Raw genomic sequence first — 278,620 nt, 5'->3', positions numbered from 1 at the left:
CTGGTTTCAGTGCCCCAGAACTTACTGTTCTCATCAGAGGGCACACCTGCTTTCCCGCCCCGCCTCAGCAGGGAGAGCTTTCCTGATCTGGGTGTAAACAGGCATTAGGCCCCTGTTTGCTTGGTGGGCCCTTGGCAGTCAGGTAAAGATGAGTCAGACTTGACCTGTCTGAGTCCAGACTCTGCTGGGGGCAGAGTGAGACCGGAAGCCGCTGGATACTCCGGACGGGAAGGAGGAAGCAGTAGTGAGAGCACAGGCCTGTGGTAGGGAAGAGACGGGAGGCCGGGCCACTTCCTGCAATGACCCGAGGATGTCAGCTGGGTTGGCATCTCACACCCAGCACGCCCCAACATTTGGGCTTCCAGGGCATGCTTCCCCCAGATGGCAGTGCCCACCCTCCAGCTGTTCCAGCCCCCAACCTGGGACTTCCAGTGGCTTCCCCCTCCCTCTCTCTTCCTGCTATATTTAATTCTCAGCCAATCCAGTGACTGCAGTCAAAGTTTCTTCAGAGTCTGGCATTTTCCTGACTTCCTCTGCTCCCACCACCATCCAAGCGGCCATCGTCTCTTGCCTGAAGTGTAAGAAAAGTGGGCTCAGTTACCGCCTGGACGTTGGTCTCCCCGCTTCCTCCGTGACTGTTCTCCAGCCTGCTCTGTCCGCACGGCACTGGCTTCAGGGAGCTCCACCCCGCCTTCAGCCAGCACCCTGCTGCCCCCCTGGGCGCCCCGCCTTGCTGCTACTCCAGTCTCCTCATGTCCTCCCTGTCACTCAGCTTCTCCGCTCTTCTTGGAACTTGTGTGACTGGCTCTCTGGAGTTGCCAGGGCCTCTGTCTGGACACTTTATTCTTGCCAGTCGTGGCACACCTTGGCCCCATCTTCCTTTGGGTTTCTGTTTAGATATCACCCTGTCGGGGGGGGGGTCTCCTGAACAGCACCCCATCCCAGCCTTCTGCACTCAAGTAGTGCCCCAATACTTGTGGAGCAAACCAGCCAGCCTCTGGCCCCACAGCCTGCACACGGGGCTGTCTCCTGTCCCCCGGCACCATCATGCGGAAGGCAGGGCCCTTGCTGACTCCCCTTGGAGCCACGGCTTCACTCCCTCTCTCGACGGAAAAGCTGGGCTCAGCGGCAGGGCTCCTCTCGGCTGGTAGGATGGTGTTATCTGTTCGTTTCAACACCACCTGTTGCCACACCTTGAAGAGAGAACTGCAGTTAAAGGCCTGCGGGGAATGTGGCTGTCCAGACCCGCCCTCAGAGAGAGCCTGGGAGACTGTGGCCACCCCACCCCCCACCCCCTGCAGACAGGGCAGGGTCACTCCCAGTGCTGGGACAGACCCGCTTCCCTGCCAGCGGCTAAGCAGTGAGTGCATCACAGGGGCAGGCTTAGGGCTGGCTTTGCATAGTGTTCACCCCAATCCCAGAACTAAAATCTACATACCTGAGAAAGCGGCAGCTGTGAGGGGCTGATGTGCTGCCGGGAGTGGCATGCCAGGGGCAGCTTGGCATCCTGTGCTTGTGAGCATGGCGACAGTGGGCTCCCGGCACGGGCTGGGCTGGGATGTGGCGCTTGAGTGCAGAGTCTCACCTGCAGTGACTCGTCCATGCAGAAAGGCCACCTGTGTGTCCAGGACAGCCCCCAGCCCTGTGGGGTCATGTTCGGGTACCAACTGACAGAGCAGCTGTCCACACAGGTGTGAAGCCAGGAGAGGATTGGATGGGCCCTACAGGCTGAGCTCCCTTGAGGAAGGAAACTGAGACTCGAACCACATGGGGCCTGAGCACATGGGGACACGTGGGCATTTTGGTTGCGATGTGTCTGTGTCCCATTGCCAGTCACAGAAATCCTAGCTGGCTCAGCACAGGCATCTCTATGTCTCTACACATGCACACACACCCTGCCCTCCTGGCTTGTTAATCTTGTTACCAGAACTTCTCAAGCATCCACTTAATAGCAAAGCCTGTGCCAGCTCTGGACACACTCGTTCCAGGGCCTTTCCTAGGGGAGCCCCCAGTCTGGCAGGGAAGAGGGACACAGAGTCTTCAGGCCCAACCCCAGAGGGAGCAGAGTGGCCACAGGGCCCCCAGGGGCTGAGCAGCAGCAGGTTCCCAGGAGGTTCACAAGTTGAGTGGAGGGGCCTGGAGAACATTTGGGGGCAGGGGCTGAGTGTGCGCTCAGGCAGCCCCTCGACAGGATCAGGTCTGAGGAGAGAGCACTGTGTCTGAGGTTCAAGACAGGAGACTGGCTGGGAAGCTGCTCACCGATATATGGAAGTGCTCAGCCGCGCACCCAGCTGCAGTTCTAAGGTCCCCACCAGGGTCCACTAAGCCCCCATCTCCAGCCACAGCTTTCAAGTTTAAATCAGGGTTGTCAGGCGATCTGGCCCTCAACCCCATGAGGGCTAATTTGGCAACATCAGGAGACGTCTTTGTGCTGCTGGTTCCTTGTGGGTGGGTGTGGGCAGACACCCCAGGGCGCACAGGACACTCCTGAAAACTGCCTGGCCCAAAGCGTCCGTCATGCCCACACTGACAGACCCTGGGGGGCAGTGCCCTGGGCGCCTGGCATGCATGAAGAGGAGTGTCCTGTGTGGCCTGCCGGTGAGAAGCCCAGCCCTATCGCATCAGCAGGGACACTCCTGGGGAGAGCTCATGTCTGGGTTGGGTTTGGAGGATCAGTGGGAGCTCTCCAGGAAGGAGATCAAGACAGCAGGGGTGGGGAGCAGGGCCGAATCACAGGGCCCCTGAGGGTGAGGGGGATGACTTACATCCTCTGGCCTTCAGGGACTGAGGTTTTAGCGCTTCTCTTACATGTGGGGAGGGGAGACGGCAGAGCCTGTGTGCTGGTTGCAGCCAAACCCCAGGCTGGTGAGGGGAGGGCCTGTCTGGTTCAGTGGAAGCTGACCCTGCCCCGGAACGCCTGGGGGTGCTCATCCAGATCCCTGCCCGGTCCCCACCCCGGGAATGAGGTGGTTAGTCACAGGTGGCGCCCTGCTCTGGAGTTTGAAAGGCCTTTTTCGCTCCTCTTGCAAAGTCTCAGCTGTGAGATACCCCGAGGCAGCCCTGGGTCCTGAAGCTCGGCTCACCTGGCCCCTCCTTGCCGGGAGGGAGCCCAGGGCTTCTCTGAAGGCTCTTGGACACCATGGGCAGCTGGGAGCAGGCCTGAGTGGGGTGGGAGCTGGGGGTCTTGATGGGGTGTGGCAGGGCAGCCCCCAGCCCCCCGGGGGAAGGTCTCCCAGTGGAAGCCTAGAGCTTGCGGTGGGTGGATGGGCAGCACTAGGTGAAAAGTCGGTCTTGTCCCCAGGAGGGTGTGAGGGATTGGGGGGTGGGGGGAGAGGCCGTGGGCTGGGAAGATGGCACCTCCCTGAGGGCATGCCCACATCCACCCAGGGCCCAGCGCCTCCATTGTCTCTGACTGCAGGCTGGCCTGCAGAGCACAGGAGGGACGTCCCAGAGAAGAGACACCCCAAGGGAGCAGGAGCCCCTGCCACAATGGGGTGCGTCTAGAATTGGCTTCCTTCTCATTTTCCCTTCCCCAAATGGGGGACTCCTTCCAAATCCTGTTCTCCGTCCTAGACCACGGAAGAGGAAGGAAGGGGGGCTGCGCCCCTGGGGGAGCGGAGTGCTGGTCTGGAATGGGCCCGGCCCGCAGCCCACATGGTGGGCACAGGGTGTCCCCCTACTCGGGAGACGGGCAGTGGGAGGAGTCGTCCCAGACAGATCCCCTGGGGCCTCCGCCGCCCCACACTTGCTGCCCTGCCATTGGTTTATGTCTGAGTTAGACACCCCTGTCCCCCTCCCATGCTGTGACCTCAGTTCTGTGGTTACTTCACTGTGTCTCGTCCGCTTGGTTCCTCCTGTTGCACACGGAGTCGCCCAGTGCCGGCCTCTGGCTTAATCACCTCCAGCCCCTTGCGGAGCGTCACCTGCATTGCATCGCGCCTGAGCCGCGCTCCCTGGTGGTGTCTCCCCCTCTGGGTGGGCACTCGGGCGCCGCGGGTCCTAGCTGCCGTGGCCGGTGCGGGTTGGACCGCACTGCAGCCAGCCTGGGCCTTGGGGTCTGCTGCCCGTTGTGGGGAGGGACTTGTAAGGGCGGAGCTTACTCCCGGGGCCTCTGCCTGTGCATTTCCGTCCCTCCCCCAAGACCTTCTGAGTGGGTGCCTGGTGGTTTCAGACAGTGAGTGCCAGGGAGGGAACCCACTGCCCTGGGTGTGGTGTGTCCAGTATGTCTCACTTGGTGGGCTGTAAGACCCCCGGGTAGCCACAGGCCTGGGCAAGGCTCTCGGGGATGGGGGCACCCACAGGCTTCTGGGCACGGGGCTGTGCCCCAGTAGTGTGCTAGCACTGGGAGCCGGGGGCCAGTAGGCGTGAAGGAACACATTACAGGGGTGTAACTTAGATACAAAAAACTCATCTATAAGTTTAAACCTTAAGGTTTGACAGATACAGTCAGCCTAGCCTTGTCATCACCACCATATAGAACATTCCAGAAAGTGCACTCTGACCCTCATGGACAGCCGCCTCCCTGCAGCCCCTGTCCCCGGCAAGGACTGACCTCCCTCTGCCGCTTTGGGGCGCCTTTCATAGATGGTCCGAGTAGCCGTGTGTCTTCCCCGGGCAGCTTGCTCTCAAGAGCCTCGTGCTGTGGGCATGTGAGGGCCTTGTTCCCACCGCCCCCTCACTGGGTGCAAGAGGTCTGCTCCCCACCTGTGGGCAGGTTAGGGTGCTTTCCAGGGACACGGCATCTTTCTGGGGACTGTGTGGATGCCCAGTAGTGGGCCGCAGGTGGTGTGCGTGGCTTCATAAATAGCCTGCTGGGCTCTCCCCGTCCATCCTCTGCCCTCCGCCAGCAGCGCGGGCATCCTGCGCTGCCCAGCCTCACCAGGCATGGTGGCCATGGGTAGCTTTCTGCTTCCTTAGTGCGCTGGCCTGTGCAGGGAGAGGGGTTCATCTGTAAGCCCCACATGTTACTGTGCGTGTTGGTGCTGAGTTTCCACTCGGGGGAAGCCAAGGACTGTGTGGACTCTGCTCAGTGCTGGCTGTGGACCCGCGGGGGGCTCAGCTGCAGGGGGTGACAGGGACGTGGGGTCCAGCGTCGTGTCATAGCTGCGTCAGGGCGAGTCCATGGCATTGTGGCACAGAGGGGAGACAGGTACAGGTGGCAAGGATGGGCCCCTCACTCCACGCCCACCATGTTCTCCGACCTTACAGCTGAGCTCCTTCCGCCTGGTGGCCTGGGTGGAGAGGTGGCGTGACGGGGAGACCCGGCTGCGTGGGGCTGGGCACAGGCCACCATGGGCATCTCCCATCACCTGGGAGGCCGGAATCTGATTCTTCAGTGGAATTTATCTTGTGTGTGGCCTGCAAACACTTGCTTGTACTGGGGCAAGCCCAGAAAAACAAACCACGGAAAGGAAGTCACCCCGAGTTCTATGATCTTAGACTAAAAGAGAAAGTTTAAATTGCCTAGAATTCTACCACCCAGAGAGAGGCGGGCACCAGCTGTGCTTCTGGGGTGTTCTCTGGGGAGGTCTGGGCTCTACGCGACTACTCTACCCCTCGTGCTCACCTGGTCTCCTCCCCACAGAACCCGGCCATCGCCGACATCTACACGGAGCACGCCCACCAGGTGGTGGTGGCCAAGTATGCGCCCAGCGGCTTCTACATCGCGTCTGGAGGTACCTGTGCTGAGCGGGGCTGGGGCCCGGGCAGCGGGCGGGGCAGCGTGTGCTGAGTACGGGGTGGGGCTGACCGGGGAAAGCTCCATCCAGAACGAGGGAGCTCCAACTCAGGTCAGCAGTGGTTCTCGTGTGGTTGGCCAGAGGCCTCTGGGGCTGTGCTGTCACGTGTGGGGCCTCATGCCGTGCACATGAGTGTCCACACACACCTGGGCCGTCTCGGTCTCGGGTCACCTGCACCGGCTGCTCCCGTCCTGGTCCAGCATAAGGCCGGCCTCAGGCCCTTTCACTTGTGGGCTGGGCCTCTGCTCAGCTGGCTTTTGCGCAGCTCCATGGGGGCTGGGTAGAGGGGGCCCTCCCAGCACGAAGACCTTGGCACTGTAGGGTGCTGTACTCGCTTGGCCCTTTGAAGCAGATCTCTCACCATCTGCACATGAGAAGGGGGAGACAGACATTAGAGGCGCTCATTCCGCTCCCCCCATTCTTTCATTCATCTATTCTCACAGGTCGGGGGGCAGGACCCACTCGGGGTGTTTTGTCCACACTGCGCCTCCCCAGGGGTTTTCCCCTGCTGGCCGTGTAGCCTCCTTCCAGGCCTCTGGTGCCCTCCAGAGCAGTTGGGGGGACCAGTGTGGCAGTGTGTGTGAGAGTGGGCACCCTGTCCTCGTGGACCAGGTGACGACTCATTATCTGTCTCGGCGGCCGTGACAGCGCTAGGGCAGGCCAGGCTTGGTGTCTGCTCCACCTGCGTCTGTGGAACTTGCTGCGTCTCGTGTCCCAGGGTCTCTCACCCTGTCAATTCTTCCGTCTGGCCCTGCTCTGCCAGCAAGATGCCTCTTCATTTAAAGTCCCAGGGTTTGGGCCCGGTGCCTTTTAATCTTCTCTTCTCAGGAGAGCGGTGTGGTTGGCAGGCCTCGCGGCTGGCCTGGCACAGTGCCCAACTGCCTGTCCCGTCCTGGCTGGCAGGGGCAGCGCCCAGAAATCGGGGCCATGAAGGACAGCCCGCGGAGCTCCCCGCGGTCCTTGGGGCCGAGGGAAGACCAGGAAGCGCTGGCTGTGGCAATTAGGACCCTGGGCTCAAACCAGTGCAGTGTGCGGGGCTTGTAGTGAAGAGGCGGCAGCGGCTGAAGCGGCCGGCTAAGTGGGTTACCAGGCACCTGGAGGGGGCAGGGCCGGGTCCCTGGGTGCCAAGTGCAGGGTCTGGTACTTCGGGCAGCCTGCAGCTACTCCCAGGTGGGGTCCAGCGCGCTGTGGGCTCACTAGGTGCCAGGGAGACGGGCTCCTGTCTGCTGAGAGATTGAACCTTCGGGAAGCCCTGCGATGTGAGGAGCGCATATTAGGGCCTGGGCCCTTCCTGGGCAAAATGTCCATTTCTGCCTCTCCAGGAGTCCACAGTCTTTGTGAAGGTGCTCAGGGCAGGGCTGTTTCTGGGACAAACCCAAGTCCCTTTTAGCAACTTTTTCCTCTGGAGATTATGATGCTGGTGGCCCGACCCACCCAGTGGTTTTGGTGAGCAGCTGGTGCCCGTGGCACTGCAGCAGGGAGGGGCAGATGCACTGAGAATGCTGTTTGTGTCGGGGATGTGGCTCCCAGTGTAGAAAGAGACTGGAGGGAGGAGGCTTCCGCCTCACTGCCACGCCCTTTCCTCCCCAGCTGGCCTGCTGTTCACAGAGGGTGCTCAGGCAGCCCCAGGTCCCCATCCCTGCTCACCTCAGCCCCTGCCCTGCAGCCCTCCAGGGCCTCCCAGGGCCTCCCTGTGCTTCATTCCTGTGCTCATGTGGAAGCTGGCTTGTCCTGTCTGCCCCACAACTGGACGCCACCCCACCTGCTTTCCAAGCCTCTGCCCAGTGTAGACGCCTGCTATGAGCCGTGGCTCTGCAAAGCCTACTTGGGGCTAACTGGTGGCCAGTGCCCTCTGTGCACTAAGGGCCTATCTAGGTCTCTCTGTGCCAGCTCGTGTTACCTTCACAGCGCGCTCCTGGTGGCACCGCCCACTGGGGGCAACCCTCCAGGTGGCCAGAGGCCAGGGCAGGTCCACCTCTCCCTGGACTGCCTGCGAGCCTCCGCCCCTGCCCGGGGCTGGCTGTGGTGGTGAGCCGGGGTCCTGGGACACTGGCAGACTCCAGAGTGAGCGTAAGTGCTGCACCTCTTCTCACCTCTCCTGCTGACGTGGCGTCTGTGCTCCCTGGGAAGGGGCGTGTAGGCGTTGGTGCTTGGATCTCAGTGACAGGATCGTGGCGGGAAGGAGGGCGTGGCCCCCACTGCTCGAGCTGGGTGTCGCGCGCTCTGTAGTAAGACTTCCACACCCACGGCGCGTCTCCCGCCTCGTGCCTCAGTCAGGCGCCGTGGGCAGCGAGCTTGCTGGGATGAGATGAGCACAGCACACCAGTGGGGTGGGCGCGGCTGCGCGTGGCGGGAGGTGCGAGCTCGCACCATCAGGTTTCACTAGTGAAGGCCTGGCTCCCCCTTTCGCAGGTGCCCGAGCCCACATGCCTCGGTGGAGGCAGGTTCTAGCAAGACAGAACCGCCCCCAGGGCCTAGGGGGCTGCCGCCTGTGCCCTGGTGTGGGGTGCTGGCCCAGCTGGCCGTCCCAGCAGCCTCTGGTACAAGCGGAAACCTCTGACTGAGCTCAGCGGCCTCTGGTGCAAGCGGAAACCTCTGACTGAGCTGTACCCATGCCCCCGGCCTGACGCGCAGCTGCAGCCCAGGCCTCTCCTGAGCCGGCGCCGGGGGCTGCCCTGCCAGGCCTGAGCACCTCTCACTGCCCGCTGTGCCCGCAGACGTGTCTGGGAAGCTGCGGATCTGGGACACCACGCAGAAGGAGCACCTCCTCAAGTATGAGTACCAGCCCTTCGCCGGGAAGATCAAGGACATTGCTTGGACAGAAGACAGTAAGAGGATCGCAGTGGTCGGGGAAGGAAGGGAGAAGTGAGTGTGCCCAGCCCTCCCTGCCCGTGCCCTTGGCTTCACTCCCTCTGGGTGCCCTGTGGGGCGGGGGGTGATGTCCAGCCGCTCACGCTGGTGGGTGTCGAGCTTCCGTCCACACAGGCCTGCGTAGCCCCCGCCCCCTGCTCCTCCTGGGACTCCACTTGTGGGTCTGGACGCTTCCTGGCAGTAGCAAGCAGGAAGGGGAAGGGCAGAAGCAAGGGCGCTCAGGAAAGCATTATTGGTGCCCCCCACAGTTGCCAACCTGGCTGCAAGGGAGCCTAGACACCCCCAGCTGGCACATCCCCGAACGCCTCTTACTAAGGGAGAAGGGAAGGGGTCAGGGCTCTTGGGTGGGGGCCCTGAGTGTCTGCTGCACTCTTGGGTCTCTGGGGGAGTGTGCCCTGGTTTTCTTGCCCCAGGTGCAGCCGGGGCCCCTCCAGGGCAGTGTGACGGCCTTTCGGCACTTGACCTGGCAGGCACCTTCTTCACTTCCTCACCCGGAGGCTCTGTGGGCATCCCCTCCCCGGTGGCCCAAGCCGCCCGTGTGCCTTCACAGTCCTTATGGCTGGTTTGCAAATGGCAGCCACAACAGTCCTGTTCAGCAGCCGCCACCCGAGAGCGAGGCCGCTTGCCCCCTGGGGTAACGGGTGTATTTCCTGGTCCCCTGGTAAAACTGTCGGCAAATGGAGGAGGCCACAGGCCGTTCCCTGCCCTTCCCCGCAGAGGCTCATAGCGCTGAGCCACTGGACGCAGACGTCCAGTCCCTTCCCAGAGGCACCATCTCGGGGCCTTTCCTCAAGCGCCGAGCCGACCCACCGTGTCTTGTGCGGGGCGTGTGGTCATGACCAAGGCCTCCTGCCGCCCCTGCTCTGACTGCCCAGCGCCCCTCCCAGGACAGGGCTGACCCGCTGGACTGCTCTCTGCAGGTTTGGCGCCGTCTTCCTGTGGGACAGCGGCTCTTCGGTGGGCGAGATCACAGGCCACAACAAAGTCATCAACAGTGTGGACATCAAGCAGAGCAGGCCGTACCGGCTGGCCACCGGCAGCGACGACAACTGCGCCGCCTTCTTTGAGGGGCCACCGTTCAAGTTCAAGTTCACCATTGGTGTAAGTGCACTTCGCTCTGAAGGGGGTTTCTGGTCATCTTGGTGACTTGAGCACCCGTGCCCGTTAGATGCTGGCGCTGGGCAGGAGACCCCGATGCCAGCCACAGTGTGGCGTATAGGCGGAAGGAGGTTCCCTGGGTGGGAGACGCACCGTCCCCCCGGCCTTGTGGTCCCACACCGGGGGTCCTGGCTGTCCTAGTGCAAAGGGGCCCCATGCAGGGCAGGACTTCCCTGGAACATACCTGGGGGGCTGCGAGACCTGGCGAGTACCCTGGCCTTGGAGGTGCCTTGCCGGGATGGGGAGCCCGGGGCCGTCACATTTCACATGGTGAGGGCAGAGCTTGCGGGCTTCTGGATTGGTCTGCTGCGGGCCCCAGCATATGGGAGGGCAAGGACCCGAGAGGGAAGTGGGTGCTGACTGTGAAGTGTGTGCGCTCAGCTCCCTGGCAGGTGAGCCGGGGTCTGGACCCAGCTCCCTGCCTATCTGACAGGGACAAGGGCCTGAAGCTCTTACAGCCTCACTTTTCTATCTGCCCAAGTAGGTGGGGCCATCTGGCATCAGAGCCCCTCAGCTGTGCTTTTGGGGCCCACACAACCACCTGCAGGCCCAGGGACCCCTCCTGCCAGCACATTTCCTGTCCTGGGGCCCCAGCGCAGGGCAGGTTCTGAACCTCCCCTCCTGGTTCTTCCCGCGTCTCTGGCACCAGCGGTGGGAGAGAGACACAGAACACTGGCCGACTGTGTCCCTGGGGTCGGCAGTGGTGGCGGGCCGGTGGCTACCTCAGGATGAGATGAGCTAGTATCCCGAAAGCGGCTCAGGGCGCTGCTGCTAACTTGGGTGGTTTCCCAGTGAGTCATACACTGTGAGCAGGGTGAAGCCAGAAAGGGCAGTGCCCCAGCTCCCCTGCGGGCAAGGTTCCTGACATGCATAATGGCTAGGCACGGAAGGGTCCTTCCTATTCCTAGAGAAACGGACCATGCTTCACCCCCTAGGCCTCTGCACCCCATGTGAGACTCAGCGAGGCCGGGGGCACCTGCTCATGGGGCCTGAGACCATGAGGAGGCGTTCGGGTTTCTGCCGACTCATGTTGAGCATAGGAAGGAGGGGGTGCTCAGCCCCCCACACTCACCCCAAATGTAAGGTGTGGCCGACTATGGGGGTCAGCCTGCCTTAAGCCCTCGACACTCCACAGTCAGCTAGCATGTGGGGGGCTGTCTGACCTTCTAGGGCCAGTGGCCCCAAAGGGTGGGCTTATGGTGCTGCCTGGGAGGGCCGTGGGCCCAGGAGGTGGCTCCCAGCATCACAGGAGGCCGGGTGTGGGCTGGTCACGAGCTGTTCCCCAGTCTGGCACAGCATTCCCGGGCAGGTTGTGGCCTCCCTAGCGCCCACTGTACCTGGTCGGCCCCTGCCCGCACGCTCTGGGATCGGGGTCGGAGGCGCAACAGCAGGCCCCACCGAGCATTGCCCACGCCCCACCAGTCCTGCACTTGGGCGCCACGCCCTCTTCAGCCGGTGGGCCCATGGATGAGCAGGACCCCTCTTGGGGTGCCGCCCGCTCTGAGAGCTGTGTCCACGCCCCAGGCCCCCTGTGTTGCCATCAGCAGGTGGTTTTTGTCGAGTAGAAGTTGATTCCGGAGGAGCAAAGGTCAGGGCTCGCCTCTTCGAGAGGGACGGGCACCCTGGTCTGTTCCCCAGGAGGGGAGCTGCGCCTGCCACCCCACCTGTGGTCTTCCCCATCAGTCACCTCCAAACGGGCCTTCCCACTTCCTTCTGAACAGTTGGGGGTAACGTGAGCGAGAAATTTCCATCTGGGCTATTATTAGACATGCTGCTTTCCTAGACAGCGAAGTCAGTTTGGGCACTCTCGTGCCAGGTGTTCAGGCAGTTTCCTGTTGCCTCACTCTTGGCAGGGTAGATAGCAGAGGCTCTTCAGGTGTCTGCCAGGTGCCGCTGGGTACCTGTGCTGGGCACCTGCACTGAGCTGGCCTCTCTCAGCCTCACTGGTCCCGTGGGGTATGTGCTGACTGAGGGTGCCCAGGAGTGTGGGGACCAGGGCGAGGCCCAAGGAGGGCCAGAGTGAGCCTTTGTCCCTTCATCTGACCCTGTCTCTACCGGGGACAGTGGTGAGTGGGCAGCTCTGTTGGGGCTTGTAAGGGGGGGCAAGTGAGGCTGGCGCCATGGTGCTGCGCAGCTGAGCAGACCTGGATGCAGGTCACTTGGGCCTGAGGGTTAGTCCTCCACGCAGGGGCAGCTGAGGCTGGAGTCAGTGACTGGACCCAGTGGTGGCTTCATTGTCACCTGATTGTTTTTACACCACAGGCTCTCGACAGTGACAGGAGGGGATGGTGGAGGAGGTCGTGAGGGTGGGCTGCTCCAGTTAAAATCCACAGACATGTTCCCTGGGGCCCCCGGGCCAGGGAACGCCCCAAGGTGTGGGCCCTCTGGGCTGTTGGGGTGGGGCAGACCTGGGAGCTCCAGCTCCGTAGCTGGCAGCCATAAACAGCCCCCAATCTGGGGCCCCTCACAATGTTTCCCCAAACCCGTTCCTCTGCGCACTGGCTCACCGCCTCGGGCACGGGGCTCTCTGCCCCGCCCTCACACGGGCTGTTTCAGGCCAGGCATCAGCCTCCCGCACAGCTGGACTCCTCGGGCAGGGCCACGGTGGTGCAGCCACACAGTCCTGGCAGGAGGGACTCGCTGTACCGCCGAGACAGGGGCAGCAGGCTGGTGGGGAGGGGGGCCTTCCTGGAGTGTGGAAATGGGGTGGCCCGGGGTCACGGCTGGGGCTGCCCCAGGAGACTGGTCCTGAGCTGGGCTGGGAAGGGGGCCCTTGCTGTCTCAGCAAACCAGTGACCCTTGAGTTGATCGCAAGTTGGAATCGGGTGGCAACTGAATATTTTTCTGAGAGAAATCAGTACCCCCACCACAGCACCCCCTTAGCCTGACGTCCTTCTGCACCTGGGCTCTGGGGGTTCTTCTGGCGTCATTTCTGAGGGAGCCCTTTCTCCTTGGGCTGCCCAGGGCTCGCTCAGACACAGGGAACCCGCCACCACCCTTGTCCCTCGCCTGAGGGACCACGAGCAGCAGCAGCAGCGGGGACGGGCGAGGTCAGGACCAGCTGGGCCTGCAGCCTGAAGGGCACGTGGGCGGCCGGAGCAGTGGCAGTGGCTCCAGCCTCCAGGAGCTCTGCCCGTGACTTATTCGCCCCCACCCGGCCCTGGGTGGCCGAGAGCAGTAGCAGTTGGCCCGACCTCAGAGCAGCTCCCGCCATGGCCGGGGCCTGGAGACACAGCGTCCGTGGGTAGTTTGCCTGCAGGGCAGGTCCCCCCGCCACACAGCTCACCCCAACTTCGCCCCTTCAGAGCGGTGAGCGTTACCTGCAGTGGACGATCCCGTGGGTGGTCCAGCACTGTGCCTAGGGCCTTGGATTTGGGGGTTTTAGAGGCTCGGTCTCTGACGCCAAGTCCTCCTCACTTGGGGAGGATGAGCTCACTCTCGTATTCGGTGAGTGAGTCAGTCGCCCCTGGCGCGCTTCTCCCCTCAGCTGCTCACTCTTACCCCCGGAAGGTCACAAACGTTGTTTAATTTCTTCACAACCTCATTGTTCCCTCCGCGGATGCCCTCCAGTCCCTGCCGTGTACTGCGCCGAGCCAGGGCAGGCCAGGGAACCAGTCTCCTGCCATCAGAGCTTTAGGGCTGAGCTGGCTTGGGCCCGGGGGAGGGGAGGCCACCAGCATGGGATGGGGCACGTCCCCCGGGAGACGGGCCGGGCACAAGCAGAGGACAGCTCGGCCTGCCCCCACACCAGGCTGCTTGGGATTTGCTATTTCATCTCTGATGGCGCCTGTGGGCTGGCAGCTCCCAGGAGCCCTGAGCTGGTGTTCAGAGCAGGCCGTGGGCTTCTCTGGGAACCTCCCACCTCCCGTCGCCCCGTGGTGACTGTCTGCTTTCCCCCAGGACCACGGCCGCTTCGTCAACTGTGTGCGATTCTCTCCTGACGGAAACCGATTTGCCACAGCCAGCGCCGATGGCCAGGTGAGGGCAGGGCGAGGCGGCTTCGTCTCCTTGTCCCCTGTAGCTGCCCAGCACCAACTTGGCTAAACACAGTCTGCCCCCCTCAGACACGGCCCTCACCCGGCTGAATCAGCAGGCGCTCTGGACCCTCTGTCCTTTCAGACAGAGCTGGGACGGCCTGGCCGCCTGTCTGTTAAGACCCTTGTCACACAGCGGACAGCCGAGCGGCCCAGTGGGGCCACGCCCAGCCACAGGCCGGCTCCCAGGCTCGCCGCTCATGGTGACACACGTTCCTTTTTCTTGAAGATTTACATCTATGACGGCAAGACCGGAGAGAAGGTGTGCGCTCTGGGGGGAGACAAGGCACACGACGGGGGCATCTACGCGGTGAGTCGGGGCGCTCTTGGCGTGGCGCTGTGGGGCCGTTTGTGGTTTTGAAGTTTGAAATGGAGGTTGAAGCTTGGGGCGGTGGTCGGGGCACTTCGAGGTGATGCGGGACGGGGTGCCGAGGCTTGGACAGACAGCCTGGACGTCAGGGCTTCTGGAGGCTCAGGGGGCATCGGGCACAGCTCTGCAGCCAGGGCTGTGTGTCTGTCCCACGGCCTGGAGCCAGACCAGGGAAAGGATATTAAAAAAGACACACAGCCCTGGCTGCAGAGGGGTGCACCCCTCGAGTCCTACCCCCTCCCAGCTTTGCTGCTTCCCGGGGTCCTTCCCTGCTCCACAGGGCTGTGACCTCTGACACGCCTCTTTGTCTAACCAGGTCAGTTGGAGTCCTGACAGCACCCACTTGCTTTCTGCTTCTGGAGACAAAACCTCTAAAATCTGGGACGTCAACGTGAACTCAGTGGTCAGCACGTTTCCCATGGGCTCCAATGTCCTGGACCAGCAGCTGGGCTGCCTGTGGCAGAAGGACCATCTGCTCAGCATCTCGCTGTCCGGGTACATCAACTACCTGGACAGGAACAACCCCAGCAAACCCCTGCGTGTCATCAAGGTGAGACGGCCTGGCGAGGAGGGTGGGTGCCCGGCTGGGGTGAGGTTGGGGAGGCCGGCCCTAGGGTGCTGGGGGAAAGCTGGCGGGGCTCAGGGAAGGTGTTTCCAGGCATGGGGAAGGGCTGCGGTGTTGGGGTGGGCGATCAGGAGGCTGGATGGCTGGGGCTCACCCTGCACTCCCGTCTGTCTCCACAGGGTCACAGCAAGTCCATCCAGTGTCTGACGGTGCACAAAAATGACGGCAAGTCCTACATCTACTCTGGGAGCCACGACGGGCACATTAATATCCTTTCCCTGCTCTGGCTCCAGGCCGTGGGACAGACACGCAACCCTGCGAGCTGCGCCCGCATGCCCCCTGAGCCTCCAGTTTGGGCTGCGGCCTCGGCTGCATGGTCCGTGAGCCCCCGGAGCCTTGCTGCTCCTGCCCAAGCTGCAGAATCCGTTCGTGTTGGAATCCAAGAGAACATGGAGCTTTTGGCTGAGCCCCCTAGTTCTAAAAATGAAAGGTCAAGCTCAGATTGCCATAGCGCCTTCCCCACATCACTGCTGGGCTAGGGCTGGTCGCCTGCTCCCTCTGTGAGGTTCTCTGGGTCTGAGATGGCCCCTGGAGGCGTGTGTGGCAACCTTATGCACCCCGCTCTGCTGTTTGTGGTCTGGGGCCTGTTACCCCTCTCATGGGACTGTCTCCAGTGTTGGACCAGCCTTCTGTGTAAGGGCCTGGCCTGTGCAGACGCTTCCATGCTGTGGCCTTGCTGAAGGGCGTCCAGTGCACCTCGTCCCCGCATCTTCCAGGCCAGCCTGGGCTCCCCACAACCCCAAGAAGGGGTAGAGAAAGCACTGGAACCACCTCCTGGAGCAGCACCCCCAGCACACTACCCTTTCTCTCCCCACTTGTCCCCAGTTCGGTGTTGGGGTGCCACCCCAGGACCTGCCAGACATGGGAAAGGCCTCCTGATGGACCCACAGTCCCCCTTTGAGAAGAGATTCTCAAAGAATTTAAGATTCAGACCTGGAGGTGACCAGGCGGCCCCTCAGGCTGGGCACTGACTTTCCTCCCCAGTCCCCAAGGCCAGGCTTCTCCTTAACCTGCCCACATTACTGGGACTCTGAGACGGGGGAGAACGACTCCTTCGCGGGGAAGGGACACACCAACCAGGTGTCCAGGATGGCCGTGGACGAGTCAGGGCAGCTGGTGAGCTGCAGCATGGATGACACGGTGCGCTACACCAGCCTGGTGCTGAGGGACTACAGGTGAGGCGGTGGACAACCCCCGCTACCAGGACGGCACCTGCCCGGCCCGTGGGAGTTTGTCCCTGAGCGCCCCGGAACCCCACCTCCAGGCTCCGCCCTCTTCTGGCTGCCTTGTGGTGACCCTGGGCATTAGCACAGCCCTCGCGAATCTCCCCTCTGGGCTGGGCTGGCCGACCCTCACCTTATCTGCAGGGTCCGGTCCGTCAGCCTCCAGGCCTGGTCACGTGGCGTTGCCCTCGGCCTGCTTTGCTGCTGCACGCGGTTGTCCGGGCCGTGGCCCTCGCCTTGGCCCAAAGTGGACGCGTGGCTGTCAGCAGCGTCCTCAGGTCGCCCTGCTGCGAGGATGGGCTCTGGCTGGGGCAGGTCTGCACCAAAACCTGGCAGCAGACGGGGGCAGGGCGGAGACTGGCGGGGGTGCCTGCCACAGACACGGCATCCTCTCGCCACCCCTTCCGGGTTCCACTCTTGAGCCCGGGGGTCATTTTCAGCAAGTCGCTCCTAGCTGTAGCTTGCTCTAGGGTTTTCTCCGGCGTGGCCTGGCTCGAGCGTGCGTTTCACGCCCGCACGATCCCAGCATTTTCCTTTCTTTCTAACAGCGGACAGGGGGTGGTGAAGCTGGACGTCCAGCCCAAGTGCGTGGCCGTGGGCCCTGGAGGGTACACCGTGGTCGTGTGCATCGGGCAGGTAGGCTCCCGCGCGGCAGGTTGGTAGGCGGGCAATGCATGCTCAAGGCGTGCGGGGCTGCTCTCTCCACCCGAGGCTTCTGCCGAGCTCCTCGTGCTCTCTTGAGCTGAGCCTCAGCCACGCTGTAGCTGGGCGCAGTATGCCCCTTCACAGCCCGGGAGGCAGAGGCACGGGCGGGTCTGGCACTTGCTGAGACCTGGCTGCGAGAAGGCAGAGCAGGACATGGCCAGGCTCTGTCAGCTGCGCCCGAGCCGCCCATCAGTGCTGGGGCGTGTGCGGCACAGCCGCCTGGCCCCTCATGTCCTGATCCAGCCCGGCAGCCGTGCAGCCACGTGGCTGCAGGCATTTCCCTACCCTCTCTGAGCTTGTTTCCTTGTCCCTCACAGCTCATGGAGGGCGCAGGGGGTGGCCAGGAGCCACCTGGGGCAGGGAGCTGGGGCCCCGTCTGAAGCCTGGGTTCTCTGTCCAGACGGCGAGGCCAGTGCTGCCTCCTCTCTAGGAGCGCCCTGATGGAGGCCCAGACCTGACCCGCTTCGTACAGGACCCCCGAGCAGATGTCCTGTCAGCAGGCCTGGCTCCTGGGGTATAGAGTGGAAAAGGCGGGGGTACCCCAGCCCCCACTTGACAGGAGTGACACCCCCGCAGGAAGGCTGCCACTCAGGACCCACTGCCCCTGTGCCTCCTGCACACGGGATGCCTGGGGGAGGGCACGTTTCTGTGCATCCTAGGTACCAATGCTTGCTGCCAAGCAATTACTGCAGACACCCCGGATGGTCAAGGGTGCAAAGGACCAGATGACTTGGCACAGGAGGGACTGGAAGGAGATGTTCTGGAAGGATAGAGGGGCTGGGCTGGGGCATGCACAGACCAGGCCCAGGTCTCTGTGTGGAGCAGCCGGCATGACACGAGGCTCCGGGGAAGCTTCGAGAGAGGCTGGCAGAGGCCCTTTGTGGGGCCTGGCGGTGGCGACGACAGCCTGCCTTTGTTGCAGTAGTGTCCTGGCTGACTGCTGAGGAGCGCAGCAGGCTCGGAGTCACTGGCCCCTGCATGTCCCCCAGCAGGGCTAGGGCTGGCCAGCGCCCAGCCCAGCAGGGAGCAGCAGCCGAGGGGCCTCTGCGGCTCTCATGGCCAATCCGTGTCTCGTAGATCGTCCTGCTCAAGGACCAGAAGAAGTGCTTCAGCATCGACAACCCTGGCTATGAGCCTGAGGTCGTGGCGGTGCACCCCAGTGGAGACACGGTGGCTGTCGGGGGCTCGGTGAGGTGCCTCCCCACACCCTCTGTTGGGGCTCTGGGGGACTGGGGTGACATGTGCTGTGTGAGTGTCGTCTGTCTTGGGGTGGCCGGGCAGGAGGTGGGAGCTGCCCTCACTGACCTGCAGAGGCCCCCCTGGTACCACGGCCCCCAGGGTGCTTGTCCAAGCAGGGTGCTTCTTGGCTCCCACCCAGGCTCCGTGTGGGCCTCCAGCGGGCTTGCCCAGGCCCTGAGGGTGGAGGGATGGTCTGCCAGGCCAGGACATTGCTGGACACTGACGCGTGTGCGGGTGTCTTGGAAAGGGCTGTGCTGTGCACACCTGCCCTGGGGTTCACTGGAGTTGGTTGGAAAATGCAGACTCATGAGGAGGACCCAGCCATACAGGATCAGATGGGGGCGGCGAGGGTTCTGTGTTGAGTTAATGTTGTTAAACGTGACTCACTGTACTGCTGTCCCCACGCCGAGAAGCCCAAGAGCTGCTGCAGGGCCAGGCCCTCCCTGCAGAGAAGGGGTGGGGGGGTGGGGAGAGAGTGTGCGTGTGTGTGTGTGTGCGCGTGTGCGCGCGCATGTGCCTACCTATGCATGCGCTGACCACTGCCCCTGGCCCCTGCAGGACGGGAACGTCCGCCTCTACTCCATCCTGGGCACCACGCTGAAGGACGAGGGCAAGCTCCTGGAGGCCAAGGGCCCCGTGACCGACCTGGCGTTCTCCCACGATGGCGCCTTCCTGGCCGTGTGCGACGCCAGCAAAGTGGTCACAGTCTTCAGTGTTGCTGACGGCTACTCGGTGAGCGAGCCGCCTGCCTCGTCCCCGCACTGGACAGAGCAGGTGGCGGGTGGGCTCTCTCCGGCCGCCCTCCCACAGGCTGGAGACCGGTGGCTCCCTGCTCTCAGGTGGGGAGTTCCGGGTCGAGGACTCTTGCCCTGCTCCTGGGAATGAGTGACTCCAGGAGGATGGGTGGTGCGGCAGCCACGAGGCTCCCTGTGGAGACAGGCGCCGGGTTGGCCTGGGCGGCCAGGTCAGGTGCTCCCGTCTCTGGGCCAGAGTTCTCGCCTCTGACAAGGTTTGAGACTCAGTTTACCTCTTGCCTCATCAGTTAAGACCCTCTGTAGTGCTGGTTGTCCAGACCCTGCCCTGTGCCAGGTGAGGGAGGCCCCAGCAGCAGGGAGACCTAGGAGCTGCCCATTCCTGGCAAAAAGGGGTGTGGGGGTTGAGGTGGCCAGCACTCCCGTCCCCTCCATGGGAACTGTGGGGCGGCCCCTTCTCACAAGCAGGGGCACGGCCTTGGAGGGACTGGGTGTGAGGAGCTGGTATGCAGGGGCAGAGGGTACAGGCTCCTGGCTCTGCCCAGTCCACCGTCTCAATGGGACGGTTTTGAAACCTACAGCAAAGCTGGGAGAACTAGGGACCAGATTCCGCCCTAACATTTCGCTGCGTGACATGACCCGTCCACCCCCCGTGAGCCAGAGTTCATTCAGTCGTTGCTTAGTTTTATCTTTTGTAAGTGTCACGTGTAACAACAGCCCAAGTGAACAAAGTCAGACGTTGACGGCGTGTGCACCCAGAGCCCAAGCCGCACACGTGTCGGCCTCTGCACGTGTCATATGCTGAGTGGCCTCATTGCGCACAGCAGGGGTCTCGTTGAGGACACGTCATGTCACCTATAAGGGCAGACTTGGCGAAGGACAGAATAGGCAGACCTTGAGAAGGAAGTCGTGGCCACGTTGACCACCGCTGTGGAGAAGAGGCGCTTTGAAGGAAAGCCTTCGAGATGTGTCCCGTGGCCACGCCCATCCCCCGGGCAGAGCCTACCTGCTCCCCCACTGGGCATGTGGGGTGGGGGTAACCTGTCCCCTCACAAGGCCGAGAGCCCTGGAGGCCGGTGTCGTGTGCGGCCCTGTGTGCCAGGGCTCCTGGGTACAGTGCTGGCTGCTTAATCAGAGGCCACACCTTCTGGCCTTCAAGTAGCGGGCAGTGGTGGGCCTTCCAGCGGCCAGTGAGCTGGTGGAGGTGCCTGTATGGAGAGGGCACTTAACCACTGGGTCTGCGGAGCTGGGGCACTGAGTGCTGAGCCCTGACCTTCCACCTCTGCTTTGGCTTGCGTCTAGGAGAACAATATCTTCTACGGACACCACGCAAAGATCGTCTGCCTGGCCTGGTCCCCAGACAACGAGCACTTTGCCTCCGGCGGCATGGACATGATGGTGTACGTCTGGACCCTGAGTGACCCTGAGACCAGGGTCAAGATCCAAGGTGACTGCCATACCCACTGGGTCCAACCTCTCTACAGCGCCCAGACGGCAGCTCCGGGGGCTCCCTCCCTGGGCTTCATGGGACTGGTGGGGCTGCAGAAGAGACCACTGTGCCGGGAAGGGGGCAGGGCAGGACTGCTTGGTCCTGCAGACAGCAGTGTGGGGGTGGCCTCTCCTGACTTGATAGCTTCCCGGTCCTTGGTGGGCACAGCCGTTTGACACCCCCCGCCATCACCCAGACTCCTGCTCGCCCTCTGTGTGGTGTTGGGGCCTCGGGCGTTGATGAGCAGGGCACAGGGTCCCATGCTCCGGGGAAGATGCGAGACCCGGGAAGTGGCTCCCCTGACCTTGAGCGCTGTCTTGCAGACGCACACCGGCTCCACCACGTCAGCAGCCTGGCCTGGCTGGACGAGCACACGCTGGTCACCACCTCCCACGACGCCTCCGTCAAAGAGTGGACAATCGCCTACTGAGGGCCGCGCCTCGGGACAGACCGAATCAGGGACTAGAGTTTACCCGCGCCGAACACGTCCTTTCTTGAAATACTCCTGTACCGCGCCGCCCCACCCCCACCCCAGAGGGAGGGGCCTTAACGGAAATTATCCTCGTCTCTACAGGGTGTTCAGACCTATACATGTCCTTTGAAAGCTTTAGACAGTGACAGTTTGCACATGAAAAATAAAGCGAGCACTTAAACCACGCGTGGAGCATCACTGAAATCCCACCACTCAGCTCTGCCCGGGGGCGGAACATTCCAGAGGCCTCGCCTCGCAAGCACACAGCCCCCACGCCCCGCGGCGCTTGCTGTCTACCCCAAGGTTAGGGCCCAGGCCACCCACCACAGGCGCGTGCGGGTGGGTGTCCCGCGCTCCAAGGGCGCCGTGCCTGTGCCACCTCCAGGGTGTGGGTGCACCCTCGTCTGCCTCGTATTTCCCTGTCAATTCTTGTGCTTGGTTTTCGCAATGGAATCGTGGGATTCTTCTGGTTTGGGTTTATTTTTATGTATCTTAACTGTTGCCTGTCTGCCTTGACAGCTCCCGAGGGCGCCCTGGCAGGTTAGAGCCCTAGTTCACTAGACGGAGGCCACGTCACACTCCCGCTCTGACTTTGTTCTGTTTCTCTGCCCCCGAGAGCAAAGTTTAATTTAAAGGCGAAGGTGGAGTCACTGTCAACTAACCTGTTGTTTCCGCCTTTCTTTTTCCAGTGCAGAAATTAAAAGTAAGTATAAAGCACGGTGATCTGGAGTTTTTTTGTGTGTGTCAGTTGCTGGTCCGTGTCAGCTGAGAGCAATCCCCCCTTCCCTGCACTTGTGGAAACACTTTAAGCGCGTTAAGAGATTAGAGAGAAATCATTAAATATCTTTTCTCCTGACTGTGGCTGGCTGGCTTTGTGGCACGGGCATGCGGGGTGCAGGGCACGTGGGAAGCTGCCCCAGGTCGTCTGGCTTCGGGTGTCTCGCCAGCCTGCAGCCTCAGTGGGGGATACCCAGCTTGTGAGATGACCAGGTGGAGAGCAGCCTCAGGAGGGCCGGGACCCCAGCATCAGCGCACCCTCCCGCCCCGGCGCCACATCACCCCTTTCTTGGGACCTAAATTTCCTTCCATTTGCAAATTAACAGTGGACCATGTGATCTCTAGACCCCCGATTGTGAAGTTCTATGGCAGTCCTGGCAGTCTGAGCTTTCTGGCACTGCCTTCAAAAGTAAGGGATTAGCGGCCTCGAGGTGCTGGGAAACGCTGGATTCCCAGGCGCCCACGCGACAGTGAACGATGGTCTTGGTTGGAGAGAGCCGTGCGCGGCTGTGAGCCTGGCCCTGATGGGACACGCTCTCCCCGCCGGCCTAATCCTGCTCCTACAGCTGGAGGACGGAAAAAAGGGAAAAAATTCAACATTAGGCCACAATCACCACAGGCCTCCTCGGGGCACAGGAAACGCACTTTGTCCTGTGCTCAGCCAGGACGACGGAGCAGCCGCGCTCGGAGACCTGGAGGCCCGGGAGCCGACCCGGTGAGGCTGGGCCACGGCCCGAGAACAGGCTGCTGACTGTGCCCTCAGGAAACAAAGCAGATCCAACTTTGGAATTGAGCAATGGACTCAGAACCCCGGCAAACCCAGGGCTCCGGTTCACAGCAGCACCGCGTGCTGGGCGCGGAGCACTGAGGGAGGTGGGTTGCTTGTGACTTTTTAATCTGCATTCAAGGAGGAAAAGCCTGCCATAAACTTGTCAACTGTGCCAAAAGGCACAAATGCGCCAACACGCTGGACCAAGGGCTGTGTGTGTGATGGTTGCTGTGACTCCTTGCACGTGCCGGGTGTTTGGAGGGGACTGTGTGTCCGTGCCTATATTTAAAACTGACAGAATAATGCAAGTTGAGCAACCACGGTTATGAAAAGGCCTCAGGCTTGGACTTGAAAAGCAAAGCCTTCGGAGTCAGAGAGCCCGGGGAAGGAGGGTGTTGTCCAGACCACCGGCTCTGGGACACTTCTTGCTCGCCCCACACCCCCCCCCCCCTTTCTAGGAAGGAGATCTTTGGTCTCTGAGTTAACTTTAAAAGAAAAGTCACCTCTCTAGCAAGCGGAGGATGCAGTAGCATCTGCAAGCTCGCAGTTGGCTGTCATCTTCGGTCACAACCTAAACCACAGATCTCATCCTGGCTTGGGGAGGGGAGAAGCTGCCTTTGCAGGCAGGACACTGAGGGCCCCTCCCTCCCTGCTCCTGCCCATTCCATTTCCTTTTGCAGACCTTCTCTGACTTAGGACCATTGTGTAGGATCTGGGACCAGATCGGCTGCCCTGGGCCAGAGCCTGGATCTGATGCCAATTAGCAATGCCTGGTCAAGACTACCACCTAAACTGATTAGAAATGCCTGGCCAGGACCACCTGGTCACCACCTCGAGGAGGAGACAGCATACCCCCGCCAACAACATCCACCCATGCCCACCGACAAATAGAAATCTCGGAAAGATTACTTGCCTGCAACGTGGAACTTGAAACCACTAGCATTGAACCTTGTGTGTTCCACTGTGTTAAATTCTACCTTAAAAGGGGCTCTGAGCAAGGCATGATTTTGTTACACTCTTTTACTATTTGAAATGTGCTGGTTTGCTGAGTTTGCACATTTCGTACAATACTCAAAAGTCAAATGTGTTCGGACGACCGCTAGTCTCAGGAACGGCATGTGAGTGCTCTTGCACTCACTGGACTCAGTTGCTAAGGAATATTCCAGGTCCCTGGTTGGGCTGTTCCTTGGGAGCCTGTCTTACCTGCCAGATTGTGGCTGAGCATGGAGGAGGCACGTTTCCTGTTCGAATTTGTAGCCCCCCAAAAGAGTTTAATACGATTACTACCTGTGCCGCCATTTAAAAATAAGAACATAATCATTGTGCTGGGTGAGAAATAAAGGCCGTTTCCAGGGAATTCGGGAGCCACTCAGTGCCAAGCCTGCATCACCTCTTCTTCTGACCATTTCCTCCACTTTGTTCCAGGACATTCTCTGGGGGAAGGAAGGGGGCTCCAGGTGAGAATCCCCGAATGCCAGGCTCTTCTCTGCTTCTGCCAGTTGGGCGGTTTCAAATTGAAGCAAATTGAGTCTCGTACGTTCCATCATGTCTTCCATCATTTATTAGCACCTCCAGCTTTGGAGACACCCTCAGCTTGCTCTGACCTGCGCCTGGCTGGTCTCGTTGGGTTTGTAGAGTAGGGGGCAGAGTTTAACAGGGGCCCCAGTGGAGTGGTGTTGGGAAAAAAGACACTTGGGGAGCTGTAGGGTCTGAATGAGGGCCATGAGCCCTGGTCCCAGGTTGGGGGGGCGGGTGGGGATTATAACCCACCTTTCTGGCTTCAGGAGATCCTGGCAGAACCTGGCACTGTTAAGACCCGCCATCCTCTGTCAACTGCCTGCCTGTGGAAACCCTCTCCTCTGTGTGGACCCTCTATTATCTGTTCCTGAGACCCCTGGTGTAGTGCTCGCACAAAGCAGCAGAGATCACAGCCGGGCGGAGGCTGAGTCAGCCTGCTGGAGGCAGGCACCTGGAATTTGGCAGAGGGCCCAAGGAGGCCACACACTGGCCAATGTACTGGGCAGTTCTTCCTGCCATGCCCCTGCCAGGAGGAGGCCCAGGTCCGGAGCATCTGAGCTCAGGGAACCTGGCCGAGTCCTTGTGAAACGGTTCGTTTCCCCATAACTAGCATTTGTTGTCGGGCTGCTGGGCCAGCAGGGAGAAACGCCACCTCATTTCTCTCCGCCGAGTACCTCCTCTGGTAGGAGAACGAGCACACTGTAAGATGAGCGGAAGAGACTGTGCTCCCCCTGGGGGTAGCCCAAGGTCCAAACAGGCCCTTCTACCAGCAAAGACGTGGATATTGTGTGGCTGGAGCTTGGAGGGGAGGGGGTTTGGGGTTTGGTGATGGAGCCTGACTTCTCACCTTCCCCTCCCTGTCCTCAGATTTTCTTTCACTCTCTGTCTCTGTAACCCTAATCCCTTCTCTTGCAGAGATTTGTTCCAAAGAGGTGCTGGTGGAGGGTGTTACTCTGTGAAAAGGAAGGGAAGAGGGGGGAGCCCAAAGGAAGTAGTCAACCATGTTTCCCCTGGGCCGTGGCTCGTTAGTTATCCGTTGTTGAATAACAGTATTGCCAAACACTCAGCAGCTTAAAAAATACCTCCTTATCATCTCATGCACCTGTGGGTCAGGAATCCTGGCGCAGCTCAGCTGTTTCCTCTGGGAGCCTGCACTCAAGGTGCCTGTTCAGGCTGTGGTCGCATCTGAGGCTCGGCTGGGGAAGGGTCTTTTCCCCAGCACCAGCAGAGTGATTGTTGCAGCATTTGGCGTCCTGCAGTGTCTGGAGCAGCAACCCCCGCCCCCTGCTCCCCGCCCCATGCCTGCCAGTTACCCACAGGCAGCTTTCTCCGTTGGGAGACCCACAGCACAGCGTACAGTCCGGAGCACAGATGGGTCCAAACCGTTCTCGAGGGGATCATGCCAGTACCTGAGAACCAGGCCACAGGGCCACGTGAGAGTCAGCCCACCCCAGGTTTCATGGATGCTCAATTATTTGTGAAGTTGTTTGTGCGTGTGTGTGTTTGTACATATGTGCATGCTATATACACACACACAATGTTTCTAAACCTATGTTTTATAATTAAAATTTTTTAACTGAAGCAGTGCTTTTGGAAAAGTTACTTTGGATCTGTGCCCAGGTTCTGCCAAGCAAAAAGAATCTCAGTGCCTTAGGCAGTCATGTCTGAAATGAAATCTGGAAGTGACTCAGAAGGGTGACTTTTTATTTCTGAGCTATATGATGTCGCCGTGAATCAGACGGCTCCCCGTACGACGACCTTGGGGTTTTTAATTGCTTAGAAATGACTTCACAGCCTAATTTTGATTTGAAAGAAGAAAGAAATCATTTTAGCCTATAACTAATTTGCAAATAATGGACATTCTTACTACCTCTACCAAGGGTTGAATCTGCTTTAATAAAGTTTGGCAGTTTTATTCATTTATGTATCAAAATTATTCCTAGGTATTTCATGGTTTTGTTCCTGTCGTAAAAAGACTCGTGTTTAAATATGATTTCTACTGACTTTTGCTAGTAACCAGGAATATGACTGATCCTGTCAAACTCCCATATTAATTCTAAGAATTCTTATTTCCTATTTTCTTAGGTTTCTTGGTGCACAATGGCGGCGTCTGGGAGGCAGCCATCTTCTGTTTCCTCCTTCCTAGTGAATTTATACACTGATTTGTTATGCCCTGGTTCCATGCCCTGATTTATGTCTCCAGAAGCAAGTCCCTTCAGAGTCAGCTAAAGCTCAGACTGTCAGCATCTACTTGGGCAAGTTGCTTAACCACTTCGTGCCTCAGTTTCCTCATTCATAACCTGGGGTCATCAGAGAATCGTCCTCATAAGGTCATTGTGAGGAACAGATCCAGTATCTGCTTTTAGCACAGAGTCTGTCTCAAAGTTCAGCACATCGTGGATTAAGCATAATTATTACTTAACAGGAACTGACATGAAAACATCGGGGAAGGGACACCCGGTTGTCAAAAACCAGCTGACCTGTGACCTTGCGTGTCTCCCACGCGCGGTGACTGCTGGGGGCTCGCCGAGCATCTCTTATGTCACCTGCAGCCCAGGGAGGGAGGAGGCTGTCCCAGCAGCCCGCCACTCACCGACGGGACGTGTGACTCCAGGTCAGCCTGCCTTGCGGCCAGACCTGGGCTCGTCTCTGCTGGTCAGCCCCAGGGAGGACCAGCCGTCCGCTCAGCCCAAGGGTCCTGGACCCGGCGCACACGGGGACAGCCAAGCGCCTTCACCAGCTCGTCAAGCCCAAGACCCACCTCCACCCAAGGGGCTAGGCTCCTCCAGGAGACCTGACATCCCACCTTTCAGAGCTCCCAGCTTCTTGTAAGGGGCATGGCTGACCCCCACGCGGCCCCAGTGCAGCGTCTATACCTTCGACACTTCATCCAAATCCTGTGTGCCTGGCCGGGAGCTCCAGGCGAGCTCTGCACAGCCTCCATGTTTATCACACATTCACCCATCCACTGCTCCTGTGATGGCTCACTCGATGTGTCAGCTCAGCTGGGCCACAGAGACGAGGTGTTGGGTCAAGTGTCTGGATGTTTCTGTGAAGGTGGGTCTCTTAGGGATGGGATTAGTGCTTAACTCTGTGGGTTTGAGCAAATCACGCTGCCCTCCCTGGTGTGGGTGAGCCTCAGGGGAAGGTGTGCAGAGAAAAGAGACCTCTCTCTAGCAAGAGGCAAGTCTGCAGCGATGCCCAGGGTCTCCAGCCTGCACAGTGTGGATTTGGACCTCCACAGATTTCCCGGGACGCCGCCATGTGTTTCTAGCCTGCTGGGCCTGCCTTTCTGGAAGCTAATACGCGGCCATAATGAAAACCAGCCTCTTCTTCAACACAACCATTAATCAACCATCCTACCCCCATTCCTTGGAAAACCAGGGCCAGACAGTGGATGCTACAGTCACGCGGGGGTTTCAGTCTGGGAGGAAAGAACACACATCACTTGGCCTAATCCAATCAGAGGCGCCGAGATGGCAATTACCCTTGGTGACCTTGTCCCCGGGACACTTGGCAATTCTGGAGGCATTTTTGGTTGTCACCATGGGGTGGGGGGGTGAGGGCATGGGATGGGGGTGCGAGGCTGCCACCAGCATGGTGTGCACAGAGGGGCACGGATGCCCTGCACAATGCCCAGGATGACCCAGCCTAGACAGGGTCAGGTCGAAGGTCAAGGTCAAGAAGCCCTGGGTTGGACGGGGCTTTCCTGAGTCGCTGAGGAAATCAGCACCTCATGGTTGGGAAGGAGGCCATGGGAGCTTTTTGAGGGACTGGAAAAACAGGTCAGGAGACAATGCCACTCTAAATGGCAAGGGGTATTTCAAGGAAGTCCCCGAGACCAGCCTTCCCGGATGTGGTGGCAGGAGCCTGGCACCCGACGTCTGCCCAAAGTGCAGCTTGTCTATGCTCCGAGTGGCCATGGCCGCTGATGCCCTCCCCAAGGGGAGCTCCAGCACCGAGTCCTCGCCCGAGAACAGGGCCGGTGAGTGACTGCCTTGTGTTCTGTCGCTGCAGCTGTGGTGTTGTCTGAGCAACCTGCTCGTCTCCCGGGGCTGGGGGAGACAGCTGGGGCGCCAGAGCTGTCTGTGGCTGCTGGGCACGAGCAGGGAGCAGCAGGGTGGGATGTTCTGAACTCAGCGCCCTGGGCAGGCAGGAGGACTCACTCCCAGGCAGGCAGGAGGACTCACTCCGGGCAGGCAGGAGGACTCGCTAGGGGTGAGTAAAGGGAAGAGGAACGAGTGAACTAGCTAATAAATCAATAAATGACACGTCGGCCCCTTTGTGTGAAGTGAGGCTATTAAGACAACGACGGCGGTCACGGAGCTGCGGGATGGCGCTTGCGTGACCGTCATTGATGGATCCCTGTCCTGCGGACCCCATGGCTGCGCTCATGCTCCCCAGAGGGTGTGTCCAGATGATGCTCACAGCAAACTGGAAAGGCTTCACATGACTGTAGCTCGACTTCAGGGGACACACATGGCACCTGGGCGGACGTGGCGGGACGGGTGTGGACACCCAGACGTGTACCTTAATGCCTGGGCCGCCCGTGAGAGGCCGTGGGATGCACTGCCTGGCCCTGCAGACAGTGCGGGGGGCCGGGGTGCCGATGGGCCAAGCTGGGCCCATGTGCTGAGGGGCCCGGATGCATGGCAGGGACCAGCAGGCGAGGGGCTGAGGCTGCTCGTTGCTCCGTATTCATCAATTCAGGGGGAATAGACGCGGGTGCTGTATTTCCTGCAGCCGCACATATCCAGGGCTCCAAGACCTACCACGCGGGGCAGCACTGGCTCTGGGTCAGCACCAGCTCTGGGTCAGCACCAGCTCTGGGTCAGCACCAGCTCTGGGTCAGCACCGGCTCTGGGTCAGCTCCAGCACTGGAGGACCCGCTCACCCTGCGCTTCTTGGCACCGCCTCCTCGGCTCACCCCCTCTCCCCTCAGGCCCCCTTCAGCCAAGCCCCCTCAGGTCTCCTCTCCCCCACACCCCCCTGCGCCCCCTTCCTGCAGTCGGCACCTGCAGCTACGCTGGCCTGGCCAGGTGTCCATGTAAGGGCTGGTGTTGGCCACCTTAACTCCACCCGCCCTCTCAATCACCGGCTGCAGAGAGCGTCACGAGCCACAGCTCCTGGGGGTTCCCAAGTGGGTTACGAGTGGGGAGGAATCATCACACTGCGAGAGGATGGGTGCAGTGCTGGGCGCTTGCTGGGCACTGTGCTGGGTGCTAGGCTGGGCACCATTGCTGGACACTGTGCTGGGCGCTGTGCTGGGCGCTGTTGCTGGACACTGTGCTGGGCGCTGTGCTGGGCACCGTTGCTGGACACTGTGCTGGGCGCTGTGCTGGGTGCTGTGCTGGGTGCCGTTGCTGGGTGCTGTGCTGGGTGTCGTGCTGGGTGCTGTGCTGGGTGCTGTGTGAAGCAGGAGTGCAATGGAGTGGTCACAAAGGCCATGAATGGGTTAATCGCAGTCGTGGAAACAGGAGGGCCTGAGCCAGGGACACTGTTCCCAGAGACCGGCAGGCGACGCGGTCACAGCCACAGTGCCAGGGCCTCTGCTGTGATCTGGGGCAATTCTGTGGGTCAGACGGGGCCTCCCACGGAGACACGCAGTCCTGCAGGCTTCACGGTGCCCTGAGCGGTGGGACCTCTGCCCCTGCCCCACATTTTGATATTGTGCGCGCTGGCTCCCGGTCAGCAGGGAGACCCTCCAGGGCCTCGGGTCGGCCCTCCTTACCTAACAACGCTTACCCACGGGTCAAAACCAGGGGGGCTTCTCATCTTTCCAAAAACAGCATGTCTGGGGCCTCCCCGGTGGCACAGCGGTTGAGCGCTGGGTTGTGAAGCTGCCCGCAGCCTCTGCAGCGCCGGTTCGATCCCCGGCTGCTCCCTGGCCACCGGAGGAGGGTCCCACATGGCGCGCAGACCTCTCCTGCCGCCCGCTGCTCCCCTCAGCAGTGTACTTCGGTCCTTCTGCCTGCTCTGCTCCCGGCTCTGGCTCTGGTGAATCCTCTCACCCTCCCGCGCTTCTGACTGTGCCCAGTGCTTGTATAAATAAATGAATGAATAAATAAATAAATAAATCTTTTAAAAAACATATATATATATATATATATATATATAAACAAAACAGCTTGTCTGTAAGACGTCCTTTCCAAACAAGGTCACATGGGGGGCCCTTGGAGGTGGGGGTTGAATGTATCTGTCAGGAGGGGGAAGGGGCTTAAACCCGGGCTGGGGCTCACTTCGTTCTTCCTCGCTTTTGGCTGAGCTTTAATCTAGAAGCAACCAGAAGCCATCAAAGGCTTTTGAACAGAAAGGCAATGATGCTGTTGGCCTCTAAGAAAGATCCCCCGGGGATGGGGAAACTGTGGAGAATTGGGTTGGAGACTCACGTCCAGGTGGGACAGGAATTTGGCAGCCAATGGAGAGACCGAGTTAGAGACGTCTTCTGAGACAGGATCACCTGGATGTGGGGACCCGGAGGAGGATGGGGCAGGTCATCTGGCTGGCAGCAAGGAGTGTGTCATGGTGTTCTTCCTGGAGATGGAGGTGCAGGAGGAGAAAGTGTCTTTGTCGGAAATAGGGCTTCAAGGGAGTGACCGCTGTATGCTTCCCAGCTCCCTCTTGCCCTGTGTCCTCTGCTGCTCAGTGCTGGTGGGCAGTCATCCACAGGCACAGACTCCTTTGCCCACCTGCCACCCATCCTTCCCCAAAATTCTTGTTGCACGAAGACTGTATTTCTGGGTGCCAGTGGCATTTCCATTGTCTGGAGAAAGTTCTTAGTTAAGTGCTTCTGTTAAGAACTCTTATATTTTCTGCACTCAGCATTAAAGCAGAGACTTGGGGGAGCTCACACGAACACTCTAGAGTAGAGGGCAGCAAAATGACCCACTGGTTCAAAGTGGCCCACCACTTGTCTTTATAAATAAAGTTTTATTGAGACAATCATGCTCATAGGTGTGCTTGTTATACCTGACTGCTCTCCAGCTCCAGCAGCAGAGTCGAGCAGTAGCTACAGCCTGCATGGCGAACAAAGCTGAGCACCATCTGGCCCTTGACAGAAACCTGGTCAACTGCTTTGGCGCACTCCCTCCTCTCTATGGTGCTGAGAATGGTTAGTAGCCAGCGGCCCACATGCTCCTTGGCCTGAAATTGTCTCCTGCCTCAGAGGGAAGCTCAGGAGTCTCCCTCGTCATCTGGGGTTCCCTCTGGATGTGAAGGCAGCCTCCTCCCCGCTGGCGTGTGCAGCAAAGGAGTGGGCACCGGTGGACGCAGCTTGAAGGAGAGCTCAAACTTTGTTCTCATTCATACATTATGCTTTGACACAGCTGCTCCTTTCTGCTTGAAGGAAAGAATCCAAATGGCAGGGGACCTGTTTGCAACTAGGCCTGGCTGCACGTGCCCACCTGGCCTCATTTTTTGAAATGTGTGACCCCCCTTGCACATGCTCCCCAAATAAATACACACGCGAGAGGCTGACAGGTGAGGATAATGGTTTAGGAAGAAAACTTAGAGCAGGGAAAGTGGCCACAGGGAGCCAAGGGCAACTTTTCACAACGTGGACAAAGAACACCTTGTGTGCTGGGCCTCCCTGGTGGCGGAGGGATTAAGTCTCAGTTCTACCACCACCACGGCTTGAGTTCGATCCCCGATTCCTGGCCAGGGAGCAACACACATGGCGCAGCAGACCTCTCCTGTCTCCCCGCTGCTCCCCTCAGCAGTGGATTTCAGTAGATCCGCCTGTTCTGTTCCCCACTCTGTCTCTGGTGAATCCTCTCACCCCTTGCACCTCTAGCCTACACCCCAGTACTTGTATGCATAAATAAATTTTTAAAACCGATAAAAAAGCGCCTTGTGTGTAGATCCTGACCCCCTGAGGCACCCCTCACCTGCCTCCCCCCAATCTCAGCTGCACCAGATCCTTTATCTAAAATGTCAATATTTTGTTCCTTGTGGACTTTCTTTTTTCATTTATTTTCACTTTTTAAAAACATTGCATTAACTATTACTGATCTTAATGACAGTTTTTTGGTGCCTTCTTAGATTTTGCTCCCAAGGTGACAGCCTCACCTGCCTCCCTCAGATCCTGGCTCTGGGAGAGGGAGCAAGGAGGGAGACAGAGAAAAAGGAGGGAGATAAGTGAAGAAGGTTCATCAAGAAGAAGCTCACATAACAACATGGACATCACAATGATGCTGCTGATGGAGAGGAATGCACTAGAATGCAAGCACCATGCTGAGTGAGAGAAGCAGACACCAATGGGGTCTACCCTACACACGTCTAGAGAAGAGAAATCTAGAGTCTATAGAGACAGGACATGGATTAGAGGTTGCCAGGGCCTGGGGAGGGCAGTGAGGGGAGCAGGCCTGTAAGTGGACACCAGGCTTCTTGGGGGAGCTGACAGGAATGTCAGATTAAAATTAGATAGTGGCCATGATTGCATCACTGTGGATATTGAATTGTGCAATGAAAAATGAGTGCATTTTGTGGTCTATAAATTATTCATATTAAAGCTATTTAAAAAGAAGCCTGAATACATGAAGGAGTGAGTGAGTGAGTGAGTGAGTGACTCAGCAAGTAGTCATTTACTAAGTGAGAGAATTTCCTTTGACGTGGAAGAGAAACAGCTAAGGTCCAGAGGCTCCGATTGCTCCTTTGCAGCTGGAGGAGGGAGCAGCAACTCGAGCAGCCTGGTCGGTCCTTCCACGGGTGTGGAATGATATAACCCTCGGGAAGCTAAGACGTCAGCATGCAGCAGACTTAGAGGTTTGCGTTGTGTTTCGTTCTTGTGCACTGTGTTTTGACACAGTCATACCATTTGTCGATATCTATTCTAGGAAATAATCCCGATGATGGGCAACCTTATTTACTCATCTAAGCCCACTACTATAAACAAATATGTGTGTAAAATTCTCATATTGAAAAAAAAGTATGGGGGCCTCCCTAGGGCCTAGGGTTAGGTCTCAGTGCTATAACAACCGCGGCCTGACTTTGATCCCCGGCCAGGGAGCTACCCACACTGCGCAGCAGACCTCTCCTGTCTCCCCGCTGCTTCCCTCAGCAGTATATTTTAGTAGATCTTCCCATTCCGCTCCCCACTCTGTCTCTGGTGTATCCTCTCACCCCCTGTACCTCTGGCCTGCACCCTAGTTCTTCCACACAAAAATAAATAAATAAAAGCTTAAAAAAAGAAAAAGAAAAAGAAAAAAGGAAAGCAACTGACTGGCTCAATAACATTCAGTCATCCAAAAGATGGAATATTATGCAGCTGTTAAAAGGGATGTTGATGATGAAGAGACATATACTAGAGTATAAACTGGAAAACACAGGATGACAAGGAATACTTGATACTGAAATGACCTCATGGGATTATCTGTGTGTAGGGTAAAAGCAAAATAGCCACAGTGATGAAATTGCTTATTGATTTATTTTTACTGTCAGCACTGTGATAAAATTTTCATAACTTCTCTCTCAGATGCTGCCACTATTCAGGCCAGGCGGAGGTGAGGTTTGTGGAGCTCTTCCTTCTTCCCCAAGAAACGTGCTGTGTAGACACAGTCAACAGACACCTCTCTTTCTTTTCCACTGTCTCAGGCTAGGAGCAGGGCCGTGTCCTGTCGACATCCCTCTTCCACTCGCTTCATGACTCAGCCTTAGTCTCGGCGACGTGTATTTAGTTATTTATTTATGTGCTGTCCTAGCACTTTGCATTGGCCTGATAGAATGAATCGCCCTGCCTTATAGCCCGCAGTGTGTGCACCTCCCTGGTTCGGCTGTAATCTCTGCGTGGCAAAAGACGGTTTTCCTTTCACTTTCGTAATCTTGTTTTATTCATCCGATCCTGTTCCGTGTTCACCGATCGCTTCCTCTGGCCAGATGCCGTGAAAGCCGCAGGCAAGCAGTAGTGCTCCGTGCAGGCTGTCTTCACAGAGCCGGTGGACACAGCTTCAGCGTCAGTGACCACACGGTGACCCTGCACACTCTCACTTCTGGGGCGAGCCCAGGACGGGCTCCGCTAACTCCCGTCGCCACACACCGGCACGCACCTGTGCCCCGTGCTGAGGTGCCCCGTGATCTCTCTAGTCTGGACACAGAGGGGCCGAGTCAGCTCCCCGTTTCCAGGGTTTCAGCGAGGAGACGAGGGCTTGTGCTCGTGGGGTGCAATCTGCATGTGCACGCACTCATCTCCACGCTCACAGCTGCGAGGCTACTTGTCTGTCATTACAAAGAAACCCCGATGACGGGAAGGGCCGGGGGTGAGCCGGGGCCTGGGAGGAGCTGGCACTCGACGCTGGCGTCCGTCCTCCGGGCAGGCATCCCAACCTGTGGCCGGGTCACCCGAGAGGCCCCGGCTCAGCACAGCCCCGGAGCCGGGCTCAGACGCACCTGCTCCTCCTCTGGTGGCCTCGGCTGGTAGCTGCCCCTCGTGGAGCCTCGATTCCCGCCTGCGACGGAGCATCCGTGGAGCAGACGCCGCCCTCCGTGTGTGCCGCCTCGTTGTCATGCGCCGACTTAGGGGGCTCTCCTTGGACGCCCCACGCGGTGACGGGCAGTCCCAGAGCAGGGTCTTTCCAAGCCCCGGAACCCCAGCCCCCCGCCCCCAGCTGCCCACAAAGGTGGTTTTCCTGGACTTATTCCCATTTCATGGAGCCGAGACGCTGGAGTTTGGAAGGGGTGAGCGGCCAGGAGCGGGAGGCTGGCACCACGGCCCTGCCGAGGGCTGAGCTCCTGGCCTTGGGTCTCCCAGGAGGCCGGAGTGACCGCCGAGAGCCAGCCCGGGCCAGGGGCCAGGGAACAGGCCGCGCCAGGGGAGCGGGGCCGGGGCGTGGGAAGGAGGACTTAGGCCGGCTTGGTGTGGAGTCACTGAGGGGGCGGCTCCCGTGCCCGGGGGCTCAAAGAGCAGCATCTAGCTGGCACGCCAGGGCTGCTTGGCACACACCTCTCCCTGCGGCCGGCCCCGACCCGCCCCGCCTGCAAGCCTTGGGGCTGGGTGAGAAACGCAGCCCCTCGGGAGCAACCGGACCGGTTGCAGCCACGCCGGACTGGTTGCTCCCAAGGGGCTGCGTTGTTCGCGCCGAGGCTGGCCCGGCCCTCCGCCCAGGACCCCGACCCTCTGGCCCAGGGTGGGCAGCAGCTCGGGCTGTCCTGTTTGTGTCCACACCTGAGGCCCCGAGATCCGTGGGGTCAGCACAGTCGGCAGCTGGGCCCGGACTCAGCCTGCTCCTTCCTGCTGCCGCCTTGGCACGTGGCTGCTCCTCTCGGAGCCTCGATCCCCGCTGTCTCGGAGCATCCGTCGTGCAGACACCGCCTCAGGGTGCCGCCTCGGTCCTCACCCCGCTCTGGGAGGGTCTCGTTGCCATGGCCCCATTTCTAGAGGAGGAGACGGGGGTGGGGGGTGCAGGGGGCCTGACAGCAGGCCAGCCGGTCCCTGGGCGGGGAAGGGCTGGGGAAGACAAAGGTGCTTATGAGCCAAATGATGGTCCGGCCGGGGAGGCAAATGCCCAGGCAGCCCCCAGGGCCGGCAGAAGCCCCGAGAGCGCGTTCCATCCTGGAGCCACCACGGTTCTGGGGTGTCAGAAGAGCCAGGACAGGGGCTGGGGACGACATGACCTTCACCTCTAGTGGAGTCACCCTGTGTGCGTTTCACAGAAAGGTGTCAATTCATTAAATAATTAACCCTTGGAAAAAATAAGATGTTGACTATAGATTGTATTGCCACTGACCCCTTGTGCTTTTATTGTTTCTCCTGAGCCTGTGGTCACCCCGGTTTTGCTACTGCCTTGTTCCCTGTGTTCCCAGGGCAGGGAGAAGAGACGAAGGCCAGCTCACGCATCAGGACTGGCAAGGAATGGCGTGGGTGTGTGGGCGGGGGGGCCGTGGGAAAGGCCCATGGAAGAGAGACTTTCCCAGAGACGAGCACGTGAAGGTCTCGCTTCAGACAGAGGCGCAGAAAGAGGAGAGCGAGCAGGTGCTGGGCATGCATGGCGTCGGGGGCCGGCAGGTAGAGGTGGCCTTCCGGGCAGTAGCAGGGTGTCCGCAGAGCTGTGGGTACAGCCCGGGCCGGGGGACACAGTGGGGTGACGTGAGGGAGCGCCGGCCCCCTTCCCCCAATCCTTGCAAAGTGATCTTAGCTCTTTCCTGTAACATCACCCAACGGAGCAGACCCAAGACTGTTAGAATGAAACATGAGGCAGAAATCTGATGGCAGGAGCACAGCACCAAAGCAGGAGAGTGAGCTGGCCGTTCAGAGGCTGGTGGTGGAAGAGGGTGAGGGAAGGCCATGTGCTCCCTGAAAGGGGGCAGGAGCTGAGGCTGAGGGGCCGCCCTGGTCCCCGCCTCTACAGCCTCTGCCTGCCCTGGAGAGCTGGGCCTGCAGGAGATGACTCCCCTCTGCAGAGAGCAGCGCTGTGACTCAGCGTGGCCACCGGCTCACTGGCACGCAAAGAACGGGACCCCTCCTGGGTGTGGCCAGCGAGCTTGCATGTCCAGACTCCAAGATCTCCTGCAAGACACTTCGGGGAGAGTGGAGGGAGCAAAGGCATCTCCAGCCGCCAGCACGTCTGGGAAGAGGAGCAGCTAGACAGTGCCTGAAGCTACCAGGTCCCTGTGTCCCCAGCCGCCTCCCTCCCCACCTCGCCGCAAGTGCAGACCAGCTTTGTCCCCCACAATCTTGGCATCACCTTGCGAGAAATATAGGATGCCGCCTCCCAGCCTTCCTCAACGCCCTACGCAAAACTTGGGTTTCCTGCTTCCCCTCGTCCCCAAAGTCTAACAACCCAGCTCCAGGGGCTGCTGCCCAGAGGCCATTGTCGAGAACCAGCCTCCTCCACGGGGCGCAGACTGAGCACCCGCCACCTGTCCACTGATGGGAGAGGCCAGCTGCGGCTCGGACCCCAGGCCCCACCGCGCCCGGCCGGCTCGGCCCTCACACCCACCCCTGGGCACTCAGCCCAGACCCTCCCTTTCTTCTGGACACTCCTAAAAATCACACCTGACTGCATGCTGGAGGACAAACTTAACCCATAGCCCCTGCATCTTGGCTTCTGTGCCGAACCCTAAACTGGGCAGTGAGCCACTGAGCATCCCAGGCATTCCCTTCCACGTCTTGCCCAGGGTCCACTCAGTCTGGCATCCTCCCCGGGGGAGATCCCCAGGACGGGTGGTCTCTCTCAGCTGGCAGGAAGCCGTGTGTAGAGGAGGGGCAGCTGTCATGGGGCTGGTGGTGTGGGGGGCGCCTCTGAGGCTCTGTCCTCCTCTGGCACCCAAGCAAGGTCCCATCAGTAGAACTCCACTGGGCCGGGAGAGGGAGGCTCTTGACTTTCTTCTGGCTTCCAGCCTCAGGTGACCCTTGCTAAGGCTGCTGAAAGCAAAGAAGATAAAGGAAATTAAACGGTAACCGAAAAAAATTGTGTTTGCATTGAATACAGCTCTTCACTGACTTATGTGCTCATCCATTTACAGCCAGGTCGGGGGACAGGTTGAAGGTGACGATTTTGAACACCGAGATGGGCAGGGTATGAGGTCAGTTCTCGTTATCAGGGGAGAAGGCGCGGGTGAGGCCTGGCTGCGGGCCAGCAACAGGCTTGAGCTGTGACTCACCAACAACTTGCAGTGTGGCCTCCACTGACCTCCTGCCCTTCGGTACAGCATGTTCTGAGGATTATCTGCTCCTAAAGCAAAGGCGTTTTGTGCAAACCCCATAAAAGGTGTTATGTATTCCAGCTACTGCATAATCCGCAGGATTCCTCCGTTTTCTAGGCACTCTTTGGAACCTGCTTGATGGAGTAACAGCTCCCGGGGGGAGGTCCAGGGGACCCGCCCTCCTTGCTCATTCTCTGTGCTTGAAAGTCTCCTTTCTGGGGCCCTCCTTCCCCAGCCACATTCCCGAGCATTCGAGAACCCCGCGTGTGAGCGGCAGTGCCCGTGGGGAGCCAGGACCCCCTCTCAGCAGGCCCGCACTGCCCCTCTCTCCATGCAAACGTCTGGGACCCACACTCGCTCCATCCTGGCTTCTAAGCCGACGTCCATTCGGGGTGTCTTGCTAGGTTAATACTGCTCCACTCTCCCCAGGTCAGCGCTGGCGCCCCCAGCGTCGGGTGGGCATCACTGTTAGATACGTTTGCGGAAGGAATAGACAAGCCTGGCCTGGTCTTCGGAGCTGAATTGTATCTCACGAAAAGATGCACTGAAATCCCCCCCGCCCCCGCCCGTTCTCAGATCGTGACCTTATTAGGAAACAGTTGCTGCAGATTAATTAGCTGAGATAAAGCCGAGCTGGAGTAGGGGGCCCCTTATCTAATTTGGCTGATGTCTTCGCAAGAAGAGGTGGCTGGGGAGAGGCATTGGTGGGAGGGACGCAGCCTAAGGCTGAAGGGTTGGCAGAGTCACCCCTTAGGGCAAACCTGGCGGCAGCTTGGCAGTGGACTTGAGCCTCCAGGACTGCAGGAGAAGAGACTCCAGTTCTGGGCAGCTGCTGGAGGCAGGGGAGGGTGCTGCCTGGGTTACAGGTAGGCCACACGGCCCGGGGCAGGAGCCTGGCCCTCTGGTTTCCTGTCTGCGAAAAAGGGAACTGAATGGATCAGGCTTCGCCAATTTTGCTGACAATTAGAGCCCCCTGGGACACTTACTAAAATGAAAGCATTTTCTGCCATGCTGGTGTAGCCCCCAAACCCCATGGACGCCTTCCTGGGGGGCACACATCAGTGTCTGTGCCCCACCCCGCCTTCCCGATGGCAAACCCAAACGCAGGGCAGAACGGCGCCTGTGTCCGGCTCACTGCCTAGGCGTGTGCCCGGTGACAGGCTCAGTCCTGCTCTGGGAGGCGACATCAGGACCTTGCACACACCCCACTCCCACCAAGTCCCCAGCAGCCCCCCACTCAAGCTCTTTAAGAGCACCACGTAGAGCAGACCAGTTCCGAGGCACTTGATCCTGAGGGTGGGTGCTGGGATTCTTCCCGTTTCACAGGAAACCAACACACAGAGGCCCAGAGGGCAAGCTGCTGGCTCCAGGTCTCAGCTGGGTTTGAACCTGGACAAATCAGTATCAGCAGCTTTTTTTTTAAAGATTTATTTTACCTATTTATGCATACAAGAGCTGGGGTGCAGGCCAGAGGTGCGGGGCGGGTGGTGCAAGGATTCACCAGAGACACAGCAGGGAGCAGAACGCTGGGTCTGCTGAGATACACTGCTGAGGGGAGCAGCGGGGAGACAGGAGAGGTCTGCTACACCGTGTGGGCAGCTCCCTGGCCGGGGATTGAACTTGTGCTGCAGTGGCTGCGGACAGCTTCAAAGGGCTGACGCTTAACCCCTTGCACCGCCAGTATCGGCCTCTTGCTCTCTCCATCCCTCGACTGCCCGGCACTCGAAGCAAATCTTTGCCAGCAGGATTCAGCCCAAGGAACTGGGCAGATCCCAGCCTCCCGAGCCTCGCTTCTCCGAATGACCATCCCAGCAGAGAGCTTGCTCGGCAAGGCACAGGGAGCAGGTGTCCGCTGGGCCTCACTGAGCAGGCGCCCTGCACCCCTGTGTCCGTGTCTGTGTCCATGTCATGCTCAGCCGGGAGAGCAGGCGGCATGATCCTGCCCCTCCTCCACTGTCTCGTTGCTCTCTGCTCTGGCTTCCCCACTTCGCCAGAGAATTTGCCCTCTTCACCCCACCCCAGGAGGAAGGCCCTCGGCCTGCTCCAACCGCCCCAGCAGCCGCTGCTCGGGAAATGGGAAGGAAACAGAAAACGGCAGCTCGGCTCCCCTGGCTTCCTGGCCTGGAGGGCCTGGATTTGTGTTTTGTGTTTTTTTCAGCCCTGTGGGTTCCCTGGTCCCGCTTTGGCAGCTCCAGAAAAGCCACTGCCCACCTTGGACAGTGGAGGTGTGTGTCGGTCCCCCCACCCCTCGCACATGGCTGCCTCCCCGCCCCCGTGGGCCCACCCCAGAGGCTCAGGAACCATTGTTGGGGGCTGGGAGCGGGCCCGTGGGCCTCTGAAGAGCTGGGGCTCGCAGCTGCGCCCCCTGAGTGGGGAAGCCCCCTGACCCTGGTTCTCAGCTGGGGCTCTCTTGGGGCAGAGGTGGCCCTGGGCTGTTCCTTCCAGAAGGGCTGCCTGGAGGGTCCTGGCACAGCACAGCCAGGGTGTGAGCAGCCGGGCTGGAAGGGGGTGGGCAGTCGGGCTAGAAGGGGGTGGTCAGCCGGGCTCCAAGGGCCAGCGCATCTCAGGAGCTTCATCCAGCGAGGGCAGGAGGCCTGTGCCCTTCACCCGCGGGGCAGGCCGCGGAGGCGGCTGGGGCTCTGCGGGGCGCACCATCCGTCTCTCGCGCCATCGGCCACTGTTTTTCCCCTGCCACTTCCATGGACGATCTCGTTAGCTTATTCACTCTTTCTTTCAAAGGAACAAAATGGTTTGCTCCATTCATTGATCTAGTCATTGCTTTAAGTAGCAGATTGATTTCCTTCCATTCTTTCTTCTGCTAATTAATTGACTAGGGCATTAATTAATTAAGCATATTTACTGAGCACCCACTCCACCAGGGCTCTGCTCTAGGTGCTGGGCCCAGCCGTGAATGTGCCAGGCTGGGGTTTCAGGAGGAAACGGAATACACCCCAGAAGGTCTGCTTGGAGGGAGGACTTCGGAGGCAAAGGCCAGCCAGCCGGGCTCCTGGGGACAGTGAGGGACATCACCCCTCCTGCGGGAGGCAAGGCAAGAAAGGAGAGTTTGGGGATCCCGCTGGGGCTGCAGCCATGGGGGAGCCGTGGGTGGGGAGCAGGAGGTTGTTGCCAGCTGCTGAATTCAAGCCAGGAGGTCCCAGGACAAAGCACCCCGGCCTTTTTCTTATCTCCCCCACCTGCTGCTGGCGCCTCCCGGAGGCCCACGGCATTAGCAAGGGAGCTGGCCGTGATGCCCATCTCTCAGGCCCTCCGGGGCACAAACAGGCCAGAGAAGGCGGGGACTGGAGCCAGGGGGGCATGAGGGTGGCCAGCAGAGGCCAGACCCCGCTCCCTGGCTGTGGCTGTGTGCTCGCTGGGAGCTCAGCAGCGGGTGCCGCGTGGGTGGCGAGTGGGGCTGTTTCCAAGTGCACCGGGGCTCCGGGTGGAAGGAGGGGCGGTTAGTTATGGGGCTGCATTTATGAGGGGACAAGAGGAAAGGAGAGGGGCAGCAGGAGGGGGAGGGAGAAGGGGGGAGGAGGCGCTAAGAGTGGTGAAGGAGGGAGGCTCGAGGGAGCTGGGGTCAGGGACTGGGGCCAGGGAGGGAGGAGCCGGGAAAGAAGAAGGGGTGGAGGAGGAGGAGCAAGAGAAGGGAAGGCGCGTGGGGAGAGAGGGGGAGCAGGGCTCTCGCCTGAGAGGTGAGGGACAGTGTCCCGTCCCTGAGGAGCCCTCTGGGCGCACGGCCTCGGGCCACTGTCTCCTGGCTTTGGGGTGCGTTTCCAGGATGGGAGCACAAGTTCAAAGGCCCCGGGAGCAGGAAGGGTGAGTGCTGGGAGCGGGCGGCAGGGCAGGGGCGTGTGGAGGCTGAGGTGGAGGGGGGGGGGTGGAGGAGCTGGAGAGGCAGGTGTGGGCCTGTCACCTGCCTGGCCTGCCAGTCACACGGCTCTTGGCAGCAGAGCCCATTTTGAACCCGGCCGAGTGGCAGAGCCTTGCTCCTCACGTGGACGAGCAGGGAGGAGGGTCTGAGTCGGGGCTGAGGGATTAGATTCTAGGAAAGCGGGGTGTGAGGAGGCTGCTTCCCCTGGCCTGGCTTTGCCTGGGGAGTCACGCAGGGGCAGGGCGGGATGGCGAGCAGGCGGGGGAGGGGTGCTCTCAGGAGAGCAGAGCTAGCCGGAGCTTGATGCGGACGGATGGGACACCGGGGGGCAGTGCAGAGGAAGGACTCCCGTGCGCAGGAGAACCTGGGGGTGTCTAGGTTTGGGGGATCTCTGGAAAGAGGGGTTCAGTCAGGGGTATCAGAAGTCCAGTCTGGGAACGCTATGTTTGAGAAGCTTCCTAGGCGGCCGAGGGCGCTGAGCGGGCTGGACCTCGGCCGGGAGGGCCATCTGTGCACGCAGAGACAGACTTGGGGGCAGCGGCCTACCTTGGGTTTAAGGCTATGGCGGAGCCTGGATGGAGAGAGCCCCGGGCTGAGCCCTGGGCTGCTCCACCACGGGGGTCTGGTGGATAAGAGGAGCAGCTGAGGAGACGAAGAAATGACCAGCGAGGCTGAGGAAAAAGCAGGGCAATGTGTTGGCTGGAAAGCAGATTTACCTGTACAGACTTGCTGATTATGGATGTTTCATTCAAATTGAGACAGAGAACATGTGACCTTCTCTGTGTAGCTTTTCTCATGTAGCATGATTTTGAGGTTCTTCCACCCTGTCCCCTAAGTCAGACCTTCATTCCTTTTCGTGGCTGAGTAGTATTCCACCATGTGGATCGAGCTCGTGATTGTTCATGGATTACCTGATAGACATTCAGATTCACCCCCCTCTGCAGTCTCCTCTGCGGCTGCCTGAGGCTGGCACGGCAGGTGGTCCATAAACATTTGAAAGAGACTAAACAAACAGGAACAAAAATAATGAACAATAGAGAGACGCTCCAACAGCAATAGCACCCGCAAATTCCTCTGAGTCTTGCCACACAGCAGGCGGGTCCCACGACAGCGACAGCGGCTCCTGGATCTGCACCCACGCCCTCGAGACGCTCTCTCGCCCTCGCCTTGCAGAGGGGCTCGTCCGTGCGCAGGCCTGGGAGAGCCGCGGTCACTGCAGTACACCATCTTGACGCCGCCCAGCCAGGGGTGGAGCGATCCTGGCGTCGGGCAATGATGTCAGGCAGCCAAAGGGGCATGAGAGAGCTTAGGCGGCCGGGAAAAGAAGCGGGTGAGCACCGGCTGGGTGGCCACGGGTGATGGGGTGCGCCCACCCACCACACAGAGGTGGCTCTGTCTCGGTGTGGGTGCACTTGCTCAAGCCCAGGGAAGCCACCTGGGCACCAAAATACCTTCCTAGTGTCTCCCGCTGGTTGATACAGACACCTGGGAGCAGCGGGGGGCGGGGTAGGGGGTGTCTCCCCGGGTCAGGTGACTCCTTCCTGCTCTCCAGGCCACCCCTTTGCCGGCACTCAAGCACCAGGGAAAGGCATCAGCCACGGCTGCTCTGAATCTGGGCTTCCAGGACAGCCCCGTCTCCCCGGCTCTGAGTGGTGCCTGAGCCGGGCCCAGGGCCCCTGTCCCACGCAGTGGGGCTCCTGGGTACCCGTCTTTCTGTGTTTCACCCCAGAACCGCCCTCGTGGCTCTCCGTGCACTGGTCGGGGGAGGCTTTGCTGCCGAGCCGGAACCTTGCCCGAGAGGCCCAGCAGTGCTCTCGGATCCCTCCCCGACCCCTCACGTCTCTGCCGCTCCAGCCCTTGCTGGTCTGGTCCCGGGGCCTTGAAGGGAGAGAGGTGTTGGCACGTGGGCATCACTTTGGCGCTCAAGCGAGAGGTCAGGAGGACACGTCGCAGCAGACGGCCTGTGCGAGCTTCTCCAGGGCTGACCTCGCGCCTCCATCCACAGGGAAGCAGGAGTGACCGCCGCGTCCTGCCGTTTGGGGCTCAGGGCTTGATCCACCTTATCTTACATGTCCTGCTTTGACCACCCCCTGGCCAGGCAGGTGGGTCCTGAACTGCCTTGGTCATGTGGTCACTTCGTGCAGAGGCTCTGGCACCAGGAGGTGACCCGTTAGTTCGCAGGGGCTTCCCAGGACACCGGTGCCTCGGCTGGGGGTCCGGCACGGATTGGCTCACCTGGGCATGTTTTAGGAGGCCGAGCCAGCCACAGCAGTCGGTGTTAATCATTTCTGGCTTGTCAAGATAGGCACCGTGTCAGTCACACTGGGTGGCCGGTAATCATTAACGCCGGTTACTGTCCCAACCCCAGGCTGCGTAGGTGAGAGGGGGAGCCGTCCTGCTGCACCGCGTGTTCTGTTTGCTCTCCAGACCCCAACAGACCCAGAAGGTCCCAGAGCAGGTAGGTGGCACTCACAGAGTGGGACCGCCTTGGGGGAGAATTTCGGAAGTGACGGAGGTGCTTACAGAGCAGAGTCCAAGGGAACTGAGAACTGAGGGATTTGAAAATCAACTGGGTGGCCATTGAGAAAATGCGCATCAGGGGCCTCCCTGGTGGTGCAAGGGGTTAAGACTCAACCTATGAGGCAATCCACAGCCCCTGCAGCACCAGTTCGATGCCCGGCCAGGGAGCTACCCACATGGTGCAGCAGCCCTCTCCTGTCTCCCCGCTGCTCCCCTCAGCAGTGTATCTCAGTCAGTCCACATGTTCTGCTCCCCACTCTGTCTCTGGTGAATCCTCTCACCCCCACACCTCTGGCCTGCACCCCAGCTCTTGGATGCATAAACAAGTAAATCTTTAAAAAAAAATGTGCATCAAGGACTCACATGATGTCCCACAGGCTAATATGAAAACGATATTGATTATGAGTGATGATGGCTCGAGCTGTCCCAAAGCCTGGCTCCCTCCTCCTGCCCCCTCCTGCCCCCTCCCGCCCCCCTCCTCCTGTCCATTTTCTCTTCCCCCCTCCCTCGCCCTCTGTCTTTCTTTCGAAGTTGCTCTATTTTCTACACTTCCTTCCAGTGTCTGGTTTCACCGCTGCCTTTCGCTCCAGCAACCAAAGTTTCCACCCTGACAATGAGGAACGTCCTGAGCAGCGACCTCAGTCCACCCAGGGTGGCAGCCAGGGCTGGCTGGACCCCGCGCTTGCTCACAGGTGGACACAGGCACATGGGCGGCCGCTCCGGGCACTGCAAAGAGGTGGCAGGGGCGCCTGCCAGGCTTGGGAGATGCTCACACCAGGTCCTTGGTCCTTCCTTGGTCACACCTTGGTCCTTCCATTCTTCACCCCGCTCAGGGAGGGTCAGCGCTGCCTGGGCTCAGGCGCCCTCTCTGAGATGGGCTGGGTGGGTCAAGATTCTTCTCTGAGGCGAGGTCTGCTTGTTTCGTCGCTGGCATTCAGGCACAGGCTCCAACATGCGCCCGTGAAGCCTTCATTACCAGGAGCAGCAGCTATAGCATGAGAGAGGTGATTGTCTACTGATGTGGCCCCACATGCAGTGTAGGCGGGGGCCTGTCAGATCGCCAGGTGCAGGGTCCTGGACTCCGCCGTGCTGGACATGCTCTCTCCATAGCTGGGCACCAAGCTCGGCACCAAGTGGCCATAGCTGCTGGAGGGCGGCAGGAGGCACTCAGTGCAGGCTGTCCGCCGAGGCACGGCGGCCTTCTGGCCTCATGAGAACAGGCGCGCTGCACCGCGGGCACCAGCGGGCAGCAGGCTGAGCGGCACGTGGCCAGCACACGAACATCTCCACTCCCGGGACAGAGTTCTCGTTGCCCCCGCTCCAAGGCTGCCGCGTCCCGAGTCATCTCAAGCCCTGCATGACGAGACACCAGCGATGGCCAAGCATCCCCAAGACTGCGTACACGCGCCGTCCCGCGTCGGACCACCACCACGGTCTTCCACTGACAAGGAAACACGCCGCGAGGTGCAGACCCTTGTCCCGGGTCCCAGGGTGAGACCAGGATGAGACCCCGCTTTCTGACTCACTAGCCCGGCCCTTCCACTCTGCTCACGTCCTTTCCAAGCCTCTGGCAGTGGCCGTCTTCACCTCCGGGTACCGGGTGGCCAGACTCACGGGGACATGCAGGTCGCCTGCGAGGGGAGCTCCCTGGAGTGCGTGACCACCACCCTGCCGCCTGTCCTGCCCTTCCAGCTCGTCCACCTGACCCCCTTCCCTTCTCTCGTCCCCATTTGGTTTATCGAGCAACCTCGGGTCAGACTCTGTGGGGTCGGCTGTGCCCCCAGCGCGAGGACAGGATGCTTGTGTGCACACTGCATGTGTGCAGACCCAGGGGGACATGGGTGCAGACACATAGATGTGTATGTGTGGACATGACATAGACATGCAGGTTGGGTCTGGACGCAGGGGCATTACTGTGATGTGGGTACGGCTAGCAGACCACAGCTGGATGGATAGAAATATATGCCTGGAGGCGTGACTGTCCGTAAACAAATATGATCATGGATTTGTCTGGATGTGGCTGTGCAGATCTAGAACTGGCTGGTGCCAGCGGGGTGGGGACAGCCATGGGCAGGCGTCCTGCCAGCACAGATGGCATTGCCCTCCCTGGGCTGCATCTTGGCCTGAGTCTGGAATGTCAACGTTGTCCTTTGAGGCTGCATTTCTTCCTCTGCCAGTGTAGGGGGCGGCGGTGGTGGCCCGTTGCTCTTTAGCCTCCACAGATGGGCTGAGACCCACCTAGACTACGAAGGCTGGCCGGGCTGATTGGAAATGTCCAGTGCATGGAAAAAGGCCAACGGCATCTAGCCTGCTCTCCAGATGCTCAGCCAAGCCGCTGGGCGCCATGGCCCCGCCGAGTGGATGCACCACACACACGGTCCATGGAGGTCACAGTCACGGGGGAGACACAGACCCTGGCTGCTGCTAGGCTGACTGGACCCACTAGGGGCCATCACTCAGAATTTTCCAGAGGGAACAGAGAAGGTGAAGGTGCGACACAGAAAGGGGGGCGGGCATCGTAGGCCAGGGGGCAGCCGCAGACACTGGAGAGAGGCAGTGGGCTGGGATGCCATGGGCGTGCACTGGTGTGGGGGTCGCCCAGGAAGGAGCCCACGTCCCACTGAAGCATTGCTACCCCAGCTCCCCCACCGGACTCCAAAGCCTGTCCTTCTGCGGGATCTGTGTATCCTTCCAGAATTCCATGGTTTAAGTTGACTTGATTACTTGATATTTTAAGGGCTTCATCGTCAAAAAAATTTTTTTGACTCATCGTCCCTCACAGCGACTTTCCGAGCCCATTCGGGGCCCCCATTCCCGGGTTCCCAGGCGGTGCAGCAGGTGTATAATGGCTTCTTCCTGTTCCCTCTTTCTCAGGAGCAGACGTACCCAGCCCCAATCCTGACAACCCAACCATGAAGCTCAGCGAAAAGGACCCGGCAGGTCAGAAGGAAAACGATGCAGCCAGGAAGAGACCGGTCAGTCCCGCTTCCTAATGGCGCTGGCCACGCAGGGCGGCCAACCCTTCCTCGCCCTCCTCCCAGCGGGGTGGGGCTGGGGGCAGTCAGGCAGGGGCAGTGAGCAGACGCGGAAGCGGTCGGGTGGGCCCTGGGAACCATCCGTGCAATGTGAGGAGGTGCAGGTGCTGGTTCACCTTCTGGACCGGAGGGGGAGAGTCCTATATGCCAAAGGTCATTTCTCAAGAGGAGATGTTGATATCGAAGATGATGATGTCATTGTCCTTAAGGAGACACTGTAAAACCAACCCCCCAGGCCCATCCACTTGCCTCCTCCTCCAGGAAGTCCTCGACACTTAGAAAGTCTCCCTCCCCAGGATCCTCAGACCCTCTCTTCATTTTAGTTTTTTTAAGATTTATTTATTTATGCATACAAGAGCTGGGATGCAGGCCAGAGGTGCAGTGTGGGGGTGAGAGGATTCACCAGAGACAGAGTGGGGAACAGAACAGGCAGATCTTACTGAAATCCACTGCTGAGGGGAGCAGCGGGGAGACAGGAGAGGTCTGCAGTGCCATGTGGGTAGCTCTCTGGCCAGGGATCGCACTCGTGCTGCAGCGGCTGCGGACAGCCTCATAGTGCTGTGCTTGACCCCTTGCGCCACCAGGAAGGCCCCCATTTTACTTATTTAGCTTTGAATCTATATTCCCGTCGATTTCAGACAACAAACAACTGAGCCAATGACCTCTCACTGAAAATTCTAATCTGGACGCAGATTCCACAGCAAGTCTAGAACCAGGCGTCGGACAGCCGATGAGGCTGCCATGGGCAGATTTTATAATCCTGCTTGATCCAGATAAGCGCGGCCCTTCTCCTCCACTGGGGTCACAGCCACGCACCTCCACCTGCACGGCACCGACCTTCCTGAAATTCGGGCTAAAAACCCGACCTTGATGTTTAGAAATTGTCTGACAAGTGGAAACAAGTTTCTAAAACTACAAAAAGTGCTCAAATATCCTTCGGATGATGTGTTTTGCTATCGGCAACATTATTTCCTGACCTTTTTAATATATTTTTTTATTGTGGTAACAGGGATTTATAGCACTGGGTATGATGCAGGAATGCAGGTCCCGGCCCCTTCAGGCAGCGTCCTGGACACCCACCCCCCACCGCCCTGCCCGTCCTCCTCGTCCACCTCCTTGTGCTCCTTCCGCGGCACACACACCCCCACCCCGCAGCCTCAGCCCTGCATGAGATTCCCAGGGTGTGCTTGGTTTCCCGCTGTGTTTCCTCTGCTTTCTGTCTCTGTATCTGGACTGTGTCTCCACTGGACTCTGGATAAAGATACATCTCTGTACCTTTACATCAGATTGCAAAGCCAATGACCCGCCAGCGCCCGCCCGCTCAGTGCCCGACCTTTGCACTGAGCTCCTGGGCTTCCCGCAGCTCAGGCGCACGCAGAGGAGCAGGGCTTGGCCGGCAGGGCCGCGCATGCTTTCTGACTTAGGAGCCTTAGTGCAGGGACACAGCTGGGGGCCCCTTGCCGCTCCCACATTTAAACCCCACCCAGGCTGGACTATTTTGCCTCCCCACACCTACAGGGTGTCCAGGGTGCAGGCCCTGGCTCAGGGCCACCTCCCCACCCCCATGCCAGTCTGCCCTAGGGCACACCCCTCCTCCACAGTCAGAATCACCTCCTGCAGGAAGCCTTCCAGGATCCAGCCCAGTTAGGTGGCCTCCTCCCCTCTGTGCTTTCTGCTCTTTCTGGGGAATCCCCAGCCTTTGCAAAATAACCAGAGCTTCCACTTTCCAGTCCTGCCCTGGATCACAGCTCAGTAAGGGGGAGCCGGCCAGCAGGCTGAGAACCAATTCCAGAAATAGCCAGTCCTCAGAGAGCCACCCCTGAAGGACTGACGTGCAGAATGACCATCGGGGGGTGGGTCCTGGGCCCAGCCAACAGCCTCCTCACCAGGGCGGCTTCTCCCGGGAGCTGCATCTCCAGAACAGCCATCGCAGGGCCGACATTTCCACGTGCGCTTGACACTTCCCGCCCAGCAACCCTGAGGGGCTCCATGTCTTTTATTCCAGCTCTTCTAGGGGTCTGGCCTTATGCAAACGCTCCTCTGCCCAGCCTGGTCTCTGAGCCCCTCTCTGTCTCTGGAGGCAAAGGAGGAAGGTGGCCGAGGCCACGTGGTGAATAACTCTGATGACAACCTGATGTACTCAAGGCACCCGGCCTCCTTAAGGCCCCCCACCCAGCCAGCAAGTTGCACTTGTAAAGGGTTAGCTCTGAGAGATCAGGCTACTTGCCTCGGGGCACGCAGTGAAAGCACAGTGGGGCCTGGGCACTGACCTCTGCCCTCTGTCCTAGTGCTGGGGAGACTTGCCCTGGGGTCTGATGGCCATCACGCCCCTCCCCCAGGGGCTGGCCCTGTTAGGAGGGAAAGGAAGAAGGTGCAAAGGAACACTCCACACTCTGCTGGTGGTTTCTTCTCAGGACTTATCAGCTGCTGTTCTGACTTGAAAACGAGGGGAAAAAAACCGTTTCCTGTTCTGTTCAGACAGGCCGAAATTGCCACATTTCCTGCTGGGCGCCCCCGCCCTCCCGCATGGACTCTGCCTCCTCCTCAGAGCCATGCCCTGGCAGAGCCTGGGTCCAGGGTCGCCGCGGCCCAGAGCCCGCAGCCGGCACGCGACATGAGCTCCCCAGAGCTGAGCTTGGCTCCCCTCACACCAGGCCCGCGCTGCCCGGGGCCTCCGGAGAGCTCCCCGCCCAGGAGCGGGCCGGCCCCCGGGAGCAGGAGGAAGGTAAACCGGTCTCTGGACCCCGAAGGGCTCCCGTCCAGGTGGGAAGAGGCACCCCAGCCTCACCTAGCCAGAGGCCCTGATCAGGACGGCTGCCCCGAGCCTGGCGTCCTGGCAGGCTGGCGTTCTGGCCTTGGCTGTGGTGCTGACTCTGAGTCAGTGTTTCCTGGGCTCTGGGGTGTCTGTGCCTGGTGGCTCAGCGTGCGTGCTCCTAGCAGGGCGGGGTGCCTCCCTCGGCTCCCCACCCCCGCCAGCCCCTCTGCGGGCGGCCATGCACGGTAGGGGACTCCCCAGGAGAGGGCGCCACCCGCTCTTCTCCACCCTCTGACAGGCACAAACAGGGAGAAGGGTCTGACCTGGGAGTGAGGGTGGCCCAGAGGCCCAGAGAGCGTGCCAGGCACAGCCAGGGAAGAGGGGCTTTGTGGGGTGACATCCCAGCTGAGGCCCATAGAAGCAGTTCCAAGGCAAAGCATGATGGAGAGGGGCCTGCGGTGTTCTGCTCATGAGTCCCATTCAGTTCAAGCTCCTCTTGCTACAGAATATTCCAGCCCACCCCTGCGAAGGGCATGGCGGAGGCCCTCGCCTGCTTCAGCGCCCCTCTTCTGCGTGAAGTCCTGTGAGGTGGTGCATTCACATTCCACTTCACAGATGAGGACCCTGAGTCTCGGAGCAGCCAGGTCACTGGCCACAGTCACATGTGGGGGTGGGGTTCTGGGAGGCTTCGGAGGAGACAGTGGCCACGGGGCTCAGGCACAAATTCTCTAAAAAGGAAGATTCGGGGGACAGAGCTGCATAAGCCCTGTCAAGGGAGACCCTGGCAAGTGGCCATTCTGTATGGCCAGGCAGAGGCAGCGTGGGTGGAAGCCATCGTGAGCAGGAGTCCGCTGGCACCCCGCCACGTGTGGGGGACACGTCAGCCCCCAGCAGCACCTCGGCTCCTCCAAGCCCACGCAGTGGTGCTGACACGTGTTCCCATCTTACAGCTGGGCAAGTTGAGACCCCAAAAGATGAAGAATGTGGCTGGGGGGTTCTCACCTCACAGCGGGGATGCCGTCAGGCCCTGGAGTCCATGCTGGAGGCAGCCAGTGGGGTGGGTGGAGCAGGAAATTGGCCACTGGGGTTCTGCTCCCCCTTGTATTTATTCAGGTCAGTTCTCTGTGCCGCAGGCCTGGTCTGTCTCATTGACCATGTGCCCCTGCAGAAGTCAGGGTCTGGCACGTAGAAAATGCACACACACACATGCGCACACACACGCACACCAATGACATCAGAAGTGCCTCGGGGTCCCCTCCATCTAGAGAGGGGTCACACTCCCGGGACCCTCCCATGCAGCCCCTCCAGCTGCAGCTGGTCAGCCTCTGCTAAGCAGTCCAGAGGTTTCTGCCCTAGTCCGGCCACAGCTGTGGCATCCTCAGATGGGGCCACGGGGCAGGGTGGCTTGGCAGCAGCTGAACCCCTCATTCCTCTGTGGCCCAGCCTTGCCCGAGTAGGTTGATGTCTCAGCTGGAACAGTGTGTGTGTGTGTGTGTGTGTGTGTGTGGGTGTGTGTGTCCGTCGGCAGCTCAGCATCCCTCCCCCCAATGCTCACAACACTTCCAGGTGAAGAGGAGCCGGGGCCTTGTGGGCTGTAGGTGACCACACGGGCACTAGAGCAGACCTCCCCGCACAGCCCCACCTGGCGAGCACCAGGGAGGGCTCTGGCCTCTGCCTGCTTGCCTGTAAGGTCAGGGTAAACAGTGCGGCTGTGAGGGGTCGCGAAATGCCAGGAAGTGCTCAAAACAGGCCCAGGGACGTCTGTCAACTTAATCTGCTTTTCCCTGGCTCCCCTGTGGCTCTGCCACCAGCCAGATTCAGCTAACACTGGTCGCTGCCCACCGAGCACCTGCTAAGGACCGTAGGCCGGGTTCCACCGTCCTCACCCAGCAGGAGGGGCGGGCAGTGGTGTGGCTGCCACAGAGGCAAACTGAGCCGCAGAGGCAAAGGCATCCTGTGGCCCCCGGGGCAGGAGCTTGTGTCCCTGTCCTGGGATTCTCTGGGACCCTCCCCACCCCAGCTCAGGGGATGGAAGGCCTAGGGGTGCGAGTGGGCCCGGCCCTGCTCCCCAGTGCCAGATCTGACGGGCTTTGCTCTCCCCTTCCAGGACTGGTCCTGCTCGCTCATCGTGGCCGCTTTCGTGGGCGCCTTCGGCTCCTCCTTCCTCTACGGCTACAACCTCTCGGTGGTGAACGCACCTGCACAGGTGAGTGTCTGCGCTGCGCGAGGCGCCCGGCAGGGGGCGCTGCGGCGCCGTAGAAAACGGGGTGTTGGCATCCGGCCCTGGCTGGTCCGCGATCCCGCAAACCCTGGCCGGCGGGCCCTGTGCCTGACCCTGGCCGGACACTGCGGGCGAGGGGAGGGACAGCAGCACCGTGGTGACAAGGCGGGAGTGTGGGTTGCTGGTGGCTGCAGTGCAGCGTCCTGGGAGACTGCAAGGAGGGCGTCAGGGCTCCCGGGGCTGTGCTGTCCCCAGTCACTTGCTTCAGGAAGGAGCTGGAGCCCACGGGCACAGAGTGGCCTCGTGCAGAGAAACACCCGTGCAGACACCCTGGCTGTGACTTGTCACTGCCGTTGACTGTTCATGCTTTTACATTTTGAGAGTCTGTGTCAGTTTGAGGCATTCGTTCTGGGGGATCCTGCTCTGCCAGGGCCTTGGTTGGGTCGCGGTGCCTCCATCAGACAGGCTGATTAGTCCACCCCGTCTTTAAACGAGGGCTGGAAGTTTGCACGCTTGCTTCATCCTGCAAGTTCAGCAGGAAGTCCAGCAGCAAGTGTGGGGAGGACCTTTGTCCTCAGGCCTGTGGGGCAAGAGACATGCAAAACCCCACCCTGAGTGAAGCGGAGCAAAATAGGAGGCCAAGCAAAGCCGGTGGCCATGCAGGGATGGGAGTTCTGAGGCGCCTGGGGCCACACTCCCCTGCTGCCTTGACGGTTGCCTGCAGGGTGTGCTGCAGCTTTGGTCCTGGCCCCCACACCTCAGTTATCAGATGGGGTCCAGGGGACCCGCCACGAATAGCAAAGACCTTCCTATCACACAGGAAATGCCTAGGTCCAGAGGCTGCTTCTGGGGACCCGGGAGGAAGGCGGCTGCCTCTGGATCATGGGTGCAGTGTGCGTGCAGCGTGCAGCGTGCAGTGTGCGTGCAGTGTGTAGTGTGCGTGCAGTGTGCATGCAGCGTGCAGTGTGCATGCAGCGTGCAGCGTGCAGTGTGCGTGCAGCATGCAGTGTGCAGTGTGCAGTGTGCAGTGTGCGTGCAGCGTGCAGTGTGCAGTGCGCAGCCTCAGGCAGAGTCCCGGGCAGCGTTGTCGGTGAGCTAGTGGATGAGCAAAGGAAAGAATGAGCTTGAAACTGCTCTGGAGATCTGAGGTGTCGCCCCCCTCCAGGCCACATGAATTAGGGCTTACTTGAAACAAAACCAGCACCCACAAAAATACCAGCGACTGGTTTGGTGACTCACTTTTTGGTGATGCCTGAGTTGGGGGCGTTTCTGCCTCTGTCCCGAGGGGAGGCAGCTCTAAGCCCAGGGCTGCGGCAGAGAATTCGTTTGGTTCCCCAGCCCTTTCCCGGCTGAATGGGGGGAGGCGCCATTTTCTCTCCCTGGACCCTCCCGGGGCAGCGAAGCAGCTGGAGAAAGAGCGAGACAAGGTCCGTCTCTACTGTAGCAAGAGCCTCGGGCGTCACAGCTCCTCAAAGGAGAGAGTCCCCGAGCCAGAGGCAAGGAGCCCAGCGGACAGGAGGCTGCGCCTCTCAACGCAGCCACCGACCCGTGTTGGCAACTGCTCTGGGCGCCTCCGTGCGGCCCGGGCCTTCCCAGGAAAACGGGGCAGGCGGATGCCGAACACAGCTTGTGCCGAAGACATCAGCCGCCGCAGGAGTCCACGTCCTGCGGGACAGGCCGAGGGCCCAGGAGGGACCAGAGCGCCTCGTCGGTCCAGAAGCAGCTGGCAATGGCAATTATTCGGATGAAATCTCTCTGGTTCTCCTAGGCTCGGGGCAGGTCTAAGTTGGACTCCCACGTTTGCTACTTACTGAGCGAGGCGCGTGTGTTTCTGAGCCTCAGCTTCCCTGTCTGCAAAATTTGTTAGAATGAGCAGTGAGGTGCCCCAGGGAAGTCTTGTTCGCGCAGGGGCCGACTCCCCGGGCAGGAGGTGCGGGGCTAACACGTCTGTTGTCTGTTCACAGTACATCAAGGACTTTTACAATGAATCGTGGGCACAAAGGCACGGACATCCCATAGACGCGGACACGCTGACCCTGCTCTGGTCCGTGACAGTGTCCATCTTCGCCATTGGTGGACTCGTGGGCACGTTGATGATGAAGCTGATCGGAAAAGTTCTTGGGAGGTCAGTGGGGGTCACTTCTGTTTGGGGATCCCCTTTAACATGTTCACTGTATATTTGTATCATAATCAGATCCCGGCAGGTAGTAGAGTAGAGCGCTACTTCAGTTCATCTGAAATTTTTTTAATTTTTTAAATTGAGGTAACATTGATTTACAATCCTACATATGATTTAAGGGTATGGGTTCACAGCCACTCAGGTATTGCCACTTCCACCACCAAGGCGCCCAGAGTCCTTCACCATGGCCCCCCGCTTTCCTCTCCATGCCCACACTGCCCTCTGGTAGTCAGATTTCTAGGATTTGTTTTGGTTTCATTTTATTTCTACTTTGCTTTGTTTCTTTATATTCCACAAATGAGTGGAATAATCCTGCATTTGTCGTTCTCCTTCTGACTTACTTCATGTGGCATAACCTCCTCCAGCTCTAGCCATGTCATCATGAATGGCAAGATTTCATTTTTCAGTGCTGAGTAGTATTCCATCATGTATCTAGACTACATCTTCACTCATCTGTCCTTGGGCACTTAGGTGGTTTCCATAACTTAGCTAGTGTAAACAGTGCTGCAATGAACACAGGAGTGTGTATCCCTCCGAAGTAGTTCAGTTCCGATTTGAAGAGAGAGAGTTTAATGCCAAAAAGACAAGGGGAAGTAATGGTGCCTCAGAGACCAGGGAGAAGCAAAGCCAAGAACGTTGGGCATCTCCCAGTGTCTGGGGATGTTCCCACTGGTCACCGCTAGGGGGTGCTATTGGCTTCTTGTGGAGCCAGGGATGCAGCTGAATGTGCGCAGGCCGGACCCTGCAGAATTTCTTGAACCCAAATGGTATTAGTGCCAAGATGGAAAAACCTTGGTAAACATCATCCTAACACACTTTAAAATGACCGCATCACATGCCCATCCCCAGAGCCATGGTGGAAGTTTCCAGAAGAGGTCCCTTGTCAGATCCAGCGCATGTGCAAGGGCGTAAAGACCTATCCAGCTGGGGCTTTGCTGGGCCCATGTCCTGGAGGGGGTGTTAGTGGGTGAAGGAGTTGAGGGTGCGTGTTTAAAATGGTGGCCGTGGAACCCAACCTGGGTGAGCCGGAATGGGTGGGGTGAGGCGGACGCACCAGGGTGAGATCTTGCCCCCTGAGCTGGGTCCGGCGAAGGAATTGTTGCAAGAATGGGGAGTGAGTGTGTCTCCAGAGGTTCCCAGTTCACTGTCTTAGTGAAAAGCGTGTCGTGAATCTACCCTGACGTAATGCTCCCTGTGTGTCCCCCAGTGGATCTGGGTCCCGTCAATCAAGTTAACAGGAACGCAGCTCTCACGCTCTCCCTGTCTCCTCTTGTCCCAGCTAAATGTCCCCTGTCCCTCTGACTATTTCTTAAGGGACCCGGTCCCCAATTTCCCCCTTACCCTTCTACTCTCCTTGTATCCTGTTCCTTCTCCAAGAGCTGATGGCCTGGGTTGCACAGGCAAGAGCCTACATTGCTGGACAAGCTCAAATAATGAATCCGGTCCCCTGGTAGGGCCCATAGGGGGCGATGAGTCCTGCTCTCAGAAGCAACATGGCACCCCCTTATTTTTGGTGCCCAGTTCATCTCCTGGAAAAAAAATGGAAACAATGATTTAAAATCCCCATCACTTCCCAGTCACTCTCTCGAGCCAGTGAGTCAGCTTTGTGAATTATTTGCAAATAAGGTTTCCACCCTCAGAGGGCCACTGTGGCTGGGGTTATTTTGGGAAGGACTGTGTTAATATGCTGAACTTGCTTAGAGGGTGTGCAGCCCTGTTGGCAAATGTCTCAAGTCTGACTTGAATGTGATTAGAACATCCCCTGCAGAGCACAAACTATACCACCAGCCGAGGCAAGAACTCTGGCTTCCTGGCTCCTCTTTCTCCCCGCCTCTGTCCAGTCCATCAGCAAGTCTGTCCACTCTGTCTTCAGATCACACCAGGACTGACCGCTCCCACCACCCCCACTGCACCCATCAGGTCCAGATCACTGTGCACACTGGCCTGCCTGTTCAGCAGCCTCCCACTTGGTCTTCCTGTTTGCACACTTAGCCTCACAGCCCACGCTGAGTGAGTGGTTTTCTTGCAGTATGTTAGGCCTGACCATCCACCCCTAGAATCTTCCAGTGCTTGCCTATCTCGCTCAGGGTGGAGTCCCAAGTTGTCATGGTAACATGAAGACCCTTTATGAGCAACCCTGCTGCCCCCACTCCCTCCACAGCTGTCTACAATTTACTCTCTGGCCCTCCACAGCCTCCTGCCATGCTGGCCACCCTGGCATTCCCGAATTAGCCCGCATCTGGCCTTGGTACCTCTGCCAGGATTGCTGCTCCCCAGTATCCATTTGGCTGGTCTACTCTCCTCCAAGTCTGTGCTCAGATGTCACCTCTTCACGGAGGCCCTCCCTGCTTTAGTTGCCCCGACAGCATTGCTCACCATTCAACATGCTACAGGTGTTTTCTATTAGTTGTTATTGAGAGGTTAAAAGTAGCATTTTGTCAAGTCCATGACACTAAGTCAGAACCTAGCATGGTGTTCAGTCCCCAGCCCACTCTCAGGCACGCCACGGGTGAGCAGATGCTGGTTGAATGAATGAATGTTGAGAGGATGGCTCTGAGTAAGCACGGCAGCCAGGGCCGCCGGCACCTAGGACTGTGCTCGCTAGACTGATTCTCCCGAGTCCCGTGTTAACCAAGCACTCAACATCTGGAACAAGCAGAACAAAAGGAGGCGCAAGACAACCCGACTCGCAGCGCACCCAGTGAGTAGCGAGCACTTAGAACAGCGCCTGGCATATGGCAAGGATGCAGCGAGTGTCTCACTCAGGGTCCCTCTGAATTTCACGGAAACACTCGGGGGCTCCAGCAGCCTTACGAGACGGACATTAGCATCTCTGTTTTGCAGGTGGCAAAGCCAAGGCCCAGGGAGTGTAGGGCCGCACAGTTACCATGAGGCTGGGCAGTCCGGACTGGGACATGGCGGGGGAGTCGGGAGAACAGCATCTGTGAGCCACAAGCCAGAGCTAAAATGAGGCTCGGGGCGGGAAGAGCTGGGCTATTCCAGAAGATGCTGCGAGGCGCCTCGGGACCAAGTCTCTGGGCTGCAAGTCGCTTCCCTTGGGGTCTCCAAGACGAAGGAGCAAGGGGGAGACTCCCCGGGGGTGCAGGTTGGCAGAAGCAGTGCAGAGAGCTCTGGTCTGGAAGATAAGGGGTGACTCTGGAAAGTGGCATAAAGCCTCTTCGGTTCCCTTCTCGCGGTGGCTTCTTGCACCCACAAAGCACGCAGCGCCTTCTCAGGCAGACGGGCCAGTGACAGCGGGGCCTCCTCCTGAACACCCCCTTTTCTTCCAGGAAGCACACTCTGCTGGTCAACAACGGGTTTGCAGTGGCGGCCGCAGTGCTCATGGCCTTTGCCCTCCAGGCTGGTGCCTTCGAGATGCTCATCCTGGGCCGCTTCATCATGGGCGTGGATGGAGGTGAGGCTCAGCTGCAGGGGGGGTCCAGGCCATCCTGGGTGGTGCCCTGCTTTGGGACACGCGCAATGTTCTGGCACCTACTTAAGAATCAGTTTCCAGAGCCAGAGGCCTGATCTACCGGGTAGCGTCTCTGGGCATCTCTGGCCGTCGCTTGGTGACTTGGGAGAGTTACTCAAGCTCTCTGTGCCTCAGTGTCCTCATTTGGCATGATGACGATGCTTCCACTTAAAGGGTTATGATGAAATGTAAATAAGATCATACATATCAAGTCATGGAAGGATCCTGCTTCTGGCATGTTGGTTATTGTTTTCATCGTCGCCATGACCACTGTGCTCACCTCCACCCCCAGCACCAGCACCAGCACCAGCACCAGCCTCGTCACCACCACCTCCACCAACATCAGCTATTTCTTCTATGAAATCTGCTTCCCAGTCACTCCTCTGGGGCCACGGTTGGCCACTGTGCAGAGTGCTGGGCTGTAGCTGTGGCTACGGTGCTAGTTCCTCAGGGCCAAGGGGTGGCGGCGCTGGGCCTGGTCTCCCCAGGGAAGGCCGCCCCCTCACTGCTGCTGTGCTTCCCCACAGGCATCTCCCTCAGCGCGCTCCCCATGTACCTGAGCGAGATCTCACCCAAGGAAATCCGGGGCTCCCTGGGACAGGTCACCGCCATCTTCATCTGCATTGGCGTGTTCGCCGGGCAGCTGCTGGGCCTGCCTGAGCTGCTGGGAAAGGTCAGTGTGGCCCCCTGGCCGACCGCGTTCCCCCCCATCCTGTTGCCATCTCATTGCTGCGCCCCTTGTGGGACCAAGTGTGGCTGGGGGTGAGCCCCGCCTCCCAAACTGTGCCCCTGTGTCTGGAATTCACGAACAGTCGAGTCTTTTTGCGTGTGCTGATAGAAAAATCACTGTTGAGTGCCTCTGATTGGGTTTGATTCTCTCTTTTTAGGGCATGCACAGCAAATGCAAACTTTACAGAATGTTCAAATCCACCGCCCAGTAGTTAGTGTTAACAACTCAATTTGCATCCATTTAGGCTGTCCCTTGGCGTGCACAAACCTGCACAGATGTTACGGGTTCTTTTTTTTTTTTTTTTTTTTAAACAGAATCATGCCATACACATTGTTCTGCAACTTGCTGTCCTTGTTTAATGTATTTCGGGTGTCTTTTCCGAGCTGTTTTGCTCAGCCCCGCCTCACTGCATGTCCCTCGCCTACAAAACATGTAATTACAGTGTTCTGCTTTGGGCCTTCCGTTTTGGAGGCAGGAAGACGTCATTTAAATCCCAGTCTAACAACTCGGCTGTTGTGCAACCTTCTGAGAAAGAACGCCTCGCCCAGACCGGGGTGGGGTGGGTGGAGTCCAGACTTTTCGGCAGGGCTGGCCTCTAGACCGAGTCCACAGGGTGGGCAGGATTTAGGCAGGTGGATGTGACATTTGGAGAGAAGATGCAGAGAATGAGACTATCTCAAGAAAAGGCCCTGAGATGTCGGGGGGACTTGGAAGCTGTAGGGGAGCTTGAGAGGTACCTGTTTGCTGAGGTGGCCGCACCTCCTCGGCAGCCGGCACGGTGAGAAATGCCAGGTTCCCAAGCCCACCCCAGCACGACTCCCAGGGATCTCTGGCAAACGGCGACTCAATTCATCCCAGACACTTAGAACACGCCGCCCCCTGCTCTTATTCCTATTTTCCTCTGCATCCTGGCCCTCCAGCAGGTTGTGTTGCTGATGGACATGAACACTAGACCCGTAGCGTTCAAGTTTATTCACTCGCCCAGCAAAACAGAAAGTGCCAGACATTGGACAAATTTTCTGATTTTTTTTTTTTTTGAAATGTATTTTATTTTTTAAAGATTTATTTATTTATTTATTGATACAAGCACTGGGTACAGTCAGAAGCGCGGGAGGGTGAGAGAATTCACTAGAGTCAGAGCAGGGAGCAGAGCAGGCAGAAGGACCGAAGTCCACTGCTGAGGGGAGCAGCGGGCGGCAGGAGAGGTCTGCGCGCCATGTGGGACCCTCCTCCGGTGGCGGGGAGCAGCCGGGGATCGAACCAGCGCCGCGGAGGCTTCGGGCAGCTTTGCAACCCAGTGCTCAACTGCTGCGCCACCGGGGAGGCCCCAAATTTTCTAATTTTTAAGAGAAGTTAGAAATCCGGATTTTTATGTCTTGTTTCTTGATTGATATTTATTGAAAACATTCAACTTTTTAAAAATCAAACAAAAAAAAAACCCCATCCGTTGGCTGGCTGTAGCCTGTGATCCACTTCTCGCCACCTGAATGGGGTGTGTGTGCTTTTGAGGGTTCATCTGTGCCCAAGAGCAACGAGCCTTCATTGGTGGGTTGAAGAAGACAATAAGAGAACGAGAGATGCGATTTTAAGAGTCTTGGGCAACAGCTTGAAGAGGCTGTGTCCCTCTGGTCGGCCTGTCCCATCAGATTGGATTTTTCCAGATAGTCCTAGATGTAACCAGAAGGGTGTGTGACTCAATAAGTGTATTTTCAAATCCATGCCCTGGGAGGGTGGGCACGGGGTCTGCTCCAGAAGAGAACATCAAGTGGGAAATTCTCACTCAGGGCTGTGGGGGGCTGTGATGTTCCTGTGAGGAGAGCTCCAGTCATTTCACTGCCAGCATTTTATTTTCTCTCTTTAATCATATTTCTCACCACCTGGCTTCACACACATCCTGAGTTTCTTTTAAAAATTAAAGAGAAAAGTGGAGCTTTAATATAAGAAATACGTTGCAATGCTGAGGCTGGAGGAAGTAGGTGACCTGTCTCTTGCCAGAATGCAGGGAGGGGGGTGCAGGAGTTAACGTCAGTGCCGTGAATTTACTGAGAGAAGCATCGTAAAACATCGTGGGGGTTGAGCATTTATGTGACATTTTATGCTTCCAAAGGATATTTATAAAAAACATATGAATTAGCTCTTTCTCCTAAAATGAATAAGAAAGGAACATTAAAGAAACCTGTATGAGAAGGTGTGACACCCCGTGGGGCCATATATGAGTCAGTCGCACGCCTGGGAGAGCATGCTGGATGCGGGGTCCCGCCAGGGGAGGAAGAGGAGGCTCAGAGCTCATCGGTGTCCCAGCCGGCCACAATTTTCATGCGACAACAATATTTTGTGCTCAACCTAGAACATTTGGAAAATATTTTTCAAGAGGAATGAGAGCCGCTTCAAGTTTATGTTTTTCCCACCTCTCTTACCTCTTTTCCCTGAACTGTCCATCCAGCCAGCAACCTTTCCTGTATTGACTTTTGAGGTTTCCTCACCACCCCTGAAGCCATCATGCACGTGGCTGCTTCAGGAACCTCCACTCTGGCCTGTGCATTTCTGACCTAGTGAGCCCCGCATCGGTGACAGGGCTTCACCTTATTATAAGTTTAACCCTGTCCTCTCTGGCCCCCATCCTCAAACTGTGTTGGAAACATTCACTTATTTATGCTCCTGAGGGAACTTAGCAACTGTTTTCTATTCTTCAACACAAAAAATGTCACTGGAATTTTGATTGGAATTGTGTTCACCTGAATCTTGAATTTGAGTCCAATTGCGATTCTTATAATCCATTATTTCTGCTGAAAAACTATCATGTCTCTTCATTTAGATTGCCTTGTCTATCACTCACTTTTTTTTTATTGCTCTTGCATTTCTAACAATTAGAAACTGTAATTTTCTGATTAACTGCTTACTTATGTAAGTTTTGTTATTGCTATTTTGGTTTTTCCCATTGCATTTTTTTACAGGTTGTTAGCAAAATATAGGAAAGCGACTGATGATATATGTTAATCTGGAATTGTCTTTGTTTTCTAGTAGTTTTTGTTATTGTTTGCTTGACCAGGCAATTCCAATCAGTGATTGTTTATAACACCAACACAGAGAAATTTTGCCCCCTCCTTTCTAACAGCAATAGCCTTCCTTTCTTTTTATTGACATTCATGTCTTATGGAATTGGTCAGGACATGGTAACAATACTTTGTTCGTTCCTGATTTATTGGAATCTTTATTCATGATTTATTGAAACATCTATTATGTTGCACTGTTAAGTATGTTACTTTTTATTAATTTAAATGGATATTATTTATCTTGGAAGGAATGATTTGCCATCTTGTTTTTATTATCAGCAATATGTAAAAAATCTTCTGACACTTATTAAATGATCAATGTCAATTAATTATTAGATATGCTATGTTATCCAACATGTTAAACCATCTTTACATTCCTGGGATATATCTTCCTTGGTCATCAAATAGAATATTCTATTTGAGTTACTAGTTTCTTGTTTAGAATTTATATATTTAAATGTATAGATGACTTTGTCCAGGGTTTTTAATTTTTAGCCCATATTCTGTCCCCTTTTATCTTTCTCTCACTTTGGAACAGATTATATGCCATTGGTTGGTAATTAAAATGTCAAAAGATCACATTAATAAAACACATTTTAGTCTTTTGGGGAAGAAATTCTTTCAGGATCCTTTATCAGTTTCTTCCATGATTAACAATCTAACCTATTTCCTTTTGATTCAATTTTGTTAATGTCTATCTTTTCAAGAAAGTCACTTATTTCATTGAAAATGTCAAATACGTTAGCATACTAAATCACTGTAATGCCCTGGTGTCGATTCTTAGATCATCTCTCTTGATGTAATTTTATTTGATTTCTCTCTTTGAAATAATATTTCCAAATGGTTGTCTCTAATTTTGTTATAAAAGGCATCCTCTGTGATTTATCCTTTTCATTGCTTTCTACTTTTCTTAATTTCTGCTTTGTCATTCTTTCTTTGAACATAGATTTCATAGGCAACATCCCTGAAGTGTTTAGTGTGCCACTTTCTCAATGTTTTTGTTTTCTAAATAATTTGCTGTTTGAATTCCATATTCAGAACAATTAATTATTTAGAACAATGTTTCTAATTCCCAAGTAGATATGACTTTGTAAATGTCTCTGATTGACAGTTTCCTTTTATTGTATAAAAAGCAAGGAATCCTGCATTTCTCTCTTGGGGGTCTACATTAAGATTACTCTATGGCCAATGCGCGATCAACTTTTGTAACTATTCCACGCTGCTTAAGGAAGGCAGCTCTTTCCTAGTGCATCACATACAGACGAAACATCACAAAATGACTGTTGTTTCGTCACAACCACCATTGTGCATCCGCAAGACGCATAGGGTCTCCTACGTGAAAAGTCCTGCGTGAGGTTGAAAGGGATGAGAAAATGTGATTCTGTGATGGCGAGAGGCCCCGGGAGGGAAGGACGCAGCAGCCCCCAGGGCTGCAGGTATGCGGAGAGCGTGTGACTGCCGGCCCCCCAATTCCGCATCCCACAGCTGCAGTTGCCGCTGTGCCACTTGGAGGGAGTCGCTGGATCTCTCTGAGCCTGTGCTCTCTCCTCTTCTGTGCAGCCCAAATGACACTTACTTTGTGGTGCTTTTGCGAGGCTGGGAGAAGGGAGAGCGTGGAGCAGCTGGAGCACAGCCTGGAGGGGCTCCACATTGGTGCCAGGCCCTTTGTCATTCAGTTCAGAGCCGGAAATATCTCTATTTTCTACATCACAGATTAAAAGCCCAGCATCAGAGCAGTTTAATAATCACCCCAGTGACCCCAGCAAGAAGCCTGTGGAGTCTGGACCTTCTGGCTTTGAAGTCTGTGGCGTCTTCGCAGTAGGACCAAAGTCCTCTGTGTTGATGGGGGATGGGGACAGGGGCGCCCCAAAGTCCTGCCGCAGAAAGCCAGGCAGGGAGCTCTTTCAGTCTATTCTTTTCCTCACGTGGACCCAGTCGTGAGGGGAAGCACTTATTTTCCATGAGCTTTTCATCTAGAACTCTCTGGACTTCTTTCAAGCCCCGGAAGAAAAGAACATTTGATTTTTATAAGAACACAAGACAGAGGCCTTCGTTGCTGTTCAAGTGACTTCAAGTCCCAAATACATTCTCACCTGGAAGAACCGTCTTTGTTCTTCAAGGACTTAGAAACACACTTTTCCTCTTCGAGATGGAGAATCTCGGGGCGCTGCCCGAGACGTTGTCTGAAGCCAGAGTGAGCGCGCTGGAGAACTCCCCTGGGAGACAAGTGGGAGGGACACAGGGTGTGGTCCGCGCCCTCTGGCCACCTCTCGCCTCTGCAGGCCCAAGCTCCCCGTCAGTGACGCCCCAGACCCAGTCTTCTCCCTGGGGGGTTCCTGTTCTTCCACTTTCTCTGCTTTCACTCACTGTCGTCCACGCGAGCAGCGGGACAGAGAACCGTGTCCCGTCCAGGAGGCGCCGTGTCTGCTGGGCGCCGGAGCAAGTGTCCGCCAGCCGGAACGGGGCGTCCTCTCCAGTGACCGCCGCCTGACCAGTTCCTGCTGAGCCCCCCAGCCCCCGGTGACCCTGCTGGCGCTTGAGCTCTGGTGGGGGGCTGCCGCCAGGCCAGAGGCTGGGTCCCCAACCCTCTCCACTTCCACTGTGACCGGGGCCCGCTGTTCTGTCAGCGCCTCGGCCCGCCGTCGGGAAGGGAGGGCGACTGTGCATGTCACGGGGCTCGTGAGCCTCAGGGGCAGTGACACCGCATGCCTGGACGCTGCCAGCTCGCAGGAGCCGCCCGACGGTCAGCTTGGCCTGGCTGCCCAGTCCCAGTCCAGGCCCCTCTCAGCTGCCCCCGGCCACTGGGGCCGCCGCTCCCCGTGGTGCTCGCCTTCCGTCTCCGAGCCCAGTGACCACGCGCCAGCTGTCCTCTCCCGGAACTGAGGTCCGAGGCCTGGTCTTGGCGTCAGCAGACGCGACCGCGGGGTCTGCAGTGTAGACACACTCCTGGGTTGGGGGAAACGCACCAGCTTCCTCCACCCAGGGCAACGGTGGTGGTGGAGGTGCCTTCATGAGCTTCCTGGGGCGTTTTCGCCTCCGGGAACACGGCCAGTCCCGGCTCCCTGTGCTCAGAGCGTGACCCCAACTCGCTCCTTGTCGCCGAGCAGGGGGCTGCATTCGAGTCACCCCCCGGGCTCTTTGTGCTTGGGCTCCAGGCTGGGGGGCTGCTGCGGTGCAGGGCGGCGGCGCATGTGCCCGGGCGAGGGCTCCTTTGCCGCTGGGTCGGCTCAGCCGGTGTCTCCATCTGCACGGAAATTGGAGAGCTGCCGAGACCATCGCCCTGAAGACATGTCATCCGGAATCTTGAAGAAAGTCTTTGAAGGGCACCTGAGCTTTGCCATCCTGGCTTCCGACAGCCTCTGGGGAAAGCAATTAATCCCGCTGGGTGACCTCGCAGGGGGGTGGTAGCGGGAGGAAGAATTTCCTGAGCCCCCAGAGGAAGACTGGGTGCCTCCGTCATGAGACCCCCTGCCCTGACTCTGTGGCCCCAGCCGTCAGGCTGGTCTTGGCCAGGACAGAGGTCTGGGGCGCAGGACGCGCCGCTGAGCTGGGGCAAGGCGGGCCATGCACTGGGGCCCAGGGCCCGGAAACCACCGCACAGCGCTCACGCCCCGGCAGCCCAGGCTCCACGCCCAGGCCAACTCTAGGGATCCGTGCGGTGGTCCTACAAAGTGGGTGCCAGGGGTGTCACCTCCCCCCCACACACGCACACAGAAGACAGGCCGATGACACGTCACAAGGCCCAGAGAAATCGACACGTGCGCTCAAGGTCACTCAGGTCACGCAGCAAGCCAGCTGCAGAGCCGGGGTTGAAGGCAGGAGTCAGGGTCTCAGATGTTGCCATTTGACCTCTGCCTTTTGGGGACAGAATGCAGCAACAGTCATGCTTACAGCCAAGTGTGCCCTCCTCCTCTGACTGTCCCCCTGGCTTGAGTCATTCTCCAAAAAAGTCATCCCTCCAAAAAAAGGTCTTCTGAAGAGCCCTGGAGGGGGCTGCAGGCCAAACCAGAGGTGCACCTGTCCCCTCTGGGCCTTTTGCCCTGCCATCTCATCCCCGCCTCCTGGGGCAGCGGGCAAGGCAAAGAGCAGGCAGGCCCGAGGCCCTGGCGCCCCGCACACTGCTGCATCGACACCCGGGGCTCACAGCACCCACAGCCCTGGGTTCTCCTGGGGCCACCACTGTCCCCAGGGCAGTGACGGCAGGGGCCCGTTGCTCAGATGAGAAGGGCAAGTTTCAGAGACACAGGGTGCCTGACCCAGCGGCACAAGACCAAATAGTAGACCTGGGCCACCAGGGCCGGGCCCTGAGCCCTGCTGCTCCCCAGCTGCCGAGTTGGGCACCCAGATGTGGGCTCACCCCCCTGAGCGGACTGGCAGAGCCCTGGGAGAGGTCGAGGAGGTCGGAGGGTTCAGAGGACGTCACTCTCACCACGATCCTCTAGAGTCCGGCCGTGCTGACAAGAGAGCTGATCCCTTCTTATTTCTGCTCCGTTGTAAGGAAAGTGCTGTTTACCTCTGGGAGTTGCTAGTATCTTCTCTGCATCTTGTTTTAGACTTTACAACTACATCCTGTGATAGGCGTTTGCTGTCACTGTGCAGAGTTCTCAGTATTCTCTGGAACCTCAGACTCATTTCTCATTCTGGGAAATTCTCTGATGTGACTCCTTTTATGGTTTTCTCCCTCTGGTATTTCTATGACCCTGAAAACCCCTGCAGGCAGATAACAGACTGAGATTCTAATTCTCTTTTCAATCTTTTCTCCGTCTCTCTCTGTTATGTTCTGCTTTATGGGAGCTTCTTTCCCCTCAAATTTATCTATTATCTATTATAGTTTAATTTTAAGGACTGATTTTTTTGGTCTCCATCGCTTTTGAATGGCATCTTGTTACTGTTTTCTAGAATCAGTGTCTACACCTGCATCTCGGAAGGTATCAGTGATAGGTCTTTGATGCTTACATTTTGTTCAGCTACTACATTTTCTGTCTTTCTCCGGATTTTTTTTTTTTTTTATCTTTCTGTTAGTTCCTTTTTGCCTCCCTCAAATTCTAGACCCATACCCTCTGTGACTGCCCAGAGCTGAGGGTCACTCAGGGTGGAGCACCCCAGTCTCTCACAGGTAAGGAGGCAGCACCCCAAGAGAGCTGAGCTCCACGCTCACTCATCAGCGGACTCAGAAAGAACACCAGGGCTGGCTGTCCAGGGCAGTGACTCCTGCTGGCCGGACAGAGACCCCAAGGAGGAGGACAAGGCCAGGAGGAAGGGCCTGTGCTGAGATTAGAGGGGTCCCCGGGCAGCGGGTGGGGCTATTCTCTGTGACAGGCCCCCACGGGGTCTGAGATCTGGTGTCCATAGCTTGCTGCCCCGCGATGGGCTCGCTGCCCGATGTGCTTAGACACCAATTTCTAGGTTGTGAGGTTTAGGGAGAAGAAAGCAGCTTTATTGCAAGTCATTGGCAAGGAGGTGAGAAGTATACTCACAGTTAGCTCCCCAATCAAGACAGGGAGTGAGGTTGTGTAAGTTTGGGGAACTAGGATTAGGGGCAAAGGAGTTTAATTTGATTGGCTGAAAATAGGTCCGGGCAAAGATTCGCGGACTGGGCCAAGGCCCGGTGGCTGGTTACGGGGCAGTGCACACGTGGAGAAGCACGAAGAGGCTTTTCTTCAGATCACCGACTTTTGTCTTTCCATGAGGGTCTCTTGCCTCTGCGTCGCCTCTGTCCTCTGCTCCAGTGGACCCTGGACTCAGCTTAAGTTTCGTCAGTTTTACTCGTTCAGGCTGAGTCATTTCCTGATAAGGCGCAGGCTGTTCTGTCTGTGAAAGCAAACCTTGAAGAGAAAGTTAGATAAGGTTTTTTTTCTGTTATGCTCTAGTGTTTGAGAGCAATTTAACCCTTTAGCCTCGCTCACACAGGCGCCCACCCAGACACCACGTCACAGCTCAGGAGCTGCGGGTCCTGATTAGGATGGTCACTTACATTGGCCAGGCCACAGCCCAGAGGAAAATGCGTGGCGGTCTGTTGGTGCCCAGCCAGGTACCAGCCCACACTAGCCCATCACCTCTGTCAGCCTCAGAGCCACCCTGCAAAGTGGTGATCACTGTTCTCATTCCCTAGACGAGACAACTGCAGTGTGACAGAGAATAACGCCATAGCTAGTACGTTGAAGGACCAGAACCGGAGCTTGGGTCAAAATCCAAAGCTGAGGGGTCCAGGAAAAGTGTGGCTGACATCGAAGGTCACAGGGTTCATGGGTCACCAGGGCTGGTGTCTGGTCATTGGAAATCAAGTCCTACACTATAGGTGTCCCCAGACGGAGGTCATCCTCTGCCAAGTCGTCTAGATGGGATGTCCTTGAGCTTTTGCAAGGCTTTGAACAAGCCACATTTCCTTGTTTTCCTTTTGTGAATTCCTTTTGTAGGATGCTGATCTGATCACAGGTGATGCACAATGAGGGGTGCAGCAGGGGGAGCAGACAAAGCCCTGGTGTGAATAGGTCTGAACAATGAGCCCCAGAGGCTGGCATGATTCAGCGAGAACACAGAGGCTGACAAAGGGATTGTAATGGGCTTCAAGTCCAGAAAGAGTTATTTAGAGTAGAACAGCAACCCTCTAATTTCCCAGGGAAGAGAGGGGTGACCTCTATAAATGTCTCATCAGGGAAATTGGGTCTGCCCAGCAAGGGGCAGCCACGAGCAGCCAGTCTGGCCCCAAGGAGAGTGTAGGGGCCGAGCACAGAGCTGAGCTCCAGCTCTGCTGCTTACCAGACATACCACTAGGAATGCATTACATAATGTCTCTGTCCCTCAGTTTCCTCAGCTGTGAAGTGGGATGAAGGCAGGGGTTGTGGGATGAGGTGGAGTCCCTGTGTAGGAAGCACTTGGAAGTCTGCACGTGCCAGGCACCTGTCTGTTACTGTAGGTGGGCCCGGGACACGTTTAAGCCAACAGCTTAAAAGTGCCTGGATTTCTCTCTAAAATCCCTGATTTCAGAGATAATTTTGCTGCTAGACTTTCAACCCATCTCTCTACCTCTGTGGCCTCTGGTTCTTTATCTGTAAAACAGGAGAACAGCCTCTGACTTTACTTTTCCATAATATTGCTTGCGTTCCAAGAGAGGTAAAGAGCATCCAAGATCCTTGAAAAGCAGAAAGATAGTGCAGAAGGGGTCAGAGCTGGCCTCATTCCCACCAAGGGGCCATTGCAGCTTTCTGCGAGGTGAGGGCTTTGCCTTGAAGGGAATGTCAGTGTTCGTTATTAGGATGGGGGATCGTCATAAAGCAACCACATTCCTGTGATGCCTGTTGTTGAAACAGAACCAGACTCTAAATACCTACGGAATAGAGCGATTCTAGAGCACTTTTGCTGCAATACATCAAGCTGTATGAGTAGCTGGAGTGAACTCTGTAGGGTCAGGTGGTGTGATTCCTGCAGAATCTCAGGAGGAGATGGTGACAGATTGGCCCCCAGGGAGGTGACCCTGGGCTCTGTGGTGCTGTGGCTGCAGGTCCAGCCCCAGGGGGCAGCTGGGAGGATGGCCAGGGCTAACGGTCCCGTGGACACTTGTTGCTGGTGCTGTGTCCCTCCTGAGTCCCAGCCAGGGAACAAGAATTCTAGACAGCACAGAGCACCCCCTGAAGGCGGGCACAGGATTCTCCTGGCGGGTGCAGCGCCTGTACCTCGCCGCAGGGAGTCCTCGGGTCTGGTAAGAGATGAACCGTTGGTGCGGACCTGGAGCCGTTGTTGATCAGGTCTGCACAGAGCTCTCCATAGCAGAGCAGGCCTGCGGTGAGTCCTCTTCCTGAAATCTGCATGCAAATGCTCTATTCAGCTGGCAGCTGCTGCAGGAAGGTGATTTGCTTTGCTTTGCTCCCACAAACACCTTTCAGGAACAAGAACAGGCTTTTGTTCAGCTGTACCCCTCAATTCTCACATGGCCTTGAACGAGTCATTTGACCTTTCTGGGGGAAAGGATACCCTCTGGGTCCCGTGGCCTCGTGGCTCCGCCCTGGTCACCGAGCACCTGTGGTCAGACTTCGTGGGTCAGGACTCAGGGCCTGGGATCCGAGAAAGAGCGTTGCTGCTGTGACCCAGCTGTGACCCTGAGGGGCCGTGACCTCTCTGTGCCGCGATGACCATTTCTGCAAAGCCAGCGTGGCCTCTGGGCTCTACTCAGCGACCGTGGAGAGGAGACCAGGAGAGAAGCCACGGAGCACGGAACCACCCCCACTTGGCTGAACCTCCCCGTGGGGTCCCCAGCGGAGCCCTTGAAGCTCCCCCGGTGTGGCCCTCCCGGCAAGCTGTGGATTCTGTCAGCACCGGCCCATCTTACAGAGGAGGACGTGGGGGCCGGGGCAGTAGGCCAGGGGCCGGCGGTCACGGAGGCACAGTCGCGTCCAGACACCTGCTGGGGGCTGAGCCCTTCACCCCCAGGCCTGGCCCAGGGAAAGCCGCCGCTCTGCGGCGTGGGTAGTGGTCCGCAGCCGAGGCCGCCGTGGGGGCCGCAGCATCTGTGACAGACGGGTGCCCCCCACACACGGGCGCAGGGCCTCGTGGCTATTTTTGTTACTTGGGTGAGTCACTTGGTGTGATAGAAGCTGGAACAGTCCACTTCAAACTCTCTCCTACCCGCATCGCCAATCGCTTTTCTTGGAAGAGGAGGGAAATCATCAGCTCTCCCTGTGGCTGCTAATGTTTCCAGGAAATCTCCGAACACTGGCTGGAAAACCAAGTTCGGGAGCCGCCGTCGGCTGAGCTGTCTCCTGAGTGACTGGCGTTCCCTCCATGCTCCCTCCCGGTCCGGATGCAGGCAGTGCCCAAGCTGGGCCTCGTCACCCTGGGGTCAGTAGCATCCACTTTGCCCAGAGTTGGGGACCAGACCATGGCCCCCAAAGTGCTCATCGTTAGGAAAATTCCACGTGTCCTTGTATTTAAGACACCGGGGAGGCTCTTCGCAGACGTGGCTTCTCTGTAATGCCGGGAATCCATTCAACAGGCTCACTGACTCTGATTCCAGAGGTGCTGAGCCGCAGGTTCAAGGCAATGGAGGCGTCCACCTCAGTTAGTGTATAGCTCCCCCAAAGCCTCCTGGAGTCCTCAGAGCCGGGACCAAGTGCCAAGGGCAGCAAAGACCCACAACTCAGTCCCACCCAAGGCTCCTGCTTCTGTGCTCCTGTCTCCAGAATTCCCGGCCCACAATCCCATCACAAGGTTCTCCCCACAAGCCTGTGCACATCCATACATGCTGTTCCCACGGCAGGGCTGCCCTTCCAACTCCTCTCCTTCCAGCGGGCAGCACGCCGGCCAGCCCCTCCCTGTTACGAGGCCGTGATTCCCACCTGCACTGCTGGCTGGGCTCCCTGTCCCGCACGAACAGCGAGGGGACCGGCCCACGGCCCACCTGCCTGCCGGCGCAGGAGCGCAACTGGGTTTTCTTTTCCCTCAGCTTCCTGTTTGTGCCCTCCCGAGGCAGCAGACAAACTCTGAGAAAACGAAACAAGCAGCAACACACACACCTGGAAGGATTTGAAAATCCACATACACGTCAATCTTTGTTTTTAACTCCCAGGGTCGTTTTGAAAAATTTGAGATCGACCTCGCCGTAAACCTCATCCTGTGAGGGGGGCTCTCAGCAGGCTCAGGTTTAGAAAGTATTCGAGGAGACAGTTTAGGTGACACAATCTGGATTTTACACTTGGGGAGGCAGACAGGCTCCATCTGGAGCGCCGTGACCTGGGGGGCGGCAGGAAGCTGCGGCAGGTAAGAATAAGGGCAAGAGAGAAAAATGAAAATTCCGACTGGCTGGGCGGGCGCTGGCTGCGTGGGGTGGGGAGGCGGCTGGGGCTGGTGCTGGGCAGCGCGCCTCGGGCACAAGGCGAGGTCTACGTTCCCTCTGACCTGTGTGGGCCCAGGCGGCAGCCGCGCCTCAGCCTGGAAGTCCACCTGCACATCACAGAGCACACGAGCATTCTCCTTTCTAGTTCCCGAACATGCCAGAAGATCTGATGCCATCAGCAGTGCTTGCCCACGGACACCCTCGGACAAGCCCCTCCCGGCCTCTCAAGTGAACCCTCCCCCGACATGGAAGCGGGTTGGGGACCATGTCACCAATTGCAAATGTGAACTGTCATGATGGGCAGGAAGGGAGGAGACTCGCCGGCCTCGAAAACCAGGACAGGAGCCAACTACTGGCTCTGGGTTAGGACATTGCCAAGCCCGGCCTCAGGGGTCGCAGCCTGGTCTGCCCCCCTGATCCCAGCACTTACTGGGGGTCCCAGGGACCCTGAGCCTGGGGAGGGAGCAAGCCTGGGGAGGGCGAGCCCGGACAGTGCCTCCAGGGAGATGGAGGATGGGTCTGCGGGCACGGCCAGTCATTCTCGAGTTTCTGCGGCACATTCCGTGGGCTCCCTGGCAATACCAGCGCCCTCCCCACCGAGTCTCCAGGCTGCACGGGCTCTTCTCGCTTAGGAAGTGACCCGCCACCGCCGGCCTGGAGGCCTCTGCTCTCGGCCTTTCCCCGCAGGGCCACCTGGTAAAGGAGCCTTTGGGTGAGGTCAGCCTGAGTTTGTAGGCCCTGCTGATCTTTCACAGGCCAGAGGAGGGGGCAAAGCTCCCCCATTGCAGTCTGCGCACACCCCGGCACCCCACGTCAGGGCTGGAGAAGCACCAGCTGCCCCCTCTGTCTGCACACCAACAGGGCCTTGGCGGGGATGGCAGCAAGATGGTGGCCCTGTTAACCTGCAGCAGGGGTTCAGCGGGGGTCAGCAAGGTGCCTTTTGGGGAACAGCAGAGAATAGCAATTCGGGCCACACAGACGCAGGCAGAGATCGTGAAGCTCCCCACAGGAGCCCAGGCTGAGGGGCCCTGGCAGAGGAGAAAAGAGTGAGGTCCTGAGGATGAGGTCAGGGATGAGGTACTAGTCAGAGGCAGGGGTCATAGGTGAATGGTCAGGGTCATGGATGAATGGTCAGGGTCATAGACGAATGGCCAGGAAGGGTCCCAAGGTCAAGTTGGTAAAAGTTCTCTTTCAAAGAGGCTATTCTGTTCTCGGAGGTGGGGCCGAGTCCAAGGTCGGCTCCCGTCTGAAGGGGGCGGTAGAGCGCCCCCTCGGGGTTGGCTTCTCCAACCCTGATTAACGCAGTTCAATGATGTTTACCAGCGTTGGTTTACCTTTTTACCAATATAAGCAGTTTCCTCAGTGCGCCTACTGCGTGCCAGCCCTACTGTGCACCACCTGGTCCCACCCAGAACGGCCAGCAAGGTGGGGCTGCCCTGTTCCAGGGGTGAAGAGAAGGTGCCGAAAGGCTGAGCATGGTCTCCTGGAAAGAGCAGAGTCCCTGCAGGCTGGCCGCGGCCTCCCAGGGCCCATCAGCCCCTCCTTCTGGGTACCCCTCAGATCATCTGGCATCTCAAGTCCCAGGCGGCCATGGAGCCAGCCATCCAGTGCCTGGAAAAGCGGACAGGCCGGGCTGGGGCCAAGCCAGTGTTGGTTCCTTCCCCAGCGTCTGTTCTGGGGTCTCACTGCAGAGTCAAGGCTGCTGGGCCAGGGGTCCAGCCCCAGACACTGACCGCAGGCCACGCCCACTCACGCCTCCTCTCCCCCCAGGAGAGCACCTGGCCCTACCTGTTTGGAGTGATCGCCGTCCCCGCCCTGGTCCAGCTGGTGAGCCTGCCCTTCCTTCCCGAGAGCCCTCGCTACTTGCTCTTTGAGAAGCACGACGAGGTGGGAGCCGAGAAAGGTAGGGGACCAGCTCCAGTGTCCTGGGGGCTGGCGCTGCCTTGGGGGGCGGGGACCTGCACCGTGAGCAGAGCTGGGTGGCTGCAGACCCCCATCTTCCCACCAGAACGGCTCTGGGTGGCCCAGGGGGCCCCCGGGTCGCATGGGGAGCCTGGAAAGCCAGGGCAGAGCAGGGTGAGACCGAGGGCTGTGGGCAGGGATCCCAGCACCGCCTCGGGTGGTCAGGCTGCAGAGAGACACTGGACACAGGCTCCTGGGTGCGCGGGTCCCTCCCTCTGGCCTCTCTTCCTCAAGGCCCAGTGGTCCCGTCTTCACACTTGCGTGCAGGGAAGAAGAGCAGGAGCCCAGTGCCCCACGCAGCCCATTGAGGGGGACAGTGGACCCACTGGCAGCAGAGAAGTGGGCCTGCCGGGGCCGGGCCGTGGTCTCCGGCACTTTGTGCAGACCCCCAAGTGGAGAAGGCGGGTCGGGTCAGAGCCCAGCTGCAGAGTCCAGCCTTTCTATGGAGTCCCCAAAAGGCAAAGTCACTTCTGAAGAAGAGACAGCTGGAGCAGGCAGTGGCTCTCCTGCGTGGACAGTGGCCTTCCCGGGCTTTAGAAGGGTGGCCATTGTGGGCTGCGCAGCCCAGCTCTCCTGTCTGCCCCCGAGCAATTCTTGTCAACTTGCTGACCTTTGAGCCTTCATAGGTCAAAGGAAATGACATCTGCCTCCCTCGTGAGGGCTTGTGGTGAGGATTAAATTGCAGAGTCACACATATTCTCCACATTCATAATTACTGACCATCTAGACATATCATGGAATGGACTATATGTCCTTAGGGAGGGGGGAAATTTCCTCTGCCTCCTGGGCTCCTCTGGGGCTGTTCGAGGATTCAAAGCAACAAAAGTCAAAGTTAATTGCGTGCATGTGGAGCGGCCACATGGAGGTGGCTTGGAGGGAGCGGGGGCTCGTGAAACGGCTGCTCTGCGACTAGATGCTGGCCTGCCGCTGTAGCAAGGCCTCGCCCTTAGAAAGCTTGTTTCTGGGGATGACCCCAAGTCTGGGCATGACCCCCAGTTTTCATTCTTCTAGGTAGTTAAGGCAGAGGGGAGTTTCCCTTGGGCCAGCAGGGCCTCTTTAGACCAACACCCGAAATAATGCCCCGCGACACAGCTCGGGGAGGCCTGTCCTCCCGCGCGATGGTACCCGTGGCCCTCGTCACCGCGGGCTTGGTGAGTGTCTTGCCCGCTAAATCTCACTCACGTCCACCTCCAAGAAAATGGCTGAGCATCATGGAGCAGCCCAGTTCAGAATAGCTCCTGTGAGCTCCAGGAGCCGTGGCCACGTCCATCTCTCACGGCCCACGCTCCTGCAGAGGGAGACCAGACAGTACTGCCCTCGCCTGCACTTCTTAGGTGGAGGCACCGAGGCTTGAGGGGGGAAGCTGTGGTTAGATGGGCTTTGGTCTCTAGAGGCTTTTTTAAATGAGGAGGAAACTTCAGTGTTTCTCCATCGAATTTCTATACGCAAGTTGGCGGCTTTGCAGAGAGGTGGGCCTGAGGCCTCACCCCCAGAAGCCTGCAGGGGCCCCTGGCTGGTCACCCTGCCCGGTCACCCTGCCCATCTCCCAGCCAGCAACTCACAGAAGGGCTGGGCTGAGGGGGACTTGTTCTGGGGGACTTCCCACGGACTCCGTGACACTTCTCCATTCCCAAGAATGGAGTCGCTTCCCATTGAGAGGACTGTCCAGGGTCCCAAGCACAGGACACTCTCTCGTTCAGCCTGTGGTCAGTGCCATTCCTGCATCACCTCTGAGTCTACTGCATCACCTCTGAGTCTACTAGGGGGTCTCTGTGCCTGAGCGCCGGGAAGAGCTGCCTGGACTCCAGTTCCACAACACAGGGGAATTCACCTCCTCTTGGAGGTACTTTTGGGGTCCTGAGGTTTCTGAGCTCCAAGTGTCCTCTGCTTCTTGGCGCTGGCTCCCTTGCACCCGGCTTTGTCACATGTAAGTACCCCACATTGAACATCAGTGCCCACTTGGGTACTCGGGACACCACAGCAGCCGTCACGTCTGCCGGTCGCCCGCGTTGCAGGTGGTTTTGGAGATTTCCAGAGGTGCTCGCCACGCGGGGTCCAACTCCCGCCTCCCACCTCTTCCCCCGCACCTCTGCTCATGACCTCTCTTTCTTAGGGGGCCCTGGAGCCCCAATTTCTTCCCCTTCCCACATGTTGAACAGCATCCCTCCCCCTGAAGCTGGAACCAGCTGATATGCAAATAAATGTTCAGCAAACACCTTCAGGCGACGTTTTCATCAAATTATTTTTCTCAGTCAAGACAGCGCTTTCCTTGAAAGACATTCTGGTGTCAGCCATGACGTTCACTCACTTTTCTTTCCTCCTTTATACCTGGTAATGTCAGCAAGGCTATTTTGATGCTCCCGGCTGGATGCCTGCTGGCGGGCCTCGGGAGATGGGTCAGACGGGTGGGACCCCGCCTCTGCCTCACCCCCCGGCAGCCGTGAGAGTCCAGGCAGGTCGCCCACCACCTGGGCTATGACTTGGTTTTCTCGACTGTGAAATGGGAGTCACAGACGCTGTCTCCGGGGACCAGAGGGTGACCCAGGGGATGAAATGAGATTTGCTCCACGATGCTCTGCAACCTGCAAAACGTTGTGCAGCATGAAAAGGCCTTGCAGCATCAGCTTCGGTGACTATCATCTTGTGGCTGAAATTAGTCGTTCAATGAGAACTTTTTGTGTATCAAGTGAGTCCTTGTCAAGAGGACAAAGGAGATGACCGCCCATAGGAGCCACGAGCCTCCCGGGCCAGCCCAGGCCCTTGGATCACACGGGCAGGTGCTGGGGCAGACGCTGACCAGGGAGGAGGCCTGTTTTTTGGCCATTTGCTGGCGTGTTTGTGTTAAATACTTCCACCAGACCTCCCTCCAACAGCGACTTCTAATAGCTAGTGGTGATCAGGGATAATCCCTGGGATTATCACCTAATACCCATCACGTGGGCTGATTCTTACACATTCCCTCGGAAGCATGGAGCAGCCTACCGTGCTGCCGTGAGTCTCACTGGTGTTGCTATTAACCAACTCCAGTTCCTGATTGAAAACCTTATTGAGGTGTTTGCTGCTAAATGGCTTTACAGATCATGCAGGGAGGGAATCTACTGTACCCCAATTCTCTCACCTCACTGTGAGTCCTTGGCCACCTTGCTGTTTTGCCCAGTTCAAAGCCACCATGAGTTGAAGATCAGTTGACTGTCCATGTATGCTTTTATTATTTCTGGTTTCTCTATTCTAGCCTATTGGTTGGTGTCTGTCTCCAGGCACCGGGCAGTGACAGGCCAGGCGCCAGCATGTTCCTCTCTCTGCCTGGCCGTCAGGGAGGGAGAAGCCAGCCAGGCAAGGAAAGGCAGGAAGAGCATGGCAGAGGAACAGCATGGCCAGGTGCAGAGTCTAGAAAGCATAGTAAGTATAGGAAACAAACTATTTTCTGGACACATCCACGATAGGAAATAAAATGAATGCATTGAAAGATGGAGTTCACAACTTTCAAGACAGAGATTTTTGTTCCATGAAATTCTGTTAAATGCTGAGCATTGAATTTAGCTGAGGTTTCCTGGCAGTCAAGGTGAAAGGGGAAAGACTCGGTTATCAAGGTCTCCTTATTTTAAAACAGAAAGCATGTATGTCAGGGAGGTGGAGAGAAATGTTTTCCTGTTCCAAAACTCTGGGATTACTTTATCACATGAATGTTGCATTTTGAACTTTGAGAAAGTATTTGAATTACTATGTTTTCATGCATGATGTAGAAATGCTTCTTGTCCGGTTACTTCTCCCATCTACCCTTAACAAATGCTAGGAAAAGTGTTAAGTCATAGTTACAAAAGAGACATTCTGGGGCCTCCCTGGTGGCGCAGCAGTTGAGCACTGGGTTGCGAAGCTGCCCGTCAACTTCTGCAGCGCTGGTTCGATCCCCAGCCGCCAGCGAGGGTCCCACATGGCGCGCAGACCTCTCCTGCCGCCCGCTGCTCCCCTCAGCAGTGTACTTTGGTCCTTCTGCCTGCTCTGCTCCCCGCTCTGGCTCTGGTGAATTCTCTCACCCTCCCGCGCTTCTGACTGAACCCAGTGCTTATATAAATAAATAAATAAATCTTTAAAAAAAAAAGAGAGAGAGAGACATTCTGAAGCAGTTTTCAGTACATTACTGGACAAGCTGAACAAGTTGAATGTGTTGGGTTTTTTGCTACTTAAGAGGAATGATTTCATTTCACATTCCCTGTGGTGCAGAGCAGTGTTTTAAGGATGCTGCCCGCTGTGCCTGGAGTAGACTGTCCACAAGAGCCGTCACCACTGCCACCTTTCCCCGGGAGAGGCTGAATATAGAGTGTGAATATTTAAATCCACATTCTCAAAGCATCTCCTGTGATCCATCACCATGACCTCGGGGGTCTGGTCAGCTAGTGGCATGTCCATCTGTAGCGGTGGACACAATGAAGGGCTTGGTTAAAAAAGAACAGATTGACTGAGGCTGGAAATATGCATTGTTCAGCCTGGAAAAGGCACATAAGTGACATGGGTGAGTCTGAATTCTGAGAGGATTCTCCATTTGAGACAATTTCAACCCAAGTTTTCTGTATTTCAGAGGCTTGCATGGAGAGGGCTCTAGGGGGCCCTTAGCGCAACCCCCATCAGTTGGTACAATTGACTCCTGGGCATCCTGGCCATGTGGCCAACTGACCTCCACCTGGGTCCCCCTGATGAGGACAGCAAACAGGGCCAGGCAAACGGGGTGCTCAATAAACACTCCTGTAAGCCAGGGCCTAATCTTGTCCACTCATTTCAGCAGCCCAGAGCCATTACACTAGCCCATCTGGGGGCTGTTTGCCCCCGTGTGGGCACGCTCTGCTCTACCGTGGGGCACTCAGGGGACCCCACGTCTCTCTGGCCACCCAGGTGACCTTGGGCAAGTCACTGCAACTCTCTGAGCCTCCATTTTCCTATCTTTTAAAATAAGGACTTGGGTACTTCAAGGTTTGCAGGGCCCTGCCGGCTCTAGCCCTGACAAGGCGTGTGCCCGGGCGGGGCTGGCCCCGCAGGACCCAGCGTTAGATGCAGCGCACTCCTAGCCCTGCTGAAAGCCTCTCGTCCTGTCGGCAGCTTTCCGGACCTTCCTGGGCAAAGAGGACGTCTCCCGGGAGATGGAGGAGGTGCAGGCCGAGAGCCGCGTGCAGAGGAATGTGCAGCTGGTGTCCGTGCTGCAGCTTCTCCGGAGCCCCTTCGTGCGCTGGCAGGTCGTCACCGTGGTGGTCACCATGGCCTGCTACCAGCTCTGCGGCCTCAACGCGGTGAGCACCCCGCACAAAGGGAGAAGTGGGTGGGGGTGCGGGGCCAGGCCTAGACCCCTGGCTTCCAACCCTTCGTGGCCTGGTCCCCGGTTTCCTCATCTGTAAAATGGGGCGACCCAGCAGTGAAAAAACAACCCCTGCAGAGTGCCCACCGCTGCGGCTAGCAGAGCCGGCATTTCCTCAGCCTTTAATGTCTCCCTTTCCATGGACGTAACATGCGTGAGAACATCCTGCAAGCTCCAGCCGCTCCTCACCGCGAGTCCGCACGCGTCCGTGCTGCTAAATTCATGGCTCTGTCCTTCCCCACAGCATCGTCCCCTTGGCCCCAAGTCCCCAGCCCCTCCTCCCGGGGAACCACCCACTGGCCCACGTCCCAGAAGTTGTTTCTGCTTGACGTAGCTCGTCTGTGCGTCTGTCCCATCGCGCCGGGGAGGCCCTGGTGTCTGGCCGGCTGAGCTCCATCAGCACCACCCCCTCCAGGTCCATCCACGGCGTTAGCCGGGCCTGGGATTATAATGACTTACCCTAGAAATTCCTAGAAGTGCTATTTCTTCATGAAGTGGGGGTGAAGACGGCATAAGCAAGAGACACCGGGATGGTTTCCAGAAAGTGCTCCTGGCTGGGCTGACTCAGTGCGACTCCGGCCGGAGGAAACTTAAGGCTTTCAAGAGGCGCCTCGGCCCGGCTGGGGGCCTTGGAGACCCCGCTTCTCTCCCGGCCCAGGTGACCTTGGGCAGGTCACTGCCACTCTCTGCATCTCTGCGTTCCTGTTTTTACAGGAAAGCTAAGTGGATTTGGGCAGGATGTCAGAGGAGGGGTCTCTAGGGGGGCAGGCTGGGGATCGTGATTATTCTGGAAATCAGGTGATCACCTCCAGAGGCAGAGGGTGCCCCTGTGCATGACACTGGACAGACACTTGGGGGGACAGGTTGGGGGTTGCACTGAAACAGCCAAGCACCCTCCTGGGCCACCTCATGTTGCTCAGAAGTGGGGTTGGGCCCAGGGGCAGGAGAAAGGAGCCCCTGAGATGAACGGCTTGTGAGCCTGGCACCCCACAGTCAGCATGGAGGGTGTTGGGGTGAGTAGGGAGGTGACGTGAAAAGGGGGATGTCCCTGCGTCCCACAGCCTCCTCTCTCCATGCTGCCCCACCTCCGGGAGCGCTGGGGGCGGTGAGATGGTCTGCTGCTTTCCCGTCTGCCCTTCCCTGCTTGGCTGAGTCTGCAGAGAGGGCAGCACCTGGATCAGACCCGCTGTTGCCGCCTCTCCCGAGGCCTCGGTGGAGCGAGAGGGTCTCAGGGCCGCCCGCCCTGTTCCAAGCAGCGGACAGGAGGGTGTGCTGCTTCTGGAAGCTAAGGCGGGAGTTGTTAAGAGGCACACCCGGAGTCTGTGTTTAATGAGACATGCAGATTAAGGACCGTGACATTTCTAAGCTGAATCCTCTCCTCCGCTGGGACATAATTTCCTAACTTGCCTGCCCTAAATAACTGTCTGAATCCTTGGAGGGAGGATATGCCACCCCCGCTGCAGGACTGGATGATGGAAAAAACCCATGGCGTCTGCTCCCCAAGCCGGGGCGCCCAGCCCTCCTCACGGCCACTGCCTGCTACCTCTTTCTTATCCCGAGAACACGTAACGTGAGATCCGCCCTCTTAAGTATCTAAGTGTGCAAGATGCTAGTCTTTTTTTTTTTCAAATTATTTATGCACACAAAAGCTGGGGTACAGGCCAGAAGTGCAGGGGGTGAGAGGATTCACCAGAGACAGAGCAGGGAACAGAACAGGCAGATGGACTGAAACACACCGCTGAGGGGAGCAGCGGGGAACAGGAGGGGTCTGCTGCACCCTGTGGGAAGCTCCCCGGCCGGTCAGGAATCAAACTCGTGCCGCAGAGGCTGTGGACAGCTTCACGGCGCTGTGCTTAACCCCAGATACATTCCCAGCAACAGCACGCAGGGGTCCAGTTCATCTACCTGTTGGCTACCTGTGTGTCACCTTTGGAGAAATGTCTTTTCAAGTCCTGGGCCCATGTTTTACTCGGGTTACTTGGAGTTTGTCCACTTTTGTGTTTTTGCTGTTAGGACGCAGGAGTTGCTGATATATTTTGCAGATTAAGCCCATATGAGACCAGTGGTTTGCTAGGTGTTTCTCCCTTCCCATCCATTCCCTCCGTACACTCTTGACTCTTCCTTCTGCTGGGCAGAGCTTTTTAGTTTGATGTGGTCCCATTTGTCTGTTCTTGCTTTCATTGCCTCTGCTTTTGGTGTCTTATCCACAACCCTCATTGCCAAGACTAAGCTCATGAAGATTTCCCCTTGCATTTCCTTCTAAGAAAGAAAGACTCTTTCTTCTAAGAGTCTTATAATTCAGGTCTTGTGTTTTTATCTTTGCTCCAATTTGAGCTAAGATAAAGGTCTAGTTTTTTTCTTTTGTATGAGGATATCCAGTTATCCTAGCACCATTTGTCGGAGACTATCCTTTCCCCAGTGCATGCTCTAATACAAAGGTGAGCAGCGAACCCCGGCCTCCCCCCAGTGCCCTGTGCTTGTCCAAGCCCCGCCCCCCACCTGCTGCCCTTTCATCCAAGTAACGTGAGCCCGACAAGACAGCCGGCCACTCAGACTAGAGACTGTGAATGCCCTTGAATACCTCTGTGTCCCCTTAGTTTTGCCAGTATTTGGGGGGGACTGGTCTGTGGTTTGAGCCCTGTAAAAGCAGCTAACCATCTCCCATTGACCTGATTACAACTCCAAATGGTGCCACCGTTTTCTGGATGAAGAACTGAGGCTTACAGAGGGCCAAGGACTTGCTCAAGGTCACAGCAGATGGTGTTTGCCCCAGTCACACCTCCTAGCACATCAGGCGTGACCAGGCGTGACCAGCCTGCTGTCTCTAAGTTTCAGGCATCCTGTCCTAAACCTGTGCTGCTCAGCCTCAGCTCCAGCACATCCAGGGCTGGAAAACTCATGGTCAGTGGGGATGGAGGTTGTCCCGGATGTTTTGAGCACCCTGGTCTCCACTGGTGGGTGACAGCAGCCCACCCCGCCTGTCCTGAAACCGAAGATGTCCCAGACACTGCCCAGTGTTCCCTGGAGGCAAAACCACCCCCAGTTGAGACCCATTGCATTAAGCGGACGTGACTTATTATTCAGTGTATTTTTGCTAAAGAGCCCAGGAGTGGGTTTCACACACTTTAGCCATCAAACAAAGTTGGATTTAACATTTAATTATTTCTAAATTCCTTTTTGGTGGTGGTTTGTTTTTTCCCCTCCTTCTCACAATAGCTTTTGAATTCCTGTCTCTAAAATGAGGCTTGTCACTTAAAATCACTCATTTTTTGTGGCTGCCTTCTTCCTGGACCATTTGTCCTTTGCATGAAAACCAGACTCTGGTGCGACCTTTCAGTTTCTCTGGCCAAAGGAGCTGTTCATTTCAGGGCACAGCATCCCCCCAGGGCTGCCACAGGGGTCTCTGCACCCCCAGGTTGCTACCCTCACCTCGCCCACCCTTCAGGATGGAGGTCCCATCTCATGGTCCCGGGGCACCCCCCCACTCTGTCTCTGGTGAATCCTCGCACCTCTGGCCTACACCCCAGTTCTTGTATGCATAAATAAAAAAATTTTTAAAAAGAACAAATAATTTTTTAAAAATGCAATTATTCTGGACTAGTTTCTTGTCCTAAATGACTTTGACCCAAGGAAATGTCAATGCTGTCGTATGCTGAGGACACCAACAATCCTGATTCCTAAAGAAGGCCCTGTGGGGACTCAAAGCGGGACCCCCTGTTCTTTATCTGGCACCTTGGTCATCAATGGGGCTGAAAAGTGGGTTCACCTGCGGCCAGCAGATCCCCGTGTGGCTCCTTCTCAGAGAAGAGCAGAGCTGGTCCTGACTTCCCGTCTGTGCAGATGCTTTGCCCTTGCTGCCGGGGGTAAGAACAGCACTGTCCTGCGGCCACTTAGTGACCCACAAAGGCTGCTGAAATTCCAGCTATCACACCCACCATCCCAACAGCAGAAAGGAAGCAGGCCAAAAATGAGATCACGTATCCTCGATGAAAATCTCCTTTGATGGAGACTTCCCAGAAGCCCCTCCAACATTTCTGTGCATACCTCATCACCACACGCAGCAGAGCACACCTCCCCGGAATGCAGTTTTGTCAGTGATGAGGAAGGGAAATGCGGGAGAGGGGAGAAAACATCGCCCGCCACTGCGCCTAGCTCCCCCATGTGACTCTGGACTTAGCAGCGAATCTAAGAGGCCGCCTGTCCGTGACCTTCATGTCCATGACCGCCTGTCGATGCATCTCACCGACTCCCTCCCCTCCTCTTTCCTGCATCTCAGATTTGGTTCTACACCAACAGCATCTTTGGGAAAGCTGGGATCCCTCCGGAAAAGATCCCCTACATCACCTTGAGCACCGGGGGCATCGAGACCTTGGCTGCCATCTTCTCTGTAAGTGAATGGGGGTCCTTCCTGAAAACATCCTGGGGGGAGGGTCTAACAGCACCTCAGGGACCCCCAGGCAACAAAGGGGCTTCCTTTAGGAGAGCTTGCCCTCTGCCATGCCAAGGGGTCTGAGTTGTAGGAGCTTATCGTGCGGCTTATCCTTGACTTTTCACCCACCTGAAGAATATTCTTTCTATATTCTGCTTCCCTATCACCTCCCTTTAAAAAAAAAAAAAATAGCTCCTTTTATTGCCTCTCATCTATGTTTCAAAAGGCACAGAAATAACCCTGATAGAGTTTCTTCTTTGGGAGGGGCTCATTCCTCTCAGGGATTGTTAATGGCTGTTAAATTATTTCTGGGGCTGGTGCCTAAGGACTTTTTCTATATATGGCTTGACTAGGTCAGTTGGAAAGGACCAGCATTATTTTCAATGGCCCTGAATCTCCATGTCCCCGCCTGGTCTGCGCCTTGGTCTGAGCCTCGGGATCCTTTTCTATAACTTGTTTAACAACCATGTCAATCACTTCCATCCCGCCTCGGGTTCTGGGCTTGCGGTGCCAGACTCTGTTTTTTTGATGCCTCCTTCCAGAATTTTCTACTCTTAGCCTCCAACCGTGGGAATGTAAACTGGCACAGCCATTTGGAGCGTGGTCTAGGTTTACCTTTAACAACTAAAAATACCGCATGACTCAGCAATTCCGCTCTTAGGCACCTCATCCAAAGATCATGAAACCATCAAATCAATAAATGACCGGTTCTGCAGTGTTTATTGCAGCACTGTTTACCATAGCCAGGACAGGGAAACAGAGAGGACTGGATCAAGGAGACGTGGTCTGTCCAGACCATGGAACACAACTCAGCCGAGGAAGGTGGAGTGTCACACGAACAGCAGCATGGGAGGAGTCTGAGAGAATTAGGGCCAGAAAAGCAAGTCAGAATGAAAGACAAATATTGGATGTTTGTATAAAGGATGATCTGACAAAGTAAAATACTTATAAAATCTAGCAGACACTGCTAACGAAGGGACGCTTCTGTGGCTGGGGCCGGAGAAGGGTCCAAGAAGGGGTTAGGGATGACGGAGGGAAACAAGAAACCAAACACACCTGTACGAGGAGGTGTGGCGCACCTGCGGGCCGTGGCCGGCTGGCTTCGAAGCGGGAAGGGCCACAACTATCACCTCAGGTTCCTCCCCAGACTCCCCGGCAGATAAGCCCTCGGCCCCCACTGAGCCAGGTCAGGCGGAAGGTGCTGCCGACGCCCCGCGGGTGCTCGTGACCGCGGCTTTCTTCTCCCTTCCCTCCTTCCTCACACAGCGCACGCTTCCCTGCTGCGGCCTGGAGGAAGTGGCAGGTGTCTCCAGGTCAACCCCAGCCTTAACCGCGCCCCCACTCGTGGTCCTTCCCCTGCTGCTGGAAGTGGGGTGATAAGTCTGTCCGCTCCTGACCTAGGGCTTGGTCATCGAGCGCCTGGGACGGAGACCGCTCCTCATCGGTGGCTTTGGGCTGATGACGCTCTTCTTCGGAATCCTCACCGTCACGCTGACGCTGCAGGTGAGCAGGTGTGTCTGTCGCGCCCTGAGCAAGGTCAGAGAGGTCAAGGGACCCCCCAGGGTCACACAGATGACTGGGGCAGAGCTGGGATGGGAACCCAGGTCCTCATCGCCGCTGCCTCCTCACCACACATGCACCCTTCCCCACAGGACCGCGCCCCCTGGGTCCCTTACCTGAGCATCCTGTGCATCCTGGCCATCATCGCCTCCTTCTGCAGCGGCCCAGGTGAGCTGCCCCTTGGGCGCTGGTGTCCAGGGGCCTGAGGCCCCACCAAGGTGGGCAGGGCAAGGCACAGCTGGGGACAGTGGGGAGAAAAGGGCTTGTTTCCACGCAGTGACTGACTTGGTTTCCACCCCACTGAAGGCAGGCATTGTGCTTGCCCCAGTGCCCAGTGCCCAGGTGCCTGGTGCCCAGGTGCCCAGGTGCCCGGTGTCCAGGTGCCTGGTGCCCAGGTGCCCGGTGTCCAGGTGCAGTAGTGAAAACACACAATGGCCCAGCAACAAGTAACAGTTGCCAGAGCTGAGCCAGGGACACTAGCTGATGATCAATCTCAGGCGATCAAGTTGCAGTGCGCACCCGCAGAAAAGTGAGTTTAATGCCCTCGGGGAGGCCAACCCCCCCAAGACTAAAGGAGCATCAGCCCCCCAGGGAGAAACCCTGAGACCGCCAGGCAAGGTCTTTGGGGAGCAGATCCATTTGAGACTTGACAGGGAGCCGAAATCAGGTGAAGGAAAGACAGAAAAGCAGGCAGTTTCCGGCCATGAAGGTCACTCGTGTGCGTCCCCGAGGGGCGAGCAGGGAGCTGGACTCGTGCGGGTCCATGGGAGAGTTTCGTCTTTGAAGAAAAGCAGGTCTTCGCTAATGCGCGTCCCTTACAGAAATAATTAAAAATAAATGTGCTCATTGACTGTTGATTTACAGAAGCTTATAAAGATGTATACGTTTTCAATATGTAAAAATACATTTTAAATTTACATATAAAGAAAGAGAGGGAATGGCGCGCTGGTGCCCTGCGTCAGTCAAGCCCGCTGCAGGCCAGGGAGGCCAGCCGCGCCCTTGCCGCCCCAGCAAGACCAAGTGCGGCCGCTGCCGTGCGCGGGTGCACGCGGGATCTGAGCGGCGGGATGAGCAGTCCTGAGGGGGGCAAAGCTAGTGCCTGTTGCGCACACTCTGGCCTGGAAAGAGATGCCTCTGTGGGTCACGCTGATTTACCTGGAAAGATTGCGGGGTGCACTAGCCTCGGAGGGACCTCTAGCATCTGCCCTTTCTCCCTGGGCCCCAGGCCCGCACCCTCCCTGCTTTCCAGCCCTGCGGGGGGACGCAGCTGCCCCACCGCATCGGGTCTGCGGGACCCCAGCCGTCCAGGGCCAGCCCCTGCCTACGCCTGGGGGAATGGCCTCCATCTTCTAAAGGGCAGCCCTCGCTGCCCCCCACCCCGTATCCCCAAGGCCATGGCTGCATCTGCTTCCGCCGGGATTAGATACCCTCGTCAACCTGAAACACACCCAGAGGTAGGTAGACAAAGAGGCTCTTGGGCCATCAAAGTGAGGATTCTAACCCAGGAAGCTGTTCGACAGATGTGACTGCAAGAACTGTTCCAATAAACGCGAGTGTGGGTTTATACAGGCAGGAACGGTGAGCCATCGATACGAAGAATGCAATTATTCTGGCTCTAAGTTGTCCCGGCCGAAAGATCCTAATGCAACACGGATTTCATCTCTTCCTTTCTACGGAGAGCACCGCAGACCTGGTGGCTCCTTCACCTGGCTCCTCGGTCCTCGAGGGGCGTGAAAAGACTGGCTTTACCTGCCAGCAGAGGCCTGTGCAGTGTCTGTGGCCCTGTGCGCCCTTCTTGCTCCTAAGACTCTTCAAAAACACCCTCCTCTGGGAACTCCAGGGTGGGGACATTCAAGCCTAAGAATTTGACTTCGAAGTCCCGACTGAAGACATTCCACTGTCAGAACGCACTGACTGGTAGTCACGAGGGAGAACCGTTTTCAGCTGGGGCGGAGCCAGGGCGCCATGTGCTAAGGTGCATGATCCATCTTCGCAGGCTCGAGTTTCAATCACACGGGCAGAGACTAACGATGCCGAGAGGCAGAAAGTGCTTCTCATAGACATTTTTCAATTTTTTTCTCAAGTTTTTAACTACTGTCTCCTAACCTGTGTCCCTGTGTGTGCCACACTCACTCTGCCCACGCTAGGCTGTCTAAGTCTCTTGCTCCCCTACCTGCACCAAGTGAGGTGCCAGCCTCCCCTCCTCCCAGCCAGCAGACTGCAGAGGGTGCTCACCACCTCCTCATCACCATCACCATCACCCCCACTATCACCCCCACCATCCCTAGCACCACCACCACCCCCACTGCAGACAGTAGCTCACCTACTCCTCACACACCCCCAGCGTCAGTCCCTGCCAGCATCACTTTGCAGGTGAGAGACCGGAATTGTACAGACTGGGTGAGGCCAGGCCTGAAACCTGCTCTCACTGACCCCAGAGCCCGAGCAGGAGCCCACGGTCCTGCCCACGCCTCTGGCCGGGAGGCCCCGGCTTCCTCTGGGATTCCGCAGCTTGTGTGTGGGGCCCTGAGGCTCAGGAAGGAAAGGGGGAGAGCTGACCAGGCCGGGGGGCCCCAGGGGTCCTCCTGGCTCCCCCATCCATCTTGCAGTGCTGACAGAGGCCCTGGTTTGTGTCCTTGCTGCTGAGCTAGGAGCCGCGGCCACGCCAACCTCCAAGATGCGGCCCTGGCCCCGTGGCGCTTTCTTTGCAGTGCGCAGCTTGTCAGATCTTTTCAAAATCCGATTTTGAGCATTTAATTCCAGTAAGTAAATATTGATCGAGCATCTACTTTCAGTTAAAGGTGCCAGGGAAATCGGGCTGCTGCCCGCCTGGCGGACCCCATCCGGCCGGGCGAGGAACGGTCCGTTCCGCGTCCCTCCGATGCGCTGGCGCCCAGGGTGGCTGGCGTGGGCACGGGCAGCCTCCCCACGTGACTCACCTGCGCCTGCCCCCCTTGCAGGTGGCATCCCCTTCATCCTGACGGGCGAGCTCTTCCAGCAGGCCCAGCGGCCGGCCGCCTTCCTCGTGGCGGGCAGCGTCAACTGGCTGTCCAACTTCGCCGTCGGGCTGCTCTTCCCTTTCATCCAGGTAGGGTCCACGGAGCTCCTCCCTGGGGCCCCTGAGCAAGGGGTGACTCGCAGGGCCAAGGCTGAAACTTTCTGGGCTGGAAGCGCCACTGCAGACCCAGGGCGGGGTGGGGGTGAGAGAAATGTGCCTCGGCCCCACTTCGGGGTCTGTGTGGGGCGGTGGGGCAGGTCCAGGCTAGTGCTAGACACACGTGGCCCTTCATCTGACCCTGCTGGGCCAGCCCACCCCCACCACAGTGCCTGGGCCTTCTCCTCCGCGTCCTCGCCAACGCTTGCTCCTGGCCTCTCGCCGGCCTGAGGTGGAGTCGCGTTGCAGGTTTGCCCCGTGACAGGTGAGGCTGGACATATCTTCACGCGCCTGTGGTCACATGCAGGCCGCCTTCAGAGAAGTGTCTGTCCAGCTCTTCTGCCCCTGCTGTGGCTGCTTCTTTGTTTCTCGGCCCGCTGCAGCCCGCGGGCTCCGCTTACCTCGGTCACATCCGCAGATGGTTCCCAAACAGCGCGCGCTCACTGGGCAGGGGAGCAGCGTTAGGATGTCAACACATCTTTTTGGGGGTGGGGGGCATGATTCTACCCACAGCACCTCCCTGTCTAGAGTGTCCTCCTCACCCTAGTTTACCCAGAACTTTCTCTGAAAGCCTCCAGGATAGCCCCCACAGTCCATTTTGCTCCCCCAGCCCTGCAGTCCCTCAGCCCTGCTCCCGCTGCTCCTGACTTTTGGTTTGAGCCTCTGAGTTCGGGGCAACCTGAGGGTTCTTTCCCCACCGCCTCTCTGGCCAGGTCCGTCTGTGTCTTCTCCCCGGTCCTTACTCTCCATGCCCGAGCACAGAGACCAACCCCGGCTCTGGGGTCAGGACACCAGACTGGAATCTGCTTTCCCTCTCAGCCCAAAGACACAGGCCCAGTAACTCCAGGTTCCACTCCGGCGCCTCCAGCAACTCCCCACCCAGCCCGCCCCAGCCCCCTCAGGCCCCAGCTGTAAGTTTCAAGCATGGCGATTCACTTTTTAAGGCCAAGTTTAAAAAATATATCCAGACTGCCGTGTCCTCATTTTGCCAGGGTTTGAAGAGGGTTTATTCATGTTCGTTTAAGAATGTCTCGTGCAAACATCTACACAGACACCATTTACCTACAGAGCCTGCTTCACACGTGCTGTGTTTTATCCAGGGAATATTGATATAGGAATGGAAGCTATTAAAAAATTTGTTCGGAGATGTTTGTACAGCCAGTTTAGTGGTTGTCGATTTGATTTGTTTTTATCTATCTTCCCACAGAAAAGTCTGGGCACCTACTGTTTCCTGGTCTTTGCCACGATCTGCCTCGCAGGTGCAGTCTATTTCTATTTTGTCCTGCCTGAGACCAAAAACAGAACCCATGCAGAAATCAGCCAGGCGTTTGCCAAGAGGAACAAGGCATGCCCACCGGAGGAGAAGATGGACTCAGCCGTGACTGACGACAAGATAAATGGAAGGTCGGAGCCAGACCCCACTTCCACGCTGGACAGTCCTGTCAAAAATGGGGCTGTCTAACGTGTGATCTCACCACTTCAGGAAGCCAAAGATTTCTCAGTTTTTAGAAGGCTTATACCGAAGACATGCAACTTAGCATCATTACTTATTTAAAAATAAATCTTCAGGAATCTGACATCACAACCACGTGGGCTTTATTCATAGCTGAAAACCCTAACCTTTCTGGAAGCTGGAAGGACTCACCCTATATCTCAGTAGACCCAACGTTCTTCTGTAAGATCAATGGCCTGCCTTCTTGATGTCTTACCCATGGTTTCAAAATGAAATTGGGGAAACAGAATTGAAGTGTTATTTCAAAGAGAAAAGTAGGGTCTGATGGAGCACTAGATGGACTGGAAACTGGTGTTCTGGTCCCAACTACCATTAGTAGCCTTGGGCTGCCCTCAACCTGGATCCTCAGGCCTCCAAGGACCCCTACCTTTGGTCCTGGATGAATGTTTCCAGAATTCAGTGGGAAAACTCTATACCTCCTAATCAATGGCTTTCCTGGTCCTGGCTCTGCCCTGTGGATCTCAGTGCCCAGGAGAACTTGGTACCAGCCCACCAGCCTCCAGGCTTTGTCTTTCCTGGGCTATGAGCCATTGACTCAAGACTTCCAGCCCCAAAGCCATCTTCACTTCAGAGTGTCAGCTGTGCTCATAGCTAAAGCCACAGAGAGGTCTGTATGTGCAAGACCCAGAGAGGCAGATACCAGAAGTAACTTTCCAGTAGCTGGGGCAGGGACTGCAAATTGTACCTTTTCAATTGACAGAAATACTATTAAGAATAACTGTGAGGTTAAACCTAAGCTTGGTGGGGAAAACATTGTGGATGATTGGTAATGTCTGCCACAGGTGCAGGTGTGAGAGGGTCAGACAGACGAGTGCATCATGTTTGCTAATCCTGGAAGAGATTTTTTCTGAAAAAAAATAATGCATTAGGGTTTTCCAGAGGAAAACATATGCATTCTGAAACAGATATGATTTATTTTAAGGCATTCATGTAAATATATATTCATACATATGATTTATCACGAGGAGACTATGAAGTCCTGCGTCTGCCATCTGCCTCCTGGAGGCCCAGGAAAGTGAAAGGCCTGAGGGCCATAGCAATGGGATGATCTTTCCTATGGAATATTCTTTCACCTTGGCCCTCTCCTTGGTTGCCAACTCAACGCGCCATACCGTCCAGTTTTGGTCTGGCTGGGAAATTTGAACAGTGGCTGTCAAGGAGGACAGAAAGATGTATGGACACAAAAAGAGCCTCAGACCAAAAAGGCCAAATAAAGTGTAAAGAGAAATTTCAGCCTTTGAGTGTTCTCTTTCATTTGGAGCCATGGGTATTTGGTCACTAAGTACTTATTAGGAACCTCTAACTCGGTGCTAGCTAGGCGCTGAGGCCATACTAGTGGGCGCAGGATGCCCCTGCTGGATTTGCTCATGTGCATCACAGAAGGTCGAAAAACAAAGTGGCACTAATAGCAAATCATCAGTCCTGGATGGGGGTGGGGCGGGGATTAAAAAGTCAGTACAGCAACATTAAGGGAATGTTTGAAAAATAAAGCAATAAGTTACCCATAATCTCGTACGCTTCAGCTCCCTAATACATAGTTTTAATTTTGATACAGCTCTGTCCGTTTCTGGCCTCTCACTTTTCCAGCTGCAATCACAGAACACATAAAACACAATTTACATCTATCTTGTCTCTTATCTTCCATTTTCCCCACTTTATATGAATTACACACAACATCTCAGTTCCAGAGCCTTTTGTTCATGCTCTAACACCCACTGCAGCGAGTTCGTGTGCAGAGTTGTTTTTCAGATATTGAAAGGTAATGGGGAGAGATGAGTCAGACAAACATTCCAGGCACCCTGCTACCCAGGCCCCAGTGCTTTCCTGAAAGGCTCTAACCATTCACAGCACCTGTATCCATTCACCAGGTGTGAGGGATTAGGTGCTAGTCTTTCTACTTTCTTTCTGATTCTGAGACACACACATTCCACCCTATACCTACCCCCTGGTTATAGTTAAACCCCTGCATAACACATAATACACATCCCTATGAGGAACCTGAAAAATAAATTTCAGCAGGAAAATGGAGGAGGGAAATCAAAACTTGCAGAGCCACCAATAAGACCGTGAGTTTTCTGCAAGATTTTTCTCCTGTATCTCCTGGCTTATTCCCTGGACACATCAGCTCCCAAAACTGTACAACAAGCACTGACAGAAAAAGCTCAGAAGAAACCCTCCCTCTCTGGCCAGAGGGCTGATCTTGGGGAGAGAGGGATGCAGGGGGTTGGGGAAGAGTCACTTAAAAAAGTGAAGAGTCGCCCTCCTGCTTTTAGCCCTGAGGCGAGCTCAAAAGCTGAGCTGCTGGGACCAGGCAGGAGAGGTGGAGAGACACCTGAAAATCTAAGGAAAAGTCTTCCTCCTCTGATAGAGGAACTGGCAAGGTGGGCTTCAGTGGTGTGAAGAGTGTGAGGTAATGCCTATAATTTTTTCTCTCTTTTTATTATCAATGTTTTTCCCTGGGCGCAACCTCAGCTGTGCGGGGTTAACACAGTGGTGGGGCTAAACTCTTGACTCTCTAGCCCAAAATTCCAGGTGAGATGACAATTGGAAACTGGAAATTGTAGGGAACATCACAGCGAGGAGAGAGTTGATGGAAAGGACATGGTAAATCTGTGTATGAAGTCCTGGGCTCACCCGTGAACTCTACCTGCCGGCACTGACGAGAAGCAATGTGGAAAACGCTGAGACGTGAATTACAGGAGGAGCCGCTGCATGGGCCAGACGGACCCCTTCGAGGTGCAACACAGGGCAGACCCACACCAGCAACATCTGAACATTAAACTGAAATTGAAAACACAGCTTGCAAATGTGGGTTTTTGCTATCTGAACATAAGCAGGTTGGTTGTCCATAAGGCCTTGATAGACCATATGGCCTTATATAATATTCCAAATGCTCAAGAAACAATTCCAAATTACTTCACATGTGAAGAACTACATAACAATTATCAAGGGAAATAACCATCCACAGATGCCAGTCCCCAAAGGACTGTTCTGCTACTTTAAAGCCACTATTTCTGTCATCTCCATGAAGTAAGGAAAAACACTCGAATAGGAAAAAGCACTCCAAGAAATAAAAGTTATTTCTAAAAATGGGAACTTTAGAACTGGAAAATGCAGTAACTAGAAGTTAAAATTAGCCTGACAACACCAATAGCAGGATAAAGATGAGAGAGCAAAAATGAGTGAACTTAAAGAAATTAGCTGTCTGGTCAACAGAGGGAAAGGAATCAGAATGAGCAGAGCTTTAGCCACCAGTGGACCAGTCTCTCAATGTCTAACAGTGGAGGGTGAGTGAAGAGCTATCAGACTTTTCTGCCCTCCTGCCATCAGGATTGTTGATGGATCCTCGCGGTCCTGAACACATGCCTGATGGCGGCACCTGGAGCAGGGTGTGGGCAGAGGTAGATGGGATTCACCTGGGCTGAGGCTGGGCTTATAAGGGCGGCGCCACAGGGACGCCAGCGGAAGAGCAGAGAACCGCGAGAAAAGCCGAGAGATCACCGGAGAGCCCAGAGAGAGTGAAGACTTGCTGGGGGCTGGGAGACCTGCCAGCCTCCCGGCCCCCCAGCACCCCTGCCTGCTGTGTACCTGGTAAATCCCAATAAAAGCCTGAAAAGCCACTGAGGGCTCCAGGACTCCTTTATCCCATCTGCTCGGGTCATAGAGAACCTGCTCCGTATCCTCCTGCTGTTACAGTTATGTGATTAAACTCCAAGAAAAAGAAGAGAAGGAAATCAGTGCATAAAAATAGATTTAAAGGAGTCATGATTTTAAACTTCCCAAATCTGGTGAAGGAGGTAAATTTACAGATTCAAGAAGCTCAGTGAACCCTAAAGAGGAAAATTCAAAAAAACAGTCCCAATGAGTCACAGTGAGTCTGATGAAAAGCCAATACAAAGTAAAAATCTTGAAACCAGAGAAAATCAACATTACATTTCATGGACCCCACTATTTGCGTGACTTGAGATTTCTCCTCAGAAACCGCACAGGCCCCAGGAGAATGAAGCAATGCATCTGTGTTTTCTAACACTGAAAGATTCATCGATAGGCTCTTTACAAGATCACCATGTGATGTGTAATGGCATATCAGGTTAAAAATACAAGCGTGGTAAGATATATACCATGTGTAGGGTAAAGAAAATATCAGGCTTTTCTGCCCTTCCGCCATCAGGATAGATGATGGATCCTTGTCCTGAATGCATGCCTGATGGCGGGCACCTGGAATAGGGTGTGGGCATAGGTAGATGAGATTCAGCTGAGCTAAGATTGTGCTTTTAAGGGTGGCATCATGCGGACGCCAGCAGCAGCAGTAGAAGCCAAAAGAGAAGCCAAGAAAGAAGTAGCAGAAGCCGAGAGAGAAGCAGAGAATGCTGGAGAGCCCAGATAGAGTGAAGACTTGCTGGAGGCTGGGAGGCCTGCCCGCCTGCCAGCCTCCCAGCCCCCTAGCCAGCACCCCTGCCTGCCATATGCCTGGTGAACCCCAATAAAAACCTGCAAAACCACTGAGGACTCTGACTCCTTTACCCGGTCTGCATGGGATCAGAAAACCTGCATCGTGTCCAGTTCCTGCCCTACATCATGGAAATATGAATTAAAATAAAGCCAGCATAGCTATAGTAATATGAGAAAAAGACTTTGGAACAAGAGAAATTAAATTATTGCTGCTTTAAACCACCAGCTTTTGACATGGTTTGTTAAAAGGCAGTAGATAACAGGTGTATTGTTTTGGTTACATTTTCTCCTCTTTCCCTGAGTTAGTCAGCACTGTTCAGAGCTCAGACCCTCAAACAATTCCAGAATTAACATTCTCTGGAGTCTCATTCGTTTATCCCCAAAATAGACGTTTATCAACGTCTATTATATACCTGTCCTAAGTAATGGGGGTACAATTGGCGATTGGCACAGTTATCAGACCACCGCGGACCCTCTGTGCAGAATGTGCCCCTCCTTTGCTTCATTTGGAGAACTTTGCTTCATCCCTAAGGGCTCGGCAGAGACACCCCCCCATCTAAGATTCTTTCTATGGTTCCCCAGTCTTGGCAAGTTCATTCTTTTTGGCTCCCACAGGAGTTTGCGTTCACATTTATTGAGACATTTAATGCTACATTATAGTCGTGGTGGTCTCCTTGCTACTGGAATATCTTCCCTACTAGATTTTAAGATTCGACAAGTAAATGAACGATTCGCTCAGCACCCCATGTCACTGGTAAGCACTTGCGCTCTTACTGAGCAAATAAATGCCGTGATGATGCTAGGAGGAGGGTATGATCGGTAGCCAGAGGAGAGAATGGCTTGCGGTGATTAGAAGAGAGACCTGCTGGTGGTAGCGTGTGCATCTCAGAGAAGGATTTGGATTTTGCCAGACTGAAAAGAAGCGCAGGAGGAATTTGAGACGAGGGGTCAGTGACATGGAAATAAACAAGCAGTCCATTCCGGGAATAGTGACGTCCTGGGGTGGCCAAATATGGTGGGTATGAGAGAAAGAGCAAGAGGTGGGCCTGCGTGGTGGTTTGGGTTTAGAATGAAAACTTAGGACTGTGGCACCAACATCATTTCTTAGATGTATCTGGGACCTGCCTGCCCCACGGTGTCTGTCTTGGCTGAGCGTAGGTCTAAAAGAAGACACCTTGAATCCTACCTCCCCTTGAATAAATGATGCGAGGTCAGAGGAGCCTGGATGTCAGAGCCTTCCATAACCAGCCGCTTCTCATGTCATTTCCACTGACCTTCCATTCCTGGGCACTAAAGAATGAACACTCCAGAGCTGGGAACCCCGAAGATCAGAGGTCGCACTGAATGACGGGGACTTGCAGCCGCTCACAGTTGCAGACATTTGCTGTAATTTACACTAAGATGTGGCTGTCATTATCCTTATCAGCGCCACTTCCCTGGCAAATGTGTACATTAAGTCAAGTAAATTTCCTCTCATGAAATCTTCGCATTTGGGGACTACAGTGGTCTCAGCCAAGAATTAGAGTTTAGAATAAGAAAGTGAAGGGAAAACGGAGCTCGGGTCCTCGGGAGGAAGTGCGGGTGTGAGGGTTCCAGAGGGCCACACGCGCCCAGACCACCGCAGTTCCACGGCCAGGCCGAAAGCAGGCTCTTCTCAGCTCCTCACCACCCACTTTGGCAAATTGAGAATATTCCACCCGCAGGAAGATTTCAAAGCAGAACAGAACATCTAAAGGAAGGTATTTCAGTGGTGGAGACAGGTACTTCAGAAATAGGTTTGTAGTTTCATCTCGTGGGTGAAAATTTTAAAAACTGATTTGTGCTGGAACTATATTAGGTGTTTTCACACATCTGCCCCCTTTGATTCTCTCAAAAAGACTGTAGGGAAGTTGTGAACACGCTTATCATTTCTTCTTCTTCCTTGAATTTAACACAATTCTAATTAAGCAGCCCGAAGTGGGGACTAGGCACACCCAGCTAGTCTCCTGCAGAAACCTCAGTTCCTCCCACAGAATGAGTGGTCAGCAGATAACCGTCGGATGGATTGTGAATAAGTTGTTTTTAAAAATCAGGGGGGTTGACAGTCATAGGGATCAGCTTTTAAAATATTGGAAGTCACCAAAACTGTCAAATTAGGCTGACACCTCATTGCCTGTAACACACCCAGCAAATGAACGTGTCAGGTAGTACAGGATTCTTTCCGCTGCAAGTGCCAAGATCCTGATTCATAGTGGCTTAAAAATGAAAGCAGGGTGTTCTTCATGTGCTTGGCTTGGAAATCTAGTGAGGCTGCCCACTTAAGCCTTGGCTGGGTTCAGGGACTCAAATACTACTACTCAAGGTTCCCACTCTGTCTCTCTTCTCTTTGCTCTGCTGGTCTCTGCTTGGTCTTCTCTGCTTGAGTTCCTCAGTATGGCATCCGCCAAAAACCCCAGTTCTGCATCCTTCTCCCAATGTAGCCACACACCAGTCAGCTATTTCTGTGGACAAAACACCCAAGACTTAGTGGCATAAAAGAGCAGCCATTTTTTTCCCCAGTTCTGTAGATCAGAAATTCAGGGAAGACTCAAGTAGGCAGTTCTTTGAATCAATGTGGTGCCCCTGGCCTTAGTCAGGGGTGCATTAGATAGAGAAAAAGTGGAGTAGGTGGGGGCGTGACGACATCAACTGTGTGGCATGTTCCAGGCAGCCTGAGTGGCGGGAGGACAGAGGCCGGTGGTCCAGGCCCGAGGGATACGGGGCGTGGGCAAGGACGGAGGCTCCTCCCTCCCTCAGTTATGGCCTCTTCCTCTCTATCTGCACATCAAAAGCTGCTCAAATCCGGGGTTATTTTTAGAACCAGGGTCGATTCTTCAGTTCCCAAACCCCAGCATTGAAGCCCAAGTGGCACATCAACATCTGAACGAGGCTGGCAGCTGTCTGTCAGTCAGCCGAACAGCAGCAGAGAGGGGGTTGGGGAGAAATCCATCATTTTGTTCTCTTCAGCTCATAAGAGTCTTAAAAGCCATCAGCAGCCTCTCGGGCCCTTGTAGCATCTCCCCAGTGCTATTTTGAGTCAAGCGCATGCCCTGCCATGGCCCCCACCCACTGCGAGGCAGACGTGGATGCCTGGATGCCGTGTCCCCAGCTTGTAGGAGTTCCCTGAAGGGGTGAGAAAGGCCGGTTCCCAGGTCACCGTGGAGCCCCTCACACATGGTGCCCCGACTGTCCCCACCTCCTCATCCCACCTGCACACAGTCATCCGTGAGCACCACTCTCTGCCACGCCGTCGCCTCGCAAATCCAAGCAGGCAGCTGGGAACGGAACGGCTGCGTCCCTGTCACTGAGCGCAACACATGCAGCCCTTCGGAGCAGCCTCTGGAGGTGGAGAGCCCAGGTCCAGGTTCAGGCTACTTTACCTGCCCTGCTCAGTGGTCGTCTGTGAAATGGGGTGACGACCCCTACTGCCAAGACTGCTGTGAGAAGGGAGGGGGCTTGCGGAAGCCAAGCACCTGTGCAGCGCCCAGCACGTGGTCATGGGCCCTTACTGCTGTTACTATTTAATCCACAAAATAGTCCCGTGAGATGGAGGGAGGGTGCCTCTGCAGACGGACAGTCCATGAAGATGTTCCCCATCCTGTGAGCCACCCTGTGCTGGGACCTCTGGAATCAGATCCTGACTTCGCTGCTTACAGACTCGAAGCCTTGGAAAAGCAGCGTGAATTCTCTGAGTCTCGGTTTTTTCATCTGCAAAATGGGGAGAATATGACCCATGATAAGGGCTATTTTGAAAATTAAAATAGATGATGTGTGGAAAGCGTTTGGCTCGTTCATGGTGGGGACAGAAGCCGCTAGTGCAACGCAACAAACCAGTCGGTCTGATTGTCATCTGCACCCTCACCATCGTCATCGTCACAGGAAAGCACCGCAGTATGTGCCAGGCCGTTTCAAGGGTTTCCTATGAGCTCACAGTGAGTCCTCAAACAACCCAATTGTCATCCACCCCATTTTACAGATGAGAAAACAGAGAGAATTGGCGGATGGAAACCTACAGGGGGTAAGTGGCTTGCCCGGATCAAACAGCCAGATCCTGCCTGGCAGGCCTGGGTTCCAGACCTCCTGATTCCAGGCCAGGGTCTCCTCTGGGTTCCTGACTCGCTCCTGCTAAAGGACCCCCTGCAGATTGCTGGGGAGTTACTGGGTCTGCTGGTGAAGCAGGTACTGGATCAGGTGCCTTTGGGGGGGCCTGGGGCAGGTGAGCTTAGAGCGTTCCTCACTGCCCATCCTCAGGAGATGTGAGATTGCTGAGTGAGCACCACGGCTCCCCCAATGGAGAGTGTCCTGCCCACTCCCCCACGTGCCTGCCTCCCGTGGGGCCCTTCTCTCCAAAGCACGGCCGTGTGTGCCCTGCACCCCTGGGAAAGTGTCTCCAGGGTCGGCCCAGCGTTGCATTTTCCATAGCCCCTCAGTCTCCGCGGGCCACTACTTCTTTGAAATTCATTTCTTCTCATTATGAATTCTAGCTATTTTCTTTTTAAAAGGAAATATTTCTCTCAAAGCCTCTCATCTGTGATTCTGTGAATCCCCTGTCGCTAATCAAATATGTACACACTTCCCTATTCCTCCCCGGAATGGCCCTGAGCAAAGAAGCCTCACTAATAAGCTCTGGTCTTATGCTGATCATCCTCGTCATCACAGAAGCAGGAACGGCCACGCTCAGCAAGGCAGGCGGCCTCCCCACGGGCAGGTGGAGTGGGACAGAGAGGAGCTCCCGGCCCTGCAGCCCAAACACACCATCGCAATCAGGCTGCAGGGAGCCCATATTTGCTCCCCCTTGGCTTGAAATATTCACCCACTTAAACGATCCCCCACTTAGATTAATCTAAGAACAGCCTTGGTAGTGCATTATGTCGGGCAGTTCACATGCACTCACAAATCCACTCTCTTAAGGCATATCTCCTCCCCTGTACCCCCTTTCACCATTCCACCTATGGTAACTGAGACTCACCATCTGCAGGACTCACCCCCACGTCTCTCTGCCCACCTGCGACTTCAGCAGCTGCGCTGCTGGACAGCTGCACGCTCCTGGGAACTTCTCTGCCCAGGACTGCCTGGTCTCAACTTGTCCACCTGTCCTTTTTGTAAGGACAACAGCCAGTTGTGGATCAGGGCTCGCCTTAATGACCCCATCTTAACTTGATCACTCTGTGAAGACCCTAATGGGTATATTCTGGGGTGCTGAGGAGAGACGTTCAACATATGAACTTGGGATCCATAACCGTGACCTACTTAGGAAGCGCACCACAGGCCACCAAAGCCCGCCTGTGCACAGAGTCTTTGAGGACTACGTTCTTAGGCCGTGCCATGCACATAGTAAGTGCAAATAACTAGAATGAGTGATGAGTGATATTTTGCAGAAGGGACTTCCAAAGCCCTGGTATAATTTATTTTGCCTAACACAGAAATTATTTCAACTGGGACCTAGAATGTTTGTCACATGAGATTTGGCCTCTAACAGCCTGCCCTTTAGAATAGAATAATGCATTTCAGAGACTTCCGAATGAATCAGTTCCTCAAACTGTGCTCCCTGCAACAGGGCTCCAGAGAGACAGCGATAGGAATGCCACCCACAGGAATTCACAGGGCCCAAGGCATTGCGAAGCCACGCAGAAGCCACCCCTGCGCAGCCAGAGCTCTAAGGAGAAAGCTGGTGTAGCACCTGTGCTGGGGGAACTTATTTCCTACCCTGTACCCCATCCATCAATAGCTGTTGCATGAAGCACAATTTGGAAAACAGCACGCTCCTGCTAAAGAGAACCAGAGAGGTGAAGCGAGCCCCTCAAGGTCGCACCATGATCTCCCCAAGTCTCCAGCAGGGTGATGTTCACCACTCCTGGGGTTGCTGTGGCCCCTCCAGTTCCCGGTTCACAAAAGGTCAAAAGCTGAACACAGACGTCAGGCTCCAATGTTGATTTGACAAAATTGTATATGAAAATTAACATACTGAGTAGCATTTACTTTCACTCTCATCATTCCAGAAATAGTCGGTGATTCACTCAACAAATATGTATTAATCACTACGTGCGGGAGCTGCACGTTTTGCTGTGATCAGGACATGGCTGTTCAAGAGGTGACAATAAAATTACCCACAAAGAGACCAAAATTGATTGGCCTGTCCTTGATAAGGCTGCTTCAAAGCAAGGGCACGCGAGAAATTACATATTCACATCTCATTTTCTTCCATTAATGACACTCGCATTTAGCCCTAACGGTAGGCAGATGCTCGCGACGGGGACGCACTGGAGAAACCTGGTCCCTCTCACCCTGCAGACTGCAGAGAGGAAAAGCCGAGGATGGAATTAGCTGAGCTTTTCTTGTTGAGCCCTTCAATAAATTTCGAACTTCAAGTTCATTCAAATCTCATCTGTGACTCCTGCATTTTAGTAACATGCATTCCCGGCTTGTCTGTCATCTACAAACGAAAATGCTGATTTAAAAATGAGACTGATTGACTCACACATCTCAAAGCTTTTCAGGAAACGTGATTGAGCAAAAGCCGCATACCTCTAAAACTCCACAGGTTCCAGACCGAGAGACCTGGCTGTTACTCTCCACGAGCTTTTCCATGAGCTAATAGCATCGGTCTAGGAATTGGAAGCATCGTTTTAGGTTATTTTATTTTTTTAAATACTCTGAATGACAAAGTGCTAGAACTCTGGGCTTGAGGTGCTGTGTTTAGTGATGTGGCCTCGCAGTGACTTTCAGCACAGACCAGAGATGTGTGTACTAATAAAACAAATTCAAAGAAACAGAAGCTCTTCAGCTTCCCTCATCCTGCATGTACCTTTAAGACCAAGCTGTCGGTAAAGAAAATGAATGCTCGTCCAGACCCAGTAAAATCTTCCCTGCTTTGTAAGGATCTGCTCAGGGCAGCTCCAATCTGGCCCAGCAAAGACCATCAGCCCATCAGTCACATCATTTGCATTTATTAGATACCAGAACACATCGGGAAGAATTGCTCAGCTGCAGGACAGACTCACACACAGAGGGAAGCGCACCAACACACCTGCAGAAGCAAGACACAGGAAGGCCGCCTGCCCTCCCCAGCACTCTGCACGCTGAGCCCGTGTTTAAAAACTAAGCCATACACAGACAAGCCCGAGCAGTCACAATGAGGAGAGAGTGTATTTTCTAAAGACGAAGTGCCTTTCTCATCTTAAGAACCCAACACCACCACCTTGCTCCAAAAGGGCCTTCAGTTCTTTCTGATTGGGCTGGGGTGTGTTGGCTGAGTTTTTTCTAAAGGCTTCTGCCAATTCTTCCCAACAACAAACCAGCCAGGTGAGGCTTCTGAGCACACGGTTCCACACAGAGACAGACACCAGAGGGCACATGCACGGGGCTGGAATGGGTGTGTCTGTATCCGCGTGCGAGGGCCTCACACATGCTTGCTAATGTCTGAGGTTATACGGGCCCGCCAGGGGCATTTCTTGTGTTGTTTAATGGACTCCATCTGGGGTGAAAGGTGTTATTTTGCCCAGTGAAATCTCCGCCTCACAGTCCACTTCCCAGACAGACTCCTGGGCTGCAGCACCCCCATCTGGAGAGGTCTGACAGATCTCAGACATGCGGCCTGAAGGGCCCTCCTCCTCCGTGTCCTCCTGCTCGTCCACCTCACGGTCCCCTGCGGTCACGGCGTTAGGGATCACTTGCAGGCAGGCAGCTGCAATCTCTCTGGGGAGGCCAGTGTCCTGGTTGTAGGAGACCAGCTCGTTGCTGATGTGCACGGTCTCCACTGGGGTGCGGGAGCAGAGGTGGCTGCACCCCAGCAGCTGGGCAAACACCTTGCGGAAGTCGGCGTTGAAGGCATAGATGATGGGGTTGAGAGAGGAGTTGGCCCAGCCGAACCAGACGAAGACCCCGAAGGTGGTCTCGCTGACGCAGGGGAAGCCGGCGCCGGGGCCCGAGGGGTGTCCACCGCAGAAGGGGACCGTGCAGTTCAGGATGAAGAAGGGCAGCCAGCAGCACACGAAGACCCCCATGATCAGGGACAGGGTCTTGAGGACCTTGGTCTCCCTCCTGATGGAGGCCCGCAGGCTGGTGCCCGGCGCAGCGGCCGCCCGGCAGCTCTGCGCGCGCTCCGCAGCCCTCTCCAGGGAGGAGATGCGGCGGATCTGGCCCTGGGCGATGCGGTAGATGCGCGAGTAGGTCACGAGCATGATGGCCACGGGGATGTAGAAGCTGATGAGCGAGGAGGAGATGGCGTAAGTTCGGTTCAAGCTGGAGTCACAAGTCTCCGCCCTGGCCTCTGGCAACTGGGCTTCATCCCAGGGCGTCCCGTTGGCCAGCTGGGTCGGTGCGCCCGAGCCGCCCCGGGAGCCGGCCACGGCCCTGTGCCAGTGGAGCTGGACCGGGATGAAGGAGATGAGGATGGACAAGGCCCAGACGGAGCCCACGGTGACTACGGCCACGCGCTGCGTCATCTTGCGCTGGTAGCGGAAAGGCCTGGACACGGCCCAGTAGCGGTCCAGGCTGATGACGCACAGATTCAGGATGGAGGCGGTGGAGCACATGATGTCGAAGGCCACCCAGACATCGCAGAAGCCCCCAAAGGGCCAGTAACCGGCCACCTCGGCGACTGCCTTCCAGGGCATGACCAGCAGCGCCACGAAGAGGTCGGACACCGCCAGGGACACGACGAAGACGCTGGTCATCTTGGCGCGCAGGGGGCGGCTGCGCACGACGGCGGCGCACACCAGCACGTTGCCCAGCAGGGTCCAGACGATGAGCAGGGTCAGGAGGCCAGCCGTGACCACCCGCGCGGGCCCCAGTGGCACCGCCGCTCCTGCGCCCCCCGCGGCCCCCTCCCCGGCCGGCCGCGGCCCCCCGAAGCGCTCCCGGCGGGCGGTGCCGTTGTGCCCCGGCGGCAGCATGTCGGACTCGGAGGCCCGGACGGGGGGCGCGGGATCCCAACTTCAGCCCTGCACCCCCCGGGCGCCCCCATCGGGTACCCCGGGGATGGTACCGGGAACGCGCCACTGAACCCCAGAGGCCCGGGGCGCTCACCGTGCCTTGCGCCGGGGCCCGGGACGCGCGCGGACCCCTCTCGCCTCTGGAGCCCCCAGGTCTGTGGCGCGCTGCGCCCCTCGGTGCGGGTGCGGGGACGCGAAGCGGCGGCGCCGAGAGGGGCGTTCCCGGGGACCCGCAGCTCGCGGGGCGGCGGCTGCAGCGCTGCGTCTGGGCGGGAGCCGAGCCGGGGCGGGGAGCCCAGCCACCCCGAGGGGGCGGGGGTCGCGCGGCCGGAGCCCAGCGAGCGCCGCCTGCTCCCCGCCTCGCCCGGCCGCGCGCCCGCCGCCCGCTCTCTGCTCGCGCGCCCCGGCGCCCCGGCACCCCGCACCCCGCTCTCCGCGCTGCCCGCCCGAGTCTGGGGGATCCGCGCTCCGCGGGGCGCCCCGGGGCCGGACGCTCTCCCAGAGCGAAGGAGAAGGCTCCCGGGGAGATGAGGAGGTGCCCGGCACGCCCCGGGTGCCCCGGCCCAGCCGGGTCCTGCCCCGCGCAGGCGGCAGGAGCTGGGGTCGCCAGAGGGGCAGAGGCAGCCCGGGCTTTCTCCCAGCCCCGAGTCCCCGTCCCGGCTTCACTCCTGGCGGCGTGACCTTGAGCGCCCTAGTTAAGGTCACTGGACCTGGGTTTCCTGGGTTTCCTGGGGTCACGATCCTCTTCCTCCAAATGGGGTAAGGGTTCCCTGATGCTCTGGAGGGCAGGATGCGGAGCCCTCGCTCCTCGGTGCAGCTCCTCCTCTTGCCAGCTCCCCCCACAACCCCCAACCTAAGATTGGGGCTTCCCCTGACCTCTTGGGAGAGTCCTTTCCCCACCCCCTCCTATCCGGAGCCGCTTCCCTTTGGGAAATAATTCGGGATGAAGCTGGAAGACGAGGCAGAGCTGGGGGTCCTGCCCTTCACAGTCCTCTTCATTTTGAACCTTGGAGGATGGTTGGATGGGGGAGGACCTGAGGACTGAAGAGGTGGCCCCAAACCCAAATTCTCTTTTTTCAAAAAAGATGGACAGGGAAATCCTGGGCGGCAGCGTGGGGTTCCCGAACCCCAGGCCTCCCCAGTGGTGGACTCCACTTGGGAGAGGGTTTCTCTCTATCTCTAGAACCGTGTTCATGCAACGTACAGCAGCACCCCCCCCCACCCCATCCTCAGGTTTACATTCCAAGACCCCAGTGGACGCCTGAAACCTCAGAGGGTAGCGGGCCTGAGGTGGAGGCTGGTCGTCCCCATGCAGCGGTGCCTGAGATCAAGTCTAATGGACACCCCAGGCGCGGTGAGAGGTGGACAAGAGCTCCTGGGAGCAATCATAACAAGAGACTGTGCCAGTTATGTGGACGTTTTCTCACTCTCTGAAATATCGTGCATAATACTCGGGGGCCACCAGGGGCAACTGGACCGGTGAGAAATGAATCGTGGGTAAGTGGGGAGGGTGACGGGATGAGCCAGGGCCCACGGCTCCCAGCCCCCACTTCCACAGGGACAGCTCCTAGGCGCGCTGCCTGCTGGGAGGAGGCCGGTGTGAGCATCCAGGCTCTCCCTGTGCAGGACAGAGGCCTGTCCTGCTCTTTTCCAAAGAGCTAAACCACTAAGGACTGGAGAGAACCACGGCAGATCCTCCTCGGCCTCAGGCCCAGCTCTTTGGCTGTAACCAAGTAATAAGCCCGCCTCTTATCTTGGGGAGGCCTCACCCCCATCTCCACTTGCTCTTTGTGTACTCATTCCCAGGACACTGACACCCCTGGGCTTGCTTGGGGTGGAGGGCAGCAGCTGACGGGGCTGCTCCCCGCTACACACACACTGGGAGCCTCTGGGTGGACGGGCTAGTGTTTGCCCACGCACCCCTGGCCCAAGCAGGTGATGGGGGAACAAAACTTGGCCCCTCCGAGGGGAAGGCCTGGCTAGCTGGGGAGGGCTCGAGGGACTGTGAATAAATAAGTCTCTAGCGGTTTGCAGTAAACAGAAACCATTTGATTGTTTCAAAATGGCTCCGTCCGCCGAGTCTTCTCAGTACCCCCATCTGCACCCTTCAATTCAGGGCCTTGTCGCTATTTGCCGGAATGGTGGCCAGTGCTTCCTACAGATCCCCATCTGGGTGTCCTCTCTCCCTCCATCTGATGCGCAATTGCACAGCACACCCAGATCTTGGTTAATAAATACCATCCTTCACCAGAAGGACTCAAGTGTCTCAGAGAAATGGTCACAGCAGAGCAGGAACAGGGAAACACAGACAAGCCTGGAATCTCTTGGGTGCCAGGAAGCAAGAAATGGTTCAAAGAAAGATAAGAAATAACCTGAGGGCTCCCATGCCCCATGTGGGGCCGCTTAGCGTCCAAATCAATCGTAATAACCGTGGATCACAGTCATAAATGAGAAAGGGCGGGTGGGAGGGAGGAGCTGCCTTACAATAAAACACCAGCTAATAAGCGTCCCAGGCTGACAGTTGGAAGGTCATAGCTTGCAGCCACAACGGAAACATGATTTAAACCGGAATCATCACCCGCTAAAAATCTGGAGGAGAACCAGCTATTGGCATGGCTCAAAGCACCCCCACTCATAGGGGAAAGAGGGCACTGAGAAGGCAAAAAGGAGGACCAGCACGGTCCCCTGGAAACCCCAAAACCAAATGACCCAGAAGAAGATGATGAGCCTACAAAATCCAAGGAGGGAGGCCAGGGAGGTCCAGCAGGATGGGGCAGCTGCAAGTGACAGAACACCCAACAACCTGCAGAGGGCAGCAAACCCCAGCTCCCTGGGCCGGAGCCCACCCACTGTCTATTTTAGTAAATAAAGTTTTATTGGCACACGGGCCCCAGGCATGCATTTATGTATCGCCTGTGGCTGCTTTTAGATGGAATGGCAGAATTGGGTAGTTGCAACAGTAGCGGCCCATGAAGCCTAATGTCTCTCCGATCTGGCCCTCTGCAGAAAAAGCTTGCCTGCAACTCCTTAAACAACAATGTTGGGTCATTTCCCAAAACAGGCATCTAGAAAAAGGAGGCTCCAGAATCTTACAGAGGTGTTTTCAAGAACTCAGCCTCCTCTCCTTCCTCATAATATTCTTGAACTGTTGGCCTCATGGTCGCAAATTAGCTGCGAAAGCTCCAGGCTTGACTTCCTCCAACAACCACATTCAGGCAGCAACCGGTCACACCTTCTCTCATCTCTTTCTTATTGAGGATCAGGATTCTTCCAGGGCTATCCACCAGAACCCCCTACCTGGACTCTCATTGTCAAGACCAAGGGCAGCAAGCATTTTCCACTGTATACTTTTGGCTGTGTGTGTGTGTGTGTGTGTGTGTGTTACAACCTTTCAAAAATGTAAAAACCCTCTGAGCTCAGCATAGTTAGCCATCTCCTGGTCTAGACCAATCTCCAGCGAAGGGAGAGTAGGTTTGCTCTGCTTGGTTTAGACCACTCACTAGACAGGTGTTCCAGAAACATTCCAGCTCCACTTCCAGCTGCCCCAGAGAGAAGGCTGGTTGCTGGTTCTCCCCTATCTGAGCTTGGAGGGCAGTCCCCACTGCACCTCAGGGGGAGCTGCCCCTCCTCCCCCCACCAGCCCTAGCCAGCAGAGGGGCCCGCATCCTACGCCTTCTTCCAGACTCTGTTAACAAGCGGGCTGACAGCGCCATCTTGTGCCTGAAAACGGGTGGGGCAGACCTGCAGGAGGATTGACCCCCCCGGTGAGATTAGCAGCTCCATCAGCATCATCTTCACCATCTCATCCTGACCACTGAGGGGTTTTATAGTTTCCAAAGAGGTTTTTCTTATTTCGTTTCTTTTTTCTGTTGAAGTAACATTGCATTATGTCATTATCTAAGTTCCAGGTGTTGACAGTTGAGAATCAACTTGTGTCTCTACTACTTTAAGTTCACCACGAAGGTCCAATGATCATTCCAGCAAATCTGCTCCAAACATTTTGCTGAGAAACCTATAACACTCGTTGGCTTTTATCAAAATGGTATCATTCATAACTTCTGTGTCATCTCTTTGTCTTTTCCAGTAGATCTTTTAACTAATGTCTATTTTTCCATGAAAGAATGGCTGCTGGTGCCTGAGATGTACTCAAATTTGGTTGTAGTTTGTTTGCAAGTTAAACTTATGATACAGTTAAACACTTGGAGTCATTTAAATGAATGGCAGGACTTGTGAAAAGGCAGGTGGAGGGCTGGGTGTGTTCTAGAAGCAGGTGCAGAACCTCTCCCAAGGTCTAAACTATGCCAGCAAACACCTGTCAGTCATGAGCCCCCTCAGTGTTCCCAGCACCCCTACTTGGGTAGGGTGGCACTTTGAGGATCTCACATGTGTGATGAACCCATGTAGTGAGGTCAGTCCCAACCGCCCGAGGCAGTCATCCCTGAGAGACAAGCTCCAACAAATGAGTCAGCTGCTCATGGCCAGGGTGTCATGGTGAGGTACAGCAGGGCCCTGTTTAGGGAGGTGACCAGGGCACACCTCACTGTGGAGGGTCCTCTCTGTACGACCTGAAGCACGAGAAAGAGATGGTCCACTTCTCTGCCACAGAAGCCTGCTCCTGAGAGAGTGGCATGTGCAAAGGTCCTGGGGAGTGGGAGAGTTTGGAGCATTCAAGGACAAGGGGGGATGGATGTGTGTAGCTGCAGTGCAGGCGGGGGCCAGGAGAGCATGAGAAGAGGAGGTAGCAGAAGCCCCACAAGCCCGGTCAGAGCACACGCATTCCCCCGGAAGCACTGTGAAGCCACAGAAGGCTTCTCAGCAGGTGATGCGACTCCGTTTGTCTTTAGACAACAGCGTTACAGTCGGTGTGGGGTGTCAGGGTCTCTCGTGTTATTAATGCGGCTCAGACACCACGCTGGAATTGCCCTTTTTAAGCATGACACACTGCACTCACCTGCTCCCCGCCACCTCCACCTCCGGCATCCCCTGCGGTTGATTTTAAGGGGGCTAACATCCTGGCCATTCCCCCATCAGACCCCACGGAAGTGCCCACCCTGCCCAGGTTAGGCTGTGGATGCTCCTCACAGGGGAACACTCCCAAACCCCCCGTTTCTCGACAGCCTCTTGACAGGGACAGGGACACCGTGGAGGGGGAGAGAGTAGAACTGGAGGAGGAGGGACAACTTGTCAAAGCAACTCATGCTCAGCTTCGCTTGAGACTCAGACTCCTCCCAGCCCCCTCCTGGGGTGGCCACAGCCCCCTCTGACGCTCTCTATAGGGTCCACGCTGTTGTGGGCCATCAGGCCGCCCCCCTTACTCTGACCTGAAAGCGCAGGTGAGGCGCACTTGGAAGGAAAGGCGCCCGCGCCCCTGCTGGTCATGCGCTCCACAGCCACCTCCCTCCAGGTGGAAGATCTTACTGAATTGACATTCTTTTCTTTTTTGTAAGATTTATTTATTTATGCACACAAGAACTGGGGTACAGGCCAGAGGTGTGGGGGGGTGAGAGGATTTACCGGGAATCAAACTCGTGCTGCAGAGGCTGCGGACAGCTTCATAGGCTGTGTCTTAACCCCTTGCGCCACAAGGGAGGCCCTGGATCTGCCCTTTATTTTTAAAGATTTTTATTTATTTATTTATTTGTTTGTTTATTTATATAAGAACTGGGGTACAGGTACTGGGGTACAGGTCAGAGGCGCGGGAGGGTGAGAGAATTCACCAGAGACAGAGTGGGGAGCAGAACAGGCAGACGGACCGAAGACACTGCTGAGGGGAGCAGCGGGCGAGGCAGGAGAGGTCTGCGGCACCATGTGGGAATCAACCTGGCAGGCCAGGAATTGAACCCACGCTGCAGAGGCTGCGGACAGCTTTACAGCATGGCACTCAACCCGCTGCACCACCGGGGAGGCCCCCCGAATTGGCTTTCTTTTTAAGATGATGAGGCTATTTGTAAAGAGCAGGAGAGGGCACTGAGCAGGTTTTCTAGGATCCCATGCAGACCGGGTAAAGGAGGAGTCAGAGTCCTCAGTGGTTTTGCAGGTCTTTTATTGGGGTTCACCAGGCATATGGCAGGCAGGGGTACTGGGGGGCCGGGAGGCTGGCAGGCCTCCCAGCCCCCAGCAGGTCTTCACTCTGGGCTCTCCAGCCTTCTCTCAGCTTCTGCTTCTCTTCTCTCTCGGCTTCTCTTTTGGCTTCTCGGCTTCTGCTGCTGCTGGTGTCCCCGTGACGCCGCCCTTAAAAGTCCAGTCTCTCAACCCAGGTGTACCCACTTCAAGTACCCGCCATCAGGCGTGCATTCAGGACCACAGGGTTCCCTCATCTATCCTAATGGCGGGAGGGCAGAAAAGCCTGATACCTTTTACCTACCCCACACTATTGCTATCAGTTATTGCTTTGCGAGAAAATGCAGAATTCCAGGCATTCCCCTAATGGTACGTATTTGGTTCACTAATAATATGTGTACCCTGTTTTTAAAAAAAAATGACATGGCTAAGAGAGAGAAAAAGGCCTTGGATTTAACGGGCGTCACCGTCCACCTGCTGCAACTTACTAGCGCTGTGAGCATGGCCAAGAGGCGACCTCCATTCATGCCCAGCCACTGAGGCCCTCCGGCCGGTCTGCTCCGTGCAGAACAGGGGTTCACGTCAACCCAAATGGAATCTGTGGGGAAACCAGCTCAGGCGGTCATCGATGCAGGGAGCTTGTCACTGTATGCAAGACTCAGTATCCAAGATGCTTGCTGTGGAGTCGTTTATAATGGGGGGCGGCAGTGGGGGAGAGAAAGGAAAACCACCGCGATGTCTCTAAATGTCAGATGTTGTTCAGGAGTCTAGACTTGAGGTCCCTGGACTCCTGCAGAGAAGCTTCTGGAAGGGACTTGGCATCACCTGGGCCTCACTCCAATGCAGCCGAAGCTAGACTTCAGGGGGGCAGGGTAGGAATTCTAACAAGCACCACAGAAGGTTCTTATTCATACTGAAGTGAGAGTCAATGCAGGGGACCCTAAAATAGTTAAGCAGCATTCTGGTGTATTAAGAGGGAAAAAACAAATTACCTGAAAGTTCGGTATAAAACAATCCCGCCCCTGCACGTGTACACACGTGTAAAAAATTAACAGCAATTACTTCTAGGTGGGTTTCTCAGCATCAACACTATCAACGTTTGGGGCTGCATGACCCAGCACTGTGGGACGATCAGCAGGGGCACCCTCCAGCCACCACACCCCAGTGTGTCTCCACACCTGTCTTGAGTGTCCTGGGGGCCGAGAGAGCTCAGAGCAGAGGACCCTGGCGCATGTTGACGCCCTACTTTGCATTTAGTCTCTCCTGTTTTTTAGGGTTTTTTCCTAAAGTATTTTAGTCATGTAAAACAATCGTGTGCTTCTTAATGTCCCATGGCCGAGGCTTTCAAAAAAGAGACACTCAAGTGAAAAAGATATTCGCATTAGCATTTATAGTAAGTAAACTGATTTTATTATGATTTTAAAATAATAGTGGGAAACACACCCCTTCACAAACAACAACCTCCCTTCCGAGGCTTTAAAATATTTCTGATGCTTGGGGTAGGCACCCTGATTCTCCGTGCCTGTCCCCCAGAAGCCACTCTAGATATAGGGCGTGCTTTACAAACAGGGCGGATCACTGCAACGTCACCTAAAAAACAAAGTTACAAATGTTCTAAAACCGACAGCAGGAATCTAAGGGAATGATGGTCCGTTCACTCGACAGCCTGTAGTGCACAGTATTCCAGTGGATTAGCAGAGTTTGTAAGGAGCGGGGGGGGGGGGGCGGGGGGGGGGGCTTACACGTATTGATGTCCTGTCGTCGCTGGCCAGGGTCTTGGCAGCCACAGAAAGAACCTGTGCGGCTAAAAGCAGCACACCCGGCGCGAGGGAGCGACCGTGGGTTAACAACAGCAGGCTGGGCCAACGCGCTCTCTCCACTCTTCTGAAAGGTCCAATTTGTCTATAAGTCTGTCTACATTTATGGTGAGAGCAGGAATGGTAATTCATTTTTAGAAAACTTAAAAAAAAATCACAACCCAAAAGGTGCCCAAATAGCAGGAAAGAAATGTCGTTATATTGATCTGTACACACACTTGCATCTCCAGAAAATAAAAATAACTTTGCTCCAGAAATTAAACAGAGTCACCAAGTATAGGATAAACAAAATGGGATCAGATCTGCATGGATCAGAGGCAGGACGGGTCAGCTCAAGGGGGCTGCTGCAGGAATGGTCAGGGGGCTGCTGCAGGAATGGTCAGGGGGCTGCTGCAGGAATGGTCAGGGGGCTGCTGTGCGCAGCCTGGAACGTGGGACAGAAAACGGTTTCCGTGAAAAACACTCTGGGCCAGTTTTTTTTCCAGCCTGGGATCAGATTCTTTCCTCTGGGCTGGATGAGAATGAACGAGCCCAGGACAGACTTCAGCCCCCATCGACCTGGCCAGACCGTGTTTACCTTCATCCGGCGCGATGGGCAACAATGACCACGGACAAAGGGCCCTCACCAGCGTGCAGGCCGGTGTTTACCCAGCCTGGCTGTGCCCAGGTGGCACCAAAGGATCCTCACGCTCTCCCTCCGTGTCTTTCATGTGGAGCCAGGCTAGATCTTACAATAGACCTCAAAGAGGGAGGCAGCTGCATGCATTCGGTAGAAAATAGAGAAAGGCATGGCCAGGTTGACCACGATTATCCAGGGTTCAAAGCCAAAGACAATCTCCTCCAACCCGTTGTCATACTCGGGGCGGCAGCCGAAGGCAGGAGGTATCCAAAGCTGCAAGAGAACAGAAGACCGTTGTGGGGGGAGCTGTTAGAACCCTGCAAGCCGCCCCACACACCCCGGCGCTGCCTGGACTCGGGGAGACTGAGTCACGCCTGCGACAGTGGCACAGCCCACTCAGCCTCCCCTCCTCTCTGCCTCTGCCTCCTCCTGCCTGAACGCTCTCAAACCCAGCCGGTTCTGTCCATCTCTGCAGCCCCCACCCAAACAGCTGCAAAGCACCCCCTCCAGAGGGAGCCTTCACCCCCCCCACAGCCCCAAGGTTGTGGAGGGATCTTTACAAACCCTTCATCTGACCTGTCATGTTGCTGGTCCCTCACCAGTGCCTCCTCCTGCCCTGCGCTCCAGTGCCCCCAGCCCCCATGTGCCCACCACTCCCCAGGCTTCAGGGCTGCCCTCCTGTTGCTGCCTCTCAGGGACTCCCTGCCTTCCTTCTGCTGTCAAGCGCTCCTGTTCACCAAGTCCTGAGACATGACCTCTTCCAGGAAGCCCTCCTTGATCTAACCAGTGTGGGCAGGATCTCCCTGCACGTTCCCACAGCCCCAGCCTCGCCCCAGTGGAGGTCGCCCTGCACCACAGCCGCCTCTGCAGACCAACATTGGGCTTGCAGGCCAGGCCTGGGTCTGGGCGGGCGAGTTCTAGGTCTTCTCTTGCTCCCTTCAGCTTAGAGCTACAACCCAGGCCCCGCTCCGGGAGAGGAGCACGCGCCCGGGAGGCTGACGTGCCCTGCGCCGGCCCCATAAGGAGCATCACCCCCAGGCCGGGGCTGGAGCCAGAGCCCGAGACTTCCCGCCCCGCACGTGCATGACGAGGGACATCAGCCACAGACAACGGCTGCCTGGCCCTCGGACACCAGGCACAGCCGCGGCCGGTGCCACGGAGCCCCCAGGAGAGAGGAGGGCGGCCGGGGGGCTGGGCTCTGCAGGTGCCGGGCTGGCCACAGCTGCGCAGCCGTGAGAGGTGCAGCACACTGGCGCGGCACGCTCAGCAAGGGGAGGCTGGCCGCTCTTCTTTCCCGCACCTGAGAGTAAAAGTCAGAACCCGAGAGCCAGATCCCAACTCCCCCTCCAGGCGTGAGGGCCTCCGCGGCTTCCCGCCCCGTCAGGAGGAAGTCCTGGCTTGTGGCTTCTCAGGCCCGTGCTCAGCCCCCCCCCCACACTTTGTCTCCCCTTGTCTCCCCTTGTCTCCTGAGTTCTAGCCACGTGGGCGCCCTTCCTGCTCCTGCAGCGCAGCCAGCCAGCCGGTGCCACGGACCAGCACAGCAGTAGAAGGTCACTGCAGGGGGAGGTGCAGCAAGCTGGCCTGCTCCGCACCCTGCCTCCCCAGGCTGGCCGCTCTGCCCATCGCCCACCCCCACTGGCCCTTCCCCCGCCACACACAGAAAGCCCTTTTTGACCCCAGTGCTGCCCCCCAGTGCTCCCAGGCACCCTACCTTCCCCCTCACATGCCCACCACCCTTCCTCATTTTGGGGTAAATGAAGGATCAGGCTTTTTTGCGCCTCCCGCCGCTGGCGTGGGTGACCAGGTGAGGAGCGTGGGCGAGGGGCACACACGCCTGTGATCGTGGACACCTGGGCCCAGAGCGCGCGGGGTGCACATGTGCAAGTGCTCACACCTGTGCCCAGGTCGCCTGCCTGCCTCCCAGCCCCACTGCCTGCCGCCTTGCATGCCAGGCTATCCGCCTGGCGTGCCTGTGCCCTGAGGGCATCAAAGACCTGCAAAAATCCACTGAGGGCTCCGGACTCTCCGTCTGCCCAAGCCGACAGCAAGCCCACCCTGCGCGCATCCACCACTCCCGTCCACTCCACGGCCGGAGGCTTCCCCTGCGGACAAGCACACCGGCCGCCAGCATCAGCCTCTGTCCCAGGCTGGTCCTGCAAACAGACCCTGCTCCCCGGAGGCCTGTGCCCGACGTGGGGTCAGTGCAGCCTCCCTAGGCTGCCCCGGAGCTGGCTCCCGGCATCCTGAGTCTCCCACTCCGCAAGGTCCATCTTCTGGCTGCCTTCAGCGGGAGCTCCTGAAACCACCGAGATGAAAGAAGAGGCCCCTGGACCAAACTCTTCTGGACCCTTCTTCCTTCAAATTTCTCCCGAGCTGACCTGGCAGGGGACAGAGGTCCCGGTGACCCAAAGCTACCAGACTTAGTGGCAGAGATGTGGCCTCCCCATTTGGGGGCCTTAGGGTGAAATCAAAAGTGGCAGCTCCTGGGTGGGCTGCACCCACAGAAATATGGGGCTGGAGCTCCAGCCAATGGACTGATGGGGAAAGGCAGGGAGGTGAGGCTGTTCTCAAGGCTGCAGTGCAGACCTGGCCGGGGCACCCCCAGCCCCAGTCTCTGCAAAGGCCTGCGTGGAGTCTTCTTACCAAGCCGCTTCTTTCTGTGTCTGGAAACAAATCCCACCAACACACAAATCCCCCCACCCCCACCGACACTGCCCAGGTGCACACGCCCATCATTTCCTACCTGAGGGCTGCAGGGGCCTCTGTTCTGGTCTCCCCGCCTCTGGCCTGTCCTCCCTCCAGGCTCCCCACCGCTGCTAAGGGATCGCTCCCACACACCCGCCTTCGAGGGTCCACAACTGTACCCAACACAAGGACCAGACTCGGCCAAGTCTGACTCCAGCTAGATCCAGCTAGCCAGACCCTCAACCCTCTTTCCACACTGCTGCTCTGCTTGATATGCCTGGGATTCACGCTGCACTACGTGGTGCTCCCCAGCTGCACTGTGGGGCCTTTGCATGTTGTGTGCCTCTGCCCCAAACCCTTTTTCTTGGCTTGACCACTAAGTGAGCTTCCAGCCATTCCTTGATGCTGGGAGCAGACAATATTGGATAACTGACTGCGCCTTTTTCTCCCTTGATACCTTCCATCCCAGAGGCTCAAAAGCCAAACGCCCACTTTCCCAGCCTCCCTTGCAGCTTGGGTGGCCATGTGAGAGACATTACCAGCCCTCTCCCCACCCCTCCTCCACTTTTTCCTGTCTGAACCCAGATGTGATGCCTGGCGCTACTGCAGCCATCTTCTGACCATGAGGAGACACGCTCCACACCAAGCAGGGTCAAGAGGAAAGTTGAAGAGCACCTGGACCCTTGATAATCAGATTCAGCTGCCAGACCAGCCCAAGCAGCCAACCTCTAGAATTCTTGCAAGATAATTAAATGCCTTTAAGATGGAAGACACTGCAGGTCAAACTTTCTATTATCTGCAACCAAAAAATACTCTGAATTGAGATGTGGCCTCACCCCATGCACCCCCTACCCATTAGAGTCCTGGACCCAGGCTCCCTCTACCTGGCTCACATACCCTGTCCCAGCACTTGTCATGCTCCTCGTATTATGATTTTCCTTTGTCCCTCTGCCCTGCGCACTGTGACCATTTTGAAGAGGGAGCTAGAAATTGTGGCCTTTCATCTTTAGCTCCCAGCGCCCCACCGCCCCCGCCCCGGTGCACAGCAGGAAACTGGGTCTTAGCACATAAGCCTACGCTCCATCCTCATTTTTAACCTTACGCTGAAACTACTTTGGCTACAAGCTGCCTCCACTCCTAACTGGAAAGAAGGCAGGGAAAACCGATGCACTGATTATTTTTTAAAAAATAAATAACACGATGCCGTTTACCGAGATATTGCAGAGGAACAAAAAGGCTGCAATATTCCTCAAGACTGTTCTCTTGGCGTTGCCCCGGAGGAACCGGGGGTGGCAGGCTGGGCCCGGGGCCCCTTCCCTGGCCCTCTCCTCCTCTTCTTCGCCGCCACCTTCCCTCAGACACAGATTCCCACGGCCCGCGAGCGGCACCCGGCTGTCCCAGGGGACCGTGTCCTGGGCCACTGCCCCGCCCTTGGGGCCGGAGGGCGCGGAGGATGACGCGCCATTGCAGACTGTGACCACCCGCAGGGTCCTGATGTCCTGGCAAAGCTTCTCGGGCTCCCGGTGCGTGGACTCGATGATGAAGACGTTCTGGATGTATTTCTCGACAATCACCAGGATGGAGTAGGGCAGGTTGTACCAGGTGTACGGGGGGCAGGCCTCGGCGCAGAAGATGGCCAGGAGGGAGCCCCAGGAGATGAGCCAGGAGCCGGAGGCGGTGCCCACCAGGAGCTCGGTGTCCAGTTTGCGGGCCGGGTTTTTGGACTCGTCGAGGGATTTCTCGTCTATCCTGTAAATGCAGATTCCCAGCAGCCCCGCGGCCCCCATGAGCGCCAGCAAGGCGATGGCGTACAGGTAGAACATGGTGAGCGCCGACTCGCTCCTGGTCTTGGAGCGGCCGATCTGAACCAGATACACCACCACCACCCCGATGGTGGCGGCCAGCACGGTCAGGCCCAGCGCCGAGCCCACCACAACCCCGTGGAACTTGAGCTGCATCTTGGGGGGCTGGTGGCTGTCCACCTTGCGCCCGATGTTCTTCCACAGGACGTAGAGCATGGTGGAGGCGAGGATCTGGTACTCTATGTTGAAGGGGTAGAGGTAGTAGATCCCGTGGGAGATGGCGGAGCAGAGCGTCGGGGGGGTGCAGTTGCACGGAGGCGTGTGGTCATCCAGAACTAGGGGAGACAGCAGAGCACGGGGGCGTTAGGAGGTTGGGAGCGGCAAGCCCAGGGACGTAGTCTCTCTCTGGAGTCAGCTTGGGTTTACCTGCTGGATCAAAAGCTTTAAAGCGCGGCTGCTCGCGCTTGTCGTCACGACTGCTGGCTAAATGGACAGCCATGAAGGTGTGAAGGGAGAACCGGCCACGCGGACCAGGTTTCACCCGCCGCGCTGCAGTCATTATAAATGCCAGGGCAGAAACTGACTTACCAGCCGTAAGGATGTTCACAGGCTATTGTTGAACAAAAGCAACCGGCCAGGGAGGAGAGAGTCTGAGTCCATTTTGCACGTTACAGACATAGAGCTGATGGGCAGATGGGAGCAGAAGAAACCCAGAGGAACACAAACTGAAATGTGCAAATAGCTGCTCTGGGGGAAAGGCATGGGACTCTCCTCTCCTTTTTCATGAAAAGAAACTTCCATCAGGTCTTTTTACTCCGGCTTTGCTGTGGCTACACAGGCGCCAGCACGTGGGGACACACGTGTTCGCTCATCGAGATTGTGTTTCCCTGACTCCCGAAATTTTCTGTGACTATGATTTACATGTATGATTTCCAAGTTAATTTTTTAAAAATAACTTTGTGAGGGGAAAAAAATCTTTCTGTTTGCAAAGGTTTTCTTCCTGAGAATATCTGTTGTGACGAGTGTGGGGGGATTCAGGCACCTCAGGCGGAACACGCCTCTGGGAGCCACTGGCGGTGACATAAAGCACCTTCCACAGCAAGGAGAGAAAACGCTCTAGATAAATAATGAACTATGGAGCAGAGCCTTAAAGATGACCTGCAATCCCTGTCTATTTTATAGAGGCATGTTTTTGTTTGTTTGTTTATTTATACAAGCACTGAGTACAGTCAGAAGCACGGGAGGGCGAGAGAATTCACCAGAGCCAGAGCGGGGAGCAGAGCAGGCAGAAGGACCGAAGTACACTGCTGAGGGGAGCAGCGGGCAGCAGGGGAGGTCCGCACGCCATGTGGGACCCTCCTCCAGTGGCCGGGGAGCATCTGGGGATCGAACCGGCGCCGCAGAGGCCGCCCAGCGCTCAACCGCTGCGCCACTGGGGAGGCCCATCCCTGTCTATTTTAAAGGGCAAGTCAAAAGGTAATCAAAGTATTAGGTAAAATTGCATGTATGTTTGTGTATGTGCACACAAGAGTGGGCGAGCAAGCGAGCGAGCGAGCAAGAGAGAGAGAGATAGAGAGAGAAGGGGAAGAGGAGGGAGGGAGGCAGGGAGATACCACCTCAGTGTGCAAACATTTAGAAATTAAACAGATTTTAGTACATCCATGCAATAGACTATCAGCTGTATGCTTTGATGATGTAAAAAATGTTACAATAACAATGGTCCACGTTGCTGCCTCGAGGCATTGAGGCAAGACAAAAAAGAACCTTGTGACGTGCCTAGAACAGTGTCAGGCACTCAGCAAAACAATCTTCTAAGACCTCTTTGATATTGTTGTCATTGCTGTGACTTTTTTTTTTTTAAAGAATTATTATTTATACAAGAGCTGGGGTACAGGCCAGAGGTGCAGTGGTGAGAGGATTCACCAGAGACAGAGCGGGGAACAGAACAGGCAGACTGAAGAAATACACTGCTGAGGGGAGCAGCGGGTGAGTCAGGAGAGGTCTGCTGTGCCATGTGGGAATCTCCCTGGCCAGCCGGGAATCGAACCAGTGCTGCAGAGGCTGCGGACAGCTTCACAGAACTGTGCTTGACCCGCTGCGCCACCAGGGAGGCCCTGCTGTGACTGTTGTTGAGGCTAATGAGGAAATGAAAGCCCCCAAAGGAAAGGACCTTCCCAAGGGTGGGCTGCTAGCTGGGTGGAGACGGTGGAGAAATACAGCAGGTGTTTTTCATTTTGTCATCCCCACCCCCGTAGTGGGGAAAATCGCTCTCTGTGACTGGCCGGGGGTCTAGAGCTAACAGAGATGCTTGTCCACTAAAATGGGGGTGAGGGGGACTCATGGCTCAGCTCCCTTCGCTTTTCAAACGAGAAAAGGGAGGCCCAGGGTGTGGACTGGCCGCCCGAGGTCACACGGCTTCTATGAGGGAGGAGCAAGCCCCGAGCCTGGGGATCCCGGCCCAGAAATGTGCACTCGCCTCTGCCTCGCATGCCTCTCAGCCCAGTGCTCTGGCATGGAATGAGAGATCACAAGCACTGAAGGATTTTGGAAGAAAATAGAAATATCAATACTATAGGATCTCAAATAGCGACCCAGGGGAACAAACATGGCCAATATTTTAAGCCTAGTAGAGTTCAATAAAAGTCCCAAATGAACTAAAACCATGAATCACAACCCATCATTAGATTTCTATGAATTTTTTAAAGCTATGCTTTTATAGAAAGAACCAGGAATAGAGGCTTCCTCAAAAGCACCCGCAGAAGCAGCTGCCAATCTTCCACAGGGGTAAACAAAGGCCTCATTCCCAGCCAAAGCGGCCATGAGCCATGGCGATTGGACAACAGCCCTTGGGCGGGTCCCGTCCGGACTCACTGGGGAACCCTCCATCATGCTCCGCACGCCCTGCTGAGACGGCCAGACAAGAGGCGTGGAGGCTGCAGAGGTTCGACAACAGAGGACTGTCCACCGGGGTGGGGTTGGGGCCCCCGCAGTTCCTGGGGCCTGCCCCTCGACCATTCCGAACACGCCGGTCTCTGCAGGTGCAAGCTGCTGCGACTCCCAGCAGACGGCCCCGCACTCACCGATGGTTATGTTCCCAAAGCCCAGCGTGATGAGCCGCTCCTTGTGTTCGTTGAGCTGGTGCTTCGACTCGTTCAGGACACTATTGGCCCACAGAAGCAGGTTGGTGAAGACCGAGTGGATCACCCCAAACCTGGAACACATAAGGGCTGGGTCCTGGAGCAGTCCTGGAAGCGCTAAGCCCTATGGGGTGCTAGACACAGCGGGCATGTGCACACGCACCACACACGGGCACACACACACGCATACACACTCTGTCCGCCTGCTGAGCCGTGACTCTGGCTCTGAGTGGGTGCCCTGTTGGGCTGGGAGGGGCATTTCCACAGGACCATCCAAAACCACGATCTTGGCATTCTGCCTGAACCTGGAACCTGCCAGTACTCGACTCTTTGTCTACAGGACTAAAAGAAACTGGGTCTTGGGAGCAGGCACACCGAAATGGAAATTGACTGAAAGCAGGTAACCCACCTGCCCCAAATCATTTCTTCCAGGAGGGAAGAGGAGAGAAGAGTGAGGGACAGGTGAAATCTGGAGAGTTGGGTGCACCCTATGGTGGGCTGGCCAACCCACTGGTCACATCCACCCCCTCCGCATTGTCACTGACTTCTAAAGCCACCGAAGCAAGCCAGAGAATTGCTGTCTGGCTTCCCTTCCAACCAGGCACGGGGTGGGGGAGTGGGTGGGTGGGTGGGGGAGGGAGAGTCTGCTGGCACCACGGAAAAGGTTTTGTTTTCTTGACGAAAGCGATGAGAATGAAAAGCGCCTATTCACTGTCCCCTGCCCTTCCTTCCAGACTTGGATACACAGATGGAGGCTGGAGTTGTGGCAGCTCCCTTACGACCACGCGTCAACCAGCCCGGAATGAAACCCCGACCCACTGAACGGCAGAGTGGAAACATAGAAAGAGCTGCTTTGCGATGACATTGCTACACTCTGGAGTCCCTCAGAGGGTCAGGAACTAATCCAGGGTCACACAGAGTGAGGAGCCACATTAGGTTTTGAAAACTCAGCAAGCAGCCGGCTCTCCTAGGCTGACGCGAGGCCTGCCTTTGCTTCAGGCCACCTGCCTCCTGCGGGAGACTGAGGGGGAGAAGTGGACGGTGGATACTGGACCGGGGGAGCAGAGGGACCTGTGAGGAACGTGGGTCACCGACTGCTTCCAAACCTCCAGTCTTCCCAGGCCTGCAGGTTTAGGATGGGTCACACTGGTGGCTTCAGCTCACTTGACCATGTGCCTTACACGTCAAAGGTAAAGCAAATTCTGGTGACCTGGGAGACGGTTCCTAAGAACTTCCCAGAGGCAGCGTGCCGGCCCCTCCCCCTTAACCAATCAAGAATGTGCTTGCCCACGATCTGCCCACAGGAGACAGGGCACAACTGAGTCCTCAGCCCCGCCCCTGTCCCTCCTCTACAGCTTAACCCCAGCTGACCCCCCAGGGCTCCCACGGGCAGCCACAGGCAAGGTCTCTCCTGTCTGACCCTGGCTTCCTCCGGCAGCTGCATAACGCCCGGGCACAGCTGGAGAAGGAACCAGACTCCAGGGGCAGGTGTTTGCCCATCTGCTCGCCCGGCTGCCGTCGGTCTGTGGCCAGCCTCCCTGCAGCATCTGGGCGGCATTGTACAGCGCCTTTGACAAAGGCGGACAATGCTGTTTGCTTCATTCTGGCCGCTTTTCTTTCCCCCATAATGCACACAGCTCCCCTTTCTCCTCTGTCCTGGCCCTTGGGGCCTTGTCCAATCCCCGGCCCCTTGAACCTGAGGAGCTGGTGCCGACGCCCACTGCAGCTGCGGACTCCTCGGCCAGAGCTGCCTGCATGCTGGCAGCCACCTGTTGGCTGGGCCTGGAAATTATCCTACGAAAGCAGGGCCAACGTGGTTTCCTCACGCCAGGGGCCTTTCTCATGCTCGGATCCCGAAGCCCCAGACCGCAATAAAGAGCAGGCTCCCGTGTGCCATTTCTGACCTCAATACATGTTTGCAGCGCTGCTTGCGAAACAATTGTTCCTCTAAGCCTCACCCTTGGGAAAAGAAAAGAAATCAAACCACTAAGGGGAATTCTCAGATCAGAAGAAAAGCCCTGTGTGTACGAAGAGCAGGGGCTAGTGGAATATTGGCTCAAAGGACTAGCAGAAAACAGCAGGACGGGGATGCAAGTTCCCAAGCCTTCGGGACCTGGCAGGAAATAGCAGTGAGTGAAGTGAGTAAAGTCAGGTGAAGGCAACATTAGGGAGTGGTGGGGACTGTAGCAAACTGAAGGGTTAGGGCCCATCTGGAGCAAACAACTGCAATTCACTGCTAGCCCCTTGTTGCCCCAGACATTTGGACATGACCACGTCTTCCAGTTTTTCTAGAGAAATCTAAATCTGAAACCTAGAGGTAATAAGCCATTTAAAAATGTTAAGCACTTCGACCTACAGACAAAAGAAGAGAAAACACTAAACCTCTGGTTCACCCACACCCTGACACTTTAGGAAAGAGGCTCAGAGACAGGGGAAGAGGCGCCAGAGATCTCTCGCTCTCTGCACACACTCAGAGGGAGGCCGTGGAGGAGCAGCAGGGAGACGGCCACCCGCCAGGCAGGAAGGGAGGCCGCCGGGGAAACCAAACCAACCCCCCCCCCACCCCGGCACCTCGATCTTGGACTTGGAGCCCCAGAACCATGAAGAGATGACAGGTTTCTGTGGGTGAAGCCCCCGCCTCACCCCGGCAGCAGCCGACTAGTATGCCGGGGTGCCGGGTGGGTGAGCGTGGTGGCGGCACGTGCACGGTGGATAAACATCACGCTGTTGACGAAGACTGACGGGAGGACATGGTTACACAAAAAGAAAAGCAGGGCAAGAGCAACAGGACCACCTGCGCCGCAGGAAGGAAACTATATATTCAGGGGGAAAGGCTGCTGCTTGAAGCGGATGCTTTTTGCACAACAAGGCTCAAGGCTCATGAAAGTGGTTTCTGTTTCATTCATCTTCTGAAGTTGCTCCATCCAGGGGTGACCGATTAATCAATCTTGGAAATATCAGCGTCATTGTCAGTGCTGGCGGGACGCTCTCTGCCCCTGACTGGCGGCTCCCATGAAGAGGGATCTGTCTATAAAGCAAACACCGGCCCTGCCTTCCTCCTGCATGCAGGGGGATCTGCCCGCAGGGTAGTGACACCCGGCCCTGAGGCAATTCACCCCTCCTCCTGTAGCTTCTTTCTCTCCCGAGGGAGGGAGGGAGCTGGACAAGGCCAGCTGGACGGAGCACTGGTCAAGGGCGGACGCGAGCTCCGGAGAGTGCCGCGTTCCTACTCGGGAGCCCGCTACGCAGGCTGAGGTCCTGGCGGGCTGCGGTCCTGGAGGGGAGGTGTCTGAGGTGGCAGGTGGGAAGCACAAGCCCCATCACCGACTTCCAGGGGGCGCCCAGGGAGAGGCTGAAAGCGGGTCCACTGTCCCCACCAGGCTGGGGCTCAGAGTCGCCCGGTCACCCAGCTGCTGACCCAGGGGAGCAGATGTTTCGCCGTCTGCGCCCGCACCACCCTCAACGCGCCAGACCAGCGCCCGCGGCCAGTACCTTTCCAGGGTTTTGAACGACTGGATGACGTCCTTGGCGTGCCCCCACAGGAAGTACACCTGGTGGCGTGAGGGGGAGAGAGGCGCGTCAGTGGGAGACCCCAGGACCCCACACGCTGAGAAGCTGTCCAACTGCTGGGGATCCAGGGGGTGTCAGGACGTCCGTGACGTCCCCCCCCCCCCGCAAAAGGCAAGGGGCTGCTGTCGTCTCCGGTGGCAGCGCCGTTCCCTGTGGGGACAGAGCTTGCCGCCCGGGGCCCTGGCCAGGCTGTCACTAGCGGTCACGCAGGGTGGGCTGACCGGGTCGGAGGGGCAGGGGGTGGCCGGCAGCAGATCTGAGCACGAGCCCAGATTCCCCCAGCCTCATGCAGGTCCAGGAACCTCCCTGCTGTGTCCTCCGTCTGTGAGCGGGATGGGGGCACCACCTGCCTGCTGGCTGGGGCGGCACTGGCGTGAGCCCCCATCCTGAGACCAGCCCTGCAGGGGTCTGGGGTAACGTCCCCGGTGCCTCATTGTCCACACTGGCTGCACACGACACGCAGAAGCGTGTGATTATCTTTAAGTGAAAAACGCAGACTAGAGGGAGTCCCTTGTGGTCTCCCCGAGGCTCTCCATGTTGCCGCTGGAGCAAGACTCGTCACCCTGGGATGTGACTCCCTGGGCTAAATAGCCAGTTAGCTCTGTGTTGGGGCGCAGGCACCTCCATAATAAAGCACCACAGGCTGGAACAGGCGTTCATTCTGTTTCCGAGGTGACAGGTGCTAGATCACCGTGGCAACGGTTGTTTCCCAAGGCTTTCTTCTTGCCTTGGGGTGCGGATACCGCCTTCCCCAGGGCCTTGGCATGGTTGTCCCCCTGACAGAGTCTGCATCTGGCTCTCTTTCTACAAGGACACCCCTGGTATCACACTGGGCTGGAGTCCATCCGGACCACCCGGCTTGCCCAATCACCTCTGCAAGCACCTGCTCTTCCAACAACCACCTTCTGAGGCAGTGGGGATGGGGGTTCCAACAGCTACATTTGGGGGACACATTCAGTCCAGAACACTCTTATGCAAGGTGACCCCTTGAATTAGTCTCCCCAGAAGTTCTCAGCCTACTGTACCCCAGAGCCAAGCTGCCCCAACCTCATCGGCATCATCCTCAAGGAGCTTCTCTGTGGAGGTTTCTTTTTTTTTTTTTAAGTTCTTTTTAAGAGCAGTATTTCTTGAGGTAACACTGGCTAACAGCACTGTGTGACTCAGAGGCACAGGCGGGCGCCCCTTCGGGTGTGCACCCCACACCACGCCCTCCACCAAAGACCCTCCTCGTCCAACTGTGTCAGCCATTATTGGGGATTTCTGCTAAGGATGGAAGCTGCACTGGAGGTTTTCTGATTCTAAGCTACATATTTAGATTATATAGATGTAATTTAATATGTGTGTGTGTATATATATATATATATATATGTATATATATATATAGTGTGTGTGCGTGTGTTTGTATCTTTCATTTCTTAGCCACACCAAGTTAGCCAATGCTGAGAAAAATAATCTCATACATTTCAAAAAGATTTTCATCCACAAGTGAGCAAACAAAAATGTGTCTGTGGGCCTCCTTGGTGGCAAAAGGGGTTAAGACCCAACCTATAAAGCTGTCCGCAGCCACTGCAACACGAGTTTGATCCCCGGCCATGGAGCTACCTGCATGGCATGGCAGACCTCTCCTGACTTGTCCGCTGCTCCCCTTAGCAGTGTATTTCTGTCCATCTGCCTGTTCTGCTCCCCACTCTATCTCTGGTGAATCCTCTCATCCCCCACACCTCTGGCCTGTACCCCAGTTCTTGTATGCATAAATAAATCTAAAAAAAAAATGTGTCTGTGACATCAAGGAGTGACAGTAATGGCACAGGGTTACTTTTGGAAGTGATGAAAATGTCCTAAAATCAACCATTTTCACAGTGGCACCACCCTCTGAATATACTAACCACTGAACTGCATGCTTCGAATGGGCAAATTGCAAGGTCTGTGGGTTACATCTCACTCAAACTGCTGAATGAAAAAATCTCCCAGGGAACCAAAGTCCCCCAGGCCTTTCCGGCAGAGCCTGGCTTAGCAGAACTTCTGACTGACATTGTCACGAGTTTTGCCACATAGGATCCCTGTGCAGACGGCTGTGGGGGCACAGGTCCCACCCCAGGGGAGGCAACTAAACCACTGAACCCCAGAGATGGATTCAGACTGTCCCCCCAACAGATGTCTTGATGTTTCAGGTTTTCACACACCTGGGTACCCTCAGCAGGCACCCAGGCATGAGCATCAGCCTGGCTTACCTGCAACAGCGTATGCACTGCGTGAGTGACAGGGAAAACTCCTTCTGTGGCTGATAAACATTCAGAAAATCCAACGAAGTACCCAATTTTAAAACATCCCAGAATGATGGTGATGGCGGCAAACAACGTGATACTACCTAAATTGGGAGGCAGGGAAGAGGTGCAAATACAGAAGTGTTAATACTCACTTGAGGTCATTTCAAAACAAGTTATATTAAAACTTCCGGTCAAACGATTTTTGACAATGTGTCAAGAACATTCAATGAGGAAATAATAGTCTTTTCAACAAACAGTGCTGGGAAAACTGGATGTCCACATGCAGGAGAATGAAGCTGGACCCTGGCCTCATTCTACATGCAAAAATTACCTCAACATGAAGCAAAGACTTAACCATAAAACCTAGAACTATAAAACTCTTAAAAGAAAACATGGCAGATCTCTATGATGTTAGATTTGGTAATAATTTCTTAGCTATGACTCTAAAAGCCCAAGTAACAAAAGCAAAAATAGGTAAGTTGGGCCACATCGAAATGGGAAAAAAAAAAATTGTGCATCAGAGGGTACTATCAACCCACAGAAGGGGACAGAATATTCACAAATGATACATCTTCTAAGGCACTAGTATCCAGCATATAGAAAGAACTCTCACTAGGCAACAACAAAAAAACAATTTAAGAATTAGCAATGGCCTTGCATTGACATTGTTACAAAAAAGATACACAAGTGGCTAATTGGCAGATTAAAAGATGCTCAAGATCACTAGTCATTAGGGGAAAGTAAATCAAAAACATGGGGTGTCACCTGACATCCAGGAAGATGGTTATTATGAAAAATAAAATAAGGGAGAGGAGGGAGGGCAGGAAGAAGGAACAAATGTTGGTGAGGGTGTGGAGAAATCTGAATCCCGTGCACGACCAGAGGGAGTGGACAACGGTGTTGCCGCTATGGAAACCAGCATGGCAGCCCTTCAAAACATTACAAATACGATTTCCACAAATTCCAGCAATTCCATCCCCAGCATGAGTGAACGCAGAGACACAAGACACTTGTGCGCCCACGTTCATAACAGCATTATTCACAAGAGCCAAACGGTGGGAGCAGATCAAGTGTCCACCAGCACATGACCGGATAAACAGACTGTGGTCTGCACGATGGAACAGAATCCCACCCTAGGAGGAAGGACATCGTGACCAGGCTGACTCAGGAGGCACCCTGAAGGCATCACACTAAGCGAAACCCGTCACAAGACGACATGCCCCGCCCGACTGCACTCACATGAGGTCTGCGGAGTAGTCAGGTTCATAGAGACAGCCAGCAAAGTGATGGGGAGAAGGGGTACCGAGGAGCTGTTTGAGGGGGACGGAGCTTCTGAGGACAGGGCGCTGGAGATTGGCGCAGCAGAGTGCAGGTGTTCAACACGATTAAACTGTACCCTTAGAACGACCAAGGTGGCAAATGTCTTGTCAGGTGTATTTCACCACAATTCAAGATAAATAAACCTAGAGCACACATTTCTATGTAAACTCTACATACATAGAACATGTAAAACACATCCTGCAAGTGGCCAGAGGAGCTAGAACCGGAAGGCGGGTGCCGCGTCCTGTTAGCTGTACCAGGGTCCGACGAGGGATATGCTGTCCGTGCAGCCTGGCTGAATTGACCTCTAGAAGCTCCCCCCCACCAAAAAAAAAAATCAAGCTATGATTTTTCTATGAAAAAAAAATCTCATCTTTTGAATCTTAAAACCCTGCCCTCTAAAGAAGGGGGTGAGCACTCGCAGGAGGGCTCTCTGCCATTTTCACAAAGCTTCTGAGGGTCTAAAAAGCTTCTGAGTAGAAACGCATCTGTCCTGAAGGGCAGGGAGCCCGCGCAGAGGCACGGAGAGGCTGGGGCTGGGCAGGGAGAAGAAAGGACGCGTCCTGGGTGCTGTATCCAGCCCAGTTGCAACCGAAAAATAAAAGCAAACCAGCAAATAGACAGATGCAAAACAAAAACCTCAAACACAGGCCTCCAGAAAGGAAAATACGAGATGCATTCAAAAGCAGCTGAGGACCAGCGCAGGGGCGGGCGCCGAAGGCCCCAGGGCATGCAGACTAGGCCCCTCAAGCCGGTGCCTCTGCAGGCAGCGCGGCCGCCCTTCACCTTTCCTCTCCCACGAGGCGCAGGAAACCGGCCGGTGGGGACCAGCCCGGGGTGGCCAGAGGGGACGCACACAGGGCAACTAGAAGCTGACAGCGGCCTCGGTGAAGAGTCACGCCATCGCCTGGCTCGCTGCCGCGGCTCAAAGCCCTGTGGAAACCACTCCAAGCCACTTTGTTGTGTGTTTTTTTAATGCTGGAGGAAAAACAACAACAATAAAAGCAGAAACTTAGGAAGATGGTGACTCAGTCCCTGCGCTCTGAAACGGCTTGACAGAGGCACGCTGGGTTTCGATCACAAAGGGAAATAGCGAGGTGAGGCGGCGCAGCTGGCCGGGGCAGCGAGAACGCGGGCTGGAGCAAGCAGCGGGCGCCGGTCCAGTGTGCCCGAGACGCAACGTTGGGGTTCAGACCAGCCCCCCCGCTGCTCCCAGCCTCAGCTTTCCCAACTAGAAAATGAGGTGGGGCTCAGTCGTGGTTCTCAAACTTGAGCGAGTGTCAGAATCACCCGGAGGACTTGGTGAAACAGACGGTGGGCTCCATGCCCAGAGTTTCTGACTCAGCAGGTCCGGGGCCCGGATATTTGTATCTCTGACAAATTCTCAGGTGGGAATTGCTTGGTCCCCGCCTGGAGAACCACTGATCTGGAGCAGCGCCCTCACGTCATTCCAAGAATTGTGATGAACACATCACACACCTTCTCATGCGAAGTCCCTCCTTCCTGTATCCATCCATCCGTCCATTTATTCCATTTATTTATCTACACAAGTGTTTGGCAGACTCCTAGAATTCATGGGCCATTCTGCCAAGGGCTTAAGGGTGAACAAACAAGATGGATGAGAAAAAAATACACCTAGAAGCTTGCATAAGTCGGGGTGTGCAGGAAGTACAGAGGGAGAGCTGGCACCAGGCTTCTCACCTGCCGCTTGGGAAGCCAGAAGCCTGTGGAAGGCAGCCAAGGTCCACTGCAAGGAAAGATGGGGTCCAAGAGCCTCATTCCCAGCCAAGATGTTGCCCGCTCATCAGGCAAAAGACAAAGAAGTTTGAAGACATGCAAAGCATAGTCATTCCACAATATTTGTTGAGCGCCAGCTACGGCTCAGGCATTGGGGGTAGAAAAAAGTCAACAAAAGTAAGTATCTGTCCTTGGGGAGTTTAGTGGGGAAGACACAAAATAGTAAACACACAAGACACGCCGGGAAGTGTGCAGTGCACAGAGGAAAGGAAAGCAGCACCGGGGATGGAGGGTGATGATGGGGGGTCAGGAAATAACTCTCTGAGAAGGTGACAGTTGAACACCATTTTCCACGTCACGAGCCGGCCAGGCTGCTGTCATCTCCTCGAGGAGAAATCAGTCCTACTTGGCGGACAGAGGTGGTGGACGAATGGCCCATCACTTCCAGTGAATTTTGCAAAGGCAGTCAAGGTCCCTGCGGTCCACAGGGACACCCGTGGGTGGAGCAGAAGGCTTCCTGCTCCAAGAGCTACCTCGCAGCACAGCCCGGGCCCCAGAAACTTTCTCTGGAAACCGCAGTGCCTGGAATTCCCCAGGCAGGCTCTTCCCCGAGCGCCAGACTTCCGAGACTCACAGAAGCTGGGGCAGCGCCACGTCAAACCTGTCTCCCCAGCTCTGCTCCCAGGGAGAGCTGCAGCCGCCGGGACAGAGGCAGCCCTCAGCACCGTGGGCTCCCGGCATCCTCCAGGGAGTCTAGTCTCCTGCCTCTGGAACCTCAGCTCACTGACAAGATGGACAACGCTTTGCAAACCCCCACCTCCCAGCTCTCCCGAGAGGCTGAAGTCTGATTTACTGCCGAGGAGCAGGGACTGAGAAGGTGGACGGGACTGGCAAGTGAAGGCCGGGGCCAGGGCCTCGTCTGAAAGGCAGTGTTGCTATGGGGCAACTGCTGAGTGTCCAGGCCCCCTGACTTGTGCGCACCTACTATGTGCTCTCATCCACGCCATCGCTACTTGGTGTCTAAAGGCAGCGCAAATGTAACTTGGCCGCAGGCGACACCTGCCCGCGGTCCTCCCGCTGTCGTCGCAGGCTCGGGAAATGACACCACCACTCAACTCCGCGTTTCATTCCCGTTTGCTTGCCTGTTGGACGCGGCGCTAGGCTCACTGCCCTCCGGTCACTAAACCACAAGCCTCCTGAAAACACCCACTATCCAGACAGGAGTCTGCGCCAAACGGAAGTCGGGTCCGGCTTTCCCACGGCCAGATAAACCGGGCATCCCTGTCCAAGAAATGAAGGCTCACCCGACTGCACAGCTCCCATCCGACTAGTCAGTGCGCAGACCCAGCGGGCCCTAGGCTGATGGTGGTGGGGGGAGCAGCTCCTGCCAGGCGCCAGGGCGGCGCAGGGGGAGGCCTGCAGGGAAGGGGGGTGGGGATGTGAAGGTGCAGTGGGCACCCACCAAGCAGTCGTGGCCGCACCGAGTGTGCAATTCCCGTCCAGAAGGGCAGAGAGCGGAGCGGAGGGTGGGCGGATTAAGGGATGAGCCCCAGGTCCTGCGAGGGAGCGAAAGCCCGTCCTGGTGGAGACCCAGGCCCTGGGCGCCCAGGCAGAGCCTAGTGAGGTGTGAGCGTGCGGCCTGGCCCTGAAGGTGCCTCAGGCGGCTGCCCCCAGAGTCGGGCCACCACTGCCTCCTCCCTCAGACCTGCAGCTGTGGTCTTGGGGTGGGGTCGGGGATAGGAGGGTTCCTAGCTTGAAACTGTCCCAGTCTGTATGCGGGGAGCGCTAGCGAGTGCCTCTGCCCCACCAGCGCCCAAAGGTGTCCACGCACTCATTCATGACTTCACTCCATCCATTCTGGACACCCACTCACGCCAGGTCCCCAGGGGGTCCTGGGACCAAGACATGAGCATCACCAGCCTCCCCAGGCCCCACTCTGCGAGCTGGAGAGACAGCAAAGCACAAGAACAGTGTGCACAGGGCACAGTGGGGGGCGGGGGGCCGAGGGGGCGGGAGTGGTCAGAACCATAAGGAGGGGGTGGGAGCGTCAGAAAAACTCCCCCGGGGAATCCGGGGTGAGGCCGGGGGTCTGGGCCAGGGAGGGGGCGGCATTCCGGGCGGGGAACAGAACATGCAAGGGCTTGGGCGCACGAGGTGCTGCGAGGGACCCCACGCCTCCGAGGCTGGGGCGGGAGGGCGGACAGGGGCGGGCTAAATCCAAAGAAACCAGCTGGGGCGGACCCCGGAGGGCCTCGCTAAGCCCGGGAAGCCGGCGCCGCTCGGGCAGCCCTGGGGAGGGAGGCGCGGAGCCTGCGTCTTGAAGAGCCTCAGCGCACCGCGACGGTCGGGAGAGCCTGGGCGGGGGACGCGCGCAGGAGGCGCGGGCGGAGCGCGCAGGCCCCGGGGCTGACCGCGGGGCACTCACCGCGGAGCCAGCGCGCGCCGGCCTGCGTGTCCTTCTGGCGGAAGAGGGGGCGCTGCGCGGCGCTGCGCCCCACGTACCACAGCATCCAGAGCAGCTGCAGCAGCATGAGCGCCGTGAGGAAGCAGAGCAGGAGGCTCTTGCCCACGCCCGCGGCGTGCACGGCCCAGGCCAGCAGGAGCAGCAGCCCCGCCACGAACACGTTCAGCCCGTACTGGCTGCTCAGCGCCTCGGCCAGCTTCTGGGGGACGCTGGCGCAGCGCGCGCCCCGTCGGGGGGCCGGGGCCTCGGGGGCCGCCGGGGCGGGGGGCTGGGGCCGCGGGCAGACGGCGGGCCCCGGCGCGCCGGGACCCGGACCCTGACCCGGAGCGCTGGAATCCGAGGCCCACGGGGGCGAGGCCGGCGCCTCTGGACCCTGGGGCATCATGGGGGACCCCCTCACGCACCCAGTTAGCCCCCCTCCGAGGGGTTTGCCGCCCGCCTGTTGCCCCTGACCTCTGCTTCGGTCCCGGCGCCCTCGACCAAACAGCCCCTGGCTTCTGCCCGCCCCTCTGACCCCGCGGTTCTGCCAAGCAGCCCCCCTCTCTGGCCACCCTCCAGCGCCTGCGCTCCCCCTTTCTGCCCTTCTATCCTAGGTCAAGATGACCGACTCGGCCGGCTTGCCACGTTCCCCCACCCCGCTGACCCGGGCCGCCCCGACTTCAGCGTCCCAGGCGTGCCCCGTCCAGCTCCCCGCGCCCGGCCCCGCGCCCCAGCTGCAGCCCAGCCCCACCCCGCGGGCGCGCCCGCCCAGCCCGAAGCGCAGACTGGCGTCGCCGGGAGGTGGGGAGCCCGGGGTCCCCCGGCCGGCCCCGGGAGTGGGCGGGGGGCGGGGCCGTCCCTGGGCGCCTGCGTCCCGGCCGCAGAGCCCCGGCTGCGCGGGTCTGGCTGTCCCTCTGTGTCTCTCTCTGCGCGTCCGTCTGTCCGTCCTCGTCCTTGGGTGTGTCTGGTTGGGCTGGGGGGCGGGGAAGCGTGAAGCTCGGTCCTCGGATCTGGAAGTAGGCGGAGGGGCCGGGGAAGGCTTGTTTGTCTGCCTGAGATGCCCGGACAGGAGGCGCTGGGCGAGAGAAGAGATCATCGCGCGCCCTCCTCCCCAGGAGCTGCCCGGGAGCCGGGGGTGTCTGCCTGGGTGTCTGCCGGGGCGCCCGGCTAAGAAGCCGCTAAGAGGAGGCTCCGCTCCCCCTAGGCGGCTGCAGAAGAGCGTCCTGAACGCAGGCCTGGCCGAGCGTTCAGGGAAGGGGGAGTCGGGAGGGAGCCCGAGGCCGTGGCAGACCCGGGCAAGCGCGCGCACCGGCAAAGCTCACCCCATATAATTGCACAGGCCGATTCTGACTATCGGGGGCTCCTGGCTACAAGGAGACCTGGGCTGGGAACGAGACCCCGCACCTTGGCTGCCTTCCTCTCTCCCATTCGCTCATTTGAGCAACAGGTATTTACCCAGCACAGCATCTTTTGCCTGGTCCTGTTCTGGGCACTGGAGACTCATCTGTGACCGGCTGCCCTTGGAGTCGACACCCAAATGGAGACACATTCAGTCGACGAGCATTTATGAGAACTGCTTGGGATGCTGGGAACATCAGCCCAGGAGGTGGCTCTGCCACTAGGAGCTCTTGGCCCTGGTGGGGGCAGGCGGGGTGGAGAATGCTGCTTGGAGAGGAGGCTTGACTGAGCTCCACGCCTGCCGGGAAGGTGATAAGTTCTGAGGGAGGCAGCCCCCCAGAGGCTTGAAGCCTTCCATCCTTCAAATCCAATGGAAGGAGCTGCCAGGTGGCAGGCGGCAGGGAGGACATTCCAGAGGGAAGATATGGCACATGCACAAAATTGAGTGTGCCCAGGTGGTGACTGGGGGCGTGTCCATCCAAGTGAAACAGTGTGCCCCTCAGCTGGATGGCCCCAGTGCCAGGCGGACACTCAGTAAGTACAGCAGGTTCAGGATGTGCACATGATAGGTGCTGTGAGGATGGGTGCCGGATGGGCGCCTCCTGAACAGGGTGTGGAGCACCCCTCCTGCTCCAGCCTGGTTTGTTTGCAGCTCAGCGCTCATCACGTGACTCCAGGTGCTAACCATTGCTCTTAGATGAGTGTGGGTACAGCTGACTGTCTCTCCCACGGTGACCGGAGCCCTCGTCCACTGCTGTTCCTCCAGCACAGGGAAGGAACGGTGGTGCCTAGCACTTACTGGTGCCCCATAAATATGCATCAAACTGTGCCCAGATGTCTTAACCCCAGTACCTGTGAATGTCACCTGAGTTGGAAGTCAGGTCCCTGCAGATGACCAAGTAGAGGGTGAGTCCTAATCCAGTCTGACTGCCTTACAGCATCGTTCCCATTACCCGCCCACCACCCCCAGCTGAGAGTGGCCATTCACAGCCGGACAAGAGTAACTACTGCCCAGGCAGGGAGCAGGGCCCAGATGTGCACGCAGCCAGGCAGGGGCTAGTCAGAGCCTCGACGGAAGTGCTGCCAGGAGAAAAGCAGCACATCAGGGACTCTGTCAAATGCTCGTGGTGTTGCGCCTGCATTTCAGGGTGGGGACACTCTCTGTGAGGGCTCTGAAGAGCAGTCACTTCTCTAAAAAGGAGCCTTACTTCTAGAGCTCACGCCAAGCGCTAATAGCTGAAAACAGACTATTTCAAAGTCTGAATTAACAAGACCCACAAAAAAGTTATAAAAATATTTTATTTAAATGTCAAGGGAAAAGTTATAGTTTGAATGATTAGAAGTTCATATGTTATTCAAATGCTAAAAACCCAACACTTTAGACAAAATCTAAAGTGATGGGAAGACATACAATGCTTTCGCTTGGTCCTCGTACCTAAGGGGAAGACCGTAGCAATGAGGTGACAGTCGTTGCTAAGGTTGGCTGAAAGGCACAGGGCGCTCCCACTGCTCTGTACACACACCGAGTCATCTTATACAAGGGACTAGCACCCCTCAAATGCATCAATATAGCCCCGATATTTGGAGTATGTTAAACCTAGTAAGAATTTGTTTATATTTACATTTTTACACCGATACTTTCTCTAATGAGTCAAACACTAACAATGCAAATCAGTTACTTCAATTTTTAACAGAATTATTTCTACCTTGAATCTGAAAACTTCAATAATCATTTGCACTTAAGAAGATGCAAATTAATTTATTCTGATTTCAACCACAGATGTATAAAGTTACAATTTTTCCAAGGAACCACTCACAGATGCAAAAACACACTGTAGCTTTTTCCCTTCATATCATGTGTTCATGCTTCCGGCTGGCTGTCGCTTAATCACTCGCTTTAACCGATGGGCCTTAACCTGAAAGAAAACCAAGGAGGCATTTATATTCAGCCGCTGAATTCAGCACTAAGAAGCACAGTCCAGCCCACAGACCCTCACCTGTGGCTCTCCGTCAGCAACTGTAAATTCATGTCAGCAGTGAGTCACACGTCCTAAATGTGTCAAGATGCTAAACTCAACTGAACAGCCAAAGATTCGGAGCCATCAGGCAACATAGGAGGGAGGCCAGCGGGGGGACCCATCGTGGGGTGACACACATCAACGGGACAAAGGGCAAAGCCCAAAAGGCCCTTGACACAGCATGGGGAGCGACATTCCCCCAAGGCCACATGTGCTCACAGCCACTTCCTGACTGGCCCCAGGTGATTCCACCCACGTCCTCTTCACCTGGTTACTGACTGTCCCTGCAAAGTCCCCAGGGCCTGCGTGCCATCCGTGAGCCGGATGCCAGTTTTCTTGGCATTTCATTCACTTACTGTATGAACTTTTACTTCTCTGGGCCTCAGTTTACATCAACTGGCCTACAGGGTAGATGCAGGTGACATGAGGGACTAGCTCTGTCCTTTCACCAGGTCCCTGAGCATGGGAGTTAGAACTCTCGACACCCAGATAATGAATCAACTAACACTCAGCAAACGAGATGCCACACGCGGAGCAGCAGCCAGGGCCACAAAGATCCGGGAGGCAGAAATTCCAGACACAGCGCGCAAGATGAGGCGTCATCCACAGCATTTTAATGAGGCAACCAGGACAGTCAGAAAGTGGCAGACGTTCTCTGCTCAACTGGGTTAACACCACCCATTCCTCCCATGTTCCCCTTTCTGAAGAAAGATCTAGCTGGGGTTGTCTCTGTCGATGCTGACGGCAGCTAACTTCACCATGGAATGGCCTAATGTGTGAGCTTCTCCATGCTGGAGGCTGCCAGAGCCATTTTCCAGCTCTCTGAGGGCCAGCCCCCTCGCTGGACAAGTGTCACTTAGGACAAAAGGGAAGTCACACAAAAGGGAAGGGGACAGGCCCCTTTATGAGGGTGAGCGGCTCTGGTGTGACCCAAGCGACAAGGGGGTTATTGCTGCACCAGCTGAAACCTTCAAGTGAGTTCACTGAGAAATGCCATCCCGGAAACCTTACCTTCAGAAATCACCCAAGAAGTGAGATCAACATCACAACCCCCATGAACTGGGTGAACAGCAGCAGTGGAGTGAAAAACGACCACACGTGCCAGAGCGCCACGTTGAAGCTGGAAAGGAGACAGAAAATGCACAGACCATTGAGGCCGCTGCAGAGGCCGGACCTAAGGAGGCATTTTTTACTCAGCTAGAGGAAGGTCACTCGGCCAGCAATTGTATCCAGGTGCTCGCATGTCCACATCCGTCAGCATACTATATCTATAAAGGACACTCTTAGAGATACTTTTTAAGGATCAGTGTTTTTTCACTCTGCCTGCGAAGAAGGGCGTGGATCGTGGCCCCCACAGCCGCAGTGTGAGAGTGAACAGCTCCAAGTCCTTCAGCAGGGGCTGGCGGAGTAAGCACGAGTCCGCGCAGTGCTAGCCCTTTACGAAGCACGTCACACGCACAGCTATGGAAGGATGCCCCCACACAGGGCCCCGCCAGAAAGGAAGGAGCAAGCATTTCAGAAGACAGCTGGAGGCGCACACACCCGGAAGACAATCACTCCTCTTCCAGGCACACGTACGCGAGCACATAGACAGGACAACGGAAACGTACACAGGCACACAGAGGCATACAAAAGCGTGTCAAAGCATCGTTCATAATACTCCCCCCCGCAACACCCCAAACGCTATCAACAGAACACATAAACTGGGGTTCGGTCACAGGGTGGGAGGCCAAACAGCAAAGACAACGAACACTGTTGTGCACAATATGGACGACCCGCAGCGTCGCGTGTAAACAATCAAGCACACAGCAGACAAACCAGATGAAAACGTTTCTACAGAGTTCTGAGAAAACAGACCATACAAACAAGGCTACTTAAGAGATGGGAAAGAAAGCAACTACCCTGAGGGCTGGAGCTGGCTCCCGCAGGAAGGCCAGCAACGAGGCGGGGCAGGACAGGGACCGGGTGCTGGGTAGCCTCGTGGCCTGGGCGGGTTCACGCCAACGCTCATTTTATGAAAATTCTCTCAGCTGTGCCATTCGGTTCACTCTACCTTCGGGGTGCACTATATTTCACAATGAAAATGATGTAACATTTGTGTTTTAAGTAAGTAAATACCGAAACAGAGGACGGCACGACTGAAAGGGGAATCCGAGGCTAGCGATGGCAGGGACAGGATTTCCCACATTTCTTTCTTTCCTTTTGAAGTCTGGACCACACACATCATCAACTGATCGCAATTTTTTTTTATTCCTATATTCGCTTCAAAGTTAACTTACCAAATTCCTGCTACAATGAAAGTGGCAGTTGTGATGGGTATCAAGGTTGGATACTTGACGTCATAGTCTGCGACTCCGCGGTACCACTCCAGGTAGAGGATGCAGTAAAAGGCAATCGACACGCTGACCAGCAACAAGGCACCGCCAAAGAGAAACCAGCTGCAGAGACAAAATGGCAGCAGGTCAACAGCCCCCAGCCCATCGGCTGGCTTCAGGGACACCTTCATGGGCAAGTTTTCATGGACAGCTTCAGTAAGTTATTTCTAAGGAGAACAGCAACTTCGGAAAGTCTTCATCTAGTGGGAGATGGGGGAGCAAGGACGAGATTGACGCACGTAAAGGAGGGAAGTCAGACGGTGCGAGTGGGCCCTGCACGCACCCGGGAAACCAGCCCACAAGGCAGAACCCTGGTCACAGCCACATGATCCTTAAATGCACAGGAAGACAGCAACTTTTCGGTGGTTTTGGAAGTTTGAGTGTGAGACTAACAAAGGTTCTCAACGGGTACCATGAACAGCTCCAAGTTAAGCAGGTTGCTTGGAATACTGAAAAGCAATGTGGAGGGCGGATAATTCAAACTTGTCTCGTAAAAGATTTCTAAATGAAGCCCTCCCATTTTTAGAAGACATTCAATCCTCCTCCAAGAGACATAGCCTTTTCCTCCTTTCCAATTCAAAGACCTGACAGTGTGTGTGTGTGTGTGTGTACGCGCACACACACACACATGTGCACCCTTTCCTTCTAGCCCCTCCTGGTCACAGCAGCAGGCAGATCTAGGGAAAGAAGTTCCTAAGTCAACCCAATACCCAGTATCTTTTGCGTCTCCGTGGGGCTGGCATTCTATGTGGGAGAGGGGGCGTGGGGGTAGAACAGTCAAGTCACGGGCACAGTGTAGACTCTCTGAAAACAAACTCTTGAGCTCCGATTCTCAATCACCTCCTGGTCATTCCCTCCTCCCTGTACTTTATCTTCATAAAGACTGTCAGAACTCCCCCCCGCATGATTTATAAATGGATCCGGTCCTTCTTCAATCTGCCTTTCCTATCCTATTCACTTTTGTCTTGAGAAGGCTCCCTGAGACAATTTCAGGTCTCCTCACCCTGCTGTCCGCCTCCAGGGCGTGCACTCCCTTACTCATCTGTTCATAACCAGCACCTCCAACATGATGGTGGCAGAAAGCAGGTGCCAGTTAAGTGTTATAAGAATTCAACTAACACAAAACAACATGAAGAATAAGACAAGAGTGTTTAAATTTTGAATCAATAAAGTTTTCTTACCTACTGGTGTGAAAATTTTCCTTAATGGTCTTAAAGAAATCAACATAATAGGTCACAACAATGGATGCCAGAATCCAGAATCCAGAATGGATATTAAGTCTTGGAAGAGGCTTCTCCTTTTTCTCAGCAGCTGAAGAGATTTCTGCAAATAAGAGAAATCCAACTTATTGTTACCTTAATAAGACAATTTCCTTGAGTTCTTTGAGACCCAGCTTCTCTTTCATTATCGCTCCAATCTCTTCTATGAATCCATTAAAAGAGGTTTATACATGCAGAAATACTAGGCACATGCTGTATGGTCAACACAGTCAATTATTTTCCTTCTAAATGCATTTTGAAATTGAATTTACATATTCAGTCTTACAGAAAGAATGATACCACCTACTAGTATAAGAATTATGATATTGTTTTCATGTAGGAAAATGATTCAAGAAAATACAAGAGGCAAACAGCACAAATCAGACTTGTATTTTTCCAAAAGTACTACCTATAGCTGCATATTTTATTTGTTTAAAAGAAAAGTTTTGTAGAGCAACTTGACAGTAAAAAAGCACAGTGGGGCACTAGCTGGGCAAGGGAGGGCAAGTCAAACTTCTTCTATCTGGGACCCAATCTGAAAGAATAGGTACCTGGGTCAAATGAGTTATTTCTAATAAATTCCTCAGACAACTGACATGCCCTCTCTCCTTCACGTTGAGGACCAGGGGCAGACATCAAGGTTTGTCCATTAGCTGGCTACCCGAATCCATGGGAAACTGGTGCATAATACACATTCTGGGCTAGAGCCTCAAAATTCCTAAACTAGCAAGCCTGGACACGACGTTTTCTGTTTATTTTTAAAAGGTAATAAATGCACGTGGCTTACAAAGCACAAAAGATGGGGAAAGACATCAGTCTCTCTCCCAGCCTCCTGCCCAGAAGCAACCACCAAAACCAACGTCTACTGAATTCTTCTGAACTCCGCGCATCTCCAGGCGAACACACATGGCACGCTATGTTCTGCACCGTCGATGCACCCCGCACACTGCTCTGTACCTCCTTGTGCGAGCGGCCACACTGCACGTGAAGTCGGCGCGGCTGGCACGCGCGGACACATCCAGGCGCCCCGACCAGCTCCCTGCGGAGGGACCGAGCAGGCTCCGGCCCAGCCCCGCGGCCGGGCCCCCGGGCACCGGCGCCAACGACTTCCCCGGCGGATCTCGGGGCCGCAGGTACTTTAATGCCCACGAGCGGCTTTCACCCGCGCCCTGGGCGCCCCGCGCGCGGCCGCGAGACCCTCAGGGCCTTGGGGACCCCGCCGCGTAACCCCGCGACCCGGGGCGGAGGCGGCCCGGGGGATGGGGTGGGAGAGGAAGGCCCCGGTCGCCGACCCCGGGCGGCCGCCCTCGGGGCCCCTGGCTCGGCCCGGAGCGCGCCCGGGAGGCGCCTCACCCGGCCCGGCGTGGCCGTCGGCGCGCAGCGGGGCCTCGGCGTCGGGCGGGAGCTGGAGGCGCCGGCGGAGCAGCTCGCGGGCGCGCCCGGCGTCCATCTTGGCCCCGGAAGCGGGCGGCGCGACGCACCCGCACTTCCGGCGGGACTTCCGGCGGGGCGGCGGGCGCGGGGCCGCGACCCGACGTCGACGCCGTCGCCCCCGCGCCGAGGCCGCGGCTGAGGGGAGGGTCAAAGGCCGCGAGTGCCCCCCCCCCGAGCGGGCGCGCCCTCCGGCCCGCGGAGCCCAGGGGGGCCGTCCGGGCGCCCCCGCGGCGCGCCGCCCCCGTCGTCCCCCGTCGCGCTGGGCCCGGAGGGTCAGAGGCCGCGGCCTCGCGGGGGGACGCGCCGTCCCGTGGTCTGGGCGGCCTCCGAGTGACGCGCGCCCGCCCTCCCCGGGAGCAGCCGCCCGGCCGGGGCGCCGCAGCTAGAGTTGTCCCTCCCCGGCAACGGCCGTTCTCCTCCCACGGCCGTCATGGACCCGCTGTGCCCCGCACCCCCAGAGGTCCCCTGTTGTAGGGGCAGGAATGGCCCAGCGCAGGGTTTCTGGGATCCCGTGCAGGCCCGGTGAAGGAGGAGTCAGAGTCCTCAGTGGCTTTTTGCAGGTTTTTATTGGGGTTCACCAGGCACATGGCAGGCAGGGGGGCCGGGAGGCCCCCAGCAAATCCTCACTCTATCTGGGCTCTCCGGCCTTCTCTGCTTCTCTGCTTTTCTGTTCGTTCTGCTGATTCTCGGCTTCTCTTTCAGCTTCTCGGCTTCTGCTGGCGTCCCCGTGCCGCTGCTCTTAAAAGCAGCCTCAGCCCAGGTGAATCCCATCTACCTCTGCCCACACCCTGCTCCAGGGGCCCACCATCAGGCATGCGTTCAGGACCGCAAGGATCCATCATCTATCCTGATGGCGGGAGGGCAGAAAAGCCTGACATTTTTCCTTACCCTACACCTGTTGACTGTCACGCTCTTGCCCCCTCCTGGCCGCGTCAGGCGTCCAGAAATGTCATGCTTAACCACTGCAGCGCTGGCTCGCACCTGCCGCGTGCCGGGAGCTGGCAGGCACCTTGCTAGGCACCTGGGATAAGGACGAATGAAACATGACGTTGCACTCGAGCCCCCGGACCGAGATGTCCGCGGAGACACACGGCAGTAGAGTGCAGTCCCTGCATGCGGGCAGTGAGCCCATGGGCAGCTGCATGTGCTCACGTGGGGAGGACGAGGTAAGTTTGAGTCCAGCTGAGCGGACCATTTGGATACAGTGCGTAATAGGAAGACTACTTAGCTCCTGGGAATAAAGGGCATTTGATTCTGCTCTCGTGGGGAAGCAGGTCGTAGGGCTTCAAGTGGGTGGGACACGGTAATGCAGAGCCCAGGAGGCTACAGGTGGTGTAAAATTTGAATGACTCAGTAGGATCCCTGTGGTCTAAATGCTGTGCCTGTTTGCCCAAGAAATGTAGTAAGAAATATTCAAGAGAATGTTAAGTTCTTGCTGCTTTATTTCTGGTACATCTTCAGCCTTTCTAGGCCACCCTTTGAAGCAGAGGATCCACAGCTGGTAGATCGTATGGCTTGTCTACACAATAGTCCTTTTTCCTGCTTTGTTTCTTTCTCTTTTCAGACTCACAGAATCAGCGTTCATCTCTTCAAAGCAGCTAGGGTCTTTGCGCTCCCCTCCTCTCGCTGGTTAACAGGAAGTGATCCTTCCCCTTCAGATAGTCTTCTATTGATTTTCTCCTTGCAGAAGGGTCAGTGCTGGGTCTCCCTGTAACTGAATATTCCCATGAGCATCACAGCCATTCCAGGCTTTCCATATGTAGGTTCGGGTCAGATCTGGTTTCCCCTCTGGTGGCTTCTGGGCCTTTGTATTCAGATCTGAACGCTTTCAAGCTTTTTTCCCTGGTATTTTAAATGGCACTGCTTGCACACCAGATTGATGGTACTTCAAGTCAGACTGGGAAAAACCAGATCTAAATGACACCACCTTCATCTGCTGGGGCCCATGAGCTAAGTTCTTAAATGTGTGTTCCATGCACCTGATGGCAGGTGGAGGATGTCACATTGCTACCCACGAGAAACTTTCACTTTTGGTGTGGATTACTTATAGGGAAAAATGAATTTGACTGTGATCTTTGCTGGCCTCCCTTTAGCAAAATACTGAAGCCCAAGGTATTGACTACGCAAGCCTGACCCCATCACTGTGGGTCCTGGTGCGAGGTATTTCATTGTTCTGCGTCTGTTTCCTCATCTGAGACTGAGCAGATCCCAGAGTGAAGACAGATGTGTCCTGTGGCTCAGGCATGTGTCTGCAGGCGGTACGCGGTCAAGCAATAGTAGTTACTACTCACTGCTCCTTCTTTGGGCCTGCCAGGAATGTTTCAAAGGCTGTTGTGCGGTATTTTCACCCTGAAAGGGTGGTCTGTATACCCCTAGACCCTCCCACTGTGGGCAGGAGGCCCGGCCCCCAGCACTGGCCCCCGCATCAGGCTGCTGCCTTCAGGTTGCCTTTTCCCAGCTTTTGAGCGCCGGAGTGGGGGCGTCTGCCGTGCGTCTGTGCTTTTCTTTATTGACTGTTTTTCTACATTTGACCGTACATCATTTTCCCTTGGGGATTTTTCTTTTCTTACGTTTATAGATCAAGGAAACCTTTGCCTATCAGATGAGTGGCAAGTGTGTTTTTCCACCTTACCCCCTACCTCTGAAGTTCTTGCCTGTTTCGTGGCTATGTTTTGTTTTGTTTTTCTTTGCTGCGCATAGTCTGTGGCGGGAGTGGCTGAGCAAGCGCAGTGCGGTCCCAGTTCTCCATCAGTGCTTGCAGGTGTGACTGCGGGGACAGCCCACATGGTCAAGACGGCTTGAACCCTTGTCCAGTGGGCCCAGTTACTCCCTGCCCATTGTTGCTCCACGGGCTACATCGGGAGAGGGTTAGGGAGAGGCGCTTTTAGTTAACCACAGCTGAAACCGATACAAAATAATAACAGCAGCAACAACCATAGTAATAGTCACTGTAGTCTAAATGCACACTCGAGTGCGTTGGAGTCCCTCCGAAATCTTTCACAGGACTGAGAGAAAACTAGGATCTATTCACATCTGTGTGAGGTGCCCCCTGCTGCAAAGACACCATGTGTCTGTGGCAGATGGGGCTGTGCCTGCCTTTACCCCTCGGTCTTTACCATTTCGTTAACGAGCCTGACCCACCGTTCTCAAACTCGTTCAGATGCTTTGATGGAACACCTTGAAATAGGGATAAGCAGAAAATGACCAAGTGCAATGGACATTGACACCGACTCGGAGCATCTGAACTCGACTAGTGAGTGGCCAGCACCAAGAGGCATGAGAAATACTATGCAGGAACACCTGAAAATTGAGAAAATTCTACTACCTAGATTTCTGTCCGAAACCCATGAGAGGGATTTCAGTTCTGCCTCTCCTTCATGATCAGCTTGGCCGAGCAGGGCTATCCTGTGACATAACTATCACTTTCTAGTGCCAATTCCATGCCAGCCCCCCAGGCGAGGCTGTTAGAAACAAGCCAGTAGAATTGAGTCTTTACCAACCTTTGATCTGCCGGAGAAATCTAATCTATGGGCAGCCTGGACGGACGGCCGTGGCTGCGACAGAAGCCAGTTCAAGATCGTGGAGGCAGAGCAGCAGAGGTCGCCTGGCAGCAGCTCACAATGCCCGCTCTGTGGGCAAACAAAGACTGACCTTCCCAGCGGTGCCCGACCCAGCGACTCTGCAGACATGTCTGTGCTCCCCGGTCACAATGGAAACCATCACGGCAGTTGAATCACTCCTACCAAAGGGAATAAGTTAACGTTCCCCCAGATCTCATAACAGAAACAGCTAAACTAGCATTTCCACTCAAAACAAAGAGACTTTTCTCCAGTGCAGACAAGTGGTTCTTAGAAACCGTCAGTGGCTAGTAAGCAAGACAGACTTTTAAGGTCCAACCCCCTATCACAGAATCTGAAGAATCTGGTGAGCTGAGCAAGCTCTGGAGTTCCTTAATATGTGGAAAGGACACTGGTAGCAGGTAAGAAGGTGTCACTCCCGACGCTGGGGGTAAGTGCTGTGCTGTGGTATTTTTAATATCACTTGAAATCTCCTTGAAAGCTTGGGAGGCGCCATCTTCTCATTTTAAAATCCCATGGTGATGCCTCATGATTTCATTTGACAGTATTCACCTCCGGTGCTCTTGAGGAGATAGACACAGAGGTGGAAATTGGAGAAACACCCAATGTCAGTGTATTTGGGGCCAAAGTCAACTCACCTGCCCTTGCGCACCCAGGCAGTGGAAGCTGGTGGAAACTCTGGAAACCTGGCCCATCTATTGAAGCTGAAATGTACCGATGATGCAGCAATTCCCCTTCCAGGCCTATGCTCCAGAAACAGCCAACATAACAGCAGAAACAGCAGAACACCTCCCTACCGCACAGCAACCAAGCAGGCAGCTGCCTCCAAAGTAAAGGGGCAGAGGTGTTAAGCGAAGAGCAGACATGGAGGGTCACACTGCAGCACTAGCTTCTGACGTAGAGTCTCAGACTCCCCCGCGCACCAGAAGGGAGGGCAGGGCTCCCTGGGCCCCCCGGACTGTCTTGAGCTGGGTGGCACTGGTCAGGGGTGTGCACTTGCTGAAATTCACAGAGCCGTTCAGGTAGGTTGTGATGCTGGTGTGTGTGTCAGTAGACAATTGACATTGAAAAATCAACTCATCCAGGTGTGTTTGGTAGTTTCAGGGTTGAGTCTTCCTGCAGCATGATTACACATCAACTGTAGAGTGTCCCTTGGGAACGGAAGTTTCTTTCTTGAAACATGCCGCATGGGTCCCTTCGGCCACTGGTTCTCCTCGCTGGGGCCTGGTCACATGGGGCTGAGTGCAGGAGAAAGCTAGGTGTCTGGGGCATTCCTGGGCCGGGGCCTAGGGTGCCCAGTGGTGGGCCCCCGCAGTCTTCAAGTGCATGCTTCATGTCCTTGAAGAAATGTCTCCAGACACCTACTGTGTGCCAGACACCCTGTGTGCGGTGCTTCAGTTCACGCTCTCCATCCTGGAAGTCAGTGTGAATCACAAACCCCTGGAATTTGGAGAAGCCACACAACCTGCCCAGGAGGGCTGTTGGCCAGTAAGACACCAAGTCAGATTCATGGTCAAGCCTGTGGCACCTGGAGCTATGGAGAGCACGTCTGTCCTCACACTGCTGCCCCGCAGGGAATGGAAGTCCGGTGAAAGTAGGTAAAATGGCAGGAGTGAAGAAATGGCTTCATACAGCAAGTAGCTGAGACACACCTTTACAGAATCAGCCCGGGGGTCCACCCCACAGATTGGCTCCCTCCCTGTCTAGGCAGGGCCCTGGAGACAGCGCACCTCCTGGAATTGCCTCACGAGGCCAGTGACTTGGGAGGGTTTCCGTGGCAAGAGGGCTGAGTGGAATTACAGGCACCAGGGGCACCGGGGGATGCAGGTACAAATACGTTGTCGGGAAAAGCAGAAATCAGCACCCTCAAGACAAGTTCCCAGCAGCATCTTTTGAAATGTGAAATCCCACACGGGCCAAGACCAGTCCCTCCTCTGCAGCGGAAGGAGGCGAGCTTTCTCACGCGCCCCAGCTCTGCTGTGCAAATCCAGCTTCCTGGCGCCAGAACGAGAGGCAGCCGCCGCTGGCCCATGTGTAATTCAGCAGTCAGTACAAAGGCACATGCTCTACCCGGGCAGCGAGAAATACAATCGTCTCCTTGGCTCACGAAGTAGGAAAGAAACTTAGAAGGCCCACTTTGGCCATTTCTTGAAAGCGTAATTGGAAGAAGGGACAAAGGCTGAATGTATGTGAGATCCGGGAGCCCCACAGCATGGCGAACATGTGGGGTGTGCCCTGCCCCACCTCCATGGCGGCAATGACCGCTCCCCCATTTCCTGCCCCAGGGAAGGGGCTGCAGTCTTACGGCCGCTGTGGTGGCAGGACTGTGTGCAGGGAAGATGCCACAATGTACAATTATTTCCTCTATGCTGGAGTCCAGCTTCAGAGAGTAAGCAAAAAGGACCCCTTCCCCCCGCAAATAGCTAAGAGGATCAGCTTCCAGGGGTGGACTAGAGAACGAAGACGCCCGGACCATGGTCGTGCTCACTAATGCAGACGACTTGGATGGAGCCACCGACTTTGAAAAACTTTGCTTATTCAACTCCAGGCACTACCTGAAAGACAGTGATCTGTATACCAAGGGCCGCAGCCGCTGCTTCCCTGTTCCTGGACATCTAGTTTGGAAAAGAGCTAACTATAGGCTCGTCAGAGCTCATGGTAAGCAGGACTTGGCCAGCTCAAGTTTTAACCTTAAAAGTTTTGTGTAACAGGAGGGCTTGTCAAAGCCACAAACCCCTGCAGTGCTGTTTGCTGCTTGACTTGGGAGCAGCTTCTCCGCATCACCACCCTGGGAGGTGGGTGGAAATGGACAGCTGGAGACCGGGGCCTTTTTCACCGTCTTGTACTTCCTGAAGCAAAATGAACGTGGGGACTTGAGGTATTTGGCAATTTCGCAGCTTCCTCCACGCTGCCCTTGCCATCCATCAGGGCTGCTGTCTCTGGCTCCTGCATCCGCCGCCAGAGCCTGGCATGGGGACAGACGGCCTGGAACATGCCACGTGCGTCCGCCTGACATGAAGGCAGCCCCAGCCCACGACAGTCGTGCCTCGGTCTTGTGGAGGGCAAGGTATAGCCCACCTCCTCCTGGCCCTGCCTGTCCAGTGACAGCATGGAAGGTGGCCAGTGCCCACCGCTGAGGGGGCAGGAAGGAGGGCACCAGGTGGAAACCAGTGTCAGGTCCCCAGCAAATGTGGGACCCCGGACAGCAGGGCAGCAGGGCTCGGGATACTCAGTCGCACACCCAAATCTGACAGGACTGTGTAGCCTGCGCCCGGGTGTGGCACCGTCACTTTCCAAAGTCCCCTAAAGTGTGTGTGTGACCAAGTCAGACAGGCAGCGGCCCCCACTGCCCTCTCCTCCAGACCCTCCCACACGCTGCCCACCCAGCTCTCCATCGCCCTTTTCCGTCCGCGTGGTGCTCGAGGGAAGCGAGGCCGCCCCCAGCCGGACCCTGGCTGCCCGTGGCATCCGCCAGCAGCCCCCCCATTGCCACCGTGCTAGCTCTCGAGAAGCCTGGCCGATGGCCTACGAGGATCACAGAAACGAGGACTCGCCAGACTCAGTGCACATTGAGTTTATTTCGTCACATTTGCCCAGCCTTGCCTTAAACGCATCACAGAAAAGCTGACAGAAGACAAAAGTTGACAGAGTGGCCCTGTACCCCCACGGTGCCAGGCTTTTTGTCCCTAACTGAGGTCTGGGTCAGGCCCCACTCCCCTGTGACTTCCAGAACCACTGCAGCCTCACATGGCTCAGACTGTTCCGACGACGGACAGCATCCATCAAATGAGGCTCCCTCTGCTGCCCGTTAGTAGAAGCAGAATTCGCTCCCTCACAGCCCAGGCGGGGCTTTCCTTTCCCACTGTCCAGACAGAAACAGTGAGGTTCTGAGAGGCCAACTGTTAAAGGGCCACGCCCGGCCCAACTCTGAAGCCCAAGACCTCACTCAAGCTCACAGAGCCACTGAGGCCCAGCGCTCCTGCTCCTCAGCCCAGCCCGAAAGGCCTGGGGAGAAGCTGGCCCACGGGGAACTGGGTCGCTGTCTGCCCTTTGGCCCTCCTCCTGCTAATCCTCCTGTCCTAATCTGTAGTACTTGTTCCACGTCCCTCCTGGTGTTCACCTGTCGGCTGAGGTATTAAGGATAGAAGTTAACACCGGCTGCAGTGGTGATTCTTACCACATGCATCGGCTTTAAGGGATGGGGAGGCAGAGTGGTGCCAGCTCTCCTCTGGCACAGCAACCTAGGACTCAGACCATCTCTGCAAGCAGCTCAACTCAGCCGGAGTGCTGAACAGCAGAGCCAGCCTCGCCGCTGTTCCTTGTGCCCAGTCACAGGCCGCTCTGCAGTGTCCCCAACAGCTTCTCTGGCTAAGGGCGCAGGGCGCCGGGCTGGACTGTTAAAGAGAAACCTCTCCAGGGTGGCCAGGAGCACGGGCAAGATTGTTGTTACAGCCCTTCCAGGCGAAAGGCTTCAACTCACAAATACTTTTTAGCAACACAAAAAACACACCCACAAAAAGCTCTCAAAACATACAGAAGCGACATGGTTAACACAAGTTAATCTCACCAAAGGAAGAATTACTCTTTGACTTGTCACATTTAAAAAAAAAATTCCACATGAAAGCATTTTTTAGTACAGTAATTTTTACCACCACAAATTCAGACTTTTGGACAAGAATATACTTTATTTTCTCATAAAAGTCTACCAAAAATATATATTTTACTTAACTTAAAAAACAGCTTTGGAAAACAAAATTTGAGTTGTTATAATTCATTAAATGTTTTTCAAACAGCTGTGGAAGTGAAAGAGGAAATCACAGAATGGATTTAAGTTTTAAATATAAAAACATTCATTTCAGAAGCTTGACCTTCTCCTTTAATAACTTAAAGGTGGGGTTCTTGCTGATTTTCTTGTTAAAGATGACTTGGAGTTCCTCTTCAGATCTGTGATGTTCATTCGTCACAGTATAATACTGAGCAAAAACCTTCACAGAGAAAAGCAATTATCAAATGCATGTATGCATCCTGAAAATGTACCCCGAATAGTTTTTCTTTAACTGGGGGGCCAGCAGTGAGAAGTGAAAGGCACAGGCGCTAGTTGCACGGGTGCGTCGGCCTGTGACAGCCGGGCGACTGGTCACATCCCAGCAACTGGCTGCACGCGTCCACATCGAAAAAGAGTTAAAATGCAGAAAGACAAGAGGCTATTGTATTGTTCTGGAATAATCTAAAGACAGCAAGATACCTAGGCCAAGCACGTTCTAGTTTAACACAAACTGCCGGGACTGAGAAAGCGTGGGTGTGGGCCCACTCCCTCCATGAGCCCCAGGGGCCACTGGAGCAGCTTGAAAGTCAGAGGTACACTTCTGTAACAGTTTAGATTAAAAACAGCAGTGGCATTTTAAAACAAAGGACTAGCTCCCCCAGGTTATGCACTTGGTCCATGCATCGTACCTTTTTCCTTAGCTTTTTGATGGCTACCTCATTGTCTGGGGCCTGTTTCAGCACAGCTTTAATAGTTCCCTTCCAGTTGAATTTACCTGCAATATAAAGAATAATATGTAAGACCTTGTATTTTGTTGCACTATCAGAGGGAAAGAAGCGACTTCTGCAGCATCTATCTGCTTGCCGAGTGAAATGCCCACATCAACACTCCAGCACGGTGTGTCGGCGCCTGGCTGTCCACTTGTCGTGGCCTGGAGGCACTTCACCGTAAGTACCATCGCTGCAAATTCTGTAAAAAGACTGTGGTGTCTGATGAACCCATGATTTACTTAAACATCCACAAAGACCTGGACAGGGGTAGCAAGGACTCCAAAGGTTAGGAAAAGTAGCTTTGGATGTGAGAGGTCAGCCATTTACTACCCATGGTATTTACTACCCATGGGCTAGATGAAATCATCTAGGGAACTTCTACTTCTAGAAGATGTAGAAGCATTAAGTATGATGAATATCTTATATATAATGCTGATGAAAGAAATCAAAGAAGATTTAAATTAAATGAAAGGCACCCTGTGTTCATGGACTGGGGGATTCAACATAGTAAAGACACAAGTTTTCCCCAAATTGATATACAGATATAACACGATTCTTACGTGATTATAAAGGTTGTTTTGTAGATATAATTCACAAATATAAATTACTATAAAATAATTTGAAAAACAATAAAGTGGGAGGAATAAACTTACCCAATTTAGACTTCTGGAAGAGCTAAAGGAATTAAAAATGTGCAGTATGGGGAGGGCCAGATACACGTCAGCAAACCAGAGCAAGGACCTGGAAGAGACCTATGCAGACACCACCTGGGCTTTCCACAGACGTGCAGCAGCAGTTCGGGGAGACAGAGACTACCTTCCCCACAGGTATATGCCGCAAGACCGGACAGATGAATCTGGAACTAAGGCCCACGCCATATATAAAACTTAGCTCAAAATGGATCTTGGACTAGGTGTACAATATAAAGCTATAAAACTGTGCTTTTTTAGGAAAATATCTTTGGGCTCTAAGGCAAGGCAGAGTTCTCAGACCCGACACCAAGAGTATAACCTACAACCACTCTGCTGACTTTCCCAGTCCATGAACACGGGGTGCCTTTCATTTACTTTAATCTTTGATTTCTTTCATCAGCATTCTATATTCAGCATACAAGTCGTCATCTCCTCAGAAGAAGTTCCCTAGATCATTCTTCTAGCCCATGGGGTAGTAAATCAAATTTAAAAACTTTAGTTCTATAAATGATTTTGTTCATATAATGAAAAGACAAGCTAGAAATTGGGAAAAAAAAAAAAAAACAACACACCTTGTTAACCACCCCTCCCACAAAGGCGTAGTATCCAGAATATGTAGAGACCCTCAAATCTCAACAGCTTAAAAAAAAAAAAAAAGGCAGGCCAATGAGAAAATGGGCAGTGGCTAAGAGACATGTCCACAGAGGTGCTCAGACGGCAGGTAAGTAAATGGAAAGACAGTCGTCATCACTGGGGATTCCTAAGATAAAACCACCCTGAGCTGTCATTACACACCTATCAGAATGGCTGCAACGACAGAGTGACACCACCAGGCGCTGAACGAGGGGGGGGGGGGGGGGACTGGGCACAGAAAGCACTCCAGTCACCCCTAAAGAAGCCGGCCGTTTCCAAGAAAACGCCATCGGTAACTCCCATACCACACAACTGGCATATGCCCAACATGCACCCTGGGAAACAATGACGTCTGTGCACACAAAAGCCTGTGCATGGATATATGAGGCAGACTTATTCATAATGATCAGAAGCTGGACTAACGCAGAGGCCCTTCAACAGATGAGGCCAAGTAAACCGGGGTGCTCATGCAGCCTGGAGCCCTGCCTAGCAATAAAAAGTGAGTTCATCTGGATGGCTCGCCAGAGAACGATGCCAAGTGCATCTCAAAGGTTTACGTACTCAGGATGCCATTTGTGGAAGGTTCTGGAAGTACAAGATCACAGAGATGGAGACCAGCCCAGAGATGGCCACTGCAGAGAAGGGCTGGGGGAGCATGTCTACAACAGGGAGACAGGGAGGGCCTCGTGGGGATGGGAATGTCTGTCTCTGGCCACACTGACGTGAATGTCCACACAAAGGGGGACGTGTCCTCCTGCAGTTTTACAAGGAGTCACCCTGGGAGGAAACTGGGCATGGGACATGAGGATACCATGTCTGTACTGCTTCCTACGCCCATATGTGACTTTCCAAGGGCCTCAATACCAAACATGCAATTTAGTAAGAGCCTCCCATATACAAAGTTGGAGGTGCATTTCCAAGCTACAAGCTAACTGGATCAGTTACGAAACTCGTTAATAAGCCTCAACTTCCACTTGAGTGGAGTCCGTTGTGGAGGAGGCAGCATGGAGAGGAAGGTGACAGGGAGGCACTGGATAGCGACAAGTTCCAGGCAAGGAGACACAGGGTCAGAGCCAGGACGGGGCGGGCCTCCGTGATGTCCAGGAGAGAAGTGAGGTCAGGCTGCTCGGAGAACAGCCCAGAGATGGCCACAGCCGTACTGGGTCAATTTTAAATTCCAAAGATAATGTCTAATTCCAATCCTTTTGTTTAAGGCGCCACAGACAGTGGAAGGCCGACCCAGACCAGTCTCTTGCATTCCTTGAGCAGGGCGGGTCACAGCCTAGAAAACTGATTTTGATTTTTAAATCTGCCACATGCTCTGGAGGCCCCGGTTCACCCCCACCCCCCAACCCCCCTGGCCTAAAGAGACAGAGCAGGGCCTCCCTGGTGGCGCAAGGGGTTAAGATGCAACCTGTGAAGCTGTCTGCAGCCTCTTCAGCACGAGTTGGATCCCTGGCCAGCCAGGGAGATACCCACATGGCACGCAGACCTCTCCCGTCTCGCCTGCTGCTCCCCTCAGCAGTGTACTTCGATCAGTCTGCCTGTTCTGTTCCCTACTCTGTCTCTGGTGAATCCTCTCACCCCCCGCCACGCCTCTGGCCTGTACCCCAGCTCTTGCATGCATACATAAATAAATCTTAAAAAAGAAGACAGAGCAGCACTACCTTTTGCAGGAGCCTCATGGTTTTCTGGTTCTCCATCCTCACAAGGTCCTGGGAACTTTTTCTTCTTAGAGTCTGCTTCAACTAAGTAATTAGAAAAAAATTTTAAAGATTTTCCATCATGATGAGGTAGGCGTTTAATAAGAGCCACGTGTGGCCAGGCGTGTCCCATCGCCATGCTGCCCGTTCCCCACGCCACGGGGGCTGCTCCACGTCGGAGGACATGGGGACAGGGCAGCGAGTTCACTTGCCTGGACGGAGCCTGGTCGGCCCAGCCCCAGAACTACGCTCTTTGCCCTACTTGGCTCAAATGCAAAGTCTAACAGTTTTTGTATCCTCTAAATTCACCTGACGACGCTCAGCACGGCCGAGCCACATACCTTCCGAATGCTTGCGCTTCCTCTTCCCCGGCCGGGTCTTCGCCTCCTGCTCCTCGGCTCCTGCCCCCAGGGCCCTGTCTCCAGCCGCTGCCCCGTCCTCCGCTCGCTTGCCCTCACCCTTCTTCCTCTGGGTCTTCTTCTTGGCAGGCCCGGCGGCCTGGGGGGCATCCTCACCTCCGGCCTCCTGTCCCATTTTGCGCTTCTTAGGCTTTTGACTCTTGGAATTCTCTTGGTGGTTTTCTAATTTTAGCTCTTTCTTTTCTTTTTTCCGATTCTTCTGCCGTTCTTCTTTCCTCTCCCTCTTGTTCTTCGTCACCTCTGCTGGCTCTTCCTGCGCCTCACCGGCTCTGGCAGATGGGGCCCTGGCGGAGCTTTCTGCACAAGGACTGGCCACTCGGGGTGGTGGGCGCTCCTGCCCCTTATTACTAGCTGTTCCCTTGTCATTAAGCAAAACCAAGAAACACGTCAACATTCTCTCCGACACAGCGCACAAGCCTGTGTCACGGAGGAGCTGTTCCAAGGAGAAGGCCCTTACTATTTACCAATGGGTAAGAGTGACCCCCAGAACTAAAATGTGGCAGTAAGTATTCAAAATGGGGAAAAACTCCCCACACCCTTCTCTGCATTTAACATTTGGTTCCCCTGGAAAAGCAAAGAATGCTTTGTTGTCCCTTAAGACCAGAGCTGTACGCTGACTCTTGACTCCCTTAGCGTGGACCTGTGCATCCACGGGCCTGGGCTCCAGTTCCAGCCTGTTAGCTACCAGCCAGGCAACTCGGAAAGTTATTTATCTGCTCTGAACTTGTTTCCTCATCTATAAACGGAAGGTAGTAACACCCACTACGCACAGTTGATGTCCAGACAGAACGAGAAAAGAGCTGGCTTGTGAGTCAGGCAGTAGCCACCCAGCTTAGCAATCTCTCGGGCAACAATCTGGGGTGCGGGGCCGCCCTGAGCAGAAGGGTGGGGGACACCTGGAGGGGGTGGAAACACTGGGCAGGCGAGGTAACAGCACGGCCAGGCTAAGACCAACTCTTCACGCGCTGCACATGCCATAATTCTAGCTGGCACAGACCCCAGTCAGGACGACCAGCGCAGCTGTGTGGGGCGGCTGCTCCCCAACTATAACTCTGCTGCACAACCTGGACCAGCCCCTTCTCAAGAGACAGCGAGGAGCAATTTATCAAACTGCTGTGAGCCCGGATGCAGACCTGGGCCAAGTCCCATCGGTCAGTTACCAGGCAGGTGATTAGACAAGTCACCTTCCTCTTCCTCCTCTGGGCCGCGGGGTCCCGGAGGGAGCTGCGGTCCCCCTGGCTGGACTCACTCGAGTACTGCCACGGCCCCGCCTCGCCTGGACCGCACTGTCAACCCCAGGCTGATAAGCTGCATTTAGGCGATGAATGTTAAAGAAAACAGTGGGTGTTTTCTCAAGAGCCAAGAAAGTAACTAACCCAGGCGCAGGGGTAAGAAGGCAGAGGATGTGCTCAGAAAGACTCAGGAGGAAAACGGGCGCAGAAGCCTCCACACCGACCCTACAATCGTGTTCCTTGGAGGAAGGTACTTTTATAACCTGGTGCCATGGTCCTCAGCTACCTTCCAGGCAGCTCAGGCCGCCTCCCTGGCTGGTGCCTGGCCACCACCACCTTGAGAGTGGGGAGCAGGGACAGAGGGGAGACACACGGGCCCTGGCCTGGTGGCCACTCAACAAATTAGGGAATAAGTTCACGCCCCATCTTCTTTCTACTTCACCCCTGACTCCCCTTCAAGTGCTAGGCGACCCCTGAGGGAACAGACCACGCCCTGTGCAGTGCCCTCCTCCCGCCCGGCATATGCTGCCTCGTGCTTAGCGGCCTGAACCACACACGCTGTTTCCCCAGTGGGCACAGTTTTGCATGCAGGGCTCTGGCTGGCGACGGCTGCCCCAGTGACCGGGTAGGCTTTGTGCTGGGGGACAGAGCGTTAGGTGGAGGGGAGAGCCTGTCTGACCGCCAGCCCTGCGCAGTGAGGGGATGAGCATGCGGGCTCGGAAGGACAGGCCCTCGGAACCGTTAGCTCCACACCAAACACTAGGGGGTGCAGTGAAGGCCCCAGCCAAGCCGGCCAGTAACAGCCCCATTTTCGAGCTCAGTGTTGACCACCAGCTGTTGACTGGTTGTTTCATTTAATTCCTGATATATTCCAAAGTGAAACTGGAAAAAACTTGAAAAAAAGAAACCCTCTGCAGTTGAATTAAATAACTTCAAGTCTTTCTTCCTTAAAACAATGGAAACAACCTTTTAAAAAAAATAGGTGCTACACAAATGCCAACTGAATGAATTGTTTACAAGGTTGCATTTTCTTAGACAATGGCCAGATGCCCTGCCAAGAGGAAGCTTCACCTGTTCCTCACTCACTGCCAGTGCTACGCTCCTCAACAGAAAGGGGGTCGGCAGCCCACCCTCAAGGCTGCTCATCCAGGTATCCGGTGGCGCCGTGCAGCTGTCTTACCGGGACAGACTTGAAATCAACAATGAAACCATATGAAACCAACGGCCAGTTCTCAGACTAAGCCTCTCCACAGGTAGCCCGCACCTAGCCTGCACCTGGGGCCCTCGGGGTGAAACCACCTCAGTGAGGGGTGTTGGTGGGTGGTTTACTCCAGCGGAAGCCCCTCCACCACCAGGAAGGAGAAAACACATGGGAGTGCCTGCTCACCGCTGGGCATGAGGTGGGTCTGCTCTCCGGCTGCGACCCGGACCCCTCCTTAAAAGAACAGCCAGCACCTGTGTTCTCACCCGTTTATCTCCCTGCGTGCACTTGGATCACCTGAGACACCTGTACTTCTGCTCGGGCCTGGCCCAGGTCAGCACTCACTAATGTGAACAGCCACTTTTTTTTAAGATAAGAAAACTGAGGCTCAGAGAGGTTAAATAACGTGTCCCAGATCACACATCCGGCAAACAGCACAAGGGGGTTCACACCAGGTCTACTGGAGGCCCAAGGCTCCTGTCCTCGCCAAGGCGCCCCGCTGCTAGACTTTTAAAGTCACCTCCTGTTAGCTGTCCCACTATCAAACATTGGGATTAAATACCTTTCTTTGCACAATAAGGAAATCTTCGCTGCAGTGCATTCAGTTATTCCTTCCCATAAATGAAGCACATTGGCTCTCTGAAAAAGAAGGCTTGACCTTGACCTCCAAAAATAAGACATTCCCATTTCATTATTACTTAGTTTTGACATACTACAAATCTAAAATTAGATCTGACTTACATTGCTGGAGGCTTCGGAAAAGATATTCCACACCTGCTCCAGAACAAATTCATTATGAACTTTGAGACTGTTCTTCATCCAGTTCTGTAAGGACAGAAAGGGGGGGACAGCCCACTTACCCACCGGCAGCCACTCGCAGCCGGCAGTTCCCTCCAAACGGATGAGCCCGGGTTCCCTCCAAATCACATACATACCTGAAATTTGGCCTTTTTCCTGGGAACGTTGTCAAAACCACTAATTTGCTCTAAAAGTTCCCTCACTTTGGGGCTGACATTGGGTCTTTTTATTAATTCGTTAATTTTCTATAAAAAAAGGAAAGATAAAAAACAATAAGCAGCCAACACTGAGTCTCGCAGGAGCCAGCCCAGAGGGTGCTGCGTGGCTGCCGCCCACCCACACCAGGGCCATGCTGACGTCCAGGCCCTCACACTCAGCCCAGCGCTGGGCATCCCAGCTAACACAACTGGGCAAGAGAAAGAAAAGCGTCCATAGTGGAAAGGGAGTGCAAAAGGAGCTCTGGTCATAGATGGCAGGTCATGTAGCACCCTCGAGAGTCCACAGAAGGAGCCTCAGGGACCCGTGAACAAGCCAGCGGAGGCACAGGACACAAGATCACACTCAGAAGTTGCATTTTACACACTAACAGTGAGCAATCGGACGGGGAAGTCAAGAAAGTAATTCCATTTAAAATAGCATCAAAAGAATAAAATGATTAGAAATACGCTGACCCAGGAGGCAGACAACTGCGGGTCAACTGAGAAGACATGGTGGAAGGTGACCCAGCGGAAGGTCAGCCACCCCGTGGGCTGGAGACTTAAGGTTGTTAAGATGCAAAGCTACCCAGTCATTTGCAGATTCAAATAAAATATCAAAATCCAACTAATTTTTTCTCAGAAATGGAAAATTCCACCCAAACGTTCACATGGAATCTCAAGGGACACCAAATAGCTAGAATTATTTTGAGTAAGAACAAAGTTGGAAGGGTCACGCTTTCTGATTTCAAAGCTTACAGTCGACCGGGAGCTCGTGTGAGGGGGACAGTTTCTCCCGCTGCGGACGGGGGATGGCGAACCGCTCGTAGTGCCAGGGCAGGGAGAGGGAGGTCACCACTGGCCATGGAGAGGCAGCCCGGGGAGCCAGCAGGGCCCCAGAAAGAGCGGGCGCCACACAGAGGAGAGCAGAAGCAAAACAGGACATGACAACCCCCAAGGCCGTGAGAGCCGTCTCCCTGCCCCACCTGCCTTTCGGAGCCTTTCCTGCTGCCCTGTGAGTGGTGGATGACCCAGGCCTCTCTGAATTAGGGGTTATGCTGCTTTTGTCATTTTTATTATGTGTGTTTTCACTCATTTTAGCTAAGGACAAAATTCCTCCCCTCGTATTCATGAAAATGTCTTATTTTGCCCAATTCTGATGAGTGACAGACCTGGCGGGTGAACATGCTCTGAGTTATTAAAGTTGCATTAGCCCTGGACGCAGATCCAGATTAGAAATTTCCATTCATTTTTGCAGCCAAGGAAAAGCTAGTGAACATTCTCAAATATTGTTCCCACGAAATCACAAAACACGCTGATGGAAGACAAAGCACAGGCGCGTCTGCAGCAGGAGAGCTAGGAAGAGCGACTTTTCTAGGCTGAGCTGCTCAGCATCCAGGAGTCCCGGGTCTGGCCCGCGTGGATGATGCATTTATTCTTAGGCTTCCAACGAGAGCGGAAGATGAAGATGAAGCTACCGGATGAATTAGGAAGAACTTACCTGAAGCCACGCCTGCTGCTTAATGTCGCCTTTGTGGGTTTTCCCTTCATAACCTTTGCCACCGTACTTCTGGTCCTCACTGATGCATTTCACGTGCTGCTTATAGTCGTCCCCCCTGGAAAGGGTGAAAAGGGCCTACCATTAGTGGTTTCTCCATTGCAGGCTCTGTCTAATCCTCGCTTGCTGCTCCCGCAGGGCTCCGCGGGAGCACCCCGCCATGCCATTCCTAGGCTTCTCCCCACGTGCTCACTCTCCCCCTCCTCCAAATTGTTCAATACAAAATCCACACAACATTCACCCCGTTCCCATTTGCAAATGTATTCAACCCAACTGACAGACAGTTGCCTTTTTTTTTAAAGTCCTAAGCGAATATATACCGAATAAAAAAGAAAGTAATTCCTGCAACGGGGTGACTTCAACTTAATTTGTAAGATCTGTATGATTTCCTAGTGAAATAACTGGCATCAATAATTAGCTGTAGAGTAACTTAAAACCTGATAGAAGATGATGGTACTGTCAGGTCACTGAAAAGTTCTGGATCTCAAAGTCTTGGGAAAAAAAAAAGTCAGTTCTAATACAATCTTTTTGAAACTCTGTGTGGGACAAAGGCAGGGGCAAAGTCCCCAGGCAGAAACAAACTGATTTTCACCTGTCTTACAGGTCCAGCCTCCGCCCAGGGTCAGGTATGAACAAAGACTTTTCAGCTGTTGTCTTTTTGTTTTTTTAAAGATTTATTTATGCATACAAGAGCTGGGGTGTAGGCCAGAGGTTCGTGGGGTGAGAGGACTCCCCAGAGACAGAGTAGGGAGCAGAACAGGCAGATCCACTGAAATCCACTGCTGAGGGGAGCAGCGGGGAGACAGGAGAGGGCTGCTGCGCCATGAGGGTAGCTCCCTGGCTGGGGATTGAACTCAGGCTGCAGTGGCTGGTGATAGCTTGATAGCGCTGAGACTTAACCCCTGCGTCACTAGGGAGGTCCCAGCTGTTGTCTTTTTGTTTTGTTAAATATCATTGCTCTCAAATGAATTAAAACTGTAAGCAAATATACAAATGCACTGAGGACGTGAGGCAGAACCCTCTGGAGCTGGGGGAAGTCAGCAGAAGTACTGGCCACCTGCATTCAGGAGACCCACCTTAGGAAACAGTGGGTGAGCAAATCAGGGTCTCTGCTGCCCCGGGCCCCCTAGATCCCCCTTTCCAGAAACCCCTCGAGAAGAAGTGTCTGACACACTTGGGGACGAGGAGCTGCACTCCCATTATCACCGCCCATTTTCCCAGGCAGGCCCAGCCTCTTCTACCAGACACAAATGAGCACATTCCTCTCGGCCTGCCAGCCCACCTCCAGTGCCGTCAGCACACCAGACGTGGGTCTGGCCTTGGTCTGTGTGGTCCCCTCCTCCCAGGGTCTGGCTGTGATGCCAACGAGCGCCCCAACTGATCAGATGTTCTAAACGCCACCATCCCTCAACCACCCTTGGAAAGCAAGCATCTTTGGAAAACACAACTAACTTTTCTCATCACTTCTTTCCTGAAGTTCACCTCTATTTTTTTTTTTTTAAAGATTTATTTCTTTATGCATACAAGAACTGGGGTACAGGCCAGAGGTGTCGAGGGTGAGAGGATTCACCAAGACAGAGCAGGGAGCAGAACAGGTAGACTGACTGAAAACACTGCTGAGGGAAGCAGCAGGCGAGACAGAAGAAGTCTGCTACGCCATGTGACTATCTCCCTGGCCAGCCGGGTATTGAACTTGTGCTGCAAGGGCAGCAATAGCTTCATAGTGCTGTGCTTAACCCCTTGCGCCACCAGGGAGGCCCTCACCTCTATTTTTAAAAGCTTTTCTGAAACTGGTATGGACCTTAACTATGGACCTACAAGAATTACATGGAACTGGGCCTCCCTGGTCGCGCAAGGGGTTAAACACCACACTATGAAGCTATCAGCAGCCACTGCAGCACGAGTTCAATCCCCAGCCAGGGAGCTGACCCACATGGCGAAGCCAACTTCTCCTGGCTCACCCACTGCCCTCCTCAGCAGTGTATTTCAGTCAGTCTGCCTGTTCTGTTCCCCACTCTGTTTCTGGTGAATCCTCACCCCCCACCCCCCAACCCCCACCCCCACATGCTGGCCTGTACCCCAGCTCTTGCATGCATGAATACATAAATCTTAAAAAAAAAAAAAAAAAGATGTGGAACTTACCAGAAATCTTTACCGCAGTCAATACAAGAAAGGCATTCACAGTTTCGGCAAACAGACACATGCTTTTCCACTTGTATTTTCTTCACCGATTCACCACACGCGTTGCATGTAAAAAATACCATTTTTAGCTAAAAGTTTTGTCTCGTTCCAAGATTGGTTTTAAGTCTTATCCTAAAAAAAATTAAAAAGAAAGGAAAAATAGGTAATTGTCATTGTAATCTGAAATTTCTGGCCCTAATAAGTGACTCACGCAGTAAGTTTTCAGTCAATTTCACACGAAAACTACAAGCCTAGAACCGAAGCCAGCTCCATTACCCCAGCTCTGGCAAGTAACAATGGCTGACACTGTCGGAGTGTGAGTGGACCACAGCCCAGCCCCAACCTGGAGCCACAAGCACGGCTGTGTGGGTGGGCAGCCACCATCCCAGCCCCTCGTCTGGTATCTGCAAATACGTGTGACTTGTCCCAGGGTGCTGGCCTCCCAGGGACGAGGACCCAGCTCCCACCAAGCCCAGCGCTCTCCCCAGGACAACAGATGTCCAACTGATGGCAGCAACAGCCGGAGCGGCCAGGAGACCTCACGGAGGAAACAAAGGCTGGAAAAAGAGCAAGATTATCAACTATTTATCAAAGAACAGTCTGTAAGGAGCACTTTTGCATAAGAACAGGAGAATCATTAAGTGGCTGCGGGATCTGCTGCAAAATGAAGAAAGGCTCGGCAGTGAAAAATGCCCCTCAACTGGAGCGATGGCCCAGCGCTCTCTGACCTTCCCGGCTGTCTATTCTGTTTCTTGACCGAGGGGAAGAGAGAGGGGAGAGGAGGAAGGTTCAGGAAGCTCTGAGATCCAAGTGAGAGACTCAGCCCATCTCGGAGGGTGAAGAATTAAAGGAGAAGGAAGAGAGAAGCAAAATTGACTAAGAAATGACTTGACAAAGCAGATGCTGGAACTATCTGTGCAAAACATGCTACTCTCAGGGGATTCCCCAAGCACAGCGCAAACATGGGCCCAGGGGGGGTTAGAATGTGGTCACATGTCCATGGAAAAACTCCTCCCTAATCACTGTCATTTGCTCTTTTGTGGCCAGTGTTCACGTTCAGAAATGTGTTAGCTTTTCTTTGCAAGGCAGGAGAAGGCAGTCTCTGGACACCTTCCTGGGGTTCTGGGACCCCGCGTCTGCCTCCCACCCTGGATCTGAGGGGACCATGTGGCCGCCTGCGCGCTAATGAGATAAGCTATAAAAGCTTGCCCTTCCCTCCAGAGCTGGAGGACGCCCAGGACCCTGAACACATCCCTGGAGCAACACCTTTTGTTTATGCACTGAATCTAGTGGTTGCATCTATTGGCGGGGGGGGGGGGGGGGGGGCTGAAAATAACAGCAAGCTCAAAGTCATCCCAACTGCCAGCAGGCATGGCACAGGCCCCAAGGCCTAGCACAGCTGGATAATTTTCAAAGTGCAGATGCTCCTGCCGTATGGACATGTGTTGTCCCTCCGCCAGAAAAGAGCGAGCATTGCCTGAATGATCAGACTTACTCAGATTTCACCAGACTAAATCAGCGTGAAAAAACTTAGCGATGTTGGAAGATTTCTAATATGTATACTTTGGAAACTAGGAGAGCTAAAAATCAGCTCCATTAGGCTTTTGGGGTACCCTGTTTCAACTTTTAGCACTAAGTGCAAAAAGACAGAATTCTTTACAGGGCTGAAGCTAAATACGAGTCCCCTTTTTCTTTCTTAGGTCCCCACTGTGTGTCACGGGCCTGTCCCCATATAACCAGAGATTCTGGGAGCTCCTCCTCCCAGAGGGGTGGGCATGTGGAGAGAGCGAGGAGAAAGTCATGTCTGTGGCCTCGCTGAGAGCACCCTCACGTGCTGCTAAGTCACTGGGGTTCATTCACCCTGCTGACATTTACCTGGGTGTGCATCCTCCCCTGAGCAGACCGGCTCCCCCTTTGAGAGGCTGCAGCTATCTATTTGGCAGTCTGGCCAATTTACTGAGCTTTCATCACATGCTACAAGCCAAGAAAAAGATGAAAGAAGCCCACATCATTAGGTCTCTCCCAAAGGCATTCACTTTTGTGGTCACAACGGCACCCAACACCTCCAGAGCAGGCCCTCTCACACCACCACGGCCTTTGGGAGAAAGTGAGCTGCAGAGAGAGCAGGAGATACACCTGAGGCACAGTGACCGGCAGGGGCAGCCTGTGGCCCAGTGACAAGCCCAAACTCCTGCCCAGCCCCTCCAACCTGGCGTTTCCTGCCCTCCCCTGGTGTGTAAGGATCTGTGGAAGTCTACCACGCGCCAGGCACCACACCAGGCACTGGGAGGCTGGGGCAATCCGTGAGCACGTCCCAAGTGGGCCTTCTCTGCAGGGAAGACAGCCTCCGAGTACTACCCCACCTTCTTCCACACCAGCCTGCTGAGTCCATGCTGAGGAAAACCTTGACATTTACGGAGCACCGACCACGTGCCAGCCCTGTCCCTGGCGGCACACACGTGTGTGCCCCCGCAGTCCTCACAGCAGCCCTCTGAACGGGGTGCTGCACTCGCCCTATTGACAGACGGGGAAACTGAGGCACGGAGCGGCCCCACGTGCAGGGACGGCAAACCCGGGCTCCCACGCAGTCCCTGCGGCCCGAGCTGTCAGCCACGACGCCCGCAGCCCCCCAGACGCCAGGAGACCCGCGGCCAGCCTCAAGCCCGGCCGGCGGGCCCCCCGGGACGAGGGCTCCGGCGCGAGGGCCGCCCCCCAGGGGCCGGGAGGGGTGCGCCGCCCCAAGCGGACCCCTCGCGCCCCGGAGCACGGCCGGGGCCGCGCCGGCGGGGGCTCCCACGGGGCCGTGCGGGCGTCGGCACACGCCCCGCCCGCTCTCGCCGCCGCCCCTCACCTCTCGGCCGGCGCCGCCAACGGCCTCAACCCGCCGCGGGGCGCACGTGGACTCCGGCCGCCGCTCCGCGCCCAGCCGCCTCCCCGCGCGGCCGGCAGCCCCCGCCCCCGCCCGCCCGCCCGCCCCGCGCCGCGCCTGCGCCTGCGCCTGCGCCTGCGCGCCCCGCCCGCCCCCGCGCCTGCGCGCCCCGCCCGCCGCGCGCGGAAGTGACGTCGCCGGACGGGGCGGGGCGGGGCCGGGCGGCAGCGCGGGGGCGGCGGCGCGGCGGGCGGCCTCCGAGGTGAGAGGGCCGCGGGCCGGACGCCGGGCTCGCGAGGGCGCCGCGGCCTGGGCGGGAGCGGCCGTCGGGGCCGAGCGGTCGGGGCCCGGGGCCGGCCTCACCCCGCCCCGCAGGCCCGGCCGCTGCGCCGCGGGAGGGGCGCTCCGAGGGGCCCGGGCCGACCGCGCCCCGCGGCGGGGGCCCTGGAGGCGGCGGGGGGCCCCGGGACCGCCGGGCCGGGTTTGGGGGGGCCGAGCACCCTCGTCTCCCCGCGTGCCGGGGCTGGACGTCCCGGGCGCGGCGGCCGCAGCGCCCCCGGCCGTGTCCGCACGGCCCCCCCGCGCCGCGCGGCTCCCGTGTGCCGAGCGCCCCCTCTCAGGACGCGGCGCGGCGAGAGGACCTGCCGGCGCAACCTCGCTTCACCCGGTTACCCCTTCTTAAAGCCCGAGCTCCGGAGGCCGCCGCGCCCTGAGGTGTTGGGGGTCCAGAGCTTCAACATGCGGCTCGGGGCGCGGGGAGCACAGCGCGGCTCGCCGCGGCAGGAGCAGCTGGAACGGACGCGGAGGGGCTGTCTCCGGCCGCTGAGGAGCGGGGGGTCGTGCGGGCGCACCCCCTGCCCGAGGCCACTTCGCCGCCCACTTTTTAAAAACTTCGGTCCGCCTGGACCTCGGATGGAGCGCTCTTTGACCAGCTTTCTTTCAGCCTGGGTGTCACCTCGGGGGAGTTTTCTCCTGCGCGGAGACGCCTAGGACGCGCCCCGAAGGCGCAGTGACTGTATCCGAGCTGCCTGCCCGGCCCTGGGGCCCGGCCTAGTCGCGGCCGCTTGTAAGTCCCGTGCACGAGGGAAACCCGAGTCCCAGCGGCAGAGAGCAGGACCCTGGTCTCCTTCAGCGCCTCCACCCTCAGGAGCGGCTGGTGCAGGACACACTCGTGGCGGATAACATAGCATCAAAGTGAAGGCTTCAGGGTTTAGGACACAGGATAGAAATCGCGGCTTTGCAACATAACTTGCGTCACCTTGGGCAAGTTATACTCCCCATTTTCTTCATTTCCTCACTTGTAAAATTTTGATAATAGGGTTGAAACAGTTGAACAAACAGATTATAGTAAGCTCCCTACTGTGCCCACCCAGCCTGTCTTAAGTAATCAATGTTAGCTAGTAATAATAAACCAAGGATCCTTTTCTTTCCAGGCACCCAATGGGACCAGGGTAGTAGCTGATTATTCAGTCTTTGGCTGTTCAGTACCTTGAGGATTCCACTTGGGATGTCCCCGCCTTCTGTATTCCCCTTTAGGGCAGTATCACCCCTCCTGTGGCTTTTCAGTGTTGAGCTTTATAATTGGCACGACCTCTAGTAATGGCTTTTTCTTAACCCACCCTGATCTCAAACCAGGAGATCAGGCCAATATACCAGATTCTACATGTGAGATGCTAAGCTTTCCATAAAGAAGAGGGGTGGGGACAAAAAAGGGTGTGGAGCTGGGGTGAGGTGATGGGGAATGAATTGGAGATCTGGAAATGGTGGTTGAAAAGCTAAAGTTTCAAATTTAGGACTTGTCTGCTAGGAACAGCTGAAGACCATGTGATGCAGTTGCAGGAAGTTCTGTTGGACAGCCTTGGTCTAGATCCTCAAGGAATGGTTTATTTTAACTGTTACTTCAACAGGGAGTCATGACAGTGACTTGGGGGTCAATCAGTGGGTTTTGGTGCCTTTAGTCACTATTTTGCCCATGGACTTTGTCGTAGGTCTCCTGCATGGTTGAGCATGGACTCCACTGCTGCTCACAGCCGCCATCTGCTCCAGCAGCTGCAGGAGCAGCGCATTCAGGGCCTGCTTTGCGACTGCATGCTGGTGGTGAAAGGAGTCTGCTTTAAAGCACACAAGAATGTTCTAGCAGCATTCAGTCAGTATTTTCGGTATGTATTTTAGACTTTGTTTTTCTAATTGTACGGTTAAAAAGCTCTTCTGGCATGGAAATACTTTGTCTACTTTTTTTTTCTCGGATTTCACTGATTGTGATTTTGCACTTTTGTATTTAAAGAAACCTGAAAGGAAAACCACCTTTTAACTGAAATGTATTTGATGATTGAAAGTATTTTGAGGTCTTTGATTTTAATAATTTTAATTAATGTCGGTCCTCTCTATGTGACTTGTAATCTTCAATTGAGGACTAGTTCCTAATAAGAATTTTTCTGAGATAAGACATCAACAGCCCATATACTTGGTTGTTTTTAATATTTTAACATGTTTTAAGAATGTTTTGGATTTTGTTTCTCATTTTAATATCCTAAAAAACAGGTTGAACTCAATTTCATTTAAGTATTCTATGTAAATTTTTTTGATTAACTGAGATTTATCTCCCTTGAAGCACTAAAGCTCCTTTTTTAATACCTCCCTCCTCTGAAATGCAAACCATTTTACAGGGTTTCCTCCAGTAGTTAAGTTTAAAAATTGAATATATCAAGGGTTGGTATATTATAGCTATTTTTATTCACATTTTTGGAAATGTTTTGTATGCATGAGGTACACAGTTGTCAGACTAAACATGAAATATTGACAGATGTGTTTCCTTTATTTTCCTATACTCTGTGTGCAAGTTATAGTACATATGGAGAATTGCAGTTTGGAAAAAGATCAAGTAATGAGTATATTTCATAATTATACTTCGAGATTTATTTGAAATGTTGGATATTGATCATATTAATATAACTTCTTGGAATTGCTTTATTGGCTGCCTTGCCAAAGTATTGTAAAGACTGAAAACATGACTTTATTTTGTTTGCTTGTTTTAATTAATTGATTTTTTTATTAATTTTTTTCTTACATCATTGAAGTCCCCACAGTTCTCCCGCCATCTTATGACCCGTGAACTATCACCCGTGTCCCCTTATGTGCTTCCCTCCCATGTTTTGCCTTCCCCTTTGACCCCCTCCTTGGCTGTGTGCCTGAGTTCTGGGATCAGCTTGCTAGTCTTAGCTTTTTCGTGGCCTTTCATCAGGTTTCTCTATAGTCTACCTATAAGTGAGACCATCTGTATTTATCCTTTCCTTCTGACTAATTTCGGCCAGCATAATCACGTCCAGCTCCATCCATGTTGACACAAGTGACATGAGTTTGTCTTTTTGATCACTGTATAACTGAATTTTAAAGTCTTGGCATTTATAGGCAGGTAGTAATTTTTAATATAACATGAATTCTAGTTATAAGAAAAAGTTATCAGAAGATGAATTGTTAACACTGAACAGATATCCTTTCTCTTCTTAGGAGCCTCTTTCAGAATTCTCCGGGCCAAAAGAATGATGTTTTCCACTTGGATATTAAAAATGTAAGCGGCATTGGGCAGATCCTGGACTTCATGTACACTTCTCATCTAGATCTTAACCAGGACAATGTACAAGTAATGCTGGACATAGCCCAGTGTTTGCAAGTTCAAAATGTTCTGAGTCTGTGTCATACATTTTTAAAATCAACCAGTATAGACCTGCCACCTGGCATTCCATGCAATAGTACATTCCCCCTGCAAAGCGCTTTGACTCCTGATGCTAATTGTGTTGTAAATGAAAACTACCCTCATCTCCTGCAGGAGTGCTCAGCAGACGTTCAGCAGAGCAAGGTTTTGGACACATCCCATCCTCATGCTCCCCCATCAGTTAATCTTCATCATTCTCCAGGCGAAACATCCAAACAAGCCCCTGAGGCTTTAGATGGCAGCAGTGCAGAACTGCCTTTCAGACAGCCCAATTACTACTACAAACTCAGGAACTTCTATAGTAAGCAGTACTATAAACAAGTCACCTGTCCTGGTCACGAGAGGGTAATGGAGCAGCCCTTCACTTTCAGCACATCCACTGACCTCAGTGCTGTGGAAAACCAGCCCGGTGCTGTCAGTCATTCCGAATGTGTCCTGGAGTCTGCTGAGCACCTGCCTTCCAACTTCCTGGCCCAGCCTTTGAGCGAGTCGGCCCCAGACCCCGAGTCAGACAGCACATGTCAACAGCCCACCAAGCAGATGAGGCTCAAAAAGGCTATTCACCTGAAGAAACTCAATTTCCTAAAGTTACAGAAATCTGCAGAGCAGACATCTGACCCCAAATCAGATGACAGACTGGCGAAGACAGTAGGCTCTGCTGGTGAAAGTGCCGTGGAGAAAGCTAGGGGCCAAAGTGCTGAAGAAAAAGAGAGTGAAGAACTCGCCAGTTCTGAGAACTTTCATTGCACTGACGAGCTAGAGCGGCCCGAAGACCCTGCAGCCCTGGAAGAGCAGTCTCAGGCTCTTCACTCCCAGAGGCAGTACACGTGTGAATTGTGCGGGAAGCCTTTTAAACACCCAAGCAATTTGGAGCTTCACAGACGTTCTCATACAGGTACACTGATTCAGTCCCGCAGGCTCCAGGAGAGGAAGTCATGCAGATGACCAGACACCACTGCCTGCTCCTGTCTTTGTAAGAAGTTTTGCTATTGCTTGGCGATGTTACCGACATCTACCAGAAAAGTCATGTAATCTTAGCTGCTTTTTATGTTTTTGGTGACACCTTTTAAAGAATTATCTTAAAGTTGTGGTTTTTATCTTAATTAGCGTATTATCTGATAAACCATTCCTCTCTAAAGAAATACGGTAATTATTTTGATGCATTCAGAATTTCATATTCTAAAAAATATGAGCAATCTTTAGTTATCTGATTGGAATTAAATTTAACTTTTTAAAGCATAAGGTAAGCTAATTCACACTAGAAAAACTAGTGTTAATTTTTAAAAGTTTTCTTGGAAGCAATTTGAACATCACTTTTTTTTTTTTTTTTTTTTTTTTAAAGATTTATTTATTTATTTATTTATACACGCACTGGGCACAGTCAGAAGCGCGGGAGGGTGAGAGAATTCACCAGAGCCAGAGCGGGGAGCAGAGCAGGCAGAAGGACCAAAGTACACTGCTGAGGGGAGCAGCGGGCGGCAGGAGAGGTCTGCGCGCCATGTGGGATCCTCCTCTAGTGGCCAGGGAGCAGCTGGGGATCGAACCAGCACCGCAGAGGCCGCGGGCAGCTTCGCAACCCAGCGCTCAATCGCTGTGCCACCGGGGAGGCCCAACATCACATTTTTTTAAATTGTGATTTGGGAGACAGGAGGTAAACTTTTTAGTAAGTTTTAACCATTTAAATCAGCTTTACTCAATATTTTCAAATGAAGATCATTATCATTCCATTTCATACTTTGATTTTTCAGTTTTACTACCGTATATCACGCCTCCACTTTCTAAAAAGTTTACTTTTTCTAAAAGTTTCTTATACAGATGTATTGTTATATAATATATATAATATTACTTTCCTATAATTAAATACAATAACTTTAGTACGCATTATAAGTAAGTGGCTACCTGATGGGCGTGAGAGGTAACATATGCAGGCTGCCTTCCTAGTAGCTGCTGTGCAGGTGCTCACGAGGCCACGTGGCTCGTGTGGTGTTCTGTCACCTTGCAGTCCCCATTTGCTTAGTGTTTACTACCTTATTGTGTTGTTGGGATACTTTGTAACATTTGTGAAAGTCCTTTAATGTACTGGAATATAAAGTACTGTTGTGATTATTACCACTAGTGGTTCAGAACTACTCTATAGGGAGGCAGTATGGCTCAATTTTGTCCTGAAGAAATAATTTAGCTCATTCTATTTGCTTAAATTTCCTAGAGCCTAGTGATCATTGTAATTTTTATTGAAAGACTTATCTGCTTATTTTATGGAAAGCCAAACTTAAATTGTTTATTCTGAGAGCACATCTTTGAATGACTATTATCGTCACTATGGCAAAGATTTTTATTGGGGCATAAATACACTAATTGAGCCCCCACACCCCATCCTCTGTTTTGATTTCCATAGTTTCAGTTACCTGAGGTCAAATATAGTCCAAAAATATGTACAATAAGGTACTTTGAGGGAAAGATCAAATTCACATAACTTTTATCATAGTATATTGTTGTATTTGTTTTATTATTAGTTGTTGTTAATCTCTTTCTCTACCTAATTTATAAACTAAAGTTTATCATAGAGCTGTCTATAGAAAAAAGCCAGTTTCCATAGGGTTTGATACTGTCTGTGATTGCAGGCATCCCTTGGGGTCTTAGACCATAGCCCATCGGATGAGGGGGGATGCTTGTTCGCAATCAAGAAGGGCAGTAGTTTTCAAAGTAAGACCTGGCGACTCTTTCTAGGGGTCAGCGAGGCCGAAACTGTTTCTGTCATAGCATGAGGTGTTATCTGCCATTTCCTTCCCCTAGAAGTGTACAGTGGGATGGCCAAAGGCCTCGGTGTGCTGCGAAGGCAGGCCCTCACTCTGCAGGCCAATGCAGGGCCCTTCACCTGTGTCAGAAATCACTCCCCTTTCCAGTCTGGTCTAGACCTGCAAATGTAGCCCACGTAAACCAAAGCACCTTTTTTTCAGTTACTAAGATTGCAGAGGGGTCCTGAGAGCAGAGCGTTCCAGGATAGGAGTAGGGTTGAGCCTTGGAAACTGGTCACCTCTCATATCTAATAGCAGGCACCTACACTGAGTATTGTGCATCATCCCCATAGCTTCAGAGATAAATGCCGTCCTAGGATGCGGAATTAACAGGATTATAATTGCTCAGGGTCATATAAGCTCCCTCACCTTGAGGAAGCCATTAAATTGTTTCAGGAAATACCAAAATTAAAACGTGTCCATGTTTTTATGGGCTGAAGCCCAGAAAGCTAGCCAGCCCGGATATATTGTAAGAAAGGAAGTGTTTTTTAGAGAGGGACTTAATGAAACCTAATTTGAGGGGAAAGGGAAAAGGGAAGGTTTTAATCTTCAAAGTCTGTTAGAATTTGTATAGATCACAGGCACCACCTTGGCGTATGTTTTCAAACAGATCACTTTCTGGAGACTGTAGTCAGGTCTGCAGTCTCTTTGTAGTTGAGTATCATTTTTTGCATCTGTCTATACCAGATGCGGTTCTCAGAGTTGTTCAGCCAGAGATGAAGTGGTCAGGGGTCACGTCTCCCGCAGTGAGATTTTGTTTCTCAGTGTGTTTTCCCCTGGGCTGAAGGACGGGACGGGGGGGCCCTGCCGGCGCTCTCCGGAGCCCCCACCTGTGTGATGGGAACGAGCCGCTTGCTCTGCCGCAGCCGGGCGGTGAGACGAGGAGCCGGGCTGCTCGGCGAGAAAACGAGCCTTGATCTCCACCTGAAGGGAAGGGCCGTGCCTGCCGTGGGGTGGGTTCAGTGCCCGTAAATGTTGGTTTCGACGCAGGCTTATGTTTGGGGACAATTTCATTGTTCAGAGAAAAGTAAATGTAGATTTCACTTTTATCATCCCTGCTTATCATCTAAGGGGGAGAGAGCTAAGTCTAAGGAGTAGAGACTCTCCACTGTCAGCCCCCGCAGAAGGAAGCCAGGCTCTCTTCTGAAAGGTAGGACACAGGAGAGAGTCTAGACGTTTTAAACTGAAGACTGTTGTGCAAATATGACTAATGATTTTACAAGTTGTTATTTTGTTTTGTTTTAGGTGAGAAACCTTTTGAATGTAACATTTGTGGGAAACATTTCTCTCAGGTGGGAATACTCTTATTCACTGTTAATAATTGCAGACCTGAAACCTAGTGCTTGTGTTTATTGCAATTAAGACATACTTTGGGACTTGGGAGAGGAGCCCCGGATGATATCTGTAGCTTAAAAGACTTGAGACTAAATCAGGAGAACATGTTCGCAAAAACCAATTCCTGGTTCATGGCGGGGGGGCCGGAGGGGGTAAGCATTTTTCACAGCCGTGTGACTCACTCGGTGCCCTTTCCCCAGTGCTCGTCTGTTTCTGCTCTCCCGTGAGCCTCTGGCGGACCCTCCGCGCGCACCCGGAGGCTGCAGCCGCTCTGGGCCGAGCCAGGACCGGCGCCTTCTCACTGCGGCGGGGCTGTCGGTGGGCGGGCGTGGAAGCACCGCTGGTCACTCCCGGCTTTTGTGCCTCTGAGACGTGCTGATGGGCTCGCTGGCTGCTGTTCACTGTTCCCTCCTGGGGGCTGTGCCCATGTGGGCTCTAGGCATGGACTAGAGATTTCAAGTTTCAGAGAGAACTGGGGAGGCAGCAGAATGACTTTTGGGAGCTGCCTCTCCTTTGAAATGAAGGTGACCGTTGGTTACCACGTGCCAGGACTGGCCTGCAGAGTAACTAGGAGGGCAGCTGGGCATGTAGGGAGGAAGCAGCGAGTCAAGTGTTGGCACACCAGATTGGGCCTGTAGCAGAGTGTGCAGACTCTGCGTCCCTGAGGAAAGGGCTTGTGGGCCTGCCTTGATGGTGGAGTAGAAGCCTCTAGGCGGGTAAGTTTCCAGCCCCGGGAGCCCACGAGCTGCACCCTCTCCTCACTCCACAGAGCCAGCTTCTCAGTTCCCCTCCATCGGTTGCCGACACACCCAAATCTGCAACCTTAGTTACCTTTCTCTCCCCACTCCCTGTGCACAGGGATGCTCCAGGTCCTGGTACCTTCCCTCGTGTCCTCAGTGCAGGCAGGACCAAATATTTATTGAGCATTCTGGATGCTCATATGCTCTGATAGCTGAACAGTGATTTCCTCTACCTGCCACCCTGGTGGAGGCCCTGGATTCTCACACCAGCCTCCCCCGTGGGGCAGAACTTGGGCAGGCGCTCATCGGCACACGAATCTTACCCCTGGCATACTTACGCTGTGACCTTGGGCGAGCTCCCTGACCTTTCGGTACATTCAGTTTCCTTATCTGTAAAAGAAGGGAAATGAGATAAGACACCCCAATAATGTGGGAGGAATAAGTTACATAAGACATTCCGCTAGCGTGGGAGGAATAAATTGTTAGGGCTGAGTGCTGAGAACCTTGCCTGGTGCACAGTTAGCACTCAGGAAACACTATTTGCTGTTCTATTACCAACACCCATTTCCTCATCTCCTGAGTCCTCTCTGCTCTTGCAGAGTTTTCCTCGGGCGCCCCAGCCTTGTTCATCTTACTGGCTTTGGTGTCGTGGGAAAACCAGGCCTGGATTAATAAGTACATCGATTCACAATAGTCATTTCTCTGTGCCTGATCATTGTAACTCCTAAATCCGGGATACTCCTCCTTCAGTGGAAATATTCAGAGGGTTAAATGAAAACATGGACTTGAAAACTTGTGGTAACAGTGAAGTTCTGTCCTTTTGCTCGCAACCCTTCCACAGCTCTCAGTGGCGTCCACATCAAGTACCCAGTTGAGCCTCTCAGTCTGCCTTCCGCCTGCGCCCCTCCGAAATGCTGCTGCTCTCGGTCCGGGGTGGGGCTCAGGTGCTGGTATTTTTTACTACGACGATGTTGCAGGGTGGTCCTGTCCCCGCTCCAGCCCTTGCTCTGCACACTCCTTCCCCAGCCCACCGTGGGCAGCCCTGCCCGACACCACAGAAATCCTCCTCTTCGACGCTGGTGTTTGTATTTGTTGGATTTCTGTGACTGGAAAGTGGGTGGTTGCTAGTTGCACACTGCTGTCGTATTTCATAGTGAAGTGATATTTTGTGAACATGGACTGTTAAACTTCATTACGCTGGTTTAAAACTTCACTCGGCATTTGTTGCAAGTGGGCTGTATTCAAGGCCTCTGCCGTGGGGCGGAGGGGCTTATTTCTTAGACTTTGAGAAGTTTGTTGTTTCAAGCAGTAAAGCGCTGTGATGGAAATCAGTCTGGGGGGCAGCGTGGGCAAGGAAAGGGGGCACCATTTCCACCCGAAAGATGTGGTGTTTTGGGGGAGGTCCTAGCGTGTGTTGAGATAGTTTAGGGGGGGTCCTGCAGACCATTTGGCACCTGATAAGCCTAGAAGTGTCTGGCATTGTAGGTCACAGAGCAGTGTGCTGTTTCCCTGGCGATACTTCCTTAAGTAATGCTCACTAAGACCTTCATTTCGTCTGCAGTGTAATGGCCTGGACTCCGTGTTGTGGTTCCCTGGGTCCGCCGGCTCCCCTGCAGTGAGAGTGAGCTTCAGTGCAAGTGGGCCTATAAATATTTTCCTTCCTGGAAGTGTCCAAAGTCAGGACGTGTTTACCAGTAAGAGTTCATCTTTTAAACTGTATTATACTCAGTTTAGCAGGGTAACCACGGCCTGCATGAGGTCAACAGACAGTCCTAGACTGTGACAACAGAATATGCATCTTTTAATACAGCGCTGGGCGTGGTGTGTGCCCAGAGCGCAGGACGTCAGCTTCAGCCGTGTCTAGAGGAATTAGTGTCTGGAGGTCTCCTATGGGGACGAGAAGTTGGACATTGGTGCAGCCCCAGGAGAAACCAGGTAGCGATGGGTCCAGAAAATAGGAGAAGGAAGACTTGGTGCGTGTGGTTGTGTTTGGAGGGGATAGGGTGGTTTAGTCTTTCCTCGGGCAGAAACAGAAACAGTAACAGCTGGTGAGAGAGGCTGTGGAGAGGCAGGGTGTCCCCCGGCACTGCTGTCCAGGGCACGGGAATTGCGGGACACTCGCTTTGCAGGGCTGCTGAGGGACGTGCGTCGGGGCACTGGCGCCGGGTCTCATCCCGTCCGTGGTGAAAATACCAAAATACAAAATAGCAAAGGAAGACTAATTTAACGGACTGCTCCTAAGTTATTAAGTCTTCAACTCTGCGATGACACTTCAGTGCGCTCAGTGTGGAATGTCCCTTTGCCAGGGTGGTGACGTGGCTTTTGTAGCTGACGTCTCTTACTTTTCCTTTTAAAGCCTTAAAGCCTTAAAACTCCTCAGCTGCCACCATTAGAACAATACTCAGTAAAGAATAGGTGCTTGGTTGGTTCATATTTAAATACTGATGTTCACAGATATATCAACAAATAAAATATTCTTTTCTGCAACAGTTTTCAATTGGGAATTCTGACAGCTCCAGCCTAATTAAAACAGTCCTTGCCAGAAAGCATGGGCTTCCTTGCCGCCGGCCCTCCGGCGTGGCTGAGCTGCACAGCAGCTCCAGCGCTGGAGTTGGCGGACGCCCTGCATTGGCGTGTCCATCCCCTGTGTGCGCCAGGGCGGGCGGCGTCCCTCCCGGGCCCTCTGCTTGCTCTTCTGTAAAGTATGAACAGTAGCGCTTCATGAGACTCGCTGATGGTGAGGGCAGTGCTCCCTGCAGCTGCTTAGCAAAGTTCGTTCACTCACAGGAAACTTAGCGGGTGGTCTGCTCGCACTGTTAGTACTGCTTGCTGGGGTTTTTAAAGATCTAACCGAGGTCACTTCTGAGACATGGCCTGTGTACTTTACATGTAGTTAATACTAGAGTGTATCAACATTCACCAAAAATACACTTGTCTAAAGGTCAAGTTTGCTATGTAATTGGATATAAATTACCTGAATATATTATTGAATCTTTCCATTATTTAATCTGTTTTAATACCACTTATTAGACCAATATGTGCTCCTTTTTATCATTATACTTTCCAATATTAGAGAAATATTTTAAAGGTTCTTTTTTTTCTTTTAAAGGTTCTTTTTTTTCTTTTCTTTGGCTACTACATATTATATAATTAGGTGGAAGACCCTTCTGTTTTATTTCCTTTGAAAACAAGTGTTATGCGTTATTTTAAAAGGGGAAATGCAGCCTGGCTGAGTTAGTTAACTCAAAGAACACATTTCAATCATATTACATAGTTTACAAAACAAATTGAAAAGAGGGATCTAAATAACTTAACAGCTGAGCAGATGGTACTATTCAAATTGTTACTAACTGGTAAGCTCCTCTGAAATTGGAAATGACTGATTCAGTTTAGTGGTTAGTGGTGCAACTTGGCTCCAGTGGCTGCACAGCAGGAAAAACAGTATGTGCAGGGTTTGGTACTATCTGGTATTTCAGCATCCCTGGGGGCCTTGAGCCATGACCACCTGGAGAAGGAGGGGTCACTGCAGCGGACACAAGCTCATCATGCTGAGAAGCTGCCTGCACCGAGGCTTTCACTCATGAAAGATAAAAGCTTAGACTCACCAATGAGTAGTAATTTCTGGCTCAACTTGGTAACTGGAGCAACAAATCCTTTGATCCAAATCTTAGTTTTTCACATAAAAAATAGAGCAATACCAGTTACCTAGGGCAGATTGGTAACCCATGTAAAGGCCTCAATAGTTCAGATGTGTATTGCTTGTTGACACTTAGTACCTAGTTGTATTAATAGTCATTCCATTAAAAGCTGGCTGTTTCACAGTGTTTCATCACATTTTTTTTCTCCTTGACTATCTAAAATAAACCTGAGTTGTTTTCTAACCCATGTTTATCATGTTCTGAAAGTGACTATCTAATCCAGACACTGATAGATAAAAAGAATCTTCTGTGTTACCTAATATAAGATACACAAACATTTTTTCTACTTGTAAGTTTCCACTTCTCAGGTAGATTTCAGCCCCATCTTCAAACCTAGAACCATGAACTATCTCTACATTTCATTTAAAAGACAGTTTGTAGATTCACAAAGCCACATTTGTTACTTGGGCCGGTACTACTGTTCATCTCCCTTAGGGGCTTACTTTGTGCATGATGCCTGTGCACTCTTACCCCTGGGTTTGGTCATACAGTTCAGTGTTTTTTGGGAAGAGAACACTATCAGAATTTAAGTAGGGGAAATGACAGGTTGAGACTGTTAACTTACAGCAGTGGAAGATTTTGTTTCCGTGTTTTATTTTGACGCATTAACCAATAACTTAAATATCTGAGATGTTTCCAATTTTAATTTTACTGTACTTTAGGTGATTTCACATGGATTTCCTATTGATCATTACATGGGAATCTTGTGCTTTCCATTTCAATAGATTACGCTTTATAAAGCCCTAATTTTGGAAATTAGGAACATAGCAGGCCTTGTAACCAGGTGATAGGGTTAGGCTTCTGACTGGCACTTTGGCACAAACATGTCATGACCCCTGAGGAAACATTTCCTTCTTTATGAACAAAAGTAGGTTTAGTAGAAAAAGTGAAGACTGAAATAATCAAGGACAAGTGCTACTTTTTCCCCCCAAAATGATGCATTTGCTGTCCAAGTTAAACAGATAGCAAAGTGAAATATATCAAGGTCTGTTTGAAATAAAAGCTTGTCAGCCATGAGGTGGTCTCCACAGGGCATGGGCCCTGCTTAAAGGGCCTTAGCGCAGTGTGTGCCCAAGACAGCCAGGCCTGGCTCTCGGGGCACATGCTGGCAGGGGCACTCCCCTGAGTTGGCACTGGGCCAGTCCTTAGTCACCTTACATAGGTGGAGGCCAGTCTGTGTTTGGAAGTTGGACTGGAACCAGGCTAAAGCTGTCAGTTTTCCTTTTGAATTTATATAACCTTAAAAAAAAATAAAAACCTTTCAATATTGGTATGCTTTTCTCTTCTGTGCAGGCAGGCAACTTGCAGACTCATTTACGTCGACATTCTGGTGAAAAGCCGTACATCTGCGAGATCTGTGGCAAGAGGTCAGTGCTGGGCTTGTTCCCTGGAGTAGGGAGCAGCTGGCTGGGTGGTTTTGAGAATGGGGGCCCCTCTAGGGAGCAGGAGCCACCTGCGGGCTCGCCCTCGGGGCATGCTGGGGAAGGGACTTGTGGGAACCGCTGAAAGAAAGGCTAAGTAAAAGGAAATCTAGGACAGAAGTCTTAGGGAATGGGATTTTACATAAGATTCTTATTTTATGCTAAAATTTCCATTTAGTCCAAAAATGTCTATTAAGAAGCTTAATGCCCCTACGGAGGCGACTGTCCAGTGGGGGAAGTGAGACCTGTAGCCTGAGAGCCTAGACTCCAAGCAGGGTAGGAAGGCCCTAGGGGAGGCCCGTGAAGGACTGGGGGGCACTCAGCGGCAGGAGGGACGGGACCAACCTGGAGGCAGGTGGGAACGTGATCTGGGGTGGGAGACTTGATGTGAACAGTCTTATTCCGGAGACGGTCTGAAGCCTGAAGATTGTCCGTCTGAGGTCCACACAGGGTGGCCTGCAACATCGGCCTTGGCCCTGTGCTCGGGTCCCGTGTCATCTAGCAGTCAGGCCTAGGATAGCAGGCATCACCCTGGACTACCCCAGTTACACAGCTTTTATTCATTGGATTGTTGATGCAGTCAACGTTTATTTATTACGTACCCGCTGTATGCCAGGTACTGTGAAGGGGATAGGGACATAAACAGTACGGATTCTCTGCCTCTGATAAGTGCATACTCCGGTCTGGTGGGAAGAACTGGCATGGGCACAAAGTCCGTTCCTGTTCCTGCCCTGGGGACACAGCAAGGCACTCCTCTGGTTCAGTTCCAGGAGAGCATTGGTCTCTGCCCACGGTAGGCAACAGAGAAAGTACAGCTGCCTGACCTTGCAGGTTTGTTTCTGCTGCAGCTGCCTGAATCCTGAAAACCCATTTCAGTGCTCAGCCCCAGGCCCTGCTCATGGCGGGTGCCTTAGCATAAACCCCGCTGTGCAGTCAGTGCCTCCAAAACTGTTCTGCCCAGGGTTTTAAACATGGACCTTCTGAGCTCCACTAACGAGTAAGACTTGCATTTGAAATCCTGGCTCTGGGCCACATCTTCCTCCACATGTGCCACTATTCTGTCAAGCGCATAGAAGGAGCAGAGGTCCCAACGCCCAAGGTCCTGGGTTGGTATGACACCCTGAGTCAAATTAGTGACCCTCCATAAAAGAAGAATTAGGGGCCTCCCTGGTGGCGCAAGGGGTTAAGCATCTCACTATGAAGCAGTCCGAAGCCACTGCAGCACAAGTTCAATCCCCAGGCAGCCAGAGAGCAACCCATAAGGCACAGCAGACCTCTGCTGTCTCCCCGCTGCTCCCCTCAGCAGTGTGTTTCAGTCCGTCTGCCTGTTCTGCTCCCCACTCTATCTCTGGTGAATCCTCTCACCCCGCGCATCTGGCCTGTACCCCAGCTCTTGGATGCATAAATAAATCTTTAAAAAAAAAAAAGAATTAATGAAACTAGGTGGAGAAGTATGTTTTAGAACTGTGTAACGTTTTCTTTCTTAAAAAAAAAAAATTTAAATACACGTTTCAGTTGAAATCAGGCCACTTCTGATTACATTCTGAGAGGCTGTGGGGAACATTCATGGCCTCCCTCAATGCCTCGCAGTCACACAGATTCGCAGTAAGGTAGAAAGGCTCTTAATGGAATTTCCAAATTCATCCCAGGTTTGCCGCCTCTGGTGATGTCCAGCGTCACATTATTATTCACTCGGGAGAGAAGCCGCACTTGTGTGACATCTGTGGTCGAGGTACAGCTGAGCGTCTTCCTTTTTCTGTAAGATTACTGAGGAAACCGTTCTCAGCCCTCCCGCCTCATGCCTGCGCTCTCTCGCCAGGGTTCAGTAACTTCAGTAACTTGAAGGAGCACAAGAAGACGCACACGGCTGACAAAGTCTTCACCTGCGACGAGTGCGGCAAGTCCTTCAACATGCAGCGGAAGCTGGTGAAGCACAGGATCCGGCACACGGGCGAGCGGCCTTACAGCTGTGCCGCCTGCGGTGAGTTTCCCGCCGGGACCCCCAGGCCCCTCCTCGCCCTCCCGGCCCGGAGGGTGCCGGTCTCCATTCTTACTCCGCCATTGGCTGGCTTGGGGTCTGAATAGGTCACCCCTCTTTCTCATAGGGGAGGTGGAGTAATGCTAATCTAGACCACCTCCTGTGGTGTCGCCTCAGTCATTGCTTCGTCACGCAGCAGGCCTAGACCGAGGCTTCGGGGTGTCTGCCTCTGCCCTGGGGTGCTGTGCGCAGAGATGACCGAACCACATCCCAGGTTCGCGTGCTGGCGCCGGGGGTTGTGCGGGGCGGTGGGAGAGCCCAGGAGGGGGTAGGTGGGGCCGGGGGACTTGCTGCGGCAGCCTCAGGGTCCGTAGGGGGGCTGAAGCCATGTATCAGAAAGCAGAGTCCACTTTATGGGCATCTTTATGGGCATTTTGACACATTGGTGAAGGCAAGGGGGGTGCTGGCAGCCCTGTTTGGAGTATGCCCAGGCAAGGAGGTGGAGACACCAGGAAGCCCCGGATACGTGGAGCCCGGGATGCCCGAGTCTGCGCGTGTACACGCATGTGCCCGCAGCGGTGCCTGAGCGTGCTCACTGGCCCAGGGGGCTGCTGAGTGACCGTTTCTGTGGTGGCCTGTTTGGAGCACATGGGGAAATGCTGAGTCTGGCTGTGGGGAGCCTGGAACTGGGGCACTGTTCAGAGAGGCTTGTGCTGATTGTAATTAGAATCTAAAATAGGGCAGGAGTTCAGGGACGTAACCAGAGGCAGCTTGGTTTTCTCTCCCACTTAAATTGTGTACAGATCTGAATACAAGTTCAGGCCACTCCATGGCAATTCAAAATAAAATGGCATCACATCATATCGTGACTGCAGTCTCCAGTGACTCATTCAGCACGTCCATCCCAAATCACCCAGCCGTCAGCTTGATTGGAAGTGAAATTTTTTCTTCCCTTCCCAGCTGGGTCCTGCTGCTAACAAAGGATCCCTGCCCTTTCCTCCCCCTCCCCCAAGGGCGGCCCGCCCAGGAGGAAAGGGGGAGGAGCTTAGAGAACCAGAAGGTTCTTCCATGCGACAGGCTGCTTTTTAGCAGGTCTGTTGAATTCCCCACACCATGAAGTCCACCCACTTAAAGCGAGCGACTTAGTGGTTTGGTGTATTCAGAGCTGGGCGACCTGCGCCACGCTCTAACCCTAGAACATTTTGGTTGTGCCCCAGGCGTAGCCCCCACCCGCAAGCAGTCCTCCCCGTGCCCAGCCCAGCCCTCGGCAGCCACCAACCTGCTGTCCTCGCCACGGGGGTGCCTTTCTGGGCGGCCGTGCCCCGCGGGGCTCCGCCGCCACGTCCCTCCCTCCCCAGGTCCGCTGTGAGCTCGCGGGCGTGGATGTGAATGGACGGGACGGCTTTATTTTCTTGGGGTCAGAACGCAGATCACTCTCAAGGTGGCTTCATGTCGTGGGTTTTGTGTTCCAAGCTTCTCCTTCCCTGTCTTCCCTTCTCTTTTCCCTTCATCTCCCTGTCTCCCCTCCTCCCTCCCCCTGCCCCTTCCTGCTGCCCGCCCCGCCCCGGCGCGTGGCTTCTGCTGGGCCTTTTCCTCCACCCCACTCCTCCAGCCGTGGGCTCTGAGGGGACCCCTCCAGCCATCCTCTCAGCTGGACCTGAAATGGCCGCTGGCTCGCCCGCGTGCCCGCCTCCCCGGGAGCACTCCCATCAGCGCGGTGGGGGCTGCAGGCCCAGGCCAGTGCAGATGTCAGCGTTTCTCCCCTGACATGTCCCACCCGTGTCCTCCGAGGGGACACAGCCTGCCGCCCTCTCTCGCCTGCCCTGCTGTCCCAGCGGGAGCTCTGGAGGCAGATATTTACGCATAGTAAAGCACCCAAAAGTGATGATCCCCTCTTGCCCTTTAACCCTATTGCTGAGAATTTATTTTAACCATGAAAGGAAAGATGTGAGTAGGAGACCAGGTGTAGCAGCCAACAGGTGAAGCAGGCCCCAGGCGCAGCCGTGAGTCTGGCCGATGACTCCTCATGCCCGTGAGGGGCTGGGCCTGGCGGTGCGGGCAGCAGGCGAGAGTAGTGTGGCGGGCTCAGCGCTTTCTGTGTGAGAAAAAGTGCCCAGAACAGAACACATGGATGTTGAAATCTAGTTTGATGGTTCGCATTGTTCCCCTTGCTGACGAGGGCCGAAGAGCGGGCATCGGGATGGGGCCGCGGGCACAGGAGAACGCCCCAGGTGCACTCCAGAAGGGCCGGTGCGTCCGGCTTCTGTCAGCTCGTTGACTGAGTTCTCTCCTAGATCCGCTGCCCGCGTCTCACAACAGGGAGAGCAGACCGGCCCTCGAGAAGCCTGCGCAGGATTAAAAGAATGCTCACACGCCTTAGAAAAGATGTTTCTAAATTACAGGTTGGCCGCGTCACATTTATGAAAATTTTAACTAAACTGCCGACATTTCCCGCACAGGGAGCAGGCGCGCACCAGTCTCCCCACACGGTGCTCCTGTGCGGGGCATCTGCTCTGGAGGCCTGCCCTGAGTGCTGCAGGTCTGAAGGCTGCAGGTTGGCACGGTGGCGACTGAGGAGGAAGAGTTCTGGAACCAGAGGGTAACGCGGGCTGACCCAGCTCACGTTACAGCAGAGTCTTGGGGTGCCTCCACCAGAGACTCCCCCAGGATGACCTTTTCTGAAGAGATCCCTTTTTCTTTTCCCAGGGAAATGTTTTGGGGGCTCTGGTGACCTCCGCAGGCACGTGCGCACTCACACCGGGGAGAAGCCGTACACGTGTGAGATCTGTAACAAGTGCTTCACCCGCTCGGCCGTGCTCCGGCGGCACCGGAAGATGCACTGCACGGCCGACGACGAGGGCCCCGACGCGCTGGAGGAGCTGGCTCAGGCCGTCGAGCCCCCCGACCTGGAGCGGTCTCGGAGCTCTGACTCCTTTTCCCAAGACGTGTCTGTGGCCTTGATGCCCGTGTCTGTCAAGCTCCCCGCCCACGCTGTGGAGGACCCGGTCACAGAATTTGACAGCCACGTGGCTGGCTCCTACTGTAAGTTCCGGCCCATGGGTCCACCTCATGGGGTCAGCGACCAGGACAAGCTCAGTCTGGACCCCATCAAACTTCCGAAGCCCCAGATGCAAGCGCAGCATCAGGCCTACGCTTACCCAGATGTGGATGCTGCGGCCAGCGACGAGCCCCTGCAGGCCGACAGCATGTCCATGATCCGCTCCTCGCTGGCCGCCTTGGACAGTCACTGCGGTGACCCCCTGGGCAGCCGGGCGTCTGCCACCACTTACAGGACCTCCGAAGGACAGTTCTTCTCCAGCATGACCCTGTGGGGGCTCGCGATGAAGACGCTGCAGAACGAGGGCGAGTTGGACCAGTGAGGTCCTCTGGCAGCATTTCCCAGCGCCGGGCTTTCCCTCACTGCCGCAGCCCGCTGTCGGGCTCTCGGGGCAAGTGCTTTCCACCAGCCTTCCTCCAAGAGTCCTTGTCCGTTTTGCTCCTGGTGGCAGCGGATCACGGGGAGCTCTTGAGTTCAGGGTTTGGGAAGAAAGGCCTGGGTTCGGGAAGCAGACACGGAGCGGAAGGCACGCAGCACAGCACCCAGAGGCTGCGGAACCACCTCCCTGACGACAGCAGACGTGGCCGGATGGGGAGTCTGCGTCAACTACCGTACAAGACCGTACGGTCTTGTTAAAGGGAAACACGAATGTAGGACATGCTATTTTTGCATTTTCACACAACTGAAGTTTTTGTAGCATTTTGTACTTTTATTTGCAAAAGATTTTATTTGTATATGAAACTTATAATTTAACTTGAATAAATGAAATTTGCTTTTCTGTATACTGTTGTGTTTCCTTCCACACTCTTACTAACCTAAAGGTGATAGTGGTATAAAAACTTAGCAACAAGGGTTCCCCCTGCCAGGATGAACACTGGCTTCAGTGCTGCGGTCCTGGAACATTGGATCCAGAAGCCATCAGAACAAGCTGATCCTGCCTGCCTCTTGCTGGCTGGGCCCCAGCAGATCACTCAGTCTCTCAGAATCTTCTCTGGTTCTCTGTCCTGCAGTATGAAATCACCCGTCCAGCACGCCTCCCAGGCTCAGGTGATTCCATCATCTGCTTAGAAACACCTGCCCAGGATCTGGTTGCCTGATGGGGCTTCCTAAATGCGCATGTCCCCTTGCATCTCCCTGTAAGGCCTGCTGGCCTCTGAGAATGTGGGGCCTGGTGTGTGAAAACACGCTACCTTTGCGGCACATCGTAGTTTGCTTTGTACTAAGGATTAGTGTGTTTGAAAGCTCCCTAGACACTACCAGCCGTCATTTCAGAAATAGCGATCAGCCAGTGAAAAGCTGGTGAATATAAAACAGGACAAGCCCAGAGACCAAGGTTAACCTTGTTAGTGGGTCCTCAGCTCAGTTAAGAATGCAGGACATAGGGCCTCCTGGTGCCACTGGGGTTAACGTCTCAGCACTAATCAAGCTATCGCCAGCCACTGTGTCATGAGTTCGATCCCTGACCAGGGAGCTACCCACACAGCGCAGCAGACCTCTCCTGTCTGCCTGCTGCTCCCCTCAGCAGTGTATCTCAGTGGATCTGCCTGTTCTGCTCCCCACCCTGTCTCTGGTGAGTCTTCTCACACACACCTCTGGCCTACATCCCAGTTCTTGTATGCATGAATAAATTAAAAAATCTAAAAAAAAGAAGAATGCAGGGCATAACCCCAAAACAGACAAACAATGAAAATAGCTATTTATATAGGGAGTGAGAAAAGGGAGGGATTATTAGCATGTGCCAGATGCCACCTGTCCTACCCCAGATAATGCCCAATAGCAGAGAGTGAGGTCCAAGCCTAAGCCACACGTGGCGGCTGGTTGCTTCTCCCATCATGTCTCACTGACCAAACACAAGCCTGCGCTTTCCCATCAGCCCCACAGCACATTGGGTGTGTAAGAGGAACAGTCAGGAGCCACCGAGTGACACTCATGGCCAACTCAATGGTAGGGGGTGGAGTCACCCCCTCTGGGGATGGTACTGATGGGGAGCGTCCCACCATCTTGCCTAAGCGACTTTAGCTTGGGCCTTGGTCTCTGCTCAGAGGAGTCTCTGTCTTGGTTCTCCCTTTTCTCTTTGTGTATGTAAATCCTTTTGTTTCTCCCCATGTGTCCTGTCTGATAGTCTGAAGCATGTGGATGAGGGCCCACAAACTGGGTCAGCCTAGTTCCCCCAGGTTTGCTCCACTTCAGGTGGAGTCTGGAAAGCCCCACCTCCTGCATTGAGGTGGGTATGATCTGCACCCACTGGCTTGGCAGTTGCCTCTCACTGTTCCTCGTACAAGTAACATTTCCATGACAAACCACAGTTGCACAGCAGAACATCCGCTTTGAAGTCAGAGTCCGGTTCATTCCTGGTTCTGGCCATTTTCTGCACGGCAGTCTGGGCGCAGGCATTTATTACCCTCTTGCCACAGACGGAAAACCCTGGGCCCCCCATGGGCTTGGCACCCTGTGCGAGAACATGCAGGTGAGCAAGTGGAATCTCAGTGAACTTGACTCCCCATCCGTCCTCCAGCACCTCTTCCCAGCTCTTTCCTCTGGCACCCCGGCCCTCGTCCTCCCCACGACGGCCTCCTGCCCCCTCGGCCACGCTCTCTTCCATTCTCTCGCATCCTTCGCGTCCCTGTCCGTCCCCTTCCTCAGCGAACCCCTCTGGCCCATCGTGCCATTACCGGCCTCTAGACTCGGTCCAGCTTCCCCGGTGAACTTCCCCGCCTGCGATACCTGCCCGTGCCCGCGGCTCCTGCACGCGGAGGGCTGGGCCATGCCGGGGAGAGGCAGCCGTTCTCCGGTTCCTAGCGAGCGCTTGGTGCTGCTGGCATCCTTCCCTGAGGACCGCTTCACACCTTTGCTTCCCTAACCTCTGCGCCTCCTCGCCCGCCCTCCCAGGCGTGGTCTTGCGCCCCGTTTCTCCGAAAACCTAGAAGCAAATAGGAAGCCGCCTCCCTCAAGCTACCAGCACCTTCCAGCCTTGGAGAGGGTAACCCCACCTGCAGCCTTCCCCGTGCCTCCGCGCTCTCCCGGGGTAAGTCCCCACGAGGAAGACAGATCTGGTGTTGGGGGTGGAGAGGGTGGTGTGGCGCCTGCGGGGGGCCGGGTGCAGCTCTGGGCAGGTAGCGACGGTCCCACCTGAAACCCCACCATCCCTTGAATCCACAAGGAAAGCCGCCGCCCTGGCGCTTCCCTGTCAGGCTTCCTCCCAGCCAGCAGGTGGCGGTGCAGCCCCCCGCAACAAGCAGAGACCTGCCCTGGGTGACCTCAAATTCTCCAGCCCCCCCAAGCCAGGCTGGGGCCGGTGGCATTTCCGCGGCCAGGCAGGGCACGCCGAGGGTAAGGCCAGACCTAGCGGCCCACCTGGTCTTCCCCATCCACGTGAAATGTCAAGTGCAGTGGTCCCCGGGGTGGGGGGTGGGGGGCGGTCCGATCTCTGGGCTCTCTCTGGGGTTGTCCGGTGTCTCAGCCTCCTGGGCCCAAGGTCTCACCTCAAGAGCTTTCCTCCTGCCACGCCCCTCCCCTGGGCACAGGTGTGAGCACTTGCACATGCGCACCCCGCGCGCTCTGGGCCCAGGTGTCCCTGACCACAGGCGTGTGTGCCCCCGCCCCACCCCTCGCCCGGGCACCCGCGCCAGCGGCGGGAGGCGCAAAACAGCCTGACCCCTCACACCCCACACCGGGCTCCTGCCCGCCCTGTGTCTCCACTCCCTTCCCTGAAGGACGCAGCCGTCCCACATGGGGTGGCCGCCTCCCGGGATCCTCAACCGACTCTGCCTTCAGAGCCGGTTTCCAAACAAGGTCGCAGGCGGAGGTTTCAGGCGAACGTGACTTTTAGGGGACACCCCGGACCCCGCTGCAACACCCTTTTTTCCTTCATTCTAACAACGGTGGCGATTGGGGTCCTCTGCAAACTGCAGGGTGATGGGCAAGTGGGGAGGGTGCCGCTGGCAGCGCCTGGCCGGGAGGGACGGCACGGAGAACCAGCAGGCCCACGCGCCAGCCCGCCGGGCCCGGCGCGCCAGGCCTCGGGCCAGCCCTGCGCACGGGGCCGGGCCCTGGAAAGCCGGCGCGGTCCTTTAACAGGGGCCGTTTCCACCGCCCCGCTCCGGAGGGCAGGGACCCGCCTCGCGTGTGGGCGTGACTGGTCCGAAGTAAAATTCCACTCCTGGCAAACCCCTGTCCCGAGGAAACGGTGCCCCCCGCCCCGCGCCCCGAGCTGGACCAGAGAAACAGCCAGCCTGCCCGACAGAGAGAAAGGGATAAATCGTGGGTGCTAAGAAAAAGCAGGCCCAGCCCGCAGCCCCCGGCCAGCGCGTGCTGACTTCACCCCTGGGACGCCGACCCCCGCGCGGCTGCCGGAGATTCTAGGGACAGAGAAGCCCCAGGAGGTCATCGCCGAGCTGGCTGCAGGGCAGCGCCCGCCGCGGCCCGGATCTCCCGCCCGCCCCGGGGAGCCTGTGAATCTGAGACACTCCCCCGGGGACCCCGGCTCCACGGAGCGTGGAATGAATTGCCTTCATCCGTCTGCGGGCTTTTAAAAAATTCAATAATTAATTCGAGCGGATGGCCGTATTATTGTTATTAGAATTTGGCGTTTCTGTGGGTCTTTACTCTGGCAAAGTGCTTTTGCAATCATTTACCAGCTAAATAATTGAACACGAGCTGTTGATGCTGGGGAAGCCTGGCGGGCGGCAGCTGGTGCCGGGGGCAGGGAGCGGTGGTGAAGAGGCGGGCAGAGCTGACAGGAAGCGCAGGGCCTGCTCAGCCTCCCTGGCCTCCGCCCTCGCTGCCCTCCAGGACCAGGTCTCCCTTGGCCGGGTTGTCATGGTGACGGGAACCCGTGAAGGGGGGCTTTTAAGCTGGTGGGGGGGGGTTCCACTTTGACTAGGCTTGGGCTGTGACCCTTTTCCTGCCAGCGCATCCCCCAGGAGCGCACAGACCAGCCTCACCTGGCCTGGCCTCATCCGAGAGGTGCAGCAACAGGGGGATGCCACGAGCTGCTTGAGGGGTGCAGAGATGGTGCCCCCGGGGCTCCCACTGGCCTGGCCTCCGATTATTAACTCAGTGGCTCAGCCCCTTGGCATTAAAGCCCCTTTCCTGGGAGCGGGCATGACGGCGCCTGCCCCTCCACCCGCAGGAGCCGGGAAGAAGAGGTCACGGCCGCAAGCATTCCCCGTCCTCACCCGTGTCTTCACCCTGCGGAGGCTCCCGGCGGGCGCCTTCCCGGAGCTCCAGCCTGGAGCGCAAACATTCTCCCTCAAATTTATGTCAGTCGGGAGCCAAGAGGGGGCAGACGCCCTCACAGGACCCAGGGGTCACCCGGGGAGGCTTTATTTCAACGGGGTGTTTTGCAAAGGCGACCCGGGCTGGGGTGCAGAGGCAGCCGCGAGGGCCATGTGGGGGCGGCAGGGAGGGGTCTGCTGCTGCCCACAACCTGCAGGAGGAGGAAAGGGATCAGGGACAGGTCCCAGGACCTGAGGCCGGGAGAGGGGGCAGTGACCTAATTGAGGGCCCACCCGCCTGAGGCTCCCCATTACCGGGGGCAAGGAGTTCAGTTAAACGAGCACCCCCGGTGGGGGGGGCAGTGGGAGCAGCACCTGGGGGTTCGTGGGGCTCAGTCAGTCGTAGCCTCCTGAGAGGCCCAAGCTCAAGTGTGTCCAGAAAAAATCCCCGGTCTGACTCACCTGGGGTTCAACCCTTCACAAATGCTCCTTCTGGACAACTCCAAGCCTTATTGAAAAAGACGTGACGTAGAGACAAACCCCCACTGCTCCCAGCGGCCCGAGCGTTCTGTTTGGCGGTGAGTGAACGGCAGGAGGCCCGAGCACGGCTTCTATTCGCTGCCCTCAGGGTCCCTGGCTGTAAAAGTGGGGTGTGCACGAGAGGACTGTCCGCCTCTGAGACACCGTGGCCCTAAGAATTTTCACTCGACATGCATGTGCTCCCCAGGCAAGACGGCTGCTGGGTCTTCTCAACCTGACCCCCCCATAAAAGGTGAAGACTGTTCTGAGGCCTGCTCCCCTTGGGCCGCTGTCCCCTCCCTCCCTCACCCGGCTAACGGGAGCCCTTGGCCCCTCCACTGGACAGTGACTGCATGAGCATCCTGGCCCCCAGGGTTGACAGGTCCTGGGTTTGAGAGCAGCCTGGTGGGGAGGATCCGGAGCTGCCAGTGACTTGGTGAGGACTAGCCCCCCAAAGTCACCTGTCACTGAGCTCGTGCACATCGGTCACCACTTACCAGGCCACGCCCTCAAGTCCCAAGCGAGACTTGGGTGGGAAGAGGTTTTTTTTTTTTAGATTTATTTATGCAAGAACTGGGGAACAGGTCAGATGTGCAGGACGGTGAGAGGATTCACCAGAGACAGAGCGGGGAGCAGAACAGGCAGACGGACCAAGTACCCTGCTGAGGGGAGCAGCGGGTGAGGCAGGAGGTCTGCCTCGCCAGGGGAGAGTTTTTGACTCCATCTTCTCTTACATTCCAAGCACAGAGACGCCCGTGAGCACCCTGCAGATGTGCAGACGGTCAGGTCTGGGGAGGCTGCTCCGTGGGGGCCCCAGATCAGCCGCAGCAGCAGCAGCACCGCTAAGGGAGCAAAGCTGGAAGTTTCTCATCCCAAGAACGAGAAGCTGCTGCGACTGCGCGGGGACAGACGACGTTCGCCAGCCCTTGGGTGCGAGCTCTCGGTGAGATGCGCAAGCCCATACCCCTAAGAAATGTTTTAAAAGTCATTTAGAAAAAGCAAAGCCGCTACCCACCCTGCAGCCCGTGGCATCCTAACCTGCTGGTGCCACAGGGCTGGGTCCAGAGGGGGCTGAGCTGTGGCTTTCGCTGCGTATCCACTGCACGAGCACCCCAAAGATCTGTCCATCGGCACAGCCACGGCCGTCCCCCAGTCCCGTGACCGTGGCCTCTTCGACCTCTTGCCCACCAGTCCCTACCCCTCCCAGAACCATCTGGACCCCAAGTTCCCACATCCTGCACCTTGGCAGGCTTGATGTCTGCCGTGTGCTCCTGGGGACCCCCAAAAGATGTCCTCGTTCTGGGGTCTGGAAATACCATCCAGAGGAGAAGAGGTGATTAAATTAAGGATGTGGCCAGGATTATCCTGGATTATCCGAGGGGCCGGAATCCAGTGCCAGGTGCCTGCATAGGAGCCTCGGGCAGCCGCCCAGCGCTGGGGTGATGGCCGCAGGGGGGACACCTGGGGCCACGGAGCTGGGAGAGGCAGGGCCAGCAGGGGGGCCGGCTGATTGCATGGGGTGTGAAGCCCCTGGTTTGAGGTGACTTGTTGCCGCAGCCACAGAGAGGCACTTCTGATCCCCACCCCCCTCCAGCCCACCGCCCGCCCAGGGGCGCTCTGGTCTCCCTGACCCTCAGGCCTCCCTGAGGGTCACACTTTACCCATATCCCCCCACCCCTGCCTCCCGCCATAGAGGAGGGCCCGCCCCCCCAGGAGCCCCCACCCAGTGCGGAGCCCCGCCCTGCCCTTCCCCGGCTCGGGGCCTGGGAAGGAAGGGATCCCCCCTCGCCCGGGCCTGCGGGGAGCTCTTCTCAACTCCGCACGGCGAGGCCCTAACTGGGCCTTTGTGACGGTCACCCCCGCTCAGGCAGCGGCAGGTGGGGCGAGGACCCCTCCTGAGTGCCACACCTGACCCTCCACACCTGACGCTCCCGCGGCAGCTGCTTGAGCCCCCCCTTTCTCTTCCGACCGCAGACAGAGCCCTGACCCCCAGAGCAGCGACCAGGGCCTCTGCCCGAGCCCTCCCTCCCCCGCCGGGGGCGCCGCCTTCAGACAGGGGCGCCGCTCGCCCGCTCCCCAGCGCAGCCCGCGTTAAAGGGCCGCCCGGGTCCCGGCAACCCCGCTCCCCAAAGGGCTCCTCACCATCCTGCAGGCGCCCCAGGGCCGCGCGGCTGGGCGGGGCGCCCCTATTATCCTTCTCCACTTGGAATCGCCCGGGGTCGCTCAGCCGGCGCCCCGCTTTCCGCCTCCCCCACCCGGGTCTCCGGCCCCGGGGTCCCCTACGGCTGCCCGGGGCGCTCCCTCCTCGCCTCCCGCCCGGCTCCGGCGGCCGCGGGGTCCCCGGGGATCGCCCCTTCCCGCGGCCCCGCCGCGCTGCGTCAAGGCGGCCGCACCAGCCCCTGCGCACGGCGCGCCCGGGAGCGGCGGGAGGGGGGCGGGGGGGCGGGGAAGGGGGGCGGGCGGCAGGAGGGGGGCGGCGGAGCGGGGGGAGGAGCGCGAGGAGCGGGCGGGAGGAGCGGGAGGAGCGGGAGGAGCCCCTCGCCGGCGCCGCCTCCGCCATTGCTGCGCGCACGGGAGCCGCCGCGAGCTCCAGCGCCGGAGTCAGAGCTGCGGAGCCGGTGGGGTGAGTGCGCCCGGCGCCCCTTCTTCCCGCGGGGGGCGGGGGCGACGGGCGGGTCGGGGGCCGCGGGCGCGGGCGGCGCGCAGGCGGGGGGCCGGGCGGCGCCCCCTCCCCGCCGCGGGCGCCCCGGCCCGGCGCTTTGTGCGGCGCGAGCGCCCCGTGACCGCGCGCCCCCCGCAGGCGGCAGCCTCGGTCCCCGGAACGATGGTGAAGTTGGGGAACAATTTCGCGGAGAAGGGCGCGAAGCAGCCGCTGCTGGAGGACGGCTTCGACACCATCCCGCTCATGACGCCCCTCGATGTCAGCCAGCTGCAGTTCCCGCCCCCGGACAAGGTGAGGGCCCGCACCCCGCGGCCGGGCGCGCACCCCGAATCCCGGGCGGCGGCCGCAACAAAAGAAAGGCGCGGCGCGCGCGGGGGCCGGGGCGGGGGGGCGCGCAGGCGGGGGGGGCCGGGGCGGGGGGGGCCAGCGGGGGGGGACCGGGGCGGGGGGGTGTTGGGTCGAGGGGGGCCGGGGCGCGCGGGCTTGGGGGGCCGGGACTGGGGGAGGCCGGATTCCGGGGCCGCGGCGGAGGCCCCCGCTGCTCGCAGACAATGGGGCGCGCTGGGGGAGCCCGGGCATTTTGGGGCGTCATGTCCGAGACAGGTCCCGGGCTCCGCAGCCGCCCCGCTCCCTGCCCCGTGGCACCGGGTCTGGGGGCGCCCCCCCTCTCCGGGCCCTCCCAGGTGGGGCCTCGGCCGGATCCTCCCCGGCGGCCTCTCCCGGGGCCAGTGGGGTGAGCGCCGGCCCCGCCGCCCCCCGCCCGCCGGGGGTGCCGCAGGACGCGCCCCGCGCCCCCCCCCGCTTTGTTGCTCTGTGAAGCTTGCAGCGCGTGGCCCGGGTCGGGGTGCCGGGTCGGGGTGCCGGGGGACCGCCGCGTCCTCCCCAGGTGCCCGCGGCCCTGCGCGCCGGCCGAGGGCGGAGCCTCCTGTGCCCCGGGCTCCCGCCGCTCCGGAGCGCGTTCCGAGCTGGCCCTGGCAGGCACCCCCGGCACCCCGGCACCCCTCCCCCGGCACCCGCGGGCGGGAGAACCGTGTGGCGAAAGCCCGCGACCCCCTGGCCGGACCCGCCCGCGGCCCCTTCCCCGCGCCCCCTGCGCCCCAGAGCGCGTCACTCAGGACCTGGGCGTCCCGGGGTCGCTGACCAGGCCAGGGGGGGCCAGCGCTGCCCGCCTCCCTCCTTCTGGAGGGTTCCTTCACCACGGTGGAGGGGAGGCCGCTCCGCCCCCCCCAGCCCTGTGTGCGCCCCGGGGGGCGGGCGGGGCGGGGCGGCAGGTGCGTCTGCTCAGGGAGAGGCTCATTGGCGGCACCTGCGCACCTGGCCGCAGGGCCCCCGGGGCGGCCGCGAGAGGCGCTGGGGAGGCAGGGTGGGGCCTCGTCCCTGCCAGGCGGCGGACACCCCTCTAGCACAGCCTGGCGCGGTCCCGCCGTCCCCCGACGCCGCGCCTGTGGCAGGAACAGGGCGTCCGAGATGCCACCTCTGTCAGGTGATTCCCTCCCCTGGGCGGAGCCTCCTTCACCCCCAGCCTGTCTCCTTCCAGAACCGTCTGGCACCCGGCTGGCCACACCCTCGTTCCAGGGGGCTTGGGCAGGTCTCGGGCCTGGGGGGGGGGGGGCTGCCAGCAGCAGCCCGGCAGCTCTGCGTGGGGAGGGTCCCGGCCGCGGTGTGTTCAGACAAAGGGGGGCAGGAAGGTGGGGACCCCAGCTGCTGGGGTTGGGCTAAAGATTTCCCAGGTCCCAGATGAGGAAGCTGAGTCGCAAAGTGTTTACGGGATGTGCCAGGGCGCCGAGCTGCATGCCGTGCCCCCCAAGAAAGCAGCTGGGCCCTGCCCCTGCGGAGAGCCCCAGCTCTGGACCCCACGGCCCGACAGCTGGGGCGAGAGTGAGTCTCCTAACCGGAGCTCCTCTGAGAAGCACCCCCGGAGGGGCAGGGCGGGCGAGGGGTGCCGGGAGCTGGCCGCTGGGCTTTCCCGCCCAAGGGCCTGGTGTGGCCGGCGTCAGCAGCGCGTGGGGATTGGATCCGGGCGGCGGCCCCGGGTTCCCGGCCCCGCACAGCAGCCAGACCAGCAGGGCCTCGTCCCCACAGGTGGACCCGAGGTTCCGGGGGGCCAGGTGTGAGCTCCGGGTCGAGCTAGTCGGGTGTGGTTGGCCTGCGGGACGCGAGGCGGGCGGGTGGGCGGCTCTAGCTGGGCACCAGGCTGGCACGCGAGGCACAGCCCCCGGGGGGACGGGACTGAGCAGAAGCTACCGAGCGTGGGGCTGTGAGGTTGGCCTTGGGGTGCTTCACCGGCAGCACCTGGCAGCCCCCGCCCCAGCTGCCGGCTCCTCGCCGGGCCCACCACCAGGGACGGCGGCATCTCCCCAGGCTCTGGGCCCCTGGGCGGCTGGTTCTCTCCGGCCCAGCAGCCCCTGTTGGTGGCCCCTGCTCTGGGTTTGGCGCTTGACACTTGTCACCCCGAGACTCTGCCCTAAACACCCCCAGCTGCAGCACCTGGTTCCGGGCAGGCAGTGAGGGCGAGGAGGGGGCTGTGAGGGAGACTGAGGTGCAAGCTGGGGTTCGGCTGATGGCAGAGGGGAGACGCAGGGAAAGGGGTTGGGGCAGAGGCGGGGCAGGTCTCCTGCCTTACAGCGCCCGGTGCCAGGAGCAGGAAGACCCTTTGGGGGTGGGGCCGGGGGAGAAGAGGCGGGTGGGGTGGGGTGGGGTCGGGCCAGAGACACTTGCTGAAGACGCGCCTTCCGTCTAGAGGGAGCCAGTGACTCAGATGTTCTCGTCCTGACCCTGGGGTGTCCAAGAGCCCACCAAAAACCCGGTGCCCCCTCCCCTCCCTGGGCGGGAGTGGGGCGCCCTGCAGACCCTCCCCCTCTTGGCGGCCTGGCCAGTGCTTGGCTCCTGTGCCCGCCGTGAGCAGCTGCCCCCCACCCTGGTGCCACAGGGTCATGACGGGTGCCTTCTCTGCACGTCCGGGCGCAGAGACTCCCAGTATCCTGGGGGGATGCTGGCTTGGGGCACGAGGGTCCCCCCGCACCCGTTTGGGCAGATGTGCTGAAGGCCCCGGCCCCACTGCTGACTGTGGCTCCTGTTTCCTGGGCAAGGTGGTTGTGAAAACCAAGACCGAGTATGAGCCTGATCGCAAGAAGGGCAGGGCGCGGCCCCCCAAGATCGCGGAGTTCACCGTCAGCATCAGCGAGGGCGTCACAGAGCGGTTCAAGGTGAGTCTCCGGGGTGGGGGCAGCTGAGGGACCCCGTGGGGGACCAGCCGGGGGACCCGCTCATCCGGGCCAAAAGCTGCCGTGCAAAGGCACCCCCTCCTTCCTCGCCTCCCTCTTCCCAGGCTCCGTTTCAGTCACGGAAACCCGCCCCGCTGACAGCGGCCACACGCGCGCCGGCGGTTCCGGGAAGGACCAGACATGGCGCAGGGCTGGGGCTTGTGCTGCCGCGGGCACCCCTTGTCTGGGTGCCCTCTCTGGGGGCCGGTGCCATCAGGGAGCCCTGGTTTGCAGATGGGGAAGTTGAGGCACAGTTGCACGTGGCAGGGCCAGGACCCGGGGCCGTGTCTGAGCTCAGGCCCCCCCGGGGCCCACCCCACAGCCGGCCTGGCCTGGGAGGGGCGCAGAGGCCCGTCTGTGGCTCCGCGCGGCAGGCAGGTGGGCCCGGGCGCGTCCGGCCTGGGGTGTGCCCAGCAGCTGCCCTCACCACATGGTCAGGCAGCAGAGGCCTCCATGTCAGGTGGTCATGCCCACGGCTGGGCTGGCCGGTGGCTTCCGGGAGCTGCGCGGCTGGTTTCTGCTCCCCGTGCGACCTCCGCCTCGCCCAGCGCCGCGGCCCCGGGGCCTCCTTGGAGCAGGTGCGGGGGCGGGACTTGCCTGCACAGTCCCTCGAGTGCCGGCTGTGTCCCCGCCGCGGCATCCTTCTTGCACGCTCATGGCATGCAGGTCCCCAGGTCCCTGGCCTGGGCACTGGTGACGCACGCGGGCTGCCAGGGCCTGGCAGCCACGGCTGGGTGTCGCTGGGTGCGGTTACCTGGCTCCGGTTGCTCAGAACCCAGGCCTCTGGGCACCGCCCCGCCTCGGGTCAGCCTCCGCGTCCTGGGCTGTAAGAAGGTGATGTATGCAGTTGGTGCTCAAAGGTGCTCACCCAGAGCCCGTCACGTCTGCCTCCTGCGTCAGCTGTAGGCCTGCCCGGTGCTTTCTGGAAGGGTGTTGGGACATGAGATGCTTGGGTCCCAGGGGGACTCCCCCCACCCCCAGCTCTGCCTGGAGACCAGCGCACTTCCCCCTACATCCTGGCACCCACATCTCCCTACGGGCACCGCCTTCCAGCTCCCATTCCCCTTCCATCTCCTCTAGTGTCAGTCAGTGTCACCTCCTCCATGCAGCCTCCTGGGATTGACCCCCTGGCTTCCCACGGCCCTCTTTAAGGAGGCAGTAACAGCTTCGAGCAGTTACCCGGTATGCCCAGGAGCTAGAGCAAGGGTTGGGCTTGTTGAGCTGCTTTCAATCCTCCCAGAAACCCCAGGAGATACGCACTGGTATTTTACAGTTGAGGGGAAACTGAGGCAGAGAGCTGGAAGCTGGCAGCCTTGCCCTTGGCTGTGACCCCTGAGGCCACGGGCTTCTCCTGGAGCACAAGCTCACGGGGGTGCCCGGCCCCGGCACCCTGGCGCTGTGGGACCGTGTGCCGAGTGGAAGGCCTTCCTGGTGCCTGCCGCCCGGCGCTCCGCCTGCCGGCACGAGCAGCCCAGGACGGGCCGCCCGCCTTCCCCGCGGCCGAGGGGCCGGCCCGTGTCCGCGTTGGCTCACCTGGGCACCGCTGGCCCTTCTCCCGCTGCACCAAGGGCACGCGCAGTAGCGGCTCCACGACCAGGGGCAGCCTGGAGGCCTCAGCCGAGAATGACTGGGGACTTGGGGAGACTCCAGGGTCTACCTGGGACCCTCACCCGCTCCCTAGGGCCTGTCCCGGGGCCCCTGATGGGTGTAAGCCCCGCCCTTGACAGGTGTTCACCCCTCGTTCTCACCCTGTGGGGCAGGTGACCCGCCCAAGGTCACGGTCAGGGACAGGAGAGCAGGAGCTGAGCGGGCCCGGGGCCTCCTGCTGTGGCCGCCCCACCTCTGCCCCAAAGGTCTGGTGGGCAGGGGTCCTGGGGCGGGGCCCAACAGGGCCGCCTCCAGCACTGTCCTTCCCTGTCCCCTGGCCACCTGCCTCCGACCCCCGAGGGGCACCCTGGCCACGCGTGCAGTGACCGTTGTCCAGTGGCCCCGACGCAGGGCTTTGCCGTCCTTTGCTGGGGGGCGGGGCGTGTCCTCGCCCAAGGTCAGAGTGGGCTCCCAGGGCTGCAGCCTTCGGGAGTGTGACAGGTGCCCACCCTTCTGGAACGTTCTCTCAGCCTCTGCCCTGGTCCCACCGTGGGCATCTCTGGTGCACCGGCAAGGCGGCGGCTGGTGGGGTGCGGGGCGCTCTTTAGCAGGGCAGCAGCCGGGAGAGGCTGTCCTTGGGCTCACGGTCACCCGGCCGGGAGGGGGCTGGCGTGCGGGGCTCAGGGGCTCGGGCACGGCCGCGGCGTGGGGAGAACCGCTGTCTCCTGGGCCTGCTGGCCCGGGCGGCTTCCCTGGGGGGACCGGCCTGCTCCCCGGTCCTCTGCGGCGCCGACCGTGCCCTCCGGCTGTGGCTGCACCTCTGAGCTTGCGGCTCCGGGGAGCTGCCTGCCCGCTCCCTCCTGGGTGCCCATGGCCTCCGCGGGCCAGACCGTCTTCCAGATGTGGCCTTAGGACTGTCACCCGGGGATGCCTCTCCGGGCTCCCGGTTGCCGGGCGGGTTGCTAGGTAACCGCGACCCGCCGCCCTGGGGCTGCGGGATGAATCACCCCGGCGGGCGGGCGGGAGCTGGCGCCCGCGGAGAGCGAGCCGGGGGCAGGGCTGGGGCTTCGGGAGCCGGAGTCCGCCCCAGAGGCTTCTCCCGCGCACCCGCCTGAACACTCTCGAAGGGCGCCTGGGTGATGCGGGGGCGGGGGCGGGGGCTCCGCTGGCCGGAGCTGGTCCCCAGGGCCTGTGTGTGCGTGTGGAGGGGTTGGGGCTCCACCGCGTGCAGCGCTGGGGGCTTCAGGAGACGCCAAGGTCGGCCTTGCGCAGGCTGCGGGAGGCCCCGCCCCGGGGCAGCCGATGGGGGGCCGTGGCAAAGGCTTGTGCGCGGCACCGTGTCTCCTCCGTGACCTTGAGCCCGCCCGTCCTCACGCGCTCCGGCAGCCCCGGAATATTCATGAGCCCCACACGTCTCCTGGCGTTGCGCGGGGCGGTCCCCACGGGGTGCTGCTGGACTCCCAGCGACCTTCAGCTGCGCATCTGGGGGGGCCGCCGCGGCAGTGGGCTTCAGCCAGAGCCCCGCCGGCAGGGGGGCGTCACGGGGGTGTCGGCGCGCCCCGGTGCGGGTTGCTGAGAACGTTGAGGCTGCAGCGCCGGAGACGCCGGGTTCCCCTTATTTCCCGGGCGCTGTTCCCGCCCGCGGGACTCGCAGAAACGCTCGCCCCCCTGTCCCCGCCCGGGCTCGCCTGCCCTCGCCTCTGCCAGTGGGGGTGGGGGTCGGGGGCAGAGAGGTAAGGGACGAGCTCAAGGTCACCCAGTGACTCAGAGGCTGAAGTCGGGCTCCGATCCATTTCCACCCGACACCCCGAAGTCCACTGAGCCGCGTTCTGCACTGGCTGCTGACCGGAGCCCCTCCCTGGGCAGTCACCCGGGTCCTGCCCCCAAGTGTGACCCCCAGGAGGCCCAGCCAGAGAGGAGGCTCCCGGCAAAGCACAGGCGGGAGCACAGCACGTCACAGTGCCCCCCGATTCCCCTGTCTGTAAAATGGGGTGACGGCTAATTCCCACCGCGGGGCGGCCACTTCGGGGATGGGGGTGTGGGCTGAGCCTGGTCAGTCGTGTCCCTAGACGGGGGGCCGTGGATGCTGTGATTTGGGCTGGGGGTGGACACCCTCAGCTGGGACAGCCTGAGCCTCTAAGACACGAGGTACCCCCCTTACAAACGCCTTACGACGTTCACCCCAATACTCCTATTTGCTGTCATTCTGGGCTGTTCTTTCCCGGCGGCGTTCCTCAGCGCTTCTTCCCTCCGCCTGGGACTCGCCATCTCATCGGGACCCCGGAAACAGTCGGGGTCACCCCGGCCCCCCGCCACCTCTGGCCCTTACACACGGACAGGGCTGCCCGAGCAGCACCGCCGCCTCGTCCTTTCCGTTACCCCAAAAGGAGACCCCAGGCCTACTAGCCGTTGCTCCCCGTGGCCCCGTTCCTCCCCCCAGGCAACCAGGAATCTGCTTTCTGCCTCTGGGGTTCCCTGCCGGGGTGGTTCCCGGGGAGCCACACCCCAGGGCGGCCGCTGGCTCCCCCACTTGACCAGGCGCCGCCGGGCGCCGCCGCACACCCCCGTCTCCGGCTGGATACTCTGCCCTCGCGTGTCCGTCCGTCCGTCCGCCGCCGGGCCTTGGCTCGCTCCCCTCCTGGCAAGGGCGAGCAGTCCCGTGCCCGCTTCTGGGGGGCACCTGCGGGTCCGGGGGCGTGCTCCGTGCTTCCCGTGTTGAGGCGCGAGCCGCCCTGTCCCCCGGCCGCTGCGCGGTCCCCCCAGCAGGGGTCTCCGCGGCCTCCCCGCGTGTCTCCTTGCTGTGGGCCGGGGCCTCCGCGGCCTGGGGCTGCGGCCTGCGGTCCCCGAAGCCAGGGCCGAGGCCCTTCCCGGCCAGCGGGCCGCGGTGGCGCGTCTCCTGGGCTGTGCGCCCCGGGCTCCTCCGGCTTCTCATCGGGTTGTCTTCTCGCTCCTGGGCTGTAGGCCTTCCCCATCGATGCCCCATCGATGCCCATCGATCCCCATCGATGCCCCATCGATCCCCATCTATCCCCGTCTATCCCCGTCTGTCCCCATCGATGCCCATCGATCCCCATCTATCCCCGTCTATCCCCGTCTATCCCCATCGATGCCCCATCGATTCCCCGTCTATCCCCGTCTATTCCGGAAGCGAGGCCCACCCCGACGGCCCCCGGCGCGGGCTGTCCTCACCTGCTCGCCGGCCCCCCGGGCGCACAGCGGTTTGGAGTCCCGGGGAGGCGCCGCTTTCCCGTGTCCTCGGGTGGCTGCGCTGCCGCCTGCCCGGGCCGCGGGGCGCACAGGCGGGCGGGTCTGGCCCCCGCGCTCTCCGGCTCCGGCCTTCGTGTCCTTTCTCGGGCCCGTCCTCAGCCATCGCTGCAGGCGGCGTGAGCCCAGGGTCCGCGTCACCCCTCGGCGCCTGCCCGTCCAGCGTCCCCGGCACCCCCGGCGGGAGGCTGCTCCCGCCACCCCGCGGCCTCGGCCCCTCCTGCGCTGTTCCCTGCGGGCGTGGCGGGCCCGTGGGCCGCGGCCAGCTCCGGAATTGGAAGGCGGGGCCCCCGACTCCGTCTGCGTCCAGGGTCGCTGCAGCGGGGCCGCCGGAGTTTCCATTTCTGCCAAAGAGGCCCTTGGGGTTTTAGCAGGGATCGCACGGGGCCTGCGGTCCGTTTGGGGGTGTCCCATTCTCAGCGGCGACTCGTCCAGCCCATCCACGAGCAGGACGTCCCTCCGCCCGCCGGGTGGCCGTCGGTGTCCCGCGGCAGGTGCGGGCGGCGCGTCGGGGCTCCCTGGCTGCTCCTGCAGGCGGGGAGGCCGCGGCACGGGGCACAGGTGCTCTCGCGCCGTCGCTGAGCATCGGGGCGGCGCGTGGTCTCCCCACGTCTTTGAGGAAGAGCTCGGCGTCCCCGTGCTCTTTGGGCACCACACGGGCGCGGGGCAGCTTACCCCTGACCTCTGGCCACCTCCCGGTCGCGGGGCTCCCGGGCCTGCCGCCCCGGGCTGGGGGCACAGGCCCGGCGGTGGGCACTGCCAGACGGGGCCGCCTGCCCACGTGCCACCCCTGGCTTGAGGACCCAGAACGCAGACAACCCGTCCACGCTCCGAGTTCTGCTCCCCTTGCTCGCAGGCTCCCCGGCTGGCCCCAGGCACCGAGGGCTGCTCAGGGAGGACGCGGGCAGATGGGCTCCCGCCGGCTGGATGCGGCCCCCCTCCCTCCCCCACCTGCTCACCGCGCTCGCGCCCCAGCCGCCCCCAGCGCCGGCTCCCCTGCCAGGCTGTGGGAGGCAGCCCCACCCTCAGCGGCTCCGTCTGTGGGGAGACGATTCCCGGGGCCACGCTAGAAATCGCACCCCTGGGGTCACCGCCCGGCTGCCTGGCCTGCAGCCCTGGAGCCCAGCGCGCTGCCTTCCTGGGGAGCCACGCGCTGGGCACAGAGCTCGGGAAAAGCGGCCGCTCCTCTCCCGATGCCCCTTCACTGGCTCGGCCCCCGCCATGTGTAGAGGAAGGGGTACAGTTGGGACCCCCCGGGGGTCTTCCTGCTGAGGCAGGGAAGGGGTCCGCCGCGTGGGGTGAGGGAGCCCCCTGCGGGTGCAGGGCTGGGCCAGGCCCGTCCCGGGCAGGAGCCTGGGCTCTCGGCACCCGTGGGGCTGTCAGCGGCGCCCCTGGGAAAGAAGGCAAGTGGGGGTGCCGCGGGGGGCTGGAGCGGCTTGCAGGTGGGGGTGTCCGTGTGCAGCGAGCCTGAGAGACCCCAGGGGCCTGGGGGACGTGGTGTCTGGCTAAGTGATTTCATACTTTGTTCTGGAGCCTTCTCAGTTGTCTCGCCGTGGCGGGAGGCTCGAGAAGCTCACCCGGGGCGCTCGTTGGCCCTGGGAGGTGGCGCCGCTGGGCGAGCTGGCGCGGCTCACGCCGCCGGAGGGCCCGGGCCCCGGGGGGATGCCCGAGGGGGTGGCGCCCCTGCACGGACGCGGCTCAGGCTCCAGGGCCCCGCGGGGGCTCAGGGCTGCAGGCGCGAGCCGCTGGCTTCCCGCGGACGGCGAGGGGCCCCCGGGACGTGGTCGTCTCGCGCCAGCCGACCTGCGGCCCACGGCCCTCGGCTCCTTTCGCTCAGGACGAGACAGTTCAGGTCCGCGCCCCGGTGCCCGCCTCAGGCCGCCCGAGCCCAGACGCCGGTCCTTTGCCCCCGTGACCCCCGCGCCCTCGCCTCTGGCGGGCGCCCGGCCGTGGCCTGCCGCGGGGAGACAAGGGGGACCGCGCGGCCTTTGCCTGCTCTGGCCTCGCCGGGCACGGCGCCCTCGAGGGCACCCGCGGCGCTGGACACGGGAAACACCTGCCTTTCAGGTCCCGCTCCGCGTGCGTGTGCGCGCACTTGGGGTGCGGGTCGTGAGCCCCGGCCGCCCCCCCTCCCGCGGCGGCTGCTGTGCTGGACACCGTGCCCGCGGCGGGCGGGCTCCCGCGTGCCGTGTCTCCATTTGCCGGGTGATGCCCAGAAGCGGGGCGCCGGCTGGCCGGGAAGACCTGGGCTTCTGGAGGCCCCTGCGGGCCGCGTGCCCTCCCGGTCCTGCCCTCGCCTGCCCGGACGCCCGTCCGCTCCGACCGCCGCCGCCTCGGAAGCAGCGCGAGGCCCGGGTCCTGGAAGGCCGCCCTGGCCGGGCCGCGCCTGGTCTGCGCTCCCGCCGGGGAGGGGGGGGGTGGGGGCCCCGCCCCACGCGCGGACCCGCGTGGACTTGGCCGCGTCCTCGGCCGCTGGCAGCCCGGGAGCCGCGTGGCGCCCCTGCCCTCCTCGGGCTCCTCCCAGACCGCGGCGGGCGCGGGCCTTCCCTCGGCGTCTCCGATGCGTTTCGAGTTCAGGTTTGCGTGACGTGGGAGGCGGGGGCCGGGGCCAGACACCCCCCCCCCCCCCGCCGCGCACTCCCCCCGCCACCGAGCCGGCCGGCCGGGCACTGCCTGGGCCTCGCCGGCCGCTCCGGCTCCGGCGCGCGGGTCTCGCGCCTCCTCGTTACGTTTTGCACTTGATCCTTGTGGAGAAGCTGTAAATGGACTTTCCTAACTTCCCCGGGAGTTTGTGTCTAGAAACAAACCAGATTGTGGTGTGTTGACCTTGTCGCCGCCGCCGTCGCCGAGTTGATTCTGCTGGGGGGCGGGGGTCTTCATGCTCTTCTACGGGTAACGTGGCTTCAAAAGGGGGGGCCTGCGCCGCCTGCTAGCTGCGATGTCTTCTCCGCGCAACGCTGGCGCGATCCCCGCCGTGCGGCCTGGGGCGGGGTGCGAGCTCCCCGAAGTGGGTGTGACCCGGGGCCGCGCCCCCCCTTTCCTGCGTCAGCTGTAACCTTTATGCCCAGTTTGTGTTTTTTTGGGTCGTACATGGATGTTGGGCTTGTTGAGGTTTTCTGCGCCTGTTGACATGGCCACGTGGCTTCCCTCCTGCGCTCCTGGGGGGCAGCACGAGGACACACCCCACTTGAGCCTGGCGGGGGGGCCCTTTACTGTCGCTGAACTTGGTTTTTGCGCATTTTGTGAGGCGTCATCTAACAGAGTGATAGACCCAAGCACCCAAGATGAAACAGGCGGGGCTGCGGAGGCGGCCGGTTACAGTCAAGGTCACTGGGCCCAACGGGCCACCCCAGGTGAGGAGGCCCCGTGCCCCCCAGGGCTGCCAGCAGGCAGCTGGATCCCGGGCAAGGCAGATTTGGGGGGTAGTGGCGAGGGCGCTGGGATTCCCCAGAGCCCGGCTGTGGGGCCTGCACTGACCTCGCCCATCCTGGCACCTGCTCCGACGGGCTTTCCGACCAGAGCCCTGAGGTGCTCCCTGCCTCCTCCCCACAGTGTCTGGTCCTCAGGGTGCCAGCCCTGCAGCCCAGGAGAGGGCCAGGGTGGTGATGGCGCCGAGGAAGGGCCTCACAGGGCACGTGCAGCGCCCCGGTCCACCGGGGGTCTGACGGGCCCTCCCCTGGGGAGAGGGCGGCTGGACAGGGGGCCTCGGTGCGCGCCCGCTGGCGGGAGGGGGATCTTGGCCCCCACCCTGCCCCCCGGAGACCACAGCCTGAGTTCCGAGCAGTCACCACCTTGGGCCGCCCCACTGTGGCCGCAGATTGGAGGGAGCCCCGGAGGGTGGGTCCTTCCTGCTCGGGGCCCAGGGCTGGCGCTGGCCGCGGGGGCAGCTGCTCCATGGCCGTGGCCAGCGAGTGTGCGCTCAGCTCCTCTCCCGGCTCTCCACCGGGGCCTGGGGCCCCCCAAACCGCTCATTCAAGAACCGTCTCTGGGCGGATGTGAAAAAATGAATCGGGGCCCAGCGTTGTCCCCTCGTGCCCAGGACCCCGGGGCCCCCTTCTGGAGCCTGCAGCACCGCAGGCGCCGTCTTGTGCGCCCCTGACACTCGCCCCGCCCGCAGGTCTCCGTGCTGGTCCTCTTCGCCCTGGCCTTCCTCACCTGCGTGGTCTTCCTGGTCGTCTACAAGGTGTACAAGTATGACCGTGCCTGCCCCGACGGCTTCGTCCTCAAGGTAAAGCAGCCCCCCCAGCCCCGGGCCTCCACCCCGCCCAGAAGGCTCTGCCCACCCTCATGGAGCCTCCCTGGCATTTTTTTCCGGGTGGCTTTGGCGGGGCCTCTGTCCTGGCCTTGGCCTGGGGGGCAGGATGGTGGTTCAGGCCTGGCTCGAGTTGAGGTCACCTTTCGGCGGCTTCCAGGGACAGCACGGGCCCCAGCCAGGCTGGGCCTAGAGTGTGACCCCACATGACACTGAGCTGCCCAGCGCTCCAGGGCCGGCTCCACAGCCCAGGAGAGGGTCACAGGATGGGGGGATACAGTGAGGTGCCCCGGAAGGGCCTCAGAGGGCGTGTGCGGAGCGCCTGCCCAGCGGGGACTGAAGGGCCTTCCCCGGGGACAGGGGAGCTGGGCAGCGGGCCTTCTGGGCCCTGTCACCATGGCAGGTGTGGAAGGCACTTGGCCACTGGCCAGGTACAAAGACAAGGTCAGGAGGAGGAAGCACCAGTGTGGGGTGTGAGCAGCCGCAGGGCACCCCCTTGGCTGCCGGGGAAGGAGTGGAGGGGCCCGAGGCCACGGCGAGCCTCGCAGGCCAGCTCCCCACTGGGGGGCAGGGCTACTGGCCTCTGGCTGTGAGCCTGGAGCGCCCAGAGGCTCCCGGGTGTAGCCCAGCGCCCACCCTGGCTCCTCCACAGCTGTGTTGGGCGGGCCCCAGGGCCACCCAGGCCGGCAGTGCGGCCTCAGAACCACCTGGGGGCTGGCTGAGAATTGGGGGTGAAACCCTTCCAGGGCCCGTCCCAGTCGCAGAGGGGCCTCTTGCCATAGCAGAGCAGGGCCCTGGTGCCCTCGGGTGGGTTAGTGACCGGGTGGGCAGGGTGGGCACCAGGAGTTGGAGGCTGTTTGTCCTGCAAGCCCACGCGGGCCTGGGCCTTGGTTCCGCCCTCACCCCCCCAACAAGAGGCCACGGAGGCAGCTGTCCTCCAGGGGCTGTCCCAGAACCTGCCCTGTCACATCTGCTTGTTCCCAGCAGCCTCACCCAACTACAGGGCCAGCTGGGGAATCCGGGCCCAGTGTCCCCACCACCACCGCTGGGGACGGCTCCGGGGGTGGGGGCAGGTCACCCTGATGAGCACTGTGGGTGGCCCCTCCCCCGCCGCCTGCAGGGCCTCAGGGCCAGGGCCTTGAGAGCAGTGACTCCCAGCTGGGGTCTGGCCACAAGGGCACAGTCCGGCAGGACCGCGGAGGTGGTGTGTGGCGTGTGGCCTGCCCCCTCCGGCATCGTCTCCCCTCCTCTCCTCCCCTCTCCCCCCAGACCCCCGAGAACTAGCTCACGGGGGCCTTTCTCTCCCCCCTGCCTGACTGCAGGGCCCCTGGGAGAGTGCCTGCGGGGTGGCCCCTCTCAAAGCCCCCCCCGGGCCTTCGCAGGCGACCTGGGTAGGCTGTTCCCTCCCACATCGGAGGCTCTCGCCTCAGACTCGGAAAGCGGCAGCGGCCTGGCGGGGGCCTCCGGGCACTGGCCAGGGCTCAGCGGCCTCCCTGCTCTGGCCGTGCGCGAGACTCGGAGCCGCGGGCAGGGCATGTTGGGACGTGACCTGGGAACGCGCAAAGACTTTTCCCCGTGCGCGGCAGCTGCGGCTCGGCTGATGCCGTTTCGGCTGACAAAGGCGTCAGAGGATGCTCCCGTCTTGAATAGTGGGGCGAGCCTGGAACCTGCTGGGGCGCTGTCGGGGCCTGCGTGCTGAGGGCGGAGCCAGGCCCGCCTTTGCTGGCCACCCTCGCCCCCCGGCCGCCGGGTGCCCCCGCGCAGCGCAGCAGCGGCCTCCTGTCTTGCAGAACACCCAGTGCATCCCGGAGGGCCTGGAGAGCTACTACGCGGAGCAAGACTCCAGCGCGCGGGAGAAGTTCTACACGGTCATAAACCACTACAACCTGGCCAAGCAGAGCATCACCCGCTCCGTGTCGCCGTGGATGTCGGTCCTGTCAGAGGAGAAGCTGTCGGAGCAGGAGACCGAAGCCGCTGAGAAATCAGCATAGCGCGACGGGCGAGCGCCTTAGAATGTGTCACGTGAAGGTAACAAAGGGACTTTGAGGGACATTTCATTAAATAGAATTACCGATAATTTAGAGGTTACTCATTCATGGTGCAACTGCTTCTGTTTGCTAATGCTGCTTTGCAACTACCACTCGCTGCAGACCAGCCGCGGGCACAAGGCCGGGCACAAGGCCGGTGCACGTCAGCATTGCTTAACGAGCTCTGGCACCACTTTCCATGTCGAGGGATCTTAATTTAGCTGCTCTGCTGGGGTTACTGGATGCTGTCAAAAAATAAATTTACACTGGACATGCACAGGGTTTGGACTTCAGATAAATCCTGCCTTTGTGAAATGGATTTTTTTAAACCACCGTGTCGGCTGCGGCCCTCGCCCACAGCCACAGCGCGCGAGCCCCGGCTGCTCCTCTCTCGCGGCCCTCCGTCCAGGGCGCCAGTGGGGAGGGGTGTGGCCAAGGAAGGAGAACCCCAGGTGGAGGTGCGCGTCACCCGGTGCGGACCGTCCCGCAGTGAGGGTCACTGGGGGCTGTCGGCGCCGTCACCATGGCATCCCTGTCCCCGCTGGGTGGAGCAGAGGCCGGTGCCTGCCCATGGGCAGGGCTCTGGACGGGGCGGGGGTGGGGTCTGCTGAGGTGTGAGGGAGGAAGACCCACTGGCCCTCTGTGCACTGCTCCTGGGCATGAGTTTGCACCCACGGCCCTGCTTAGCTCGGTGGAAAAGGGGAGCTGTGATGCTCGGAAGCCAGGGGACGGCACCCTGCGCACAGACGCCACTGCCCCTTAGACGTGAGGCAGCAAGGCTGGCAGCACAACTAGCAAACCGGGCAGAACTGTCAGGTAAACCAAGAGTGGACGACGATGACCCGGGGAAGAGTCACGATTCTGCCCGCGTTTCCAGCCGGTGTTCCCGGCCAGCGTGTCGGTGTCGCTCTACTAGTGCCTGATTTTGCAAACGAGCGCGGTGGTTGGGGGCAGCCCCATGGCTGTTTCCTGACCGTGCACACGCCCGGCGGGCACCATGAGGGAGCGGGTGGCTGCCGGCTGCGCTTTATTGACTGTCCACACGGAACCCGACATGTTCCCTCTGCGAACACACCCCGGGACCCTGTGGCTTCCTGGGGCTGTCTGCAGCCTGTGGCCGGCAGGGCGGGGTGGGTCCTGCGCTTCCATCCCAGGGGGCGTCCAGGTCTGCTTCCAGGGTTGGTGCACGGGCCAGGGGCAGGAGGGTGTTGGGGCAGCAGCCAGGCCCGAGCTCCCCGCCACCCACAGCGGCACTGACTGCACTGACGGGGCGCACTGGGCGGCATCTGGCTCGGGCAGAGAGGAAGCCGCAAGGAACGAGGGGCCGCCCCCATCCCCGGCCCGCCTGGGGACTGCGCGCCTCAGGCCTGGTGTCTGTCGGGAGCGTGTCTGTCAGCCCTCGTGCCACGCTCCGCGGCGGCCGGCTAGCTGTCGTACCAGTCGAGGAAGAGCAAGGAGAAGGAGCACATCACCAGGAAGAAGAGCACCCACACGCGGAAGCCGGCATTGTTCTTGATGGCCTGGGGGCAGGGCACAGGGCTGGTCACTGGGATGGCCGAGGGCTCGCCGCCCTGCTGACCTCGAATGGCCACTCAATTATTGTTAATCCAAAATGTGTTTAAAATCCATGCAGCTCACACCTTCTCCTGAGGACAACCCCCCCCCCCCCCCCGAATGGCTCACGCCTGAGCCCCGGCCCATCTGCTGGGCTGTAGCTGCCCCACGGCGCTTGGCAGTCGCGGCCCAGGGAGGGCCCACGCTCCCTGCTCCTCCGTCCCCCCACCCCCCACTCTGGCCTGTGGTGGGGGCCCACCCAATTTAGAGAGCAGGTCCCATCCTGCCAACCCAAGCCCACGCCGCCCAGACGCTGGTCAGCGAGCCACTGCCTTGGCACCAGGGCTGAAGCGAGACCAGCTTGCGGCCCTGGGCACTGCCCTCAGGGCTCTCGCCCACACGGATGCTGTAGCCAGGACGCCGTGCTGGCCCAGAACACGCACCTCTCTGATGTCCTCGTTGCCCTCCTTGATGTTCTCAGTTGCCCCAACCACAAGCTGGTGGATGTTGTCAATCTCGGCCTCCTGTGGAGGAGCGCGCAGGTGAGCGCAGGTGAGCCAGCTCCCCACCCCGCCCACATCCTGACAGGCCAGAGCCGCCACAAGGGGGGCTTTACACCCATGTGCCCTGAACCCTCACAAAAGGGGACTTAGGGCTCAGAGAATTCTGAGCTGACGGCCGGGCTGGGGTTAGACAGCCTCCGGGGGGAGCCCAGAGCCCGGTCACCTGCCCCAAGGTGAGGGACAAAAGCCGCCGCCGGCTACAGAGCAGCCCCTCCGCACGCAGGCTCCCTCGGGCTCTCATCCGCGAACAGACAAGAGTGTACACGTGAACAGGCCGCTGAAAAGCCTCCCTGCTGAGGCCATCCTCCTCGGGAGGGAGGGAGAAGGGCCCTGCAGGGTAGAGGCAGCCCTGCCCACAGCCGAGCAAAGACGGCCACAGGGAGGCGCGCCACCGGGGGCTCAGCACACACTGGGGGCACCCTGCGGGCCAGTCCCCCCAGAAGAAATGTCCCAGTTCTAGGACAGTCCTTTAAGCTACAACTTAAAACAACGCTTCTCTTACCTGTTGTAAAACCTTCTCCGTGAATATCTCCTGGAGTCTGGAAATTTCAACCACTTTCCCTTCAATTTGCCTTCATTAAAGAACAGTCACGTATTAACTCTCAGTGATTTGCACATTTCTAATGACAGTCGAAATGCAGGCCGGCAGGGAGGGGCGCCCTGTGGTCCTGAGAGGGAGGGGAGCAGGGCGTAGCTGCCCTCAGTCCCTGCCCAGGGGCCACGGGGCTCTGAGGGGCCAGCACCAGCCCCGCTTTCAGAAGCTGCGGGAACAGGCCCAGGGCATGGCCCTGTTGGCACCAGGAGGCCCCCATTTCACCTGAGATTAAATGTGAGCAGCCCCCCCAAATGTCAGTGATCTGAGGCGCAGGGGCTCACTGGGGTGGCTCAGTGTCTGGAAGCCTCAGCAGCAGGCGGGTACCCCCCTCAGCCCCGTGTGAATGACTCCAGGATCCCATCTGGGGAAGCGGGGGCCGGCCCTGAGCTCACGGAGCAGCTGCACCTACCTCACCTCGTCACACAGGCTGTTCATCTCGCCAATCAGGCGCTGGTTTTCCTGTTCAAACTGGGAGGAAACCACACAGAAGTGATGCTGAGCCCGAGGCCCAGAGTCCAACAAGGCGTCTGTGCGGACGCCCGAGCCTCCTCGCCAGCATGGAGCCCCAATGGCCAGGAGAAGCAGCACCCCAAAAGCAGTGGGCCGCCTGTAGCCTCACGTCTGCTCCTCGAGACCATGCAGTGGTGACCCTGCCCTGCCCTCTCCCCCTCCCCCGCCCCTGCACACCTCCCCATTCACGCCTCGGGGCCTAGTCTGCCCAGCTCTCCCGGCCCTGCTCAGGTCGCGAGCCCTGCTCTGGCCAGACCCCAGCTTTGCCACGCTGACCACTGGGGGCACCTCCTGCGCTCAGGCCCTCCCATGAAGTCTGATCTCCAGGCTGGGGAGCCCTGAGTCCCTTGAAGCTCAGACACATCAGAACGGATTGAGTCACTCTCCAATGTGCCCACTCGCTAAAAGGCACCCAGCTCTTGTATGTGTAAATAAATCTTAAAAAAAAAAAGGCCTGCAAGTCCCCGTCATCACCATCTGCTGCTTGTGCAGGCGCCTGTCTTCCTGGGGCAGGGCAGCCCTCCGAGGGGCCGCAGGCTGTGGTCAGAACACCGAGGGCCTCCGTCCCCCGGGCCTGCCGGGCGGAAGTGTAGGGCCGGCTCCGCGGGCGCCTGCCCTCCTGGGGCCGCGGGCCAGCCCCACCCTGCCGCGGCCCTCTGAGCAGCCGCGAGAAGGGCCGTGTGCGAGAATGACACTCTCCCTTTCGCGGGCGCGTTACAGGCAGCTGGCAGCGCCGTTACTTGAGTGCAGGATCTACGGGAAACATGACTTCAGCACCTACCTGATAATGTGGTTAGACTAACTCGCTCAATTTTACCTTTTTTTTTGTGGGGGGGGGGCAGGGGGTGTTTTTTTTTTAATTTTCTAGTGACCAAATACGGCCCTTTTAAATTTTATTTCTGGCCCTAAGCAAAATTACCTAGAGGTTGGAGGTGATCTGTTGCTGGAATGTTTCCAGGAGCAGGCGGGTGTCACAGCCTCATCCCCGGAGGCCCCAGAGAAGGGCCGGGGTCATTTCCTTCAACCCAGGGGCTCCTCCCTCCACCTCTGGAAGGAGAGACCCCAGCCTCACATTCATGGGGAGCAGCCTCTGTCCAGAGGTGGGGGCCACAATCAAACCGGCTCAGTGGAACCACTGGTTCTGACCAAGTGCAAGGCTGCGCCCCCCGAGAGGGCAGGCGTGGCCCGTCACCTGCTCCTGTTGGGGGCGGGGGGCGCCTGCCCCCTCCCACTCAGCCCCGAGGGTGGGAGGAGCAGGGGAGGTGGTGGCTGTGCCAGGTGCTCTGGTGAGCCCGCTCCTGCGCCCTCCTGGGGGCCGGTCACTTTCTCCTGGTGAACCAGTGGGGTGATCATTAGCCCCCTGCGGGCTCGAGGCCGGCGCCTTCCAAGCTGTGTGCTATGACCTTGGGCAGGTATGTGCCTCTGTCATCCTCCGCCCCGGACCCCAGAGGGAGCAGACGGCCTGGGGCGCCTCTTGGACAGGCGGGACAGAGCCGGGCGCTCTCCTGCCCCTGCTCCAGCCCTCGCCTAGCTTGGGTCACGTCCCCACAGCCCCTGCGACTTGAGACTTGAGCACGAATAGAGCAGCACGGCAGCAGGGATGGAGACCCACCTAGCACTGAAGGCCTTCCCACTGCTGAAAGCTGATATTAGTGACGTTATTCTAAGGCAATTTCTTCTTCCATTATATTATGCAATTTAAAGCATATGAAGAAGCAAACTAAGAATTAGGAAATAAGTGGGAAAGTTGTATCTAAAATATTTACTTCTAATCGTTTAAAACCCAGCAGGAAATCAGAGCCAGGGCATTTCGGATGGCCTATTCCGTGACATATTCTAAAATTAGCCAGAGATAAAGGGCAGCAGAGACGGCATTACCATCTGTATTTCTTCTGGGGATAATTCGTCATCACCTTTGCCATCTCCCCAGGTCCCCAGCTCAGGCTGCGTGTCAGCGGGAATCTTTTCTATTAAAAAAAAAAAAAAACCCACAAAAACAGAAGGCACAAAATTCACTTGAGAACAGGCTCTTCAATGCAGGCGCATTACAAACACGACTGAGACAGACCCCACCATGTCCGGGCTCCACCCCCTGGGTGGGTGGTCGGGCTCTGCAGCAGGAGCCCCGGCTAGCGCAGACCTGCGTGCACGTGCCCGAGCCTGTGTGTGAGCACCTGTGTGTGCCTATATGGTGGTGCATGTGTGTGCCTGCGCGTGTGCACGTGTGCGTGCCTATGTCTGTGTACATGTGCATGCTGCCTCTGCGCGACTGTGTGTGTGCCCATGTCTGCATGTGTGTGTTGCTGTGCAATGTGCATGTGTTTGTGCACTTGCCCATGTGAGTGTGTAGATGCAGACACGCGCACCTGTGTGCGTGTGCCCATGTACAGGGCAGGGGGCCCTTCAGTGACAGTCACCCAGAGAGGCTTCCCTTGGGACCCGTCTCCATGTGGGTTTGGCATCAGAACACGGAACACACCCTTCTCCTGCTTCTAAGGACTGGAAACACATGGGCGCTTCTGTTGCAAGCAAGTTATCTGTATTTATATAAAATTGTATCTAAAATACAGGAAGCGACACTCAATTCCTTGATCCGAGTCCTCCCTCAGAGCCAGCCGCTGCGAGTGCTTGCATCAGCGCCCTGGCTTTTGTTCACATAAGCGCCCCCAGAGATGGGCACTCCTGCCCCTCTCAACCCAGAAGTGCCACACAGCTCTGGCGTGGCGGCTTGTTCTTCACAGGACATCAATGGCGACGTTGCTCTAACACCTGCTTTTATGGTGCGACGCACCGCAGCAGCGTCCCACCCGGTCAACGTCAGGACACGCGTGCTCACGGCACCAGACACAGCCGGGTTTGTCTGGATGTTCGCAGTGACGGCGGGCGGGCGGGCCGGCCTGCTGGCGTGCTCTGGGGCAGACCCCTGGGCAGCAGCCACCAGCAGAGTGTGCAAACATGATCTCCAGAGAACCTTCCGGCTGTGACCACAGCAATGTGGTGGCCTCGAGGAAGCGCAGTGCCTGCATGGGCTCTTGAGGGCCATGTGGCAGGAACAGGGCACAGGGTGTGCAGGCCACAGGGTGTGCAGGCCGGCCACGCTGGGTGGGCACCGCAACAGCCCTCACAGTGCCTTCGTGTCTGCTGTCTCGACGAGGCCTTGCGCTGGCAGTGGTGGCCAGCACTGTAAGGCAAACATGGCCCCTTTTCTCTTTTCCCTCAATTTCAGTAAATTTCCCAGAGCCGGCCCTGGGCCACGGGGTGGGGGAAGTCCTGAGACTGCGCGGGGAGGACACGTGGCAGCCACAGCCGGCGCCTCCTCACCGAACACCCGTGTTACCCACACATACGCAAGCTCTTAAAAACGGCTGTTTCTGCCAAACAGTCATCATAATCGTGAGATGCACTTGTACACCCCTCACAGCATGCACACGCGCGAGCGCCCGAACCTGTATTCAGCTTTCATACAAAAGACGCGTCTAAAAGGGCGAGCAGAAAGCATCCTGAGACAGGCGGCACTTCCTTAGGCGACAGTCCTCAGGAGGAGCACCTGGCCTTCCGCCCCGCTCCCTGCCCTGTCGCCTCCTGGCCTCACCGTGGCGTCCACGGCAGGCGTCTCCCCTTTGCCTTCTGAGGATAAGAACACGACAGCACGGAAACCATGCTCACAGCGGAACCCGGCGTGAGCGCGCGCAGAGCTGGAAGGGGCCTGTTCACGAGAAGGACTGCTGCCCCCAGGGTGGCCTGGAGCTGCCCGACCCACTGTCTCCCCAAGCTGTGCTCGGCCCCGTGACCAGAGCTCCAGCCGCCGATCCTAACGTCGCCCCGACCCTGGGGAGCTGTCCTGCCACCTGCAGTCTCGGGCACCGGGCCCCTCTCAGGCCGGAATCTCACCCCCCACCCACTGACAGGGCAGGAACTGGGCTCGCTGGAGAGAAGGGAAAGAAGTGTCCACAGATGACCACCCACCCGCAGGCCCGTGAGCCACGGTCAGCAAACAGTGCTGAAGTGGAGCTTGGCCGGGCCGAGTGAGATCCAGAAGAAAAGGCCCCAGAACCCCACCGGGACAGGCGTCTGGGGTCAGGGGAGCTGCCTGCTGCTGACGAAACGAAACGAGAAAGCACAAAAGCAGCCTCTGTAAGACAGGAGCCCGGCAGGGTCAGCCTGCAACACTGGGGCGAGGCGGTGCGGGCAGTCCAGGAGGGAGGGGAGCAGCGGGGTGCCGGCTGGCTCCTTCGTCCTCCGCCGTGCATTCTGCCGGCTGGTCAGAGGAAGAGGTGACTCCTACCTGGATAGTCCTCAATGATGGATTTTTCTTCAGAGTCTTTTAAAGAGCTCTGGGAAGCTCTCTCAGAAGAGCTGGATTCCCTTGTCCTGGTATTTGGCTCTGGTTCCAGCTTGGACCTAAAAAGAAATAATGAGCAATCTCAGGATCCACGGAAGGGGGCCGGGCAGAGCCCCGCGCTGCTGCCCCGCGCCAGGCGCCTCAGCACCCCTCGTGAGGGGCCCGTCCAGGGGCAAGCGCAGCAGCATGCGCGGCACTGAGGACACACCAACCCGCCCAGCAGAGACCAAAGAACCCCATTTCCTGAACCATGGAGAGTAAGTTGCCATCCTGATGCGCCTTCACCCGTGACCGTTCTCTGACAGAACCATTAAGATCGGGAACTCCTATGTCCCCTCCATTTTGACCAGCGATCAGGATAATGTGCTGCGACCGCCAGGACCCGCCGTGCCTGCGGCTCAGCGCCACCTCCTGTGCGGCAGTCTGGAGCAGCTGCGGGGTCTCTGCTTGCGTCTTCAAGGCGAGTTTTCTGACCTTCCCTAGAGGCTGGATTCTGGTTCTGCCTCTCTGTTCTCATTCTCCTCAGGCAAGGCACCCTCCCAGCGGGCCGCCTGTGGGCGGAGGTCCCGGGCTTCCCCTTGGTAATCAGCCCCGGGGAGGGGTGCCTGGATGCTGCCTGACTACCAACTTCAAACTTTCCATCCAAACCGGCCTCCGAGTCCTTTCCCCAGCGGTGTCCACGCCCTCCCTGCCTTCTGGGGTGAAGGCTCCAGGCTCACTTATACTTTCCCTGCCCAGAACCAGAGCAGCCATTTTCTCCAGCAGCCCTGGCTCCTGGAAGCTGAGCTGGGGCCCCAGAGCCCAGACGAGTGCTGTGTCTGCCCTCCGTGCTGGGCTCCTGTGTCCTGGGCCTCTGGGCAGACGCGGCTGGGCCACGTGCGTGCATTTTCACACAGACACAGGCTCCACACCGGCAGCCATGCTCATTTTCTATCCATGTCAACCGCAAGCCACGAGCTCACACAGACTTTCCACTCAACACCGCGGGTGCTCTGGCGCATCCCTTCCTGCCTCGGGGGAGGGACCTGGCTTCCGCGAGCTTGCGCAGCACCCTGCGAGGGCCGCCCATCTGTACGCACCACCCCCCCCCACCCGCCCGTCCTGGCTCCCCAAGGAAGAGTGCCCCTCACCCCGCCCCCCATCACAGCTCACACCCACCTTCTGGGGTGTCTCCCTCCATGGGGGCAGAACTGAATTGTGCAGGAAGGGGAAGGGCTGCTTCCTGTCTGCCATCCTTCGTGGCCAGAGGATGCTAATGTGCTAGTTTTCCATTTAAAATGAATAAAAGACCGCAATGCAGCAGACTTTGGTAAAGTTGAGAGCTTATTTCTTTTTTTAAGTGATAAAAACAGCTCGAATTATGCAAAGACTGTCTATTGAAATCCTCAGGGAAATTGCAAATTAAGAAGTTGTAGGCAATTTGGAAAAAAGTCATTTTTAAAAATTCATCAGGAAGATCCGTGATGCCCATGACTTATTTGGAGTGACTTCTCCACTGAAGGCTGAGCGCTGCCTAGCTGCCACCACGCGATTTCCACCTGGCCAACATCTGTCTCCAGTGCCTTGCTTGAGAAACCTTGGGATGCTATTACTCCACATTTAAAAAGAACAGGAGGAGATAGGAGTGAGGGGGCGAAAAAGACTTCTCAGTTTTAAAACAAGAAAGTAAGTGGAAGAAATTTCTTGCAAACCTTAAAGCCCTACACAAACATGACAGAAAGTGATGGGCACTCCAGACGGCAGCGCTTACATTTCTAGGCCCCTCAAAGGCCCTGGGTAGGAGGCAGCAGTGTGACCCCGGCACTGTAACTTCAAAGCGGCTCTCAGACATGGCAGGCACTGGCGCCTGCCCCGCGGAACAGGGCAGCCCCACGGGGCATACCCTCTCCCACTCTCCCACGGGCGCGGTGATGACCAGACCAGACCAGGGTCTGTGTGTCGCTGCCCTACTGTGACCTGATGTCACCAAGGCCAGCGCCTCATCTCCTGGAGCAGGCGCGGACCAGGGTAGGTTGGGGGGGGGGTCACCCGTGGCACAAGCCTGACACTGTCCTGGCCAGGGGACACAGCCCGGTGGCTCCAGGTGGGGCACACGCCCCTTCCGTAAGGGCCAGGCGTAAGCATTTTAGACTCTAGGCCATACGTGCTCTTGGTTGTTTCTTCCTTTTTCCTTTATTTATTTATTTAGTTATTGTTTTATGAATCTCCAAAAATATACAAACCATGCCGAGCCAGTGGGCAGCACAAGACAGGCGAAGGGCCAGATCTGGCCCACACACCCAGGGGCTGCTCCCTCTTCTCGGTGAAGAAGACCCCCATTCTAGACAGTGAGTGAGAAAATCTCGGGGAGAGTCTGGTAAAAGACACGCCCTTTCGGCTGAGTGTCAGACGGGAGGGACTGAGGTGAAACAGGGCGAATGCAGTTGATAACACTGGGAGGTATAACTGAAATTCGCTAAGAAAAGTAAAGATAAGTAAGTGAGAGGAGGGATGTGTTAGCGGGACGGAGGGAAATCCTTCCACGACGTGCACACACATCCCCAGTCAGCGCAAACCACTTGCTGACTTGCCTTCCGATTTTAAATGTCAGTTATACCCCAGTAAAGCTTAAGTCAAAAAAAAAAGAAGACAAAAATCACATTCATGGCCCTACCATCGCTTCCTGGTCATCACCCATGGTCAGGCCCCCCCCGGCCCCCCGAGTCAACGGCAACATCACTGAGCTCTGAGCGCGCAGGATGCCGGGTACAGGGGCACGGTCCCGTCACGTGTCCAGTCTAGGGAGGACACGAGGCCTGGACGGTGCAGGATGGCAGAGAGGACCGGGTGCCCGCACCCACCGTGCGCTCTGGGCAGTGCCCCAAGGCTGATTCTTCTGAAGGGGGTGAACATACCCCGCAGCAAAGTGTTGACTTTTGTACCAACTTAAGGATGGAGTAAGCCACTCGAGGTCACATACCAAGCTGTGGATTAGGCAGTGTTTTCAGACAAACACCTGTTTGCCAGGTGGCTCACGAGTAAGGCTCCCCCTCAGAAGAAGGCCAGCAGGCGCAGAGGCAGCAGGAAGCCTGGGGAACTCCGTACCCTGCATGTCTGCCCACGTGTGCGCTTGTGTCTGGTCTCAGACCTCCTTTATCGAGTCACCAGGATTTCCCCAGGACACCCGAGGAAATTCTTTCAGAATCAGCAGGAGGATGTGCTAACATCCCGCGCAACAACGCTGCTGCCCTCCCCACCCCCCAGGGCGGAGCCCCCACACTCGAGCGGCCCCCTGAGAGCACGCGGTCACGGACACGGTACTCACAGTCTCTTCTTGTCCACCACGCGCTTGACACGGACGGCCCTTTGCTCTGAGTAGAGTTTACAGACTCCTGTGCGGGGACACACCAAACAGGACCCTTGAAAACTGCTTCAGGCCAAGGGACCAGCAAACAGAGCGACAGACTTCAGCCAGCAAAGCTGAGCTGCGTCACCCCTTGGCCTTCACAGTAAAGCGACGTACTTTTTAGGTAGTCCTCGACGAAGTCCAGGACCGCGCTCCTGTGCTCCTTCACTTGCTGCGAGTGCGTCTCCCTGTGGGCTGCAACGAGAAGGCAGTTGAGGCCGGCACTCCTCTACATGGACGAGCAATTCGTCGGCTTCCTGAGAACAGTGTCTTCAGCGCAAGTGTTTTTAAAAATACAGCTAGAAAACTAGTCCTGTGCTGAGTGACACTCGTTCTTTAAGAAATTAAGATTTATTAGGTTCTACAAGAGGGACGGCTTGACCTGCAGAAAGACAAGGGACCCACAGCTCACACGGCGCCCCTGGGCCACCCGGCGATGACCCGAGCCGCACAGCCTCAGAGCCCTCGTCTCAGGCATGGCAGCCACTACTGAGGCCTACTTGCCAGCACGAGCAGAGCCCAGCTACCCCTGCCAGCCTCCCACACGGCCTTGACCGGCCCCCCAGGGCATAGTCCTGTGCCCCCTTGTAGGCACAAGCCACGTCCTCAGGCCCCGGCCCCCCTTGGCTCTGGTTTGGAGCGGTTCTACCCCCTCCACCCTCCAGCCTGCCTCACTGGAATAGTGCCTTCCATGCCTGGAGCAGCATAGGGGAAAACACTGCTTAGGGAGCGGGGTTCCGAGTCTGAGACCTGAATCTAAGGAGGGCCAGAGGAGCTGGGCAGCCGCACAGCGGAGTGTGGGGGCAGCGTCACCTTGTGTCCTGAGTTGCTGGATTGCTTCCGAGCAGGTCCTCATGAACGTCTGGGCGTCCTGGTCTATCTGGTCTCGCTCTGTGTCCGTCATCCTCCCATATTCAGACATGACATGGCTGGAGGAAGAGGCAAGATTGAAGGGCAGCAGCAAATGACTGAGTGTGGTCCGGGGTGCAAGCTCGGCGGAAGCAGGGCCGTCCACGCCTCTGTTTCCCAGCGCCCGGCTGGTGTCCAGCACATGGCAGGTGCACCGAGCTGGCTGAGCACGCACTGCGTGCCATGGTCTCAGCGTCTGTGTGTGTCCTGCTTGTTCAATCTCCACAGCCCTCTCGTCTCTCCTTGTACACTCACCTCCGGGACATCAGGCACCAGGTAGGGGTGGAGGGTGTGGGCGTGAAGGCTGAGTAAGGCTCCTTTCTGCCCCTCAGAGGTGCCACCCCACAGGGGAGCCCAAGGAGCCCTGTTGGGGGCTGCTGCTCTGGAAGTGGGCGGTGGACCCCTGGGGGTGGGGTGGTGAGCGTGTGCAGGGAGCCAGAGGTGGCAGGCGGGGGATGCGCTGCACAGGGGAGAGCCAGCCGCTGCCCACGCCCTGCCCACTGGCCCATGGGATGCGGCTCCGCCTGGCCCATGAGGACGGATGTGCGGGGATGAGGCCAGGCCAGGAGCCTGCGTTCCCACCTGGCCAAATGCCTGTCGAGACAGACCACGGGGGCACAGGTGCGGAGGGAAGGGCTGAAGGCACCAGGCCGGAGACAGCACTCGAGGGAGGGGACATGGCAGGGGACAAGGACAATGAACACGAAGGTCGGCCTTGTTTCTCTGTGATGCTGCAGGAACTCTACATAAAACACGGACTTGAAACGTAACCATCGGAAGTAGCAGACGCAGGCCGGTGACCCGGGACTGAGAACCACAAGAACGGAATCACCACCTCCGCGCACAGGTTAACTCTGGCGAGTAGCTTCAGAGACATGGTCTCGTGGGGTGTGCATATCTAAGTGGATCAAAGTTTAATTTCACTTTCTTTATGGTGGACGGAGAAATAACTTTATTACAGATTTCAATGTATCTTTGCTTAGTCAATTTACTTCAGGAGACAGGAGGGAAAAACTGGACAGTAAGTTTACTCACTGCACAGAGACTTGAAGGACTATGCTTTAAAAGATTTTTTTGTTGATTAGTATAATAAGAGCAAGTTCAAAATTACAACACACTATTCACAGTAATTTAATATGCCTACTTTGCTATAAATACAAAATGAAGAGATCGATTTCATCACGTATGTTGGGCAGATGAGGGCGAGTATAGCAGCTGACCCAGACGTATGTCCAATACGGTGATGAACTTAAACGGTTAAATATCTGACAAAATACAGACCCTGCTCTCAAACCACCGCGATGGGTAACATACACGGTTTTATGTGTGAGCTTTGCCATGAAACAGAGGCCGACAGTCACAGGACACGTTCCGTGATTACTACCTTCTGTTCCAAGCACTCTGCAGATACTTACCCACCTAATTCTCACAATTCTACGAGGAGGGGGCTATTATAACTCCCACTTGACCCACGAAGCAAACGAGGCAGAGCTTAAGTAACCGGCCAAGGTCACGCAGCCAGCAATGAGCTGAGCTGGGAGCTGAACCTCGGCATCTAGCGTTAGTCTACACTCTTCACCACCCCCAGGGGCACCTCTTCTGTCATAGAGAGTCAGGAGCGTTCAGCAGAGGTGCTGCTGCTCACCTGCTGGCGGGGAGGAAGCGATCCACGACTGCAATCTCAAGAGGCAGCCTGGCCAGGGGAGATAGACAAGTGCATGGCCTCGGGAGGGAGGGAGCCCATGTGAGCAGCGCTCATGTGATCTCGCCCACGCTAGCCCAAGCGAGGCCAATGGGGAGGCTGAGCTCGAGGAGGACCGTGTGGCGGGAGGAAGCCCGATCTGGCCATGGTTCTGGGAAGGAGGCCAGGAGCCCTGCCTCCGTGTCCCTGCCGCCCCGACGCAGGCAGGCACTGCACATTTCTCTTGAACTGGAAGTCAGGAAAGGGGCACAGGCAGAGTCCAGAGGCCGGCCAGCGGCGGGAAGGAAAAGGACCTGAGAGACGAGAGTGCCAGAAGCGGGGCAGGTGGCGACGGCAAAGCCCCGCCAGACCCGGGGGCCGGGGCCTGTGAGTCGCATGAATGGGAACGAAGACCAAGGACGGAAGAGAAGAAAGAACTGGAGTACGAACGACACGACTGCTCACACGCGCCCTCACAGGCCGCTGGCAAGGACAGGAGCAGCGCCCTGGAGACCAACGCTCTTGACTGACACGTGTGCGGAGAAGGGAACCAGGCCAAAGGGCCTCGTGAGCAAAGCTGCAGAAGCAAGAGATGGGGGAGGAAGGGTGAAGTCGGAGTCCTGCAGCCTTGGAGAAGCGGGGCGAGGCGGGAGGGCACCGGCAGGCACAAGGCCAGGCCTGAGGCGCTCCCGCTCAGCCCCACCTGCCTCCCCACGCCCCTCCCCTGCTCCGCTCCGCCGGGAGCCCTCCCGCCGCGCACGCTGAGCTGGGGACTGTCCCCAGGATGGGCACGCGGGGCATGCTCGGGCACCGGATCTTGCTTAGTTGACTGACCCTTGTGACCATAACCTTCCGCGCGCCCTCGGGAAGCCTGGCCCTGGCGGGTGCGGGAGCGAAGCCCACGCCAGGGCGAGCAGCTGGCTAGTGAGCAGGGCTGAGCATAGTGGGGAATCCCACACCCAAGAGCAAAACCTGGGCTTGACCAGGGTCCCTAATCTCACGAGGCCCTAGGGACCTGGACCCTGTTGCAGGCTTCCCGGCTCCTCTTTCCCTCCCAGCCCACACCCAGCCCACTGGCAGATCTTGTAGGTTCTCCCATCAAACTGTTTCCAGGGTCTACCAAGCCCCACAGCACCACTGCTGCCTCTGTCCAGGCTGTCGCTATCCCCGCTGGGCTGTTCCCACGGCCTCCTGGCTCGTCTGCTGCTCCTGGCCGACCTCCTCATCTGCTCCAGCACACCAACCACGACGACCCTTTACAGGGTCAGTCAGAGGCTACCCACGCGAGACTTTCCGGTGGCTTCTCACAGAGGAGGGAAAACTAAGGTCCTTGCAAGAGCCAACCTGCTCTCTGAGCTCACCCACGCCACCCCACCCTGCTCGGTCACACGCCCTCTGTTCCCTGAATATTCTGGACACACTCCCACATCAGAACTTTACACTTGCTGGCTATCTCCTCTTCTGGAACATTCTGTTCCCAAATAGCTATACAACCTTACTTCTTTTATGCGATTATCATTATCTCCCCTGTAACGAGGCCTTCCCTAGCTTCCCTTCATGAAACTGTACCCTCCCTGACATTTCTGTCCCCGTTCTATTCTCCTCTCCCCACCCCTAAAGCACTTATCCTGCTCGAACATTTTATATATTTTCATTATCTCTTCCCCTTCTAACCCCCCACCCCAATATTTCAGTTCACACAGGCAAGAGTTTTTGTCGGTCTGTTCACTGCTGTGTCCCCATCACCAAGTGCAAGGGGTGGCGCCTGGAAGGCTGGTACGTCCATAATCAGGACAGGCCTGCAGGCCAGGCTTGACAGGTGCGGCAATGGGATGCTCACGAAGCCCCTCCAGAACTGCTCGTACCCCTACCCAAGATCTGGAGGCATCCCTCTTCCAGAGCCTTCCAGGACACACAAGGCCCAGGAGGCAGAGTGCACCCGTCCTGACAGGCTGTCTGGACGAGACAGGAGGAGCTAAGCGTGGGTGTTCTTAGCTCTAGCTCTCCTCCTTCGGGCAGCACCTTCCCAGCCCACAAGCCCACTTCCACTCTTCCTGAGGCAGCACTGGAGGAGAGAAGAGAGCCCAGACTCCGGGAGAAAGGATGGCCCTCCTCTCGGTGGAACCTGACGCGTGAGAGATGAGCATTCCCTGCCCCTGCTCTCCCCGCACCTGGGCCTCCCGATCAGCCCGAATTAGCACCAGAACCTCCCAGAGGTGCTGGGCCGGAGGCAGAAGAGCCAAAAGTGAGAAATAGGGGCCGAGCAAGCACCACCCTGCCCCGCTCCCAGTCCACAGGAAGAGCCAGTGGTGAGCCAGGTGCTCGTATTCACAGAAGCCACCTTGAGGAAGTGGAGGCCAGAGGGTCAGGGCCGGGGGACTCAGAAAGGTGCTGACACCCGGAGAGCCTGCACCCACGGCCAGAGCAGGCCTGGAAGTCACTCCTTCCGAGGACATTACATTAACATCCTCCTCCTCTGTAGCTGCGGCCCTGGAAACTCGGCTCTGTGAAACTGGAAAGGCCAAAAGGTGAAGCTGATAAAAGTGATAGGCGATTGAGGTGACGTCCCTCTAGGACACATTATACATTAGCCTTTTAAATTGGAAGCTGGCGGTATGATTATTCTATCAGTAACAAGAAAGTGTCTCCCCAAATGGTATTGTTTTGTTGCCAGGATACCACAGAAAAGGTACATCCAGCCTGAGTAGAGAAATTATTTTTAATTAAAATCATTCAGGAGATCCAGCCAGAGGCTGCACAGGTTGCATGCTGTTCTGCTCTAGTAAAATGTCATTATTAAAAAAACTTAAATGGGTCAATAAAGTGTGAGCTCTACATTAAGGGAAAAATTATAGTCTCCTAATTATGTCAAGCTAACGCAGCCTGATGGCTCTAGCAGTGTTTCTAAATACAGGCCTCCAAGGCCATGATTGTTCTCCTTCCAAAACGCTCTGAGGAACAAGGCAAGGCCAGCCCCCGGCCCTGGGAGCCGGAGTGGCAGGAAAGAAAGGCCGTGCACCGGCATCCGAGGGAGGGAGGCAGAGTTTAACGAAGAAGCCCCGTGGCCTTTCTCGGCCCAGACAGAAAGGAGGGCGCTGCTGTTGCGTCTGCAGATTTTCCTGTGAATCAAGTCCCCTAGGGGGGCAGCTGGCCTCCTTCCTCCACCTCTCCCCCGCCCCCCCGCCCCCCCCAGGAGGAGGGACTTCTCTGATCGACAACCAGGCAGCGGGAACCAGGCGGGAACCAGAGCTTGCGTGAACATGCCAGGATGCCAAGATGCCAGGATGCACGTGACAGAGGGCAGGCTCTGCCTGTTCTCTCTCCTCTGTGCTCTAGCCAGGGCTGCTCAGGGCTGAGCACCTGTCATCAGGAGCCCACAGCAAGAAGGCCACTGGCCAGAGACCTAGCACTGCCACCCTAAATTTCACCAATGATAAAGAGGACAACAGCTCACCCCGCTGCGGTGGCCTGGTTTCTGCACCCCCATCTTTCTCTCTCCTCTCCCTCTCTCCCTCCTCCCTCTGACAGGAAAAGTCTTTCTTTTTTTTTTTTTCAATTGATGGCTCTCTCCTCCCCAAGTTCTTGAGCATCATAGCTCAATGGGGTTCCGATTCAATTACCATTCACCAGGGATGCCTACGTGCCAAGAACTCAAACACGTCCCATTAATCCTCCTAAGAATGGCAGCCACATTTTACAAAGAGATTAACAAGCCGAGAAGCGAAGTGAGCTGTACGCACGCAGGCCAGGCGAGCAGGCGTGCTGCGGGGTCCGGGGCACCGACAGTGTGGGCTGCGCTCTGCAGCTCCGGAGAAATACCATCACATCACCATCCCTCGTGGAAGGTTTAAACCTCCGCAAGGTCAGGCAATAGTGTCCTGGTCCAGCAGCCTGCTCCTGTGCCTTCTGTGTGAAGGCCCCAGTCTCATCTGGACCATGACAGCGGGACTGGTTTCCACTCCCCTTGCTGAGAGCAGGGCTCTGCAGGCTTCTGAGAGGAGCCACGCAGCCCGTCCCAGCCCATCACCTCTGCTGCTGCAGCACGAAAGCAGCGGCACAGATGTGCCCACAGGCGGGCACGCAGGGTGCAGTAATTCACGTAGACTGAGACCTGAATCTCACATCATTTTCACAGGTGGGAAAACCATACCCTCCCGCACCCACTGCTTGAAACGCAGAGACGAGCCTCAGTGCACGGGCTGCACCAAGAGCAGGCAGCAGGCCGGATGTGGCACGGCTGTGAGGCTGGCGACCAGCTGAGAGGAACCAGAGGGTTGCACAGACCCCATGACTTTCTGGGTTTGCTGGCTGACAAGGGGGAGGTGCGTGAACCAAGCCAACAGGTAAGACATTCACACCACTGGGGGGCCCTTTCAGGAAAACAGGGATCAATATAGATCTCCGCGAATGACCCCCGCCCCCCGCTCCCTCCTCCCCCGCAACCGCTGGACCTCTGGTGGCATCAGGGCTTACAGGAGGGAGCTGCAAAAGACAGGACAGGCTCCCCCAAGTCTCCCAGCCGACCGCAGCCTCCGTCTGTGAGGACGATAAAGCCAGCGTCTGACAGACACGGCCGGCGAGCGCGGGCCAAGCGTTTTCTCTGAGGTTGGAAACAAGGCCTTCTTGGTGCTACGCTTTAGAATAATAATTCTGGTGTATTCCAAAGTCTACAAATAAAGTACACTTGAGAGTAAATGTCGACTATGCTGTTTAGTTGACAAAGTGGCAGAGATTATTTAAAATTCACCTGGGGTAAAATTATTTCTCTGTTAAAGAATTTAAATGAGATATTTACACTTTTGTATGTATCGACACAGATCTTTAAAAGTCAGAGGGCCCGCTGTATAGCCTCCTGCTGGATGGCGATGAAAACCTACAACGGAGCTCCCTGGGACGGCGTCGCACAGCCCAAACGCACCTCACCGCCAGCGACACGGTGCTGAGAGCACCTGCGGGAGTCTCGGCCAGGCGGGCCGGCTGGCCGGAGGAGGCATTGGGCAGCCTCATTCCCGTGCCCGTGGAGAGCTGCAGTCTCTTCCAGAAACCACTCTGGAAGGCCTGACCAAAAGGCTTTCTGAACAGCTTTTAGCCAAAGCCCGCACTGGAGGCATGAGCTTGTCTCTCCAAGTGGCCTATTTATGCGGCATGTGTCACCCTGCATGTGTTCAGTAACTGAGCTGCCCCTTCATGTCTGCACATGTCACGACATACATGGTCCACACAGACAGACACACAGGGGCCCGAGCGGAGGCTGTGTGGCAGCTCCGAGGACACAGCAGTGGTACCAGCAGTGCCTGGCGAGGGCAGCGCCGTCATTCTGTGCATGCTCTGCCGCTGCCAAGCCAATCTTCCCCAGCACGCCCTGAGTTGTCAAGCAAGAAGTGAGGACAAACTCTCAAAAGGAATCTAGGGATGGGGAAGAACAGTCACCGAAGTCATGGTAAGAAACACGCACTTACCTGTAAGCGTTGATGTAATCCTTCCTGTGCTCCAGAAGGAAATCTCTCAGCTTGCCAATGTGCGAAATCTAAAATGCAAAGAAAGCGAACAGTTTATATAGACAGATGTGTCTATACAGAGACATGTAATAAGTTTTTATTTATTTTTTTTGAAGATTTATTTATTTTTATAACAGAACTGGGGTACAGGCCAGAGGCACGGGAGGGTGAGAGGATTCACCAGACACAGAGAGGGGAGCAGAACAGGACTGAAATACACTGTTGAGGGGAGCAGCGGGTGTGACAGGAGAGGTCTGCCCCGCCATGTGGGTTTCTCCCTGGCCAGCCGGGAATCAAACCCATGCTGCAGAGGCTGCGGACTGCTTCACAGCACTGCGCTCAACCTGCTGCACCACCAGAGAAGCCCTAATAAGTTTTTTGTATTTTTTTTAAAAGATTTATTTATTTATTTATACAAGCACTGGGTACAATCAGAAGCGCGGGAGGGCAAGAGAATTCACCAGAGCCAGAGCGGGGAGCAGAGCAGGCAGAAGGACCGAAGTACACTGCTGAGGGGAGCAGCGGGCGGCAGGAGAGGTCTGCGCGCCCTGTGGGACCCTCCTCTGGTGGCCGGGGAGCAGCCGGGGATGGAACCGGCGCTACAGAGGCTGCGGGCAGCTTCGCAACCCAGCGCTCAACCGCTGCGCCACCGGGGAGGCCCCCTAATAAGTTTTTAATTAATAGAAAATGGAGGCAAGTTGTAGAACAACCTTGAAAGGTATAAACTGGACACGCCTGGTTTCAGATTCCCATTCAGTCACAATCACTACTTTGGGAAAAGTCACCCACGCCTCGGGCCTCGCTCTGTTCGGTGGCTCCTTCCTCCTGCAGTGCTAGGACCTGTGGCTTTCCAGACGACTGGGAGGAACTCAGACCCAACAAGCCAGGCAGGCCTGGCAGCACGCACCTCGGGCTTGGGAGAGGCTGATTTCTTTCTCTACGCCTCTTTCATCAGAAGTTTTATAAACACAGATCTCCTCTCTTCCAAGCATCGCAGGGGGTGGATTCCAAGGCCGGGGTGTCGGTTTTATAAACTGGGCCACACAGAGCAGCAGAGTTAAAGATGAGACTTGGAGCGACACTTTATCCTTCCTCCCTACACAGCAAATCTCTCTCCGCCCTCCAGCCTCCGTGCACGAACACAAAGAACACAATGGTGCAAAGGGTGGTATTTGTGACGGCTGCTCTCTCAAATAACCAAAAGCCTACTCTAAGCACCTGCCATGTGCCAGGGAGCTAGGGATTAAAAAATAAGAATAAAACATAAATAAAATAGAGAGGCAGGAAGAAGCCCAGGATCCTGGCCGACAAGGATGAAAGTGTTTCCAGAAGGAGAGAACGATGAGCGACGCGGGTGGCCGCTCTGCCCTGACCGCGCGCTCACACTGCCTCTCGTGCCGTTTGTACTCGTTCCAGACTCGCACGGCCCGGACTTGAAGCGTCCACTGAACTTTCATCTTTCCAGAAAAGTTTTTCTGTCAAGGCCAACTCAGGCTAACTTTTGCTTTGCTGGGAACTTGAAAGGGCCCTGCACACCCCCTGCCCAGGCTCAGCTCGCAGCCACACCTCTGCTCGGCTTTGATGCACCTCCTGTGTCAGCTGGCTATGGACACACAAGGTGGGGGCTGCATCCCTTCCCCCCCATTTTAGCGCCACTCGAAGCACAGAAGGTGGTAAGTGTCTGTGGAATGAGTATATGCCAAGGTTCAAAAACAAAGGCCTCGCTCCTATGTCTCCCCTTCTAAGGCCCTGATCCTAGTGGGGAGGGCCCCCTCATGACCAAATGGCCTCCCAGGGCCTTCTGTCCAAACACGGTCCCTCTGAGGACGAGAGCAGCAAGACCCAGAGGCATGGGAGGACACGATCACTTAGTGCACAGCCCTCCCCTTAGGACGCCACGACTTCTCTGAAGAGCTTTAAGAAGTCCACAAGCACACACCACACAGGCTGGACCTGTGAGCCCCTGGGGGCCAGCAGCAGCTAGCGCGAGTTCCCTACAGTGGGAAGGAGCGTGCACGAGGGCCGGGATGCAGAAGGCCCCACAAGCGCCTCAAAAGCCTCATTATGACAGGTTTCCCTGAAAGTATAAAAGGAGTGATCCCAATTTGAGAAAATGAGTTTATGAAAATAGCCGGCCTGAGATGGCCTGAAAGGCTTCTCTTCACTTTACACGGGCCAGCAGAGGACAAACACGCCTCGTGCTTGGCTTCAGTCAGACTGACGTTTTTCTTCACAGAAATATAAGCTGAGTTTCACACAGGTGTGCGTGTTGTTTTCAAAATGTCCTTAACGGGACAGTGGACACAGAAAGGCCTGCAAGAAAGGCCCCGTGGTGTCCACAGGCACGCGCGCGGCGGGAAGGCCGGTGCCCACCAAGCGTGCTCGGCCGAAGGAGCTCCGGGCGGCTGCTGTGACGGCGTCTGGTCACGTGGGAGGCTCAGAACTGACCTGGCCGCAGGGATGGGGAGAGGAAGGCCCACAACTGTGGGCAAGGAAACGGGGTTCAGAGGACCAAGTGACGGGGACCAGGTCACACCAAGCATGGGTCATGGAACCACTGGAAACAGGTTTGCAGGAGTAAGGAAAGCAACTCTGATGGTGGGTTCTCCCCCACACCCCGACTTGAGCCCGTCTTCTGCCCTTCAGCCTGGGGGTGCAGGCAGGGGCTGGGTGACAGGCAGCACGGCCACCATGGCATCAATGGCGAGGAATTCAGGGAGCTGGCTGAGACTGGGGTTCTGATCTCTGGCCACTACAGTGCCTGTGGAGGGCCAGTCCCTGCTTCTTAGGCTTCGTGGGGGGGCGGGGGGAGAGGAGAGACTGACCCCGGCGAGGGTGTGGAGACGGGAACGAGCTGCCCATCGGCCGGCCGGGAGGGCGTGTCCAGCCCAAGCCCCCCCCACATCTGGCCACAGCTCCAAAGCCGGGTTCTCCATTTGGCTTTTTCATGTTCCTACTCCTGTATTTCTCTTTCAGGTGGTTCCAAAACTGGGCTGGAAGGAAAGGGGTGTTGTTTTATAAGCTCCCCTCCACTCTTAACCTTCGCCAGCTGAAATTGAGAGCAAGCTGCTGAATCCCCCAGGCTTCACTACAAGGGGGGAGGTGTAAACGCTGTTACAAGCAGTAGTAGCACGAGGTACTAGCCAGCTTTTATCACGTGACTACGACATGCAGCAGGGCTCAAGTCAAAGGCTGTGCCTCCATTATCTCCTTTACTTCTTCCATCACCCCACGGGGCGGGACCCATTACTACAGATGAGAAAGACGTGGGGTAACACAGTCCACACAAATGCTTCAAAGTGCCCGTGTGCCTTCAGCCTCCGCAAGGCTGCCCTCTGGTGACCCTGGCCCTCAAGTGAGGATGGAAATTCTCCGGGGCCGCTGCCACAGAAGTGCAGTGGGCAGGTCTTGAGATGGAAAGCGCCCGAAGTGTCCGGGCTGAGGTGCTTCGCAGCAATGGGACAGCAAGACGAGGGCCACGCTCCCCATCGGCCTGGCCCTGGCTCCTTCGTGAAGCTGATGCCAGTCACCGACGCGCCATTCCAAAGCCACGGCGTTCACCGGGCCTGTCGCTTTCTCTCTCTGGACATAAGCTGAGGTCCCTCGTATTTTCCCAAGGCTGATTTCCAAAATCATCCAGACATTAAAATCCTCCCTACAATTTTCTACCAAAAAGCAAACTGATTCTAAAACAATGGCAGTGTGGCGTCGATACGGACACACCGACCAGGGAGAGGCTGACGCCAAGTCCAGGTGGCCCCGGGAAAGGAGTTAAGGCTCCAAAGCAAACTGACCGGAGACCCTGGAGGGTCGGGGCAGCCCGACGGGTAAGCGGGCGCCAGGCTCCACATCACCACTAGATGGCGACACCAGCACCAGAGCGGCAGCAACACCAGGGAACAAAATACCACCATTTCCCCCAAAGGGCTCTTCAGTTTTCCCTGCCTCTTGTTCTTCAGCGGGGAACTGAAGGGCAACTAGAAGTGTCCGCACGGCCGGCTCTCCGCAGGCCGCACGCAGAGGCGCTGGGTCGGTCTGCCACCTGCCAGGCTGCACCCAAGCCATGCCCCCCGCCTCACCCACAGGGCAGCCCCGCTAGCTGCTCCTTCTGGTGTTTCGTCGTAAACTACCCAAAACAGGATAAACTGTAAGACAAAAACCCTGCACAAAACAGTGGGGTGCTTCTGGAAGGAGACTGCGCTTGAACTGCAGGAAGAGTTCAAAGCTGCGCCAGGGCCTCTGCCATCCCAGCAGCAGGGGTCTTGCAGGCGGCGGCCCCTCCCCCAGGAGGGTCGAAATTCTGTTTGCTGGCGCTCAGGGCCCTTCCAACAAAGGCCTGATTGATTATGAAACACTCAGCACCGATTTGCATAATTTGCCTCTGCAATAAACAAGCATTGTTGGAGATTAAAGAGACTCCAGTAGGTCCCTCTGGCATATTGTAAAAAGTTCCCTATAACACGAAATCATTATTTTTCCCCTTCAGCCAGTGGGCACAGCTTGCTGTTCAGTTGTCATGCAGCCAAAGGCCGCCCACGTCACCACGCTACGGTGGCGCTTCCCCAGCACCCTGGTCTGACTAAATGCCACGTCCACTCCCTTCGGTCCTGAGGGAAAAATGCATCAGTCCCCAGCCACAGTGAGAGGTTCAGAACTCCGGCCTCCACCTTGCTGAAGACACGGTGGGGGTGGTGGAAGGCCCGACACCAGCCAGCCCAGAAGTCCCCCCGCAACAGTGGCCCACGAGAGAGAGGTGCTGCTGGTGTTGGGGTGGCAGCAGTGAGCTTGCTAAGGAAGGGTTCCTTGCTTTCTCTTTCAGTCACTCCTGAGTGACAGGCATGGGGCTGGCTCCTCCCATCAAGCCCCAGTTTTTCCGCAAGAGCCCCCAGCTCCACTGGAGGAATGCAGGGCGGCCACGGGTATGCGCTGGGCTCCCAGGCCCTTGGAGGACTTGAGCCCCTGCTCTGGGTCTCGATTCTTCCCCATACACCGCCAAGGCTGGACCAGCAGATCCTTTCAATGCAGAACTCCAAGACAATAAATAACTCTATGGTGTTTGATCAGCTTCCTGAGGAGTAGACCCGGCTACTTTCCCAAATCCCCAGCATAGATCTAAGGACCCATGGACTAGGATCCTTATCGGCTAAGGGCCTCTGACTTAGGCAACTCAGCTACAAAGCCTTGGAAAATCTGGCCATAAAAATTAGAAATACTCATAGTCACTCTAATGTCGATAGGTGTCCACAAAATAGACAATAAAAGAATTACTACCTTGACAATTTGTAACAGGCCACTAATTTGTAGGCATTACAGATGCTGCTACATAAATATGCAACAAAAGCACGACTTGCTGCGGGGTCCACAAAAGCTGCGTATCTGACCTCTCCCCAAAGAAAATGTACCTTCCCACAGTCACAGAAACCTTTCTGCTGACCATGTTGGGTTTCAGAGGCTCTTCGTTGTCCAGGGCGCAGGTTAGGAAGTTCTGATCATAAAACATTGCTCAGCAAACAAGTAAATAAGCAAATACACAGACGCAGGCAGGAACAGGCGTTCTGTAAACACCACCACGGCCTCCTTCCAAGAGCGTGTGCTGGCACCACTTACGGGCACACCACAAGGTGGAGGGAGGAAGCGGGAACCTGGGCCCGTGGCTGGGAAAGGACTGAGCACACCACCCACACATCTCCCTTCAACACGTGGCAAGGGGAGACCATGGGAGAGAACCCCCAATCATGGTCGCCCCCATCGTGACTCCCATGCTCGTGTTTACCAGGTAAGGCGCTGTGCTAATAAGCAGGCCGCGTCTCTTAACCCTAGTCCATGGGTCCTTAGAACTAAATCAGAAAACAAATGAGGAAACTAAGGCACAGAGCCATTAAGTGACTCGTCCAAGGTCAAACCAGTACCACTGTTGAAAAGCCAAGGCCCACTCTCTAAAGGAGCCCAGGCTGTTCTTAAATTCTTTACTCCCCCCCTCCAAAGTGGGACTCTCCGGGAACAAAACTCAATGGAAGAATCAAACTAGTTCCCCGCAGACCTCGGTCGCTGAGACAAAGCCAGCAGCTTTCTTTATCAGCCTCTCCGAAAGCGCTGGCTCCGAGTCTTCTAGCTCCCTGCAGGCCATGGCAGAAAATACCAAGCAAACAACACATCTATACTCCACAGAGCACACTCCACACCCACAAGTATGTTTACTCCCTTTTGTGGTGAAAAATTAAGACTTTAAAAATTATATCGCATGTCCAAAAAGGATGAAGTGTTCGTTTTGGGTCCCAAGGCCTGGTTCCGAGCTCAGCAGAGGTCTGCGGAGTGAGGGCGGTGCCCGCCAAGAGCTCACGGCTCCCAAGGAAGCGCCAAGGCCCAGCAAGGCCGGAAAGGGCAGTTATGCTGCAGAAAAGGGTTTTGGTAATATGGAATTTTCTCATGCAGTTTTTGCAAACGGTCCAGTACATGCCTAACATAACACCATGTACAACCAGCAGCCGGCAAGGTGTGACCCGCAGCTGACCGCGGCAGCCGCCTCTGGAGAGGGGGAGGGGAGAGGACATGAGCATAAAGCCTGTGGCCGCAACGGGCCCCCCAGAAGGCAGTCTCTCGCCACAGTTCACAACACACCGATCCCCAGAGACTGAATGATGCCCTGGTGACATGTTTTAAAATGATCTCTGGTTGATAAAACATCAACCAAAAGGAAAAAATGTTTGGGAAGATGAAAAGGACCAGAACAAACACCTACCGAAGGGGGAAAGAGATAACAGCGGCAGATCCCAACCGCACCCGGTCTCATTTTCCCAGCCTGTAGGGCCTGGGCAGGTATTTTTTTTTTTTTTTTTTTATAGAGGCATGTTTTATTTATTTATTATTTGTTTGTTTGTTTTGTTTATACATGCACTGGGCACAGTCAGAAGCGCGGGAGGGTGAGAGAACCCACCAGAGCCAGAGCGGGGAGCAGAGCAGGCAGAAGGACCGAAGTACACCGCTGAGGGGAGCAGCGGGCGGCAGGAGAGGTCTGAGCGCCATGTGGGACCCTCCTCCGGTGGCCGGGGAGCAGCCGGGGATTGAACCGGCGCTGCAGAGGCTGCGGGCAGCTTCGCAACCCAGCGCTCAACCGCTGCGCCACCGGGGAGGCCCCTGGGCAGGTATTTATTGTGAGCCGGGAACAACCTGAACCCTCACTCACATGCAAGCCAAGCCCAGGGCACGAGCTCCAGGTCTCTGGGCCTCCCCTCAGAACGGCACGCCCAGCTCCGGCCACGAGGTGGCGCTCTCCACCACACAGTTCTTCCGCCCACGGTCCAGTACATCAAAATGACAACAGCCTGGTTTAAGATGATTTGTCTCTTGAGGATATACATTTGGTTTAAGTTTCCACTGCAAAGTTAAAGTTCTTAAGATAGGTCATGCAGATCAATTGCTCCTGTAATCTGAAACTCAAAAGAGCAAGTAATATCTAAACAAGGGGCGGGGGTGGCCCTGAGCTTATAAAGTTCTCTGAAAGCCAGGAGACAGTCAGCCTGGCTACCTCTAATCTCATCATCAAGACTGCTACCTTGTCCAGTTTCTGCTTCACATCAGCAGAGAAGAGCCAAGTCAACTGTGGGTGGCACAAAAGGAAGAACAGACGTGGGCCATGTATTCAACTGCGTGACAGACGCCAGTAACTCACATTCAACAGAAAACACAGCTTGGGAACATTCGAAGCCCAAAAGTATAAGTGCTTTGCTCTATGGAAACAGAAAAAAACAAGAGTGAGAGGATCAACGTGCACTTTATCAGGAGGCGCCGAGAAAAGGGCCTGGTAACGGACCCACTGCCTGGTGTCCGAAGTCATCTTTCAAGCGAGTGAATGGGAATCAAACGCGGAACAAGCAGCCGCGGCCGGGAACACAAATGTTCACATTCCAAGTGAAACCCCGGGGCTCGTTTCATTATCTCCTGTCCTCAAAAAAAAGTATCGGTTCCTTTCCCTCATCATAGTCTCTGGAGTAAATAAGGCATGAAACTTAAAGTACTCCTGTACGCATGCAAAAAAAAAAAAAGAAAGAAAGAAAAATATGTGTCAAGGAGTAACTTACAAAACATTCTAATATCCTCTTTGCTTGAAAAAGCAAAAATGTAAAATTTAGTGGTTTCTAGGAAACTACAGAAAATTGTTAACTGATAAAAACAAACGTTCAGTTTCAAAATAGCACAAAATAGCTATACTACATTTGCTGTAGAAAAATGTGTAAAAAAGATAGAAAAATAATGGTTACTCCTTGAGCTGTATATTACAGATTTGGATTATGAGAATCAAATTTTATCTTTTCATTCTAACTTTAAGATTTAGTGTTTTACTTAGACATAAAATTTTTTTCAGTCTTACATTTGAATTTTATATTCAGAACTCAGTTTGGAAACTTCAAAGGTAAACCTAGCATAGACAATTCAAGTTCCTTTTAACAATTTTTCAGATCACAGAGTATTTGAAACATCACACACATAAAGACATTTCCATTCTTATAAAGCAACAAATTTCAGTAAAATCACCTATCAATTTGTAAGAAATAAAAATCATCAGCAAAATGTAACACTAACAGCTCCTTACACACACACACACACACACACACACACACACACACACACACACACACACACACACAGGAAGGGACACTCACGAAGAAGGAAAGTAAAACCTCCTGTCTTCAAGACAGCCTCGCAGCGCCAGAGGCACATCTGCCTGTGGGTTGGCCAGGACGCACTTCCCAAGCGCCTGCAGACAGCACGGGTGATAACTGCGGTTACCCCGATATCAGACAATGGACACTTCCCCTAGACGCGTCCCCCTTCTATAAGCCACTGGCCATGAAATTCCAGCTTGCGATTGGGAGGTTTCATCTTAAAACAACGAGATTTAGAACAAATTTCAGATTAAGGATTTTAAATTTTATTTTTAATTAGCTTTACGTTGCAGAAAATTTCAATAATTAGAGCAACTAAGTTCTTTTTTCCTCCTCGCAAAATTAAAAATCTTGCTAATGCTTATTCTGTACAAAATAGTAAAAACTTTCTTGGTAACTGGGTATGTGTTTTGTTTTTTTAATGGAACCTATAAATGCATGTCATTTCTGTGCCCACAATTAGAAAGCGGCATTCTGGGGGACGCCTGTAATGATCACAAAGAAAAAACTTCATCCGTGTTGAAGAATTCATATTTAACCCTAATTTTCAATTACAGCCAAAGTCTTTGTTCCACATCCACATAAATCACCATTCCTTTCTCTGAAAAATGAGTTTTGGGAGAAACATTATTAAATGTTACATCTGACTTTAATAGAGTTTCCCAATTTGCTTTTGCATGTTTATTATCAAACTCTAATCATGACTTTCCCAAACTTATTTATACTTTCACACAAACTTCCAAAGTTTTCCCAACTTAAATAAAAACCCACAAAAACTGTGGGAAATGTTGCGCTTGAAAGATAAAAGTAAATTGGTCCAAATGTACATTTGCAATAATCAGTGTTTACTTTTGTGACTCAAACATTCAGCTCACAGCGCTTTCAATGCCGCGTTCAACTTAATTTTCTTGTCTCTTGGAGAAAAAAAAAAAAAAAAGGAGGGAAAGCAGCTTTCTTCCCCCCCCGTTTTGCTCTCAAAATATAAACTCATTTAATGCAGAGCATTCCTGGCTCAGGCGTGTTTTAAACGACAGGCATATCTCGTCTCGCAGCATTTGTGTTACACTCAACACACCGTTTCTTTCAAAATTTCGGCCTGAATATTACACAAATCTAATTTCACTTTTCCTAATAAAGTGAAGACGCTTTACTACATAAGATCCAATGAAACGTTAGCAGACGAGGTGTTACCCTGACGCTGACTCCCTCGCTGGGAGAGCTGGGCCTGCTCCGCTCAGCGTGTCTGCCACAGCCGCCGCACTACGCTTGTTAAAATCTGACAAACCCTTAACCTGGGAACAATTTATCAGCTAACATTATCTACCGAGGGAGGAAGTATATTTTGGGTAAGCAAAACACTGGAAACTATTTATGTCGTCCTTGTTCAAAGCAGCTGAGAGAGCGAGGCCGTGGGCTTGCAGGAACCATCTCGGCCAGCAGCGCAGGGAGGCTGGGCTGGCGCAGCCGCAAAGGGAGGCCGCTCCATCCCCGAGACAGACAGCAGCGCGTCTCTCAAAGAAGATCTAAGACATCACTGGCAACGCCAGCTAACGGCGCTGAAGCTTTGGTAAGGAACCACTCCCCGTTAGAATGAACATATTTAAAGTCGGTGTGACTGGCAACAGAAAGTATTTTTTTACTATTGAAAAAAGGCTCCTGACCAGGAGATTCTGATTTTGAAGTATGTCACACCCCGAACGCCCCAGCCCTGAGTCCCAGTTCATTTTTTTTTAAATGAGGTCTATTTCCTGTAATTTTAGATATTTTAGAGTATAATTATTTTACATTTTTACGATGCCTTTGGGGTATCATTACAAATATTTTTATGTGTTTAAACTTAGGAAAGTAAAATTAAGTAATAGCTTCTCTTAAAGGGAGCTGTCAACTCTCTACTGAACAAAAATCTTTGTTTTAAAGCAATCTAGAGATTTATATCCGTAGTAACCATACAAATTAATCTTCAGCTTTAGGAAAAAATTGCATTAAATGCCTTTATTTAATTAAAATCAGAACTCTGCTCTTAGAAATAAGGACCCTCTTTTGAACAGAATAAACTTTTCCCAGAGTGGAACTGTTTTTAACTCAAGGTGGCACTCTTCATGATTAATTAATCAAACACATGTTTAATTGACTCATTGGTGTGCATATACTTGGTTGGAAAGGATCTGCTCGGGGATACATCCTCTGCAAACTTCCTAAGAAAGTGAAACATGCGGCATTCAAGCAGAATTTGTAGATTATCTATGTGTGGGCAGAAAAACAAAGAGCAAGAATTGAACACGCAGGGGAACTCACTTTCTCCTCACTGGGGAACAAACCGCGTCCCTCCCTCCTCTTGCCTTAAAGCGAAGATCCACCAGGGGCGAGTCAGACCTCGCTGGAGACAACTGCCACCCTCTGCCACCCGCAAGCGCTCGCTGCCTCAGGCAAGGAGCAGAGCCGGGTCCTCCGCCACCTCGCCCGGTGGCTAAGCCCTTTGCTTCAGAGACTGGCCCTGGCGGGAGCACGGCCAGGCTCTCCGGGACCCCAGGGCAAGCGCCAGCGTCTGGGGGAGGCAGGCCGACTCCACAAGCGTTTTTAAGATACCCGAGTTTTCAAGGCTTAGAAAGTTCAGGTTTTGATGAAATCTATGGGCTACCGAATTTAATCTGATTTCATGAGACTTAAATTTTATACCTTCAGGTTTTTCTCTGCATAATGGATCATTCTAAAGGGTAGGCCACACTGTTTCCATTATGTTCTTTACAACCCACCCAGTTTGGACTTCTCTGAAAAATGAGATGAAAACAAAACAGGCTGAGAACTCACTGTAGATCTAGGCAGCACAGATACTGGGGTAACTGGGGATCCTGTCGTCAAACCACCACCAGCTTTGGGACACAAGCGAGGCATGGGCTCCTCCCCCAGGGCTGCCTTGGGACAAGGTCCCTCAAGAGGCCCTAAGTGGTGCTGCTCTGTTGAGGCACTGCTGGGGGCCCAGAGTTTATCACCACGTCCTCTGAGCAACCCCATTTTGGGGAAAAGACACAGGCATTTCCTCCCCGTGCTGCCCATGGCTGATTTCACAGTCCTACAAGGGGAAAACTTCCCGAGCATTTGGGAAAATGGAGCCGTCTTGGTCTATGCAATGAAATGCAAAATGGGACAGATTAGATAAGCAGGAAGCAGCTCCCACTGGACTAGATGCAGAGTGTGTTCACCTTGGTAATTCCAAAAACTATTCCACATGGGAAGAAAATTGGAGAGAGGGCAAGCATCAAGGATTTTTATCCAGATATTTGAATCTGACACATCTTACAAGCTTCACTGCAGGCTGCACACTCTCTAGCAATTAGACCTCAAATTAAACCAAGCATATTATGTGTCAGTGAACTGGCTTTCACTTTTAATTCAAATTACAGTAATCAACAATGATAGAAATCTAACTCTGTTCTAAAGCATTAATAGAAAATAATGTTTTGTGGTTTAAAAACAACCTCAATGCGTAATGACTTCTTGACACATTTGCAGCACGGCGTGTGGAGAAACAAAGGGTCAGCAGCCTCCTCATGAAGGCGGGAGCCCACACCTTCCCTCCGTTGCTGAGCTGACAGGCCCAAAAACTCATGGGAGGCACAAGAGCCCTGTTTTCAGAGGTTCGTGGACTTTCAACCATTCACGCTTTGTATGTCTTCCACGCTTTTCCCTCTCTTGCAAGAAAAGTCACCAAGGTTGATAGGCCACCCTCTTTCCTGGCACCTGCTAAAGCCCTACCCCAGGTGACATCCGACAGGCAAAGCCTGATGCTGGGGGCGGAGAGCCTCGGCAGAGCTGGCTTGCGGGTGCCGGCAGTGGGATGTGCCCTTTCTGCACCGGAGGCCGTGCTGCCCAGGCCGGGTGTGGCAGCAGGCCCTGGTCAAGTCCTGCTCTGCGCGCCACAGCCTGGCATGCGCAGGGAAGGGGCTGCATTCCAGGGCCCCAGGGTCTGCTTGAGCTCCAGGATTCCCACGGCTTCTTGCATTTGACCAAAAACTAAAGAGTTTATTTTCAAGCGATATTTCATATCCAAGTTCTGTGGGTAACTGAGCTTCATTTCCAAGGGAAAGAATCTGGCCTTTATTCCTGGCGTCTTGCTGCACGACAGCACACATGCCCTCCTCACACAGGCCTCGTTTATTCTTCACACCGACCCTCTAATCCCACCTTTCCCATTTCACCAGCGAAAACACTTCAGGCTCGGATATGCCGGAGTTGACAAAACAAGACGTGTCCACGCTCTCCCCATATTCTGAGGGGTTTCCCGAAGCAATCTGACAACACACTGACTCAGCCACTGAGGAGGACACGCCAGGCGCAAGCAAGCAGGCACACAGGGCGCCAGCCCCTCTCCACGGGCTCTACATGACAGGGCAGGGCTGGGGAGCTGCGTGCCCTTCACTGCACAAGGCCATAAAAAACCCTACAGAGGCCGTGAGATCAGGGTGAGGGAAGGACACGGGGGGGCTAAATGCAGGAGGAATGATCTCTGACCTTAGAAACGGGAAAAAAGGGAAGATTTGGCTGGTCTTGGGCAGGGCAGGGCAGCCTCTCCCCTGGGCCTCTCCACCAGCTCCCCAGAGGCCTCTGTTGTGTGCAGAGTGTACAGAGGGGCCAAGGACCGCTGACGGGGCCGGGGGAGGGGACACTGCAGACAGGCTGCCCGGATCCAACACAGGCTCTGACCGGTCACTGGCTGTTTCCAAGCTGCACAGCCGATCTTTGCCTCCATTTCTCCACTTGTAAATTAAAAAGAGCGGACCTGTGGGGAGTGTGAGGATGAAATGGCTCTTTTCCGGCACATGACCAGTGCTGGGCCAGGCTGGTGGGCCTCGAATGCCTGCGAAGGGTGCTGCGTACACCAACAGTGTCAGACGTCGTGACAGACAATGACAGCTTCGCTCCTTCTACTACCCTCCCTCTCTCTCATTCTTAAATTGTATGTTTCCATGCCAAAAATAAATGGTAACCGTATATGTCACTCCAGGTCCAGCTCCAGCTTCCCTCACCCCAAGTCTGAATTTTAAAATAGGAAAAAACCTACTAAAATTCCTTTTTAGGTAAAATAATCTGGTGAGTAAACTGAAATGTGTGTTTTCCAGGGCTGCTCCCACTCCTCGCGTGAAGAGCGAGGCCGTGTGAGCGTGGCTCTGAGGGCCGAGCAGAGGGAGGGTGCACGGGCTGTCCGCGGCTGGCACGGCCCCTCCCGAAGCTGCCAGGTCGTCGTCTGAGCAGGGCACGGGGAAGAACAACCACGCTCGTGGGCCATGCTGTCTGTTTAGCCCGCGGCTGAACTGCATTTCCTTAAGTAACTACACGATCATCAAGAGCTCTTCGCCACACATGTCCAGAAACAAGCTCTTTTTCATCCTTCAGATTCTCCACAGGAGAACAGGACAAGTCATCTAAGAAGATCTTCAGTTTAAAAAGGAAGAAGCCGAAAGGCAAAGGACCTGCCCATGGCCACACTAAGTGAAGGAGGCCGACGTCTTCAGCAGAGGCCCCCTGCCTCCCAGGGAAAGGGAAGGAGAAGCCTGGTCAGCAAAATAAAACCACGTCCAAGACCAGCTGCGGCCTCCCCTGGCCGACGATCCCCAGCTCAGGGAGGGGTTCAGGGCAACCCAGCAGCCACAGCTCCTCTCAGGGAGGTGAGCAACCAGCCAGGAGGGAGAGCTCCCGGGTGTCTGGGCCAAACCCCCCATAGATCCTGCCTCCTACAGACCCCCTTCCAGCTGAACTCCCAGCAAGTCCTTCCGACTCCCCTCTGAAGAGTCACCTCTGAAACAGACCCTAAATCTACCCTCTTCCTCTGCCCACTGGCCTCACCCTTGAAGATGCCTCTGCAGCCCCATGTATACACTCCACCCCACCCAGCAAGCTGGCTGGGCCTCCTTGCAGGGCGGGGAGCCGAGGCTGGGTGCTACACTAATGCCAGGGGCTCTGCAGCATTCTCTGAACCTCACACGTGCCACCGCCCTGCATGGCTGCGTGGGGAGCCTGCTGCTCACCTCTAAGCCTCTCCATGCTCTGTTACTGGCGTGCCAGGGCCTGGAATTTTAAACAACGACCACCAGCCACATTAAAACCATGGTGTCATGCAGGAGACTCGCTTCTGTAAGCCTTAAAAACTTGCTGGGGTGGGCGAGCTGACGCGTGTGGGAAGCAGGGACCAGCCTGCCCTTCACGGGCGATGGGCTTGAGGTCTGCAGTCCTCACAGGCCAAGACAAATCGGCCTGCGTGTGAGAAGACAAACAGCGTGCCTCACTGACTTTTTCTGCCTGAAACAGAAGTGAGTAACAAGACCAGCGTTTCAGCAGTCAGCTTCTGAGGACCATGCTGGGGTGCAGAGGCCAACTGCTTAGACTCCCCCTTGGACTCCCTCCACCCCCCTCGACCCCCCCGTCCGTGGTCTTCCAGGAAGGTCTCCCTGGTGTGGGTTGGGGTTAGCATTATTCAGTATTAAAAAGAAGTAGAAGAGTCACTTCAAATCTATTTGCTTCCCCCTCACCCCAGGAGTGGCGCCCCCCACCCCCCGCCCCGAGAAAAGATTCTGCTTTAGCTCTCAGAGTCTCAAGCTGAATTGCCAGGATTACTGGACAACATACGCAGGTCTCCAAAGTCTCAAGTATTTATGATCATCAGCATGGAGAAAAAGTAGGGAGGAAAAAGAACTTAGGGGAAAAACGAGGCCAGCTACTCGGCATCAGCTGACGTGGCCCTGGACTATCAGCGTGGCTTTATCGCTCTGGGACTAAGTCCAAAAACATCAGCAGAGCACGAATCACCTGTGCCTCACGAAGTGGGGCACCCGGCATTTGAAGCTGTGCTACACGGGGAGCCTGGGAGGCCGCCGACATTCTCACCTTACCTTACAGCCCAGGCGCCCGAGCGGCAGCAAGGGTGGCAGGCCTGCATCACTGAGCTAACACACAGCATGGCTGGATTCAAGTGCAGTTAATCTGGCTGCAGGAGCTTCGCTCTTAACAGCTGTCTATGCTGCCTATCATGTTAGAATTTATAAGACCTGCCAATAAAAAATGTGTTCACGGGTCCTCAGAATCACCCTATCCTATCCTCCTGGCTACATCTATCACGCACTGTGCCTGCTGCGCTAAGATTAACTTCAACTTCTGAGCATGAGGCTACAAGGAGACTGGAGGTGTGCGGAGCATGTCCACGAGAAGGGTGCAGGAGTCACTGGAAGCCAACAATGTCGCACTTTTCCACTTAGTGAAAAAAGTCACATAGGATTTTAACAATATTAACTAGGAAAATCTAATCTGGTCCCTCTTCTATAAAAGGGTTAATTCTTGTCCCACAGAACCTCTGTCACTGCACATTTATAAGCAACTCATTTATGCATGTCTTCCACTGACTGGGACATTTATTGCTATTTTTGGAATAATTTTTCTCGGCGGGGGGGCACCACTCCTGGGGTGAGGGGGAAGCAAATAGATTTGAAGTGACTCTTCTCCTTTTTAATACTGAATAATAATCCCAGTAACAATGCTAACCCTCAAATAACAAAGTTACTGCCAGTACAGTTGAGGGTACCCCACTGATTTGTGTGCCTTAAACACCCATGTGCTTTGTCTTTGACCCCCGGCACAATAATGGCAGAGTCTGGGGTCCCATTAACACAGCTGAGCAGTCTATCAGAAGCACGTGCACGCGTGCGCACCTTTTATGTCATTGGCCCAATCCAAACTCGAAGACTTCAGAATCTCTCAGAAGAAACCAGCTCTGACACGAACTGGCTGGTGTACAGCACTATTGTTGGAAGCACACAATCAGCTGTCCGAGCACAGGAGTCAGAACACCAGGTGGGAGAGGACTGGTCTGCAGGCTGAGACCCCGGCAGGTATAAATTAGCTCTCCACAATATCAGGCAAACAGCAAAGCAGTTCACGTTGTTTTAAAAAAAAAAAAAAAATTATGGACAATGAGACGCTAAAGCCCAGGAGGGCGAGGGCTTCCCTCTCTGGCAGTCTTTTCTAAGATGTCCTCCATTTCACAGGGCTGGCTTCGCAAGACAAGAGCTCACCTAGCCCGCAGAGTCCAGCTTCAGCTCCCTTGGCCAGAGCTTATGAAACAAAGTATACAACGAGGCCAAACAGCAACTGAAGAGAAAAATGCCACTTTTTAATTGGGGGACAATAATCTGAGGTGATCATAAATTTAAGTAACTCCCCAAACATTTAAAAATGTATCCCAGTTCCTAACAACTTTTCTTAAAAGATCTTTTCTTTTAAATTAAAAACAGTAGCTTTATTAGTGCACAACCCATTTCAAATTTGAAACACAACTCTGAGCCATACCTTGTGGAATGGAAAGCCATAATTGTAATGTGGAATGAGACCAACTGAAATCAATATAAGAAATTTGAAGTAAGTAAATACTGTTTTTTTTTTCCTAGGGGGTAGTATAAAACGTATGAAATTACAGTAGTAAGAAGTTATTAATTTGAAATTATAAAGTGGAATTGAGGACTTCAAAATATTCATTGATTTTTCAAAGAATTTTGAAAGCAAAGGAAACCATACCACGTTCTGGAAAGCTTACCTTTCAGAACAGCATTTAACTAGCACCGCTGCTGACCACATGGGCGCGCAGCTGACCACATGGGCGAGCAGCCACGCGGCAAGGGCCCCGCAGGCCCGCACGCACGCAGGCCGTGTTTCCCAGGCCGTGCTATTGCACTGGCGGCTTCCCTCCAGCAGCGGTTATTTCACAGCTAACCCAATTTAATTATTAAACCTGAACCAGGTGAGAACAGGACCTGTGTCAAGTTACCTATGTAACAGAATGCTCTGGCAAGCAGATTTATGACAATCCCAACAATCACCAGGCAAGGACTCAACAGTAGCAGGATGTAGACTTTAAGTCAGAAGAACCAGCCAGGACACACTCCAAAACGTCCGCTAAGTGAAAGAATAACAGAATGTTCGTTCAATAGGGGGAAATGGCTTTTTAACTTAATATTTTTCCAGATAAAATGACTGCTGATTGAAACAGCAGTTACTCCTGGATTTCACACCAGTGCCCTCCGTCCAGCCAGGCGACTCTACCCAGCAGGGGGATCCTGGCTGAGAGGGAGGAGGTATGTGGTTAGCGGAGCACGGCTAGCGAACGATGTACTTCTAGCAGATCCTGTCCTCAAGGGAGCTTAAAGTGGATTTGCCATCATGTGGTGTTACAAAAAAATTGCATCTTCAACTACATTTTAAATTTCTTTTTGAGAACTATATTATCTGCTTATCGTGGAGTTTATGAAATATGCAAAATGTAAAGAAAATAAAATCCAACCTAGAATATCACCACCTGGAAATAAACGGACTATAAAGTATTACCCACTTGATATATATAACTTGCCTTTAGATCATCAAAACCACATTATATGTACAATTCTGTGTTCTACACATTTTAATTAACACCACAGTAAGCACTTTCCACATAATTAAAATTTCTTCTAAAAATTACTTTTTTTAATTCTTATTTTTTTTAAAGATTTATTTTTTATTTATGCAATAGCTGGGGTACAGGCCAGAGACGCGGGAGGGTGAGAGGATTCACCAGAGAGGGGAGCAGAACAGGCAGACGGACTGCTGAGGGGGGCACTGCTGAGGGGGGCAGCAGGCACAACAGGAGAGGTCTGCCGCGCCATGTGGGATCTCCCTGGCTGGCCGGGAATTATACCTGCGCTGCAGAGGCTGCGGACAGCTTCACAGTGCTTGCACTCAACCACCTGCTCCATCAGGGAGGCCCCTAAAAATTACTTTAATGACTAGGTAACATATAACTGCTGATCTTTACCATAATTTGACTTTCTCTACCATTAGACAAGTAGGCTGTGTCTTATTTTTCCAAGGATATATTATACTGTACTGAACACCTTTTTGCTACACTATACCGGAGTATTTTTGAATACTAAAGCTTAATCTAATTTCGTAATTTGCTTATTATAAAGTCTTAAAAGAGGAACTAAAAGGAAAAAAGTTACAGACATTCTTAAATCTTGACATATATTGGCCAACTGTTCCCCAGAGAGGAAAGGGCCTCTTTGCCTCCGAGACCTTCCCAGGGACGGGAGCGCGGAGCCTGCAACAGCCCCACTCGCCCGCCTCTGCGGGCCTCTCAGGACCGGGCGTCTACACCAGTGAGCAGCGCGTGATCCTCGAGCCACTGAACCCAACCCCTCGTGCCTGTCTATACAGGGCAAGTCAGACTTCAGTTTCCTCATCTGGAAAATGAGGAGAGGCAGACTCAATGAACTCAAGGCTCTTTTCAGTTCTGACGCATGATGATTCTTATCCCGCACTGTGCGGGCACCCGGGGGGGCAGGCCCAAGCACCCGGGTCGGAGGATAAATGTAACCCACCCACTCAAAGCTGCTCAGCTGCTATTCAGCCGTGTTTCTCTTGGAGCAAATCACGAACAATAACTCTGCAAATTGGAAATACTTAAGCACAATTGCCATACTGTTTTATAAAAAGAAAGATAACATTCATTTCTGGTATTTAAATACATAACCTAGTTTTTGATTCTCAATTCAGGCTCCATAAAACTAGATGCCACAGCTGGAAATTCTGATTCAAAATTATGACTTCACAGAAAACCAGATGCTATATCAAAGATAAGGTTTCCTGGAGAAGTGTAGCATTTTAAGAGGCAACCGACAATCTGTATTAGATTTTCTGCAGAAAACAGAAACCTCCAGGATACTAAGCGTTAAGAATCTGCACATTAACAGAAAGACGAAGCTGCCAACCTACAGTTCTGATTCTGAGCAACAATAAACCACTTTATCCGGGCTGCACACAGACCTCAGCTACCCCAGAGGTGTGACATGCATAACGGTGTCTGCCAGGTACTCCCAAACCGCCCCCGGCTACAAAGAAAACAAATGCAGAATGATTTTCTAATCTTGTGAAAATTCCATTAGTATTAAAAGTACCTCAAGTGCCCTAAACATTGTTTTAGCGAAGAACTGAAACAGACCTTGTTAGTTGAAAACAGCAAGTTACCTAAAATAATATCACAGGGAAAACAGAGAGCAAGAATTTAGGAAGAGAAGCAACACCGTGAAGTTAGCAAGTCAGCTACTGAGTTAAACACTTTTCTTATTCTTGAAAAGTAAAAATCAATTTCATAGCATACAATACAATTCAGGAATGGAAAAGTTCTCTTATATCTCTTCAAAAGAAACTGAAAAGGTTAAAAGTTTTGGAATCACATTTCACATAAAAAGTTTTCCTCTGGATTCAGTATCAGCAAAAAAACATTTATTGAGTCCTTACAGACGCCTTCAGTTGAAGAAACCGTGGCTGGAAAACAAACCCGCGGCTGACTGCCGCCCTGAGCGAGGGGGGGCGGACGCTGTCAGGGGCAGGCCGAGCAGCGTGGTGAACTGCAAGGTGCACCGGCACGCCCGCCGACAGGGACTCCAGATGGAGCCTCAACCCCAGCCCCGCAGACGCTCCTGAAGTGGTCACCAGCTGGCTCCACCTCCCCAACGCCCTTCCTGGACATGACCCCAGGGAGCAGAGTGGTGCATGACTCCCAGGTCAGGAAGACGACGCCTGTCACAAGCCAAGGGGATCCCAGTGTTTTTCCATTCAACACATTTGGTGGGGAGTCTAATTGCGTCGTCATCTGTCACACTTTAAGTTTTGATGACAGTTTTAGTCTGTCACTCTGGAAGTTCAACGAGCTGAGCGGTGCGGCAGTGCTGGAACAAAACTCCTTCTATTCTTGCCCACTGAGTGATGTAAATAAGTCTTAGATCTTATGTCACAAGAAATGAAGACGAAGAATGTAGTTGATATTGAATCCTGTCATTGTCTAGAAAAAAGTAATAGTCACTCCTCTGCACATGAACTAGCTAGGGAGAGGAAAACCTATCCATTCCTGTAAGAGGTTTTCCAAGTAACATAATGTATTTTTTATTTCAACTGATGTAAACTAATAACATTGCAAAGGTAAGCAACACAGAACAACTCAACCCAATAAATGAACAGAGAGCAGTTAGAGCCTTTTCATAATTACTGGAAATTTTTTAAAAATTAAGTTTCAACTTGCATACCTATTTTTATTACATAGAAGTGTGATAGATTGATCAATAAAAGGCTGGCAAGCATAAATAGAGACAGGATAATATTATGGGGGGGAAGTAAAATGGTAATAGGAGTTCAAGGAGAAAAAGAAAGGCTGTAAAGTTTGACTATAAAAAAAGTATTTTCAGATTTTTCTTCCAACAAACGATGGTATCAAATATAGTATTTAGAGTTGACAGGATACATTTAAAAGAGTGATAAAAAGTTTTTTTTTTTTTTACTTCACATTTTTTTTCTGCCTTTTTTATTTTAAAATGTCAAGTTTTATAGTACACTGGAAATTATATCCTTTGAAATGATTTAAACTTATGATAAAAAATTATAATGTCAGTTTGAAATAAATACATACATGAGAGGTTACCTGGGGTTTTCAAAATTCTTTTAAGGGATAAATGAACAAAAATGTTTCAAGTTCACTGGCTTACAGTGTGCCGAGGTGAAAAACACTGAGCATATAGACTGACCAATAAGTTCTGTGAAGCGAAACCCTGGGGCTGCCAAGCCAGTGTAAAACAGAGGCATCCAAAATCTAATCCGGAGGGGGCGGGGAGGGGGGTGGGAGGCAGTGAGATTTCTGCCACTGAAGGCGAAGCCTCCAGAGAATGAGCACTTTCCACTCCTACATCCCCAGGGTCTAGAATGAATGCAGGTAATGTTTGAGCTAAGAAATAAATAAAAATAAGGCGCTGGCCTGGCAAACAGAGTGGAGGCAAAGTGTTTTAGCCAGAGGGAACAGACTATGTAAACGTTATGAGGCAGAAGTTACACACATTTTTAATGTGTACTGGCAAACATGACATGTGACGAATCAAGACGGCTCATGCCAGGGTCTACAGTCTCTAGCAGAGACTTCTCTTCTTAAGAGGTAAATGGAAGGTAATATTTTAATCAGAAAAATGACCTAATCAAGTTTATTTTGTATATATTATCTCTCAAGGAAAAAAAAAAATTCTTGCCAATCAGTAAGAAGAGGAAACTCATTCTTCCGTGCGTCAAGTTAACTGAGCATCTGTTCTCTGCCAGCTGCTGTAACAGGCACTGAGGACCCGGGAGTAAACAGACAATGGAACAGGGAGAACCTGCCGCCCCTCAGGAAGCACCGACCTGAAGAGGAGCGGAGAGAAGCTAATCCGGGACGATGAAAAGACTCGCAAGTTGCGCATCTGACAAAGGACTTATATCCAGGATATGAAAAGAACTCTCCGACTTAACTGGCAACTCAACTATGAAACAGGCAAGAGACAGGCAGACACCTCACTGAGAAGCCCCCTTGTCCTCACTGAGAAAGATCTTCTCCACCGCAGGGCAACCGGCGCTGCAAGTTAGCCATGGCTCTCACTACAAGCGGAAGCAAAAACCGCCGACAGAGCCACTCTGGAAAATAAGTGAGTGCCGTGTATTTTTATGAGTATGCTACTGAGACACAATCCACACAGCACACACGTCACCGCGTGAAACGTGCTGGCCATGGTTTCTAGCAGTCACACCCCGGCTCTCTGGACAGCCTTCCTGCCTCTCACTGCGGTCACATGGGCTACATTTTACTTTAGATCACCCCAAACATGAAATTTAGTGAAAACCCAGGTGTTTTTAGTGTGCAGCCAGAAACATCACGTGAACTGTGGAGATGACATATATCAAGTGTGTGACTGAGCTTCGGAGACCCGGTTCCAGACCCCCAAGGGTCAGGGTCATCCTAAGTCAACAAGGAGCAGGTCTGTCACAAAGAAACAGACCAAACTTGGAGCAAAAGGTCCCAATTTGAATGATCATGACCCTGATTATAGTCCATCCAGATTCTGGACAGAAAATAAAAATACAGTGTGTTAAAGTACTATGTAGTTACAGACGTAAACAAGTCTGTTAATGAAGCATGTTAGATGTGATGAGCGTTGCGGGGGAGGGGGAACGGGGCTGGGGAGGGAAGGGAAAGGACATCTGAGGGGGAGGGAAGAGGAGGATCATCACTGTAAACAGGGAGGCCGGATGGCCACACTGAGAAGACTTGGAAGAACAGGCTTCAGGAGGGAGGTGCGCCACCCGGCCGGCCCTGCGGGACAGCACCCAGGGGGCGGAACGGTAGGAAGGATCCGAGGCAGGAGGACGCCCAGCACGTGTGATGAAAAGCAAGGAGCCCTGTGCGGATAACTGCCAAGCACAGGGTGTGTGGGGGCAGGGGGCAGTCAAATGTAGAGTTTGAAAGAGAAGTATGAGCTGGAAATAAAAATTGGGGAGTTACTGGAATTCAGATGATGGAGCTGTGGGGTTGGACAAGATGATCATTCTTTGAACAAACACGGAGAATGGCCCCTTGTCCACAGGATGCCAGCGGGGGCTGGAAAGACGGGCTTAAAAGTCCAGGTTTATCAGCTAAGCCCTACTGACATTTGGAGCCAGATAATTCCTTATTGGAGGGGAATTCCTGGGAGAGCTGGGGTGACGGGGCCTCCTCCGCACATTACAGAATGTTTAGCAGAGTCCCTGGCCTCCACCCACCAGAGGCCAACAGCAGCCCCCTTGCTGCCAGATGTGGCCAAGTATCTCCTGATGGCAAAATGGCTGCCAATGGAGAACCACCGGTTTAATGCCGGAAACACTGGAAGGCAAAGCCACAGTCACACCTGCAACGCCCGGAAGCAGAACACCCTTGCTCTCCAATCCCTTTTTTCTCTCCATGTCAGCTCTCATTCTCTAACTGCAGTCAGCAATGGCAACAGCCACCAACAGCTCCTGAGTTTCAGTTGTTAAAATCCAGACCTCTGAACACAGGTTGTTTCAAGGCCAATCTTTAAAAAATGTTAGGGAAGGTTCTCACTGGTCTGAGTGGACCCAGCACCTGCCCTTGGCCTGTGAGGCTGGAGGGTGGAGGCGGCTGTTCAGGAACTCAGCAGCATCTGCTCCAACTACCAGTCTCAAATCAGAGGTGGGCCCACCTCCCACAAGGAAGAAGGGGATATTTTTGATAAAGGGGGGAGTTTCGGGATTAAAAAAAAAATTGGTACCCACCACCATTTAATATCGAAGAGTAAGCATAACACGCAGCACAGTGGGGACATGAAGAGCTGTCTCCCCGACACTGGGCTGGACCTACTTCCCTGCATTTGAGGCATTTTTGTGACTTAGGCACTCTGGGGAGCATTTGACCCACCAGGAGGCCGGGATCAATTTTGGGATAAGTGGGCAGAGTTGTATCAACGCCTGGCTGTTTTGTCACTGATGTATTTTAAAGTGGATTTCTGGATGACACATATAAGTAATCCAGATAGAATTCGGGAGTATCACTGTTGCTCTAATATTACTATCTACAGCCAGACATGACAAAGAGCTGACAGTTGGCATGCTTTGTGGCATATAACAAGATATACTTTGAACATGTGACTCTGTCTAAGTCAACGGAAGACTGTAATTGAACAACCATTGCCCAATTTGTGGGCTAACAGAAAACCAAATGTTTGCCTTGAAACTTTCCAACTGGGTTCAAGAATAAAATCCAGGAATATGATAATATACACATCAAAAGGACATGAATGCACTCAATTCAGGATTTCAGGAAGGAAGAAGTCAAAGCAAAAAATTTTAAAACTTCCCCAAAGATTCTAAGAAGAGATGGGAGACAGAAAACCTTCCCCGGCTCTGTCATCAGCCCATCCCAGAAGCGATGCCCTCTGTTAGCTGGAGATGCACGGGTACTTTGAGAGGAGCACAGAAAGAAGGGGGACTCTGGCCTAGACCTCAAATCACCACTTTGCCTCAGTTCCCTACTAGTCTGTGATCTCTACAGAAATAGACTCTAACTCCTAATTATACCCTTATCCCGGAAGAAGCGCCTCTTTTTGGGGGCCAGGTGCCAATCATAATCAAAGGTAGGACAGGAAAAAAGGTGTGAAGCAGCTGGAGAGTTGGGGTGAGAGCAACCCACCTGAGCCGCCTCAGTCAGCTTCGGGGAGCCAGGCCTAGAGGTCACGGCCCTCTGCTCTGTTCCTGGATCCTTACTGAGCATGTGTGTGGTTTTAGGGACCATGTTTCCCAGAGAGCAACACATAGAACAGCAATAATTTCCAAGTCCATGAGTGGATTATTTAAATGTGGTACCTTGAAAATCTCTAAAATGCCAATGACAGCAAAAATCTCATTCCTACAGTTTAAACAGACACCTGGCAAAAGGACAAGCCCACACGGCTGTAAGCTCCGCGCAGGGTCCAGTGCGCCAGCACTCTGCTCCCTGCGAGCCTCTCAGCCTGGTCTCGGCACCTCTGGCCTACACCCCAGTTCTTGTATGCATAAATAAATAAATCTTTAAAAAAAATCCTTATAACCTGGCTTCTCTCTTAACTCTTCCCTGAAACTGTCCTCAACATGACAACCGATTAACATGGTCTAAGCTCCTGGTCTTTCTTCCTCAATGAGAAACGTAGCTGGTTTATCGAAAAGCTGTCTTCCCAGGGACCTGCGGTAATCTGACCTGTAACCCTTATTCACTGAGGTTCACCCAGCAGCTATCCTGAGCTCCTGGCAAAGGGCGCGCCTGTAGCTCCTCTCCCCTCAAAACCTCACATACATCACGAGGCAGGATACGTGGCCACGCTGGACAGGTGCAGAGGCACTAGGCTGAGATCCCCTGGCTGAGATCTCCATCGAGCTTCTTCAGCCTCAGGAACCCCAACACTCCAGCAACTGCTTGGCATTTTCTACCTTTTAAAATTGGTGCTGTGGGCCTCTCTGGTGGCGCAAGGGGTTAAGACTCAACCTGTAACGCTATCCACAGCCACTGCATCACGAATTCGATCCCCGGCCGGCCAGGGAGCAACCCACATGGTGCAGCAGACCTCTCCTGACTCGCTGGCTGCTCCCCTCAGCAGTGTATTTTTTTTTTTTTTTAGTCTGCTGAAGAATTTATTTTGTCTAGTTGGTTTTTTTTTTTTTGCATTAAAATTTTTTTTTAATTTTAATATTTATCATTTTTTAGACAATATTTCAGCAATATATTTCAATCAATCTGCCTGTTCTGTTCCCCACTCTGTCTCTGGTGAATCCTCTCACCCTCCCACACCTCTGGCCTGTACCCCAGTTCTTATATAAATAAATCTTTAAAAAAATATTATAAAAAAAAATTGGTGCTGTTATGTACACTCAGGCCGAGGATTTGTTTATGGGTGCCTGGCTTTGTGGCCCCGTGGCCTTACGTGGTCTATATTAACAAAGCTGATGTCTGCTGAGCATTCGCTATGGGCCTGACATAGCTCTAAGAACATTCATTCACAGACAAAGCCCTGAGGGTGGCCACTGATGGGCCTCATCTCACAGAGGGGACACTGATGCCCACAGAAGTAAGGGAACCTACTGGGCTACACAAGTGGACAGTGCCAACACTGGGGCTGAGCACCCAGGCAGACTGCTCCCAGCGGCCACACCACAACAAAGGCGAGCTTTCGTTTCCTCCCGACTACTTTCCTGGGGTCTGGTGGAATGCGCTGGAAAAAATAAGGGCATATTAATAATACCAAGTAAGGATTTATACTTTGATTGAATCTTTTTTCCCCACTTAATTCACTGTATTCATTCAATAAGCGTTTCCTGAGATTCTACTATAGCCACATGCTGTAGCCTGGAAATTGAACAGGACCAGTTCCCTCAAGAGGCTAAAGTGAGGAGGACAACCGTCACGGCTGCAGAGTGGCCCAGCAAGGGTACAGCAGCTCTGACTACAGGCTCCACCACGTCAACCAGCGAACAAAGCAATCCCATTTCCGGTGCGTCGGAATGTACGCCAAACAAGCCTCCGGAAAGCTTTACAGAGCCTCGGTAAACCAGAAAGAACAGAGGGCTGAAAGCGGCAAAACCCTGCTCCGAATTCCTGAGCTGTCACTTTGGGGTTCACAATTCAGTCAGCTTGGCTCGGGTTCTATGAAGCACATGTCTCTGAAATGGGAGCCTTCCTAAAGGGATGACGAGAACCAAGAGAAGTGACTGGCAAACTGGAGCACTTGAAGGAGATACTAGCAACTATTCCCATACAGAGACCTCAAGTGAGCCCCACAGCAGCACAGCGCAAATGACAGCTCTGGTCTGTAGCAACAGATTGGAAAACAACGTCCCCACCCATGAAAAATGGGAACTTCGCCTCCCTGGTGGCACAAGGGGTTGAGACACAATCTATGAAGCCATCCGCAGTCACTGCAGCACAAGTTCAATCCCTGGCCGGCCAGGGGAGCTACCCACATGGCACAGCAGACCTCTCCTGACTCTCCGCTGCTCCCCTCAGCAGTGGATTTCAGTGGATCTGCCTGCTCTGTTCCCCACTCTGTCTCTGGTGAATCCTCTCAACCCCCCACACCTCTGGCCTGCACCCCAGCTCTTGCATGCATGCACAAATAAGTCTTTAAAAAAAAAAAAAGAAAAATGGAAACTTCTCCAAGACTGTCACTTAAGTGCAAATATTGGGCAAGTACATTAAAAAGGCATAGCCTGGAGCAATGAGGACTCCGAGGAGTGCATCTTTTTTTTTTTTTTTTAAAGATTTATTTATTTATGCATACAAGAGCTGGGGTGCAGGCCAGATGTGCAGGAGGGTGAGAGGATTCACCAGAGACAGAGTGGGGAGCAGAACAGGCAGACTGACTGAAACACACTGCTGAGGGGAGCAGCGGGGCGACAGGAGGGGTCTGCCACGCCCTGTGTGCAGCTCCCTGGCCGGCCAGGGATCGACTCATGCTGCAGAGGCTGCGGATTGCTTCATAGCGCGGTGCTTAACCCCTTGCGCCACCAGGTTTAAAAGCAAGCAGCTAGCTGGCCGAAAGGAGTACGGTGGGGGGCGCGAAGGGCAGGCACCAGCACGGCCAGTCAGTGGTGAGGGAACTGCGATCTAGGAGAGGAAGGAAAGACGAGAAAGGCGAACTCTGGGTTAAGGAGGGCTTCAATGAGAGAAGAGTGTGGACATGGCAGCTGAGCCGGGGTGAATGCGATGTAAATCAGGCGGACAGAGCACCCAGGCAGACGGAGAGCACGCCGGGTCGGCGAGGGGTGGGGGCGGCGCAGCCAGGCTTGGTGCTTGATGCCGGGACACACATCGGCTTCGAGGCAGACAGTCCAGGGAGCAGCGTGAACAGGCCCCTGCACAGATATAAAGACCCAAAACAGTCAGCGCCACGGAGTGGGCGGTGTCCACGGGTTATGTCACGAAAGCAGGTGCTAGGAGGGTGCTGGGCTAAGAAGGCGGGTGGGAAAGAATCAAGACCATCTCAAATGTTCAAACTAGATAAGGGGTGGACGAGAGGAGCCAAAGGGCTTCATACTTAGGAAGGCTAACCTGTGCCGGTCCCGTGAGGGCACAGGGACAGAGGAGGGTCCTGGTGCTCTTGAACAAAAGTGTCATGGAAAGCAGGCACTGGTATTTGTAACCCTCTTTCAGTTTCATTTCCCCCATATAACTCTCACACCGCACGTTCACGCACCCACATAAACCTACTGCTCTCTCTCATGACAGAATTCTTCAAGTGGCCCAAGGACGGGTGGTAAGACCTACATGAATACCTTTACAGATAATACAGCACACCGAGAATGGTCACGCTCCTAGGAAAAGCCATGGCCTACTATGCAATGACTACATCCAGTAAGCACCTCAAACATTTGTTCCAGTGCTAATTGGAATCACTAAATAATGGGGTGGGGGGAAGCTCTGACTACTGCACAAACATTCTAAACACTGTGACCATCTTTAATTTACTGTGTGTTTTTTTAAAAAAGTTGACTTGTGTAGGTTCCTAAATAAAATTTAAATATTTTGAGCTAGCAAAGCAGCTCAAGTTAATTCACACTCAAAACATTCAATGGAACATAAATAGACTCTATTAGGAGAAATGGTTGGAAATAGATTTTTAATACCTTGCCTCATCTCTTACAGTGGTATGAGCCAGATGAGCAAATGCAATAAGAATGTATAAAGAAAAAAAACCTTGAGGACATATTTTATAAAAGCGACAATGATAGATGTTTTAGCAGCCTATGTATATTTTTTAAACATCTTATTAAGAGTACAGAGCAACTGAAAATCACCTTAACTCTCATTTTCTAAGTTTAAGAAGAAAATACTTTCTTCCTAGCCCATAAAGAAGAATCACAGTCCGTCAGCAGTGACATTTTAAAGGCTACTTTTAAAAATGCCACTCAAAGGTATAACCCCTCCCCCAACAGTGCAGTCTTTTCTCCAGTGCAAATTATTGATTTACAGAAAAAGTATTCAGGAAACACACATCTGATTATAGCTCAAGCTATCATTGATACAAAATCTTGTGTGATGAGAAAAGGTGGTATCTCAAATCTAAGAAGGTAGAACACCACGTGGCAAAAATGAATCCTTTAAGAACTATCAAACCAAACAAAAAATAAAATTAGATATAAATTCGAGTTTTAGACTGTGGTCAATTGAGGTCTAGACAAAACCCTATGTTTGTTCACTGCCTAGTCTCCAGTCTGCTCCAAGTTTGAAAAGGTAATTGAACACAGTCTATAATTACTGGATTAGACACAGATGGGCTCTGTACATTTCAGGGGGAAAAAAGCACTGTTTTGATTCATTTTATGATTGCCTGTAAGGTCAGACTTTTCAAAATGTACTTTCATCTGTTAACTGGTTTCTCAAATTCCCTGGGGTATATCTTCAATAACTGTGATGTTTTAAGCAATTTGGGCCCATCAGATCCTGTCTTTGAATGTAACTAGCTGCCCATTTTCTAGTATTATAAATGTGCATGTAGGTTAATTGCTACATCTCTTACATATTTTCTGAAGTTGCAATTTTGGGGGAAAAAACTGAAAAATTGTGCCCTCTTTCTCACAGGAATTGGTCATACTGATAGAGACTTTCACATAAGAAAAAAATTAAGCTATTTAATAATAAATAGTTTAGTGCCATCCAAAATACATGAAAAATAGTCCTAACCAACCCAAGTGAAAAATAGAAACAAGGAAACATCAACATTTTGGACAACAGTTGTCAGCAAAGTACTTTCAGATTTCTTGCAAAGAATAACTAATAAAACACACTTGACTAAAATTGTATTTTTCTTTAATAACTGTAAGTGGCTAGGAATTATGTTGTCCGTACTAACACAAAGAAAGAAAAACTACGTTCTAATCTAAAAAAAGAAAACACTAAATATAGCTTTCTATATCACTTACAATAATAATGATGTAGTTACAGAGCAACACATAAATTCACAGGAAAATAGTATCTCGCTTGGAGAATTAGCTATTTGTTCCCTTCAGTACAGTGCCTATCCTATTTCCAGTCATCTCATATTAAAATAATTCATTAGCGCTAGACGCAAAACTTTTAATTGTGAAATTGTGTGGCATACTCAGTAGCTTCAACTAAAATGCCACAAAAAGTCTTCTTTCCTTACTAAGCCTAACGACAGGAGGGAGGATTCTCAGGCTAAAGACTTGGTAAAGGGGCCCCAGTTCCATCCAACAAGATCAAGAAGAGAGCTGCCACCTCCCAGGGGCTGCTCTGGACCCACAGCGACACTCAGTACCTTCTTCGTGTCGCCCACCTTTCACAACGCCACGGCGCTATGTTAGTCTTGATGTCCAGTTACCACTTTATGCCCCATTCCCCAAATACACTTCAAATACTCTTCTAAGAGCCTGGTAGACTAGAAACACCCCAGCACCAGAAACATAAAGAGAATGTAGAACAAAGAAGTCAAAAACCCTTTCTACGTCTTAAGGCTTTGGTTGCATGCGCATGGTTTGTTTTTACACGCAAGGACAAGAGGAATTACAGCCACACAGTAAAGCCCAAGTTGATAGAGTTTATGAAATCACACAAGTAGAAATATTTATACTTACATAAAATTGAGTCACGTTCAAAAAAATTAGCAATTTTACTGATACGCTCTATGAGATACATAAATGTGATCTGCTTATAACCTCCTTTTAACAAAATCAAGGAGTTTTGAAACTACAAAGATAATCTTGTGTTTTTAAAAACACACTAATATGAACAGAAAACTTCTGCTGAGACAATGTTTATATCCGTATCTACATGAACTCAGCTATCATTTCATTTATAAGCGTTCCCATAAACTGTGCTGTGAATATAATGAGCTCACATGACGGAGGAAGTGGTTTTTTAAAATTATATATATCAAATATTCGTTATATCTTTATGCAAAATGAGCAGCTGCTTCTATTTTATATTTCACATATATGTGGATTTTCTATAGCAATTTGCTAAACATAAGACATGTCTGTGTTAAGTGACTCGAAATTCCGAGGGCGAGGTAGGCGCTCTAGAAAATTATGAACAATTTCCGTCCCTGCTCTCCACACAGCTCACACACAGCACCAAGATAAAATCAGAGCGAGGCAGTGGTACAGAAAACCATGAAAGAACTTGGGCCTGATGACCGCGCCATGCCGTACTTTCTTCATCAGGGTGTATCTAAACTGAGGGCAGCAGTCAACCGAAATAATAAAACTGCCAGGAGGGAAGTTTCTTTAGGTAAATCAAGCTGCGAATTTAAACGTGTTTCCCAAGACTAGTAACCAAAATCTGTGCCTTTATGTTGATTATAAAAACACAGTAACAGCGTATGAGAATTTGAGGGTTTCTTTAAAGAGATACATGCCACAGATTAACTCTGTCCTTCCTTGTCCCTTCCCGCTTCCCTTCCTCTCGCCCCCCGCCCCTGCTTTTTTCCTTAATTGCAACTCCAAAATCACAGACACATGTTTTAAAAGATTATAACACAATAAATTTTGTATCAATTATTCTGCATCAACACCCAGTTTTGGCCTAGCTCTCTCTGATTCACAACCATCTTTACTCAAATATACGTCCACGTTATTTTTTTAACAGTAAGGCTTTAAATAAATTGTGGGCTTAAAAATCACAAAACTGACTATAAGAAACAAAAGAAAGCCTGGAAAGGTTTCTTCTTAAGCCTTTCTTTAAAAAGGTCTTTCCCTTTTTAAACAATTTACATGATGTTTTATGGTCCTTTTAGAAGAGAATTATAGTAAATGGCACTCCAAGTGGGTTGTGTGAACCCACAAACCACTCCTCATAAAAACTGCTATAATTTTCCAGGACAGGGACAATAAAATATCATACACAAGCCAATGCTAAATCACGGTGTGACCACAGTAACAAACACATTTTCATGAAAATTAAACATGATAAGCTAACAAAGAAATGACAAAGATTTCTTTCTGACATATTTTTCCTCAATGTACTCAGCACTCACACAAGCATTTACAGAATTTTCCTCCATGGTTTGCATACAGGTGCTAATCTAGTACCCGAGTGTTTACATGTAGTTTAGCTGTTGTCAATAAGAGATTTTAAAAAATAAGTAACTCCAACTGTAGCCCAAGGAACACTAAATAAGCCAATCACAGCTTCCCTAAAATTATTCACATTTTTGCGTCTAATCAAAGGTTAAGTTTTATGGATAGGTCTAAGGAAATCTTCGGGAGATGCATTTCCCATTTCAGACCACTAGGGACCAATAAGTACCTTCCATTCCCAAATCAGTAACTCAAAGGTTAACAGAACCAGCCTGCTGTGCAAACAAGCAAGGTGCTCCCTTCTGTGCAACAGAACCAGTTGTCATCCACTCGAACAGCTGAGAGGATGGGGTCTTCGCACAGAGAAGGGCCGCTCAAAGAGATTCTAAAAGATGAGGTTCAAGTGGTGTAATTCTTTAACCATCTGCTCTGAAAAACTTCCCACTTTCCTTTTCCCCATGGTGGAATTATTAAACATTAAAACCGAAAAACAATACTAAAACCATGCTTTTCCAACTTGAGGGTAGAAGAAATGGCACTCCCACACTGACTCAGAAAATAAAGCCTGCCTAATACAATTCACTGCAGCTGATCACAGCAGCTTATTGCTAAGTCAGGCATAATACTGAAATTAGGATCGGTGAGCCAAGCCAAAATATCTATGAAAGAATATCATTTACAGGGAGTTATCTTCTGATGCAGTAATGTGGTAAAATGAAACAACATTTTCTACTTAAATCTGTTATTATTAATTCTGGTTAGAGAGAACTATTTAAAACATTTACAACACTCCTTAGAGCAAGAGGTTGGAAGAGAACTGGAATGAAACAAAGTCCCCAAACGGGCTGACATGACCTTACCCGATTTATTTTACTGCTTTTCAGAGTTGTATGCTAAAATGAACGGCTCTTTCTAGAGAACCAAATTGTACTGAACTTACACAGCATTTTTACACTTTGCTCTAAGTTCCCAACTCTTTCCAAAAAGGTTTCGTTAACTAGCATCTCAAATTTCTAGAATAGGGTAGTGGTGAGATTAAATCTGCTAAGACGTCGTACACGGAAATTTACTCTTCTTCCTTCCACTCACACAAAATACACAAGAATAATGACGGGAAGACAGTGAACTAAAGAACATAATTTGAACTCCTGAAATGCATACTTTTCAAGTCTTCTCATAAAAAAATTTTGAAATGAAAAATATTGTTTTGCTTCTAAATCAAACTTTTAAGAAACAGGACAATTAAAACTATATTATTATCAGCGAAATAAGCCAAAAAGAAAAAGAAAAATACCGGATGGTCTCACTCATAGCAGGAATCTAGAAAACTTAAATAAGGGACCAGGAAAATGAATAACTATAAGAAAGTGAAAATCAAAATCAACAAAAAACTATGAACCAGAGACACTTTTTTGGGGGGAGGGGGCGGGAGGGGAGGGATTGGGGTCAGAATGGGGGGGCTGCAATTGTATGGGGAATATAACAATAAAATTTATTATTATAAAAAAAAACTATATTATTAGCAATCAAAACAAATGGTCACATTTAAATAGTGTTATTTAAAATGAATTCCTTCTTAAGGTTAAATAATACTTGTACGATAACTGTGTCGTTTCATTTGAAAGGACAGCCTGAGCGGGCCTTTGTTTGTGTTTATTGGAAATGTCTTCCATATACTCAGGCCCCAAGTCAGAGCTTCCCAAATGGAATCTGCAGAGAAAAAAACACTGATTCCAAAGAGAAGACTGTGCAAACAATACACGGCTCCAAGATAAATAAATCTATCCAAACCAACTAAACTGTTCTTCCAGGTTAATCAAAGTCTCCTGCCCAGGGAAACACGGCTCTCGGAAAACACGGTGTCCACTGTCAAAGGCTTACAATTAAAGATGTCCAGAATTAAAAAATTTGTCCTCAGCCTACACACAACAATGGACAACTTATCTAACCTTACAAGCAGATTCGAACAATCTGTGAAGATGCATAATAGCTTCATTTCATCCTTCAAAATCAGACCTAACTTCTCCTCTATGTGCCAGTCTCCCCATGCACCCAATTCACCCTCCACGGCACCCCACCCCAGCCACTGCCCTTTCTGGTCTCTCTTTTATTTGCCTAATATGGCAAAATCCTTGGATGCAAAAAGAAGATTTCACTCAATTTCCTTTTGCTCCAACCACCTGGTTTCCTTTAGGCCCCTCACTGACATTTCTTTGGCCCCACAGCCCAAAGGGGGTTCAGGTCGATCTGCATGGCTGGCTGTACAGATGTATCGTGAAGCCTTTACAACTGACCACACAAACACAATAGCACAATGCAGGTCAACGTGTGCACTCGAGTGCCAATGTGAAATTTATATGGAAGTAAACTGCAGACATAAATCTGAAAGAGTAGAATTCCACCCAATGATCCCAAAATTATTGCAAGGAATCAATCCCCAAGAAAGCATCATGAAATCAGAAGAGCCCAGTTGAGCTTTAAGGGGGAGGGGAGAAGAAAGAAAGAAAATGAAAGACTTTAGAAGAGGCAGCAAAGGTTTCACCAGTCATTGTATCATTGAGAGGACTCGAACTACAGATGAAGTTAGAATACAGAAGATTGTAGAAAGGGCATTTAAAATTATTAACTGATCAAAAATTTGTAGTTGTCATTAAAAAAAAAATACAACTTAGCAATTCAGTTCAGAAAGAAGACTATCCCCAGGAACATACACATCTGTTTAATATTACAAGCCAACTGTCAACATCCTAAGTGAAGTTTTAATTTAATATTTTTTCTTTCTTGATGTTTTACCTTTAATCAATGCCTCATGAGAGTATCAGCTTTCTATAAGAAACTGTTAAATATAAAGAAATGTTATTGTAGCATGTTTATAAAATCATAGTTCGAGAACTTTTTATTTTTCCAAAGCCTGACCACAACTTAATTATCTGCAGGACATTCCAGGCTCACAATTGCAAGCTCCAGTTCCCAAGCAATTTTAAACAATATCTACTGTACAGGACAGAGGGAACACACCAGACCGCAACACGGTTCTATTTCCAAAAGTCAGCATTAGGCCCTTTAGACATGGTTTTTATTTTCATTAAACAATATTTGTTTCCTCACTAATCATTAAATGGTTTTCATCACTATTGCTTGTTTTCCTTTCACATGTCAGTTGCTAGCATCAGTGTTTGTGTTCATAATAAATAAGTGACCCACCCAACTCATTTAAAAATGAACACCCACGACGTCTGGCTCAGCAAGTGCTAGAGGTTCACAACACTCGCACCCCAAATACTGTTCTATTTGAGTCTGGAGTCTCAAAAGCTTTAATGGAGTAACAGGCTCTGTACAACATGCCTTTAAATCAGATTTAAGCTTTGTGCCTGCTTGTGTTACTGCGGGCACAGAGATGTAATCAGTGACTCAAGACATTTACTTGGGACAATGGAAGAGGAAGAAGAAAAGACAGCAAGTTCATATTCCGAATAGAATGGACAGGAGTTGAAAATACTGCCAAATCCTAGAGATGGATGAGAAAAGGTGCCGGATTAACAGGAATGTGCCAGAAAACTGACCAAAATGCAGGGCAGCAACTAACAGAATATTCCAGAACTTTAGGAGTGATTCTGGGGAAGGAAACTCTCTTAAAAAAAGAAGGGGAAGCTGTGTGCCATGAGGTATTAAGAACAATTTCAAAACATGTGAACTGTGGAAGAAACAAAGAAAACTGCATCAAAGCCAGAGGTAAAATTAACAGCCAGGAGAAAGAAAAGAATCCAATAAATCATCTGGAAAATCTTCAAGTCAGATACTTGCTCCACGGCATTCGAATCGCCCCCCGAGTTTTCAGAGTGGTGAATTACTTCCCCAGCACTGGGCCACAGCGTGTGAGCCTGGGGTGGGGAGGAGGGGGGAGGGATGCTACCAGGGGCGCGGTCACATCTTACTTGGTTTCAGGGCTGCTGTTTATCTAACACTTTACAGGGCTTCCTATGTGCCCAGCACTGCCAACTGTTTTACTCATTTAACCCTTCCAAATTCGGTGCTACTTCATTCCACTGCACAGATCAGGAAATGCAGCTAAGTCATCCGCCCACAAGTCACCCACTAGCAGGCAGCCGAGTTCGGAGCCCAGGTCCTGGCCACCACGCCACTAGCCCTCCCAGGCAAGACACCTTCTCCGAGGCGGGGAGAAGCCTAGGGGGTCTGCCCCCAAGCCCCTCTCCTTTGGGAATAAAACTCCCCCATGGGCAACCTCACTCCTCCCTCCAGGCTGCAGCCTCCACCCAGGGGTACTCTGAAATCACCCCATCTAGTCTCTGGCTCAGAACCCTTTCCTGAGGGCCATTTCTGTATTGACAACTGCCTAATAGACATGGGTTTATGGGTGTTCAGCAGGCACCTCAAATAACTACAGGACTGAACTCATCTTGGCCACTCACCTCGTCTCTCATAATTGAAGCTTTGCCATCTATAGCCATCTAAACCCATTTTTTTTAAATCTCCTATATCCAACAAGCCCCAAATCCTGTCAAATGCCAATCTGGCCTCTGTCCTAGCCCCTGGGTGTTCAGGCCTCCGCTGTGCCCTGACTGCTCTGACCCCTGCACTGCTCACCGGCCTCGGCCTTCCTCCTTATTGCCGACAGCCGGGTATTCCTGGAACCTGACCGACAAAGTCCCCTGCTAAAAACTTTTGAAGTTCACCACAGCCAATGCCCTTTCCCTCCCATTCTAGGGAATCCTTTGGACACTTCCAGACCCAGCTCACTCCCCTCTCCTGGACCACCTTCCCCATCAGTGCCTCCCAGGAGCTCCTCACTTCTCGGCCACCACAAACGGACTCTCTCGTAAGGGCGTGTTCAACAGCGTGCTCTAGTCACTTCTCCATAAGTCTGTCTTTTCAAACCGGATGATGAGCTTCTCCTGCTCAGGAAATATCTTGCTCAGGCCTGCACATCCATGCGAGTTGCACGCAAGCCTAGCATGCACTGGATACTCAACAAGTTCTAAGTGAATGAAGAATTCTTTCTCAAAAATACCCCACGTTCAAACCAGTATTAATAACCTGCTGAGACAGAGCACATAGACATTCAGTGTGGGCCACCCGCACCCCTGCTCTCCTCCTTTTGGGAACAACTCCCCAAATTCCTTCGGAAATCCCCCTTCCCCTGTTCTCAGCCCACGTACTGGGTGGAAGTGACAGCGCCCGGGTCACAGAGGCGAGTGGTGGTAGCCCAGCAAGCCTGGGCCGTGACACTGCTTCCTTCAGTGTCCTCAAGATGACAGTCCCCACCCACGTGGAAGGGGGCAATGCCCCCCAGAGCCCAGCTCCCTTGTCGGCCACCTCACTTAAGAGATTTCTGAAAGCCGCCCGTGACAGTCAGGGGGCTGACTGCATGTCCTTTCTCTCCGCAGACAAGAAGTATGTGACGCAACATGAGTCTGTGAGGACATCCGAACCCCACGATTCTGCTAGGGACTCCAGGAGAGCCTCTCCCTGGCCCTGGGTTGGGCCGCAAGCGTGCAAGTCTTCAGCATCGTGAAGCAAGAGCAGGGAGGTGCCTTAAGGGCGATGCTCGGCCCACAAAGGGCAGGCCACGGAAAACCAGGAGGGCAGGAGGAAGAAAACCAGCCCTTTGGGCACAGGTGAGGTCGAACACTAGGCTCCGCATGATATGGGTCAAGGAATCTCTGCTCAGTCAAGCATAAGTGCATCAAGCATTTATTTAACGCTGATTTGCACTGAGCTCTCTGTAACTTGTAACCATAGGGCTCCGAATACAGCCCGTTAGTGTTTATGGGAAGAAAACCAAGGCACATATTTTTTTTAACATACAGAAAAGAGGAGGGAGCAGTAAGGAGAGGGTGCGAGACGACCTCAAGTTAAATCTGACCGACAAGGGGGGAAAAAAAATCAACAGGAGACTCCAAAACCCCAGTGAGAGGGGCCTCGAGATGCCGCCGTGCAGACAGCACTAACCAGGCCCTGACAGGGGTAGCCTGAGGTTCATTTATGAAAAGAATGAAGTTTTATAAAGACTAGAAAAAGAAATTAAAAAATAACGAATGCCTCTTTTTGAAAAGGCCTTTATGAGAAAAAGAAAAGGCTCTGGGATAATTTAATCTGGAGAAAGCGAGTCCAGAGGCAATCTAACTTGTTGAAGGGTTATTTATAAGGAGGTGACTAAACAGCTGTTCTCCGATTTCACAGGGAAAAGAATTAGAGGAAACTGATTTACATTTCGGAATGAAGCGGAAGGCAGGCAAAAGGAAGACCCGCTGGAGGGAGAAATGTTGATGAAAAAGGCTGAGTGAAAAATGATTTTTGTGGCCTTTGCAAGATGGAAAATCACCTATGTGGATTCTTTCGGTTTGGGGTCAAACTAGCAAGCCCATAATCGAGAATGTCCTCTATTCATCTGCTGGACTGCCACGCACTGCGGCCTCCACGGCCAGGCGGGTGCCGGCCCACGGGGGGAAACAGCAGCTCACCTGGGAGTCCTCAGAGCCCCTCCCAGGCCGAAAGGAAACAGTAGCAGCCCTTGGGAAGAAGCTACAATGCAGCCACAAAACCACCACTAGCAGCTGGATGAGTGACACAGGCAGCACATGCTTTGAATTGGGGAGACAACAAGGGCCTTTGCAGATGGGGGGAAGCAGAGCAAGTGGAGGAGGGTGAGCCCCCCAGGAAGGGACACCGCAGTGGCCAGAGGAGGCTGGTGAGTGGATGTGGGAAGTGTGGGATTCACGGAAAGGTGGGTAGGGACAGCTTCCTAAAGACCTTGGTGCACCCGCCCCAGGCACCTAACGGGTGGGGACGGGCAGCAGTGAAGGCTTTCATGAGAAGGGATATCAGGGGAGCAGCGACGGGCTGGGAGGGCCCGAACCCACAGGGTCACAGTGGGATGGAGAGAGAGTGAAGCCGCATGGGCACGTCTTATTCCCCTAATTTATTTTGCAATGCACAGTGGACTCTGGGCTGTTAAGGGGTATGGAGCAGAGTCCCTGTCCACTCTGGCCAGAGAGTGAACTAGAGGGGAGAGTCCAGGAAAGGGAGACCACCAAGACAGCTGCAGAGCTGGCAACGAAATGTCAAGGTGTAAACAGAACCCCCCCCCGCCCCCAAATCACCAGCGGTGTGTATCTTGGGCAATGCCGACCTGGCAGAGCCTGGAGCAGGGAAAAGCAGACATGAACGTGTCCACAGTGACTGTGGCGCCAAGTAATGGGCGCCGCAAGTCAGGTCCTTCTTGGCTGAAATGTTTCCAGATTTTATCTCTTCAAATAACTGAGATACAGTCACAGCTCCCCACTACCCACAGACAGGTATTAAACAACTTTCAAAAACTTCATCACCTCTCCTTGGTATCTTTTTTTCTTTCTTTCCCTTAATTTAATTTTGACTTAACTTCCCCTGTCACTGCTTGCTTACAAATCATGGCCCCGATGTCTGGAGTCAATTAAGGCCATTAAGTACCCCACCACCCCTACATCTGGGGACCCATTTATATAAATTTTCTTACTGTAAGAGGTAGAGCTAAAAAAAAGTCTGTAACTCCAAGTTTCCAACCAACCATCACATCCTATTCTTTTGGAAAAGTGTGCTAGCCCCAGTTAAGAAGACAACATTAAACTACCTATTGTGCAAGAATAGTTTCTTTCCACCTGTATACAAATGAATTGTGCTTTGAAATTCATCTGTAAAAGGTGGGTGAATGTGTATAATACATACTTAATAACATTAAAAAAACCTTTCTACTTGGGCCTCCCTGGTGGCACAAGGAGTTAAGCACAGCACTGTGAAGCTATCCACAGCTACTGCAGCACGAGTTCGACCCCCACTCAGGGAGGTGACCCACATGGCGCAGCAGACCTCTCCTGTCTCCTGGCTTTTCCCTCAGCAGTGGATTTCGTCAGTCTGCCTGTTCTGCTCCCCACTCTGTCTCCGGTGAATCCTCTCAACCCCCCCCCCACAACACCTCTGGCCTGTACCCCAGCTCTTGTATGCATAAATAAATAAATCTTTAAAAAAAGTAATAAAAATGAAAATAAAAAACCTTTCTACCATTTAAAATTAAACCTAATTTCCTAATTGCTTCAGTGGAATCCCTTGCAGCTGAAATATTTAGTCCTTTTCCCACCAAACATTCACTGTATAATCCTCTTTGAATATCAGGCATACCAGGTAGGTGTAAACTGTCCAACAGAATAAAAACACACATTTCCACTGAAGGCAGCTTGAGCTGGAACCTGATAATGGCTTGCAGACCCCACTCCAGTTCAGATTTATAGTCAAGACGCTGTGAAGAGTCGCTTTCAATTCTCACCCTTCAGGGCATATTTAGAGGAAAAGTATGAACTGCCACATCACTAAGAGAAAATCTGTTTGAGTGTAGAATTCTCGACTTTTCCCTGTTGGAATGTTCAGTTGGAAGGTAGAGAGAAAGAAGTCTACCTCCTGTCAAAAGCACCTTACATAAAATAGCAGGCGTGAGCTGTCCTAAGTCCTGCCCATGGGCAGCAATTCCCTTTGTCACTGTCTTTTGGGGTCACCCAAGTGGGGCTGGAACGTAACCCTGGCTACTGCTGGTGGGCACCAGTCTGTTGCTATCCCCATCCTAACCCAGGTGATCAGGGAAGGAACTCCAGGTGATGGGCAGACACCTGATGCGGGTTGTGGCTGGAAGCCTCTACCCAGTTCTCACACCCACCCTCTCCCTTCCAGTCTCCTGCTCAGACCTGCCACTGGCTGCACCCAGAGTGTCAGAAGCCAGAGAGCAAGGCACCTGGCACGCACTCCAGAAAGATCAGCCCCTGGGGCAAGGGCAGAGTGGAAAGAGAGGGAGCACATCCGGAAGGGTAAGGGGAGAGCAGATGGCCCGCAGGTGAGCAACCGCGTGCCCCTGAGCCATCTCAGCATGCCTGACCAGCCAGCACTTTCCTCCTCGGGAGCCTCCGCCACATGTTCCTGCCCTGGCCGTCCTCTCTCCATTTCCACGTGTGGAAAACCTGTGAGGCTCACCTACATGTCCCCTCTTCCTGAAGCCTCCCCGTCTCACCCAGGAGTAATCTCTGTCCTCTGAATTCTCAAAGTTCCTCTTTTGAAGATTTCTTTTTTTTTTTTTAAAGATTTATTTATTTATGCATACAAGAGCCAGGATACAGGCAGAGGTGGGGTGGGGGATGAGAGGATTCCCCAGAGACAGAGTGGGGAACAGAACAAGCAGACTGACCGAAGTACACTGCTGAGGGGAGCAGCGGGCAAGCCAGGAGAGGTCTGCTGCGACATGTGGGTTGCTCCCAGGCTGGACAGTTGGGGGGGGGGGCGCGGGATCGAACTTGTGCTCGTGCTGCAGTGGCTGCGGGCGGACAGCTTCATAGGTTGCGTCTTAACCCCTTGCACCACCCAGGAGGCCCTTTTGAAGGTTTCTATAATCACTTATGCCCATCTCTGGAGTTGGCTTCTCACTGTAAGCCTGGTGTAGGGTAAGGTAAAAGTATCAGGCTTTTCTGCGCCCCCACCATTAGGATAGATGAGGGAACCCTGTGGTCCCGAATGCATGCCTGATGGCGGGCACCTGAAGTGGGTGCACCTGGGCTGAGATACTGAGTTTATAAGGGCGGCATCACAGGGACGCCAACAGAAGCCAAGAGAAGCAGAGAGAAAGTCAGAGAGAGCCCAGACAGAGTGAGGATTTGCTGGAGGCTGTGAAGACTGCCAGCCTCCCGGCCCCCCAGCACCCCTGCCTGCCATGTGCCTGGTAAATCTAAATAAAAGACCTGCACAAGCCACTGAGGACTCCGACTCCTCCTTTACCCGATCTGCTGGGTCAGAAAACCTGCTCAGTGGCCTGTCCTGCCTTTACACCTGGTCATCCATCTGTCTACTTACCTACTATAAGTTTTCCACTAGAACAGAAGCTTCCGGAAAGCTTGTCTCTTTCACCTCTGTTCTATCCCCAGGACCAAAAACAGTACAGAACCTATAGTGGCAGCTCAACCAGTATTTACTGAATGAATAATGCCCCTTCTGGACTGTCAGCAGACTGATGGCCAATGAAAGTCTCCCCCATCTGCCTACCCCAAAGAGCTGCGGTGCCTTCCTGACGCCGAGGGAGATAATAAATACAGGCTAATAATAAAGGAGTCGCCATTTAATGAGAATCTAATAAAGTACCAGATAAAACACTGGCAGCTTTACTTCCTCACAACCCCCCTAAAAGGTAGTGATACAGCTGTGCCTTTACGATGAGCCCCTCAGGCCCCCAACTTCTAGGAGAACTGCCGCTGACGGCTCACCCCCGAGTCTCTTTCAGGTCCCGGCAGGGGCGGCCTCACCCAGCCTGCGGCCCTTCGAGCTGGGATGCCACAGCTGCCCAAGGCACTGGTTTTAAAGGCCAGCCCCTTGCCTCACCAGGGCACTTCTGAAAGGCCATCTCAGCTCCAAAGTTCTCCAGGGGGCTGACTGCTGAGTGAACAAGCAAAACGACGAGTGCCCCAGACAGAGCTGTGGCCTGATACACATCCATGTCTCCTTCCTTCTCAGGGACTTCACTGAAAGGCTTTTTCTCCTCTTCCCCCAAAGCACACACCTCAACACTATATAGAACGCATGGTGATTAAAACAACAACAACAAAAGGTTTGGCTTGGAGCTGGTTGGGCACTTTGATTCATGTAGCAAAGATGCTCCTGAAGACAGGGTGCCGAGCAAACACGGCCAGGAGGAACCCCCCGGCCACCCACCCTGTGGTGCCCGGTGAACACAGCCCGAAGCCCAGGAACGCGCCCCCATCCTGCTCACACCAGCCCGGGTGGCGCAGGCCACGCTGGCGGCCCAGGGCCCGCTCTCACCACACGCTCCCCAGCGGGCCGCTTGGCCTTCCGGACCTCGGTTTCCTCACAAGTGAGGGCACCCAGCAGGCGAGGAAGCCGAGGACTACCGGCCAGTGCTGGCAGAAGTGGCGCTCAGCGGGCTTTGTCTTAGGCTGACAAGAGAACGCGAAGGCATCAACGCAACATTTGTGGACGATCTTCTTGTACAGGTCCAGAAAGTCTGGACTGAAAATCCACGAGTTACAGGAAAATTACTCCCTTCACGAAAGGCTTCACCGCAGACTTCCTTCAGATGGGGGCCCCTCTGTGGTGCGCCTGACATATAATTAGACAGGGCTACTCGTGACCTCTTTCTAATCAAAAGGTATTAATTTGTCTCCATTTCCTACCACAGCAAATAAAAACTCATCTGCTGGGAATTTTACTTGTTCTGTCTGGCTTTTTGTTCCCAAGGTAGCATATATTCATTAAAGAAATTCAGGAAAATAGAGACAGAAGAATCATCCATTGTCCCATCACTCAGAGAAGCCATCGTGAACATTTTGGTGGATTCCTGCCAATCACGCTTGGAGTGTTTTGACTGCGCACACGTTGTTTTGGTTGTATCTGGTCTCAGTAGCAAGATTTGGGTTTTTTTAAAGATTTATGCATAAGAGAATTTATGCAGGCCAGAGGTGCAGGGGTAGGATCCACCAGAGACAGAGTGGGGAGCAGAACAGGTAGACGCACTGAAATCCACTGCTGAGAGGGGACCACGGGGAGACAGGAGAGGTCTGCCGCACCATGTGGGTCAGCTTCCTGGCAGGGGATCAAACTCATGCTGCAGGGGCTTCAGACAGCTTCAGAGTGCTAAGACTTAACCCCTTACACACCACCAGGGAGACCCCTTGGTAGCAAGTTTTTATCCTTTAGTGACACCAAGCAAGTCCTGCATCGTGCACACGCCGGGGCGCTCACCACCAGCCCAGCGAGGGAGCAATGCTGTGTCTGCATGAAGCTCCATCATGAGCACCATCGAAACCACCCCACACCGTCATGAGGACAGCTGCTGCTTGTTTTTAAATTCAGAAAGACCATCCTCTTCTAGAAGACGGGACAACATCCACATCCATTTTCTTCAGTTTTACTCTAACAATTATCCCCAAATCATCATGACATAAACCTGACAATGCCGCCCTCATCAAGGTAAGTTTACACACACACCTGGCCTAACAGGCTTCCCTGACAAGCCTTATATTATCTTCTGCTTGAAACGTTGCAATACCTGCAAAGGCTAGTCCCTCACCCCCCACACATGATCTGCTACTACTCTTCAAAAACTAGCTATTCTCACACACCTTTTTTCCTCCATAAATTTCAGAATGACTTTCAGGTTCCTCTCAAAAAAAGTTCTGTCTGAATCCTGATTAAAGATGCACTAAATCTACAACTGATTTAGGAATGGATGTATTCACAACACTTTTTCTTCCTTCCTAGCTACACAATTGTTTTTCTATTTATACAAAACTTCTATATTGCACTACAAAATTTTAAAGTTCTCTTTAAATGGGCCACTTACATTCTTTATCATATTAAGGTTATTTTTAGAGATGATTTTGTTACTACAGTAAATGTTTCCTTAGATTTTCAAGTGATAATTGAGATACGGGATCGCCGATGACTTTTGTCTGAAATGTAACAGGTCCATAAAGCCAAGTTCACTTCACACTGCTCACCAAGACGCCCCACGCCTACGCAGTGGTCTCCGCAGTGTCACTGAAACACAGTGAGCTTCTGCTGACTCCTACCATCCCTCTCCAAGGCTCTGCTCCTGTGGCCTCACCCCCTGTCTACGCCAGTCATCCCAGAGCTGGTATAAATTCTGACACACTGAACACTTTCCCCCAAAATCAGGGATAACTTTCCTCTGGCAACATCAGGACATCCAACTTTTATATTTGAGAAAAGATTAAATAGAGAACAAGAAAGGCAAATTTATTTTTTGCCTCCTAATCTTTTTAAAAGATTTTAAACTTGCTTTAACTATACTGTTTTTGAAAAAGAGGAATGAGCTGAAAGCAACCTAAATATCTTCCAGGAAGGGTTCAGGTAAACAAGTTTCAGATTTTTAGCAGCTATGTGGCCAATAAATTGGTTGCATTGAGCAATATATACTGACATAGAGAAAACATTTATAATACATTGTTATTAAGTAAAAAAGGCAAGAAAACAAACAATGAGGGCCTATGTGGTGGTACTGTAGAAAAATTCTGGTTTTGTTTCATAGGCAGAAGTCTGGAAAAACATGCACCAAAACTGTAACAGTGTGACAGTGGCTACTTCTGGCCAGTTGAGTCCTATGTGTACATTTTATTTTCTTCTTCATTCTGTTTAATGAGCACTTACTAGTTTTATAATTAGATTTTAAAAGTCAACTTCAAAATCATGTCCCCCATCTCAGTCCATTTTAGAGTATACAACTGATATTAAATCAAGACATTTGTGGAAATAGACTAAATACCAACTTCAAAAAACAAACTCTTTTTCATCTATGTGAAAAATTTCGAGTAGGTAGACAGTGGTGGGAAGGGCCAGGGAGTGCTCTGTCCCGGGACTCTGGGAGATCAGGCAGAGTCACAGGCCATCCTGTCGGCCAGGTCCTTCAGGCCTACTTGGCCCAAGTCCCTGGTTCAACAATTAGAAAAATGAGGGAAAAAACCAACAAAACCAAAAGAGGTTAGGGAATTCTCCAAGATCATTCAGATAGTTACTGGCAAAGTCCAAAAATGTCTAAAATTCGGCACTTATACTTTTTAATGCCTTTCTTAATTTCTCCAAGTCAAGATAGGCCGGGGTCTGCCACTTCTACTTTGACGGTGAAAGGCAGAGGCTGTTCTGCCAGGGCGTCTCATCCCCTGTCTAAGGTGTGGCAGGAACATGAAGCAGACCCCTCTCCCGGCTAAAAGCACTGAGTCCTGCAGGAAACTCCTGACAGACTGTGACGAGTTGGAGCCAGCAAACTCCGGTATTGACAGGCCTGGAAGGAGAATGTCAGGAAGGAGAAGGCAGACGGAGCCGAGGGGCACGTGGGTCAGGCTGTCCACACCCGCGATCTCAGAGCTCTAACAGCACCCCTTACCTTCAATTCTCTGGCTGTTCACTTTCTTTTAGAGATTCCGAGGGACCGCCTTTAAGTCACTTTTACACCTAATATGGCTTACGTGTAGTTTTTCACAAAGCAAGCTGTGACTGACCCAGAGGACTTCACTGACACTTTGCCCACCAGAGGGAGCCAATAGGAACTGCCATGTCACGAGAAGCCTCACATATCAAGTCTGTATGAATTCCTGATTACTCATAGTATGATGAATATTATAAAATCACTTAATAGTTCTATGCTCCCAAGAGAAAAATTAAACGAGGTCAGGAGCTCCTTAACAGAGGTCCCGATCTCTGGCAGAAGCTCAAAAATAACTATCTCCACAATGTGGATCCTCCCAAGAACTAGCTGATGCTCGGAGCAGGTGAGGAAATGGGCCCTGGCTGCACACACGCTGGCGAGCACTCAGTCGGCATCTGCTCTGCCAAATGGTTCCATGCTCCGAATGTTGACAAGTCTGATTCTCAAGTCTGCAAGATGGACCCAGGCCCTGGACAGAAGAATTCATTAAAAATGTCCCCAAGGGGCCCCGGTGCAGCGGCCCCATCCTAGTGGTGATCCACTGAACTGCTGGGGCCCCACCAGCTAGAAACTGAGGAGAGAGGAGCTTCCCTCTGTCCGGTGTGCCAGTTTTTCTTAAAACAGAGAAACCTAACCGTGCCTGAGAACCATGCTTCTAGAATGTGACATGATCATTACTACCAAATGTGTTTCCTTCAAGAGCAGACTCTGCCTAAGAGCCTGGCTCCTGAACAGGCCCTGCTGAGTCCCGGGGCAGGCTGGTGGGGCTGCCTGTGTTTCTGGCATAAGAGGGCACAGCTCAGCGCTGGCTGCACTGGTAAGGCAGGTCTCAAGCTTCCGTGCAGCTGGCTGGGCACAGGCTCTTGAGTCTATTTTATAGACTCGTGTCCCCAGATGTCCATATGACAAAACTGGAGAACCCACAGGATTCCAGCCCTGCTCTCCATCCAGGCTTACCAGGTGTGCACAGACTCCTATGTCCCTGGCCCCCTGCATCTCTTCTCAGCTGTCAGAACTGAGAGGAGGCACAAGTAACTGGAATGCAAGTCCAACCCTAAGACATCTCTGTGCTATAGATTAGCTTTTAAACTTTCCAACCAGAAAGTAGGAATCATTCTACCTACCTCTGCTCTTTCTAGCCCCAATAATTACGTTTTGTTGAGCCTGCCTAAGTAGATCTTTGTCTTCTGTCCCTCCCTACTGTCACCAGCACATCAGCTTCCACCTGAATCACTGCACCAGCCTCCTTCCCAGCTCTCCTGTGTTGGCCACGAGCCACGTCGTGATCCCATCTTCAGTGCTGATTATTTAAAGCCCAAGCAGGATCTGCGTCTCTGCTCACACAGCTCAGGGCAGAAAGCTCCAACTCCTCAGTACTGCTGACGATGCTCTCACCCCAAGACTGGCAAACTTTTTCTCAAAAGAGTCAAATAGTAAATTTTAGGCTCCGTAACTCGGCCATTACAGCAAATAGCCCCAGGGCTACATGTAGAGACAAGAACACAGTCACACTCCCACAAAAGCCCTTTTACTAAGCTAAGCAGTTGGCCCGGATTTGGCCTGGGGGCCAAAGTTGGGACCCAGCTCTGGCCACCCAGATCTAGCACAGCCTCATCTCCTGTACCTCACCTCTGCCAGGCCTCCTCAGGAAAGTGCTCCAGCCATCCCAAGCCTGGTCTCTGCTCCCCCGTGTGTGACAGGGACAGTGCTCACTCTCCCCTCCACCAGCAATGTCCTCACCCCCTTCCTTTGGCGGAATGGTTCTCATCCTTCAAAGTCCACACTGATTATCACCTGCACGCTGAGGATCCCGCTGGCTCTTTCCAGGGGACTAAGTTATCCTTGATCTGCATTTTCTCAGAGCATGACGCATGGCTCATCATGCTGTGTCCTCAGTCCCTGACGCACACCAGGTGTTGGCTGCTTAGAGGGTGCTGGGATACATCAATTACTGCCTAAATGTAATTTCCAAAGCTGCAGACCTCATAGGTGCTAGGATAACGTCAGAATGTAATCTACACGTGGGATCACTACGAATACCCCGAAAAGTCTCTCCCCTAGGGTTCTGCTTACAGCCACATGTAGTGATTTCGAGCCACAGAGACCCAAAGCAGGGAGCTGGGAGAGGCCCGGGATAGAGTGGTGCAGAGGTCTCTAACCTGTGCGTCTCTGACCCTACGGCTCCCTTCAAAGAGGCTCCTCAAAAAGGGGGAAGGGTAGGGCAAGGACAGGCTGGCTAATGAACCTCTCTCTTACCAGCCCCTCACGTGGCTGTGGCCAAAGTTGCTCCTTACTGCTGCTGCAAAAGGGTTTCTGCATTTGTTTAAAAGGAAAAAAAAAAGTGCATGTGACTCGACACACTCAGGCTCCCTTAACAGTCTTGGTTCTATTGTCTCACTGGCTTCCTAGTTTGTTCCTGCCCTATCTGACCATCTCCAGCTTCTCTCTGACCCTTGGCTCCTGCTGTTAGATATTCCTTCTTCAAACCACACTCCCTCGTCTGAAAGCCCACGGAAGCAGGATTACACGCAATCCCTGGTGTAAGTCTCTTTCCAGGCACCCTGGATAATAACTCTGGTGGTCCCAGCTCTGCCTCTGGGCCATACAGCCTGCGCACAAGGTGAGCGCTATGTCTGAGACAGGGATGGATGGCAAGGGGTGGGGGCTGGCGCTTGTGCCTGGGTCCCAGCTAATCTCATGTCTGCTTCTGCACTAAAGTATAAATGCCCTGAGGTAGGCACTGAACCTTAGGAATAAAACAGAAGCTACTATCTACTTAATGTTTACTCCGGCTACTGGTTAAGTTGTAAGTGTATAAGGTGTAATTTTAGAAGTCATGTTAGAATTACACATTTCTAGAACGGAAAGCCCGGACAGCTCCCAAAGGGAAAGCCGAGCGACACAGTAGATGAACACTGACTCGTGAATGAAAGAAACATTTACCGCTATCTATGTCCCTGCACCGCTCCAGACCTACGGAGTCCATGGGAGACAACACCAAGTCTTTGTTTTCATGGAACACACATTCCAGTGAGTAAGTAGACACATGACACGTTATGTCTAAAAAGAAGGTAAGGCAGAAACAGAGCGTGGGCTCTTTACACAGGGCAGCTGAAGACGGTCTCAACGTGGGCAGAGACCTGCAGATCAAGCCATTGATCTTGGCGAATTCGAACTTCAGCCAGGAACTGAAGATAATGAGTTCCTTACAAAGTAAAAGTGCTTCCGCCGCATCTACTGCCAGGATGAAGCCCATTCTCAGCAGCCAGACTGCAGACGTTCCAGGAAACGCGCCACCTCCCTGAAGGGTCGAGCTGCTGTCGAGAAGGGCCCAGAGGCCTGTCGAGCGATTCCATCATGTCGATGTGGAACTCAGTCTCCCTGGAAAGCAAAGGGCCTCCAGGCTGACAGATGGTGGAGCAGTAGAAAGGAACTGGCTGCTGTTCACTCTCTGCACTCGCGTGCAGGACACGACCGGGGGCTACTCCGGGCTCCCGGACAAAGTGAGGTCTGTGCGTGCTCACTTCCCCATCAACACTGCTGTGAGTCTCTTGTTGAAATCCAAAATTTCTTGGGTGAAAAATACATTTGCAGGGTTTGGAGGCCAGGCACCATTTGTTCAGCATTTCGAGCCCAGAAAGATGAGTTAATTCTTGAAGGAAATGACAGTGAACTTGTATAAATTCAGCTGCTTTGATTCAGCAAGCCACAACAGTTAAAAACAAGGATATGAGGAAATGTTTGGATGGGATCTATGTTTCTGAAAAAGGAACAGTTCAGCAGGCTGATGAGACTTAAGTTGTACGGCTACAGAAACAGCCAGATAATGGATGATTTCTCAGACTTATCTGTGACATATCTTTAAGATACAATAAAAGTCATTATTGATTTGGGGGTAAGGAAAAGTAGATGACATAGTTTTCACAAAAGCAATGTCTAATAAACCAAGAAAAACTCATCTCCATACCTCCTCTGAAAATAGGCAACAGCTCAGGATGGCGAGTACCTCACAGGCCATCAAAACCTCTGCTTACAAGGATCGCTGCCGATGTCTAGCCTAAAGGCTCAGTTTTCCTGACATGGAAACTGAGGCCTAGATGAGGTGGCCTGGCACCTAGCGGCAGCCACCGAGTGCCTTGTTCAGTGCTTCTCATTGGCCCCGCTGGCCCGGGCTACAGTCGGGTGCTTTGCGGGGTCTGGGCTCTCGGGTGCCAATTCCCCTGGCCTCTGGCACATTTATAAATAGGGAAACAAATGGCAGTGCTGCCCCATGAGGTGCCTCCGACACATCCCCACACCAAAGCCTGCCATTACAAACCCCTCCAAGTCTAGCTTTCTCTCGCCACACAGTTGAAGAGCGCCAGGTGGGGAAGGCAGGTCAGGCCCTGGGTGAAGCGCTGCTGGGAGCCTTTTTGGTGTCTGGTGTCCCTTTCTCCTGCTCTGAGACACAGCACCCTCACCCCAGTTCTGCTGGGATGGCCGTCGTAGTATCCGTGTGCTGCCCACGTAGTGGGGAAGACAGACCACCTGGGCCTTTGAGGAACCTTATCCTCTGATGCCACAATGAGGGCTCAGGAGTAGTCCCTGGGGGTTATGGGTAAGAAACAGAGAAGCAGCTCCACCCGGTGTTCCCCAGACACAAGAGCCAAGAGGTCCTATTTTGCTCCATGTATTAGTTCCCTTCTGTCGGGTGACTGTTATTTCACACTGGGGGAAGCGGGAGGAGTGCAGGCCTGCTCTCACTTCAGCGACAGAACAGCTTCGTAAGGCCAATATTAGGCATTTTATTTTAGAAATGAGAAAACTGAGGTTAAGTAACTTGCCCAAGTCCACATAGTAAGAGGCCTTCAAATTCAGGCCTTTCTGCTCCAATCCCATTCAGTCCTCGGTTATTAATGCAGTACTCACTCAAGAAGAAGAAATGCGTAGCCACTCAGAAGTCAAGGAAATTTTGGGTTAAAAGTATAGTGGGAATTCTGGCCGGAGAGTGGCTAGGGTTGGGCAGCGGGGATACACACCATTAGACTGGGGTCAAAATTCCTGGCTCCCATCTCTGGCTCTGTCCTGTGGCCTCAGCTGCCAGGGCTCTGGCCAATGTCCACTTACCTGGGCATCCACATTCCCGCCCAAACAACATGAACTCAAAGTCCTTTGAAAAACTGAAAAGGTCCAGGGTTGTGCACCAAACACTAGATTTGATTTTTCCTGAAGGTCTGGTAGGCTATCAAGCAGATTTCCCATTCAATGCAGGCCCAACAACTGCCAAGGGCTGCTGGGGCACATATGGCAAAGAAGTCTGGCCACACAGCCCTACTGGGAAATTCACTCTGGCCTCTATGGCCACAGGGAGGGAAAGAACAGCGCACGTTGCCACGCACTTCCCACTGTGACCAAGGTTTCACCTTGACAAAAGAGGGCCGCTGCTCTCTCCTCTGTCAATGATCTTAGTACCTGCTCAGGATTTTCAGTTTCCTGTAAGCACTTATAGGGTTGTCCTTTGCAAGCAAGGACTAAAAATACAAGAGAGCTGAGTGGTTTAGGGACTAAAGCCTGGAGCCACCGATGGGGCAGCTAGTGAAGAGCAGCAGTAACACACAGCATGTTCTCTCCAGAGAGATGGAAAATCCCAAAAACTAGTCTATGGGTAAGGAGAGTCTGATCCTACCCATTTAAAGAAATGGAAAGGGAGGCACAGGTAAGAGGACTTGGCCAAATCTCCCACTTCTAAGCAGCAGAATCCATGATCAGACCCCAATCTTTTAGACCCAACTCTCAGCTCTCTTTCCATCCCCAAGGTCACCATCACCTCACAATCCAAATGAGTTAACTAATCAAGCTCCCCCTGCAAACAGGTATATTCATCATGGCTGGGAGCTGTTTAGGTAGAGTAAGTCTGAAATGCCCTTCCTACCTTATTCGTCCACAATTCAATGGGTAAATGTTTCACAGTATGTCTTTACTGTGAAAATATATAGATTCAGCAAATCTGAGCATAAGAGCTAAACATTTAAAGAAATGAGGCAGCAAAAACCAGCCTGTGGAGGAAAACAAAAGATCTAGTTTCAATGGTGTTATTAAACTTAATGCCTAACCACAATTCAATGAGATGGAAATCTGACATCAGGAAGGTGCTTTGTCCAAAATAAACAACAGGAAGAATGAACAGGTAATATGATAAGCAGAGAGGGAAAAACCCTGAAGTGTCATGACCATCTGATTGGTTGCAATTTAATGGGTAAATATGTGCTGAGTACACACACTGAGCTAAACTGAGTATGAAAGTTACATAAAAATTGCAACTTTGTACAACACTTATTTTTACCTGAGATGCTCGGCTCCATTCAGGCTGCACTGGAGGTCAACTAAGGCTCCTGCCAAGAGTTGTTCCAGACATGGTCACCTCTACAAAGACTTTCTTGGCCCTCAGGTAGAAGTAAACACATTCTTCTTTGAACCCTACACAGCATCTCTAAGGCCTTATGTCACCTGCTCCTGTGTCTGTATCTCTCACCTTATCATATAAATGTTTTCTAACAGTGCTAATGAAAAAGAAGTTGCTTACAGGTGTTTACTGATTAACTAAATGTATTCCCCTGTTCCAATCTCCCTCCTGATGCTCAAACAGCCTCTGCAAACTACCACCCAGTAATTCATGCCTACAAATATTCATTTAAAAATGAGTGTCTACAAAGTTTCACGTATTGGACTTAGTGCCAAGCAGAAGTAGATTTAGCATGAAATTAATGACATTCAAACTTTAGGGTCCCACACTTGCACCTTCCAAAGTTCTCACCTGGCTTTGGTGATTTTGTATTTTATATGTCTTTAAAAGGGCAGACCAAACGCTACAAGCTTCAGCTCCACAAAAACTAGACCCTCCTTCCCATGGTGCCAAGCATACAGAGGTGAACAGGCAGGCTTTCTCTCCCCTTCCAGAGTTTCCACTTTGATGAGGAAGACAGACCGCTGCTTGTTCATTCACTCATTCAACATTTCCTAAGTAATGCGAGGAAGCGGGCACTCTGAGGTGCCCTTGAGGAGAAGGTCGCTGCCCTCCAGGACGAAAGCCTGCAGTGTGCAGGGAACAGAAACCAATTTAGATCACCGCAGCCAGGAGTGCTGGTGAAAGATCAGCATCAAGACGCTCGGGGATACTGATCTCTAGCACGAGTCCTAACCTGTGGCAGGTGTCTGGGATCTCTGGTCTCAATGCGGGAGTTACGGGAGGACCAGACAGGGAAACAGAAGAGGCAAATACAACCGGGTCAGCGCTGCGACCGGAGAGCAAAGGACTGGGGGACGCCTCCCGAGCGCTCTAACCTGCGGGGCCGGCGGCCTCGGGATCTCACGGTCAGCCAGCGAAGCCTGCGGACGGATCTGCGAGCCCCCCCACCCCACCCCCAGGCGCCCCTGCCCTGGAATAAAGCTGCCCGCTCCGGCCGAGCCGCGGGCTCTCGGGGCCGCCGCCTCCGGGCCCCTCCAGACCACTCCCCTGCAGGCGCTTCCTGCCCCCAAGCTTAAGCGACGGGTGAGGATCCGGGGTCCCCGCCGCCGCCCGCCTCCCCGCCAGCCCGCGGTTTCCATAGCAACCCACTCACCACTTCCCGGGCCCGGCTGGAGAAGTCGCCCTTGGGCCGCGGGCTCCGGCGGAACAGCTCGTCGCGGCTGCCGTCCGCCCCGCCGCCCACCGCCACGCCCAGCGCTTTATTGCGCGTCTTCACGGTCTTGACGCTGGCCCGGAACAGCAGCGTGATGTCCACCGCCATGGCCCCCCGCACCCGCGGCCCCCAGCACGGCCGCTCACGTCAGCAGCCCGCGACCGCGGCGCCGGAGGACCGTTCCGCCGCGCACGCCTCCGCCCGCCAACCGCGCTGCGAGTAGAAAGGTTCCGGCCTCCGCCCAGCCGGCGCGGCGGGAGGAGAAAGGTTCCGGCCTGGGCCCGCGCTCCCGCCGGCCCGGGACGCCAAGCTCGAGCCCCGCAGTCCGCCCCGCGGCCTCGCCGGCCCAGGCGCTGGGGGTCCGTGGGTCCCAGAGGGCGCGAGGGCCCGGCAGACGGTCCCCGGGCCGGCGGGTGGCGGGGCGCTGGGGTGGGGGGAGGTGACGCAGCCCGACCTTTGACCTCAGGGGCTCCCTGCCTGGGTGTGGGGAGCGCTAGCCGTGGCGGGGGTCCCCGACGCGGAGCTGGGGGCCAGAGGCCCTCCTTGCCAGCCTTCTCCTGCTTGATCTGCGACTTGAAGGCAGCACCTCCCCGGCGTGTTAATTGTGAATTAAATGAGATAATTTGTGTAAAGCTCTTGGGGGCTGCCCGGTTCGTAGGGACCCTAAAAGTTATAGACCACGGATAAGAATGTGACTGATTGTCTGTGTTGGGGAAGAGCTCTATGGAGAAGCGCTCGCCCTGTTAGAGAGGGCTGATTTGAAGGATGACTAGGAATTCATCAGTGGAGACACCTGTCTAACCTTGATGTATAGTTGTTTTGTTTTTTTTTTTAAGATTTATTTATTTATGCATACAAGAGCTGGGGTACAGGCCAGAGATGTGGGGGGCGAGAGGATTCAGCAGAGACAGAGCAGGGAACAGAACAGGCAGATCGACTGAAATACACTGCTGAGGGGAGCAGTGGGGAGACAGGTCTGCCGCACCATGTGGGTAGCTCCCTGGCCCGCCGGGGATTGAACTAATGCTGCAGAGGCTGTGCATTGCTTCATAGTGCGGTGTTTAACCCCTTGCACCACCAAGGAGGCCCAATGATGTATAGTTTTTAAATTTGCAGTCTTAAGTCAACCTGACTACGAGTTAGCCAGTGAGTTCTTTGTATATTTTGGTTCAAAATTCAGATTTTATTCACAGTCTCATTGATTTTGTCATTTTATTTTCTTAATAGGACACACTACTGAAATATGTATTAAAGCAGTGGTCATCAAAGCGCTCAGCAAGATAAGTTTATTTTCATAATAAGATGTTATTTGCCTTTTCTCTCTCATTCTTTCACGAGTTGTAAACAGCTGAGCCTTCCAGAGGCTGAGAGACTGTGATATTGCAAAATGACCAATGCAAAACAGCTGTCTTCTATTAAGACAGACTTTAAAGAGATTTGCAAAAATGTAAAACAATGCCATTCTTACTAGGTTTTTTGTTGTGTTTTAGAAATGTAGTCTTTCACAAAAAGATACCATTTGTGTTCATATGTAACGTGTTTATTTTTAAGTGAATGAGTTTCTTTTTCTAATATGGTATATATCAATAGATAAAGCCCATATAAACAAAAGTTGTTTGGGGCCCGCAATCATTTTTAAGAGTATAAAGGAGTTCTGTGATCAAAAGTTTCAGACCCACTGTGTTAAAGAAATGAATTTATCAAAAGTAATGTTACAGTACAACTGTATTTGAAAGGAAGAGGGAAACTTGTTGAGAACCTAAACTGTAGCCACTCCCGCCTTCCTGTATGAGGAAAATAAATTTCCATACAGCTTTCTTCCGCCTACAGAGTAAGAGAGAAATTGCAAAATCTCTGCCAAGGATTCTGTCCTGCATAAATGGCCCTTTGTTTTATTGAGACATTAATGAGTCTTTGGCTATGCAAAGGTAAGCCTGGGGCAGAGTAGAGCTAAAGAGAGTTAAATCGCTCTGCATAATAAAGTGAACGGGATTGAATTAGGGGAAAGAGGGGAAACCAGACCCAGCATAAGGGTAGGGAAAGAGAGTAGTTAATTGAGGAGGGACTTTGGTGGGAGGGGGGCTGAGCGATGCTGACCCTTCATTGAGTAATGCCTTGTGTGACTGGTGTGTGGGTGCTGTTTGGGGGGATAAATTGGTGGGAATAAAGGTCTAAGTTTTCTGTCTGCATCTGCAAGAGCAGAAAAGATTGAGGACATGAAACCCAAGTCAACTCAAAACATCAGGCTCTAAAGCCACAAGTGGCCACAAGTACATAAAATTCCCCCAAAAGTCGCAAAGATCTTGAGAGACCAAGATCTTGTGGACTTCCCACAGATCATGGTATGAGATTTCACTCTTTTTAAATTCTACTTTTAACCTCAAAGAGCAAGGTTGGGCTAACAACTATTTGAAACCCCACAATACTGAAAGGAGGTGGATAAAAAGGAACAACAGAGCTGTCTTGGGAGTGAATTACAGTCAGCTGGGCTAGATGTAGAACATGAACTATGACTCATACGTAATCATCTTTCAAGCATTAGGCTGGGCAGTCTTCTCTTGAAAAACAATAAGGCACGTGGGAACTCCGAATATACTTCCTGTAGGGTAAGGTAAAAAGTATCAGGCTTTTCTGCCCTCCCGCCATTAGGGTTGATGGTGGATCCTTGCGGTCCTGAATGCATGCCTGATGGCGGGCACCTGGAGTAGGGTGCGGGCATATGTAGATGGGATTCACCTGGGCTAAGACTGGGCTTATAAGGGTGGCGCAGCAGAGTGCAGGGTGGTGGTGCGGTGCTGAGGACGGAGGAGTGCTGCTGAGAGTGGCGGAGCGCAACGGAGTATGAGAAGAATACACGCGAAAGCAGAGAGCAGAACCATGAGAGGAGCAGAGAACAAGGCCACCAGAGAAGGCCAGATCACCCAGAAAGAGTGAGGACTTGCCGGGGGTTGGGAGGCATCCCACCCTCCCGGCCCCCAAGCACCCCTGCCTGCTGTGTACCTGGTAAATCCCAATAAAAGCCTGAAAAGCCACCAAAGGCTCCAGGACTCCTCATTCACCCCATCTGCTTGGGTCATAGAGATCCTGCTCCATGTCCTCCTGCAATTACACTTCCTAAAAACAGCCTCCCATGCAAACAGGATAGATGTAAATGTAAATGTTGCCGAAATTGGCCTCCTACCCAATGGCACAGAACTAAAAAACATGCCACCTGCTTTTGAGAAAAGGACCAACTTAATAAAGGGTCACCTGGCAGGAGACTGGAGGCGAGGTTCTCAAATCAGTCTCCCCGAAGATGGCACTTTGGGTGATTTATGGGAAAGAAGAACAAATACAAAAAACAGAAGTTGGTAGATGGAGTTCGATTTTGTTGCTTTCTGCTAAATGA

The 278,620-nt window shown here is 55.0% G+C and overlaps 9 protein-coding genes and 1 long non-coding RNA gene across 21 annotated transcripts in view; 4 read left to right on the top strand and 6 right to left on the bottom strand.

Annotated features, from left to right (window-relative positions):
* WDR1 (WD repeat domain 1) overlaps positions 1-21,530 on the top strand; it is a 23,629-nt gene extending 2,099 nt beyond the window's left edge. The window contains exons 3-15 of the mRNA XM_054687962.1: positions 5,585-5,675; positions 8,456-8,603; positions 9,530-9,710; positions 13,668-13,745; positions 14,031-14,111; positions 14,488-14,721; positions 14,916-15,005; positions 15,817-15,971; positions 16,568-16,655; positions 17,802-17,912; positions 18,522-18,695; positions 20,018-20,162; positions 20,528-21,530. Coding sequence (XP_054543937.1) covers positions 5,585-5,675; positions 8,456-8,603; positions 9,530-9,710; positions 13,668-13,745; positions 14,031-14,111; positions 14,488-14,721; positions 14,916-15,005; positions 15,817-15,971; positions 16,568-16,655; positions 17,802-17,912; positions 18,522-18,695; positions 20,018-20,162; positions 20,528-20,634 — 1,683 coding nt within the window. The 3' untranslated portion in view covers positions 20,635-21,530. The remainder of the gene's footprint in view (positions 1-5,584; positions 5,676-8,455; positions 8,604-9,529; positions 9,711-13,667; positions 13,746-14,030; positions 14,112-14,487; positions 14,722-14,915; positions 15,006-15,816; positions 15,972-16,567; positions 16,656-17,801; positions 17,913-18,521; positions 18,696-20,017; positions 20,163-20,527) is intronic.
* Positions 21,531-41,036: 19,506 nt separating this feature from the next.
* SLC2A9 (solute carrier family 2 member 9) lies at positions 41,037-90,227 on the top strand. Of its 3 annotated transcripts, none has more exons than XM_037529581.2 (14): positions 41,037-41,194; positions 46,644-46,744; positions 49,287-49,529; positions 51,667-51,765; positions 53,745-53,905; positions 57,250-57,374; positions 57,959-58,104; positions 72,814-72,946; positions 78,097-78,284; positions 82,626-82,736; positions 84,180-84,281; positions 84,431-84,506; positions 87,299-87,426; positions 88,700-90,227. In XM_037529581.2, exons 2-14 carry the CDS (start codon positions 46,682-46,684, stop codon positions 88,952-88,954), a joined length of 1,830 nt encoding a protein of 609 aa, XP_037385478.1. In that variant the 5' UTR covers positions 41,037-41,194; positions 46,644-46,681; the 3' UTR covers positions 88,955-90,227. The 3 variants fall into 3 exon arrangements, with proteins under 3 accessions (XP_037385478.1, XP_037385480.1, XP_037385479.1); XM_037529582.2 differs by lacking the exon at positions 41,037-41,194 and adding an exon at positions 43,632-43,707; XM_037529583.2 differs by lacking the exon at positions 49,287-49,529.
* A 10,708-nt stretch (positions 90,228-100,935) lies between these two features.
* On the bottom strand, positions 100,936-102,369 carry DRD5 (dopamine receptor D5). Its single transcript, XM_037530468.1, has one exon. The coding sequence runs from the start codon at positions 102,367-102,369 to the stop codon at positions 100,936-100,938; it is 1,434 nt and encodes a 477-aa protein (XP_037386365.1).
* Positions 102,370-110,437: 8,068 nt separating this feature from the next.
* Positions 110,438-130,268, bottom strand: OTOP1 (otopetrin 1). The gene is made up of 6 exons (XM_037529557.1): positions 129,848-130,268; positions 124,330-124,466; positions 122,021-122,079; positions 118,472-118,602; positions 114,801-115,726; positions 110,438-111,177 (listed from the first exon to the last, which is right to left on the bottom strand). Exons 1-6 carry the CDS (start codon positions 130,266-130,268, stop codon positions 111,007-111,009), a joined length of 1,845 nt encoding a protein of 614 aa, XP_037385454.1. The 3' UTR covers positions 110,438-111,006.
* Positions 130,269-132,551: 2,283 nt separating this feature from the next.
* Positions 132,552-138,365, bottom strand: TMEM128 (transmembrane protein 128). Of its 2 annotated transcripts, none has more exons than XM_037530021.2 (5): positions 138,269-138,365; positions 136,838-136,979; positions 135,561-135,719; positions 134,293-134,401; positions 132,552-133,179 (listed from the first exon to the last, which is right to left on the bottom strand). In XM_037530021.2, exons 1-4 carry the CDS (start codon positions 138,363-138,365, stop codon positions 134,302-134,304), a joined length of 498 nt encoding a protein of 165 aa, XP_037385918.1. In that variant the 3' UTR covers positions 132,552-133,179; positions 134,293-134,301. The 2 variants fall into 2 exon arrangements, with proteins under 2 accessions (XP_037385918.1, XP_037385919.1); XM_037530022.2 differs by lacking the exon at positions 138,269-138,365 and adding an exon at positions 137,873-137,972.
* A 367-nt stretch (positions 138,366-138,732) lies between these two features.
* ZBTB49 (zinc finger and BTB domain containing 49) lies at positions 138,733-180,427 on the top strand. 6 transcript variants are annotated; one of them, XM_054688078.1, is made up of 9 exons: positions 138,733-138,909; positions 139,052-147,639; positions 162,931-163,101; positions 164,450-165,549; positions 168,695-168,741; positions 174,516-174,589; positions 176,293-176,375; positions 176,463-176,624; positions 179,328-180,427. In XM_054688078.1, exons 3-9 carry the CDS (start codon positions 162,950-162,952, stop codon positions 179,999-180,001), a joined length of 2,292 nt encoding a protein of 763 aa, XP_054544053.1. In that variant the 5' UTR covers positions 138,733-138,909; positions 139,052-147,639; positions 162,931-162,949; the 3' UTR covers positions 180,002-180,427. The 6 variants fall into 6 exon arrangements, with proteins under 6 accessions (XP_054544053.1, XP_037386339.1, XP_037386340.1 ...); XM_037530442.2 differs by having other exon boundaries at positions 138,733-139,515; positions 147,519-147,639; XM_037530443.2 differs by lacking the exons at positions 138,733-138,909; positions 139,052-147,639 and adding an exon at positions 161,175-161,204.
* Positions 145,474-160,981, bottom strand: LYAR (Ly1 antibody reactive). Of its 3 annotated transcripts, none has more exons than XM_037530446.2 (9): positions 160,925-160,981; positions 158,035-158,205; positions 155,836-155,950; positions 154,278-154,385; positions 154,084-154,167; positions 150,832-151,267; positions 150,455-150,535; positions 147,382-147,467; positions 145,474-146,912 (listed from the first exon to the last, which is right to left on the bottom strand). In XM_037530446.2, exons 2-9 carry the CDS (start codon positions 158,154-158,156, stop codon positions 146,778-146,780), a joined length of 1,167 nt encoding a protein of 388 aa, XP_037386343.1. In that variant the 5' UTR covers positions 158,157-158,205; positions 160,925-160,981; the 3' UTR covers positions 145,474-146,777. The 3 variants fall into 3 exon arrangements, with proteins under 3 accessions (XP_037386343.1, XP_037386344.1, XP_037386345.1); XM_037530447.2 differs by lacking the exon at positions 160,925-160,981 and adding an exon at positions 160,437-160,637; XM_037530448.2 differs by lacking the exon at positions 160,925-160,981 and adding an exon at positions 159,949-160,072.
* Positions 180,428-187,969: 7,542 nt separating the features above from the next.
* Positions 187,970-202,801, top strand: NSG1 (neuronal vesicle trafficking associated 1). Its single transcript, XM_037530404.2, has 5 exons — positions 187,970-188,037; positions 188,215-188,367; positions 191,166-191,282; positions 200,308-200,418; positions 202,233-202,801. Exons 2-5 carry the CDS (start codon positions 188,239-188,241, stop codon positions 202,431-202,433), a joined length of 558 nt encoding a protein of 185 aa, XP_037386301.1. The 5' UTR covers positions 187,970-188,037; positions 188,215-188,238; the 3' UTR covers positions 202,434-202,801.
* A 241-nt stretch (positions 202,802-203,042) lies between these two features.
* STX18 (syntaxin 18) lies at positions 203,043-275,402 on the bottom strand. Of its 2 annotated transcripts, XM_037530401.2 has the most exons (11): positions 275,173-275,402; positions 221,468-221,535; positions 214,232-214,347; positions 213,536-213,613; positions 213,338-213,404; positions 209,977-210,092; positions 207,570-207,658; positions 205,591-205,649; positions 205,089-205,158; positions 204,467-204,547; positions 203,043-203,989 (listed from the first exon to the last, which is right to left on the bottom strand). In XM_037530401.2, the coding sequence occupies exons 1-11, from the start codon at positions 275,338-275,340 to the stop codon at positions 203,894-203,896; spliced, it is 1,008 nt and encodes a 335-aa protein (XP_037386298.1). In that variant the 5' UTR covers positions 275,341-275,402; the 3' UTR covers positions 203,043-203,893. The 2 variants fall into 2 exon arrangements, with proteins under 2 accessions (XP_037386298.1, XP_037386299.1); XM_037530402.2 differs by lacking the exons at positions 221,468-221,535; positions 275,173-275,402 and adding an exon at positions 215,973-216,050 and having other exon boundaries at positions 203,049-203,989.
* LOC129144721 (uncharacterized) lies at positions 264,434-274,950 on the bottom strand. Its single transcript, XR_008549209.1, has 3 exons — positions 274,895-274,950; positions 274,368-274,642; positions 264,434-273,996 (listed from the first exon to the last, which is right to left on the bottom strand). It is a non-coding gene; the product is annotated as an uncharacterized LOC129144721 (long non-coding RNA).
* Positions 275,403-278,620: the final 3,218 nt, after the last annotated feature.

Source organism: Talpa occidentalis, unplaced genomic scaffold (assembly GCF_014898055.3).
Source record: "Talpa occidentalis isolate TD23 unplaced genomic scaffold, MPIMG_talOcc4v2.1 talOcc4.6, whole genome shotgun sequence".
NCBI classification, from domain to species: domain Eukaryota; kingdom Metazoa; phylum Chordata; class Mammalia; order Eulipotyphla; family Talpidae; genus Talpa; species Talpa occidentalis.
This window is presented reverse-complemented; position numbering and strand designations above follow the sequence as displayed.

Bases quoted from the DNA above. Each gene is read 5' to 3' on its own strand.
- SLC2A9 (XM_037529581.2), top strand. From the start codon at position 46,682: ATGAAGCTCAGCGAAAAGGACCCGGCAGGTCAGAAGGAAAACGATGCA. The intron at 58,105-72,813 runs GTCAGTGTGGCC...CTCTCCCCCCAG, and splicing joins TGCCTGAGCTGCTGGGAAAG to GAGAGCACCTGGCCCTACCT. The intron at 72,947-78,096 runs GTAGGGGACCAG...TCCTGTCGGCAG, and splicing joins CGAGGTGGGAGCCGAGAAAG to CTTTCCGGACCTTCCTGGGC.
- DRD5 (XM_037530468.1), bottom strand. From the start codon at position 102,369: ATGCTGCCGCCGGGGCACAACGGCACCGCCCGCCGGGAGCGCTTCGGG.
- OTOP1 (XM_037529557.1), bottom strand. From the start codon at position 130,268: ATGCCCCAGGGTCCAGAGGCGCCGGCCTCGCCCCCGTGGGCCTCGGAT. The intron at 122,080-124,329 runs GTAAGCCAGGCT...TCACGCCACCAG, and splicing joins CAGTGCATACGCTGTTGCAG to GTGTACTTCCTGTGGGGGCA. The intron at 111,178-114,800 runs GTAAACGGCATC...GTTCTCTTGCAG, and splicing joins TGTTCCTCTGCAATATCTCG to CTTTGGATACCTCCTGCCTT.
- TMEM128 (XM_037530021.2), bottom strand. From the start codon at position 138,365: ATGGACGCCGGGCGCGCCCGCGAGCTGCTCCGCCGGCGCCTCCAGCTC. The intron at 136,980-138,268 runs GTGAGGCGCCTC...TCTTATTTGCAG, and splicing joins CGACGGCCACGCCGGGCCGG to AAATCTCTTCAGCTGCTGAG. The intron at 135,720-136,837 runs GTAAGAAAACTT...TTGTCTCTGCAG, and splicing joins GAAAATTTTCACACCAGTAG to CTGGTTTCTCTTTGGCGGTG.
- LYAR (XM_037530446.2), bottom strand. From the start codon at position 158,156: ATGGTATTTTTTACATGCAACGCGTGTGGTGAATCGGTGAAGAAAATA. The intron at 154,386-155,835 runs GTAAGTTCTTCC...CTTTTTTTATAG, and splicing joins AGCAGCAGGCGTGGCTTCAG to AAAATTAACGAATTAATAAA. The intron at 147,468-150,454 runs GTAGTGCTGCTC...TTTATATTGCAG, and splicing joins CCATGAGGCTCCTGCAAAAG to GTAAATTCAACTGGAAGGGA.
- ZBTB49 (XM_054688078.1), top strand. From the start codon at position 162,950: ATGGACTCCACTGCTGCTCACAGCCGCCATCTGCTCCAGCAGCTGCAG. The intron at 163,102-164,449 runs GTATGTATTTTA...TTCTCTTCTTAG, and splicing joins GCATTCAGTCAGTATTTTCG to GAGCCTCTTTCAGAATTCTC. The intron at 176,625-179,327 runs GTGAGTTTCCCG...TTCTTTTCCCAG, and splicing joins TTACAGCTGTGCCGCCTGCG to GGAAATGTTTTGGGGGCTCT.
- NSG1 (XM_037530404.2), top strand. From the start codon at position 188,239: ATGGTGAAGTTGGGGAACAATTTCGCGGAGAAGGGCGCGAAGCAGCCG. The intron at 188,368-191,165 runs GTGAGGGCCCGC...TTCCTGGGCAAG, and splicing joins AGTTCCCGCCCCCGGACAAG to GTGGTTGTGAAAACCAAGAC. The intron at 200,419-202,232 runs GTAAAGCAGCCC...CCTGTCTTGCAG, and splicing joins CCGACGGCTTCGTCCTCAAG to AACACCCAGTGCATCCCGGA.
- STX18 (XM_037530401.2), bottom strand. From the start codon at position 275,340: ATGGCGGTGGACATCACGCTGCTGTTCCGGGCCAGCGTCAAGACCGTG. The intron at 210,093-213,337 runs GTGAGTACCGTG...ATTTCTTTTTAG, and splicing joins GTGGTGGACAAGAAGAGACT to GTCCAAGCTGGAACCAGAGC. The intron at 203,990-204,466 runs GTGCGTGTTCTG...CCCTGCCCCCAG, and splicing joins GCAACGAGGACATCAGAGAG to GCCATCAAGAACAATGCCGG.